Source organism: Pan paniscus, chromosome 7, assembly GCF_029289425.2.
Source record: "Pan paniscus chromosome 7, NHGRI_mPanPan1-v2.0_pri, whole genome shotgun sequence".
NCBI lineage: Eukaryota > Metazoa > Chordata > Mammalia > Primates > Hominidae > Pan > Pan paniscus.
This window is the reverse complement of record NC_073256.2, coordinates 49,551,031-49,839,388: the sequence shown is the minus strand read 5'-3', so window position 1 is coordinate 49,839,388 and position 288,358 is coordinate 49,551,031. Positions and strand designations below refer to the sequence as shown.

Sequence of the window (288,358 nt, the reverse complement as noted above, 5' to 3'; positions counted from 1 at the left end):
AGTCCCAGCTACTCAGGAGGCTGAGGCAGGAGAATCTCTTGAACCCGGGCGGCGGAGGTGGCAGTGAGCCGAGATCGCACCACTGCACTCCAGCCTGGGTAACAGACTGAGACTCTGTCTTAAAAAAAAAAAAAATTACCTTCAAAGGAAAAAACAGTAAGACTTGGGCTAACTTTTCAGAAAAAAGAATGAAAGCCAAAAGATGATGGGATATCTTCAAGTGCTCTAACATAACATTTTATACACAATAAAAATACCTTTTAAAAGTGAAATTCAATAAACTTATGCTTAAACAAATGAGAATTGAGAAATTTCACTACCAGCAGACCCATAAAACAGGAAAATAGAGAGGGAGAAAGAGTTAATTGGAAAAATATAAAACAAAGAAGATGCTAGATTTAAACACAAATATTTAAGTAGTTATACTAAATTCACTCTGACTACTCTAGGAGACAAACATTAGATATATAGATAAACATATAGATTTAAAAAACAATATAAAAACTTATCTCTATACTCCTTATAAGAGATACATCTTAAGTATAACAACATAAAAGGCTTAAAGCAAATGTTGTAATAAGATGCACTATGCAAATATTAGTATTTGCCAAATAGTAGTAACCAAAGGAGAGTTTGTATACCTATACAAATACCATACGAAGGCGACATTCTGGCAATAAGAATAATTACAGGTGTATAATAACAAAGAGACCATTTTAGCAGGAAGTTGTAACAATTTTAAATGTGTACACACCTATTGATATAACCTAAAAATAAATAAATAAAACCTTGACAGAACTAAAAGAAGGAAGTAGACAAATATACAATCATGATGAGATTAACATACCTTTCTGAATCGTTGATAGGACAAGCAGACAAAAAATAATCAAAGATAGAAAAGTTTGAACACAATTAAATGTATCTACTAATATAGAACACTGACCTTAGCAACCACAGAAAACTCATGGAAGACTTACCAAAATTAAACATAAGCTGGGTCATAGAGCAAGTCTCAAAAATTTCAAAGGATTAAAATCAATCAATGTGTTCTCTGGTTATAATGAAATTAAACTGGGACTCAATAACAGAAATGCAACTAGAAATTACTCACGTTTTTCAAATTAAATAACACATTTCAAAATTACCCATGAGTCAAAGAAGAAATGACAAAGTTAGAAAATACTTTTAGCTAAATTAATAATGTTCACAAAGATGCAAACAATAAAAATTGTGACAAACAGCTAAAACCATACTTAGAAAGAAATTTTTAGCCTTAAATAAATATCAGAAAATAAAAGAGACCAAAAATCAATTATCTTATCCATACAAGGACCCCAGCCATTGAACTTTAGATCCACCCTCATTTGATGTGACCTCATTTTGACTTAATTATTATATCTGCAAAGAACCTATTTCAACTAAGGTAATATTCACAGGTATGGGGGTTAAAACTTCCACATATCTTTTGGGGTAACATCATTCAACTCACAATACTTAATTGAAAATATGGCCTTTCTATCACATTTGTGTATAGATTTAATGCTCTCTCAATCAAAATTGGGGCAGATTTGCTGTGGAAATTGACAAGATGATTCTAAAATTATATGGAAATAAAAGCACCAAGAACAATCAAGGCAATTTGAAAGAAAAAAAAAGTCAAAGAGCTTACACACATTCTACAATATCTAAAATAAAAACATTGACATTGACAAGCATTAGCAAGAATGGAAGCAAGGGGAGCCCTCATAGGCTACTGTTGGAAGGATAAATTGGAACTATCACTGTGGAAGATTGCTTGGTAGTGAGATAACACAAAGAATTGAAAAATCACTCTTCAAAGATTCAGAGATCTTACCCCACCATCAACAAATAATCACAAGGATACAGCTAATTGTGAGACACAGGAAAAGCAAGACAAGATGGTTGATTACCAACGCCACTCTCCAGTTTCTTACTTGTCATGTTAGGGGGCCTATAAGCAATGCATATGTGGCATCATGTTTACAAATAGAAGCTATTTCAGTTAAGAAACATGTATACTTTATATACTTTTTTTTTTTTTTTTTTTTTTTTTTTTTTGAGACAGAGTCTCACTCTGTTGCCCAGGCTGGAGTGCAGTGGCGCGATCTCGGCTCACTGCAAGCTCCGCCTCCCGGCTTCACGCCATTCTCCTGCCTCAGCCTCCCGAGTAGCTGTGACTACAGGCACCCACCACCACGCCCGGCTAATTTTTTTTGTATTTTTAGTAGAGAGCGGGTTTCACCATGTTAGCCAGGATGGCCTCGATCTCCTGACCTTGTGATCCACCCGCCTAGGCCTCCCAAAGTGCTGGGATTACAGGCGTGAGCCACCGCGCCCGGCCTATAGTTTATATTCTAATAATTACATTGCTTGGTTGACATTTTCCTGGAATCTATGTTCTGTAAAGACATGCATTCCAGGTACATTCACAAAAAGCAACATGAACTGTTCTAGTATATCCTGCTAAAAAGAATTCCCTAGATAACGATTCTGCCACCAGTAATTACCATTAATGTCTTTGCCAGGAGGTCTTTCATTAGTGCATTTACTAGATGATTTACCTGAGTCACTTTTCCTTTTTTCCAAGGCATCCCCAATAAAGGGAGAAAACTGATTGCAGAATTGCTGCCAACTCTTTCCTTCCCAGGTAGCATTTATGAAAGCTGAACATATGCACAACCTGAATGCTCAGTATTTCCACTCCTATATCCTATTCAACAGTAGTTAATTATATGGGCACCAAAACACATGTAGCATGCTTTATATAACAATCCCACTTGTGGTAGCCTAAACTGGAAGCAACCCAAATGTCTATCAACAATAAAAAAGAAAAATAAATTGTGGTATATTCATAGATGGAACACTAAATAGCAATGCAAATTAATGAATTATTTCTATACCTAACAACATGGATGAATCTTGAAAACACAATCTTGAGTAAAAGAAAGGAAGCATCAAAGAGTACACACTATATTATACCATTCAAATAAAGCACCCATAAAAGGCCAAATTAAACTATGGTGTTGTAAGTCAGGTGATGGTTACTTTAAGGAGTATTAGCAAATTGTTAGGAGAATGATAAGAGTTTCTAGGGTGCTAGTAGTATTCCATTTCTTTATATGAGTGGTAGTTACATGAGTGGAATTTCACTTTGTAACAATTTATTGACCAGTATAGATATGATTTGTGTGCTTTTCTGTATGCATTTTAACATTTAATTTTAAAGTTTGTTTCTTAAATTCCTCATTCTTCCCCAACCTGCCTGAACACCCACCATCTCATTGTGAGTAGATGATTTTGGATCCTACTTCACAGAGAAAAGAGAGGGCATTGGTAGGAATGCTTCTACTTTCTGGCTGCCTGATCAATCACTCTCCCTGCCAAACTCTTCTGCCTCTAAACCTAACCCAGCTTCCTCTCCAGGGACAGTGGAAGAACTAGACAATGCTTGCTCAGAAAAAAAAAAAAAACTGCTCTCTCTGTATTCAAGGTTGCCTCCTTGGGAACTTCATGCCGTGCCCTGGTCTCCTCCTCTCATCTTTTCCCACTGTTTTGTTTTTCCCAATAGCACCTACACTTATCAATCAGGAAAAAACAGACTATGGTCTTAGGTCTTCCTCTTATTCTCCTTCCCCCATACAGCTTCATGAAAACCTATCTGTGTTTGCCTTATCTATTTCATTATCTTACATTTGCTATCACATCAATGCAATCTAATTTCATCCATGCCATTCTACAAGACGTGCCCTGACCCCATTTGCTAGATTATAAAACTGGTATTTCTCATCCCTTGTTGTACTTTATTTCTATGAAGCGTTTGGCATCTTCCTCTTTAAAAGCCACTGCACATTCTTCTCTCCACATTTCTTTACTACACAGAAAGCTCACAACTAGGTTGTTTGCATGTTCAATGTCAACAGGAGAGTGTCAGCTGCTACTGTTCTCTTTTAAAGGCTACCTAATTAGTGCAGACCCACTCAGAACAATCTCCTTTTTGATTAACTCAAAGTCAACTGATTAGGAACCTCAATTACATCTGCAAAATTCTTCTACCTTTTCCATACAATGTAACATAATCAAAGGAGTGATATCACGTCATATTCGTAGATTTGCCTGCACTCAAGAGGAGGAGATTATACAAGATCATGGGTCACTGGGGGTCACCTTGAAATGCTGCCAACCACAAGGGCCATGACTGGGAAAGACCTTCTAGGGAATGAATTTTTTATGGGGAACTTGTAGAATGAATATGAGATTTCACCAGTATGATGGTTAATTTATGTGTCAGCTTGGCTGGGCTACAGTGTCCAGATAAATGGCCAAACATTATTCTGGATGTTTCTGTGGCTGTGTGTTTCTTAAGCAATTAGTATGTAAATCAGTGGACATTGAGTAAAGGAGATTATCCTCCCTAATGTGGAAGGGCATTATCCAATCATTTGAAGGCCTGAATAGAACAAGACTGACTCCCTCAAACAAGAGAGAATTCTGCAGCAGATGGCCTTCAGATGGCAAAATCAGCTCTTCCTTGGATCTCCAGCCTGTGCTGCAGATTTTGGACTTGCAAGTCTTCACAATCATATGAGCCACTTCTTTAAAATACAGCTTTCTATATACACACATTGCTATAGCCTGATTGCTTCCTCCCAAAATGCAGAAGTTGAAACTTAATCACCAATGTGATAGTATTAAGAGGTGGGACAGAGCCCTCAGGAATGAGATTAATGATATTATAGAAGAGGTGCAAGGGAGCTGTTTGGTCCTTTTGCTCTTCTGTCCTTTCCACCATGTGATGACATGCCATTCGTCCCTTCCAGAGGATGCAGCAGCAAGGCATCACTTTGAGAGCAGAGAGCAGCCCTCACCAGACATCAAATGTGTTGGTGCCTTGATCTTGGAACTTCCCAGCCTCCAGAACTGTGAGAAATAAATGTCTGTTTTTTATGAATTACCCAGTCTTAGGTATTTTTTTATAGCAGCACAAATGTGCTAAGACACACATCCTAGTGGTTCTGTTTCTCTGGAGAACCCTAATACAACCAGAAAATAAGTCAAGGGAAGGATTGTGGATAGAGAGAACAGCAAATTCAAATACTAGGAGGTAAAAAGAAATATGGTTCTATTGCTTATAAAACAGCAGAGTTCAGTGTGGATGAAAAATAAGCATTCTATGGGGACCCATGCTGTTATAAGATACAGGGTTTTGTCCACAGTTCCTGGTTCAGAACTCCCATATCCCTTGTTACAGTCTTTTGTTATTATGTTGAGTGTATTAGGCCTCAGGGGCAGACCTCAGGAATCTCTTGGGCCTTCTCCTGCCTTCTTTTCACCTGCCCCAAGGCAGGACTCTAATCTTCCCCCACCTTTCTGATTATGGGTCTTAAGACCCTTCCCTGAGAGGGTCCTTCCTCATACCCCAGGGGAAAGAATGCTGACACCATGAAGCGTCCATAAAAATCCAAGAGGACTGGGTTTAGAGAGCTTCTGGACAGCTGAACACATGTAGATTCCTGGAGGGTAGTGCCCAGGGAGGGCATGGAAGCTCCACGTTCCTTTCCCCATACCTCACCCCAGACATCTCTTCATCTATATCCTTTGTCATATTAATAAACTGGTAAACCTAAATAAGTGTTTCCCTGAGTTCTGTGAGCCACAGCAGCAGATTAATTGAACCCAAAGAGGGGTCATGGGAACCCCAACTTTCAGATGGTTGGTCAGAAGTTCTGGAGGCCTGGACTTGTAACTGGTGTCTGGGAGGTGGTGGGGGGCAGTCTTGGGGACTGAGTTTCCAACCAGTGAGCTCCCGACCTGTGTTGAATTGGAGGACGCCTAGCTGGTGTCCACTGCATGATGTGTGGGGAAAAACTCCCCGACATTTGGGTCATGGAAGTCGTCTTCTATTTTGATGATTGTTGTGGTAGTGGTGTGAGAGCAAAGGAAGACACAGTTTGAGAAAGGTCTTCCCTACACCTTTCTCAAACAGCAGCAAAAAGATGGGCAACATGGAGAAAACATGACTCTACTAAAAATACAAAAATTGGACGAGCATGGTGGCATGTGCCTGTAGTCCCAACTACTTAGGAACCTGAGGCAGAAGAATTTCTTGAACCCAGGAAGCAGAGATTGCAGTGAACAGAGATTGCACCACTGCACACCAGCCTGGGCAACAGAGTGGGACTGCCAGGGAAGGGAAAGGGAGGGAAAGGGAGGGAATGGGAGGGGAGGGGAGGGGAGGCTACACAATTTAACCAGAGCTTAGTTATGGGGGATTTTGCCTTCAGACTAAAGAGCTTGGACTTTGTTATTTAGACCAGTGTTCCCCACCATTTGTCTCATCATGAAAAATACGGAAAATAATATTTGAGTAACAGAATGGAGAGTTGCTCAGAGTTTGCTGAGAGGATCATTTTCTTTCCACCCTTAACAGCCACCACAAGTCCCAAAGTGCCTTGTCACAGGGCTGGGAAGTCGTTCCTTCGGCAATGACTAGCCTTTGGATGGGAAACGTTCCCCTCGAGGCAATGCCCAGGGAGTGGGGAATGTGCAGGGGGGCAGGGAATCAAACTCTAGAAAAGAATGTGAGGGATTTTTTCAAAAATACATTCCTCAAAAGGACTCGTGGGTTTGGAAAAATTGAGAAATGTTGCATTCGATATTTTTGCAGAAATACATAAATGCTTACTCAAATCTAAGTGAGAGGGGGATAGCATCAAAGCAAGGGCAGAGGATTGAGCTCAGGAGAGCTCCTGCAGCCGCCCACCCACTGCTTCCTCCCCAAGGCCGAGCAGTGTCCCAGGCATAATGGGCGACAGTATCAGCTGCCGGTTATGGAGCTCCTACTAAGCAGTCTGCACTGGGCATAGAGCTTGATGCAAGCTTGTTGTAGCCTCCCAGCAACAACAGGAGGTAAATTATGATCGTCAGCAGCTTGTAGGTGAGGAAACTCATAAAGTAAGTTGTCCAAAAATACCAGCTAGTGAGTGACTTTGCTGGATTTAGCCTGCATTTGTCTGACCCTAGAGTTTGCATTCTTAAATCTGATGCCAGATCCCTACCAAATAATCCCAAGCACCAGCTCTGTGCCTCACAAGTCTAAAGGCTTGATGGCATCATTTCATTCATGCCTCCAGACAGCTCCATGCGTAGACAGCAGGGCTATGTTACAGTTAAGAAGACAGCACCTTCCCCAAAGATGTGAGTGCCAAAATCAGACCTCAAATTCTGATCTCCCCAAAGTCAAAGTCTGAATTATTTCCATGTTTAGAGTCTTCCTTTTGTAAGTGAGAAAAAAAATAAAAACCAAAATCTGGAGGCTACTAAGCAGACCTGGACTTGCTAATTACAAAGGTGAGAGTTCGTCCTATGTCTCCCGCCTTTCTGCACATCCTTCCTCACCTTTAGCCTTTTATCTTACCCCATCCCAGACTCATTTCCTTGAAGCACCTACATGCAAAACAACTCATCTAATCCCAGCTACTCGGAAAGCTGAGGGAAGATCACTTGAGCCCAGGAGCTCAAGGCTGCAGTGAGCTATGCTCGCACCACTGCACTGTAGCCTGGGCAACAGAGTGAAACCCCACCCATAAAAAATTAAAATTTTAAATAATCCGTCTTTTACACCTTGGTATACACTTAAGACAATACTTTACCTTTCTAGAGATATTCAATTTTAAGCCTCATTTCCAAACCGTGGAATAAACAGCCTCTTCCCCTGTTAGTTAGGGAATTTTAGGCAAAGATAGGTAGAAATTGATAGGAAAGACTCCAGAAGTTTTGCCATCGATTGTCAACTCACATTTCTCTGGCTCTCTGCAATTGGCTGTCTAATAATTTTCTAAATAAGAATACTTATTATACATAACAGAAGTTTTGTTTTGTTTCTTTTCAGGACAATTGGGAATAATGAGAAAAAAAATATTATCTAGTCTTCTGTGTTAGGGCTTCAACTCCCCCAATATCATTGAAATAATCCTGAAACATTCACCAAAACAAAACCCTGTTACTCTGCCCTTGGACACAACTTAGGCCTGTGCTGATTTCTACACTGGTACAACTTCTAGAAATTTTTCTAAACAGAGAAATGTTGGGTGTTCCGAGCTACATTGGAAAATATCAGCCTTCCAGAATGCTGGCATCTTCTCTTCTCGTTCTGCTTTAGAGACATCGTCATCACCTTCAGCATGATTTGCCCTTACTGAGAGTCAGGCATTCAATGCACACAACCTTTCATCCTCACGCGCCAGAGCAACCTTCGGAATTACGAATTAGCTCATTTTATAACGAGGAATCTGAGACTCCTGCCTTGAGAACCTGCCCCCTCTTCCACCTCTGTCTCACCTCACTCCAGACTAAGGGGCACATTAGATACGGGGCTCTCAGGAGAAAAAGCAACTTGCCTAATTAAGGAACAAAATTTGATCACTGTAGTTATTTGGCACCTGGTTGTCTAAATGAGGCTTTATTGACTGAAATCTCAAATCAAGTGTCCTGGAGGGGGAGGGCATAAAAAGGCACTAAGCTTGTGTAAGACACACATGACACAGTAAATGCCCAAACTGATTATTCGAAACAAAGGGTAATTCTTTTTACGTTTCCATCCTCTCGTTTATGCATAGAGGCTAATATTTGCTTCTATTTCCTCCTCTTTATATTCTATTATATATTTACATATCGTTATAGAATATATTTTTCTATTCTGTTTCCTTGTTATATTGCTTCCTTTTGATAACAATGTCAGAGAAGGAAACGTCTGGTGAGTTGGTTTGCGCATTTGTGAATTGAGCCTGCCCTCCAGTGGTGAACATAGAAACTGCAGACACACACAGAGTACGGTACGAGGTTAGGGCGTGATAGTTAAGCCTGATTTTCCCAGAGCCATTTCTCCTTGTCTCTGCTAATTGCAACTTCCAGCTCCAAGACAAGAAACCATTTCTGGAAAACAGTTCCTTTAATCCCAAAGTACACTTACCTTTGACTTTGTTGAGCGGAAGAGAGAAAGCAGATGGAGAGTGGGGTTTAACGGATAGAGATGTCGGTGGAGAGAGACTCAGTGCCAAGTTTTAGGTTTCCCTTTCGGCCCTAAACCCTCCTGATATGGCTTGGCTGTGTCCCCACCCAAATCTCATCCCCAATTGTAGCTGCCATAATTCCCATATGTTGTGGGAGGAACCCGATGGGAGATAATTGAATCATGAGGGTGGTTTCCCCCATACTGTTCTCGTGGTGGCGAATAATTCTCAAAAGATCTGATTTTTATAAGGGGAAACTCATTTCACTTGGTTCTCATTCTTTCTTGCCTGCTGCCATGTAAGATGTGCCTTTCCCCTTCCGCCGTGACTGAGGTCTCCCCTGCTATGTGGAGCTATGAGTCCATTAAACCTTTTTTCTTTATAAATTATCCAGTCTCAGGTATGTCTTTATTAGCAGCTTGAGAACAGACTAATAATACACCTCCCTCACTTCTGCCATCTCCATGCACTGAGGGTGTCAGCAGATGCCTGTCTGTCCAAAACTTCCACCTGCTGCCAAACTTCACCCACCGCCAACCTCCACCCACCACTGCCAGTGCTGCCCGAACAATCGTTCCCTCACTCAATTCCTTGTAAGCACACAGAGCTCAAATCCGCCAAGCTCATTATCGTTTCCCCAAAACTCATTCCTTCGCTGGGGTTTGCTCCCTCAGCAAATGGCATCACCATCTGGTCACCCCATGACCTAGACATCTTCCTGTCCCACGGCGCTCCCATCTGACCGGCACGAATCCAGCCCAGGGGCCACTAGACTGTCCCCAGTTTCCCCATACCTCTCTTTTGCCACTATTAGTAAAGCCCTAAATGATCTTTCTGTCCCTATTCCTCTCCCATATGCATCCCTCACTCTGTTCTCTAGGTTGCTATCCAATCAACTTTGTGCAATCTGTGTTCCTTCTGTCTAACCATAATAGACAATGCAGCTAGGTATAATTTAAGGGGGGGAACAAAATATTTCTCACAATATGTATGAGATCAACCAAAAAAGTGAAAATGTAGATGATAGATGCATGTGTGTATGTGCTGTACATATGCACACACAGACTCACACGTAAGTGCATCAGAGTGGAAAAGACCTTTCTTAACATAATACAAATACAGAAGCCATAAGGAGAAGACCAATAAACTTGACTGCAGACCAATTTTAAAATTTAATAAAGAAAAATTATATAATAAAGGTATGTGAGGGATTTCTTGGCCAAATATCAGAGGATATGCCCTTTCCTTTGGTACATTTTAACATAAATATATGGCAATAAAAAAATCAGAATTCTAAAAGGCATCAGTCAAAATCTAGTATTCAAATGATTAATATCTACTCAAATTATTATTAAGCAATAATCAGGTATCACAAAAGCTGCTTTCTCAAACTTCTGCTGAGAGGGGGTCTTTCTTTTCATCGATATGTCTGGGTGATGGAGACCTCCCTCCACCAATCTTAAGAAGGACCAACGGAGAGGTTTGTCCACCACCTAAGCCCCAAGGATGAGAACGGTTTCTTCTTACCCAACAGTAAAGTTACCCAACCCCCTTTTAGATTCAAGTGGATAAGGAGGATGAGATGAAATTATAGCTCTTCTTACTAGGCTCACTTAAACCTGCCTGAGCTTTCTCTAACAGTGATATTACAGAGTAATAATTCCTCAGTGAGCAAAAGACTTTAGAAATTTGGAGTATATTTTATTCTTCTGTTATTTTCTCTTCTTATAACTTGAGCAAATTTATTTTTCAGAATGAAATTGCTCAGGTCTTGCTCTAAGAACAAAAAATGACAGTCTATGAAGACTCTGTCTCTCTCTCCAGGGAAAAAAAGACTGTCAAGTGTATAATAAGGCAAAGAAATGTAAAAGGCCAATACCGTATGCCCTGGCCATGCAGGATTTTTCCAGAAAGAGTCTCCTCACACAAATACCAAATTGTCAGCTTGAATAACAACCTTTCCATGAGCCCTGAAGGCCCCAGGAGAGGTCTGACCTGACTTAACTACCTACAGACATAACACTGAGAAGTTAAAACACAGGAGAGTGCAGAACAGGGAAACCTGTGACACCAAACTGAGAAGACAAAGCTTAGTAAAAAGCTCTGTAGGAGCCGGGGACAGGAAACCATGCCATGCTTGAGCAGTGACCTCTGGGTAACTTAACCTCTCCTGACAGAAACACTTGATCCCAACAAGATGAGCCCCTCCCTGAAAGCAGGAATGGTGGAGGAGAAATTCCCTTCATAACAGCAAAAATTACAATGGAGAAGCCTTCCCTTCACCACTACCACCAGTAGCACCTCCCAATTCACACACGCACACACAGATGCACACACACACACGCACACATACACGCACACAGCCTTTCCTCTTTTACCTCAGCACCATAACAACCAAATTCAACATGGCTGCCTCTCTCGGGGGAGGAAGCCCACAGCATGTCAGGGAACTCTTGCTTCCTCTTTCAACCGACCTCTCCATCCATACCTAACCCTGATTCCTTGGGCTCATGTGGTTGAGATTTGTGTACTTAAAGGCTCTGAAATGGCCCAAACTGAATGTTTACTAAATTAACTTCAAGGCCAAACTACACCCTGAGCCAAAACACCCTACACCTCTTTCCCATCTCAGATCATGCCTTGCTGCATGGTCTAATCTACCTCACCAAAAACTGTGCAAGGAACACAAAGGACATTTTTAAATCCCCAAATGCTTTAGCAACTATATAACAGAATGTACCAAATTGAAACAATATGAAGCCTTTCAAGTAGTAAATGGATAGAGAGAAATCGGGCTCCAGAAATAAGTCCTCTTATATATTATAGCTGAAAAAAATCAATCCCAAAATGTTCACCCTCTCTAAAATTCTTATTCTGCTCAGCCTTAGACAGCGAGTCTCACATTGATGCCCGGGAGGGTCAGGCCTCTGCTTCAGGAGACACAGCCTGAAATGTCACAAAATAAGCGCCTTCATCACTTCCCAAGTTGAATTAACCAAACTCAAGTCTCTCCCTTAAACTACTTATCCAAAGAATCAAAGTAAATAGAAAAATAAGACAGCAAGCCCTACCACCCCAGGCACAAACTGTAAAGAACACAAACAAATAACCAAGCCCCACCGTAGTTACTCCAAACAAATTATCTTCCCAAAATCTGGTATTTAACACAATCCAGAATCACATTGGGAGAAATATACCACAAAAAAGCTAACTGTGGCCGGGCACAGTGGCTCACATCTGTAATGCCAGCACTTTGGGAGGCTGAGGCAGGAGGATGACTTGAGCCCAGGAGTTCAAGACCAGTCTGGACAAAATGGAGAGATCCTATCTCTACAAAAAAAATTAAAAAATAAAGCTAATTGTGATGGGATGCACACCTTTTGCTAGATAAAATAATTCACCTATACATACTGCACCCTCTCCCAGAAGGACGTTTGAAACATCTCTGCCTTCTAGCAAAATACAGATATTTTTAAGGTGGTGCCTCCAAGTCTCTCGGTCTTCTCTGAGACTTCACTCTCCCAGCAATGCCCACCTTATCTATTTTAAAGCCTTTTTTTTTTTTTTCTGTCTGAGACAGATCCTTGCTGTATTGCCTAGGCTGGAGTGCAGTGGCGCAATCTCAGCTCACTGCAACCTCTGCCTCCAGAGTTCAAGCAATTCTCCCTGCCTCAGCCTCTCGAGTAGCTGGGATTACAGGCACCCACCATCACACCCAGCTATTTTTGTATTTTTTAGTAGAGACAGGATTTCGCCATGTTAGCCAGGCTGGTCTTGAACTCCTAAACTCAGGCAATCTGCCCACCTCGGCCTATCAAAGTACTGGGATTAGAGGTATGAGCCACCAAGCCCGGCCTATTTTAAAGCCTTTTAATGTCCAGTTTCCCTTTGAGCCTTGTGTTCATACCACCTTCATACCTAATTGGTTCAGAATTCAGACAGGGAACAGTGACATTTATAAATGGGATGCCCTTCAAACAACAATCTATTAACCATAATAAGATCCCCCTTCCCAAGCCCCATCTGTAAAGAAACACAGATATGACATATTTCATATCTGTCTGACCTGACTTGTAAGACCTCAGCTTGTCTCCTAAGAAAATCCTTTCCTTCCTCCAGCTCAATTAACAACCTTTCCTTAGTTTTCCTTTCACTTCCCAAGTATTTCCATTCTAAAGTCAAACTCAAAGCCTCATTTTTAAACCATCCTATTTCTCCTTCAGTTTCAAGACAAACCTGATTCTTCCATTTCCTTTCATTTCCTTCTAAATTTTAGAGTTTAGAGTAATTCAAATGAATTTATTCTCGGCAGGGCATCGTGGCTCATGCCTGTAATCCCAACACTTTGGGAGGCTGAGGAGAAAAGATTGCTTGAAGCCAGGAGTTCAAGACCAGCCTGGGCATCATAGCAAGACGTTGTCTATACAAAAAATAAAAAATTAGCCAGGCATGGTGGCACGCATCTGTAGTCCTAGCTACTTGAGAGGCTGAGGTAGGAGAATCACTTAAGCCCAGGAGTTTGAGGCTGCAGTAAGCTATGATGGCACCACTGCACTCCAGCCTGGGCAACAGAGCAAGACTCTGCCTCTTAAAAAATTTTTTTAATTTTAAAAAATTTACTCTCATCTTCAGCATAAAAAGATGAGGTAACCCCTATATTTCAATGACCTTCAGTGACCCTTGAGTTTATAACATTTGACACAAAACAATTGTAAAATGCGATGGTAACAGTAGTTAAAGGAAATATGTGGGTTGTATGAGACCCGGCATCTCAAGAGGTAGTTTTGATCCACAAATCAGTTTGTGCATATTTTTTTCCTCTAGAATTGATGGATCTCTTAAGCATATTTATACTGTCCTTCCTCAAAGGAAAGATCAGTATCTTCCTTTTTTTTTATTCCCAGCTTTAAGCATAATATCCTACATGTAGAAAAGGCTCTGTGGAGTCAAGCACAGTGGCTCATGCCTGTAATCCCAGCACTTTGGGAGGCTGAGGCAGGTGAATCATTTGAGTTCAGGAGTTCAAGACCAGCCTGGCCAACATGGCAAAACCTTGTCTCTACTAAAAATACAAAAATTAGCCAGGTATGGTGGCAGGCACCCGTAATCCCAGCTACTTGGGAGGCTGAGACAGGAGAATTGCTTGAACACAGAAGACAGAGGTTGCAGTCAGCCGAGGCCATGCCACTGTACTCCAGACTGGGCGACAGACTGAGACTCCATCTCAAAAAATAAAAATAAAAAAAAATGCTCTGTGGACCAGGCATGGTGGCTCACAGCAAGACTACAGGTGTGAGCCACCACGCCCAGCCTACAGCACTTTGGGAGGCTGAGGTAGGAGGATCGCTTGAGTACAGAAGGTTGAGGCTGCAGTGAGCTAACATGGTGCCACTGTGTTTCAGCCTGGGTGACAGAGCGAGGCCCTGTCTCAAAAAAAAAATAAAAAGGAAATAAGAAAGGGCTCCGTGACTTGGGAAGCATTTCTATGCCTCCTAACAACAACTAAAATCTGAGTCCTATATTCTGTTGTGACCAATTTTTCCTGCACTTGTCTCTGAGCCAAGGGAGCAGGGTCTGCTTTCTGCCTAGGCAGTAAGTGGCTGCATAACTCTGGAGGGTGCTTTCACCTCAGCAGGGCTTGCTTGCCTCAGTTATAAAATGAGTGGATGGAACTTGAACTATCTCCAACATCTCTTCCAGCTCTGTGTTGCCATAAGAATTACTCTTCCATCTTTTAAAGAAGTGGGTGTTATGTTTGGTTTTCTTTTAACAGAATCTCGCTCTGTCACCAGGCTAGAGTGCAGTGGCGAGATCTCAGCTCACTGCAACCTCTGCCTCCCGGGTTCAAGTGATTCTCCTGCCTCAGCATCCCGAGTAGCTGGGACTACAGGCATGCTGCACCAGGCCCAGCTAATTTTTGTATTTTCAGTAGAGACAGGGTTTCACCATGTTGGCCAGGCTAGTCTCTAACTCCTGACCTCAAGTGATCCACCTGTCTCGGCCTCCCAAAGAGCTAGGGTTATAGGCATGAGCCACCATACCAGGCCAGAAGTTTGCATTTTGACAGTTAAGATGTTATATCTGTGGGAAGAATATAAGTCATTGTGAAACTCACATAGAAGAACTAACTTGATTGTTCACGCAGAGCAGTTAGCAGAGCTTCAAAAAGTACATATGTCATTAGACAGGGAAATATTGAGTTTAAAGTAGGAAAAAGTGGTACATGAATCTACCCTTCAGTAGAATCGTCAGCAGGCAGCAGGCAGCCTGAGGCGCCCAGTGCTTCAGAAGGCTTATCCACAGAGGCAGAGGCTCTCAGGGGAAGGTAGCATGGAGACCTGGGCCATCCTCATGCTTGGCACAAGTCTACCAAGGGGCAGCCTTAGTTCTGCAAAGAAGAGGGAGTCGAACTGATTATTTACCTCTGACATGACCCAGGAAGCTAGCATTTGCAGATTCCCTTCCTTTTTTTTTTAGATAGGTCAATAATTCTTTCATAACTGTGCTTTTCTGTCTTGGGTTCCTACACTTTATTGGATCTGACTGTTGCCTTTAATAATTCAGCCCACAGTGGCATCCTCACACAGCTGGGTTCTCTCTAAGTGTTCTATAAATGGACATACTAATATCTATGGGGCTTCTCACAGCACATCTGCTTCCTTGGACTTTCAAACACCACACCTTGGTGAGAATGCCCTCTCTTCCAATAAAGGACTAGGTGTCACGGCATTTCAAAATACAAGTCCTGGACACACACAGCACACTGTTAGTTCAGGATATCAAAGGGGCTACTGGGGAGAAAAGCTATTAGGGACAGCTGGCAGGCCTGATTCTATAAAACAGCAGGGTTAATGGCACATTTATCCAACAGCTAAGATCAGGAATTAAACCTTAATACTCTATAAGAAAAGCAAACAGAAACTCGATCAGGCTTAAAGAAAAATTGTGTATCACTGAGGAGTGAAAAATAAATCAATTCTTCAATCACATTCACAAAGTTTCCCAGGGAGAAACTCAGAGTTTTTTTGTTTTTGTTTGTTTTTTTTTTTAATCTACAGGCCCAAATTCTACTCACTGTACTCAACATGCACAAACACACAGACATGGACACATTCACATACACAGAGCTACAAAATATTTAAATCCCACCAATTTCATTTACATACTTAATTATACCAATCAACATTTAGTGCTGATAAATGCACAAAATTGTGTTTCAAATTTTTTTTATTCTATTTCTTCTTGCAACATTAAGCACACTGAATGGTGTTTTTGTTTTGTTTTGGTTTGGTTTTTTGAGACAGTCTCTCTCTGTCACTCAGGCTGGAGTGCAGTGGAGTGATCACGGCTCACTGCAGCCTCCACCTCCTAGTGAGAGGTGACAGCCTGCTGGCAGCCCTCGCTCACTCTTGGCGCCTCCTCGGCCTTGGCGCCCACTCTGGCCACGCTTGAGGAGCCCTTCAGCCCACCACTGCACTGTGGGAGCCCCTTTCTGGGCTGGCCAAGGCTGGAGCCGGCTCCCTGAGCTTGCTGGGAGGTGTGGAGGGAAAGGCGGGAGCAGGAACCGGGGCTGTGCGCGGCGCTTGCTGGCCAGCGCGAGTTCCGGGTGGGCGTGGGCTCGGTGGGCCCCGCACTTGGAGCGGCCGGCCGCCCGACCGGCCCTGGGCAGTGAGGGGCTTAGCACCTGGGCCAGCAGCTGCTGTGCTCGATTTCTCACCGGGCCTTAGCTGTCTCCCCATGGGGCAGGGCTGGGGACCTGCAGCCCACCATGCCTGAGCCTCCCCCGCCATGCCGTGGGCTCCTGCGTGGCCCGAGCCTCCCCAACGAGCACTGCTCCCTGCTCCACAGCGCCCAGTCCTATCGACCACCCAAGGGCTGAGGAGTGCAGGCTAACGGCTGGGATTGGCAGGCAGCTCCACCTGCCACACCAGTGCAGGATCCACTGGGTGAAGGCAGCTGGGCTCCTGAGTCTAGTGGGGACTTGGAGAACCTTTATAAAGTCTAGCTAAGGGATTGTAAACACACCAATCAGCACTCTGTGTCTAGCTCAGGGTTTGTAAATGCACCAATCGGCACTCTGTATCTAGTTAATCTGGTGGGGACGTGGAGAATTTTTGTCTAGCTAAGGGATTGTGAATGCACCAATAGACACTCTGTATCTAGCTAATCTAGTGGTGAGGTGGAGAACTTTTGTGTCTAGGTCAGGGACTGTAAATACACCAGTCAGCACCCTGTCAAAATGGACCAATCAGCTCTCTGTAAAACACACCAATGGGCTCTCTGTAAAATGGACCAATCAGCAGGATGTGGGTGGGGCCAGATAAGGGAATAAAAGCAGGCTGTGCCAACCAGCAGTGGCAACTCGCTGGGGTTTCTTTCTACACTATGGAAGCTTTATTCTTACACTCTTTAAAATAAATGTTGCTGCTGCTCACTCATTGGGTCCACACTGCCTTTATGAGCTGTAGCACTTACCATGAAGGTCTGCAGCTTCACTCCTGAAGCCAGCGAGACCACGAACCCACCGGGAAGAACGAACAACTCCAGATGCACCGCCTTAAGAGCTGTAACACTCACGGCAAAGGTCTGCAGCTTCACTCCTGAGCCAGCAAGACCACGAACCCACCAGAAGGAAGAAACTCTGAACACATCTGAACATCAGAAGGAAAAAACTCCAGACACGCCGCCTTTAAGAACTGTAACACTCACTGCGAGGGTCCACGGCTTTATTCTTGAAGTCAGTGAGACCAAGAGCCCACCAATTCCGGACACACTAGGCTTAAGCGATCCTCCCACCTCAGCCTCCTAAGTAGCTGGGACTACCGGTGCACCACCCTACCCAGCTAATTTTTTATTTTTATACAGATGAGGCCCCACTTTGCTTCCCTGGCTGGTCTGGACCTCATGGGCTCAACAATCCTCCTACCTCAGCCTCCCAAAGTGCTAAGGTGACAGGCGTGAGGCATGGCGCCCAGCTGAGTGGTGTTTTTTTTAACCTCACTGAATATTCAAATCATAGGTCCCTCATCTTCATCAATAAGTCAGACCACATTTTTTCCATATAACCAATAGCTCTCAATTTAGTGTCCTAGATTACTTCTTATAACCAAAAACTTCTCACCGGAAGAGGTTTTCTGTTAGCTTTAGACTTCACTTAGAGTTTTCCCAAAACTCTGATGGAAGTTCCAAGACAACATAGAAAGTGTCTTTCTCCATGTAGGAGATGGGGTCACTTGGAAGGGATGCCTGTTAGATGAGAATCTTCATATTGAGGCTTTTACTGTGAGACAGGGGAAAGGAAAAATGCTAAACACAACACTCTAAGAGCCCTTCAAAGCAATAAACCCTCTAAACATAAAAAGTCACACAACCGGGCTGGGCACGGTGGCTCACGCCTATAGTCCCAGCGCTTTGGGAGGCTGAGGCAGGCAGATCACGAGGTTAGGGGTTCGAAACCAGCCTGACCAACATGGTGAAACCCCATCTCTACTAAAAATACAAAATTTAGTCGGGCGTGGTGGTGCACACCTATAATCCCACCTAATCAGGAGGCTGAGGCAGGAGAATCACTTGATGCTGGTAGGCGAAAGTTGCAGTGAGCCGAGATCTCGCCACTGCACTCCAGCCTGGGTGACAGAGCAAGCCTGTCTCAAATAAAGGTCACACAACCGTGTGCAATAACCAGGACACACACAGGAATAATCCTACACCAACTGTTACCCAATCGCGCATCCATCCACCACCTCAACTCCTTCCTCATGTCCCATCCAGTTGCAAAGACGTGACTGCCATCTGGTATGAGAAGACAATTATGATCTTGATTCCTCCTGGTACCTTCACACAGCTGGGTTCCTTCCATGTTTTCCATGAGTAACACACAGATATCCATGGGACTCTGCCAGCCACTCGCAGGCAACTCCCTCAACCATTGTACATCAGTGCAAAACACTCAGGACTTGACTTCACTCACTTCCTAGTAGTCAATCACATGCTGGAGGTAGGATCTTTAAGCCTGCTTATGAAAATAACACCATGGTTTGAACTATTCTGGGCTGAGGAACCCAGGAAAAGTAATCTCTGTTGCAACTTGTTAACTGGTTAACATAAAACTTGCATTTTAGATATCATAGGATTGGGTATAAAACAATAAAGTTAATATTTAAACATTGATGCTCTTACAATCATAAGTAGTCTGACTACCTTATTTTTTTTAAAATCCCCCAGGCTGGAGTGCAGTGGCATCATCATAGCTCACCACAGCCTTGAACCCCTGTGTTCAAGCAATCTTCCCACTCATACCCCAAACTAGCCAGGAGTACAGGCACATGCCACCATGCCCAACTACAGGGATTCACTACATTGCCCAGGCTGGTCTCAAATGCCTGGGCTCACGTGATCCACCCACCTCAGCTTCCCAAAGTGCTGGAATTACAGGTATGAGCCACCACGTCCAGCTGTTTCTTTTCTTTTGGCTTATAAGTACACACCTTATCTTTTTACAAAACAAGTAGCAGAATAGAAGTAATTCTTAAGCTATATGTTAGTTATATCCACATGCGTGTAAATCAAGTTACAAATAATTAAATCATTTTAAGTGGTCTCACAAGAAGGTTTTTTTGAAAGCAAACACCTATAATTTGTGATACAATGATGCCCCTAAATTTATACCATTGATAAATTTCTATCTTTATTTCCTAAGATATTATCTTAAAGTGAAACCTGCTTGTATCAACTAAAAAATAAGAACTAATAATGAACTAGGACCTCTGACAAGAATAGAAAATTCATCTCTCTTATCCTCCACTGCTGGCAGTCATCTCAGAGAAAATGTTTTTGGATTTTAGGTGTAAGAAAATATAGGAAGGCCAAAGCAGGAGGATTGCTTGAGGCCAGGAGTTCCAGACCAGCCTGGGCAACATAGCAAGACCTTGTTTCCACAAAGAAACAATTTTTGATTAGCTAGGTATGGTGGCATGCAACTGTAGTCCCAGTTGCTCAGGAGGCTACAGCAGGAGGATCATTTGACCCAAGAAGTTCAAGGATGCAGTGAGCTATGAACACACCACTGCACTCCAGCCTGGGCAACACGGCAAGACCCTGTCTCAAAAAAAAAAAAAAGAAAGAAAGAAAGAAAGAAAAGAAAAAAAGAAAATATATGTAACTCTACTTTTTGCAACTCAAGATACAACAGGAACTTCCCCTGGAGAGCTTCGTCACAGTAACACTCCACTAGCAGAAACGCCCACCATTCTGAGCCTCACGGAAACTGAGAAAGACCTGAAGGATAGTTCCCACCTTGTTGCTGTGAAAGGCTAAAAGAAATAAAAAGCAAAGTTCTGGATCTCCCACCCTCACTTCTTTCTATGGCCTCTTAAAAAGAAGCCCCTTAAGACATTTTCCCAGTTTAAAACTTTTAATAGTAAATGTTATTTAAAGTTATTTTAGGCCAGGTGCAGTGAGTCATGCCTGTAATGCCAGCACTTTGCCGGGCTGAGGCAGTCATATATCGCTTGGGCTGAAGAGTTCAAGACTAGCCTGGACAACATGGTGAAACCCCATCTCTAGAGAATATACAAAAATTAGCCAGGTGTGGTGGCATGTGCCTGTAGTCCCAGCTACTTGGGAGGCTCAAGTGAAAGAATCACTTTGAGCCCAGGAGGTCAAGGCTGAGTGAGCCATGGTTGTGTCACTGCACTCCAGCCTGGGTAACAGAGCAACACTCTACCTCAAAAAATAGTAATAAACTAAAAATAAAGCTATTTTAGAGCACTGTCAGAAGGAACAAACCTACTGTTTTCACTGCTGCAACTTTCAGAGGCATTCGAACCAGAGCGACTCCATTTTGAGTGAGGGCTAGGAAAATGAGGCTGAGATTTGCTGGGCTGCGTTCCCAGAAAATTAGGTATTCCTAGCCTCTAGATATTTATGGTTAAGGGAACAAATTTATAATGTTTACTAAAACAGACCCAGACTTGGGAGTGTCCAGATATTTCGATATCTGGAGAACAAAGGCATTCCTAATTTTGCTTTAAAGATAATAATATCGATTCTTACAGAATATAGTAATTAAGAAAATTAATCCTTTATCACATCACCCTTGCAGCAGAACACATCTCCGCATATATACAAGTATTGTACCTAGGGTGGACACATTCCTCCTCTTACTTTCAGGAACGTCCTACTCTGTCTATGGAGTAGCTGTCCTTTCACCACTTTACTTCCTTAATAAACTTGCCTTTACTTTGCACTGCAGACTCGCCTTGAATTCTTTCTTGTGCAAGATCCAAGAACCGTCTCTTAGGGTCTGGATCAGGACTCCTTTCCTGTAACACAACTGCTGTTCTGAAGCAACAAGCAGGGGTAGCTGAAGGTGACCTCGAACTGTGTGTTGCTCGAGATCACAGGTTCTGGCTTTGTAAGGCATGGCATGTTAAACCTTAAAGCAGATGGCCTGGACAATGTCACATCTGCTGAAGACTTTTCCAGTCATCAGTTCAGAGACTAAAGTGTCCATCCAAGAAACATAAGTTCCAACGCTCTTGGGAAGTGAACCTTCTGGTGACCCTGAGTGGGTGCCAAAATGGAAATTTGTTCTGCAGACAGATTCTCTTCTCATTGCTTTCCTCATGACCTTCCCAGGAAAGTGTTTGGAGTTTGGATTGACACTCACAAGCTATTGAACAATTGGTGGGTTTCAAAGATGTGGAGGTTGGTGACTTATGACTATCTGAGAGAACATTAGTCTATGCTACATAAACACCCTGGAAAATAGGAGACATCCACAAAGAAGCCTAAGAAACAAGCGTTAAAAGGCAGAAGCCTACTTTTCCCCAAGAAGTGGGAACTTGTTTGAAAGAGAATGAGTCGTTCAGAAATAAAGATGACTTTCAGATGGAGTCTGAGGGGTTCCCCTGGAATCTGCTTAAGAAAGCTTGAGTGCCTTAAAAGTGGCCCCAGAAAAGGGAGTGAGTCACTCATTTCTCTCATAGATTAAGCACATGGAAAGCCCAGGCAGGCACCATTTATCATAACAAAAGGCAAGAAAGCCTCTGCTAATTATAGCCCTGGAGGGAGGCAACACGTCCTGCCTCTACACTGGGCTGTCACACAAGTGAATCACCCTCTGCTGTAGCCACCCTGGGAGGCAGCTCAGGGCCCCCTGGAACTGCACTATCTGGAATAGCCTAAGACCAAACGGTGACTGAAGTGTGCCCCTCGTATCCCCGCAAAGTGCCCTTTCCCTCCTGCTTTTGGCTCCTGAGCAGAAGAAGAACAGTAGCTCCTCTCACCTGAGATATAGAGCTTTTCTAGTTTGCCTTATTCCTAGGACATTTCTGGAAAAAAAAAATAGCCTAACTTCCACCTCTACACACTTCACAAGAACAGCTCCAATCCCAATCCACTTCTCTAGCCTGGAACCCACTCCTGAATTCCCGATTCACTCTCCTGTTTCCAAAGGCAGTCTCTTCTACATTGCTATCTGGATATCTTTTGGTGGGGGAGAGTTGTTGAGGTTTGTATGATTGTTTTGTTTTGTTTTGTTTTGTTTTTGTAGAGACAGGGTCTCCCTATGTTGCCCAGGCTGGCCTCGAACTCCTGGGATCAAGTGATCATCCGCCTCGGCCTCCCAAAGTGCTGGGATTACAGGCAAGAGCCACTGCACATGCAGTCAAAAATCCACATGTAATTTTTGACTCTCCAAAAACCTAACTACTAGTAGTCTGACTAGAAGCCTTACTAATAACATGAACAGTCCATTAACATACTTTGTGCGTTATATGTATTATATACTGTGTTCTTACAATAAAGCAAGCTAGAAAAAAGAAAATGTTACTGAGAAAATCCTAAGAAAGAGAAAATGTAATTACCATTCATTAAGTGGAAGTGGATCAACCTAAAGGTCTTCACGCTCATTGTCTTCACATTGAGTATGCAGAAGAGGAAGAGGGATTGGTTTTGCTGTCTCGGGGTGACAGAGGCAGAAGGAAATTCAATTATGAGTGGACCCTCACAGCTCAAACTTGTGTTGCTCGAGGGTCAACCACATATCATAAATCTGGAAGAAATTTGACACTCATGTCTACCAGGCAGGCCAGCACTTGACACCATGTTGCAGTTAGGGCCTAGGCTGGATATCTTCTACTTGTTCTATTATATTTACTCTCAATCTTTCCCCATACCAATTGAGCTCAGAAGATTGACCCCCATGACGCAGCATCAATGGGATCCTTTGCCTTCTGGCTTGTGAGAGGATGTGACCAGTGGAAGGCACTCAGGAGTAATAGGGGCGAGAAATAAAAAGGGGTTCGTCACTGCATGTTCTCACTCATAAGTGGGAGTTGAACTGTGAAAACACATGGACACAGGGAAGGGAACATCACATACCGGGGCCTGTCGAAGGGTGGAGGGCAAGGGGAGGGAGAGCATTAGGACAAATACCGAATGCATGTGGGGCTTAAAACCTAGATTGAGGGGTTGATAGGTGCAGCAAACCACCATGGCACATATATACCTATGTAACAAACATGTACATTCAGCACATGTATCCCAGAACTTAAAGTAAAATTAAATAAAAATTAAAAAAGAAAGATGGACAAAGGGCCCTAGGCAGTTAATTAGCACAAATAAACTACGCACTGCCAATAAACAGAATAAATATGAAAGAAAGAGAGAGAGAAAGAAAGAAAGAAAGAAAGAGAAAAGGTTGGTGGGGGGTGGAGCCAAGATGGCCGAAAAGAACAGCTCCAGTCTACAGCTCCCAGCATGAGCGACGCAGAAGACGGGTGATTTCTGCATTTCCAACTAAGGTACTGGGTTCATCTCACTGGGGAGTGTAGGAAAGTGGGTGCAGAACAGTGGGTGCAATGCACCGAGAGTAAGCCAAAGCAGGGCGAGGCATCACCTCACCCGGGAAGTGCAAGGGGTCAGGGAATTCCCTTTCCTAGTCAAAGACAGGGGTGACAGATGGCACCTGGAAAATCAGGTCACTCCCACCCTAATACTGTGCTTTTCTAACAGGCTTAACAAATGGCACACCAGGAGATTATATCCTGTGCCTGGCTCAGAGGGACCTATGCCCACGGAGCCACGGAGCCATGCTCATTGCTAGCACAGCAGTCTGAGATCAAACTGCAAGGCGGCAGCGAGGCTGGGGGAGGGCGCCCACCATTTCCGAGGCTTGAGTAGGTAAAAAAAGCAGCCAGGAAGCTCAAACTGGGTGGAGCCCACCGCAGCTCAAGGAGGCCTGCCTGTCTCTGCAGACTCCACCTCTGGGGCAGGGCATAGCCAAACAAAAGGCAGCCAAATCCTCTGCAGACTTAAATGTCCCTGTCTGACCGCTTTGAAGAGAGTAGTGGTTCTCCCAGCATGCAGCTGGAGATCTGAGAACGGACAGACTGCCTCCTCAAGTGGGTCCCTGACCCCCGAGTAGCCTAACTGGGAAGCACCCCCCAGTAGGGGGCAGACTGAAACTTCACACGGCCGAGTACTCCTCTGAGACAAAACTTCCAGAGGAACGATCAGGCAGCAACATTTGCTGCTCACCAATATCTGCTGTTCTGCAGCCTCTGCTGCTGATACCCAAGCAAACAGGGTCTGAAGTGGACCTCCAGCAAACTCCAACAGACCTGCAGCTGAGGGTCCTGACTGTTAGAAGGAAAACTAACAAACAGAAAGGACATCCATACCAAAACCCCATCTGTACATCACCATCATCAAAGACCAAGGGTAGATAAAGCCACAAAGATGGGGAAAAAACAAAGCAGAAAACCTGGAAACTCTAAAAATCAGAACGCCTCTCCTCCTCCAAAGGAATGCAGCTCCTCACCAGCAACGGAACAAAGCTGGATGGAGAATGACTATGACGAGTTGAGAGAAGAAGGCTTCAGATGATCAAACTACTCTGAGCTAAAGGAGAAAGTTCGAACCCATGGCAAAGAAGTTAAAAACCTTGAAAAAAAATTAGACGAATGGCTAACTAGAATAACCAATGCAGCGAAGTCCTTAAAGGACCTGATGGAGCTGAAAACTGTGGCACGAGAACTACATGACGAACGCACAAGCCTCAGTAGCCGATTCGATCAACTGGAAGAAAGGGTATCAGTGATGGAAGATCAAATGAATGAAATGAAGTGAGAAGAGAAGTTTAGAGAAAAAAGAATAAAAAGAAATGAACAAAGCCTCCAAGAAATATGGGACTATGTGAAAAGACCAAATCTACGTCTGATTGGTGTACCTGAAAGTGACGGGGAGAATGGAACCAAGTTGGAAAACACTCTGCAGGATATTATCCAGGAGAACTTCCCCAATCTAGCAAGGCAGGCCAACATTCAAATTCAGGAAATACAGAGAACACCACAAAGATACTCCTCGAGAAGAGCAACTCCAAGACAAATAATTGTCAGATTCACCAAAGTTGAAATGAAGGAAAAAATGTTAAGGGCAGCCAGAGAGAAAGGTCGGCTTACCCACAAAGGGAAGTCCTTCAGACTAACAGCTGATCTCTCGGCAGAAACTCTACAAGCCAGAAGACAGTGGGGGCCAATATTCAACATTCTTAAAGGAAAGAATTTTCAACCCAGAATTTCATATCCAGCCAAACTAAGCTTCATAAGTGAAGGAGAAATAGAATCCTTTACAGACAAGCAAATGCTGAGAGATTTTGTCACCACCAGGCCTGCCCTAAAAGAGCTCCTGAAGGAAGCACTAAACATAGAAAGGAACAACTGGTACCAGCCACTGCAAAAACATGACAAATTGTAAAGACCATCGAGGCTAGGAAGAAACTGCATCCACTAATGCGCAAAGTAACAAGCTAACATCATAATGACAGGATCAAATTCACACATAACAATATTAACCTTAAATGTCAATGGGCTAAATGCTCCAATTATAAGACACAGACTGGCAAATTGGATAAAGAGTCAAGACCCATCAGTGTGCTGTATTCAGGAAACCCATCTCACGTGCAGAGACACATACAGGCTCAAAATAAAGGGATGGAGGAAGATCTACCAAGCAAATGGAGAACAAAAAAAGGCAGGGGTAGCAATCCTAGTCTCTGATAAAACAGACTTTAAACCAACAAAGATCAAAAGAGACAAAGAAGGCCATTACAGAATGGTAAAGGGATCAATTCAACAAGAAGAGCTAACTATCCTAAATATATATGCACCCAATACAGAAGCACCCAAATTCATAAAGCAAGTCCTTAGAGACCTACAAAGAGACTTAGAATCCCAAGCAATAATAATGGGAGACTTTAACACCCCACTGTCAACATTAGACAGATCAATGAGACAGAAAGTTAACAAGGATATCCAGGATTTGAACTCAGCTCTGCACCAAGTGGATCTAATAGACATCTACAGAACTCTCCACCCCAAATCAATAGAATGTACATTCTTTTCAGCACCACACCACACTTATTCCAAAATTGACCACGTAGTTGGAAGTAAAGCACTCCTCAGCAAATGTAAAAGAACAGAAATTATAACAAACTGTCTCTCAGACCACAGTGCAATCAAACTAGAACTCAGGATTAAGAAACTCACTCAAAACCGCTCAACTACATGAAAACTGAACAACCTGTTTCTGAATGACTACTGGGTACATAACGAAATGAAGGCAGAAATAAAGATGTTCTTTGAAACCAACGAGAACAAAGACACAACATACCAGAATCTCTGGGACACATTCAAAGCAGTGTGTAGAGGGAAATTTATAGCACTAAATGCCCACAAGAGAAAGCAGGAAAGATCTAAAATTGACACCCTAACATCACAAGTAAAAGAACTAGAGAAGCAAGAGCAAACACATTCGAAAGCTAGCAGAAGGCAAGAAATAACTATGATCAGAGCAGAACTGAAGGAAATAGAGACACAAAAAACCCTTCAAAAAATCAATGAATCCAGGAGCTGGTTTTTTGAAAAGATCAACAAAACGGATGGACCACTAGCAAGACTAATAAAGAAGAAAAGAGAGAAGAATCAAATAGATGCAATAAAAAATGATAAAGGGGATATCACCACCGATCCCACAGAAATACAAACTACCATCAGAGAATACTATAAACACCTCTACACAAATAAACTAGAAAATCTAGAAGAAATGGATAAATTCTTCGACACATACACACTCCCAAGACTAAAGCAGGAAGAAGTTGAATCTCTGAATAGACCAATAAGAGGCTCTGAAATTGAGGCAATAATTAATAGCTTACCAACCAAAAAAAGTCCAGGACCAGATGGATTCACAGCCAAATTGTACCAGAGGTACAAGGAGGAGCTGGTACCATTCGTTCTGAAACTATTCCAATCAATAGAAAAAGAGGGAATCCTCCCTAACTCATTTTATGAGGCCAGCATCATCCTGATTCCAAAGCCTGGCAGAGACACAACAAAAAAAGAGAATTTTAGACCAATATCCTTGATGAACATCAGTGCAAAAATCCTCAATAAAATACTGGCAAACTGAATCCAGCAGCACATCAAAAAGCTTATCCACCATGATCAAGTGGGCTTCATCCCTGCGATGCAAGGCTGGTTCAACATACAAAAATCAATAAACATAATCCAGCATATAAACAGAACCAATGACACAAACCACATGATTGTCTCAATGGATGCAGAAAAGGCCTTTGACAAAATTCAACAACACTTCATGCTAAAAACTCTCAATAAATTAGGTATTGATGGGACGTATCTCAAAATAATAAGAGCTATCTATGACAAACCCACAGCCAATATCATACTGAATGGCAAAAACTGGAAGCATTCCCTTTGAAAACTGGCACAAGACAGGAATGGCCTCTCTCACCACTCCTATTCAACATAGTGTTGGAAGTTCTGGCCAGGGCAATCAGGCAGGAGAAGGAAATAAAGGGTATTCAATTAGGAAAAGAGGAAGTCAAATTGTCCCTGTTTGCAGATGACATGATTTTATATCTAGAAAACCCCATCATCTCAGCCCAAAGTCTCCTTAAGCTGATAGGCAACTTCAGCAAAGTCTCAGGATACAAAATCAATTGCGCAAAAATCACAAGCATTCCTATACACCAATAACAGACAAACAGAGAGCCAAATCATGAGTGAACTCCCATTCACAATTGCTTCAAAGAGAATAAAATACCTAGGAATCCAACTTACAAGGGATGTGAAGGACCTCTTCAAGGAGAACTACAAACCACTGCTTAATGAAATGAAAGAGGATACAAACCAATGGAAGAACATTCCATGCTCATGGGTAGGAAGAATCAATATCGTGAAAATGGACATACTGCCCAAGGTAATTTATAGATTCAATGCCATCCCCATCAAGCTACCAATGACTTTCTTCACAGAATTGGAAAAAACTACTTTCAAGTTCATATGGAACCAAAAAAGAGCCCACTTTGCCAAGTCAATCCTAAGCCAAAAGAACAAAGCTGGAGGCATCACGCTACCTGACTTCAAACTATACTACAAGCCTACAGTAACCAAAACAGCATGGTACTGATACCAAAACAGACATATAGACCAATGGAACAGAACAGAGCCCTCAGAAATAATGCCAGATATCTACAACTGTCTGATCTTTGACAAACCTGACAAAAACAAGAAATAGGGAAAGGATTCCCTATTTAATAAATGGTGCTGGGAAAACTGGCTAGCCATATGTAGAAAGCTGAAACTGGATCCCTTCTTTACACCTTATACAAAAATTAATTCAAGATGGATTAAAGACTTACATGTTAGACCTAAAACCATAAAAACCCTAGAAGAAAACCTAGGCAACACCATTCAGGGCATAGGCATGGGCAAGGACTTCATGTCCAAAACACCAGAAGCAATGGCAACAAAAGCCAAAATTGACCAATGGGATCTAATTAAACTAAAGAGCTTCTGCACAGCAAAAGAAACTACCATCAGAGTGAAGAGGCAATCTACAGAATGGGAGAAAATTTTTGCAATCCACTCACCTGACAAAGAGCTAATATCCAGAATCTACAATGAACTCCAACAAATTTACAAGAAAAAAACAAACAACCCCATCAAAAAGTGGGCGAAGGATATGAACAGACACTTCTCAAAAGAAGGCATTTATGCAGCCAAAAGACACATGAAAAAACGCTCATCATCAATGGCCATCAGAGAAATGCAAATCAAAACCACAATGAGATACCATCTCACACCAGTTAGAATGGCGATCATTAAAAAGTCAGGAAACAACAGGTGCTGGAGAGGATGTGGAGAAATAGGAACACTTTTACACTGTTGGTGGGACTGTAAACTAGTTCAACCATTGTGGAAGTCAGTGTGGCGATTCCTCAGGGATCTAGAACTAGAAATACCATTTGACCCAGCCATCCAATTACTGGGTATATACCCAAAGGATTATATATCATGCTGCTATAAAGACCCATGCACATGTATGTTTATTGTGGCACTATTCACAATAGCAAAGACTGGGAACCAACCCAAATGTCCAACAATGATAGACTGGATTAAGAAAATGTGGCACATATACACCATGGAATACTATGCAGCCATAAAAAATGATGAGTTCATGTCCTTTGTAGGGACATGGATGAAGCTGGAAACCATCATTCTCAGCAAACTATCACAAGGACAAAAAACCAAACACTGCGTGTTCTCACTCATAGATGGGAATTGAAAATGAGAACACATGGACACAGGAAGAGGAACATCACACACCGGGGCCTGTTGTGGGGTCGGGGAGAGGGGAGGGATAGCATTAGGAGATATACCTAACTTTAAATGATGAGTTAATGGGTGCAGCACACCAGCATGGCACATGTATACATATGTAACTAACCTGCACATTGTGCACATGTACCCTAAAATTTAAAGTATAATTTAAAAAAAAGAAAAAGAAAGAGAAAAGAAAAAGGAAAAAACAAAAATGAAAACAAAAAAGGTTAAAGGGTTTATTTTCCCTGCTCCCTCCTTTGAGTAGCTTCCTTCTTCTCCCAAAGGCCAAGCTTTGACAGGCAGGTATCTGCCCAGAGCTTCCCTCTCTAGATCCAGGACCATCCTCCCCTTGCCTCTTCCAGCAGGTGCTGTCAACTCCCCACAGTTACTAACCCGTAGTCCTATAATAGCATCAGCTAGCTTCCTCAAACCTTACCTGCACCTCTAGACATAGTCCCCTATTAAATCCTCTTCCAAATAACTAGTTTTGGCATGCCATTTTTTTCTTGACAGGACCCTGACTGATAGAGTCATTGTTGCCTGGAGTGAAACTAGGAAAAAGACTTTCAAAACGGGACTCTTGGTTGAGCTTATCATACATATTTGAGAAGCTTGCAAATAACCTCCTTGTTAACCTCCTTGTTAAAAGGAAGTGGGGTTCTAGTAACCCATGGCATGTGTTGGCATCACCATTACTTAGATTATCACAGGTAGGGATGGGATGAATGGCAGGTAGGAGGCAAGTTGCTGAAAAATAAACTGTCTGGGATATATCATTGCTATGGCAACAACAGTACTTATAAAACATGTAGGGCTGATTATAAAGATTATGGGACCAGCTGGCTTTTCCTGATTTCCCTAGAGAGGATACCTAGGGGAAAGAAGAAATTGGAGTTGGTAATCATTCAACTTAAAACAAACATAGAAAACCAGGCCAGGCACAGTGGCTCACATCTGTAATCCCAACACCTTGGGAAGGCAGGAGGCTCACTTGAGCCTAGGAGTTCAAAACCAGCCTAGGCAATGTAGACCCTGGCTCTACAAAAAAAAAAAAAAAAAAGTTTTTAATTAGTCAGGTATCGTGGTACACACCTGTGGTCCCAGCTACTCAGGAGGCTGAGGTGGGAGGATTGCTTGAGCCCAAGAATTCAAGGCTGCAGTGAGCCATGATTGTACCACTGCACTCAAGCCTGGGTGACAGAGCAAGACTCTGTCTCAGTAGGAAGGAAGGAAGGAAGGAAGGAAGGAAGGAAGGAAGGAAGGAAGGAAGGAAGGAAGGAAGGAAGGAAGGAAGGAAAGAAGGAAAGAAGGAAGGAAAGAAGGTTGGTTAAGAGTCCTTTGTCTTACATAGTAACAGAATGAATAGCTGAGGCCCAAGGGCAAGCCTGTTTTTAGGAGATGCAGAGTTGAAAAACCCATTAAGTGCTCAGCACTATCATGTCAGTTCACCAAGATAAGTGTATTGGTTGGTGATGAAGGAGGGGAAGCCTGAGATAGGGAAGAGGTCGTCTGAGCAATCAGAAATGAGGTTGAGTGTGTTGAACCCCCAGATCTTTTTGAACCTTCCTTGAAAGTGGAATCAATCCCTCCCCACTCTGAGTTTTGCTGTCTTTTTCCTGGGGCAGAAAAAAATTTTCAATGATTGTACCGGGGGTAGTTGCTTCAAAAATGAATGTTTCTTATGCTCAGGACCTGGCCAGACCCTCAACCATTCTTGTCTCCAAGTTCATGATGAGAGTTTGATCCTAACAGAGACAAGACAAAGAAGTGCAATGTCCCCTACAGGATTCTGAAGGATATGTATGGGAGCAATTTGAAGGGCATGGCACCAAGAAACTGAAATATATAAAGCTGTTTGGACTGCATGTATTGATATGGGTACGTGTAACCCAGAATTAGAATTTAATAAACTGTCTTCAGTGCCAGGGAGTAGTGTTACCAGTCTACTGGATTGGTTAACTGAAGCCTGGACTCAAGAGTGAGTAGCAGTCAATGAGGTTAACATGCTAAAAATCCTCTGGTTTACTGTAGAAGAAAGAATCCAAAAGCTCAGTGAGGTGGAGATGTTGAAACAGATCTATTATGAGCGACCTCCATAGCCACTCCTACCCTTACCCACTAGAAGGACCTGAGGACACTGCCTTCACCAAGACATTAGGAAATTAAGTAATTCATTGATGAGAGGGTAAGACATTTGTTGGTGGGAAAGGCAGTAATCGGCATCTTTTAAAGGTCTGCAGTACCTCTTCTCCATAAGCCGATGATGATAGAGGGAAACGCTGCAGAAGAACCAATGCTCCCTGGCTTTGGTGGGGAAATGGGACCCTAGTATACTGGAGGACAGGCAGCAACCCTGACCACCACAGGCGAGGGGGGCACAATGATCACTAAAGCCACAAGAACTAAGTTGTTATCGGAGGGTTTAGACTCGCAGGATTCTGGGGTTGTCTAATAGATCGTGGAATCCCTGTCAATGAAAGGGGTGGACAGACTACAAGGATGCTGCTTGGTAATTATAAATGGAAGAATTCCAGGTCTGCTGGGCAGACACCTCATTCTAGCTGCTGCAGCAAGGAATTCACAGCCTCTTAACTAGTTTCCACACCTAAGTGAGTTCACCTGGCCGGCCCCATGGCTCATACTTGTAATCTCTGTGCTTTGGGAGGCCAAGGGGCAGGAGGATCAGTTGAGCCCAGGAGTTTGAGGCTGCAGTGAGCTTCGATTGCATCACTGCACTCCAGCCTGGGCAAGAGAGGGAGACCCTGACTCTAAAAAACAAATACATAGCATATACACCCAAAACCCTTTGACTGAGCAAGAACTTTAAGGAAGGATCCTGCAATGCAGCCACAGATATTCACCCTAAATCATCCCCCAGGGCTTTCCCAGAGGGTCCTACTGCCATTTAAGAGACTATCTGAATATTGGGGAAAGTGAAATACCTGACCTTCTGCGTTATTAGATATTGGCTGTGAAGACCAGAGACCCATTCTATCTATGGTCATTTCCCTAACCTCAGAATGTACAGTGGGAATAGACACATTTAGTAATTGGTAGACTCCCTACTTTGGTTCTCTGGTCAGCGTAGTGAGGGCTATTTGGGTAGGAAGGGCAGAGTAGAAACTTCTGGAACTGCTTCAGCCTTTACTGAGATAGTAAACCACACACAATGCTACATCCCCATGATAATTGCAGCAATAATTGCCACCATCAAATATTTGAGAAATGCAGTGATAATTCTTTGATTGTTGTTTTGCTTTTAAAAAAATTATAAAAAACACATAACATAATTTACCATCTTACCCAATTTTAAGCACACAGTTCAGTCGTGTTATATATATTCACATTGTGTGATGGATCTCCAGAACATTTTCATCTTGCAAAACTCAAACTCTACACCCATAAACAACAACTCCCTATCTCCCCCTTTTCCCAGCCCCTGGAAACCACCATTCTACTTTGTTCCTGTGAATTTGACTACTTTAGACACCCAGAGTGATAATTCTCAACACAACACCATTAAATGCATCTGTTTTCCCAATGCCAAAGCCAGAAAGGGCACAAAGATGATTACAGACTGTCACAAACAGTAGCAGATGGTGACGCCAACCACTGCTGCAATGCAAATGTGGTATCTTCACTAGAGAAAATTAACACAGCTCCTGGAAATTAGTGTGCACTTAGCAATTTTTCCCATCCTTATTAGCAATATAATCAGAGGTAGTTGCCTTCATATAGTAGAAAGAACAGTATACCTTTACTATCTAGCCTCAGGGCTATATATATTTATAGATATATATAGATACCAACATTCAATAGACAGGGAATGAAAAGACAAAGAAATTAAATATGAAAAATACAATTTAGTAAAAAAAGGAAGGATCCATCAGAAGATCTAAATCAGAAAAATAGAAATTCTTTGTAAAAAAAGGAAATAGAAAATAAATTATCTAAAAAGAATTTTTTAACATTCAGATTAAATAACATGAATTTCTCAATTTAAAATATCCACAATTTTTCATCCACACCGTGAATTTTTTTTAGGAAAACATGCACTAAAGCACATCATCATGAAATTTCAGAAGCCTGGGGATAAAGAGAAGATCTTAAAAGCCTCCAGAAGGACAAAACAGTTCAATACACAGGATTTGTAATGACGATGGTGTCAGACGTCTCAAAATCACTGAATGCTAGAAGGTAATGGAAACTTGCCTTCAAAATTTTAAGGAAAAAAATAATTGTAATCCCTAGCCCCCAGTGTGGCTATGTTTGGAGATGCGGCCTCTAAGAAAGTAACTGAGGTTAAATGAGGTCATTTAGATAGAGCACTGATGTGATAAGATTAGTGTACTTCTAAAAAGAGACACCAGAGAGCTCACTCTTGCTCTCTGTCCCTGCGTCCACTCATGGAAGAAAGGCTTTGTGAGGACACAGCAAGAAGGTGGCCATCTGCAAGCCAGGAAGAGAGCCCTCACCAGAAACAGAATCAGCTGGAATTTTGACCTTGGACTTCCAGCCTCCAGAACGGTGAGAAAATAAATAAATGTCTGTTGTTTAAAACACCCAGTCTGTGGTATTCTGTTAAGGCAGCCCAAGCTGACTAATGCAGAGTTGAAACTCATTCAAGTGTAAGAGTAGAATAAAAATATGTTCAAACGTGGAAAATCTCAAAAAATTAACCTGTGATGTGCCCTTTTACATGAGTACCCTTTTACGAAAAGTTTCAGGGGGATGTGCTTGACCAAGTATAGCAATAAACCAAGAAAGGGGAAGGCATGGAATCCAATTCAGGAAAGAGGCAAAGGAAATTTCCACGGTGACAGTAGAAGGAAAACCAGTACTCAGACATCTTCCTGGAGAGAACTCATCCAGGTTGGGGCAAAGGAGTCTGGGGCTACAGAATGAATGTCACCAGTGGGGGAAATGAAAAAAGAGAGAAAAGGGAGAGAGGAAAAAAGGGAGGGTAAGAGGAAGGGAGGGAGGGAGGAAGGGCGGGCAGGCAGGCAGGCAGGCAGGCAGGCAGGCCTGCCCACTACATTTGAATGTATTGTGGGGAAATTTATATTTTAACAGATACAGTTTGGGACTAAATTAAGTAGGTAAGGCCAAGCATGGTGGCTCACACCTGTAATCCCAGCGCTTTGGGAGGCTGAGGTGGGCAGATCACTTGAGGTCAAGAGTTCAAGACCAGCCTGGCCAACGTGGTGAAACCCCCTCTCTACTAAAAATACAAAAATTAGCTGGGGGTTGTGGTGGATATCTGTAATCCCAGCTACTCAGGAGGCTGAGTCAGGAGAATCTCTTGAACCCGGGAGGCAGAGGTTGCGGTGAGCCAAGATCGTGCCACTGCACTCCAGCCTGGGTAACAGAGAAAGACTCCGCCTCAAAAAAAAAAAAAATTAAATAGGTAAATAGAAAGGTTGAAAATGTAAAATAAATAGTATACTTGATCTATAGAAAGCAAAAAGTTGAATAAAAGTAAATGGAATTATAATACACTAGAAGGCACAGCAATGGATACTATTTACATAGTCATAACAAATATTGATTTATCAAATATCTAGTAATATTGGTAGAATAGGGTGTTACATGTGTGGAGGGGCAGGGGGAAACTGTAAAAGTATGAAATCCTCACCTTCCATCTTGGAAATTGGTGGGAAAGGAGGAAGAAGAAATAGTGATGTCTATGCATTATTTAGAAATATGGGGGTGAATAGCAAAAAGAATAGCTAAAAGACTGAAAAAGAGAAGGTAAGGTGGAAAGCAGTTGGGACTTGCCAAATGTTTTAATTTACATACTCTGGGCTTTTTTTGTTTTTAAATGTAATAATAATTATAATAGAGCACCAAAGAAAGAGAATCTTCCTTCAGAATTATCAAACAACAATTTTTAATGGTAGAATCTAATCCTTCCTCTTTAAGTTCTAACGGGAACAACGTAGTTGATGGCAATTTTCTAAAAAGAGTAACTCTTTGAGTCCCAATGATTCTTTTACTTAAATAAGTGAGAAGTTTAGCTTTTAGGATTTTTTATTTCAGATATTAAAACATCAGCACAAACACTTATTTTTTTTTAATGGGGAAAAAAAGAAAAAGGAATTCCCTCTGGTGAATTGTATGGCTTTAATGTCACAGATCAGGAGTGACAATAATATATACTTGGCCCTGCTATATATTGCTATCAGAAGGTGTTACTCAAGATCACCTATTCCAAAACAAAATCTGAGGTTTTTGTTCCATGTCTAAAAATCCCACATTGCGAGACTATTTGGTTACTGAGGGGTATTTAATATAATCACTTCACCTTGAAGGATTCACCAAAAGCTAATATTACTTTAATTTAGATGTCTTCTTTTTCCCACTTATATTGGAAAGACTAAGGATATCATGATTATACTATATTGTATAGAAACATGGAATTAATGGTCCCATTTGTTTTTGTATTGGAAAAACACCGGCATTTTTTTATTATATAAATAAGAATAAAACTACATCAAAGTGGAATAAACAATGCGCTTCATCCATGAAAACAACTTTTCTGAATTTGACATCTGGCTATGCCCACTGCAACTATCTAATAAAGTGTATATATCTTCCCCAAATTGGAAACCTAAAACACCATCCATTGAGAATTTGTAAGAGTGTAATCTCACTATTCTGTCATCCAGAATATTGATCACAAGCTCAGTATCAAAGCATGATTTCATGGGTAATTGATTGATGATAAAGAGACCATTATTTCCTGATGATCAGAGAACTAGATACCAGGACCACATCACTTTTAATCCTCATAGAATGACAAACACTGAATTGTGCAGTGGCATTGTGCCAGCTGCTTGCTTTGAAAGCTATAATAAGCAGCTACACAGAAGTCCTTATAATATCCATTTAACAAATTCTTGATCAGCACGTATTTGTTATAAACCTCCTGATTCTGAAATATTTTTCTAAAAAATATATAAACAACTTACTCTAGTATACCCTTCCTGTATTTTCCCAATGTTCTGCATGCTATGATAAATTCTTAGGCAGTAAGAGTTGGCCCAACTCATGGTACCATCCACTCTCAGCCAATGAGCTCTAGCACACCACACTGCATCATTTAGTCAATGAGGGTGCTATCTGTGTTGTTATTCCATCTACTTTGTGTTCTAATGAACGGTTTTGACTCATGACAGAAATCGTGCAAGAGGCAGCGCTCAACACTTCTGAAAGAAACAAAGGAAGACTATTATGGTGGATGTTAAAAAGGCAATTGCAGGCCAAGCATGGTGGCTTCTGCCTGTAATCCCAGTGCTGTGGGAGGATCTTGAGGCCAGGAGTTTAAGACTAGCCTGGGCAAGACAGTAAGACCCCCGCGTCTTCCAAATATGTATACATATATATATGTATATGCATATGTATATGTATGTGTGTATATATATGTATATGCATATGTATATGTATATATATCCGGCTGCAGTGGTGTGTGCCTGTAGTCCCAGTTACTCTGGAGGCTTAGGTGAGAGGATCCCTTGAGCCTAGGAATTTGAGACTGTAGTGAGCTATGTTCACACCACTGCACTACAGCCTGTGCAACAGAAAAAGGCATCGTCTATGGGAAAAAAAAAAAAAACTTCATTGCATCTTAAGTGCTTTCAAAGAAACAACAATAAAAAAATAGAAAGATTGATATATAATCAGAGGTTGCTGAATGCCCTCTTACATTTGCAGTGAATTATAATCATGACCATAGGACTGACCAAAAATCATCAGCAGAGAATCAAGGCTTGTCATGGCTTCATGGCTTCCAGAAAATCTGAAGCAGCCCGATGAGCTATTGCCAGTGAATGACGGAGGTAAAAATGCATCTCCAGAGACCGTGTTATAATAATCCTGTCTGCCACTGACCAGGTTAGCGCTACCAAATTCAAAAAATTAATTTCCTACTACTCTCCAAAAGACAGATACCCAGATAGCGGTGTGAAGAGTGAATTAAGGGTGGCAAGACTGGAGGCATGATTAACAGTTTGGCTGATTTTTAAAATGGGTTTACAATAGGGCTTTTATTAATCAGGGGAGGTTAACATATGCTGCAGTAATGAACTCCAAAATCTCTGTGATTGAACAAGATAAGGATTAATTTCTCGCTCATAAAAAGTCCAAAGTGTGTTGAAGTTCACACCACTTAAAACTGATGCCTTCCAAGATCTATGCAAAGGGGAAGGAAGAGTTGGAAGACTGAAGTAGATGACATCACATCTATGACATTCCAATAGCCCGTGCCCCACTGGCCTAACTAAAAGGAAGACTGGAAAATATAGTCCTCCTGTGAGCACAGGAAGGACAAATGGGGTTCGTGAGCTTCCATCAGCCTGTATCACATCGATGTTGCTGAGGACATTAACACTAAATCAATGCACTACTCTCTTTGTAAATCTCAGTACCAGGAATGGGCAACCCACTTTTAGTAGGGGGACTTACATTTTCTCTTTTTTTTTTTTTTTTTTTTTTTTTGAGAAGGAATCTCACTCTATCACCCAGGCTGGAGTGCAGTGGCACAATCTTGGCTCACTGCCACCTCCACCTCCCAGGTTCAAGCAATTCTCATGCCTCAGCCTCCTGAGTAGCTGGGACTATAGGCACCCACCAGCACGCCTGGCTAATTTTTTGTATTTTAGCAGAGACAAGGTTTCACCATGTTGCCCAGGCTGGTCTCGAACTCCTGACCTCAAGTGATCTGTCTGCCTTGGCCTCCCAAAGTGCTGGGATTATAGGCCTAAGCCACCGCGCCCAGCCTGGGACATGCATTTTAATGTATAATTTTACCCCAAGAGTCCTCTTTCTCTCCCTATCTACCCCCCAATTTCTTCATAAAATGCTTTGTTCTCTTGCTCTTTATTTTTATAAAGTATTTCAAGTTCTTTGGGGATGAGGTTAAATACCAATGATTTTTTTTTTTTTTAATAAGCCAAACTGTTAATCCTGCCTCCATTCTTGTCACCCTTAATCCACTCTTCATACAGCCATCTGGGTGACATTTTCTAAGAAGCACATTTTCTAGTAAGCTGTTCAGTGGGTGGCTCCCTACAAAGTACAGGATCAAGTGTCAAGTCCTCGGCATGGCATTTCCAGTCCCGGTGATCCAGCATCAGCCTCCCCTTTCCACCCTTATCTACCGTCATTCCTAATTTTGAACCCTGTGCTTCATCCATACACACTAATCTTCCCAAGTGGTCTAGAGGTTGGGATAAAAAAAAATTCTTTCCTTTTTTAAATTTTTATTTTTATTTTAAGTTCTGGGGTACATGTGCAGGATTGTTACATAAACATGTGCCATGGTGGTTTGCTGTACCATCAACCCATCACCTAGGTATTACGCCCCCCATGCATTAGCTACTTTTTCTAATGCTCTTCCTCCCCCGACCCCACCCTCCAACAGGCCCCAGTGTGTGTTGTTCCCTTCCCTGTGTCCCTGTGTTCTCATTGTTCAGCTCCCACTTATAAGTGAGAACATGCAGTGTTTGGTCTTCTGTTCCTGCGTGGGTTTGCTGAGGATAATGGCTTCCAGCTCCATCCATATCCCTGCAAAGGACATGATCTCTTTCCTTTTTATGGCTGCATAGTATCTCATGGTGTATATGTACCACCTTTTCTTTATCCAATCTATCAATTATGGGCATTGAGGTTGATTCCATGTCTTTGCTATTATGAATAGTGCTGCAATAAACACACATGTGGATGTATCTTTGTAACAGAATAAATCTTGCAGTTTCTAATCATGACATGCAGCCATACCTCCACATTTCCCCATCATAATCTCTCTCCCTGGAGTACCCCCTTCTGCTTTTTTCCAACTTCAAGACTCATATCTCTTCAAAGATTTTTTTTTCCAACCACTCTTTGCACTTTTACTACACCTCTAAGGTAGCAGCTAGCACACTCTACTGGCTATTATTTGTCTACAGACTTTTATTCCATACTAGACAGTGAGCTGCAAAGTCAATGGACAATATTGTACCCATCTTAGAGCCTAAGATTTATTAAACAAAGAAACTGTTTAATAAATGTCTGGGGAATGAATGAATGAATGAAATATAAATGAGGGGAATATACTTATAAAACCTTGAAGATAAAGTACCTGACCTGAGAATAAACCTTGAAGTAGTTGAGATTCAACCACTTGAGGTGCCATTTTGTTATTTACAATAAACCCAAAAATATAAGAGAACCATTAGGCAGTTGTTACAAGTCAGTTAATCACAATGCTTTCAATGTATGTTCTGTTCAGCTCATTAATCTTGGTAATACCATTAGAAGAAAGCGGGTGTGTGTGTGGTATGTCTCCAAGGGCAGGAAGGTGGCGAAGGGAGGCGAATCCGAGAGGGTAGAGGGAGGGGAAGGGCGGAAGGAGAAAAAGGTGGGAGGAGGACCAGGTGGGAGGGTGGCGGCTCACTCAGGAACCAGCAGGGGCAGCGCGATGAGGCGGGTGGCCCTGTTCCTGAACGGCAGCCCCAAGAACGGAAGATCCTCAGGCAGATTCTAAGCCTCTTGAAGGATTGTTAGGATTCCACACAGACTGGCTGACATTAAATGTTGGAGGGGCGGTACTTTACAACTACACGGAGCACTTCAGTGAATAAAGAACCTGACAGTATGCTGGTCCACGTGTTTAAGGACAAAGGTGTCTGGGGAAATAAGCAAGATCATAGAGGAGCTTCCTTAATTGACCGAAGTCCTGTGTACTTTGAACCCATTTTGAATTACTTGCTTTGTAGGCAGCTCATTGTAAATAATGGCATTAATTTATTGGGCGTGTTAGAAGCAGCAAGATTTTTTGAAATTTATTCATTGATTGAACACCTAGAAGTGGCAATAAAGAATTCTCAACCACCGGAGGATCATTCACTAATATCCCGAAAGGAATTTGTCCAATTTTTGCTAGCCACTCCAACCAAGTCAGAACTGCGATGCCAGGGTTTGAACTTCAGTGGTGCTGATCTTTCTTGTTTGGACCTTCGATACATTAACTTCAAAATTGCCAGTTTAAGCCGCTGCAATCTTGCACATGCAAATCTTTGCTGTGCAAATCTTGAACGAGCTGATCTCTCTGATCAGTGCTTGACTGTGCAAATCTCCAGGGAGTCAAGATGCTCTGTTCTAATGCAGAAGGAGCATCCCTGAAACTGTGTAATTTTGAGGATCCTTCTGGTCTTAAAGCCAATTTAGAAGGTGCTAATCTGAAAGGTGCTGATATGGAAGGAAGTCAGATGACAGGAATTAACCTGAGAGTGGCTACCTTAAAAAAATCCAAAGTTGAAGAACTGTAACTTCAGAGGAGCAACTCTGGCAGGAACTGATTTAGAGAACTGTGATCTGTCTGGGTGTGATCTTCAAGAAGCCAACCTGAGAGGGTCCAACGTGAAGGGAGCTATATTTGAAGAGATGCTGACACCATTACACATGTCACAAAGTGTCAGATGAGAATTTTAGGGGCTGGAGGAAGATGTAGAAAATGAAAATGTTTTCCTTATCACTTTTCTTTCTCCACCCACTCAGTTGTCTAGAAGAAATAACACTGTAAGGAAATGCTTAAAAAAAAACATTTAGAGGATTATGCTTGTTCTCAGCGGTACATAAGAGAAAAAACTGACCTTTTTTTCCATATTCTGATTTGTAACACAAAAGCACTCATTCAATATATGTAGGGAAACTAGATGTTGCTGCCTTTTGAACGGGGTAGGGTGGTTTACCTGGTTTTATGGCCAGGAATAGTATCTATTATATTTGCTTTTAAATAGGCATGATGTGGAAATACCATCCTGGTTTGAGAGGCATTTGAGGATTTTAATTTATGGAAAGCACAACATATGCAATTATATTTATTGAATACCTAGATGCAGTATAGATAATTAAATTGTTAAAACTTTATGAAAACTTGAAAAACGTTGTTCAGGTTCATAAATAGCTTTAGTGATGCCTCCCCTCTTTAAATACCTGTCACACCATATGAATATGGTGAGATCAGACTCCCTAAGACTCTTTTCAGGCTCATTTTCATAATGTTTACTTTTTAGGACAAAACAGTAGCTAAATTAAAGTAATAGCCAGTTCTTACTGATTGAGACAGAGTGGAAAGAAAGACATCATTTTACATCACTGTCATTCCAAAGGTACAGTGGAACTCTGGATGGATGAAGAACTTACCTATCACTACAACACTTATAAATGAGAATTTCTCAGAATTTCATTCTAGACAAGTTCCACGCAACACCAGACCAAGCAATTCTATCTATTTACAATATTAGCCTAGTTTTCTCATACAATCATCACAAGCATAGGAAGATACTTCAAAACCAAAAAAACCAAGGTGCATCATTAATATTCATTTAATTCAAATACCAAATAGTTTACATAGGGCCAGCTTAGAAATAGATACTAAATCCAGAGCTACTGCAATCAAAGCTTATATGAATGAAGATGGTAGAGTTGCCTGTTAAAAGGCAATGTAATATAATTGCAGCTAGAACCCCACAGTTGGGAATGAGGAATTTTAAACACATTTGATTACAGCCACCAAAAAATATATATAAAGTAAAAATAAAGGCATTTGGCTGGTCCAAGATGTAATACCAATCAGTCAGCACCTGTGATTCTTTTACTTATTTTTTAGGTTTTTTTTTTTTAAACAAATTTTAGCCTAGTTTTCTTGAGTCATTACCTCTCTGCAGCAGCAGAGGAAGGGCCTGTACCTCCCTACCAGTGACCTGGTGTCCTTACTTCTACCCCAAGAGCAGGGATATTAGCTGTGTCCAAATGGGTTCTGAATTCTACAGACTCATCAACATGAGGCAAGGAATCATTGAAAAACCCGTGTCTCCTTTGGGAGAATGACATATCTTTAGTATTTATGTAGCTTATTCTTCTATATCTACATATGCAAAGCTTTCCTTAACAGTAAAGGGTACATATGCATAGTGGGAGGAGATCAGACCTTTACAAGTGAAGGAAAGCAACTTCAGAAATGAATTATTTTCTTTGCTTTATTATTTTTACCAAGACAGAGAAGTATTGTATTGAGAAATAATCTATTTTCATAATCAATATGTGCCCAAATTATATTTAAATTATTTCACTCTATATTTTCAGGAATTATAGACTGTGTTATTTATTCACTTAAAGGTACCTCTGTAGAAATAACCTAAAACTGCAGAAGGATCTGAAAGATCTAAACATAGTGTGCTTAGAAACTGCAGATTTTAGATCTAATGTATACTGCATTAATAAATGATATAAAGTGTTAAAAAAAAAAAAAAGAAGAAGAAGAAGAAGAAGAAAGCCAGCACCTGTTCACAGAATACTAGGTGACTGTAGCTGGTCTTGAATTCCCTAAAAAGCAGAAATCTGATTCCCAGGGCTGACCGTGAAGAATGTTACAAGGGGGGAAATGACTGTTGTCAGCATCAGATACCCCCCTGCCTTCTCACTCCCTTGTGGGATGATGCTAAATGATGCTAAGTGTTGGAGAAGGAATGCACTTGACCATCCAAGTCAGCCCAGCACTGCATTCTAGTCTCTGCCTTTCTCCAGCAACTGGCCGTGTGGGATCAAGGAGGTTACTTCTCCCTGGGCCTATTTTTCTCCCCTTAGAATGAAAGGTGCACTAGAGATCTAATTCAAAATGCCAATTTTTACAGCCACACACCCAAATCTTTCTTTGTATTCTCTTTGACAGCAGACTCCTTCCTTGTGTCTCCCTGGAGGGCATTCATTTCACACTGATTTCTTGCTTCCATAGGTTTCTTGCCAGGTGGAGCTGAGCACATGGTTGCAATGCCTCTCTGCTTTCTGTCCACCTCCCCCAAACCCTGAGCCCCTTACTTACTCCCTTATTTAAAATCCCTTTTCACTGAATACCATGATAATCTTAGTGATCAGTTTCCATGATGAAAACAATTGCATTCTGTTTCTTAAAGATTTGGTCCTGTTCATTTTAAAATTTAAGTCAATATTCGATCAGGTCTCTTTCTCTCCTTTGTGGCTCCAGTGGCTGAGGGTGAGAGGGTGGGGGGTGCTGTAGGGGACACAGTCTGGGGTCTGTTCTCATGCACCACCTCCCCTTCCCTCTTTCTCTTCCTTGTACCTGCTCCTTTGGTCTTGGGGTAAAAAGAGGAACAAGAGTGAACTTGGCATTCCCTCCCAAGGGCCATTAACCGCCCTCCTAGATCTCTGGTCTTTAGTGTCAGGTAGGCGGGTAGACACTCCACAGGCCCCTCGGAGGGAGGGCTCATTCCCAAACAGATGGTGACTCTTAGAGTGACTGGGCCAATCGCTGCTGGCTTTAATGTGCATTAATTTATGCCATAATGTAGCAGCCCAGGGCCTCTGTAGCCCCAATCTCTTCTTCCCTCATGGCCAATTCTTCAGCCAGTAGGCCCTTGTAATATCCAACTTCCGTAGTTGGCAATAACCTGAAGCTTGAGGCAAGGAAACATTGACTTCCTTCCCACCTGCCACAGATCTCTCCCCAGAAAGCCTTTGTCCTGTTCCAGTAACACAGCAGCAGCCCAGCAAGTCTGCTAGATGAGCAGATGCCCACTTAGAGACCCTACTGTATGTTACTTAACTTGTTATTAACTGAACTGTTCACAAGAATACAAGGCAGCTCCTTCACTAATGGTTCTCTTGGGGGCTTCCCTGCCTTGGCTTTGGAAAGAAAAAATCCCCACTTTCCCTCCAGCTTGAGAAGGAAAAGAATAGCTTCACATCTCAAACACTGCTGTCCTCCAAAAGGCGGCATTCCTCTTCCCCCTCCAGGCCCTCTTCTCATATCCAGAGGAGGGGGGTCAGGTGTTGTGGGAGGCATTTGGGTCTGTTCTCTAAGTGCTTCCCAAGAAGTCCTGAGTGGTGTGGCTGGTCCAGAGCACTAATTTTCCCTCCAACTTAGAGTACAGAATGCTTGCTGTGGTTTTTCCTTATTGTGAGCCTTAGTAATAAAATTGAGAAAACAGGATCGCGTTCAGCACCCTACAGCATCTTGTTACATATTCGTGTGTGTTCATACTGCATTAATATCTGGCCAGGCCTGGCAGCTCACACTGATAATCCCAACACTTTGGGAGGCCAAGACAGGAGGATCACTTGCGGCCAGGAGTTGGAGACCAGCCTGGGCAACATAGCAAAACTCTGTCTCCACAAACAAATTTAAAATAAATAGTGGTCCCAGCAGTAGTCCCAGCTACCCAGGAGGCTGAGGCAGGAGGACCCCTTGAGGCCAGGAGTTCAAGACTGCAGTTAACTATGACCACACCACTGCACTCCAGCCTGGGCGACAGAGTGAGACCCTGTCTCTAATAAATAAATAATTTTTACAATATTTCATTAATATCTGTCTTCCCTGCTATACTATAAGGCCATGACAACAAGACCCATGTATGTATGCTTTGCTCAAGATTGAATTCCAGCTACTTAGAATACCTGGCCATAACAAAATTTTTTGATGTTCAACATTTATTGAATGAATGACAGAATAAAACTCCTCTTACAGTCATTTTGCCCCCATGACCACAGCTGATTGGACAAGAGCTGGGGACATGACCTAAGAAGAACCAATACAGGCCAATACCAATACTATGAGCCAAGCAAATGATGTCATGAGAAAACTGGATCCAAAAGACAGGAGGACCAGACAGCCTGTACTGAGTTCTTATTGAGTATCTAGAAGGCTACATGCAGCTCGGATGGGACAGCCATGTGCATGCTGAAATAGAAAATGCTGATCTAGGGCCAGGCACAGTAGTTTCCGCCTATAATTTCAGCACTTTGGGAGGCCAAGGCAGGAGGATCACTTGAGGCCAGGAGTTCTAGACCAGGCTGGGCAACATTACAAGGCCCTGACTCTATAAAAAATAGGAAAAAAAAAAAAAAGGTCCGGGCATGGTGGTTCATGCCTGTAATCTCAGCACTTTCGGAGGCTGAAGCAGGCGGATTGTCTGAGGTCAGGAGTTCAAGACCAGCCTGGCCAACATGACAAAACCCCATCTCTACTAAAAATACAAAAATCAGCCCGGCGCAGTAGCATCCGCCTGTAATCCCAGCCACTTGAGAAGCTGAGGCAGGAGAATCACTTGAACCCGGGAGTTGGAGGTTGCAGTGAGCCCAGATTGCACCACTGCACTCCAGCCTGGCCAACAGAGTGAGACTCTGTCTCAAAAAAAAAAAAAAAAAAAAAACAAACATCAACCAGGTGTGTTAGCACATGCCTGAGTGTAGTTTCAGCTCCTTAGGGGGCTGAGCCAGGAAGATCACTTTAGTCCATGCATTATAGGTTACAGTGAGCTATGATCATGCCACTTCACTCCAGCCTGGGTGACAGAACAAGACCCTGTCTCAAAAAAGCAAAAAAAGAAAAGAAAATGCCAATCATGAATCAGGGAGATTAAGAAAAGCAAAGAAAATAGACTACCTGGCTTCAGAGAAGAAGAGAGAATTCTCCTTCCTGACCCTCTAAGTTATTGGTTTTAGCATCTATGAGGCCCATACCTACTTTCTCATTTCCTGAGAGAGCCCAGTATCCTTCCAGTGATTTCTCTTTCAACCTAGTTTGATGGAACTATGATCCTTGCAACAGATCTTGACACTGAGAAATGGTGCTCCATGTCAGTGAATTCTGTAGGTTATTGAACTTGTCATTACTTGAATTGTTTGTAATAATCTGGTCTTTGTAAATGCATCCTATAGATATATTCTTAGAATTTGTAAAATATAATATTTTTCTTCATGACTCAGAGTCACCTGTTAAAGAAATAGTCCTTCGGTCTCCAAATTTGCTGTCAGCTATCACTAGCAGAGCACCTTTTCTCTTAAAATGGTCCTTCTAATTCATTGCAGAGCTTTTCTTTTGAGGAACCAGCTCTGCAAGCTGATTCTACATGGGTGGAGACTCCAACAGGCCACTCTAAGGAAGGGTTTGCTTCCAAATGGATGGTGGTTCTTGGCAACATTGGGCCACCAGCTGCGTGCCACAGCTTTCAAGCCACACTATCACTGTTCTAAACCATGTCTGATCACCTCCTTCTAGTCCTTCTTCCATTACAAACTTGTTACCTACATGCTCTTTTGCTTTGACTATTAAGAACTCACATACTGGCTGGGCGCAGTGGCTCACGGCTGTAATCCCAGCACTTTGGGAGGTTGAGGTGGGCAGATCACTTGAGGTCAGGAGTTCGAGACTAGCCTGGCCAACATAGTGAAACCCCTAATCTACCAAAAATATTATTTTTTAAAAATTAGCCAGGTGTGGTGGCACATGCCTGTAATCCCAGCTACTTGGGAGGCTGAGGCAGGAGAATCGCTTGAACCCAGGAGGAGGAGGTAGCAGTGAGCTGAGATCATGCCACTGCACTCCAGCCTGAGTGACAGGGTGAGAATCCATCTCAAAAGAAAAGGAAAGTATTCACACACTGTTAAAGTTCTTTTCTTCAATATCAACCTCCTTTCAATGAAGAGTTGATCTCACTTTCCCAAGGGGCCACCTGGTTGTCTACAGAGAGCAAAGCCCAAACCCTAATGCCTCCCTTTCAGAGTCCAAGCTTGATGCCAGCTGGCCTGCCCTTAGGCTGCTCAGGTCAGAGATTAATTTTCCCTCCAACAAGCATGAAACTAAGTCCACTAGACATGCTTGCTTAAAAAAAAAAAAATGAATAGAGATGCCAAATCCAAACAAATCCTCGAGCTTCTAGGGGCAAAATTAAGTCAAGCTCATTAACAATGAACCAGGCTCATCCCAACAAGGCTCCTGTTTTCTGATGGGTAGCTTGAGGAAATAAGCTCAAGTACAGCTCAGGACCACCAGGGGTAATCTGAAGGCCAGGCCAGGACCCTGACCTCTAGTGTGGTCCTAAAGTCTACCCTCTTTGAAGATCTGGGATATCAGTTATCAGAACCAAGGGCTCCAGGACCCAGGGAAATTAGAGCATCAGTGGCCCATCTTAAACCCCTCCAGAAACACTTTTACCAGTGTCCACTTTCCATAGGATCCACGATAATGTGAAAACAGGGCCAGTCTCCTAGAGCGCCCACATCAGCCACCATTTTCAGCAGTGTCTGTGCACAGGCTTATATGTCTAGCTGAGCTGGATTTTCTGCTATCTAGACCATAGGGGAAAAAGTCAGGAACTCATTTCTACCAATATCACAGCATAATCTGACCATATCAAGGGAAAGAAAATTCAGAGCCACTAATTGGAACTAAACTGGAATTCATACATATTCCCATAAACCCCCAAGTCACCAGTCTTAAATCCCATGCCATCACCCTCCAGGTCAGAACTGGCCCTGTATAAGCGGCTGGTACAGACAACCAAAAGCAAAGGAATAAGCCTCAATATGCTCAGGACACCAGAAGACCCAGGAAAATCTGAAACCTAGACATGCCAGTTTTCTGAAGTAAAATTTTGACCTTTTTCAAGGCCAAGGACAAGGCCTCATTTTGCCCCTAAGTCCCAGTCTGGAACACTGAAACAGATCAAGAGTAACTCAATGGGCCAAGAGCCAAAGTTTCTGCCTGCTGTAATCTGGAAGTAGAAACCAGAGTTGCAAATTTCTCTACATATCTAGGTATTTTATAGGATAATTCTGGTAGGCTAATAGATCAGAGATATAAATAGGCATATATAGAACTTTATTGGTGTATGTAGAATTTCCTGGAGGAATTTTCCCATCAGACAAGGCTGAAAAGGATAGTGTAATTGACATGTGAACATGGCATCATGATGGATAAAAGTAGATTATGGGATCCACAAAATAGTGCAACATGGGAAGAGAGCCTTCCAGAACCAAGGGTCTTGGGCCCAGAAGACAGATAGAATCAAAGGCATCAACAGGACACTTGAGAAATTAACACCAGAACCTACAGAGATGGGGTGTTGAAAAAGCCCTCCTGGAAGCCATCTGGAGCAAAGGAAGGGACACCTGTCAGGCCTGGTGTCTGCTATAGAACCCTCTACCGACTATGTAGGTCAATTTCTCCACTTAAGAACTTCTGAAAATCAGGAGTCCTCAGAAATAAAAGTGGATTAGGGCCAGGCGTGGTGGCTCATGCCTGTAATTCCAGCACTTTGGGAGGACAAGGCAGGCGGACCGCCTGAGGTCAGGAGTTTGAGACCAGCCTGGCCAACATGGTGAAACTCCGTCTCTACTAAAAATACAAAATTAGCTGGGCATGGTGGTGTGCACCTGTAATCCCAGCTACTCGGGAGACTGAGGCAGGAGAATTGCTTGAACCCAGGAGGCGGAAGTTGCAGTGAGCCAAGATCGTGCCACTGCACTCCAGCCTGAGCAACAGAGCTAGACTCCATCTCAAAAAAAAAAAAATGATTAATTAATTAAAGTGGATTCATATAATAAAAAATACAGTATTAAACAAAACATGTGAGAAAATTATTAAGTCTGGGTATCACCTCTAAACCATGATCTGCTACTTATTTTACTTTAAAGTATTATATAGCATTATGTGCCAGGCACTGTTTCCAAGTGGTTTACAAATGTTAACCCATTCACTCATTAACTGTGGAAATAAACAAGACCACCCAAATGAGAAAGCAAATGTAATTCCTGTGATTTGAATGTCCCCTCCAAAACTCACGTTCAAATTGTATTGCCGTTGTAACAGGGTTATGAGGTGACACCTTTAAGAGGCTATTAAGTCATGAGGGCTCTGCCCTCCTGAATGGATTAACACCGTTATGGTGGGAGTGGGTTAGTTATCGCAGGAGTTTGGCCCCTTTTTCTGTCTCACCCTCTTTTGTCCTCCTTTGCCATGTGATGCTTTCCACTATGCTATAATGCAACAAAAAGGTCTCTCCAAGATGCAGCCCCTCAAACCTGGGCTTCCCAGCCTCCAGGACTGTGAGCCAAATAAACTTCTCTTCTTTATAAATTACACAGTCTGTGCTACTCTAACAGCAGAAAATGGACAAAGACATCTATTTATTCAAAGCTTGCTATAGCAAGGGAGTCAACCACTATCACTTGTGTTTTGGCAGAGACTCAAAGGCAGGCAGAAAAATGGGAAAGCTTCATAGTAGAAAGAAGGGACAGCTTCTGGTATGTTCTGATTGGAGGATGTTGGTATGGGGAAGCTGTGGGTGGGCTGACTAGGAGCAGAGCATCCTATAGGGAGCATATTTAACTTTCCCTGGTTGGTTGCATATTGGAAGCAGGAACAAAAATTGGGGAAGCTGTCAGTCATTTATCAAGTCCTGGCCACTTAGGGCCAGTTGTTACAGCAGTTATTGTTTGACTTCCTGGACTGTTTGTTAGAGATTGTGGTCTGATTTCATACAAAGCTGACTTGTAGGCAGGCTAGCTTCATGGGCTTAATGGGTTGGTTTTTGGGCTAGTTGCTGCAGACTGTAAGGGTACTATTTCTGCATATGGTCTGGCCATTGTCTATTTGTACATTCAGTCTCTCATAACCCTATAGAGTAAGTACTACTATTGTTCTCATTTTACAAATGAGAGGAGTATGACATGGAGACACAGTGACTAGCAGAGCCAGAATGCAAACTAAGGTATTCTGTCCACAGAGTCTATCCCCTTAGCCCCTGCATGAAGGTGCCTCCGATGTGGCTTGGTATTGAGTCGGTTCTGGAAATTTCTTTTCTATGAGAAAGTCTGAATCTCTGTTCTTCTACCCAGTTGTTTGGGGTTCTACCCACCCATTCTTGTAGCCCAGCCAAAGAGAATGAGAACTTGACCTTGGCATGCTAAAGCACCAGCCTGTGTAATGTATTGTAATGCCAGTAATTTGTGAGACTTTTTCTGTTTGGAGGGTTTTTACTTTTGTGCATGATTGTCTTCCCTGGCAAGATTAAGAAAAGATAATTTTTACAGGTTAGGTTCCCTGGAGAGACTCTGAAACAGGGATTCACACGCAGCACGTTTATTAGAGAATGCTCGTGGGATTAAGCCCTGTGAAAGGAAGGAGAAGGGACCAGGACCGAGAGAGAGAAGCTGAGCAGTGATACAGCCTCAACAAAGGCTTCAGCCCACTCCATGTATTACCAGTGGAGGGTGTCCAGGTTCTTGGCATTTTGAACAAAGAATTGGACAAAACGCACAAAGCAAGGAAAGAATGAAGCAACAAAAGCAGAGCTGTACTGAAAATGAAAGTACACTCCACTGAAGGGGAGCCGGCTCAAGAGTTCTCCTTACAGAATTTTCTGGGGTTTAAACACCCTCTAAAGGTTTCTCATTGGTTACTTGGTGTACACCCTAAGTAAATGAAGTAGTGGTCTGCAATCAGAGACTGAAGTTACAAAGGTTACACCCTAAACAAGCGTCTGATTGGTTGTAGAAAGCAAGGCGGGGGATGGGGGACGGGGGTGGCGGCGTTGCAAAGTAAGTAGCCTCTGGTCCTTTTGTTACTTAGGTGTGGAAAGTCGGGGCTTTCCTTTTATTTCTAGGAAGTTGGCATGAATTGGCCTTGGTTTCCCTGCCTCCAGACCCTATTGTCCTGCCTCACATGGAGGCACAATAAAGCCAAAATGGACCTTCAGAATTGTCCTGCGTGGCAGCAGGAGCACCTGGCCTTAGATTCCTCCTAAGTTAGTCACTAATGCAAGCTGCCTCCACCAAGAACAGCCATGGGCAATTTCCAGAGGGAGCTGCCAGCTGAGGGATATCTTCTGACAACGTTACAGAAAACAGGTGTGGAGTATGTTTATGTCCTGAAAACATCATTCTCAGAAAGGAAGAGCTATAATTACTCCTCAGAAACTACAACTAATAAAAAAGAAAGCACCAGTTCCTGGCAGTGTATTTGGCAGCACTAAGACAGAGACAATCTCTGAGTGCTGATGTGGTAACCTCTGGGGAAAGTGAACCAAGAGAAGTATGAACTCCAAAATGTCAGGGGTGGTGGAGCGGCCAGTTGGCTTCTTGCCCCAGCCTCTTCCAAAGATGCCTTGGGTCCCAGTTTAATCCTCATTCACACCATAAACATGGTGATTTCCTTACAACCAGTACAAGTGCATGAGACTTGGTTCCTAAACTGGAATTAGACCAGAGCATGAGCCAATCAATAATTTTTTGTAATTTGTGTATCTTATCTGTGATCTCATTAAAGAGCCACTTTTCCACCTGCTCCGGGTTTAAATCTTGTGATCCCTGAGCCAGGGTCCTCTCCCTTGAACTCTGGCCAACTCAGGGGCAATCTGAAAAGAGGATGAATAATTTCCCTGAGAGGAAGAAGGAGGGACAAGGAAATGGCAGAAGGAAGGATGGAGTGGGGGGACTGAGAGGAGAAAAGGAAAAGAAGAACAGAAGGAAAATAAGACATCAAAAGACAATGCTTATGCAATGTTCTACCTGAACACAGGGGCAGATTAGAAGACATTTCAAGATTCTTTCGTCCTCGTAAGTCTAACAGTAAGTAGGCTCTGCAAGTAACTTCCAGTAGAGACCATATGCCTCTGTCCCCATCTACCAAGGCTGGTTGTGTATTTGGGAAACAAAGCATGTTTCTACCCACCAGTACCCTCCCACTAGAGAACACAGCAAAGCTTTATAATACTTTCTTCCTGTCCCTTTTAGCAGCTAATCTGCACAAAGATATAAATCACACGCTGATAAGAAACCCTCTCCACATAAAATAAAGAAAATGGGCCAGGCGCAGTTGTTTGCGTCTGTAATCCCGGCATTTTGAGAGGCCGAGGCAGGCAGATCATCTGAGGTCAGGAGTTCTAGACCAGCCTGACCAATATGGTGAAGCCCCGTCTCTACTAAAAACACAAAAAAAATTAGCTAGGCATTGTGATGCACGCCTGTAATCCCAGCTACTCAGGAAGATGAGGCATGAGAATCGCTTGAACCTTGGAGGCAGAGGTTGCAGTGAGCCAAGAGCGCACCACTGCACTCCAGCCTGGGCAACAGAAGAAGACTTCGTGTCAAAAAAAAAAAAAAAAAAAGAAGAAGAAGAAGAAGAAAGAAAGAAAAGTAAAGTAAAAGAATAAGAAAACGGCTGGGAGACAAGCCAGGAAGAGTGATACCCCATAACAACTGAGTAGTGAAAGCTGAAAGTATTTTTCAACTCGCATTGCAAGTAAGACTATGAAAAAGAATCTTCTTTTCAAGTGATTTGCTCTTTATAACAAAGTGTTAAACACACACACAGAAAATGCTTAACAGCTCAGAAAATAGCTTTGAAAGTTCATATAGGAGTATTTTCATTTTCTCAAAACATTATCTATAAAAAAAACTGTATACCATTTGTTGGAGAAAACAGGCTATTTTCAAATGTTGCAGAGCCTGACATATACATCTCACTTTCTAAGTATCCTGATAGAAAATCCTTCTATTTTCTGAAAGATCCTTTCAGAATGTTAAGCATATGTTTCTTCCAAAAGCACATGATTTTGAACTTGGAATTTTTCCAGTCTCACAGGTCTTTTAGCAAAACATTCAGGTTCTCTTGGCCTCCTGCTGAGGTAGACAGCTGAAGCCTTTATAGGCTAAGGCAGGTTTTAGAAATTTGCTTTTTGCACTTACGAGACAGTTAATCCCATTATTAATTTGTAATGTGTCATTCTTACACAGATTTAGCTAAAACTCAGAAAACCCGAAATTCACACACTGGAAGGATGTTATAAAGTGTACAAGAACAATTTATAACTCGTTTTATGCAACAGGATAATTTCTTCCTCTTAGTTTTATTGTTTGGAGTTCAGCTTATAAAAGCTTAGAATATATGAATTCCTACAATGATTAAAAGTAACTCAGATGTGTCAAAGATTTGGCAACCAATTAAATATTACTTATTTATTCCAAGTTGTTAATTGTGGTCACCTCTGAAGAGAAGGTTTTTCATTTTCCTTTATTTTGCTGTTAAAAGTCTATTTGTTCATTTTCACCTGGCTATAAAGATAGCAAGACTGGATAATTTATAAAGGAAAAAGTTTTAATTTACTCACAGTTCCACATGGTTGGGGAGGCCTCAGGAAACTTACATGCATGGCAGAAGGCGAAGGAGAAACACATACCTTCTTCACAAAGCAACAAGAGAAAGAGTGATGGGGAAAGAGCCCCTTATAAAACCGTCAGATCTCGTGAGAACTCATTCACTATCACGAGAACAGCATGGGGGAAACCGCCCCTATGATCCAGTTACCTCCCACGAGGACTCTCCCTCCACATGTGGGGATTATGGGGATTATAATTTGCAATGAGATTTGGGTGGGGGCAGAGAACCAAACCAAGTCAAGACCCTCTTTCCTTTTTGTAGGGGAACTTTGATTTTTCTTATTAAGCCATTGAAGTGTTATTTACATACATAAACTGGAAATTGCACTAAAGAAATTTGTAAGGTTAAAGCATTTAGCTAAGAATATGCTCTAAGTTTTCACTGAAGGGGGAAAATATCAACAATTCATAATCCCCTTTTCTTTTAACACCATACTTTTTTTCTCTTTTCTTTTTTTTTTTTTTTTTCCTTGAAACAGAGTCTTGCTTTGTTGCCCAGGCTGGAGTGCAGTGGTGCAATCACTGCTCACTGCACCCTCTGCCTCCCAGGCTCAGGTGACCCTCCCACCTCAGCCTCCTGAGTAGCTGGGACTACAGGCACACGACACCATGGCCGGCTAATTTTTGTATTTTTTGTAGAGATGGGGTTTCGCCATGTTGCCCAGTCTGGTCTCAAACTCCTGAGCTCATGCAATCCACCTGCCTCAGCCTCCCACCATACTTTATTTCTAACACCATCACTAAGTCTGCCTCAGCTGGGGATAATACCATCACTTTCTAAATGTAGCACATTTTGCTCCTCTTTATTTAGTGTTAGATGATAGTTATGTTGCTATTCCCCTAGACATAAAAAATGAGTTCACTTAGGCAACTCCATTTCCCAGACACCATAAAATATTACATAAGAAAAACATACTAGTTCCATCAATATTCTGGGACCCTGGGATTTCACATCATGATGTCTCCAACTTAGCAACTTCTCCTTCTCAACAATGTCCTGAAATTTTATATGACCTATAACTTGTTCCATTTTGTGCAGTTTTATGTATCCCCTGACAGATATCCCCTGGCAGGAAGGGGCCCTCAGAATAAAATAAAGTACTGTATCACCAGGAAGGCAAGCTCTGCAGAAAACGCAGGGATAATCAGCACATGCAGTCTGTCACAGGCAGGGAGGGTAAAGAAAGAACCGTTGCTTCAACTGTGGTCCTGTTTTCTAAATGCCAGTCTCCTAGAGGTGTGGACCTTGCTGGGTGGTTTGTGATTTTAGTTCCCGAGGATGAGATTTTAATTTTCTTTTTCATCAAGTTTTGAAATGATATTGGTCCACTTTTCCCAAGAGCACAGAGACTAATATAGATGCAAAAGAGAGAACGGGGCTGGGTGTGGCAGCTCACACCTCTAATCCCAGCACTTTGAAAGGCCAAGGTGGGAGGATCACTTGAGGTCAATAGTTCAAGACCAGCCTGGACAACATAGCAAAACTCTGTCCCTAAATAAAAATTTAAAAACTAGCCAGGCACGGTTATGCACACCTGTAGTCCCAGCTACTCAGGAGGCTGAGGTAGGACGATCCCTTGAGTCCGGGAATTCCTGGCTGCAGTGAGACATGATCACACCGCTGTACTCCAGCTTGGGCAAAAGAGTAAGACCAGGTTTGTTTCATTGTTAGCAAAAAACCAAAAGAGAACAGGTTTAATTTTAGTGTTAGCAAATTATCCAAGATTTGCTTAGAATAGACTTAGTGAGATTTTGGGTAGAATTTGTGCTATGCTAAACCAATACTACAACCAAGATGCTAAGACAGTTTAGAGGGGTTAAGAAGTCTCCACTTGAGTAGATCTATGAAGGCTTCAAGGTGGAGGTGATGCTGGAATTTGGCCTTGAAGAGAGAGTAGGTTTCCCTCGATGGAGAGCATTCTGGGTAGACAGAGCAGCAAAAACAAAGGTCAAAAACTGAGAGGCCGCGGGCACCATGGCAGGCACGTGGCTGGGTGCAGATAGACTTGACTTTCCAAACTCCTGGAAGATACAAAATATACTTCATTCACTTTTAGTAGTAAAAATAGCCTCCATGCAAAAAAAATTAAAATATCTACTGTAATCCCAGCACTTTGGGAGGCTAAGGCAGGTGGATCACTTGAGGTCAGGAGTTCGAGACCAGCCTGATCAACATGGCGAATCCCCGTCTCTACTAATTCTGGCTACTCAGGAGGCCGAGACAGGAGAATCGCTTAAACCTGGAAGGTGGAGGTTACAGTGAGCCAAGATTGTGCCACTGCACTCCAGCCTGGATACAGAGTAAGACTCTGTCTAAAAAATAATAATAATAATTAAAATATCTAGTCTCTTATAACAGTAAAAGTTCTTAAACTTGGCAGGGCCAATGGCTTACACCTGTAATCCCAGCACTTTTGGAGGCTGAGGCAGGAGAATTGCTTGAGCCCAGGAGTTTGAGACCAGCCCTGAGCAACATAGCAATACCCCATCTCTACAAAAAAAAAAAAAAAAAAAAAAAAAAAAAAGGGTGAGCATGGTTGTATGTGCCTGTAGTCCCAGCTACTCAGGAGGCTGAGAAGGGAGGATTGTTTGAGCCCAGGAGGTTGAGGCTGCAGTGAGCCTTGATCGTACCAAAGTTCCAAAACTTAATTTAGCCTTAGATTTTTCTCCATCCCTCAATTTTTACTGGCTTCTGTTTGGAGGTGGGGAAGGGGGTTGTGGTTCCTCTGTCCCCTTCTCTCTCCCAGCCTACTTCTCCCCCACTGGGAAGCTACGGTTCCAGACCTCTCCATGGTCAGAGCCACGTGGCAGCCAGTGAGCAAGTAAGGGATTCTTGCTGGCCTAGAATTCCCACGTGGGTCTGGCTGTTCATTGCACACAGATTATGGTGGTGCTTTCCATGGGAAATTCAGAAGTTCCCATGACCTAGAGAACCTCTTACCCACTCCTCCTTCAATCCTTGGGCATCCTCTCTCTGCTGGTCAACCCTGTCCAACAGGCCCCAAGAGGACCCCATACCAGACCTCTCCCCTACTTGGCTTAAATGTGTCCACAGGAAATGACCCCACATCCCTTTCCCTGACATTCTCTAGGAAGGCAGGCCGCACCCAGCACGGCAGCCACCCTCCCTGCTGTGTCACCGGAGCAGCTCATTGGCCCTTTTCTCACCCTCTGGAGTTCCCACACAGGTGTGAGACCCCAGTCTTCTGTGTCTCCCTGCTGTGGTAAACACATTTCAAAATGATTCCTTTGGCCTCACAGAAGCTGTCACAGGTTGGGGTTAGAAAACAATACCCTCTCAGCCCTTCACCAAAGGGGCCATTTATCTGTGCACATGTATCCATTGATGGATGAATAGATACAGATTATAGATGGATAAATAGGTAAAAGAAAGGACATTTACTTAAATGGGATGACACCATTTTTAACAAAACATATTTATTTAATTTCATTTGAATTTCACAGAAGGAAAATCAACTGGAATTGTGAACATCAAATCGATGTTCTTTACATATTATTTCTTAAAATAGCCTTCAAAGGATATGAAAAAAAGATTGAGAAAACCTTAGTTTTCAGTCATGAGGGTCTTTTTTCTTACATGTTTCCATTTTAAAGAATATTAACTAATTCCCTACTATGAAAGAACACATCCTCCCGTATCCTCTCTCCAAACTCCTTAGTTTTTTTTTTTTAGATATATTCTTATTTACATTGTTTAGATTTATGGCACTTACTTCATTGTCTAATTATGATCCTTAGTGATTTTAGTAAGAGATATATATTTAAATGGACTCAATGAACCCTCAAGTCATTTTATTACAGCTTCCCTATTCATTATTTTGAATCAATTCTTATTTTTCTAGATTCATTGGCAAAAAAATTTTCATGGAGGTTGTATTTTCTTCATGCTTTTATATTTATATTTTTAAGGTAACATACACCAGAAGTCTTTAGTTAAAGGACGTCTTTGGCCAGACAAGGTGGCTTACGCCTGTAATCCCAGCACTTTGGGAGGCCAAAGCGGGCAGATCACTTGAGGTCTGGAGTTCAAGACCAGCCTGGCCAACACGGTGAAACCCCGTCTTTACCAAAAAAAAAAAAAAAAAAAAAAATTTAGCTAGGTGTGGTGGCGAGTACCTGTAGTCCCAGCTATTCAGGAGGCTGCAGCAGGAGAATCACTTTAACCCCAGGAGGCAGAGGTTGCAGTGAGCCGAGATCGCACCACTGCACTCCAACCTGGGAGACAGAGGGAGACTCCATCTCAAAAAAAATTAATTTAATAAATAAAGGACATCTTCACTGAGTATATAATCTTGAGTCAAAATGTCTCCCCTCAGAATTTCATGGACATTGGAATTTCATTCCATTGTCACGGCATTCAATATTGGGGGCAGTGGAGATTTGGGGAAAGCAGCGGGGACCAGTCTGACTTTCCCTTCTAGGTGATTGGCTTTTTCTGTTAGGATGCAAAATAGAGATAAAGAAACAGGCATAAAGTTTGTCTGAAAAGAATAATTTGAAAGCTATCACAGGTGCTGGGAAAGACAAGGGTCTTCACACTACAGCATCACCAGGGAATGGCTGTTGGTCTAGGCAGGCCCGAGGCATCCTCCACCTCTGTTCTAGGCTGTCTTCCTACGGAGGAGCAAAGTCCTGCAGAAATGTCACCCCAGGGCAAGTCAGTGCCTCTCAGACCCTTCTGGCTGGTGGGGACAGCCCAGACAGAAATCTGTCCCTTTCTGAAAGTTCTAACACATGCAGACTACTGTAAATAGAATTTAAAAAGAACATGAAGAACATTTCAATCAAGGCCTGTTGAATATCTCTCAGTGGGAATATCCAATTCATCAGAATGATACAGTCTTTAAACATTTGGGACAAATATCACTAAAACTAAAGCAGAAGTTTCTTTGATTCAGGCTTGATTTGAAGAAAATAATGCATATATACCCTCATGAGCCTAAAATTTACCAGCACACTTTATTCAAGGAAAAAAAATGGGGCCAGGTGTGCAGTGGCTCACACCTGAAATCCCAACACCTTGGGAGGCTGAGGCAGGAGGATCGATTGAAGCCAGGAGTTCAAGACCAGCCTGGGCAACACAGTGAGAACTTGTCTCTACAAAAAAAACAAAGAAAATTAGCCACACATGGGTGGTGTTCACCTATAGTCCCACCTACTCAGGAGGCTGAGGTAGGAGGATCATTTGAGCCCAGGAGTTGGAGGCTACAGTGAGTTATGATTGTCCCACTGCACTCCTGTGTGACAGAGCAAGACCATGTCTCAAAAAAGAAAAAAGAAAACAATGAGATCTAGGTAGTAGTAATTTTTAATAAGATTTATAAATTGAAATATTGTAATGAATTTCTAATGCAGCTCAAGAAAAAAATCAAGATTAAATAAAAATTGATTCAATATCTACAGTGACAAATTATTATAAAAGTAAGTCCAAGTTGGCTAGGTGCGGTGGCTCAGGCTTGTAATCTCAGCACTTTGGGAGACCAAGGTGGGCAGATCATTTGAGGTCAGGAGTTCAAGACCAGTCTGGCCAACATGGTCAAACCCCGTCTCTACTAAAAATACAAAAATTAGTTGGTGTGGTGGTGCATGCCTGTAATCCCAACTACTCAGGAAGCTGAGACATGAGAATCACTTGAACCCAGGAGGCAAAGGTTGCAGTAAGCCAAGATTGCGCCACAGCACTCTAGCCTGGGCAATAGAGTGAGACTCAGTCTCAAAAAAAAAAAAAAAAAAAAAAAAAAAAAAAAAAAAAAATCAAAGTTATTACAGTACAAGCTCTTTTACAAAAAAAGAAAAATGCTTCTTTTTGTTTTCCATGTACTTGTTTTAACCACTCAAGCTGATCCTCTCTGGAGTTACCTGTAATTCCTTGTTGTGGGTTTTCTGTTGTCAGGCCACCCTTGTCCAGTCATCTGGCCAGGAGGAACAGGCTTTTCTTGGAGCTTTTTTCTTCTATGCCCGTTGGTGACTGTAGGTTGGAGTCTTCTGCAGCTCCGTGTCCAGGATATAAGGGAGGTGATAAGGAAATCCAGGGAATTCCCCACTGAGTTGTTTTCCAAGTCCTGAGGTCCCTAGGCAGTCCACCTCCTTTCACCTTTCAGAGCCTTCCGCAACTTTCTGTGCTTTGTTCAGAGTTTTTTAGTCATGAGGAAGAGGACCTGAGAAGAATGGGGTCATTCCTTCTTTGGAGCAACCAGAAGTCTGAAAATTTTTGATGTGTAAAATTTAGTTGTTGATATGGCTTTTATATAAATAAGGATTGGTGAGAAAAAAACAATCCTGTGAGTGAAGATGCATAAAGTTAGGGAATAGCATATCATCTGCAAAATATTCCAAACAATGAATTCAAGGAATTATAAGTGAATGGAATACTACTCAGCACTATAAAGAAATTAGCTATCAAGCCATGAAAAGACATGGAGGAATCATATTACTAAGTGAAAGAAGTCAATTTCAAAAGGCTACCTACTGTATGAGTCCATCTCTATGACATCCTGGAAAAAGCAAAACAATGGAGGCAGTGAAAAGCTCGGTGGTTGCCAGGGCTTACACAGAAGGGAGGGATGAATAAGGGGAGCACAGAAGAATTTTTAGGACAGTGAAACTATCCTGTATTCTGTATGACACTATAATGGTCAATACATTTCATCATACATTTGTCAATACTCACAGAATGTAAACACCAAGAGCGAATCCTCATATAAGCTATGGAGCTTGGGAAATAATGCTGTGTTGACATAGGTTCATCGATTGTAACAAACATACCAATCTGGTGGGGGATGTTGATAGGGAGTGTATTAGTCCATTCTCACACTGCTAATAAAGACATACCTGAGACTGGGTACTTTATACAGAAAAGGAGGTTTAATGGACTTACAGTTCCACGTGGCTGGGGAGACCTCGCAATCATAATGGAAGATGAAGGAAGAGCAAAGGGACTTCTTACCTGGTGCCAGGCAAGAGAGGACTTGTGCAGGGGAACCCCTCTTTATAAAACCATCAGATGTCATGAGACTTATTCACTATCATGAGAACAGCATGGGAAAGATTCGCCCCCATTATCCAATTACCTCCCACTGGATCCCTCCCACGACATGTGGGAATTGTGGGAGCTACCATTCAAGATGAGATTTGGTGGGGGACACAGCCAAACAATATCAGGGAGGTTCTGCATAGGGGTACTATTTTTCTGGGCGCACTCTTTACTTTCTTCTCAATTTTGCTGTGAACCTTAAACTGCTATAAAAAATAAAGTCTAGGTGTTTTTTATTTTTTATTTTTAAGTGAGCAATAAACAGATGTCAACACCAAGATGAATTAGTTACTGGAATTATATGACAAGTATTTTAAACAGATATTATAAAAGTGCTTCAACAAGTAATTACAAATTCTCTTGAAACAAGTGAAAATTTCAGCAAAAATGGAAGTCATTGAAAAATAACCAAATGGAAATTATAGAACTGAGAAATACAATAATCAAAATTAAAACTGTGTGGTTGGGCTCAATAATAGGGATGATAGAGGACAGAATCAGTGGGCTTGAAGGTAGATCAATGGAATTTACCCAATCTGAACAACAGAGAAAAGAAAGACCGAAATAAAATGAACAGAGAGTCTCAAAGACCAGTGGGACCATAACAAAAGAGAACACGGTATCATTGGAATACTTCAGGAAGAGGAGCAAGACCATACAACTGAAGAAATTCAGTAAAATTTGGTGGAAGACATAAACCTACAGTTTCAAAAAGCTGTGTGAACTATCATAAGCAGGATAAACTCAAAGAAATTCACACCAAGACATATCATAATTAAACTTGTAAAAACTAAAGACAAAGTCTTGAAGGCAACTAGGCAGAAAACATCCATTACTTACAGGGAAATGACAGTTTGAATGAAAGTGGATTTCTCTTCTGAAACCATAAAAGACAGCAGAAAGTGGCATAACATTTTTCAAGTGCTTAGAGGAAAAAGAACTATCACTCACAAAATCCATATCAGGTGAAAATATCCTTCAGGAATGCAGGGGAAATAAAGACATTCTCAGATGAAGGAAAACTGAGAATCTGTTGCTAGTAAATCTGTCCTTAAAGAATGACTAAAGGAAGTTCTTTAAACAGAAAGGAAATGATAACAGAAGAATGCTTGAAACTTTAGAAAAGAATGAAGAACATCAAAACAGGCAAAGACAGGGGTAAACATAATAGATGATCCTATTCTCCCGAGTGTCTTAAATTATATTTGAAGGTTAAAGCCAAAATAACACTCTCTAGTGTGCTGATCAATGAATGTAGAGGGAATACTTGAGACACATGTTTTAAAAATGGGAAGAGTAAAGGAATCTAAATGGAGGTAAGTTTTCCACACTTGCCTTCAACTGGAAAAACACTGACACCAGCAGAATGTGACTCTTGACATATGTATATGGTAACACCCAGGGCAACCACTAAGAAAACTGTACAAAGAGATGTACCCAAAATGCTACAAAGAAATCAAGATGAAACCTTAAAAAATATTTAAATAATCCACCCAAAGTGAGAATAGAGGAATAAGAAACAAAGTAAACAGAAAACAAATAATAAAATGGGAGACAAGCTTTAACACATATGAAAAGACAAGCTACAAACTAGGAGAACATATTTACAAACCATGTATCCAACAAAGTACCAGTATCTAGAATATATTTCTTAAATTCTCAAAACTCAACAGTTTTTTAGAAATCCTGGGTCTTCTTTAACGACATGAAGTATTTCACCAAGTGGATATACAGATGGCAAATAAGTACCTGAAAGATATTCAACATCATTAGCACTGGTGAACTAAAAATTAAGACCACAGTGATATTGCACTACATACATATCGGATTAACTAAAATAAAAAAAATACTGAGAACATGAAATGCTGGTGAGGATGTAAAGAAACTAGATTATTCATACACTGCTAGTAGGAATACAAAATCATATAGCCACTCTGGAAAACAGTTTGGCAGTTTCTTATAAAACTAAACATACCATTGCATTCTTTGGCATTGATTCATCTCAGAGAAATGATAATATGTTCACACAAAAACATGTACACAAATGTTCCTAGCAGCTTTATTCATAATAGTTAAAAACTGGGAACAACCCTGATGTTTTCCACCAGGTGACTGATGAAACAAGCAATGCGGCATTCATACCATTGAAAACTAGGTGGCAATGAAAAGAAACAAGCTATTGATACATCAACAACTTGGATGAAGTCTCCAAGGAATTATGCTGAGTGAAAGAGCCAATCTCAGCCGGGTGCGGTGGCTCATGCCTGTAATCCCAGCAAGTTGGGAGGCCGAGGCAGATCACCTGAGGTCAGGAGCTCGAGACCAGCTTGGCCAACATGGTGAAACCTTGTCTGTACTAAAAATACAAAAAAAAATTAGCCGAGCGTGGTGGCAGGCACCTGTAATCCCAGCTACTTGGGAGGCTGAGGCAGGAGAATCGCTTCAACCCACAACTGGAGGCGGAGGTTGCAGTGAGCCAAGATCACACCAGTGCACTCCAGCCTGGGCGGCAGAGTGAGACTCCATCTCAAAAAAACAAAGAAAAGAAAAAAAAACAGGAAAGAACGAATCTTAAAGATGAGAAACTGTATGATTCTGTTTACATAACATTTTTGAAACGACAAAATTGTAGAAATGGAGAACAGATTAGTGGTTGCCAGCGTGAGGGATGGGGGTGGGGAGAAGGAGGCAGGTATGGCTATAAAAGAGTAACACCAGGATCTTTGTGGTGATGAAAATGTAACTTGACTGTATCAAATGTATCAATGTCAATATCCTGGTTATTATATTTGTAAAATGCCCCCATTGGAGGAAACTGTGTAAGAGAGGACACAGGATTTGAATCTACAATTGTCTTAAAAGTAAAAGTTCAGGCTGAGCGCTGTGGCTCACACCTGTAATCCCAGCACTTTGGGAGGCTGAGGCGGGTGGATCACAAGGTCAAGAGATTGAGACCATCCTGGCCAACATGGTGAAACCTTGTCTCTAGTAAAAATACAACAATTAACTGGGCATAGTGGCACACACCTGTAGTCCCAGCTACTCAGGAGGCTGAGGCAGGAGAATCGCTTGAACCCAGGAGGCGGAGGTTGCAGTGAGCCAAGATCACGCCACTGCACTGCAGCCTGGTGACAGAGCAAGACTCTATCTCAAAAAACAAACAAACAAAAAAACACGATAAACAAAGTGAGACCCCTATCTCTATAAAAAAAGAAAAGACCCGTGGTAGGAGTCCGAGGGCAGGAGAGGCAGAGACAGAAAGACCCAATCTTTGTACTGCCCGTAGGACAGCAAAGGTCAACCTAAAGGAAGCAAAAAGGAAGGGGATCAAAAATAACAAAAAAGGAAAAAAAAAGAAGGAAAAGAAAGAGGATCAGTAACATCTGGAAAAGACTTGACACCACATTAGAGTTTTCTGTTTTATGTCTGACTTTGGCACTTGCTTCTGCCAACAGGCTCTAATCAAACACAAACAAAATCCTCCAATTCAGAGAGGCCGGAGCTTAAGCTGATGGTAACGAGGACTCAAAGCTTGGCCCTACAAGCAACTTAGAAAACAAAATGTACAAAGAGAGAGACACAGTGCCAACCTCACTTATCGTGGGTCAAGTGGAGTTGTTGCTGTGGGAGGCTCTTAATGGGGGTGGTCCAGGCACTTAGAGCAAGAGGCATGGCATCTGCTGACCTTGGCTGCCACAATAAACATGGAAAAGAAGTCACTTGGCTCAGCTGTGAAGCTCTGGGACATTCAGCTGCCTTGAGCTACAGATCTCTTGATACATCTCACAGTCATTTAGAAATTAAATGGCAAAATAAAACCACAGCAGCCCTATTTCTCCTTTTCCTAGGACTGAAAGATTAAAGCAGAGACTCATAGTTCTCTGAATCTCAAATTCTAACACTGGAAATACTGAAAATTATATACCCGTAAGATTAAACTAACAAGAGAAAGTGCCCTATTTGTGGCTTAAAAGAAGTAGACCACTGGGAAATGGAAGTATATATCCCCCTTTGAGATAACTTTTCTACAGGAAACATACAGAAACCTTCAAAATACCCTATTGCATTAACACTATAATTCAGAAGGACGTTGCATCTTAGATATAGGAGCAATTGGTTTTAGACATAAGGGAAATTGTAGGTGATACGAAATAAAATGGAAGCAGTAAATGAAGGAGTTAGATATCACAGGAAAATCCTGCAGAAAATTGGCAGTCCAACTTGAGAAACTTCCCCAGAACTCAGAGGAGAAAGATATCATGATGATGGATGAAAGAAGAGATGTGAAAGGCCATATCACGGTGGCATGGACTAGTCTAGGAGTCCCTCAGGTCTGGGTTTGAATCCTGGCTCTGCCGCTTACTAAATAAGCAATCTAGGAAATTATGTAGCCTTCCTAAGCCTTATTTTCCTCATCTGTAAATCTGAAACAATAATAATAGGACAGGGGGTAGTGGTCACACCTGTAATCCCAGCACTTTGGGAAACTGAAGCAGGAAGATCACTGGAGCCCAGGAGTTTGAGGCTGCAGTGAGCTATGATTATGCCACTGCACTCCAGCCTGGGCAACAGAGCAAGATCCTGTGCCTAAAAAAAAATAATAATTTTTAAAAAGAATAGTATCTGAGCAGTAGGGATTGGTGTAAGATTCAAATGACAACAACAGGGCCTGGCACTTAAAAACACTCAATAAATGTTACTGGTGATGCTGTTGTTGGTGCTGATTAAAATGATGACATGAATGACAATGAGCTTGTAAATATACTTGTAATAAGGATAGCAGAAGGATAGAATAAAGTAGATGATGCCATAATAAATGTTTTGACTACAAGCAATAGCAAACCCACTAAAGCAACTTAACAATAAGGAAACTTGTTAACTCACACACAAAAAAGAAGTCCCAAGGGAGGGCAGCCTCTCAACCACATCAAGATCTAAATTCTTTCCATTTCTATATTCTACCAGCTCAGAGTCAGCTGCTCCCTTCAAGTTTGCCAGATGGCTTCAATAGCTACAGGCTTTATATACATCCCCCCACACCAAAATCCACACCAAGACAGGGACTTTTTCCTCACATTCTTCTTTTAGAAGCAAAGAAACCTTGACCAGAAGCACTTCTAACCTAACGGACTTCCCACGTTGTCTCATAGATCAAAATTAAGCTCCATGCTTACCCCTGAACAAAGAGAACAGAGAATCGGACTGTTGTGATGTACATTTTGCAGTCTAGGTGCTATAGCAGTTGGCATATCATTATTATTATTATTTTTATTTTTTGAGACAGAGTCTCACTCTGTCGCCCAGGCTGGAGTGCAATGGCCCCATCTTGGCTCACTCCAACCTCCTCCTCCTGCATTCAGGTGATTCTCCTGCCTCAGCCTCCCGTGTAGCTGGAATTACAGGCAGGAGCCACCATGCCCAGCTAATTTTTGCATTTTTAGTAGAGACGGGGGTTTGTCATGTTGGTCAGGCTGGTCTCGAACTCCTAACCTCAAGTGATCCGCCTGCCTTGGCCTCCCCAAGTGCTGGGATTACAGCTGAGGGCCACTCTGTCTGGCTGGTGTATCATGATTAATATACAAAACTAGACTTTTGGCAAGCCGTATTCTCTGGCTGCAAGGTAATGTTTACATTAGCAATGCATTCAGCCACAAATAACAAAAAACACAGCCAGCAGCAGCTGGGCATTCATTTGACTTACATCATCATCATCAGTCTTGCTGGTACAACGATGCCATCGGGGACACAGATCCTTTCTATCTTTCTGCCCTGTCATTCTTAGCCTGTTAGATTTTATCCTTATGCTTTCCTTTTCTCGTACCTCCAGACATAACCCTTGCATGTCAGTGAGGAGGAGAGGGAAAAGGCAAATGGGTTTTCTGCTGGTAAGTCTTTGCCTTTTTGTTCAGAGGGGACTCTGTCTCCAAGGACCTGCATCTCCATCTCTCTAGACAGAGCCAGGTAACTTGCCCTAACTAGCTGCAGGAAATACTTGAGCAATTTTAGCTGGAAAACATTGAGCAGTTTTAGCCAGTAGTTTGCTGCCTTCAACAAAACCTGAGCTCAGTTACTAGAGAAAAACAGAAGAAATAGGTGAGACTCGACATCAAAAAGGAGCCTAGCACTTTTAGAAGTCAAACTTCTTGCAAATTTAAAATCAGTCTCCTTAGTAATCCCTGGATGTAGAAGGAGTAAGAACTGTAATACCATCTATACCAATTGCAATAGTCATACTACATGCAGAAGCACATGGAAAGAATCCCACAGTACTCAGGAAAAGATTTAGGACTTTAAGTATTTTTATTATTAAGTTTTTTAAAAATGAAAATAAATTAATTGAAGAAATTAGAAAAAGAACACAAAATTAATCTATGAAAGCAGTGGTGGGAATTAGTCATGGTAAAAACAGAAAACAATTAATTGTGAAATTAAAAAGAAATAGAATTGATAAATAAATACCAAGGCTGTTCTTTGAAAAGAACAGTAAAAGACACAAATCACAGGAGAGTCTAACCAAGGAAAACTGGAATGAAACGAAAATATGATGAATGAGAAATGGAATATAATCACAGAGATAAAGGAAAATTTTCAATTAGGAGATAATATCATTATACAATTTTTAACAATAAATGAAATGATTTTGATCAAACTAGTAATCGCTACACAGGTATAAATCATCACAACTGACTCAAGGATAAATTATTTTTCAAAACAAAAGAAAAGTAGTAAATATCAATAAAGAAGAAAAACATCTCAATTTTTTAATAGAACTGGGATAGCCATATCCCAATTTCTTTGGTTTGTACATATGTGCATATGTATAAATATGTATGGTTTATTTGGTTTGTATATATGTATAAATATGTACATATGTAAAATGATCATTACAAAATATATCAAAATATCATAAATATAAATATAATTTTTAAAAATATAATTATGTGATATTTTGATATAAGCATACAAGTTGTAATGATCAAATCAGGATAATTATGATAACCATTATCTCAAGCATTTGTCATTTCTTTGTGTGAGGAACTTCCAATTCCACTCTTTTCGTTATTTTGAAATATATAATAACCAGGCACAGTGGCTCCTGCCTGTAATCCCAGCAACTCAGGAGGCTGAGGTGGGAGGATTTCTTGAGCTCAGGAGTTCAAGACCAGCTTGGGCGAAGTAGTGAGACCTTGTATCTTTAAAAAAAAAAAAAAAAAAAATTTAATTAGCTGGGCCCACCTATAGTCCCAGCTACTTAGGAAGCTGAGGCAGGAGGATTGCTGGAGCCCAGGAGTTGAAGCCTGCAGTGAGCTATGATTGCACCACTGCACTCCTACCTGGGGGACAGAACCAGAGCCTGTCTAAATAAATAAATAAATAAATTTAATTCAATACATACAGTAGTAAGAGACACTTTTTTACCTATCAGCTTGGCAAAATGCAAAAATGTGGTAACACCAAGAACTGATGAGGGTGAGGAAAAGACCACTTTCTGGAGGACGATTTGTTAGTACATATCAATAGCCTTCAAATGGGAAGTTTTGACCCTGCAAGTCTATATACAGGTACTTGTACCAAGGTTTTTGTTTTTAAAAAGTATTTAAAAGGATGTCCATTGCAGCCTTGCTTCTAATAGTGAAAAGAAATCAGAAAATTCGAACTATCCAAAAATAGGACACAAGTTAGATAAAGCATGGTACATCATACAACAGAATGCTGTGTGACCATTACAAATGGCATTGGGGACATGATGAGATATCAAAACATTTTTCAAAGTTGATTTCAAAACAAAACAGCTAACGGGCGCAGTGGCTCACGCCTGTAATCCCAGCACTTTGGGAGGCCAAGGAGGGCAGATCACCCCGTCTCTACTAAAAATACAAAATTAGCTGGGCATGGTGGCGCTTGCCTGTAATCCCAGATGCTTGGGAGGCTGAGGCGGGAGAATCACTTGAACCCAGAGGTGGAGGTTGCAGTGAGATGAGATCACGTCATTGCACTCCAGCCTGAGAGACAAGAGCAAAACTTTCTCTCAAAACAAAACAAAACAAAAAACACCAGCAAAACCCCTATTTGAAACCATGGTTAATTCTGAGTAGGCTGATTATAGAAACTCATTTTTCTAATTGAACTTTTAATTTTGTATATTGTATTTGCAACTTTTAATTTAAGGAAAATTAATGAGTACATGAACAGAAAACCCTGTTCAAAAAAAGCCTGTTGAGTCAGTTTTACAGGATGATTTGAACAATCAAATCACTAATATACTCAGGGTATATTAGTCTGTTAGGGCTACCACACGAAATACCACTGGCTGGGTGGCTTAGACAGCAGACATTTATTTTCTCACAGTTTCTAGATGTTGGAAGCCCAAGCTCAGGATGTCAGTAGGGTTGGTTTCTTCTGAGGCCTCTCTCCTTGGCTTGCAGATGGCTGTCTTCTCCCTGTGTCTTCACTCAGCCTTTCCTCTGTGTCTGTGTCTCTGTGTCTCTTCTTCTAATGAGAACACCAGGCCGGGCGCAGTGGCTCACGCCTGTAATCCCAGCACCTTGGGAGGCCAAGGCAGGCAAATCACTTGAGGTCAGGAGTTCGAGACCAGCCTGGGCAACACGATGAAACCCTGTCTCTATTAAAAATACAAAAAAATTAGCTGAATGTGGTGGCACATGCCTGTAATCCCAGCTGCTCGGGAAGCTGAGGCAGGAGAATTGCTTGAACCTGGGAAGTGGAGGTTGCAGTGAGCCGAGATCGTGTCACTGCACTCCAGCCTGGGTGACAGAGTGAGACTCCATCTCAAAACAAAAGCAAACACAAAAACACTAGTCATACTGGATTAGGACCCACTGTAATGACGTAGTTTTATTTATTTATTTTAATTTGTAGAGATGAGATACATGTGCAATTTTGTTACATGCATAGATTGCATAGGTCTAGGCTTTTAGTAATGGCCTCATCTTAATTCACTCTTTAAAGAATCTACAGTTACATCCTGAGGCACTGGGGGCTAGGACTTCAAGATCTGAACTGGGGAGAGACACAAGTCTGCCCATAACTCAGGGGTTATCCTGGGAGTGCAGTTGTCCCACCTGGGGATGGGTGGCCTGGTTCCATTCTAGGATGGTAAGCAGCATGGCACTTACCCTGAGCTTCGGAGGCACTCTGCAGACGTGCAGTTCTTTCTTCAAGGCACTTTAAAAATATATTATTATTATTTGAGACAGAGTGGAGTGCAGTAGTGCGATCTCCACTCACTGCAACCTCCACCTCCCAGGTTCAAGTGATTCTCCTCCCTCAGCCTCTGGAGTATCTGGGATTTCAGGCATGCACCACCAGGACTGGATAATTTTTGCATGTTTTGTAGAATCAGGGTTTCGCCATGTTGGCCAGGCTGGTCTTGAACTCCTGACCTCAAGTGATCCACCCTTGCCTCAGCCTCCCAAAGTGTTGGGATTACAGGCATGAGCCACTGTGTCTGGCTCTTCAAGGCACTTAGAATCCAAGTTTGAAGACTAGAGGAGGCCATGAGGTTCATTGAACAAGGATTAAGCATTGCTCTCATTCTGTCTATGAGGCTGTGGGCTGAGCTCTCTATGTTGGTTAGGGGACAAGGGAATAGGGAGGAAAGTTAAAAAAAAAAAAAACCTTTTTAGATTAGAGAGAGCCATAGAATGTTCTCACTACAGGTCAAAGGAAGTTCCAATTGAGAGCGGAGAAGTCAATTCAATTACACTCTGCACATAGGGACTGACAGACAGACTTCGATTCCAGTTCCTGTTGCTCTATAAATGAATAAGCAAATTCCAGCTTCTCGGTGGCTGGTAGAAACTGGCCCACAGTGGACATCCCTCCCGTCCCCTGCAACTCTCAACACATCAGACACATACCCGAAGCCCAGAGCCTTCTAAAGCTCTGGGGTCCTAGACTTGCATCTGTTGCCTTTAAAAGACACTATTCCTTCTACATGATGCAAAGTAGTCATTTCAGGCAAAAATATCATCCTTAACTGCACACTGCTTTAAAGGCTTTGAAATGTATTCTCAACAACAAAATCAATTATTGACAAGGCAAAGCCAGTCCTAGAACAGGAAACATTCACTTATTGTCTCTTTCCCTACAAATCAATACATTCTCTCTTTCCCCTCAAAACAATGAATTTTCTCTTTCCCCGCAAATCAGTGAATTATCCTTATTGCATTCTGTTTTTTTTTCTTTTCCTGCATGTGAGCAACACAATGAATGAAGTCCATGACCTGAGAGTCAGAATTCTCTTTAACATAATAAAGGTAGAGACAGGCATCTACGAATATGATTTCCCCAAAGCCTGGAGTGTGTTTGTCTGTGTGTGTATACATCTGTGCACATGTAGGTACACACACACACACACACAAATGCTGATAACTGGAGAATTCTGCAACAGGGTGAATTTGAACAATGACTCCATGTTATCCTGGGTCTGCAGTTATTAAGGAGAGTATTTTGTTCAAGAGAGAAAAGAAGCCACTATCCTAAAGCAAGGAGATGCTAATTCTGTCCAGATTCCCAAACAAGCACTCATCTTTCTTTATCTTACTATAATGACAGCCTCACTCTGATTCACTTTCCTGTTCTTAGGAGGCAGCTCTCCTCCAGTGCGGCCTTGGAAGGAGATCCTACGGCTGCCACCAGGCGCATCGCATTCCCCCCTCTCCATCTTGATGCCGAGTCTTCCCGGGTGTGATCTGCTTATCATGCGTCCCCTCTAACAGCTCTGAGACCAGCTTCCTTGACTTGCACTGTAAGACCAGTGGCTGGTCTGTTTCCGTTGAGTGGGGGCCCTCTTGACTGACACAGTTCCTTGGCCCATTCTTTCCCCTCCCCTTGAGAAGTCTACTGTCTAGGGCAGGGGTACCCAGGCCCCAGCCACAAAGCAAGAGGTGAGCGGCTTCAACTGTATTTACAGCAGTTCCTCATCCATCACATTACCACTTGAGCTCCACCCCCTGTCAGATCAGCAGCAGCGTTAGATTCTTATAGGAGCATGAGCCCTATTGTGAACTGTGTATGCAAGGGATCTAGGTTGCATGTTCCTTAAGAGAATCTAATGCCTGATGATCTGCCACTGTGTCCCATCACCCCCAGATGGGACTGTCTAGTTGCAGGAAAACAAGCTCAGGGCTCCCACTGATTAGACATTATGGTGTGTTGTATAATTATTCTATACTACAATGTAATAATAATAACAAGGTACACAATAAACGTATTATAATGCACTTGAATTATTCCAAAACCATCCCCCCCTTCCCCACCCATGGTCCATGGAAAAATTGTCTCCCACAAAACCAGTCCCTGGTGCCAAAAAGGTTGGGGACCTCTGGTTTAGGGAATCAATGGAGTTCTCTCACTGAGGTTACCACAGAAGGACATCACCAAGGATGGGAGAGAGTTTCTCACAGGATAGTGCAAAGGTGGCCGTGATGGCACCCATAGGTACCTGGATCCTCCAGGGTCAGCTAGGACTGCATTCGAAGCAGTTGAACTGCTAACAACTAACTCCCTTCCCATGTTCTAGCAGATGAGAACTGATTCCTAAATATACATGTGCACTTCTCGGGAGTCTGGAAACACTTGGGAAGGAGAATTGCAAAAAATGACAGACTTCCTGCCAGTAAGTGCTGGGGTTTCAAGCCATTGCAATGGCAGCATGATCGTATTTTCTCATTTGTACTCACGACCCACGACAGCTGTGCATGGCAATGTATTCATCATTCATTCACACGTTTGCTCACTCTACAAAGAATCACTGAGTTACTAGTATGTGCCAGAACTGATTTGTCTTAGTCTGTTTTTGCTGTTTTCATAACAAAATGCCACAGACTGGGCAATTTACAAACAGCAGTAGTTTATTTCTCATAGTTCTGGAGGCTGGAGGTCCAAGATCAAGGCGCCAGTAGGTTCAGTGTCTGATGAGGGCTGCTCTCTGCTTCCAAAATGGAGGCTTGTTGCTGTGTCCTTCAGAGGGGCCACACGCTGTGTCCTCACATGGCAGAAGGGAAGGAAAGGTGACTTCTCCGTTCCTTATAGAGGACTCAAGTCCTGTTATAAGACCCTAATCCCATCCATGAGGACTCTGCCCTCATGGCCTAATTACCTTCTAAAAGGTTCTTCAACTCTTATATAGGGGATTAAGTTTCAACATACATTTTGGAAGCGACACAAACATTCAAAACATAGCAGTTATGTTCCATTCTAGGTATTCGGCTGTGAATAAGTCCAAGTCCCCACCCTCATCAAATTACATTCTAGTGGGAGAAACAGAGCTGTGCTGTCCAATACAATAGCCACCAGCCACATATGGCTATTTCTCTTTTTTTTGGACAGAGTGTCACTCTTTTGCCCAGGTTGGAGTGAAGTGGTGCAATCTCGGCTCACTGCAACCTCCACCCTCCAGGTTCAAGTGATTCTCCTGCCTCAGCCTCCCAAGTAGCTGGGATTACAGGCGCGTGCCACCACACCCGGCTAATTTTTGTATTTTTAGTAGAGATGGGGTTTCACCATGTTGGCCAGGCTGGTCCCAAACTCTTGACCTCAGGTGATCCACCCGCCTCAGCCTCCCAAAGTGCTGGGATTACAGGTGTGAGCCAAACATGTGGCTATTTCAATGTAAATTAATTTAAATTGCATTCAACTAAAATTGTAGTGTGTCAATTGCACTAGCCACATTATATAGTGCTCAATAACGACGATATGAATACATGTGTCTCGTGGCTACCATAGTGGACAGCACAGAATTATAGAACATTATCACAGAACCTCAGGACCACAGGACGTGAGAGGATAGGCTGGGATAGACGGTAGCGGCGCTGGAACCGTTTTTGGTATGGTAGTTAAGGAAGGCTTCTCTAGAGAGATGACATTTGAGTGAAGGCCTGAACTATTACACCATTAAAAAAAATCTAATGATAACCTTAGCAAGAAATGTCAAGGACCTATATGAAAATAATGCTAAAACTTTCCTTATTGAACCGAATTTTGAAGGCCAAAGAAATCAAGAAGTGTAGCTGGTAGACCTGAAGTCTGGGCAAGGGAGAAAAATAAGTGGAAAGAAAACGAACAAGTGTGCAGGTGGGTAGCAGGATAGCAGGAAGGCCTGAGCCCCAGATCCCCACCCAGGACACCCCCTGTGCTGCTTGCTGATTCCCGATCTTGACACACCCCACTCTGGTTCAGTCAATACCTTGTTACTAGCTGGGCACGGTGGCTCACGCCTGTAATCCCAGCACTTTGGGAGGCTGAGGCGGGCAGATCACTTGAGGTCAGGAGTTTGAGACCAGCCTGGCCAACATGATGAAACCCCATCTCTACTAAAAATACAGAAATTAGCCAGGTGTGGTGGCACACGCCCGAAGTCCCAGCTACTCAGGAGGCTGAGGCAGGAGAATCGCTAGAACCCGGGAGGTAGAGGTTGCAGCGAGCCAAGATCGTGCCACTGTACTCCAAACTGGGCAACAGAGTGAGACTCCGTTTAAAAAAAAAAAAAAAAAAAAAAAAAAAAAAAAAACCTTGTTACTCCCCCACATGCCATTCCACGCCTTTTACGCCCCTGCTCTTCTGGCCTTTCCCCTGTTCTCCATCTGGCTATTTCTTTTCTTTTCTTTTTCTTTTTTCTTTTTTTTGAGGTGGAGTCTCGCTCTATCACCCAGGCTGGAGTGCAGTGGTGTGGTCTCGGCTCACTGCAACGTCCGCCTCCCGGGTTCAAGGAATTCTCCAGTCTCAACCTCCCCAGTAGCTGGGATTACAGGTGCATGCCACCACGCCCAGCTGATTTTTTTTTTATTTTTAGTAGAGATGGGGTTTCATCATGTTGGCCACGCTGGTCTCAAACTCCTGACCTCTTCCTTTTTTCTTTCTTTTTTAAGATAGGGTCTCACTCTGTCGCCCGGGCTGGAGTGCAGCCATCACGACTCACTGCAGCCTCAACCTCTCAGGCTCAAGTGATCCTCCCACCTCAGCCTCCAGAGTAGCTGGGACTACAGGCATGCACCACCATACCCAGCTAATTTTTGTATTTTTTGTAGAGATGGGGTTTCATCATGTTGCCCCGACTGGTCTCAAACTCCTGACTTTGTCAAGCGACCCGCCCGCCTCAGCCTCCCAAAGTGCTGGGATTACAGGCGTGAGCCACCATGCCTGGCGGCTATTTCTTATTTACACTCCTTAGATGGTCCAGATATCATCTTCTCAGAAGCCCTTCCTGCTCCAGCAGGCTAGGTCTGAGTTCTGTTTCCAGAAGCTGCCCTAAGCCCCAGAGCTACCAAATTTGGAGATGTGGGGGATTTGCATATTTGTCGGAAGGGCCTCGTCTTCCCATCTATGTAACCAGAATGCCCAGCACACCACAGAGGCAGAGCTACTTTCTTCGTGCTGGTTGTCAGGTTTGCTCTTCTCCACACCAGCTGAGGTTAGAAGCTTAAAATCGGCTGAGCTCCCCATCGTCTATGACAGAGACATCCAATGCCCTCACCTGATTCCCCTGATTTTCACATTATTTTGTCCCCCAAAAAACCTGTATTGATAAATGGACCAAAACCAAACACAACCAAATCAAAATGCTCTTTGATTTTCCAGTGCCATAAACCCGAAATTACCAAATCTGACCAGTAGATGGTGCTCTTGAACCAAAGAGGTAAAAAGTTCAGTTCCTCTCTGTGTGAGAATGAGTCTAATTAGGGAAAAAGCCGAAAGGCTTTTGGTGGATGCTTAAAACATTATACAATTCACGCGAGTCACTAAAAATAATAAACTGTCCCTATTAAGACCCAAAACAAAGAGGGTCTAGGGGGCTTGCCAAATCCCACCCACATCTCTAAGGGTTACAGAGTTCCAGCAGCCACCGTCCTCCTTGTTCCTCTTGCAAGTTCAGCGCTTCCTCCGCATCTTAAATGTCCCTCCCCTTACTCAGTAAGCTTTGGAGGAAATTTAAAGTAATTTGTATTCTGTGACTTTCAGACTGTGATTTACCAGATAACTAATTCATGAGCCAGAATATTTCATGAACTTTCGGTTATTTGATTATTCCAGTTATGTTCTTTAAAGGTTCTGCAATGCCCATATCTTGTATCCGTTGTTCATGAAAAGCAAGCATTACTCTGGCACCTCAAGAAATCTAGCCCCGTGCCCTTAATTAAACATGAAAATTATCTAACTGCCCTTTCTTTGACCAAACCAGTAGGCAGCCTTCAGACTATAACGTGGCTTCCCGGATAGCTTTTCTATGGGCAAAGGATGAGAACAGCTGGCTTTTATTATTCCTGCGCTGTGCTAAATGCTGCACCACATTCAATTCTCCAACGACTTTAGCTAAGTTTCTATTTCCTCTTACACACAACGGTGTTAATAAAAGAGACTTACAGTGGATCGACTTGCTCAAAGTTGCAGTTACATGTGGTCAAACCCAGGCTAATTCCAGAGCTCAACCCTCACTCTCTCAGCAAGGCGTTTCCTGTCCCAAATTGAAATAGTCCAAACCCCTTCCCTGCTGTGTCCTCCTATCGCTTTATCACCATCTAAGGAAGAATGTTTCACTTTTTTTGTTCATTGCTGTATTCCAGCACCTACAACAGTGCCTGGCACATAGTAAGTGCTCAATAAATATTTGTTGAATATTTACTTCTGTCTCTGTCAACTTGGATAATGAGTCTGAATCTGCACCTGTAAGAAGGATCCACTTGGGGTGCTGACACCCGATTTTTAATCAAGGTCAGTAAAGGGCCACACACCGGACTGCTGTGATTTTGCCAAGTATTATCTAGAGAGACAGGCTGTTTCTCTCTGGACACTCAGCCACTGACGCTGTGCCTTTTCTGTCTGCTATTTCCATAGCAACAGCTGAGTGAATACCAACCATGTGTGACAGCAATTGTTAAATGGTCTACAGGCATTGTGTCTAATCCCAGCAACGTCTCTGCATGTTACAAACGAGGCTCAGAGTGTCTAAGTAACTTGTCCAAAGTCCCCTAGCTAGGAGATGGCAGAGCTGTGGCCTTTACTGAATGTGTGGCTGACTGCTGAGGTCCAGGGGTAGTAATAAAGGGATGCTGTGTGGGAGACCAGATACAACCTGGACATCTTAACAGAGGCCAACATGAAGGGTAACTGGTCCAAGGACCAGATGGGATTGCAGATCTCAGTGGATACCTGCCTAGGAGGCAGAGATGATGAGGGTCCCTGTGCGTCCCTAGTTGCCAAAGCTTTGACCAGAATCCCAAAGCACTTAGGCATCCCCATTCATTGATTTATTCATGTTTATTTATTCAGCAGGTATTTACTGAGTTCCTGCTGTGTGCCAGGCATTTTTCCAGGTGCTAAAGACACAGCAGTGAACAAAACAGACAAGAATCCCCGCTGTCAAGGAGCTTACAGTCTAGTAGAGGGAGATCATATATCAACATCATAAATAAGTATTGGAACAGGTAAGAGAGAATGGGACAGGGCATGGAGATTTTAAGTAAGTTACTCATGGTATAGTTCAATAAACTAGAAGGAGTTGGCGGAGTTTGCCTGTGGTTACCTGGGGGAACAGCACAGCAGGTGAAAAGAGCAGTCAGGGCAAATGCATGTTACTTGGGCGGCACTAGTTGGTGAAATCACATTCTCCCCTAAGACATAGCATGCCTGGTGTCTTCCAGAAACAGTACAGGGTCTGGTATGGGTGAAGCAAAGGGAAGGACAGGGAGATGGAGTGACAGCAAGACGGTAGAAGATGAGCCCGAGAGGGACTGAGGACAGATCCCAGCAGGGCTTGCAGGCCTCTGTCGGAGCTTCAGGTTTACTCACAGGAAAAGGTGGAGGAGGGGGAAACTTGAAGTGATCCAGCCTACCCAAAATACACCAAGATGACTTTTTTTTTTTTTTTTTTTTACTATCAGGAGGAATTGGGGTTTAAAATAGAGATTTCTGGGCAGGTATGGTGGCTCACACCTGCAATCCCGGCACTTTAGGAGGCCAAGGTGGGAGGATCACTTGAGGCCAAGAGTTCAAGACTAGCCTGGGCAGTACAGCAAGATCCTATGTCTACACAGAATTTAAAAATCAGCTAGGAGTGGTGGTATGCGCCTGTAGTCCCAGCTACTCAGGATGCTGAGATAAGAGGACTGCTTGAGCCCAGGAGTTCAAGGCTGCAGTGAGCTATGATTGTGCCACTGCAACTCCAGCTTGGGCAACAGAGCGAGACCCTATCTCTAAAAAATAAATAAAATAAAAGTGACTTCTGAGATATGGAAAGTAAAAGCAACATTTTTGAGTTGTTGAATTTGAAGCCTGTGGAATTCTATCTACCACGTACATAAAGGTAATATTTTACTTTTATTTTGCAAAATGTCTACGAGGGAAGAAAATCTTTCCCCCTACAAAATCCACACATGGCTCTGATAAGCAGTTCTAATAAGCTTGTTAGTCACGGTGTTCACTAAACAGCTTTTCGTTGTTGGGTTGTTTGGGTTTTTGTTTTGTTGCAATTTCATAAATTTAGCACCACTATGGGAGGCTGGCACCAATATGTGATAAAAACATTGACTTAAGTTTCTTTTCTCATGTCTGCTTTCGCAGTTTAATAGTTTGGAATGGACACCAAATGAGTCATTAATGGATAAGTGGGGATCTCCCTCTCTGAAGAAAATGTTCATGCCTGTTATTTTGTAACAAACGAACATAGATATGAATCATGGAGAAAAACATATTGCTATGTGGCTCTTTGTCTAGACCACTGGGTCTCACCACCTCTTGAGTTGGTATTGGATCACTTGACCCCAGGAGTTTGAAACCAGCCTAGGCAACATAGTGAGACCCCGTCTCTAAAAAAAAAAATTGTTTTGTTTTTAATTAGCCAGCCATGGTCGTGTGCACCTGTGGTCTCAGCTACTCAGGAGGCTGAGGCAGGAAGAACATTTGAGTCCAAGAGTTTGAGACTGCAGTGAACCATGATCATGCCACTACACTCCAGCCTGGGTGACAGAGTGAGACCCTCTCTCCAAAAAATAAAAATAAAAAAGAGTTGGTATTGAATGAATGGTGTGTGGCTGTAGTCAGACAAACTTAGTGAGAAGATGAGGAAGGCAAAAAAACAAAAACAGTAAGCAAAAATAACAGTAAAATATATTGGTCCACTATATCAATATTGACTAAAAAAACATACATTTTTGTCTTTAAAAAGTGGAAGTAAAATTGTAAATAACAGAAAACTAGGAATTATTGTATACACAGAAAACCAGGAAGGAAACATTCAGATAACAGTGGAAACTCGCTGAGGTCCTCGTGTCCAAGAGAACAGACAGGCCCACCTCTAATATATTTTTGGGACCCAAGACAAAGGAACAAATGGAAGCCTAAATATGAAATATATAAATATGTCAGGCTAACCCCATTTCAATACATTCTAGCCTCCTACCTAGACAAATACATAACAACCTGGAAGACCAGATTTGAATGTCAAATGCTCGGATTCCTTAGGATTCTGTCCTGTTGGTGCAGGGAGAATCAGCCCATGGACACAACCCACTCCTCCTCCTCTGGCTTCACTCTGCACCACCAAGAGGCTCCTGTGCATACGGACACTCGGCCTGGACATCAAGTCTTGTCCATAACCTCTGCAAACAACCATTCTTTGATCGTCTTTTGTTGGAGGCCGAAAGAGTGAGGGTCGTGATCAACTCAGTAAATCACTGGTGGCTGTATAAGTAAGCAGCAAACTGTTCTCATGAAAGCAGGTTGTTAGCAAACTGACAAACTGCGTCTGCCGCCCAGAAGGAATGCTGAGGGCAGTCATGCCCAGGCGCAAGTGTTTCTTGTGATCAGGCACATCTGAAGCCTGTTAGCAATAATATGAACCTGTGATCAATCCAGCAGCTGACCAATCATTACCTCCTCCTCCCTGCTCTTTCTACTCAATAAATACGAAGGGCTGTAGAAGCTCAGGGTGGCTGCCTTTGCTCATTAGAAGCAGGGAGCCCTCTTCTTCTTCCCTCGGCCCCTCTCATTAAAAGTTACTTTTGTCTTAAGTTTTCATTTCTGCATTCATCCCCCTTCATTCAGTCTCGTAGTAACTGTCGCAATCTTTCAGACCAAGAAACGAACTCATCAGATGGGGAAACAAGGCCAGAAGCCCCTGCAGCCCCTGGAGGCTCAGGAGTGTTTGGGCCAGGCATTCTGGGGTCCTGTGTACTGCAAGCATGGTCTAGAGGATGGAGACAGGTGTGAGCTAGTGAGCATGTCCCCTGGCCCCAAGGATTCTTCATCTCATGGAAAAGGTGGAGGACGTCTTCCCTTGAAGGCTCAGCTGCTGGAGAGTTTAGCGGAAGTAGGTAGTCAGGTCCATGGCAGCACCAGGATGAGCACCCACTGGTGTCATAGAGTTCTCCCAGCCTCAGCGCTGGAAAGGATTCGGTCCACCTATTCAGCTTTTCCTTGATTCTTTGGGGGCCAAGAAGATCTAACATACTCTAGGAAACCAGGACCAAAAGTTCCCTTGAGGTCCAAGAATCTCCTTAAAATCCTTCACATTCATATCCTTGCCCTGGGGCTTTCCAGCCCTCCAGCCAGCACCCTAACATCCTGCTTGCCTGCCAGTCCTGGGCATCAAGAGATGGCTCAAGAGAGGTGTATGGAGGCTGACATTCAGAATGGAGAGAAAGCAAATGTAATGGTTGCCCATCATCCCAGAAAGCCCGGCCCACTATATATTTTTTAAAAGCAGGGCCATGTGTTGTGGCTCATGCCTGTAATCCCAGTGCTTTGGGAGGCTGAGGCCAAGAGTTTGAGACTCATCTGGGCAACACAGGAAGACCCCATCTCTACAAAAATATTAGCTGGGTGTGAAGGCACATGCCTGTCATCTCAGTACTCAGAGGCTGAGGCTAGTTGATTGCTTGAGTCCAGGAGTTTGAGACTGCAGTGAGCTATGATCACGCCACTGCACTTCAGTCTAGTGAGAGTGAGACCCTGCCTCTAAAAATAAATAAACAAATAAATAGGCTGGGCATGGTGGCCCATGCCTGTAATCCCAGCTCTTTGAAAGGTCAAGGCGGGAGAATCACTTGATCCTAGGAGCTCACAACCAGCCTGGACAACATAGGAAGATCCCATCTCTATTTTTAAAAAAGTTTTTAAAATTTAAAATAATAAATGCAATATATATTTGATTTAACAGAGATTATAGAAACTTAAACAGCTGGCCCTTCTACCCTTCTAATTGAGGTGGGAGGATCACTTAATCCCAGGAGTTTGAGACCAGCCTGGGTAACAAAGGGAGTCCCTGTCTCTATTTTTTATAAAGTTCTTAAAATTTTAACTAAAAGAATAAATGCAATATATATTAATTTGATTTAAAAGACATGGAGATTATAAAAATGTAAATAGCCCTTTCCACCTTTCCAATTCCACTCCCCTAAAATAACAAATGTTAATGATTAGGAGTGTTTCAGTCCATAACTTTAAAAAAAAAAAAATGCGCAAATCTTTCACATGATCTCCTCTTTTTTTCATTCAGAGAGTCCATTTTTTCTCATATCTTATTATGTGAAGTAAATGTTTTCTTTTTTTCTTTTTTCTCTCTTTTTTTTTTTGAGTCGGAGTCTCGCTCTGTTGCCCAGGCTGGAGCACAATGGCCTGATCTCAGCTCACTGCAACCTCTGCCTCCCAGGTTCAAGCGATTCTCCTGCCTCAGCCTCCTGAGTAGCTGGGATCACAGGCACACGCCACCACGCCAGGCTAATTTTTGTATTTTTAGTAGAGACACAGTTTCACCATACTGGCCAGTCTGGTCTCGAACTTCTGACCTCGTGATGCACCCGCCTCGCCCTCCCAAAGTGCTGGGATTACAGGCGTAAGCCACCGCACCCGGCTGAAGTAAATGTTTTCTTTAAAATGTTTTGTTTCTTGTAGAAAAGTTGTTTGTGGATGTTTTTTCATTGAATCTTCAGAGTAAATCTGTCCCTCTTAAGCATGAGATCTGTGTTGCATTTTCTTCCATTTATTCCATCTTTCCTGTGTCTAGCATGTTGTCTTGCATGCTACAAATGCAAATGTTTACTGAATGAAGACATAAATAAGTATAATACATACTTGTCAATTTTTAAACATTGAGTTAGAAAATAAAGCTGATTGTGAGGCTAAAGTTTAATTAATTTTCTGAGACATAATTAAAGCTCTGGGTTTTAATGAATCAATATTAATAGAATATAGTAATTGTAGTAATTTAGTACTGATTAAGAGTAACCTATTAGATATCTTTCTCTTGCAAGTGAAATCTGTTTAAATACTTCTATGCAATAACAAAGTTAAACATTCATATGAAATATCTCCAATAATAAAGGCAAATACCTTTCAAATGGCAGGGTTTCTACTTAAAAATCACAAGCAGATACTAATTTTTCAATGATATATTTTACATTGGAGTCACAAGAGTAATCTGTTACTTGAGTAGGATAAATTATCTCAAGCATTACAAATGCTTAAATATCAAATATGTACTTATTAGTCCTTAATCCTAAAACATTACTACCAAAGGTTTAATTTATTCTATATTCTACTTATGTCTACATTTTCTCAAGGTTTAAACACATTTACCCAGTAAGGAAACAAGTACATTATCTCAAATGATTTAGGGATTATGTTCCCAACCAAAATCTGGTAAATACCTTTTCAGATAGCTGAGACTGCTGAAGTCAGCTACCCCATCAAGGCTGTAACTAACCTTCTTCACTGTTTCTGTGGTTTTGCAATTCTTTTCCATAAGATACTTCATGTCTATTAAACTCAAAAACTACTTTGAGTTCATTCCATTGGATCTTTCATGCTCTTAATTATATGCAACCTATTTGAATAGCAAGAATCCTATATTCTTTTCTTATTCTATCTGGTAGGGCTACAGCTTTCTTGAATTCCGGGCAACAGTCAGGGCTTTGTCTGAATCTATGGTCACAGGCTACACCTGGGGAATTCGCCTTCAGCTCACCTGTTCGTGTAGTAAATATTCCGTAACGTGCCAAGGTCCTTCTGGCCCAGCTACTTGCACGTGGTGATCAGGCAGGTACAATGAGCCAGAGCCTCCAAACACACTCAGGTGGTAGGGAGCGAAACTTAGAAGATAAGTTGGTGCAAAAGTAATTGCTGTTTTTACCTTTAAAGTGCCGCCCCCACCGGACCTGGAAAAGGATGGAGAGGGGGTCTCGTCTGACTCTGCCCCCCAAGGGGAGGGAGATTTGCCTCTGAGCATGGGAAGCATGACCAGGTTTGGATCTAGGGTGCTGGGGTCCTGGTGGAGCTCCAATGGGCCCCCTCCCTCCACCCCTGTGACTCATCCAACCTCCCTACACCCTCAAATGACAAGTTCAGCCCCCCAAAACCCCCGGTGACGAGTCCAGCCGTGCTCCCATTCTTCACAAAGGGTGAGGACGGACTTTCAAAGACTCAGAGATCCCACGGGTGTGGGTTGGAGACCTTCCTCTACCGGTTCCCAGCTCCCTTACCTGAGCACACGACTTATGCGCCATTTAATTTTCCATAAGAAATCGCTCTCATGTACTTGTTCTGTGCCATTACTTCTAATGGCAAAAACACCAGTTACTTTTGTTACCAGTGGAGGGTGTCCAGGCTCTTGGTGTCTTGAACTAAGAACTGAACAAAATGCACAAAGCAAGGAAAGAATGAAGCAACAAAAGCATGCATTTACTGAAAATAAAGTACCCTTCACAGGCTCCAGGACTCAAGAACCAATTAGAGGCTTAAGTGAAACTACCAATCAGAGGCTGAATAAAAATTTAAATAGCCCTTCCACCCTTCCACCACTTCCACCACTTTCACCACTTTGTGAAGTCACAACAGTTACACCCTATGCAAGCATCTGATTGGTTGTGGAAAGCAACCAATCAGAGGCTAAAGTGAAGTTACAAAGTTACATTTCTATGCTGACGACTTGGCCTGTGATCCGTCTGATTGGTTACAAAGTTACATTCCTACACAGAAAGCAACCAGAGATACTTTCAATTTTCCATGTGCCAAGCAGAAAGGTGTGGGGGAGGGGCAGTTGAAAGGGAGAAGCCATCTGGTACTTTTGTTATTTAGGTCTGGAAAATTGGGGTTTTCCTTTTGATTTAGTTCTAGGAAGTCAGTGTGAATCGGCCTTAGTTTCCTTGCCTCCAGACCCTATTCTCCTGCCTCACTTTTGCACCAACCTCATACAACAACCCATACAGAACTTGAAGATCGAGGAAGCCTCTGCCTCCATCCAGGAGCTGCTTCATCCTCTACTCGGTGTAACTATCTCTGAGATTCCACATCCTTTGAGATTAAAAACACTTTACATCTTCTGGGTCTGTTGACAGGTCCTTCCACCAATCACATCGCCGTGCTTCTGTGACAACTGAACACAACTGGAAGTGAAAAAAAACTCCTCATTCAAAGGGGTTTAATGTAAGTAAAGGGAAGTTAATGTCCCATGTTTCTGAAATATTCAGAGGTAGGGCTCATTTCAGGAAAGGCATGAACCAGCAGCTCAGTTGGCCACACACCTACCCCAGATCCAAAGGCTGTTACTAGGGTCTAGCTCAGAAGAGGTCACAGGTGCCAATCCAATATCCAGATGGAAATTATTCTCCTTGGAACGAACCCCAACAAAAATCAAGAGTCACGAAAAATGGGGAAAGAGAGAATTTATGCTGGGAAGGCATGAAGTCCACTACAGATAACATAACAACAACAACAGAATTCTCTCTCTCCCCCTCTGGCTATGATATGGTATGAGACTATATCATATTTCATTTCAAGAATGTTCAAAGCAGCTGGGCATAGTGGTGCACGCCTATAGTCCCAGCTACTCAGGAGGCTGAAGCAGAAGTATCACATGAGCCCAGGAATTCAAGGCTATAGCATGCTATGATCATGTCTGTGAATAGCCACTGCACTCCAACCTGGGCAACACAGCAAGACCCTGACTCATTTTTTAAAAAAGGTCAAAGCAGTGCTGTTTAAAACAAAAAAACTGAAAGCAACTTTAATGTCCAACAATATGAAGTAAGGTACATAATTCATGGTACACCTTTATAATAAAACATTACATCAGCATTTCTCAATCTCTTAGGTCTGAGAACCCTTCCATACTTTAAAAAAAAAATCACTGAGGACCCCAAAGAGCTTTTATTAATATGGGTTATATCTATCACTACCACTTTAGAAATTAAAACAGACATTTAAAAATGTTTCTTGTTTTATTTAAAAATAGCAGTAGTAAACCAAGTACACATTAACATAAATACTTTTAAAAAACATATTTTTAAAAACTGAGAACAGCAGCATTGTTTACATTTTGCAAATCTCATTGTCTGGCTTAACAAAAGTGGCTGTATTCTCAGATCTACTTCTGCATTCAATCCATTTTGATATGCTGTTTTGGCTGAAGTATATGAAAAAAATTTGACTTTGCACAGGCACGTAGTTGGAAAAGAGAAGAGTATTTTAATAGCCTGTTCAGATAATGGTGGACATTGTTCTCTGAAATTTTACCAAAAAGTGGACAATAGTTTCTTAAAGATTAGTTGCAGTGTGTAATCTGAAACTATATCAATAAACTTTTTCATACTCTGTTATATTCAAATATATCAAATCCATTGGTCCATCTTGTACTCTGAACAGATCTTTTACCCAGTCATGATTTCTTTTTTTATTTTTGAGATGGAGTCTTGCTCTGTCGCCAGGCTGGGGTGCAGTGGCGCAGTCTCAGCTCACTGCAATCTCCGCCTCCTGAGTTCAAGCGATTCTCCTGCCTCAGCCTCCCGAGTAGCTGGGATTATAGGCACGCACCAACACACCCAGCTAATTTTTGTATTTTTAGTAGAGATGGGGTTTCACCATGTTGGCCAGGGTGGTCTCGATCTCCTGACCTCGTGATCCGCCCACCTCGGCCTCCCAAAGTGCTGGGATTACAGGCGTGAGCCACCGCGCCCGGCCTCAGTCATGATTTCTTAACATCACATATTAGTCATCCAGAACATACTGATTCACTGAGTTATACGGATCTTCGAAACACAGAAAAAATCTTTATATAATATCAAAAACTCACATTTGTTAATTACTATCCATCTCATTAGAAAAGGCTTTATGTAAGGCTGTGCATGGTGGCTCACACCTGTAATCCCACTATTTTGGGAGACTGAGGCGGGAGGACTGCTTGAAAGAAAGAAAAAGAGAAAGAGAAAGAGAGAGAGAGAAAGAAAGAAAGAAAGAAAGAGAAAGGAGGGAGGGAGGGAGGAAGGAAGGGGAAGGGAAGGAAGGAAAGAAAGAAGAAGAGGAAGAGGAAGAAGAAGGAGGAGGAGGAAGGAAGGAAGAAGGAGAAGAAGAAGAATCAGAAGAAGAATTAGTAGTAGTAGTGAAAGCGAAGAGAAAGAGAAGTCTTTATGTTAAGGAAAGCTGTCAAGCTTCCAGTGGAGGAACACAACTTTTCCAAAATTATACATTTTGCTAGAAATCTCCAATTTTATCATTGGCACAACAAATACCAGTTGTTTTCCGTGAAGAGGCCAACTTAGTTCAATTTTGAGAAAACATCTGCCAAACATCCAAATCTAATAACCAATCATCGTTTTTCATTAGTCATTCTTTTCAGTGAAAATGGCATGCCATGAAAAAAAGCAGCAAATTCAATTGGCAACTCAAATAATCAAACAAGTGCTTCTCCTGGAGACAGCCTCGTACCTAGGCATGCAGCAGACGTGTCTGTGCGTACTTGCCACTCCATCACACAGGATATTCACAGGGTATTGCAGATGCACACACAAAAGCATGCAAATGCAGAAGCCATGGCTGGACAACAACATATCACATATTTAATGGGCGCCACTACCTTCTGGTAATGCAATGCAGAAAAATGGGAATATACGAGACTTTTATATTTTACCTAAAAACAAATGAATATAAAAAAGTCTGGTGGGATACACAAAAGAGGTTGACTGTGATTAGCTACTAGTAAAACTATGAATGATTTTTATTTTCATTTTTCTCACTTCCCTGGATTTTCTAGTTCTTCTATGACAGATATATTTGTTTCTTAACAAGTTATTTTTATTTACAAAAAAGCCAATCAAAGGCTTTGAAATGGATGGTGAACTGCTTAAAGTTAAATAATCATCGTTTACCCAACTCTGTGTCACAGTATAGGTTTTAAATTAAGTCACATGTGCTACATAAGAGGGATTAGAATCAAATTCTGACATCCTGGAAAAATAAAGGTACTTAAAATAATTAAGTAAATGAAAGCTAAAATATATATATATAATATTCAGTATGAAAAACATTGTTTTATTATTTGAAAAATAATAGAAATTGTATATAAAATACAAAATATACACTTGCCTAGTGCAATTGGTATCCATTTTACATTTTTTACATGTTTTTTCCCTATTTAATGGCACCCAAAATGTGGTTTCATTTTCACTGCCCTGGTCAACTAATACCATTTAAGAACGTATTTAAGAGCTTCTTTAAAAGATAGTAAAGACAATTTGTAAAATAACTATGCTTTCTTACATTTACAAAACAGAATTTTGATAATATATGAATATTTTATATCACATAATTACCATGTAACTACTAATCTGTTATCTATATCAAATCAGAGCACATAACATTTTCCAAATACACTGTTTTAATAAAGAGATTAGAAAACAGGACAGTAACAGTTTCTTAAAGCAATCTTACAGGAAGTCTAATTTAATATTCTGTTAGGTGATGTACTCACGTAGGCTCCCAGAAGACCCAGAAACTACATGAATTGCGGAAGGCTGATTTAAGATGCCAGTTCTTCAATAAACAGTGAACTTTGTAATTAGAATGATTTTTAAGCCAAAATACTACTCCTTACTCTTCAGAAATAAAATATAGCTATCCTCTTATAATACAGCAAGAAACATAATTGTTCCGGTAATTGCCAGCTTAACTAAAAAGACCTCCCCTTTTCGTTTTGTCCATTAATTTCTTGCTGGTATCACTTCCTTTGGCAAACCACACAGGTAATCGTCTCTTTCTCTCTGCAGACGAAGTCTGTAGGAAATAGAAAGAAAAAGAAATCAAATCTTTGTACTACTGAGAAGGGGTATTAGTTGCAAAAAAGTAACATAGGTTCCTGAATATACACCCATCCTTTCTCCCCCATCCAAACAAAATAGTGGTATCTATATAATTTATTTCTGGATCAAAAAGTAAATAAATATAAGACACACAAAATCACTACATCATTTCTTCAGGCAATTACTTGCCATCTCATCATGTAGTCTTATACACTCAAGACACCTCATTCAGTAAGTAAAAATCTGGACATTATTTCAGATCTGTGTCCCACGGTGTACTTGCTTTAAGTTGACCAAAATGGTGAATTTAATGTTCTGAGGAAGGAACATGCCTGGGCATGTATACATACACAAAGAGTTATATTAGGCATGTGAAAAGAATATAGCTTCTAACATCTACAATGGTAGATAGACAGACTGGTCCAATCAGCACCCTGTAGAGTGGCCAAGGCATAGTACGCTTAACAAACATTTGCTAAATAAATGAAAAAAATAAAAGTTTCTTGTCTCATAGACTCATCTAAGAATCACTACAGATCCACTTCCCAGAAAAAAAAAGAGAAACATACACGTGCACAACACTTTCACACACATTTCAGCAGCTCACATGCCAAAGAGCCTCTAACCCTCAGGTTAAACATCCTTGAAAAAAAATAATTTAAGGCTGGGTGAGGTGGCTCACGCCTGCAATCCCAACACTTTGGGAGGATCACTGGAGCCCAGGAGGTCAAGGCTGTAGTGAGCTATAATCACGCCACTGCACTCCAGCCTGAGCAGAGTAAGACCCTGTCTCAAACACACACACACAGGCACACACACACACACACACAAAGGTAGTGTTTGGGTACAATACCATCTGCACATGAAAAAAAATTAAATAATTTAAGTAGCTAAGTGTTTCATAAGCCTAAAGTGTCATACACTTATGTTATCTCAGAGTACTAGATCCTCAGGATAACATGACAGAGAAATCATTCCATCATGAGTACACCCTGGAATCCAGAGTTAATTTGGTTATTATTAATAAAAGTAACTGAGGGATTTGATGAGAAGGTTGGCCTTATCTAAGGTACAAGGTGTCTGTTAGCCTAAAATACAAAAATACCATTTATTCCATTTCAATAATGAAGACTATCTAGATATTGTTCATCAGCTGCTTGCTATGTTTGATTACATTCCCTATGTTTAAAAAAGGCTTTGAAATATTTAACAGTAGGAAAACAGCAAAAGATCCTTGGCAGAAGACTCTGAAACTTTATATTTAAAAAAGGTAAAAACTTAGCTGTTCCAGCTTAAGTAAAGAAATCCAGGGTAGAAAAAAGGGCTTTTCACACATCAGCAAAGGCTAAAGAAAAAACTGGCTAAGATTGCAACTTTGTTCCTAGGTACCCAATTGCAAGCAGGGAAGAGAAAATCAAAAGAACGGATGAGACTTATATACACTGTAAGATACTATGACTTAGAAATAATAAATACTGGGGATACAAGGTGGCATACAGAAAAGGCATTTTGCATTTTTCTAATGATCAGTGATGTTGAGCTTTTCTTCATATGTTTGTTGGCTACATAAATGTCTTCTTTTGAGATGTGTCTGATCAAGTCCTTTGCCCACTTTTTAATGTTTTTTTTTCTTGTAAATTTGTTTAAGTTCCTTGTAGATTCTGGATATTGGGCCTTTGTCAGATGCATAGATTGCAAAAATTTTCTCCCACTCTGCCAAAAGAGAAGGACATCTGAACAGCAATAGAGCAGAGGAAGAAACCCTAAGTCATGTTGTAGCCTAATACCATGGAGTAGCATAGACTTTGAAACCAGGCAGAACCAGGTCTGAACTTTAATTGAGCCACTTGCTAAATGTATGACCTTATTATGCATGTTACTTAAGCTTCAACGTCTTCACAGAGAAATGGAAATAATAGTACATAACATCACTGAATTCTTTGGAGTTAAATAAGAATAAATGTAAAATAGCAAAACACATCCTGATTTCTTCTTCAAACTCATTAATTGGTAGCGAATATCATTTCAAGTCTTATCTTCTATATTTCTATAAATATGACCATCAGCATTTATAATGGAATTATAATAATGATCTTATTTCATTGAGAAAAGGGGGGAAATGCTTACTTACACTAAGTGTGTCTTTTGAGTGTCAACAATAAGTATTTGAAGTCTTCAGTATGATATCTAAGTTACCTAATAGAAACAACGCCTTCCAGTGTCTATTTCCTTCATCAGTAGAAGACTAAAATTCCCAGCAACAAAATTTTAAGGGGCTCTTTACATCTTTTTAATACTCCCAACTCTGTTACCAAGCTATTACCATTGTTACAAATAGGAAACATCAACTCATTTGCTGATTATATGTGTACATACGGATGTAAGCAAATACAGAAATATGTAAGTTACATTCACATTTAATTTCATTTATAAACAAGATCAATCCATATATTTAGTTACCAAGCCTGATGCATTTGTCATGAAAACTATTTTCATAAGTCAATTTTACCTGTGAATGAGCATCTGTAAATAAATCTTCTAAAAAACAATTTGTATAAAATATTGTGTATTTTAATTTATAATCAAACTCAGTGGTCAAGCAGGAAATGTCATACATTCTCTCTTACACAGTCAAGAAAAATAAGAAGAAAAAAATGACATAGGAGGAGAGGGTACTGGGAAGAGGTGGCAGCAGCTGCAGCAACAGAGCTTTTAATCTTTCTGAATTCCAGAATTAAGACAGAACTAGATAGTAAAACCCAAAATCCATTGTCGACATTTACAATAAAACCAAGTTTAAAGGTATCCTTGGGAAACTAAAACTGTAAGAATGTAGGGGCAAACCACGAACAGCAATTAAGACCTGCACAGTACTGACATCTGTACGGGAGAAAGCAGAGGCAAGCAGGGAGGTGTCTGATAACAAGAGAACCCCAAGATAGCCCACAGGCATACACTGGAAAGACAGATTAATGAGAGATTAATCTGATAATAGCATCTGAAAATGGGAGGGCTTTTGTCCAAGCCAATAGCAAGTGAGTACAAGGAATCCACAGTGGTCTCTTAGGTGAAGAGAGCAGCTGGCTACTCTGAACCCTGGGACTAGCCGAGGCTGCCTTCTAGGAGAAGGCTCCACATTCAGGAGAAACCACTGGGGTTAAATCAAAACCAAGCAGGACAGGTACAACAGAGACAAAAGGAAGAGAAAGCCCAGATAAAAATGGCAGAGTAGATCTCATAAACCAAGTTTCCATATTTTAGACATTACACAAAAACATTAGAGACAGATGTGAAATTGGGAAAGCCATCTTGAACCACGCCTTCTTTTGAAAGTACAGGAAAACTAATCTCATACGAAAATGAGCAAAAGAAAAGTATCAAGGTCAAATCTTTGACACCAGAAAGACTTGCTTAGGTACAGAATAAAACTGTAGCCTTTCCAAATGAGCTGGAAAACATTAGGAAAATTATCTAAAACACAAAAGGACATCACAAATCAAAATTAGAAAAGTTCAAAACTGAGGGGGAAAACTGAAGAAAGAATCAGAAATAAAAGAAAAAAATTATAGAAGTCTTCAGTTAATAGTGTTTCTCCTTTGGTAAAAATAAAATATGTATATATAAATAAAAAAAGAATTTTTAAATCTAAAAAACGTTTTAAAATAATTTTAAAATAAGTGAATACTAAGCTATGTGGAATATAGAAATAAATACAATTGATTATGTTAAAAGAGAAATAGAAGGTGAAAAGGAAGAAAAAAATTTAAAGAGAAATGAAGAAATAAAAAGAATGCATGAAAAGTGAAAAATATTGAAGCTGGGTAATGAAGATCCAACATACATGTATAGCAGGAGTTCCTGAAGAAGAAATATGAAGTAATGGAATAAAACACTAAAAAGTATGATTTAAGAAAACTTTATAGAAATGAAATTTTAAAAAAACTATCATTTAAGAAAACTTTCCAGAAATAAAAGAATACTAAATATTTAAAGAATCCACCATGTACCTATGGATATTGAATCAGAATTATCAATGCCAAGACATCACCTTTCTGTTAAACAAAGACATGATTGAGCTTCCATCTTAATAACAAACACAAGAGATATAAACACAACAATACATCAACTAATAAAAAGAATTTGTTCTAACGACTTTATCCTTTGTCATAATTATAAAATGAAATAGACTAAGGGATATAAATCAGGTCAGTAGAGAAGATGAATGTTAACGTATGACAGATTCTGAAAGTAGGCCTCCAACACTCTACAGAAATCAGCTTTTCATACAGGGAGGCTGATGAAGACATATGCTTTGGATGACTTACTCACCTCTTATCTACTTCCCAGCCCCAACACACTTGTTCCCCTAAATGGGGAAAAGGGGCCAAATAAGGTATACCTTTTAGAATCTAGCAAGCTTAGTAAAATTTCTTCCCACCCAACCCCCCCAAAATACCCACCATTCTCTTGTTGACATGTAATGTTACTGAAATAGGGAAAAGGCAAAAATGGCAATATATAGTTAAAATAATATTTCACTACAAATGTGCTTCAATATTGAGGAAAAATAGTAAGTTACACCTTCTCCTATACTGACAGGTTGAAGCTGGGAAACAATAAGAGGGTCTTAGGTATCTGGTATAGATTACAGAAATAAAAGGCTGAGCATTAGAAGCTAAATTTCATTACCTCCACTCAAAATATGTTTTCTTTAATGTTCCTCTTATAGCTAGTTCAGTTATAAACAATATAAAGATTTCCAACTAATTAAGTTCCATTAGATTATCTAGGACATGACTATATATACAGACGTAACTCAAGTACAGAATTTAAAAAGATCAGTTCCCTTATTTTTAAGCAATTCAAAAAAGTAGGGGTTTAATTGCTGGACATCCTATAAAGATTACCTTAGAACTAAGTGTAATTCCTAATTCTCTAATACAAAATAATCACCACCACCTACTACCACATTGAATTTACCAACTAAGAATTGAAACAATTTTTTAGTTAATCATTTCCAATACATTTATAATGGAGTCATATAATTTTAGACTCGGAAGATACCGAAGGTCAAATTTTCAAATTTATGCCATCATTTAATAGAGTCATATTATTAAATAATATATCTGATTGCTATTTATCTCATGCCATACACGGAGCAATTATTTTTGAAGCATTTGATTTTAATAAAACGTACCATCTAACATAATACTAAATTTGTAATCTTTCTCTCATCATGCAAAAGCACTACGAAATGCTCAGAGCCATGAGCAACAATAATCCTGGTACCTCAGATATTCAATATCATACTAACAGAGCATGAAGAATGATAGAATGATAATAAACCAGTTTGGGAGGTATTTATAATACAATTTGTTTTCACTTTCATTAACTACATAAACTGCCATATGCTTAAATCCATTAACTATACCTCCGAAGGAAAGATTTTCCAGGCTATACGGTCAATATGAGGTACAGGTAAAATTTAAGCTGACATTCTACACTATAAGCTAAACAGATGGACTAAACCTCCCTTTTACTGTCTTTTTTTTAATCACTTTTCTCAGATCATATTTATGAAAAGCAAAGGAAATGTAGCACATAAAGAAAGGAATCATATCAGAATTCATAACAGTTCAAAAAAATACAGCATTCTAGTACTAGGATATGCAAATTGAACAAACTGACACTGTATGAAAATTCTATATATAATTAATACCTCAGTATTGATGCCTACTTCTTCCTTGCTTCTCTTAGAACTTGAACAGATCTCTTCAGAACTGGGAAAACATCTCCTTTTGTTGACATCACATGAAGGTTGAAGTCCGCTGTCAGGACCATGTTTAAGGATCTCAATTGCCATGTGGATAAGGTACGTGTCAATGTTTTCAGGAACTAACATTCTGATTAGGCTAATTTTACTCATATCTGTAAACGATAAAAAAAACTCCATTTCAAAATAAATTACAGAGAATATTTTAGAAAACCTATGAGCTAGAAATAGTGAAATATTCTGTAGAAAGGAAGGTGGAAGGTTGCCAAAGAAAAGTTTCCTCTTTCAAATGCCTATAGCCTTACGGAATGGAAATGGAGTAAAAACTCCACTCGGGTATCACCTGAAGCCCCTGCCTCCAAGATCCAAAGTCAGGTCAGTACTATTGACACTGCATAAATTGTGTTTCAAACTGTCTTTTGTGGGCTGCCGTAAGACTCAAAACAACCATTCGTGGAATTGTTCTAAAGGAAATTGTGCTTCCAATTCCAAATATCAATTATAATTAGTTTTCTCTTAAAATAATTTATTCTGATCACTTGTTGGCCATTTGCCTAAGATCAAATATAAAAATAATTTATTTAAATAGAAGCTAATCGTACCTGTAAATAACATTCTAATAAAAAAGATTCTTTCAATGGCTATTATTGTAATAACAAGAGACATCAATGATTTTAAAAGCACATTAACTAGATGAGATTTCTGGGAACATATTTCTTATTTTCAGAATCAAGAAACTTTACATTTTTTGCAACTCAACAGAACTAATTCAGACTGTGTCAATTTCTTGACACCTTCTAAAATTATGTAGCACTCTCCTATAGGCAAGCCAATAATTATGTTTCAGCACTTCCTTCCAACATCACATTCTTCTGCAATGCTCCAGAGTGCAGTAAACCCAAGCAGTTTAGAACCTACTCACTCATCTTCACCTAATTTACAAAACATATCAAACATTTGACACTCAATTCAAATCAGTGATCAGAAATCAAGTATTTTTCAAATGACAACCTGAAAAGACTTTCTTTAAATTATTAGTTTTCAGGTTTATATTTTCCTTTCTTCCAAAGATTAGCTTGCTACTCCAAGACTCCTCAAAATACTGCAGTTAAAAAGCAAAAAACAAAACAAAACAAAACAAAAAACAGGAAGAGAAAGTTACACAGCTAATAGAAACTAGGTAAGTGGGTTAACTAATTAAAGTTTCAAAATCTTAGAAAGGAAAAGATAACCTCTATACATAGTAAAATCAGCAACGTGATGTTCACATCTCTCAACCAAACTAAAATTGTATTTGTCTCTTGGTCATTATATCATCCTAGTATCATCAAAATTCCCCCAATTTTACTATTTCATCATTTTTTAATGGCTGAGTATTCTGTTGTATGTATGTATCCAAATTTACTTTGAGTTCCCTTTTATTTGTCTTCAAATTTTAAAATATGTTTGGAACCACTTAGGCACATTAGTCCACGTTGTTCAACAGTAAATTTTACAAAAGCTAAACACAGATCAAGTATTTCCAGTTAAAATTTAGCATCAGAAGATTTGTTGTATATATAAAGTACATACCTGATTACAAAGGCTTATTACAGAAAAAAGTACGTAAAATATCTCATTAATAATTTTCATATTGATTACATGTTGAAATGATAAAATTTTAAATATAGTAGACTAATTAAATTATATTATCAAAATAAATTGCATCCATTTACTTTTTAAAATGTGGCTACTAGAAAATTTAAAATTGCATATGTAGCTCACATTGTATTTCTACTGATAGTGCTGTTTTAGAAAGACCATATAAATTTTCCCACACTTGAAACCAAGTAATACACAACTACATTCCATTAAATTCATTTTCTTCCATGGGTATTTAGAAATTAGATAAATAAACTATATATGATTAATTTCTTCATACTATAAATGTAATATTTATAAACCAATTTTTTAGGGAAAAATCACACAAGCTTGAGCTATTATCATGTAATGCGCTAAACAAATTAATTTTGAAAGAAAAAGTAAGATATTTTATTCTCTTTTGAATCACTTTATTTCTAAAATTAGAATGTCTTTTGTTCATAAAATGATGATGCATAAACATCTGCTTATGGTGTTAAACCACTATTAATGATTTAAAGTTAAATGTATAAAGTTAACTTCTAGATATAAGTTAAAAATTCATATATTTTTCTAACACATTTCTATAAGTACCCTTTATATTTCTATGGTAAATTCATCCTGCGTTTTATATATATGCAAATAAGTGGCATTTAGCTTTACAGGTGCATCTTACTCTGCTCTAACTTCCCATGTAAATAAGTGCTGAAAATATCTACTGCAGAATTAATGACAACACTGGCTACACGCCTTCAGTGTTTTAAAAGAGATCATATTACCCTTACTTTTGTAGTAGATCCCTTGGAAGCCACTCTTAATTTTCCAGTTACATGCACATTAAGAATGGGGGAATAAAATTAATCAAAATACTGTCTAGGTGCTTCATTCAATGCCTTAATTTATTATTTAGCATAGTTAGAATCCCAAATCCATAAACAGAGTTTAAAATTATATAAACGAGGAAAAACAAAAAGAATACAAAGGTACAAAGCTCCTTTAAATATGAACAGTTTTCCAGACAAAATCTACTTAACAAATAAGAGTATGAAATTAATAGCTATGTTTTCTCAATTCATAATTACTCTATTTTTAGGTAAATATTGTGTCATAATAAAATACAGGAAACTTCTCAATTCAGGATTGTACAAAGTTTAGATTTCAATCAAACTTGTTCTTTAAAACTCTAAATTATTGTGGCATGGCTACAGTTAAATAAAATATGAAAATAACATATCTGAATCGTTATTATAGTATGTATATCCTCATTCCTTGTTATATCATTTATAATCCAACAATGTTTTCTCCAGTAAGAGAACAAAAAGTATTTTATAAAGAAAAAATAAGAATCCAAAAGCACAATCTCACATCCAGAAATGATAGTTTAATGATTATGAGTGTACTATCAAAAGAAATAAAAGAGGGCTGGGCTCAGTGGCTCACACCTGTAATCCCAGCACTTAGGCAGGCTGAGGTGGGAGGATCGCTTAAGGCTAGGGGTTCAAGACTAGCCTGGGCAATGTAGTGAGAACCCATCTCTACAAAAATACTTAAAAATTAGCCAGGTGTGGTCCCAGCTACTTGGAAGGCTGAAGTGGAAGGCTTGCTTGAGCCCAAGAGTTCAAGGCTGCAGTAAGCTATGATTGTGCCACGGCACTCCAGCCTGGGCAACAGAGTAAGACCTTGTCTCAAAAAAAAAAAAAAGAGCTCATGGTTATCACAACCTTCTTAACCTCCTCTATTCTGGATTTAAAAGTAGGCTACAAAAATATACTTTTTCATATTGTACGTACAACCTACATACAGTGTATTAACCGAAGGATAAGTTTTTAGTAAGTATATCTTAAGAATTTTTCATTATTATATTCTGCTTGATTTTAATATTTCTTACTTTAAAGGTAAGGGGTATTTAAAGACACTCAATAAATAAAGATATGAAACTGATTATAAATAAGTTAATTTGTTTCACTCATCAAGTTAGAGTTTATATACCCATATCCTATATCAGGATTAGGAATTGCATATTTCTTTCTTTTAAGTTAATTGGCAGTACAACTTTAACACGAGTAAAAAGAGAAACTTGTTCAGTTATTAATCTTAGACATGGTATTAAAACAGTTTTATAACTCTCTAGGCCTCACACTCTTTCTCTCCAAAACAGGGTGGGGATAGGAAAGGGAAAGTGTAATGATTTCCAGTTTCATTTCTAAATCTAAAGTTCGATAACTTTGTGCCTACATGATTTCAAAAGCAAATTAACAGTGCTTCAATTCTTTACCATAGGCAAATAAAACAGATGCTGTCAATATGTGGCTGAATAGTATAATATGAAATTTTTCTTTACCATTTCCCTCTGCCCATAATGAAGTGATGTTAGAATGTCCATTTAGGACATTCAGGAACATATGCCCAAGAATTCTTTAGTGTGAATGAGCACGCATGCGTGCGCGCGCGCACACACACACACACACACACACACACACACACACACACACCCCAGTACAACCTGTTGGAATTCTTAAATTGTATGCCTCTGTAAGATATATTTTGGGGAACATTCTTTCTTATATACTTATTAAGTTCATACATTCTTAAGTGCCTATTCAAAAGGACAGACTATAAAAATAATCATATTTAGAGGGTACTTTTAAGACACCATAAAATTTTACCATCTGTGTCTTCAATCATCATCATCATCATCATCATATTTGCCACCACCATTTGCTATTACCAGTGTGCCAAAGCTTTCTGAACAGTATCTAATTTACAGTCATGCACCACATAATGATGTTTCAGTCAATGACGGGCAGCCAACAGGAACAAGTATCCATTAGATTATCATGGAGCTGAAAAGTTCCTACCACCTAGTGACATCATAACCATCGTAACATCACAATGCAAAGCATCACCCATGTGTTTGTGGTGGTAATGGTGTAAACAAACTCACCTTGCTGCCAGCTGTGTAAAAGTCTAGCATGTACAATTATGTACAGTATATAATACTTGAAAATGATAATAAATGACTATGTTACTATGTTTATGTGTTTGCTATACTATACATTTTATTATTTTTTAGAAGTTCACTGTAAAACACGCAGGCCCTTCTGGAGGTGTCCAGAAGAAGGCATTGTTATCATAGGAGATGACAGCCCCATGCATATGACTGCCCCTGAAGACCTGGTGGGACAAGATGTGGAGGTGGAAGATAGTGAGACTGATGATCCTGAGCCCATGTAGGCCTAGGCTGATGTGTGGGTTTTTGTCTTGGTTTTTAACAAAAAAATGTAAAAAGTAAAAACAAATTTAACAAAATCAAAAACAGAAAAAATCTTAGAGAAGAAGGATATAAAGAAAATATATTTGTATAGCTGTACAATATGTTTGTGTTTTAAGCCAAGTGTTATTACAAAAGAGTAAAAAGATTTTAATTCATAAAGAAAAATCATTACAGTAAGCTAAGGTTAATTTATTATTGGCAAAAGAAGATAAATTTTTTAACTTTTATTTTAGTTTCAAGGGTACATATGCAGGTACGTTATACAGTAGGTAGACTCGTATCACAGGGGTGAGTGTGGCCTAAGTGCACAGGGTTTATAAAGTCTACAGCAGTGCACAGTCCTAGGTCTTCACATTCACTCACCGCTCACTCACTGACTTACCCAGAGCAACTCCCAGGGTGCAAGCTCCATTCGTGGTAAGTGCCCTGTACAGATGTACCCTTTTTTATCTCTTTTTTTTTTTTTTTTTTTGAGACAGAGTCTCGCTCTGTCTCCCAGGCTGAAGTGCAGTGGCACAATCTTGACTCACTGCAACCTCCACCTCCTGGGTTCAAGCAATTCTCCTGCCTCAGCCTCCTGAGTAGCTGGGATTACAGGCACCCAACACCACACCCAGCTAATTTTTGTACTTTTAGTAGAAACGGAGTTTCATCATGTTGGCCAGGCTGGTCTTGAACTCCTGACCTCAAGTGATCTGCCTGCCTCGGCCTCCCAAAGTGCTGGGATTACAGGCATGAGCCACCACGCCCAGCTTTTTAAAAAAATCTTTTACACTGTATTTCTACTGGGCCTTTTCTATGTTTCACTATGTTTATATATACAAATACCACTGTGTTATAATTGCCTACAGTGTTCAGTAAAGTCACATGCTGTACAGGTTTGAAGACAGGAGCTATACCGTACAGCCTAGGTGTGTAGTAGGCCATACCATCTAGGTTTGTTTAAGTCCACCCTGTGAGGTTCCCACAAAATGAAATCGCCCAACAACACATTTCTCAGAATTCATCCCCATCATCAAGCGACACATGACTATATTTCTCACAATTCTATAAGAGAGGCAATATTAACTCTCCCTGTCTTAGAGATGAGGAAATTGAATATTAGGGAAATTGGGTCACTTGATGGAGGTCACATAACAATGAAATGCTAGAGCCAAGGTCTAAATACAGATCTACCTATTCCCAAAGCCTTTGCTCTTACTGACTAGACCAACACCACCTGTAAGTTTCAGGATATAAAGAAGGCAGCTAAATGATAGCAAAAATGCCAACAGAAAAAAAAGAGGGGGCGGGGGGGACTGCACAAATTCTATTTTTTTTTTTTTTAAAAAGAGTCTCACTCTGTTGTCCAGACTGTAGTACAATGACACAATCTTGGCTCGCCACAACCTCCACCTCCCATGGGGGTTCAAGCAATTCTCCTGCCTCAGCCTCCCAAGTAGCTGGGATTACAGGTGTGTGCCACCAAGCCCAGCTAATTTTGGTATTTTTAGTAGAGATGGGGTTTCACCATGTTGGTCAGGCTCGTCTCCAACACCTGACCTCAGTGACCTGCCCGCCTCGGCCTCCCAAAGTGCTGGGATTACAGGTGTGAGCCACTGTGCCCAGCCTGCACAATTTCAGAGAATATTGCCTATTACTCAATGTCTCATCGAAAGATGCAAATTGCTTTAAGCCCTGAGAGACAATACATTTCTAAAGGAAGAAAAATTCCACACTATGAGCATGAAGAAGACATCTGAGTCTTTGGCTTTCCCTAAAACGCTATCTCATTCTGCACTGGAGAAAGAGAGGTTTCGACAACCATAAATCTAATCCTACAAAGTAATTACTGTTTTCCTCTCTCTGCCTTGATTTCTGAAGTTAGGAAGATTAGAAGGTGACCAGGAGAGTTGGCCAGCTTTCTCATAAGATGCCTCTCTACCCTACCTTGGATGTTTTACAGCTTAGTTCAGGATTTGGCTAATTTAACCTTAGCAAATCGGTATTAACCAGGTTCACGAAATGCTAACTTATTAACTTACATCGTTAATTTATAAGTATCACACAGATAAATACTCATATTAGCATGACTACTACGTCCATTCCTTACATACAGATCTGCATGGGAAGTTATCATCCAAAAGCTAGGAAGTGATATAGAAGTAGAATTCATTGTTAAGATACTGTCAAATATAAATTTTTCCCAATTTTTAATGCCTTTCATTTCTGCTTCTTGTTGCTCAGATGACATTAGGTAATTTTTCTCCTTTTACCCTTATTGTGTAATTAACATTTAAAGATTTTTCCAATCTTGAGGCATTCTAGCATTCCTGTACAAACTAAAACTTGTCAGGGTACAAGGTCTTTTTTTTTTTTTAGACAGAGTCTCACTCTGTCACCCAGGCTGAAGTGCAGTGGCATAATCTCGGCTCACTGCAACCTCCGCCTCCCCGGTTCAAGCGATTCTCCTGCCTCAGTCTCCTGAGTAGCTGGGATTACAGGCGCATGCCATCACTGCTGGCTAATTTTTGTATTTTCAGTAGAGACAGGGTTTCACCATGTTGGCCAGGCTGGTCTTGAACTCCTGACCTCAAGTCAAGTCATCTGCCCGTCTTGGCCTCCCAAAGTGCTAGGATTATAGGCATGAGCCACAGTGCCTGGCGCAACACCTTTTTTTTAATAGATATAATTTTTTGGGGGGAGGGATTTATTGTGCTTATGGGTGGCTTTGGTCTTTTAATTTTCCATCTCAGACCTCTATTTTCTGATTTTATTATAATTTTTTTAAATTATAACTTTTACTTTAGATTCAGGTAGTACATGGGCAGGTTTGTAACATTAGTATATTGCAGGATGCTGAGGTTTGAGGTACAATTGATCCCATCACCCAGATAGTGAGCACAGTACCCAACATGTAGTTTTTCAACCACTGTCCCTTCCCACCTTTTCAACCATTGTTCCTTCCCTCCCCTCAGTAGTCCCCAGCGTCTACTGTTACTTTTTTTTTTTTCTCCTTTTGAGACAGGTTCTCACTCTGTCACTCAGGCTGGAGCGCAGTGGCATGATCACAGCTCATTATAACCCCAAACTCCTGAGCTCAAGCATTCCTCCTGACTCAGACTCCCAAGTAGCTGAGACTATAGGTATATGCCACCACGTCTGGCTAATTTTCTTAATTTTTTGTAGAGATGGGGGTCACACTATGTTGCTCAGGCTGGTCTTGAACTCCTGAGCTCAAGCAATCCTTCCATCTAGGTCTCCCAAAGTGCTGGGATTACAGACACAAGCCACCACGCCCGGCCTGTTCTCATTTTTATATCCATATGCACCAACTTTAGCTCCTGCTAGTAAGTAAGAACATGCAGTATTTGGTTTTCTATTTCAAAGATGACATTGACATAACTTATAAATAGGTTATTTATTTACTATACCTGAAGTCCCCTGGCCACTCCCCCGCATCCCTGGAACTTAGATGAGCACTACTCCAACTTGCCTCCGTGTCTGTCCTTTCCCTGTGCTTCCACCGTGATCAATGGAAGTGAAGGAGCTGTTCGTTCTTTAGACCTTCAGTCAAGTCACACTCAAGTCTAGAAATAATCCTGTCTTCTAAGTGACTTATTTTTGCTCAGATCCATTTAAGTACAGTATTGACTGTGCTTTCAGAGAGTGATCTTCCAAATTCTTGGGGGTAATTGTTCACAAGTTGTTCACAAGTGGGAAAGACTTTAAGGTAGTAAAAAGTATCTTCACTGCAGCTTTGGAGATGAGGCTATTGGTATGGCCACTGCTCTATTCTAACAGTCAAAAGAAATTTATCAGATTTATTGAGTTATAAGACCCCAAGTTTGTATTTACACATCTAGGAGAGAAAATCCATTAACGTATCTCCTGTTTACTTCTGTTAAAAAAAAAAAGGATAATAATTTAAAATATTTCTACAGGGCAAGCAAAGGGGCTTGCTCTCCGCGAGCACAGCTGAGGTTCTGCAGCAAAGTGACAGGAAATCCTTCTACATAGCGGCCCACAGAACTTGGTCTGTCCTTCCATGTCACAGTAACTGATACCAATGACTGTGTTGATTAGAAAGGCTACTCAAGCGAAACCAATGACAAGGACTCAGAAGGATTTAGGGAAGAACTAGGAGTCAGGAAGCTACTGGGAATGAATGTGGAGAAAAATATGGTTTTTGCGAGTGATGAGATAGAAATTAGAAAAAAAATGAAAGTGCACTGTTTTTGGATGGTGGGGAAGTTGTAACCTTAAGCTGAAAAGGAAAATAAAAATTTCTCAGTGTATTGGCCAGGTGCCATGGCTCACATCTGTAATCGCAGCACTTTGGGAGGCTGAGGTGGGCGGATCATCAGAGGTCAGGAGTTCCAGACCTGCCTAGCCAACATGGAAAACCCTGTCTCTATCAAAAAATACAAAAAATAGCTGGGCATGGTGGCACACGCCTGTAGTCCCAGCTACTCAGGAAGCTGAGGCCAGAGAATCACTTGAACCTGGGAGATAGAGGTTGCAGCGAGCCAAGATCACGCCACTGCACTCCAGCCTAGACAAGAGAGCAAGACTCTGTCTCAAAAAACGAAACAAAACAAAAAAATTTCTCAGTATACTTTCCTCTGAGTGATAACGGGAAGAAAGATGGTTTTCCTAAAACAAGAAAAAGAATCACAAAAGTAAGGTTTTCATAATAGCATAAAGGATTAATGCTGTTAACAGTGAAAAATATAGTGGATTGCTTGTTTACTTCATCAAGTCATTAAGGGTGCAGAGCTAGGCCATGCCTCTCACCTGAGTTGACGGGAGGGTTTCGGATAACATCAGCAATAATCTTCTGAACCTCTGGAGTCAGGCCTGCTCGCTCCAAATCAAGGGGGCAGCCAGCTTTCACCGCTTGGGATAAGTGCATGCCAATTGTCATAAGAGGCAGAATCCTGCTCTCAGCTATGCTCTTCTAGAGAAAGATCAGCAAAGAACCCAGTGAGCTGTAAAAGTGTCCACTCCAGTCATGGAAATAAAATGTCCAAAACATTCAGGTAGTAAATGCTCAGTGTGAAATAAACAATGAACTAAACCTTTACTTAAGTTTTTCATTCTCAGAATTTCTTTAAAACTACCCCCATTATAGCTCTCTATAGGTTCTACTTTTTATACTTATGATACTGTATTGAATAAAACAAAATCACCCAGCTTTACCGAAGAATTCAATCCTCGCCCCTCTCTATTCACTTTAGAAAGCCGTTAGTGGCAGAGAAGTCATTCTCTGTAAGTCTAATAGTTGTCACAACCTTCTGAAAACATAGTAAACTGTAACCCAATACTATATACACTATATACATGGTGGTTTGGTTACATGAATTTCCAAGAAGACAAATCCTAAAATGCTTAGCGATAACATAAGGCTCCAGATGCATTCTATAAAAGGTTCCTGAGAAGACTCTAATAGGTGTTTGAAATTGGCTCTATTCATAAAATAATAATAACCACAGTTCCACAAGGGCTGTCAGCATTTTCCTACTATTGAACTTCACATGAACAGTGCTACATATTTATACAGTTCTTTAAACAAATGTGGCTCCAAATACATTTCAGATATTTATTAGGTAAAACATTCTTTTAAACACTCAGAAAGCTTTGTCACTCAGCTCTAACTTATTTCATGATCCTCTCTTTCAATACATTTTCAAAGTCTGAATTTAGACTGTATTTGCATAAATGTTGATACTTTCACAGAATAGAGCATTTAAGGCAATGTTTTTCATCCTTCAAAGGTAGGTTTTAAATTACTTTCATTAAATGTCTACTAGAAAAGTGTGCACCATGTGTGCATAATATCAGGGTTATTTGAAACCAGGTTTCAAATTACCTCCAACTAATTGTAGTATTGCTCCTGATTAATTAGTCCTAAGCATGTTTAATTCTGCAGTTAACTGGCAAGACCCTCTCAGACTCCTGGGAGGTAAGGATAATTATACCACCGTATCACACAATAAAATACAACCAAATAATACCAAAAGACACAAATGAAGATATAACAGTCTTCACATTTTTAACCATGAATACATAAACTAACACATGAAACCCCATATTATGGCTGAGCATTAGAATACACTTAATTCAGAAAATTTGGAGCCAATAACAAATTTTCTTAGTAACTGTTTTCATTTCTACTATACATACATGGTCAAATTAGGTATATACAGGCATATTTAACATGTACATAGAAGTTATTATTTACATAAGAAACTGAACTTAAAATTCCCATTTATTATGTGTTCTATTTCAAAAATAGTATAATGGAATTATTTGGTTTCTTGGGCAATGGCCTTTGTAAGGAACTTTAAGAAACATGACTGTCAAATTAGAGCATTTATTCAGTAAGTAAGATAAGCTATGGACTGTTTATTCTTATTTATTTTAAATGATAAAACCTGAACAAGAGGTGTGTAACACAGGCACTAGTGGATGGAACCACAGACAATAGAAAAGCAGGCATTGGACCATATCACTTGTTCCAAATCAACTTAATGTCAACAGGATGTGAACTCAAATTAAACTTAACTGTAAGCCTCATTTTGTCCCATCCCATTAAAACTTACTCTCCATTTTGTATACAAAAAAACCTCAACAGCCTTAAAGATTTATCTTAGAACAATGAAGAAACATTACATATGGCCTTTTTTTTTTTTTTTTTTTTGGAGACCGAGTCTTGCTCGGTCGCCCAGGTTGGAATGCATTGTCGCAATCTCAGCTCACTGCAACCTCTGCCTCCTGGGTTCATGCAAGTCCCATGTCTCCGCCTCCCAAGTATCTGGGATTACAGGCATGTGTCACTACACCCAGCTAATTTTTGTATTTTTAGTAAAGACAGGGTCTCCCTATGTTGTCCAACTGGTCTCAAATCCCTGGCCTCAAATGATCTGCCTGCCTCAGCCTCCCGAAGTGCTGGGATTACAGGCATGAGCCACCACACTCGGCCTACGTATGGTCATTTGTTACAGCAATTAGATTGTTTTCAAAGAGCATCAAAACAGTACTAGAAGAGACAGAATGAAAAGCAAGTTTTTAAAAACATATTTCCAGTTGCTTGGCTATGCTTGCAGAGATCCAGTGTGTATTTTTTGTACACATACAAGAATATGTGACTATATAAGCATGCATATGCACACACATTTACGTTTGTTTTTCTGTTTTGCACCTTCCTTTTTCTTAATGCATCTTGAGATTGTTTCTTAACACTGTGAATATTTATAGTTTTTAAACTGTTAGTCCCATTTTAAAATATGGCTGATGCAGTATCTCTGAGCTATAAATGTGTTTTTCAGTACCCCGATACAATCTCTAGAAGATATTCATGGCCAAACTAAACTTGCTGCTATTACTTAACAGGGAGGCTTAACAGAAAAAGAAAACAACATTCTCTTTTAAAATTAAAGATAAACTGAGATTTATTGTAGGGTTGGAGGAAATTGATCCCAAGTCAGAGCTTTAATACTAAAAAGCTGATAAAACACAAGTTTAAGTAAACTAAAAAAATTCCCTGTAACATGAAAGTCACACTTACCAAAGGCATCTTCTTTTCTTGGAATAAAGAGTATGTGATGGCCATAGACTGTGAAAGTGTGCATATTTTATTTTTTGCTACCAGACTCGTCTTCTGTTCTTCTTGAGGTTTTGTACTTGAAAAGAGGTCTGTCTACAGAATTTTTAATGTAGCACAAATGATCAGTAATATCAATACAATAATAGGATATATGTATGATAATTAGCCATTAAGAAAAAAATAACACAAGTTAAACCCATAAGCAACAAATAATTCCCTTTTTATGGGGAGCTCAAAAAGAAGTTGGATTTTTAATCTATTGATTTTAAAAGGTAAAATAATGCTAGAGCACACAAAATTTTAATAAAATATTTGTAATAACAAACATTTCCTAGTCTTCTCTTTAACGAATAAGAAGGACTAAAAAAAGGAACTATAATGTGAACTACTCTGTCTTTAAATAAGTCCCCAATCTCCTGGAAGTGAATATTGAATGAATGAATTAATGAATGAATGAATGAACAGAATCACTATTCAAATTTAGGTACTATAACCACTAATATATCGTAAGGAAATATATCATAACACTCTCTCTACATATCTAATTTTAAATGATACATCCCAACTAGAAATCTAAGTATTCCATAAAATCTTAAATATGGTTCCTTAAGAAATGTTTAGCCCTTTGTCAGATGAGTAGGTTGCGAAAATTTTCTCCCATGTTGTAGGTTGCCTGTTCACTCTGATGGTAGTTTCTTTTGCTGTGCAGAAGCTCTTTAGTTTAATTAGATCCCATTTGTCAATTTTGGCTTTTGTTGCCATTGCTTTTGGTGTTTTGGACATGAAGTCCTTGCCCATGCCTATGTCCTGAATGGTAATGCCTAGGTTTTCTTCTAGAGTTTTTATGGTTTTAGGTCTAACGTTTAAATCTTTATAATTAAAAAAAAAAAAAAGTGAAAACAATACAAAAAATAAAAAAATAAAAAAAAAGAAATGTTTAAAAGAAAAAATGGGGAAAACTGAAAAACAAGATTAATGAAAAAATAATGGAATCTTTTTAAAGGCTGAAATAAAGGTAAAGAGATAGAAAACTATTTTTTTAACTACACATAAAAGGTAGATGAAAACAGCATACTACAGTCATAATAAAACCTGTAACAGATGAAATTAATAATTTAAAGAAGAGCCTCGTCTCTTGATGAATGATATTGGTATCATTTTTATAAGGTTATTTATCATGTGTTCTACTATATTATGTATACATATATGAGGAAATGTGTCCATGAGCTCTTCTTTTGGAAAGATTTATTTTTTGTTTCCATATTCTGTTATTAGGGAGTTTAAGAAATTTATTAGTTGAGTACTAATTTACTGCTTGGTGAGAAACATAAATGTTTCTGTTTTACTTTTTACATGCTATATATATGATGCCTAATGTTTGAATTATCTGACCCAAGGCAGTAAAATGTGCTTGCCAAATACTTTGGGGGATTACATTTTACATGTGGAAGAATCTCAGAGCTAAACTCTCACATCAACACAAAAGATAATTTCAATCAAATAACCCTAGCAGTGGAGATTTCATGTTCTGAGCATACGGTGGGCCTAATAAAACAGTCCCAGGTGTTACATGTTTCTGTTTCTCTTTTACAGCTTCAGAATAGCTGCATTTTGCAATTTGTAGAAATCCCACCAAGACAAAATGGGTATTTACTGAGGAAGCATTGTTGGCTATTCAGACTGGTCACCCCACTATGGCAACGCCATGGTCTAGGCCAGCACTTCAGTCCTCATCTTTGCAATCTCAAAAGTCTAATGTGTCTTGTTACAGGGTAGTTGGGTTTTGGGGAATAGAGCTGCACTACCCATCTATTGAGCTTGGTTTTATGTGTATGTGTGTATAAATATCAGTGTATATATTAGAAAGCAAATTCATTAATTTATGAGGCATACAACTAGACAGTTTCACTTGCCCCAACCAGTATGTTCTGTCCTATAGAAGAGTTATACAGGAAGCCAGCTCACCTGAAAGTTGAGAACAAGTTTGGAATATAACAAAGACACTTTTTTTTTTTTTCTATCACTCAGGCTGGAGTATTGTGGCACAATGATGGCTCACTGCAGCCTCAAATCCCCGGGCTCAAGCAATCCTCCTGCCTAAGCATCCTAAATAGCTGGGATTACAGGCTAGCACCACCATGCCTGGCTAATTTTAAGAAATTGTTTTTGTAGAGGTCGGGTCTCGCTATGTTTCCCAGGTTGTTTTCTAACTCCTGGCCTCAGGTAACCTGCCTGCCTTGGCCTCCCAAAGTGCTGGGATTACAGGCATGAGGGATTGCACCTCGCCATGAGGGAACTTCTGATAGTGCCTTAAGTAGTCTCTTAACAAAGATTAAGTTGAGGCATTTTCCTTGACAATTAAACTATAATATTCAAATCTAGTTAGCAAAAATGTCTTTTTATCTGAAGAGTGCTTAGGTAAGCTTTGCCAACTTTTGTCCTTATTGCCTTTTCTATTTATATCTTCCTATAATTGACCACTCATCTTTTTTTTTTTTTAAGGTTTATTGTGGGATATATCAAACATATACACGAGTCGAGGGGATAAGATGGGCATCACCCGGTTTCATCAACTGTCATTCATAGCCAATATTATTTCATGAACATCCTTAGATATTTTCTAACTACCCTGCCCCTACCCCTGAATTTTTTTAAAATAAATAATATTTGTACATATTTATGCCATACATGTTCATATAGTCTTTTTTTTTTTTTTTTTTTTTTGAGATGGAGTCTCGCTCTGTCACCCAGGCTGGAGTGCAGTGGCACGATCTCGGCTTACTCCAAGCTCCGCCTCCCAGGTTCACGCCATTCTCCTGCCTCAGCTTCCCGAGTAGCTGGGACTAGAATACGATTTGATTACATTTTTGCTTACTAGAATCACATTCTTGCCCTACCTTCCTAAGAGTATTATTTCAGATTACTTTGCTAAGTATTTTGGATATCCCTAAACTCTTTAATTGTACATTTATGGATTATATCATTACTTTGTTCCAGAAATTCTCAAAATTCTCAAAAAATGTATTTATATAAAAATATTTTAGCATATTTTTCCTATATGGCCATCTTAATGTGTTTAATATGTGTCATATTTGTAATTTTTAATGTGTATTGTGACAGCAAGAAATTTTACTTCAAAATTTAAAAAAATATTAAAGGCTAATGAAACTCATGAATAACAAAACTTGCTTAATAAACATTAAAGTTGATTTTTTTAAATAATTCATTTCAATTTGCAGAATAACCCAAGTATAATTTCTAATCACAGAAATCAGCAGTCATCTTCTCTATCCAGAAGGTTCATAAAGGTTTCATACCTATCCCTTGGGGAATTTACCTTTTCCCCTACTTCATTTTCCTCTTCTGAAGGGGAGTTAGGAGAGATCATTCATTCATTATTAAATAATATCACTAATTCATGAAAGAAGATACTACTTTCAAGTGTCCAAAGAGAGGGAACTTACTCAATTACTGCTGGTAGGTATGATATTCTTTCTCAAACTATTAAGACATTATAATTTCATTTCCAAAAACTCAGTAAGAAATAAGAATTTTCACATGATGTCTTATATAAGAGTATGAAAAAGAAAATTTAAAGTTGCCAAAGATACTCTATATCAAAAGAGGGAAATGCTACATTCAAAAAGCAGAAGGGTTTTCTACTTATAGTTAGAGAAAGATTTTTCTAAAGTAGGATCCAACTGTGCCTGCCCAAAGCTTCCAGGAGCTTCTTGGAAGTAAAAAATAATCCCTTAATATTGCCTTGAATGTGTTTAACTCTTTCAACATTTTATACTTATCCCATGTCTTCTATTTTCTAATGTCATCTGTTGTTTCCTGGATGTGGGGGAGGAAGTGTCATTTCCATTGTGTAGCTGAGGAAATGGAGACCCAAGGAAATTAAAGGACATGTGCAGGTTCACCAGATGAACAACTGTAAGGAAGAACTAAAGTCCTGATTCCGTGACTCCTAGTCTAGTAGTCTCCCCTCTACCTCCCACTGCCTCACCTTCTGCAGAGTATGCATCATAGAGTCTGCTACATGGAGTTTAGAGAAAATCCTAAATGACATTTCTGGAAATGGTCACTTAGGGCAGAACAAGCAATAATAAAAGGATATGAAGGAAACACTATTAAAACTGAAGAGAATAATATGAAATCCACTTACTATCAAAAGACAGCATTACTGGAAGGGGAGGGAGATTAGAGAAGATGCTAAACCAAAAGAAAGTGGCTGAGCTCCTGACCAACTCATAGCAAGGATAACTTTCCAGCTTTAAATTCCAACTATCACATTTGAATGTAAAATTATAATTTATCAACCTAAAATAATGTTTCCAATTTAAAAACAAAACCTCCCAATGAAATAGAAAGACATCAGCAGCCTGGACAACTACTTTTTAGTATCATCTTTAAAAGTATATAACTGACATGTTTTTACAACAGATTGACTGTAAAAACAATTTTAATTCATTTTCTAAGTGTCCAGTATGGAAATGCAAATAAAGTGAGCAAATGTTGCTTCTGAAGGGTACTTTTGAAACGGTTACAAAAAATGCTTATTCTCTAAGAGCTCCTGCAAACCACAGTATTTTACCTGAAGACTATTTGTTTGGCAGAAATGTTTGATGACTTCCAACAGAGGGGCCAACATGGCAGCTTTGCCTTCAGAAACACCATCAATCCTTTTTACGTTTTCAACCGTAGTTGGTCTGTGTTTAACAACAACAACAACAACAAAAAGGTCAAGAAACCACTGAAACAGTATCACTCCAGCAATATAGCTGATGTTCAGCTTCCTAATGATTCTCTCAATAAATGTATAGTTTTTCCAACAACCAAAAACAACGTATAATACAACTAATCATGTTTTATAATTTCTTTCTTTGCTTTCCACCATTTAAAGATTTGTCTTGCCCCCATCACCACAAAAACACACTTAATTGGTAAACAGGACATTGTCATAAAGGAACAGGTCAACATCTCATATATTCACTTTATTACTGATTTTATTACTATTTTTATTGTCATGAAAAGGAAAAATATGAGGCTCTAACTGGGAACAACTAAGAGGCTAAGAAAATCTCAAAAGAAAGTCTCATTCATTATTTCCTTCTACAAAGTGTTTACCTGTAACAGTATATCTGCCAATTCCTTCAGACTTTTAGCTCAATATTTCTTATTGTGTCCAATATCCAAGCACCCATTCGATGCCCTCCTTCTAAAAATCTGCCGATCTAATGATTATTATTTTTCATTAAATATCTCCTCTGGGCCAGGCACTGTGGCTCACACCTGTAATCCCAGCACTTTGGGAGGCCGGGGCAGGTGGATTGCCTGAGCTCAGGAGTTCAACACCAGCCTGGACAACACAGTGAAACCTCATCTCTACTAAAATACAAAAAATTAGCCGGGGGTGGCAGCGCGCACCTGTAGTCCCAGCTATTCCGGAGGCTGAGGCAGGAGAATTGCTTGAACCCAGGAGGCGGAGGTTGCAGTGAGCCGAGATCGCGCCACTGCACTCTAGCCTAGGTGACAGAGTGAGACTCTATCGCCAAAAAAAAAAAACAAAAACAAAACAAAAACAAAAAACACCTCTATTAAAGTATGGTCTTAGAATATTTATTTATTTTTATTTTTTAATTTTTTTTTTGAGACAGAGTCTCGCTCTGTCACCCAGGCCGGAGTGCAGTGGCGCGATCACCGCTCACTGCAAGCTCCGCCTCCCGGGTTCACGCCATTCTCCTGCCTCAGCCGCCCGAGTAACTGGGACTACAGGCGCCCGCCACCACGCCCGGCTAATTTTTTGTATTTTTAGTAGAAACGGGGTTTCACCATGTTAGCCAGGATGGCCTCGATCTCCTGACCTCGTGATCCGCCCGCCTCGGCCTCCCAAAGTCCTGGGATTACAAGCGTGAGCCACCGCGCCCGGCCAGAATATTTATTTTTTAACAAAAGAATTAGCGTCAGATGTAGCACTGTGTAATGTCATTAGAAAATTCTGCACTCGAGTAACATCTATTGGATGCAATTTAGTGACAGAAACAATTTTTTAAAAGGAAGTAAAAGACAAATACAATTACCAAGCAACTATTCTTGGGAAATAATTTATTCTAAATATTTAATGATCACCTCCTGTTTATGAGGCATTGTGCTAGGTGCTACAGGAGACACACAAAAAGATAAGGAGCTAGTATCTTTATTCAGAGTTTAAAATCTAGAAGATATAATAATACTTGTTTACCACTAATTACAAAAAAATAAAATATAGCATTGTGTGGTAAGTGCTACAGAAGCATCTTTAGAATTCATCTGAAAGTCCTCTATGAATTCAAGAGAGAGGAATTACTTTGCTGATAAGATCATGAAAGACCTTCTCATAGTCTTTATAGTAATAAAGCGAGAAATAGTAATAAAGTGAGATCTTCAAGAATTTCTTAAAAGGAGTTTTGAGGAATCAAGGAAACTACAAGGAGAAGCAACACTGTAAATAAATATATGGAAGTTGAAAATGGGTCTTCAACAAGTGATAAACAATCCAGGTAAGATAAACCATTTCAAATTCTGTAACTTAGAGGGAAAAGTAAGTTTAAGTTCATAAATAGAGGGCCTTGAATTCTAAGCTAGAAAAAAAACATTTAAGCAGAAGTAAGATATGATAAAGGAAGATTTAGTTTGGTACTCATATATGGGATGAAACAGAGAGAGAGAATGAAGGGTTAATAGTTAAGAGGCTTCTGCAACAGGCCAAGGGAAAACAGTCAGAATTAACGTGGTGTCATTAAGAAGGAGGAGGAAGGCATAGACAGGCAACAAGGAACCCGTTTTACAAAAGGTATGAAAAGTATTTAAATGAGAAAAAGAGGCCAGGCACAGTGGCTCACACCTGTAGTGCCAGAACTTTGGAGACTGAGGCGGGAAGATTGCTTGAGCTTAGGAGTTCAAGACCAGCCTAGGCAATATGGCAAAATCCTGTCTCTACAAAAAATACAAAAATTAGCTGAGCATGGTGGCATGTTCTGTAGTCCCAGCTACTCGGGAGGCTGAGGTGGGAGGATAGCTTGAGTCCAGGGGGTCAAGGCTGCAGTGAGCAGTGATCACACCACTACACTCCAGCCTGGGCAACACAGTGAGACAAGTCTTCAGACAAAAAAAAAAAAAAAATTAAGAAGAAGAGGAGGAAGACGAAGGGGTTTTATATTGGAGGAGAGAAAATTCGGATCAGAGGTTTTAAGCATTAGGAACCTCTGACTACGAATGTGATGGTATGATAATCAAAAATAAAGAATCCAAAAAGAGGAGTTTCGGCATTTGGATAAAATGTAGGGTGGGTAAATAATGAGTTAGATTTTATAAATATTGAATATGATTGCTGAAAACGTAACTGGTTTTTACTCATATCGAAACACGGTACTAAAGCTTGGCAAAGAGATAAGCATCGCAGCAGGGGGAATCTGAGTCACCTCCCAGATGTGACAGTGGAAGCTATGGTCATATTATCAACTTAGATATATTTTCCAAATCTATTTTGTTAGAAGGAAATAAATGAGAACACATGCAAAAGATAGTTTACCTCATTTTGGCCATATCCACCAGTATCTTGTTGGTTGCCAGAATAGCTGGGGGAACATCCATTTTATTGGCATGTTTCTGCCTAGCTTCTACCAATTTGCCATATAACACAATCTGAACAAAAAACAAAGAAACAACACTTTTTAAAGTGTACTTAAAAGATCTAGTCCTTTTTTTTAGAGCTTCAGATACCACATTTTTCCTTAGAATGAATATAAACTGAAATATAAACTCAGACTCTTAGCTTAAGAACAATTTTTAAAATGCTGGCAAAATACAGAATTTTAAGCATACATAGAATCATAACTACCCTATCATAAACTAATTACCTTTTTACAAAAGCCTTACCTGAGTCTCCTGCTCTTGTGCCGAAATAACAGGCTCTGAGGAACTGTAAGCTTTTTCTGGTGACTGTACCATGATACTAAAATATTTAAAAGAAAATAAATAATAAAAGCTGTTCTTTCTCCTCATTGACTTTCTATTTCATCCCCTAAATGAGAATGTCTTTCCAAATCAGTACAAACATTTATTCTTCATGATACCAGTAAGGTAATTTGTTATTTAAATGACAACAGCCTAGATTTTAAACATTTTGGATCAAATACATTCATTATAATGGTAAAGTTAAAATTGCAATTTGAGTTCGTCACAAAATTGGTGTTTTAAAAAGAGCATTTGTCCCATTCTCTTCCTCAACCAACTGCTTTTGAAAGAAAATATTCTTTCATCCATACTGAAGATGACACGTTAACGTCTTTTAACTTACTGGGATACAACAGGTTTTAACCAAGGTTTCTTAACCTACTGGGATACAATGTATGATCCTTGCTATAACATCATAGATTTTTGGCTGGTGGGGAAGAAGAAACAAGAAAAGAACAAGAAGCATTCTTAGAAATTAAAAATTTGATAACTAAAATTAAAATGTCACTAGGTAAGAGGGGATAAAAGTCAAGGAACACTCCAAATGAGTAAACAAATAATGAGAGATTGAAATAGGAAAAAAGAAAATTAGTAAAAGGAATACTAAAAACCAAGAAAATAAAACAAAGACAATCACTAACACAAGGAAAAAAATAAAGGTAGTGGTGGCCATAATAACACGGTTGGGTTAGTAGTGTGTATATAATATTTGTGTAGTTTTAATAATATAAATACAATATTATCATATTATATTAAAAATATATATACACAAATTATTAATATGATGAAATATAATTATATTGGAGGAGGAATGAAGGAGGGGAAATCTACCATAATAGGAGATGAGTAGAAAATTTCTAAAATTGCTAAGTCAAAAAAATAGTACTCTAAGCGTGTCATTCAGAAATAAGAAGGCACACGCCAGGTAAATCAGCTGGAAGATTTGAAGATGACAGCTTCTATGAATAAGAGCAAAGTGGGTTTGGGAAGAGTGTGGGCTGATATGCTTGTCATAAGCCACTAATTTCCAATTAACTTTTTATATCAAGTATAGGTATTATTTTAAGGAAAATTTAAATATATCTTAAAATAATATTTATTCATATATAAGCACCCTGCTCACTTCTGTACACTAAGCCCATATATTTAAATTAACTTCTGGACTACTCCACAGGTATCCCAAACTCAGTATGTCTATCACTAAACCCTTGATTTTAATAAGAATCGACTTCTTCCAAATTCCTATTAATATCGATATTCTGACCTACTCTCCTGAATCACAAATATTCTTCATGACTTCTAGAATAGTGAATATTTTCCAGAAGGTTTTCTGGAAAACCTCTTAAAAACCCGTCTCTGATAATCACTAGCTACAGAAGCTAAAGCATTACAAACTGTATTTCTTAAATAATAATACTTGAAAGGTTAATTTACTTCTTCATCCATGAGCTACAGAATGGATGTTAAGTGAGCAGGCATGAAAACAACGTTAGTCTCCTTGTATGTCTCCATTACGGCTCTTGGTGACTAAGTGTTGTCAATGAGCAATAACATTTTGAAAGGAATCTTTTGTCCAAGCAGGTTTCAACAATGGGCTTAAAGTATTCAGTAAACCATGCTGTAAACAGGTATCATCAAGACTTTGTTGTTACATGTATGTAGCAAAGGCAGAGTAGATATAGCATAATTCTTAAGGGCCCTAGGATTTTCAGAATGCTAATTGAGCACTGGCTTCAACTTAAAGTCACCAGCTGCATCAGCTTCTAACAAGAGTCAGCTTGTCCTTTGAAGCTTTGAAGCCAGGCATTGACTTCTCTCTAGCTATGAAAGTACTAGACAGCTTCTTCTTCTGGTAGAAAGCATTTGGTCTACATTCAAAGGCTGTTAGTGCAGGTACCTTCATCGATGATCTTAGCTAGATCTTCTGGATAACTTGCTACAGCTTCTATACCAGCACTTGCTGTTTCACTTTGCACTTTTATGTTATGGAGATGGCTTCTTTCCTTAAACCTCATGAACCAACCTCTGCTGGCCTCAAACTTTTATTCTGCAGCTTCCTCACCTCTCTCAGCTTTCAGAGAATTGAAGAGAGTTAGGGCTTTGCTCTGGATTAGGCTTTGGCTCAAGGGAATGTTGTGGCTGGTTTAATCTCCTATAAAGACCACTAAAACTTTCTCCATATCAGCAAAAAGCCTGCTTTGCTTTCTTATCATTGTTGTATTCACTGGGGTAGCATTTTTAATTTCCTTCAGGAACTTTTGCTTTTGCAAACTGTTTGGTGCAAGGGGCCTAGCTTTTGGCCTATCTCAGCTTTCAACATGGCTTCCTCACTAAGCTTAATCACTTTTAGCTTTTGATTTAAATTGAGAGACATGTGAATCTTCCTTTCTCTTAAACACTTAGAGATGGGCCAGGCACAGCGGCTCACACCTGTAATCCCAGCACTTTGGGAGGCCAAGGCAGGCGGATCACCTGAGTTCAGGAGTTCAGGATCCACCTGACCAACACGGCAAAAACCCGTCTCTACTAAAAATACAAAAATTAGCCAGGCATGGTGGGGGGCGCCTGTAGTCCCAGCTACTCAGGACGCTAAGACAGGAGAATCGCTTGAACCCGGGAGGCGAAGATTGCAGTGAGCCGAGATTGTGCTACTGCACTCCAGCCTGAACAACAGAGTGAGACTCAGTCTCGAAAAAAAAAAAAAAACACACTTAGAGACTATTATAGAGTTATTAATTGGCCTAATTTCAATTTTGTTGTATCTCAGGGAACAGGGAGACCCGAGGAGAGGGAGAGAAATGGTGAATGGCCAGTCAAGAACTACCAAAATATAACACAAAGACATGACAACAGAACATGCTATTGGAAAATGGGGCTAATATGACCTGTTTGACGCAGGGTTGCCACAAACCTTCAATTTATAAGAAATGCAATATCTGCAAGTCACAATAAAGCAAGGCACAATAAAACAAAGTATGCCTGTACATATTTCATACAAAGAAAAATAAATAGTGTCTTGATGCTAGAGGTAGACAAATATAGACTTGAAAGCCAGCTAGGCCATTAGCTGTATGCTCTTGAACAAGTTTGTCAACTTCTTAACCCCTGGTATCTTCAACTATAAAATGGCGATAAATAGTAACAGCTGTTAGACTCTTGTAAGAATTAAATGAGATATCACATATAAAGTTCTTAGCATTTAACATAATGCCTGACAAACAGTAATATCCAAGAAGTGTTAGCTATTAAATTAACATTATTCTTTTATAGCTCACTTTGATCATTCTAATACTGAAAAGCTTATGTTTTAAATTTAACTTCCTTTTGCCAATGAAATAGCCCAACATCTGACAGTTCTTTCTCTTTAGAAAAAAAAGTACTCATAAAGTAAGTATAGAACATAGAAATATGGAACTCTGTACCTTTTTTTAGAAATGTTACTCCCAGAAGAAATCTTATCACATGGTTTATAAGAATATAACTTCTCCAAGTTAGACTGCATTTAAACATATAAAGGTCCATTAAAAAAAAGTTTCAAAAAACTTTTAAATGTGAAGAAAATAAGAAACAAAAATCTCAAAATCACAATTTTTTCTTTGCCTAATCAAGCTGTCAAATTAATCACCTGAAAATAACCTCCTAAATTATCAGTTTCTAAAGTTCTAAAGGTAGTTAGAAACGCATTCCAATGTCTTATCTCTCCCGAAACTACAGAAAATAAATCATCAAAAGAATGCTCTAAGATACAGCAAGTGCCAAAGTTATAAAAACAATTCATTTACATTCTGCATACTTCAATAAAGCAGAAAAAGTTCACCAGAAAATGTAATTCACTATGCTTGCCTATTATTCCAGTGTTCTAATTAGCTGAATTCTGCCAGTGGATTAGTATTTAATCTGTAATAGTTATCTAAGATCTTAGATCAAAAAAAGCAAGAAAGTACATAAGTGTGTGTGCGTGTGTGTGTGAGAGAGAGAGAGAGAGAAAGAATGTATGTGTGTGTGTGTGTGTGTGTGTGTGTGTCTTTAATAAGAACACTTAGGAAACAATTTTTTGATCAACTATAAGTATTATAACATGTGAATACTCTAAGCCAAATGAGTTAGCAGATAGGTTTAAAAGAACCCAAATTAATTCCTTTCTCAAATACCTCCAATTCTTTATTAGCCCCAGAAATTATATACAATAAATTTTAGTCTGTTCACATCACTTCCCTGGCCGAATTTTATGCTTTGTTATACATGCCATTTTCTCTTTAATTGGAAAGGAATTAAAATATAAAATTTTAAACAGAATTTGAACCAATAAAGAATGAAATAAATCAGAACAATTTCTTTAAAACAAACCTTCTTCTCTGTAGTTAATTCAACTGGTACTTGATTATAACAATGCTCTTTGGTGCCCGAAGATACAGTTTTTGAACTAAAAAATAATAAAATTAAATTATTTCAAATGTTAAGATGCAAGTATCTAATTCATGAATCATGATACTCCATTCTCAGAAAGATGAATAAGATATTACCCTTTTAGAACTGGTGATTCTTAAAACTGATTTTTTTTTTTCTAGAAAAAGCTCTGGAAGCTTTAAGATGTTTGAAAGAAAAAACTCACAAGTGATCAATCACATGTAAAGGTACAAAAAAGTAAGCAACAAATGTATTCCCTTTCCACTTCTACACACCAGAAGTAAATACGATATATGGATTCCTCCGCATTGATTTCAATACTGCTTCTTTAATCGATGAGAAAGAAGTTTTCTAAATACCATGGTCAGCTACTTCCCATCAACCAAGAAAATGTTCTGGCTGGGAGCGGTGGATCATGCCTGTAATCCCAGTAGTTTGGGAGGCTGAGGCAGGAGGATCACTTGAGCTCAGGAGTTCAAGACCAGCCTAGGAAGCACTAGAAGACCATGCCTCTATACAAAAAATTAAAATATATTAGCTGGGCATAGTAGTGCATGCCTGTAGTCCCAGCTACTCAGGTGGCTGAGGATTACTTGGGCCCACGAGATCGAGGCTGCAGTAAGCTATGATCGCACCACTGCACTCCAGCTTGAGCAACACAGAGAGACTCTGTCTCTTAAAAAAGAAAAGTGCTCTATGACTTATCCTTTCCTCACAGATCCCTTCCCCCAAACTGACTAAAATAGGCATACAAAAACAAACAGGTAATTCATTTTACTTGTGAGAGGCCTATAAACTGGTATAATTTGAATCACATAAATAGCAACAAAAAATGCAGAAGTTACAAGAAAAAAACTGAAAAATGAACCTAGGCAGAAGAAACTTCTTTGGACACAATTCTTCATTAGCTTGAAGGATGAGGCTCTGAGATTCTGTATTAGCTTTATGAAGCCAATTTCTACCCTATTAAAAGCAAAAAGGATCTTTTAATGTGGAGTGGGAAACAAAATTAAGTCAAACAGGCAGACTCCTACACTGTTTACCTCTTTCGTAAGGATGCAAATCTTCATAAATTTGTTATACCGAGAAACTTCTTCCAAGAATCCCTCAGTGATCAGCTGACGGGAAAAAGCCTTCCACCAACTCTCTGTTTGATCCTTGCCAGTGCCAAATAAACTGTGCCTGCGATATTGATCGGCAAGACGCTGAGAATTCTGAAATTAGGAATAAAATCAGTATTTAAAATGCTAATTTAAACATATAGGTTAAGTAAAACACAGACTTGTCTATTGATTCTTTGGATTTACACTAAATTTCAACTTTAAAAACCTACAAAAATGTTATACCCATCATGCTCATTCTGAACACTCAACTCACAAATAAATACATTATCAAAATAATGTTCCTTTTGTGTCTTAAATAATGGCAGGAAATTTCACATATAATTCAGATGCATTTCCCAGTGTATAGATTTGGATATGTGTTTGGAACACTTAGCTTTTGTTATTTAGACCTCTTAGCAAACTCACATTATTGTTTGAAACAGTGATCAAAATCCTACAGCTCGAGACTAGAACCATGAGAATTATATAAAACGCAATGCGGCATGCCTGTAATCCTAGCACTTTGGGAGGCCAAGGCGGGCAGATCACGAGGTCAGGAGATTGAGACCATCATGGCTAACATGGTGAAACCCCGTCTCTACTAAAAATACAAAAAATTAGCCAGGTGTTGCGGCGGGCACCTGTGGTCCCAGCTGCTCAGGAGGCTGAGGCAGGAGGATGGCGTGAATCTGGGAGGCAGAGCTTGCAGTGAGCCAAGATCACGCCACTGCACTCCAGCCTGGGCAACAGAGCAAGACTCCATCTCAAAAAAACAAAACAAAACAAAACAAAAAAACGCAATGCGAACCAATTAGCTACTCATCCATGAGTGCAGTGCAACAACTCACAGCTTCCAATGCATTTTTGTTTTTACTGTGCTTTTGCACATGATACACTGCAAAGTTTACTTAATCATTTACAATTTCGCTGCTTCACTGAGATATACCAGGAAAAGCAGGTGCATGCTAAACAGCTGATGGTTTTGAGGTATGTTTTCCTAAGTGAAGGGAGAATTCCTACAGGAGGCTCTTCACAGCCATCAAATTCTAGAAATATTAAGAAAGCTAGTCTGTCATATGCAATTCTGTTGTTCTCTAACAGAGAGGACTCTCCTGCTTTCACTTCCTATAGAAGTACTTTTTCATTCACTTTGTCCTCTTACTGCCTCTTTCATTCATCCTACACATTTAAATACTACTTTTAAATATATGTAGTATATGGGCCAGGCACAGTGGTTTATGCCTGTAATCCCAACACTTTGGGAGGATCACTTAAGCCCAGGAGTTCGAGACCATCCTGGGCAACACAGTGAGACCCATATCTCTACAAAAAATAAAAAATTAGCAAAGTGTGGTGGTGTGTACCTGTTGTCCCAGCTACTCAGGAGGCTGAAGCAGGAGCTGAGGCAGGAGAATCATTTGAGCTCAGGAGATCAAGACTGCAGTGAGCTATGATGACACCACTGCACTCCAGACTGAGCAACAGAGTGAGACCCTGTCTCAAAAAAAAAAAAAAAAAAAAAAAAAACAAGTATACAAACATAGAGCTTTATGGCAAATTACTCTTATTTAATGTATTTGTGATGAATGTGGCTGATTGTAATTCAAGGGTCAGTCTAACTTCCATCCACTATGAATTCTTCCACTGCAGAATCTGGGACAATACAAATACTAGTTCTCAAACTCCCTTTCAGCTAGGGTTCTGGGTTCTGTATATTTGCATGACAGGTATAAGCAGGAAGTGAGGCCAAGGCTACTCCTCTGCTGTTTCTGCTAGCATGCATGATTGTGGAGGTATTTAATTTTTATAAGAAAGTATTAGCAAAGAACCCAGCATACAATGATGAGCTTCGTAAGTATCAACAGGCATCCGTTTTGTGGTTACAAATTACAGCAGGTTCACGTTAGTCTGCAGAGCATGCAAAGGTAGAAGCTTCCTGATTATTACAGCTTCCTACTCAATGTAGTCTGGGGTTAGGTGCTATAGTGGAAGCTTCCCAAGTTGACAGATGGCTTCTTGATCAGAGAAGAGGCCACAGCTCCCTTGGTGAACTATTTTGCAGTGGAACCTTGTCAACAATATTACACGCCATTTAATACCTAGTAATAAATACCTTTCTGCTTAAATTCACTAGAATGATTATGAGCAATTTGAATTTCTATATAAAAATGCAGTATAAAATTTTAGAAAACGGTAGATTATAACTCAATATTTTTACATTTCATATATATCCTAATGAAGGTTTAATAATCAATTAAAAATGCAGGGATCAAAATTAAAAGAATATATAAAATGAGTTGCAGCAAACTTAACTAAGGCAACTATAGGGCTCTCTATTACAAACGTAATGGTTTTATTGAATTGATGAAAATATTATGATTACAGGTTTACCTTTTGGAATGTTAAAAATGCAAATACAAGCCTTCTAAAACAGAACAAGAATGACATACTTAAATGTAAAGATACATTGTTTTAATATTTGAGAATCTTCCCAAGTATATGACTTGAAAACAAAAATAAATCACATCATAAATATTAATATGCTTATGTCATTTACTACTATTTCCAAGGTGTAGATTTGCCAAAAAATAGGCTAAGCAAGGGTGATCTTTCACAAAAAGGAAGCTAGGATGAAATTAGGTAAAGCAGGGTAAGTTCCCAACAGAGACAAACAGAGCAGTGCCTATACATTGGACTTAAAACATAGGCTTCTGATAGGCATAGTTAAGAGAATCTGTACCATGCTCTCCTAAATCTTAACAATAAAATAGAATAGAATTTTTTAATAGCTAAGGAATGAATTTTGGTGTCCTGATGATTATATTTATTAAAATATGATCAGAACAAGATTTAGAGAAATGTAAACACCCAGGTACAATGTGGCACCTTCTTCCTTGTTAACAAGTCCTGTCTGTGCTAACCCTGACTTAGGGTTGATTTGAGTAGAATGTTTAAAAGTCAAACATACGTAGCATAAACAAGTCTAGAGATCGAATGTACAACATGAGAATTACAATTAATACAACTGAACTGTATTTGGGATTCCTGCTAAATGAGTGGATTTCAGCTGCTTTTGCCACAAAAATAAAAAAATGGTTAACAATATAAGATGATGGATATGTTAATTAGTTTCATTATACTAATCATTTTACTATAGGTAACCCATAACATCAAATTGTATACTTTAAATATACATAATATAATTTATTTTTATAAGTAAAATAAGATAAAACATCATAGAATTTCAGAGCTGGAGGGAATGCTGGAGCTCTTTGATTTATCTTAGTCATTTTTACCCATATTGTTAACAAATTATCAGAGGTTCAAAGATGTTAAATGGTAGCCTAATGTGTCACTGTGTAGCCGTACTAAAGCTAGGCCTAGAACACAGGCCTCCAGATAACTAGTTCTAATTTTTTTTTTTGGAGACAGGGTCTCTCTTTGTCACCCAAGCTGGAGTGCAGAGGTGTCATCATAGCTCACTGTAGCCTCAATCTCCTGGACTCAAGGATCCTCCCACCTCAGCGTCCCAAGCAGCTGAGACTACAGGTGTATTCCACCATGCCCGCTAATATTTTTAAAACTTTTTTTGTAGAGGTGGGGTCTCGCTATGTTGCCTAGACTGGTCTTGAACTCCTGGGGTTGAGAGATCCTTGTGCCTCGGTCTCCCAAAGTGCTGGGATTACAGGCATAAATGCTAATTTTTTCTTATTATACCACACACATGCACAAGCACTCACACGCACCCCCTCCACACACACACCCAATATACATACATGTGGGGGCTCTTAAGCTACATTACCTGAGTTCACGTCATAGCTCTGGCAAGTTACTTATCTTCTATTTCCTCATCTAATATGCAGGTATATTCATTTTTATCTCTTGAGGATGCTGTGAAGATTAAGTCCATAACCAGGACAAAGCCTGGCTCCGTAATATTAATCTGCTTTTTTATTAGTTAACAGCTGATCCTTTAACTCAACCTGAATTTCTTAATCTAAGAGTAAAAAGCATGACTTGGTATCTAGTTGGCTTTCCTTCCCTGGAACACTTGTTAATGGTACTCTACATCTGCTAGGGGTCACCTTGGTAGTAGTGGATTCTATTGCTTGCAAACTAATAACATCAAAGGTATTAAGTTCCCTAACTAGAATCACTAGCTCTCTAAACACTAAAAATTACACTTCTGGCTTTTCCTTTCATAAGCATAAAAAAACCATTTATTAGTATGAAACAATGAGGTTTTATCTGATCAGTAGGGATTAACTGTCCCTTCCCCTCATGACCAATAACTATAAAAACTGTGTACTATTTGAATAAATTTACATTGTCTTGTTTCCATGGCAATCACCATGAAGAGGATGATATACCTTTGCTTTAAAGCAGAGTATCTTTGTTTTAAAGGAATCATATTCCCTTTTCAACTAGGAATCCAAACTAAAACAAGTAACATAAAAAAAAAAATTAAAACAGAGTACAGTAAGAAATTTCAACAACAAATGCTTAATGATTTCTCACTCTGAACAAGGCCTCCTCTGTTAATTGCTTAAGTGTTTAGTTAATTTTGTAGGTTGTCCACTGATAAGAGTAAAAACTGCCTACGATGAAAAAGCTGCTATACAGAACATAGCTTAGGGATTTGGGCATTCATTCATTCATTCATTCATTTGAGACAGGGTACTGCTCTGTCACCCAGGCTGGAGTGCAGTGGTGTAATCATGGCTCACTGCAGTCCTGAATTCCTAGATTCAATCGATCCTCCCACCTCAACCTCCCACAAGGAGGACTACACGCACACACATCACCACTTGGCTAATTTTTAAATTTTTTTTATAGAGATGGAGTCTTGCTATGTTGCCCAGGCTCATCTTGAACTCCTGGTCTCGAGCAATCCCCCCACCTCAGCTTCCCAAAAGTGCTGAAATTACAGGTGTGAGCTATCATGTCCATTGGGCATAAAAGTACAAATTTAAAACTGTATGTTACAGCACAATAAATAGAAAAGACACTAGACTAGCAGGCAGGAAATCCATTTGCTCATCCTGACTCTGGCACAAAGTAACAGTATGACCTAGGACAGGTCATTCAGCTTTCAGTTTAACTCAATCTCAACTACAGTAAAATAAGGCAATAGGGTTAAATAGTCTTTTTGCCAGTGTTAGCTCTAAGCAGGTATACTTCTGTGGGATGCCATCTCAAAAGAGAAATTTTCAGGCCGGCACAGTGGCTCATGCCTGTAATGCCAATATCTTGGGAAGCCAAGGTGGGCGGATCACTTGAGGCCAGGGGTTCAAGACCAGCCTGGGAAACATAGGGAGACCCTGTCTCTACAAAAAAGTTAGCTGGGCATGGTGGCATGCACCTGTAGTGCCACGTACTCAGGAAGCCAAGGAGGTAGGATTGCTTGACCTGGAAACTTTGAGGCTGCTGTGACCTATGATCATGCTACTGTACTCCAGAGCCTGGGTGACATATCACATTCTTTCCCTTTATAAACCAGGTGGAAAAATAAGGGTCACCAAAACTGACATATCATGGAATGTGGAAATCTAACTGATCGGTAAGTGTTAGAATAAAGAGAACTGACTGGCCAGGGTACATGACCCAACGTATCAGTTTCCGGTAAAAGCAAAGTCTTTACAACAGTATCTGACAGAGAAAAAAAGAAAAGAGAAAAAAGAAAAAGAAGAGAGAAGAGAAGAGAAGAGAGAAGAAAAGACTTGCCACTTCTCCATATTAACTTCTTTAAAAGTCACAATTGCTTTTTGTACTGTGAATGCCATTCTTCTCCACCATTCTTCCCTCATTCCTTCTCTGAGTGAATGTCCAAATCCACAGTATCACACCAAAATCTACTATATATTCCACAAAAATAGGAAGTTCTAGTGATACCTTCACAAAGACTCCTCTAATTTCTCTAAAGACTCTCTCTCTTCAGAACTTCAACAGCATTTATATGTATTCATACGTCCCTTATCTAATTCTCTGCTACATTACACTCATTTCTTCTTAAGTAACATCTTCCATAATAGATGATGCATCTCATCTAATTTAGCTTTGAATCCCCCCACAAAATGTAATACAGTGCCTTATACAAAAATACATGTTTAATAACTAGTGGAAAAAATAGCCATAAACTCCAACTCAAGAAATTTTAAACTCAGCCTGGCACAGTGACTCTCGGTGCTTTGGGAGGCCAAGGGTGGTGGGTATCACCTGAGAGCCCTGGAGTTTGAGACAGGCAGGGCAACATGGGGAGACCCCATACCTACAAAAAAATTAAAAAATAAAAAAAATAGCTGGGTGGGGTGGCACCTGTGGTCCCAGCTACTCTGGAGGCTGAGGTGGGAGGATTGCTTGAACCCAGGAGTTCAAGGCTGCATCAAGCTATGATCACCCCACTGCATTCCAGCCTGGGCAACTCCTAAGTTCTGAAACTACAAAAAGCCCACAGCTATTGTTAAAAACACTTTAACTTTTTTTGGTGGGGGGGCTTGGGGGAGGACGGGGGTGCTTTTTCCCAGTCCCTACAGGCCAAAGAAGCTCACAGCTGCAACTTTAGAGCTTCAGAAAGTCATTGTGAACTATAATTCTATGTGCAAAATAAAACCAAAAGATGAAGTAGTGATAATTATCTCTAGGAATATATTTCATTCAGATGAAACAGTTTGTCTAGAAAACAGGATGGATAATCCTCTCCCGTTAGATAGTTTGAAAATTACAAGAGTGATTAAAACTACCAATAGTTTCAACAAATGTCTATAGTCAAATCATGTATTATCAAAACTACCGTCTAATTCTAGTGCCACGACAAGATTTGGCATTCTGCTAACGTGATCAGAAGAGAAGTTTCCCTTAATCTCTCAGTTATGCAAATTAATGAGTGTGTTTTTATTTTCTAATCTATAAAATTAAGGTCATTGCATATCTTATCACATATTTATACAGAATGTTTAAAGATTTTTATATAGTAAGTTGTTCAGACAGCTAAAACGAAGTTCCTTAAGTAATACCTTTACTGTTTCATTTCTAATCAAATTTGCAGCTTCAAAACAAAATTTTAAACTCTATTCACAAACTCCTAGATAGGCTACATAACTGTTTATACTATTCAGAAAAATCTTGTGTAAGACAGAATTATATGCTGCTACTATGTTATATATTTATATACATTATCTCTTTAACTAAACTCCAATTATTCCCAGTTTAAAATGTTTATTTTACAGCTCAAAATCATGTACAAAGATATTAATTTTTCCTGAGTTGGTTAAAGGGAACATTTTACTAAATTCTCAAAGGAATTATAACGATAATTTTAAAAACAATATCCCAGGATACCAAGATCACTGAAATTGGGAGAAAAAAAAACAATGCCTTATTTTCATTGCATTTAGTGTCTACAGATTTTCATTAAGTGGTACTTTTAGAAAAGTTTTATCTAGCAAGGGTAGTGTAATATTTCACAAAGGATAAACTTCTTAATTTGAGGACTCCCAGAAGAGACTGCCAGTGTAAGTGGTCTGATTTGGTTTTTTAATAGGTGAAATCTGATCTCTCTTGTGGCCAGTTCAAGTTTGTCAAGGAGCCTACTTAGACTTATTTGTTGATACTGGATATGGCTGGATTACATCAAATTAAAACAAGAATGATTTTTATAAATTATACATTCAACTGGGATACACAGATTCTGAAGGTGATAGAGACAGAATACATTTTCACAGATCTCAATTATATTTAAGCTGTCCCTTACAACGAAAATTCTTGTTATAAAAAATACAGTTTCACTCACAGCACCTAAAACAGTCCTTAGGCAACACTTCTACTATTAAATTTCTAATCCAACTTGTGATTTACAAACAAAATTTTAAACTCCATTTAGAATCTAAAAACATCAGTACATGAAAAATCAACAGAAGTTTTCAATATATTTCATTAAAAATATTTCACAACTAATTTAATAAATATGTTTCTTTTTTTTTTATTGAGACAGAATCTTGCTCTGTCGCGCAGGCTGGAGTGCAGTGGCACAATCTCAGCTCACTGCAAGCTCCGCCTCCCACGTTCACGCCATTCTCCTGCCTCAGCCTCCAAAATGTTCCTTTCTAAAAATACAAACTCAGAAAGTATTTACATGAAGCATTCGAGTATTTCACAAATAAATGCTTACCTATTCTACATTCAATACAAGAATTTTAATCTCTATTTTAAAGTACATTTTTAATAAATATGCATATTTGCAAAGTATCCTATCTCTTGCTCTTGATTTATTCAGCCATTATCAGTGTGTAATACTTAGCTTTGCTTTATAGACTTCTAAATCAGGGGAAAAAATCATATAAAGGAAAGGACTACAGAACAAGCTCTTGGACTGCAACGGTCCTATCTTATTCACATTTGTACCCGTGGTTGTTTAGAAGAATACTGGAACATCAATCACTCCAAAAAAAAGTAACTGAATTTAATTGATTATTTATTCATTAGTAAAGGCAAAAACCACAATTTTCTTATAACTTTAAATACTTCTGATAGGAAACAGAAGGAAAAATAAATATGTCCCAAATATTGTTACTGAAATTAGACATTTAAAAAATAATCCCTATAACTAAAGTTTTCCTTGAAGAATTTAATAGTTTCCTGGACAAAAGGACAATTTTGTTCTACCTGTCCCTTGATACAATGAAAGTTAACTTTTCCTAATTATCCTAAGCAAGACTAGTCTAGGGATTCACCCAAATGCAATGTGATAAATTAACACAATGCTTCCAGACTGAGCTGCAGAGCTGAACATCGGCTTGAACATGAAAACAGCAGAAGATGCCATACACACGGGTTTTATCCAAAGTAATGAATGTAGTGTTTAACTGGAACTTAGTAAGACTCTATGAGTTCCTAGTCACCCATCTGAAGTCAAAGCTACAATCATAATACTGCAAACCTCTGAAGAAAAGTGTAACAGAAGTAAAAGAAGATCTATGAAGGGAATTCACAGATATACTTACAGATCCTCGGAGAAATAAAATTGGAAGCCCAATTCCAAATTTTTCGCCTAAGATGTCCACAGCAGACAAAAGCTTAAATGCTTGTGGACCAAAGTCCCAGGATGTATCCTCTGAGTCATCCATGGAATAGCAATGATCCAATCTAAATAAAAATAATAACATTTGAAGAAAGCTTAGCAAAGGCATGTATCTTTAGAAATCAAAAGATTTAGCATAACAATTAGCCAAGTAAAAAATATCTCAAATGTGCCAACTGCTTCAGAAGCTATGAATAAAGTTCATTATACCCGAGTATGTAAAGTAGCTAAAATATGAAAATAAACTATTGTAGCGTAACAGATGTGTTACGCTGATGGTTCTCAATCCTAGTGCCCTAGAAGCAAGTTTCATGGGAGGCACCTCAGACCACAGAAAGGAATAATGTTAATAATAGGACGAGCAAGCAGAGTTGCCATATTTATAGCTAGAACAGCTCCACTTACTTGACCAATTATATAAATATTGGACTTTAGTGTTAAAGGTGTGTTGCAAAAAAAAAAAAAAAAAAAAAGCCTTTCAGCTTAGAAAAAACACATCTCAGTTGCTGCCTCTTTCTTCTGCCACTCCTGGTCCTGTTTAGGGGCTCACTCATTCGGGGCAGACCTGGTACCTCTTTTGTGAAGCAGCAGCTGAGGAGACTGCCACACTCACCAGGGTCCACAAAAAGCCCAAGGAAAGTCAAGACTGAGAACAAGGATAATGTTCATTTGAAGGTTCATCTTAAACTGTGGTGCAGTTTAAGATGAACAGCCACGCACCACACCGCTTAGTAAACCAATGAAAGCCTATTGTAAGGGACACGGTTTGCCAATGAGGCAGATCAGGTTTCAATTTGACAGGCAGCCAATCAATGAACCAGACACATCTGCACATTTGGAAGTGAGGCTTAAGACAAAACTGATGTGTTCCAGCAGCAGACATGGAGATGTCTACTAAAAGGGGGACCTGTTATTTTACTGCAGAACTCTGCTCTTCCAGACCAAGAAGACAGTCTCAATTAGAAAGCTACAATTTGGCCAGGCGCGGTGGCTCACGCCTGTAATCCCAGCACTTTGGGAGGCTGAGGCGGGTGGATCACTTGAAGTCAGGCATTCAAGACCAGCCTGGCCAACATGGTGAAAACCCATCTCTACTAAAAATACAAAAATTAGTCAGGCATGGTGGCATGCACCTGTAATCCCAGCTACTCAGAAGGCTGAGGCAGGAGAATGGCTTGAATCTGAGAGGCGGAGGTTGCAGTGAGCCAAGATTGGGCCACCACTACACTCCAGCCTGGGTGACAAGAGCAAAACTCTGTCTCAAAAAAAAAAAAAAAAAAAAAGAAAGTTGCAATTTGGTTCCACCACATCCTGACTACATAGTTTTCTCTATTCTTTCACCTTCCCCTTCCTACTCGTTTATTGCACATAAAGTAACTGGTGTATGTCCACAAGCATATTGCTTTTCTTTTCTTTCTTTCTTTAACTAAATGGCCAATAATATGTTTAGATTGACTTCGATGGAGATGGGGTGGGCAAAAGAAGCATTGGTTCTGTGAAAAGACTCCCTTTGTCCCCTAGTGGCCTGCTCATTCAGCTCTTATCTTTATACTCCAGGATGTTATTTTGCTGTCATGGTTTTAGCAAAAAACAATATAAAAATCCTTGCATACCTTGTTCAATTAGAGAATTTTAATGTTTTTCATTTATCATTGTAAAACCAAGGACAATTTTACAACTGTTTTTATGTAGCTGTTACTTGTGGGGCAATCTGTCTTTAAGTAGAAATAAATTACTCTAGTAATAATAACTCCAAGATAGTCTTCCCTTAGTCAAGTGTCTTGTTTAAATAAACTTCTTCTTTAAAATGAAAAAAAAAAACCCAAATCCTATGCTATAAATTGTTAAACGCTAACGACTGTAAAATATGACACAAAGATTATAAACCTTTCATTTAAATAGATTTAGAAGTTAAATTCCTAAGTCACCCTTTGGGTAGATCTGAAACTATCATAAATTCAAATGAGAATTATTTAAGTAGGTTGAGAACAAAAGGACTCATTAAAGAAAATCTACTATAGAGTTCAACTACCTAATTCAATTGCTTTCCTTAGAGTAAGTATCTTTGAAATAGCAATAAGAATGCATTCAATATTCCAGATATAATAATGTTTGGGGGAAAAAAACTATGCTTAGGTTTATTCTCCTAATCTCTTTAATGAGATGCTTAGCTGATTAATTTTCTTTTCTATTATGAGTATTTCAAGCTAACAAACTCCCACAAAGTACTATTCAATGTTGCCTCTTACCAGTTTTTTTGTTGTTGTTGTTAAAATTTTGTAGAGATGCGGTCTCGTTATGTTGCCCAGACTGGTCTTGAACCCTGGCCTCAACTGATCCTCTCTCCTCAGTCTCCCAAAGAGCTAGAATGACAGGTGTGAGCCACTGGGCCCTTTTTTTGTTTGTTTGTTTTTTGTTTTTTTTTTTTGAGACAAGAGTGTCGCTCTGTCGCCAGGCTGGAGTGCAGTGGCCCAATCTCAGCTCACGGCAACCTCCGCCTCCCAGGTTCAAGCGATTCTCCTGCCTCAGCCTCCCAAGTAGCTGGGACTACAGGCGCGTGCCACCATGTCCAGCTAATTTTTGTATTTTTAGTAGAGACGGGGTTTCACCACGTTGGCCAGGATGGTTTCAATCTCTTGACCTCGTGATCCCCCAGCCTCGGCCTCCCAAAGTGCTGGGATTACAGGCGTAAGCCAACGCACCCAGCCTCTTACCAGTTTTAATGTATATCATTGTAACTATCCCTAAGTTCTAAAAATGTTAATGCATATTAATGTAGTTATCTGTAGGTTTAAAATTATTTTTAATTTCCAGTTTGATTTTTTCTTTGAATATGAATTATTTACGTGTTATTTTTAATTTCCAAATGCATGAGGATTTTGTTGTTTATCCGCTTATTTACTTCTAACTCAAGTGCATTATGGTCAGAAAATGTGGTGAGAAAACTTCCAAATTCATTGAAGAATTTTGAGACAAGCTAGTCTAGTACAGGGTCAGAAAACACTTTCTATAAAGGACCAGATAGTAAGTATTTCAGGCTTTATAGGCCATGATAGGCTTTGTAGCCAACTACTTAACTCAGGCAGCCCTACATAACACATAAACAAAAGGCATGGCTGTGTTCTGAGAAAACTTTATTTACAAAAGCATTAGTCAAGTGTGATGGCTCATGCCTATAATCCCAGCACTTTAGGAGGCTGAAGTAGGAGGACTGATTGAGGCAAGGAGTTTGAAAACCAGCCTGGGCAACATACTGAGACTGTCTCTACCAAAAAAAAGATTTTTTTAATTAACTGGGCCTGGTAGTGCATGCCTGTAGCTACTTGGGAAGCTGAGGTGAGGCAAGAGAATTGCTCGAGCCCAGGAATTTGAGGTTACAGCGAGCTATGATCATACCACTGCTCTCCAGCCTGTGTGACAGCCTGTAGTGACCCTATGTCAAAAAAATAAAAAAAATAAAAAAAATAAAACAGCATGCAGATTTGGTCTACAGGTCATAGTTTGCCAACCCATGCTCTAATACATAGTTTTTTTTTGTTTTTTTTTTTTAGTTTTTTTGTTTGTTCAGTTGGTTGGTTTTTTTTGAGACAGAGTCTCGCTCTGTTGCCCAGGCTGGAGTGCAGCGGCGCTATCTCGGCTCACTGCAAGCTCCGCCTCCTGGGTTCACACCATTCTCCTGCCTCAGCCTCCCGAGTAGCTGGGACTACAGGCACTCGCCACCACATCCGGCTAATTTTTTGTATTTTTAGTAGAGACGGGGTTTCATCATGTTAGCCAGGATGGTCTCGATCTCCTGACCTCAGGATCCACCCGCCTCGGCCTCCCAAAGTGCTGGGATTACAGGCATGAGCCACTGCACCCGGCCCAATACATAGTTTTTAGAAATATTCCATGTATGTTTGAGGAGTGAAGTCTTTCAGTGCTTCTCAATCCGTGTGCTACAAACAAGTGAGTTCTAAGAGTGCTGAAAGGTTAATCACTCCAGATCTTAGGGTTTTGGACAGAAACTGAACTCTGACAATTAGTCCAGTGTGTTATATACACATATCATTTGCTATGTGGGTCATGAAGTAAAAATACTTGAGATACACTGCTATAGTTGCTTGGTCTAGGGCTCCATATACTATGTATCTGATAAATCAGTATACTATGTATCTGATAAATCAGTATACTATGTATACTGATAAATAGTAATAAGCAAACTTATTACTATGTTGACCAAATTTTCTACAGTGTACTAATTTTTGGATTGTTTACCCTACCAATAACTTAAAATTATATCAAATTCTCCCACTTTGATGGTGGATTTGTTGATTTCTCCACCTCTTCTGTCGGCTTTGTGCTTTATGTATTTGCTGGATTTTTAAGTTTGGTTTTTTTTTAAATAGAGATGGGGTCTTGCTATGTTGCCCAGGCTGTTCTCAAAGTCTTGGGTTCAAGCAATTCTCTTGCCTCGGCCTTCCAAAGGGCTGGGACTACAGGTGTGAGCCACCATGCCCAGACTAGTTTTTATCATCATTATTATTTTTTTTATGTGAGACAGTCTTACTCTGATGCCCAGCCTGGAGTGTAGTGGTGCCATCATGGCTCACTGCAACTGCAGTCTCAACCTTCCAGGCTCAAGCGATCTTTCCACCTCAGCCTCCAGAGTAGCTGGGACTAGAGGCACATAATGCTATGCCTAGCTAATTTTTTTTATTTATTTATTTTTTATTTTTGTAGAGACACAGTCTCGGTTTTTTGCCCAGAGTGGTCTTAAAAATCCTGGTCTCAAGTGATCCTCCCACCTCAGCCTCCCAAAGTGCTAATACTACAAGTGTGAGCCACCGCACCAGGCAAGTTACTGTTTGTTGGTTGTGTTTTTTTTGTTTTTGTTTTTTTTTAAAGGTGCATAAAACAATTCTGTCTTCTTAGTGAAGGAAGTATTTGTCATTACACAGAGAACAACTCCATCCCTAATAATGCTTCTTTTGTCTTACAGTAACGCAGCTATTGAACTTAGGTATGTAGCTAACCCACCAGGTAAATAATTTGTTTTTATTTTATTTTTTCAATTAACATAGGCAAATTGGTTGTATGTATGTGTAAAGTTCTACACATTTTAAGATATCCATAGATTCATCTAACTCCCATCACAATCAGGGCACGATAAATCTATCACTCCAAAATACTGCCTTGTACTATCCTTTGGAATCATACCTTCTCCCTCCCCCAATCTCTAATAACCACTGATCTTTTCTTCATCCCTCTAGTATAGTTTTATGTTTCAAAGACTATTATATAAATGGAATCATGCTATAGAATTGGTATTATTTTGTCTTCTAAATGTTTGGTAGAACATATGTGTGTGTGTGTATATATATATATATATATATATATCTCTAGGATGATGTCTTCTTGGTTGTGATGATTAATATTATGCATCAACTTGGCTAGCCTATGATGCTCAGTTGTTTGGTCAAACACTAATCTAGATGTTGCTGTAAAATATTTTGTAGACGTGATTAACATTTATAATCAGTTGACTTTAAGTAAAGGAGATTACTGTCAATAATGTGGGTGGGCCTCATCCACTCAGTGGCAGGACTAAAGGGCAAAAACTAGGTTTGCTAGAGAAGAAATTCTGCCTCAAGACTGCAATATCACCTCTTGCCTGAGTTTCCAGCCTATTGACCTGCTCTATAAATTTCAGACTTGCCAACCCCCACAATTTTATGAGCTAATTCTTCAAAATCAGTTGCCTCATCCCTCTCTCCCCATATTTGTTCTTCCTTTCCCTACCCATATATATATATATCCATAATATCAATGGTCCTGTTTCTCTGGTGAACCCTGACTGATACATTGGTGAAATGATTCTTTTACATCATATAATATCCTTCTTTATCCTGATAATATTCTTTGCTCCAAAGTGTCCATTGTCTGATATTAAAGTAACTCCAACTTCCTTTTGATTAATGTTTTCATGGAATGTAATGTTTCATTCTTTTTTAAACCTATCTATATAATTACAGTGGATTTCTTGTGGACAACGTACAGAACAGGGTCATGTTTTTAAACCAATTCTTACAATTTACACCTTTAAATAATATTTTAGATCATTTACATTTAATATAACGATATGTTTAGATTTAGGGCTACCATTTTATTGCTTTATCTATTTTTTAAGCAAAATACTTTAATATTGTTTGCTTTCTCTTATATCTAAACACATTCATTGTTTTGTTTAAAAAACTGAAATACTTATCATTCAACAAAAATTCAGTTAAACATGAAAAGGAAGAGAAAGAAAGACTTTTAGAATGTCCATCTATAATAAGAAATCTTTACCTGGACCTGCAATTATCACAGCATTTTTCAGTTCCCATAATTCCCAAGGAGGCTTTTTGTACTTGTTTGTCCTCAAAATGAGACAAGATGATTCTACCCAAGACAAAATTTTAAATTAAATAAAAGAACAGAAACGTATATGTTAAGTTCATTCCTGAAAATAATGAGGTAAAATCATCATTAATTGATTCACTTGGGACTTCATTATTTGACTTCAGTTTACTCAGACACAAAGAAGTTAGCCTTAAAAATTCAGCACACATGTAACAGCAACAAAATATTTTTTCAAAATACTGATAATTATTTAGCCAAATTGTTGTCTTAAAAGAGCATCATCCATAAATCCATACTATTGGCATAAAATAAATAATACATACTGTCTCCTACATCTGCTAGAATGAAGATATTTTTCCATCTTTGCCGTCATCTTTAATTTGTATAATCGAAACTTCTCATTACGTATCTCAGTAAGAAGGTGCCTGTCGATTAAAAACATCACAGGAATATGTAAAACTGTATTGGCAACTTTCTTACTTTTTTTTTACTTATTTTTTACTGTTTATTTTTCATTATCTACAAAACCCACACCCCATCAAGATAAAAAAACATTTCTAGCATCTCAGAAAGTTCTGTTGTATTCCTTTCCAGTCAATGCCCCCAACAAGAGGTAAACATTTTTCTGATTTTATAAAAATTGCTTTTGAAAAAAAATTCTTCCTGTGTCCAAGTATCAATTCTTTAGCTGCTTTGAAAAAGTATCAAAAACTCTAAGGTTTTTCATTTCAATTTACATGTCACACACTTTTTGGCTTCAAACAATGCTTCTACAATTTATTACTTTTTACCTTTTCCCAGTAAAAAGGTCATTCTTTATTTTATTTTGTATGAGAAACTAAAAGCATTGACGTAAGGAACACTGAAAGAAGCTCAAATTTGAACCTTTATCTCTATCAGCTCTTCAGGACTTCTTGCCCTCCAAAACTGTCTCTTAGTATTATGGGTTATTATGGGACACCAGTCAAGTATTAGAATTAAGTTCCTTTCTCAATCGATTATAACTGATTTGTTTGCCATATCAAATTTATTCAAAATTGTTAAATAACATTAAAGAGGTGTTTGTTTTTTAAAGTCAATGCAGCCATAATTCATCGTGACTCTGTTAATTTCTAGTCTTCTGTGAAGAAAGCCCATGAATATCAAATATCAGATGATGACAATCTCCCAAATAGCTTTGCATATCTTTGCAAGAACAAATAAAAGTCCATGTTAACTAGGTTTCAGATATTTCAAAAGAAAACAACGATTTACTTATAATATCTAAGGGACAGCATTAGTAAAATCCTCATCAAAATAGACTTCACTCACTAATAATTTGACTATTCAACCTTCTGACTGATTAAATACCTCTGCATAATTCTCAAGGAGTTCTGGAAAGTCTGAAGACACAAATGATCCGTTATTCAAAAACATTCTTGTCATCTGAAACGACCACCCAGCATGCCCTTCCATGTAATTATCCCCAAAGTCTCTTCCAACTGTTGACTCTAGCTCCTAGGTTAACCATATACAGTTCCTCCTTATCCACAAGGGATACATTCCAAGACGTCCAGTGGATGCCTGAAGCCGCAGAATAGTACCAACCAAATCCTGTATGTATTATGTTTTTTCCTATATGTATATACCTATGAAAAAGTTTAATTTATAAATTAGGCACAGTACTCTTGTGCTTTGGGGTCATTCTTAAGTAAAATAAGTGTTACTTGAACACAAGCACTGCGATACTGCAACAAGTGACTAACAGACAGGGAGTAAATACAATATGAATGCACCGGACAAAGGGATGATTCTAAGGGAAGTCGAGGCCGACTGAGTGGGATGGCACAAAATTTCATTACAGTACTCAAAGCCACCACTGATTTAAAATTTATGAATTGTTTATTTCTGGAATTTTCTATTTAACATTTTGGACGTGGTTGTGAGTAACTAAAACATAGAAAGTGAAAATGCAGACAAGGGGGTCCACTGTAATCTCATTCTTTCTACCTCAAGGGATAAAAATCAGTTCTTTTTTGCTTTATTTGGTTTGTTTGTTTAGTTCACCTCGTTCCCCTCCTATAGAAAAAAAAAAAAAAACAAGAAAAGAAACGCCCACACTCTTCAGAACTGGGTCCTTCCTTCCTTGTATTTGGTTCAGATGACCTACATTTAACTAATCTCGTCAGTGTCAGGACAAATTTGAGAAAACAAAACTACAACTCTTAACGGCAAATAAATAAATATTTATTTTTCTTTTGGGACTACAAAAATAAGTCCAGTATTCCACAGAATAAAAACAATTTGAAAATTAAAAAAATTCTAAACCATTCATGGAAATCATTTGGATCCACTGAAAGATCTACTGGACCGAGATTATTCTGCAAATTATTCTCTGTTAAAAAAAGATTACAATAACTTTGGGGTTTGACTATTTAAGGTAACAGCAAATGCAGACATTGGGACTTTGCCTGTGGTATGAATTCTGCAATTAAAAACATAAATTTACATGAAGATTACATGATGACTGGACAAGTTTCTTCTCTCAGTGATAGAATTATGGCATAAGATAGACTCTAAAAATTTTGTGAGTAACTGACCTTTCCAGGTGAGAACCAGCAACTTCATTTATTCTTAGACTTTCTAGTTTTTTCTAGAAGAGGGTTGTCACCAGGATGATACAGATCCCTCCTGAATCCTTGCTCAATTCTTTTTTATCCTGATTAATCCTATAGTTTTAGTTTCCTCAGGATTGATGCAAAGGGTAACCTGTCTGTACCCAAAATTCAAGTATGGGTTTCTGGCACCACTGTTTTATTTGAATCACTGTTATTTCCTGTTAAATCTTAATGAGATAACCATTTAAAATATCTTTTAAGACCCAGAGAAACAAGAATTGTATTTATTGATGAACCTTCAAATGCACAATATAAAACTGGATATTAATGTCCTCAGTACCTTTAACAAAATACACAAATAAAATCAGAACTGGTAGGAATCAACTTATGTTTGATATATTCCATATTTAATAGTAACATGTACAGCTGTGTTCTATCCCAATTATTTAAATTAGATCATAAGAAGCTTGACAGATACAACTGTCTAAAGGAAAACAAGAATTGTTATGTACAAAAAAAGGATGGTTTTGTCATCTTCTATGTTAAGAAGGAAAAGCTACTGACTACTCAGAAGGAAAATCTTAAAATTTGCATCAAACATTTTTACCTAATTAATTCCTATTCTTCTTTCAGATTTGAACTATCACTTCCACAAGGAAGCCTTATCTGACCTTTTTAACTTGGGAAATACCACACACCATTATATATTCTTACTACTCAGTGCAATTTCCCTTCATTACACTTAACACAGTTATAATTTTAAATATGTTGCATGATTCCTTTTTTACAAAATTTTGATTGTTGACATTTTCAAACACAAAAGGAGAACAGTAAAATGAAGCCTATGTATCCATAGTTATGTGATTCTCTAAAGAATTACCATTCCCATTATACTGAATTCTATGGAAGCAGGTACTTTGCTTTTCTTTACTACTATATCTCCCACACACAGCATAGTTCATGGAACACAGTGGAGAATCAAAAACACATTGTTTAATGATGCATAAAAACAAAAACTGTAGTGGGAGGCACTCTCTTATCATTTTACTAAAATGAGCTAATATGTCCATTCAAGATCTCAATTTATTCAGCTACACAAAGGTGTACTCTGAAAATACTTCATCAGCTTGGCAGCCCCATTGGTTACCATGTATAGGTTTTTCTCCTGAGATTCTTTTTCCTACGGATGAAGGAACAAAGTATTGGTAAATGCTGCCCCAAAATCTTTGCAAGATAATGTTTTCCTTTACAACAAAAAATCTCATAGAACTTAAGTGCCAACAAACTACTTGTTGAGTACTTAAGTAGAAAGGTTCTCCTGCACTTAGATACTGAACACTTAATATTGACTTACGGCAGTCTGTCAGTACAGTGCAACACAATGATTCATACACAGTCAAGGAGAACTGGCATGGTCTCATGGAACTAACCAAGAAAACAAATAGTAACAAGAGTCAAATAGGGACTGAGAGAAATCCTCTGGAATAATCACCACTGTAGCATGGGAAGAAAGAATCAGTAACAAAATCAGTGGTAGTTGAAGTAACTATGGCTGAAGACATCGCAACTTGACAGGATCTGAGGAGAGGAAAAGAACCTGTTCATTAATGCACAATGGTAGGAAAGTATTCCATAGGATCTCTGTGACAGGCCCAAGTATGTCCTGATTTAGTTAATTCCTCACACTAACTAAGGCATGCTGAAATTAGCTCATCTCCAAGTGGCAACTCTTACCACAAATGTTCTTCTTACATGTCCTCTGGATTTGGGGAGGTTTTCTTTTTCTTTTTTTTTTTTTTACTTTAAATGCACTCACAAATTACTTGGGATACTGGAAATAGCCTCAAACACTTTTGAGGTTTATATGGAAAGAAAGAAAGAAATCTGCAAGAGTAAAAACCATAAATTTTTTTTACCTATTTAAGTTAATGTCTGCAGGAGCCCAGAGGATGTGACAAGAACTTTGAAGTCCATCACGACCAGCTCTACCAATCTCCTGATAATATGATTCCATGTCCTTAGGAGCACCGTAATGAATGACTTGGCGAATGTCAGCTTTATTAATGCCCATTCCAAAAGCTATGGTAGCTATGACACACTGAGAACAAATCACAACACAGTTTGACAAACATATTTAGCAGAATGAAAACCTTATATTTATACCTTTTTGTAAGAATAATTTGTTTGTTAACTTAAGTCCCTGGCACAAAGTGGAATTCAATGTGATTTCAACCAATCATTTACAGATTATCTGCCTGATTTACAGATTAAGGACTGGTGACTAGAAATGGGATTTCTGTTCACTCTCTATAAAAAATAGTAAATAAAGTGGTCTATCTGAACTCCTATGAATACAAGACACAAAAGGGGCTCAAAATATTTATTGTGTTAAAGAAAACTTTTGCATTATAATGAAGTTTCAAGTGTCCTTACCTGATTGCAGAGTATTTTAGCATTCTCTAATATTAATCTAAGATGGAAGCTTCTCATTAAAGATGGTGGGATGAAACATAATGCATTATCTCTGCATCTTTAAGAGGGTAAAATTGATAGAATGTCTCATATCTATGAATATACTGAGGTAAGTTTACACAATTGTGGGAAATTTTAGGGAAGAATTAGCGATAAGACATAGAAAATTTTTTTTTAGGTAATAACAATAAAAATACAAATAGATAAGAAAGAAAAATAGCCATAATATACTACATGGCTCAGAGATCATAAAAAGCATTTACAGAGTACTAATTATGTAAATCGTATACACTAATCTAGCCAAAATTATGACATAAACATATTAGGAGGAAAGGGGGTTAGAAATACATGGACAAGGTAAGAAAAAAGGGCAGTTAAGAATGTGAAAGAGAGCTAACCTTTCATCTTTCAGAGAGAAGAGTCGATAAATAATGCCTACGACTAATACACAAATAAACAAAAAATTAAGTAGGAGCCAGGTACGTAAACTATGGCAAGATATAGTGGTAAAGTACCAAAAGAATCAGCTAAAAAGGTTGTGAATGGGAAACAGAAGTGGGAAAGACATGAGGCCTTGAAGTTTTTTACTGTAAGAACAGTAGACCTATCTGCATGCCATTTCATAAAGAAAAATTACATGCTAAGATGGACCAGGAATACGAAAGGAAGAGAAAAGAAGGAAAGAAGAAAAGAAAGGAGGGAGGAAAGGAGGAAAATGCTGAGTAAGTAAAAGAAAGTATGAGAAAGGTGAGAAAAAAGTAAATATAGGAATGAATATCATACTAAGTAAAAGCTCTGGCTGAATAAGACTCAGCAATTTTTTGATATATGTAAGAGTCAATAAGCAACACAATAATAATTTTAATTTTAATTATATGGTATTATTTTTAGGTGAGATCAACCTATTTTACAGACATGATTTTCAAACTATCCTTATAAACTCTCAGGTGTGAAGACATTTTATCAAATAATTTATTCACAACATCATTCCTAAAAAGAAAGGACTCAAGGCATCTTGAAAGGGGAAATGAAATACAAAAAGATACGAAACTAATAAAAGTGAGAATTAAAAGTAAAAATGAATATTCAAGACTAAAAATGCCTATCTACATGCAAATGTGTTTGGATCTGGTTATAAAAATAAGAAAGAAAAGTATATTTTTTTCTAAAATTATAAAAGAAAATTTAAGATTCTAAACATCACTCAGTGTAAGACATTAAGAGCTACAGCTGTCACCTCCACTTTTAGAGCCACACTAAGGTATATAACAACTGTAAAAACACACCAAAGTGAATATCTAGAATTCTATACATTATGCACTCAGTAGGTATTCAATTCTCGGTAGCAAGTAATCAATTGCAAGAACACCTGACTATTCTACATAGATGATGAAACATACTTTCATCATCTTTACAAAGTGTTTGAGAACTTTCAATGCAAATATGAAGCTTTTGAATTCTTTATAATGGCAGAGTAGGAGTACATTGGGCCAGCTGTCAGATAAAACAGAATATCTGATATCAATGTAGGGAGAAAAAACCATATCAATTTTTAAATTTTCGTAATGTGGATAAAAATTTGTGACATCCTGCCACAGCAAGGGAGAATACCGCAACACATACATGCATATACTCTTCCAGAAATTAGGTGTAATTAATGATCATTGTGAAGTTTCCTAAGCCATATTTCAAAGCATTACTGTTTTAATGAAGCTGTGAATTGGCAGGAAAATCAGGCGCATCCAGCAAAGTCTCCTGTCACAACGTAACATGAATAAAGTTTGTATTCTTTCATGTTCTGGGAGATGTTTTACTCTAAATGAATAATTACTAATACATTAAGATAGAAGAAACCATTGGTCAGTTAATGGCTTGAAGATTGATTATTAAGATTCAGTAGTACCAGTAGTAGCTAATAAATGTCATTTGACAATATTCAAGACACTGAAATAACAGAACAAAAATATAAACACTGAAGAATTTGGATAAAATTTCTATTCTAAACAGCTGTGAATGGTATTCTTATCTTTGGAAAGAAGGAAAAGAGAGACTAGATGCTTTCAGGCGGGTATGCATTACACCATGACTATGTGTAGTGAACTTTATAGACAGTGAATATGAATCATACTTAAGCTTTTCAACAACACTGATAACAACTAGATATCAGAAAAAGAGATGGATAGAGAAGAAATGGATGACCAGTGGGACAGAAAATGCGAGAGCTGAAGTTAAATTCCTAACTTCAGGAGAGGGCTCTTCCTCGGACTTATAGTTACAGTGTGGATTTCATGTTGACAGTGTCAAGTTGTTGACTTAAACCTACTCATGTGCCTTGAACTTAAATCCTCCCAAATAAATCCTCTATGACACCCACTGAGCCAGTCCAATCAGGTCAGGAATCTCAACTATAGAATTTCACAATAGCTGCATCGATACCCTTTCCCTTCTTCAGTTTCTCTTCTTCAAATCAATCCAACTTATTGCTGCCAGTCTAATGTTTCTATAATCCTATTATCTTGTTTAAAAACACAGAGTAGTACATCAAGATGGTTTTCAAATGATTCTGCGGCACTCCAAGGATTATAAGACCCCAACAGGGAGTGTCTTCAAGGTCTAGAGACTCTTGTACCTCCTTTTCCCTCACATTAACTTCAGCCAGAGTTATTCTACTTTAATCCGTTTTACCTATTACAGAAAATTGTATCTAAACTAAAAATTCTAAGGCTAAAGTAGTCAGTGAAAACTAACAGGTATATGATACCAAGCCCAGACTGCTTCTTTGCAAGTTTTAAAGCCATCTATAACCTGGCCAACCGACCCATTCAACTGTTCTCTCAAGTCTCTAACAGTTCCACCCTGCCTCTTTGTCCATACTTTGTGCCATTCCTACCCCACATTGTCTTTCCCTCCAACCATTCCATACCAGTCACATTTCCTGAACCCAGTATGTGTTCTCATATCAAAGTGTCTTTGCACTTGCTAGTCCTTCTTCCTGGAATTCTATAACCAATTCCTTTCCCCTCATCACCTACTGGCCTGGCATACTTGAAAAACTTCTATTTACATGTTTGGACTCTAATTGAATTTTCCTGGATGGACCACCCCCATTACACAACTACCTTGACAGAGCTATTCCTCCCTCCTCTGTGCACCTAAGCACTAGGTACAGATTGCTATTTATACTAATCTGCAAGTTTGTTCTCCCACATTTATCAGAGGGACTGCTTTATGTTCAACACAAAGAAAGTATTCAATAAAGATCTGGTAAATAAACATTTGAGAAATATCCACTTCCACTATGAGCAACGGAGAGCAATGATGATTGATCCTCATACCTGAATTTCATCTCTTACAAACCTATGATGAATGTCTTTCCTTGTGTTAAAACTCATGCCCGCATGGTATGTTCCACAGGATAGATTCAGTTTCCTAAGTTCACCTGTAACTTGTTGTGTCATTTTTCTAGAAGGACAGTAGATGATTGTTGGACCTTCAAATTCCCAGTGGGAACTAAAGAAAAAGAAGAACAAAAGAGCAAACATATATACTTTATACATGCTTCAGACCCGTTTGGTTTTATCTTATTTAATTCTTCCTTTCTACCTTCTAAAGAAAAGACTAAAGGAAGAAAGCCTATCAAAAATAATGATATATTTAAGTGCATGAAAATTTAAAACATTATGGAGAATCAAATGTCCAAATGAATTGTGTGAAGTCCCCAAAACTCAGTTTTGACTGTTTCAGTTCAAATTAAAGCTAAAACCAGAAACAAATTTATTTGTTTTAGCTGAAACCTTGATAAAAACTTATAAACGACAGATACAAATACTTTGGGGAATGCAAGGCATCAGATTAACAATTAGTCTGGTGAGGGTTTACAAAGGAGTGTGCATAAAACTTGTTACACTGTTCTTATTCTTGCTTATGATAATAAAGCTGAGTTTCTAAATGTTTACTAAAGCAAGAGCTTTCTTATAATATTGAAAGATTGCTTTTACAGTTCAAAGAAGTATTTACTAGTAATCTTGAGACTGAATGTTATAGAAACATCTATTAGAATGTATTTTGTAGAAACTTGTGCTTCTTTATTAAAAGCGTAAACGATTTCCATAGAAGTATAAACAACTTAAATGTTCAATTTCCATAGAATATTTTACTTAACGCCTAAAAATATTCATTTACATAAGTGCATTCATTTATGCTGACAATATAAAAAAGACTATACTATTTTAGATTTAGGAAAAGTTAATCAATTTCAAGTGCATATAACTTTTGATCCAATTTCAATTTTAGGATTCTAATTTACAAAAATATTTGCTTATTGGCCAAAAGATAAATGTAAACAAATATTCACTGGAACATTATAATAGTAAAAAGTCATCTAAATGTTCATCATTATCTACACTCATACTATGAAATATTAAGCAAACATTTAAAAATTAAACATTAAAAAAATTATAAAACCTTTAAGGACTATGGCAAAAGCCACTGAAAACTTAAGCAGAGGGAACAAGGCAATAATTTCACTACAAGAGTCATACTGAATAATCTGTTCAAATCTATTTTTGACAGCAACCAAATGGGCTTCAATATCAAAAATTCACAGTGAACTACTTAATGGAGTGAAAAATGTAAGTTTTCTTTTAGTGTATAAAAATCTTATTTTAAGGCCGGCACAGTGGCTCACGCCTGTAATCCCAGCACTTTGGGATGCCAAGGCGGGCGGATCACCTGACGTCAGGAGTTCGAGAGCAGCCTGGCCAACATGGTGAAACCTCGTCTCTACTAAAACTACAAAAATTAGCAGGGCATGGTGGCATGCGCCTGTAATCCCAGCTACCCAGGAGGCTGAGGCAGGAGAATCGCTGGAACCCAGGAGGCAGAGGCTGCAACGAGCCAAGATCCCGCCACTGCATTACAGCCTGGGCGACAGAGCAAGACTCCATGTCAAAAAAAAAAAAAATCTTACTTTAAAAACATGTTTTCAAAGAAGAAAAAACTACTCAACAAAACCTAGATATTGTAATATCCTATATATTAAGGCTCTAATTTAAGAAAATGCAATATATGGAAAGATAGGAAAGATAGCAAAGATACTTTAAATGAAAAAAATTTGCATAAATAATGGATATAGTATGCAACTATTTCTGTATCAACTTAACAACAACAAAAAACTGCAACTATATATCTGCACAGTAGTAGAGTCAGAGAAAGGAAGTCTACATAACTAAATGCCAAAATACCAACAGTGATCACAACTGAGGTATGGAATTAGAAAATTGGAGTCCTTTTCAATTTATATGCAACAGTGTTGTTCAAATTGATATTGACTATATATCACTCTTTTTTAAAAAAGGTGGAAGATATGTAAAAATTTGAACTTACGTAACAGATAAATCAAAAGAGTAAAAATTCCTATTACAAAAGGAGCCATTATTTTGCCAAGTGATTTGCTACAGACTTTTATTTCCTCTTAATTTTCTGAGGGGAGAAAATTCTAATCTAATCTAACCACTAAATTATATGAGAGACTCATCTATCTCACTTAAATGTACTATGAATATATTATAATTAAGACTTTAACAAAATAGGGTTAGTTTAAGAAACACAGCTCAATGGATAAAAATACGTGAATACTGATAAACAAATTAAAGGAATTTAGCAGAATTAAAGGAAGGGAAGAAGATGGAAATAACGGGCAATGCTCTGAAGCCTTAATTACCCTCTACCTCACTGCTCATGAAGAGGAAAGTTTCTGTTCACCTAAGATCTGTAGAAAGCATTCTGACTCTCAATGGTTTCCTGCTATCCTAAGTCTTCTTGGAGGATTAAAAATGGGTACAAAAATCTTTCTTGATCTCCTTAAAAAAAAAAATTCATATTAAATACCTAGATCTTCAATACTGTTGAATGTTACACTGAGTCTGGTCTTTATTTCCTAATAAGGAGTTCCAGAACAGTATTCCAGACTTAAGGATGTGTTTGCAGACAATAATGTGTAAACTGCATAGAAAGCAACAAGGGGCACTGGGGAGAGGGGATATCTGTTGGGGAAATTATAATAGTCTCGGCTAAAAAGTAACAAAGACCTCAATTAGCAGAGTCAACATGAAAAACAGAAAGAAACATTTGCATAGGATATTATAAGAGGACCAGGACGTCAGAAAACCAGGAGAACAATATTACACACAAAAAAGGCAAACTGCTTTAAAAAGGAGAGTGTTATTATAAGGGAAAGTGCCATAGAGAGTGTTATTATAAGGGAAAGTGCCATAGAGACTGAACAGGATCGAAGATTAGGAGGAGATAATGATCTGACTGTGGAGACTCTAACCTAGGACAAACAGCCTTCTTCAAAAGAACTTTTCCTCTTTAGGATGAAAGGGAAGTGAAACACAGTGAGTACTCACTTCAGAGAGCACTAGAATGGCCAGAACACTCAGAATATATTCGATCCATTCTTGTTTTATTCTGAATATAGGACAAGAAAGCCAGGAGCAAATCCTACATTTCAATTATTCCTTAAGGTCCTCAAGAATAACTCCAGGATTTTCTTGGCCTAGCATCAATATTCCCTTTAGAGGAAAACACCAATGATGTTCTTTAAACTCTATTTGTCTATGCTTGTTTTGTGTTTGTATTGGTAGAAGCTTTTTTTTTTTTTTGAAATGGGGCCTTGCTCTGTCATCCAGCCTGGAGTACAGTGGTGTGATCTCAGCTCACTGCAGCCCCAACATCCTGGGCTCAAATGATCCTCCCACCTCAGCCTCCCAAATAGCTGGGACTACAGGCATGCACCACCATGCCCAGCTAATTTTTGTATTTTTTGTAGAGACAGGGATTCACCATGTTGCCCAGGCTGGTCTCGAACTCCTGGCCTCAAGTGATTCTCCAACGTGTGCCTCCCAAAGTGCTGGCATTATGGGTGCGAGACACCATGATTGGACAAGAAGCATTTATTTTAATGTTTAAAATTATAAACTGGCCAGGCGCAGTGGCCAACACCTGTAATTCCAGCACTTTGGGAGGCCAACACAGGTGGATCACTTGAGGTCAGGAGTTCGAGATCAGCCTGGCCACCATGGTGAAACCCTGTCTCCACTAAAAAATACAAAAATTAGCCTGGCATGGTGGCGCACACCTGTAATTTCAGCTACTTGGGAGACTGAGGCAGGAGAATAGCTTGAACCCAGGAGGTGGAAGTTGTAGTGAGCCGGGATTGCGCCACTGCACTCCAGCCTGGGTGACAGAGCAAGACCCTGTCTCAAATAGTAAAATAAAGGCTTATAAAAAGTAAAATAAAGGCTTTTGAAAACTTCTTAACATATATATTTAAAATGCCTTTAAACAAAATAAACAGAAAAAAGTACTAATGCCAGTTTCCTCAACAATGAAAATAATACGTAACTTACTGAGCAGTTATAGGGATTAAATTAGATCATTTTATATAGAAAGCGCCTACAATAGTCCTTGGAACACAATACAGGCTCCACTGTGTTTGTAAGATGACCTTTTTCTAAGCTCCTTAAGACTGAAGTCATGTAATTAGTAAACTAGACAGAATTCAGATGAAAGAGTCATTTTATGTTTGCTTGTTTACTTATCAATCATTAAAAGTATATGTCCTAGCCAGGCATGGTGGTGCAAGACTGTAGTTACAGCTACTTGGGAGACTGAGGCAGGACCGCTTGAACCCAGGAGTTTGAGGCTGCAGTGGGTTGTGATCACACCACTGCACTCCAGCCTGGATGACAGAGAGACCCTGTCTCTATAAATAAATAAGTAAAATTTTAAAAAATAAAAATAAATAGTATATGCCCTGTTTAAGCAACAGAATGGGGTATTAAAATATTAGGAGAATTGGTTTCTGCTTTTAAAAATACACTAGTCTCAATCACTGAATTGATTATATAACATCATGCTTGACTTGAACCAAAACTAGGTGGAATTTGAAATATGTTAAATATGCATTAGAAGGAAATCGTAAATAACATAAAATACATAAGTTGTTAAAAAAAAAAAAAAAGGAAATCATTACCAAAATTCATCAACCATTAAATCCTTACCTTGTTTTGACAAGAAATGGCTGCAGATCCTGAAGGATATTCCCTGTTTTTCGCCTAACTTCTAAATACAGGTTTGGTCGATCAAAACCAGTACAGGTGATCTGAGGATTTCTCAGATTTAAGCAACGTACAATGTCTTCCCGGATTGAGGAACTTGCAGTAGCAGTAAGTGCAACGATTGGAACCTGAATGATGTAAAACTGATATTTTAAAAAGGAAAGAGCTCATTCATTCCCAACATGTCTATAGCTTTCTTACAAAGAGACTGGTAGGACAACAGTTTGTGGTACAATGTTAAAGACACAACTGTAAGATTTTTTTGCAAAGAAAAAATCTCCCTACTAACTTGTTTCTCAGCCTTCTGGATACAATATTTACTTTTTAAAAATCAGAAATCATTTAAATAAAACATTAAATCCATGAGGTTTCCAAATGCCATTTACTTTGTCTTATTAAATTAAGCCTACTTGTTAGCTATCTACTTCTCCATTTATTATTTTTTAACATTACATTTAAAATGGTGCTGATATAAGCTGGGGGGTATATTATGCCTTATATTTGATTAATGTATAATTACAAATGATAAACTCTCAATTCACTGAAAATCTAACTATATAAAGCAATGGTCTTTTTTTTTTTTTTTGGCCTCCTATTTTAAATATATAGGTTTATGGCTTCACAAATCTAGAAGCAAAGCTCCAATGACCCAGATAACCTCTCTTCAGTGGTACTGAGATAATCAATAACATACTATATATAGGAAATATGTATAAATGAAACATATTATTAATTGATTGCTAGCAAAGACTTCTTCACTGGATTGGCAGACAGAGCAGGAGACTCAGCAGTTATCAGGAAAAGCATGAATATGTCATCTTCCAGAAATTCTAAGGTATGGTAACAACATGCCTCCCCTAAAACTAGATCTCGTGTTTTTATTTTATTATAGGAAATTACACTTAACTATGGTATTATTTCATAATCAGAAAAAGTGGACTGTCTTACAGTTGTTCCTAAATTATCAGCTGTTCTATCACCAAGAATATAACTTTCTTAAAAATATTCTTTTTAGCTCGTGACAGATACAGGAAACAATATTCTCATAAAATAGCTCTTCAGATGCACTGCATCTATTATACAAACCAACCATAGCAATTATCTTGTATATAAGTGGAAATGTATGTGCAATTTACCAATTTGCAAAGAAGCACTTCTAGAATATGACTCAAAATTAAAACAAGATAAATTTATTAAAAATTATAAACTACTTTTTCAATCACTATGACCTTACTGAATTAAAAATTATCTCCAAACTCATATTTAAAAAAAATCAATTAAGTTTAAGAGTAGGTTTTTTCAAATTTAAAAAATTAAATTAAAACTAATGTGACGAGATAATTGGCATCATTTTTGCATTCTTTATCCTTAAATTTTGTGACACTATTTTAAAAGGCAACCCCAAAATTAATTTCATTGATTTGTGGCTTACAATCAGATTGTTCTCTGAATTTACAGTGCCTGCGTAGCAACTTAAAGATGAACAAGCTAATCTATAAAGAGGTTGGTTTCTCTAATTAACCCCTAACATGGGTGCATCTGTGTTAACACACAGGTTTTAACAAATATAAGGCTGAGAATAAGGGAGGTTTAAAAATTAGAGGTTCTTAGAACATGCACATTCTCACTCTCACAGTAAAGCACTTTCACCGGTTAAGTGTTCTGGTTAAATAATTTATATAAATGCACTAATAAAATACTTGTTTAACCACATATTTAAAAAAGTGATTTTCAGGATACAGTCCATAAGAAAACAGGGTTGGGTTTGTTTCTAAGCAATATAATGTATAAGTGAGCAGGTAATATATTTATGAAAATGAGGAAGTAAGCATGAAACATGACATATATTTAAGAAGTTAACAGAAAAACCAGGCAAAAGAATGGCAGCACAGTGGGAAAAGCCTGTTTTGGAATCAGATTGCTTGAGCTGAAATCCTGTTTTTGCCACTTACTAGATGTGAGATTTTGAGCTCTTTATTTAACTCTCTACGCTTCAGTTTCCTCATCTATAAAATGGCTACAATAACAGTGCCAATCTCATAAAGTTGTGAATATCAAGTGAGATAAAACATGTAAAGTGCTGAACATAATGCATGAAATAAAATATAGTAAGCACTCAAAAAGTTTCAAGTATTATAAATACTGTTATTAAAATAAATAAAAAGAATTCTATATAACAACTTCAGAGACATGAGTACTACTCCCAGATTTGCAACTGACATTTGCAAGGGCTCAGTTTTTTCAGCAAAAAAAATGAGATGGAGACGGCTATATGATTTGTTAGACCCTTCCAACTTAAAAATTCCCATCTTGCTACCAGAAATTCCCTATTCCAGCAATCTGGTAACAGTGAAAATCACTATAAATTTACTCTTTTGCCTCAACATTCTAGAAAGATATAGCTAAGAATGTTGCTTCTACAATTAGAAAATAAAGTAACAGACTATATTAAAAATTAATAGTACTTCGTTACTACTAAACGAGCTAGTACTTCGTTTTCATTGGATACATTTTCAGCATCATGAGTTGTCACAGCCTCTGAGCCCCTGATCTTAAGCCACAAGGGCTGAGTGTATTGTAAACTTATTCTTGCATGCTGCTGTCTGGGAATGGACCACACTACAGCTGGTAGTTCTGGGGGCGGTACTGCCGAAAGGCCTGAACACATGTATTTTGGCTGCATTTGAGGAACTTGGGATGCTGACTATTAATTTTGTATGTCAGCAACTGCCCCTTCTCCTATCCCAAAGCACCAATTACTGCCCTCTGCCTCAGCAGTACCTGTATAAGATGACATTCCAAAGACTGGAGGCGACTCAGCCTGAGTTAATTCACAAAATTGTGCCATGCTGGGGCTTGAGCTTGAGCTTGGGCTTAGGCTTGGGCTCAGCTTTTGACCCTCAGGCATCTCCTTTCCCTTCCTGCCTTCCTCTCCCTTCTCCTCTGCTGCAGCATGATTTTCTTAATCTTCAGACACTCACTATTTTCATGAACAGTTACCCTCCGGCCCCACAACCAAAGACAACTCATGGCCTCCTTTGGCCCTTGTGTAACACTGCAAACCTGTGGCTTTGCAAAATGTATCCAGGTCACAAGGGGATTTTTTTTTTTTTTTAGCAATGATATCCCTTTCTGGGTCACTTTTTAAGCTTATAACCAGACTTATAATCTTAAATGTATTTCCTTTGTTTAAGCTGCTGCTTCCTCTGTTTCACTGGATTGTGCTAGTTATCAGTGTCTCTTGGGTTCAAAGTAATAAAGAATTCCAAAACTGGAAAAATAAATAAATAAATAAAAATTAATGATAAACTTCCACTTCAGCAACGAATAGAACCTTTTCTCTTATTAAGTATGTGGTATTTTATGACATTTAAAATATATAAACTAGAGTGAAGCTTAAAAACAACACACAGGCAGGCTGAGAAAGATGACAATACATCCTCATTTGCCGGGACATTCCCAGTTTATGCCTGCAGTCACAGCATAATTATTAATAGCTTGAACTCTTTAATTTTCAGAAGCAAACTGCTTTGGGTAATAAATTATCCTGTCATTTAGTTCTTAACTCACAAAATGTATTCTTTAAGTTGACAGGTCTTAATTTCTTTTTTAACAGGCAGCAAGTTTTGCTAAATCAAACAACCAAATATAAATTAATCTTAGACATATACTTCAATGGTGTGGTGCCCACAGATTGAGAAAAGTATAAGTATCCCACCTGCTTCTAAATTCAGGTCATGTTGCTAATTCTAACTTTGTACTCCATAACATCACACATACTTCATTCATTCATGCACTCATTCTAAATAGTTACTAAGTACCTACTATGTGCTGATCTTTGTAATAGATACTGGGGAGAAAGTAATAGAAAAACCCCACATGTCTTATGGATTTCACAGTTCCTCTTACTTGAAATGTAAAGAACTTTAAGACTGATGCAAAGCTTTCTGCCTGGCTGTTCTTTCTCAACACTCACTTTGTCTGATTCTTTCCAAATAGGAATCTTTGTGCCAAACAGCTTAGTGATTTCTGCTGTTTTTGAAATTACTGAAATAATATAGTGTGAAACATTCCAGGTTTATAGCAGTTGTCCTAGTATAACTGGAATCAGAAGGAGAAGAAAAGCACCAAGAACAGTGAGAAAAATGATACTACTATAACCACCAGGTGGCATGTCTCACCACTTAGCTAATAAAGAGGGTTCTTGAAAACACCAGGGGAAAAACGTTTTCTCAGCCACTGCTCGGCCAACACCCTCCCCGCACTGGAGGCCCAACAGAAGGAATGTGCTTTATTAATCCTCCCAAGAAATGAAAATGATCCAATGACGTCCATGGCCAGACATAATAAAAGATTTAATTCAAGCTTAACAATGTTTAAGAACTGTATAAAATATTTAAAACTCCTTTAACACAATCCTTCTAGAATCAAAGGCCTAGGAAAGGATTACAGAAAGTAATCTTCCTAGTTTCCAAAAGCTTACTTTAAACCATTCTAAATTAATGGAAATCGGTCCTCCAGGTGCACTGTGCCTAGTGACTTTCACCATAGAAATCCCTTCTAAACATGTACTACTAACACTGTTCATCCTTTTATATTATTTGCACCACTTCATAATACCATATTTCATTTGGTGCTATTACTTCTACTGTTATAGGTATGAATCTAAACTCCTTTACTGAACTATGAGCTACCTGAGGGCAGAAATTATGTTTTATGCCTCTTTCAAATCATTTGCTTTAGAAACTAGCAGGATGTTGTATGGTGTAGCTATTTATGGCCCAACTCTATACTGCCCACTACCTGTTTTGGAAAGTCACTTTACTGATTCTCAGCTTTCTCATCATAATTCATTCATTCATTCACCCCATTATAAATTGAGCACCTCCTATAAGCCAGGTATTGTTCCAGATTTTATAAACCAAACAATCAAAAACTCCTCCCTACAAAGAATATTCTAGTGAAGAAGAACTCACAGAAAATTAACAAAATATAACACAGTAAGTTAGACAGTGATAGTGCTATTTTTAAAACAGCAAAGATTTACGAGGAATGCTGAATGATGGGGGAGGGGGAACTAATCTGATATTTCAAATATGGTGGCCCAGGAGGCCTAAATCCAAGAGATCTGAGAGAAGTAGGGGAGAACATCCTATAGACAATGTGGGGGAAACGTATTCAGGGAGAGGAAGCAGCAGGCGCAAAGCCCAGGCACTGAAGCATGCCTGGAATGTCCGAAGAAAAACAAGGAGGGTGGTGTGGCTGCATCCGGTGAATGAGGAGACCAGTAGAGAATGAGATCAGAGGGAAAATGGAAGGCCAGATCACATGAGGATCGGTAACTCATCATAAGGACTTTTGCCTTTATTTAGAATGAAATGGCATGCTACTAGATGGTTCTGAGCCAAAGATATGATCTATCAGACTTCATTTTTAAAGTATCACTCTGGACGCTGTGTTGAAACAGAATGAGGGATGGGAAGAGTGAAAGCAGGAGGCCCTAAGGAGATGGTGGCCTGTACCTGGGGAATGGCAGGGATCAAGAGAGAAGTGATTTAATTCTGCATATATTCTGAAGACCTCACGAGATTTCCTTACTGTTTAAATAAACAGTGGAGTGTAAGAAAAAGAGAAAAGATTGAGGAAAATTCCAAAATTTTGGCCAATGGAGCTGCTGTTAAACAAGATGGAGGAGAGTGAGGAAAGAGCAGATCTGGAGTGCTATGCAGAAGTCAGTTAGGAAGAGGTTAAGTTTGAGATACCTGTTGGTCATCTCACCAGAGGCATGTTGAGTAGTTATATAGATGTGTGCCTGTGTGTACACACATATATATGTACATATATTCTATTAAATGGCTAAAATGAACTAATAGTGACAACACCAAATGCTGGCAAAGAGGCAAAAACAACTGAATCACTCATATACTGCTGATATCAGTCTATGATGGAGATAAAAATTTGGGAGCCCTCAGTATAGACTTGATATTTAAAACTGTAGGCTGGACGTGGTGGCTCACATCTGTAATCTCAGCACTTTGGCAAGCCAAGGCAGGTGGATCACCTGAGGTCAGGAGTTCGAGACCAGCCTGGCCAATATGGTGAAACCCCATCTCTACTAAAAATACAAAAATTAGCTAGGCATGGTGGCACGTGCCTATAATCCTAACTACTGGGGAGGCTGAGCAGAAGAATCACTTGAATCCGGGAGGCAGAGGTTGCAGTGAGGTGAGTTCACGCCATTGCACTCCAGCCTGGGCAACAAGAGTGAAACTCCATCTCAAAAATAAAAAAATAAAATAACATAAAACTGTATGTTGGGTGAAATGACCAAGAAAATGAGTGCAAAGGTAGGTCCAAAGACTAAAGTTTCTGGAAGGCCAACATTAAAAGGTCAGGGAGATGAGAAGGAACAGGAGGCTGAGAATAAAGAGACAGTAAGGAAAGAAGAAATCCATGAGTGTGTGCTGTCCTATGTGACTACTAAAGAATTATTTCAAGAAAAAGTATGAAGATTTTAATAGCTACCTTGTTGAACCATGATACTAAAATCTGACCCAAGGCCAGCCACATCATTGGAGCTCAATTCACATGGTTTGATTTTCCCTCAATATAAACTTGCTAACTAGTATATTTAATTTATTTTTGGTTTGTTCTGTTTTAATATCTGCTCCAACCAAACTCTGTGAGATAAGCTAACAAAAGATACTATATTTGAGATGCCTCTCAATTTGCTATCTATAAGCAAGATTAATGAGCAATGAAATTGAACTAGACAACCTACCAAAAGAATAACAAACAATTTCTAACACAGTTTACTCACAAAACTGTGAAATCCTGGGCTCAGAAGGCACCATTGCCTCGCTACTACCAAGAAAACTTAAACATAAGCCAACTTTATTTGTTCAAAATTAATATAACAGGCTAGAGAACCCAGAAATAGACCCACACAAATACACCCACATGACTTTCAACAAAGGGGCAAACACAATTTAACAGGGGAAGGACAGCCTATTCAACAAAGGATCTGCTGCAATTTAATCTATTGGGAAAACAATGAACCTTGACTTAAACCTCACACCTTATACAAAATTTAACTCAAAATGGATCACAGACTTAAAACATAAAACTGTAACAATTTTAGGAAAGAACCACAGGAGAAAATCTTCAGGATCTAGGGCTAGGTGAAGAGCACAATCCATAAAAGAAAAAATGATAAACTGGATTTCACTAAAATGTTAAATATTTACTCTGTGAAAGACATGGTAAAAAGAATGAAAAGACAAGCTACAAAGTGGAAGAAATATTTGAAACCACGTATCTGACCAAGGACTCATATCTACAATGTATTTTTTAAACTCTTAAAACTCAACAGAAAAAACCAAGCACTCCAATTATGTAAGAAATTTCACCAGAGGCAAATTAGTATATGAAAAGACGTTCACCATCATTAGCCATGAGAGAAATGCAAATTAAAAGTGAGATACCACTCGACACCTATCGAAATGGCTAAAATAAAAAACAGTTGCAACAACAAACGGTGGCAAGGATAACTAGATCATTCACACACTGCTGACAGGAATGTAGAATGCTACAGCCACTTTGGAAAACAGGTTGACAATTCATTAAAAACTAAAAATACACTCCTGGACATTTATCCCAGAGAAATGAAAACTTTTACATTTTCAGGTTGTTTAACCATTCACCCATTAAAGAATCTCTGAAGGCCAGGTGCAGTGGCTCACGCCTGTAATCCCAGCACTTTGGGAGGCCGAGGCAGGTGGATCACGAGGTCAGGAGATCGAGACCATCCTGGCTAACACGGTGAAACGCTGCCTCTACTAAAAATACAAAAAATTAGCCGGGCACGGTGGCGGGCGCCTGTAGTCTCAGCTACTCGGGAGGCTGAGGCAGGAGAATGGCGTGAACCCAGGAGGCGGAGCTTGCAGTGAGCCGAGATCGCGCCACTGCATTCCAGCCAGGGTGACAGAACCAGACTGTCTCAAAAAAAGAAAAATAAAGAAAAAAAAATAAAGAACCTTTGAGATATGAACAAATGTTCATAGCATCTTTATTCATAATAGTCAAAAACTGGAAAACAACCCAAAAGTTCTTCAACAGGTGATCAGTTAAACTGTGGTACAACCATACTGTGGAATACTCTGTAATAATAAAAAGGAACAGACTACCGAAAAATAGTCATGTGATACTTAACGGCATTTCTGTCAATGACAGAGCACATGTGGAACAGTGGTCCCATAAGATTATAATGGAGCTGAAAAATTCCTATCACCAAGTGATGTCATAGCCAGCATAATGTCTTAGCACAAGGCACTGCTCACGTTTGTGGTGATGCTGCTGTCAATAAACCTACTGCACTACCAGGCATTAAAAAGTATAGCACATACAATTATATACAGTATATAACTTGATGAATAATAAACAAGTATGTTACTGGTTTACGTATTTACCTATACCCTTTTCCATTATTTTAGAGTATACTCCTTCTATGTATTCATTTTTTAAAGTTAACTGTAAGACAGCCTCAGGCAGGTCCTTCAGGAGGTATCTAGGAGAAGGCATTGTTATCACAGATGACAGCTCCATGAGTGTTACTGCCCCTAAAGAACTTCCAGTGGGATAAGACGTGGAGGTGGAAGACAGCAACATTGATGATCCTGACCCTGTGTAGGTCTAGTCTGATATGTGTGTATTTTAGTTTTTAACAAAAAAGTTTTAAAAATAAAAATAATAAAATTTTAAAATAAAGCCTTATGGAATGCATTAATCAAGGAAGAAAAAATTTTTGTACAGCTGTACAATGTGTTCATGTTTTAATCTAAGAATTATTACAAGAGTCCAAAGTCAAAAAATGTTTTAGGTTTATGAATTAAAGTTACAGTAAACTGAGATTAATTTATTATTGAAGAAAGAAAACTTTTAAAGAAAATTTTAAAAATTTAGTGTAGCCTAAGTGTACAATATGTATAAAGTCTACAGTAGTGTACAGTAATGTCCTAGGCCTTTACATTCACTCGCCACTCCCTCACTCACTCAGAGCAACTTCCAGTCCTACAAGCTCCATTCACAGGAAGCACCCTATACAGGTATACCATCTTTTATCTTTTATACTGTATTTTTACTGTGCCTTTTCTACATTAGATAAGTTTAGATACACAAATACTTACCATTGTATTACAATTGCCTGCAATATTCATTACAGTAACATCTGTACAGGTTTACAGCCTAGGAGCAATAGGCTCTATCATATAGCCTAGGTGTGCAGTAAGCTTTATCATGTAGGTTTGTGTAAGTCCATGTTCAGACAACCACAAAATGTCCTAAGAACACATTTCTCAGAACATATCCCTGTTGTTAAGCAACACATGACCACAAACAACTTGGATAGATCTCAAGGTAGTTATGTTGAGTGAAAAAAACTAATTCCAAAAGGTGACAAATTGCATGATTCCATGTATATAACATTCTTGAAATAATATTTTAGAGATAGAGACCAGATTTGTGGTTGCCAGTGGCTAGGGCTAGGGGTGGGAAGAACAGCTCCAGGGAGCTTTGTGGTAAGGGAACATTTGGCATCCTGACTGCAGTGGTAGTTACACAAATGTACATGAGATTAAACTGTATAGAACAATACACATGCCATACAAAAGAGTACTTACAAAACTAGAGAAATAGGAATAAACTCTAGATACTGTACAAATGTCATATTCCTAGTTTTGATATTGTACTATAGTCACACAAGATGTTATTGTTCAGGAAACTGGATGAAAGGTACATAGGACCTCTATATAGGTTTTTTTTTTTTTTTTACAACTTCTTGTGAATCTACAATTTTCAAAATAAAAAATAGAACTGCTATTATTGTGGGTTTTTAAACCATTCATGTAAATATGCCAATCATGTAGAATATTCATGTAAAAATTCGTTTTTTTGTTTTGTTTTTTTTTTTTTGAGACAGAGTTTCGCTCTTGTTGCCCAGGCTGGAGTGGAATGGCACAATCTCGGCTCACTGCAACCTCCACCTCCCGAGTTCAAGCAATTCCCCTGCCTCAGCCTCCCAAGTAGCTGGGATTACAGGCACCTGCCACCACGCCCAGCTAATTGTTGTATTTTTAGTAGAGACAGGGTTTCACCATGTTGACCAGGCTGGTCTCGAACTCCTGACCTCAGGTGATCCACCCACCTCGGCCTCCCAAAGCGCTGGGATTACAGGCGTGAGCCACCATGCCCGACCAAAATTTGCTATTTTTTATAATTAGGGAAGAAAGGGAAATTCTAATACCAAAAGCTTTAATAAAATTTCTATAGAATAATTCAAACTTTAGGTTTTCAATGTGATACAAGAAGGGGTAACCGGGATTTCACAGCATCCTAGAGTAAAAGGACATATGGATGAAAGATCACTGAGAAGACATTCGGACAAATATGGCCCACAGCCTGTTTTGTTATGGCCCACCAGTGAAAAATGTAACTCTTTATATTTTTAAAGGGTTACTAAAAGAAAAAACAGAGAGAGGAATATGTGATACAGACTACATGTGGCCTATAAAGCTTGAAATATTTATTATCTGGTCCTTTCAGAAAAGGTTTGTCAAGCCTTGTTCTATTATATTCCTCGATAGATTATATACCAACTTTAGCATTTTTTAAAAAATAGTTCTCTTTTTACATTATCCATTTGCTCTTTTATAGTGAAGTCTTCAGCTTCTTTACCACTCCCCAATCCTGAACGCTCTCCTTATTAAGAATGTAATTTCGGGACATCAGACTTGGCAAAGCTTACCATTGGCAGTGCTGTCTTCAGGGAGCCCAACTTCCTGAATGAATTCCTAAAATCATGCCCCCACTCAGAAATACAGTGAGCCTCATCCACAGCAATGAGCGTGATACCTATAAAAAAGAAAAACACATAAAGGAAAAGATAAAGCTCGAAAGGAAAAAATAAACTCATCTACATCTCCAAAGGAGAATAAATAACCAAATCAAAGTATTTGGTTCCTATAAGAACAGAAGCATAAATATCATCATATTAACACCAAAAATCATTATTGGAAATAGGGAGAGGGGAGATATATGAATAAAAGGCTTAAGAATTTTAAAAGGAAATATTTATGTATTAATCCAAACAAGACATTTATTGGATCTCAGCTTTCATCACTATTCCTTGGAGAGATGAATTGCTTACTGTGACTTTGCCTCCAAAACTATCCACCTGCATTTCTCCTTGGTAATACCTTCAATTTTATCTCATGCATTAGCTATTAAAAGAGATAAAAAGAGTCAGCAAATTTCTACTGAAATTAACTGCATGGCCATCCATGATTGATCACATATCATATTGCAAAGAGTCCTCTGAAATGCCAGTACTAGAGCACAGGAGGACAGCCACATTTTCTAATGTAAAATGGTATGGGAGGAGCTAAATCACATGATGCACAAAGTAGTAAGAAGAAATGTTATTTGTTCTTTTTTCCTGTAGTAGCCTCTCTACTCTGCCCCCATACCAGACACAAACATTGAAACGGAATCAATAGTGTGTTGTAATGCATGTCAGAAAAGGATTTTATTGTAAAATCACCCGTGACAATGTTTTCAGATTTTTCACAGTAGTAACAGTAGTGCTTTTGTCCTCAATTAACAAATTGATACTTAAGAATAACTTTTTCCCTCAATGAGTATGATCATTCTTTGATACTTCTCTGAGCATTAATAATGTTCGGACACTAGGAGGAGGATGATTAAAAAGCTCTAAAGTCAGACTGCCCAGATGCAGAACCTGGCTCCACCATCTGCCATGTGTATTACCTTAAGCAAGTTACTTAAGCTTTCCAAGTCTCAGTCCTCTCACAAGTAAAATGTGGATAATAATGGTACCTAACATTTTCTAGATGCTCTAAAAATTAAATCATATCATTCACATAAAATGCTAAAACAGGGCCTGGCACACACACAAAAAAATGCTACTACTCCTATTATGGTTAATAAATATCTATTATTATCCAAACACTTTTCTAGGAATAAAAAGACTAATAAAATACAATCCATGACCTGAGGAGTTCACAATTCTAAAAGAGGAGACAGACATGCAAATAAACAATTACAATTCACTGACATTACAAGCTACAACAGTCCTAAGAGAGTGTGGAGAAGAAAGAAAGACAAAAAAAAACAAAAAACAAAAAAAAAACCTACTAAACATGGGGGCAAAGTCAGTTATTTGTATCAAAATTCTCTGGGTACTACTGAGTGGCTGGAAAAAATTCAATATTATCACTGTTTTGGCTTTTGAAACTAAACCTGAGTGAGTGACTGATTTTTCCTTCCTTCCTTCCTTCCTTCCTTTTCTTAGGCTAAAGTGCAGTGGCGCAATCTCGGCTCACTGCAAGCTCTGCCTCCCGGGTTCATGCCATTCTCCTGCCTTACCCTCCCCAGTAGCTGGGACTACAAGCACCCACCACCATGCCTGGCTAATTTTTTCTTTTTGTATTTTTAGTAGAGACAGGGTTTCACCATGTTTGCCAGGATGGTCTCGATCTCCTGACCTCATGATCCAGGGCCTCGGCCTCCCAAAGTGCTGGGATTACAGGTGTGAGCCACCGCTCCCAGCCCCTTCCTTCCTTTCTCCCTTCCTTCCTCTCTCCCTTCCTTCCTTCTCTCTCTCTCTCTCTTTCTTTCTTTCATAACTAGCACTATAACAGGTACCATGCTCAGCTCATTTTTTTTTTCAGAGATGGGGTCTCACTGTGTTGCCCAGGCTGGTCTCGAACTCCTGGGTTCAAGCAATACTCCTACTTCAGCCCAGATTTTAAATTAAATAGGTTAAAACAGAATGATGGTCTCTTTTAAAACTTTCCTTTTTTTAAAAGCTTTAGTTACAGGTTTGACAAACTAGCTTTTAATGGAGCTAAACCTTATCCCTGGAAATCAGTTTAGACAAGCTTTTGCCAACATCCACTTAAGTTAAAAGTCTGGTTGGTAAGGAGCCTCCCTATAAAACTATGTTTGCTGTTTCTGTTAAAAATCCAGACTACTTAAGTAATTTAACATTTACTTAAAAATGAGGAATCTGATTAGCTAAATGTCAGACTGCTGTACAAATAACATCCTGCGTATATTCATTTTTGCAAGCATTGTACAATTTCCCGCAACAAAAGGCAAAGGAAAATATTTCAAAAATAATTTTTATTTCATGTATCCCTTTTTATTCAACACTGAGTCAACCAGAGAACATTTTCATCCATCATAAGCAAAGTACGCTGCTCTAATAATTGCAGTGTCCATAACTCATCCATTACAAAAAAACAAAAATAGTTCTAACTACTTGTCAGAAGTATTAAGTATTTGCTTAAATACTTAAGCTTATTATTCATTTAACACTATCACAGAAACAAAGCAAATAGTAAAAACGTACCCAAACCACTATGGACATAGACCCCAGCTTTTGCAATACAACCATGAAATTTATATATAGGGTAGTTATTCTTAATCCAAAGTGAAATATTCACAATAATTTCATACAACCTATTAGGAAATATATCAAATTCATTGTCCATTAAAGGCAAAAAATACAGTATGTCAATAAGGGAGTTTAAGAGCTCATAAATGTACTCATTGCTAATATATTTAATGAAATGTTAATTGCTGCCCTCATTCTTTTGTTGGTTTTAACACATACTAAAAAAGATACAAGTTTGTTTTCATTACATTGTTGGAAAAATTATCAAATGCTTTCCTACAGTTATATGAAAGTAACCATTAAATGAGACGTTGCAATTCGAAAACCTAACCTATCTGGAATTATTTGAATACATAATTATACAAAAAGATCATATGATATTGAAAAATTAAATTTGGTTAGGCCAACTGAAGGTGGGAAATAGGGGCATTTGCAATAGAAGCCATGATTGCAATTCTTGGATAGTTAAGCCTAACCACCAAGAAGAAAAAAAATTTTTTTTGAGGCATGGTCTCGCTCTGTTGCCCAGGATGGAGTGCAGTAGCATGATCTTGGCTCACTGCAGCCTTCATCTCCCAGGCTCAAACAATCCTCCTACCTCAGCCTCCCAAGTAGCTTGGACTATGGGCATGCACCACCAGGCTCGGCCAATTTTTTAAAAAGTTATTTGTAGAGACGAGGTCTCACTATAGTGAGGCTTAAAATATTTTTAAGTACAAAAAAAGTGCTATCAGCTTTTGACTAATTCTATATTTACACGTTCTAGGAAATAAACTGTGACTTATCTAAGTTTTTGGTTTTTGTAATAAATCATACTCACTAGTGGCAACTAATCAAAGGTACTGTGGTTTCCAACCCGGGCTCTATATCAGAATCACCTGTGAGAAGCCACCAATGCCAGGTGCCAACCCAGGCCTGTTAAATCAGAATTTTCAAAGTTGGGTGTTGGTTACCTACATTTTTTTTAAAGTTTGAAAAGTGATTCTTATGAACAAAGAGGGTACAAAACCACTACATTGACTTAATTTAGATACAGAACATGAAAAACAAGTAAATTAAAATTTCACAGAACCTAGGATTCAACATTCATTCAACAATATGTTTAAGTGCCTATATGCCAAGCACTGCACTGGGGAAACATAAATTTTAAAAAGTGATATTTTTCCCTTGAAAAGTTTATAGCCTAGCAGAAGAAAACAGATATATAAACAGGTAATTATGATAACAGAGCCTAATTTCTATAGCAAAAGGAATTATAGAGTATCATGGGATAAGACAGGTGAAACACCAAGTTAGAGAGTCCGAGATTTCCTGGAGGAAGTAATGTTTGAAATAAACTTTAACAGAAGTGAAATCCAGTGTCCATCCATAGGTTTAACTTTAAATATTAACTCAGTAAGTATTTACAGAGATCTTTCTTTATCACTTACCAATATCAGCCTCAAGTTGCTGGAGCAGGCCCATGTTACCTGAACAGTATTCTGGAGTTACGTATACAATCCGGTATTTACCTCTGTAAAAACAAACAAAACAAAAAAGAAAAAAAAAACAGGAAGGGAAACATATTAACAATAAAGAAAACAATCATCTCAAGGAATTACAACTTAAAATCAAGATACCTTATGAAAGTTTAAATAATACTTTATGTCACGAAAATCTAAAAGAATGCTATATATATGCAGAGAATGCTTATCTCTTCAGAAAGAAAAATGAGGAAGACTCACTAAAGACTACGGATAAAAAGAAAGACCTATTGTATTTTCCAAACCCAATTCCAGTCTCTTCCTAAGGGCTGGCTAATTTCTTTTGAGTGGGATCTATGAGACATTCCTTTATCCTTAATATAAATTTCAATATACACTCATGCTAGCTTGAGTTAATTTCTATTCTGGGTAGACAGAATCCTAATTAAGACAATGTTTGTAGTAAGGCTAGGTCTGGGGCAAAATATTTACAGAGTCTGCTCTCCATTCTATGAAATGAAAACCTAGATCAAGTCAAATGTAATGAAACTTAATTTTCTATATGGAAAGACTTTAAAAGCATTCACCTGTCCATTCAACAGATAAGTTTAAGTGTCTATTGTGCGCTAGGCATTGTGCTTTCACAAGGAATCAAATAGGAACAAAACAGCTATGCCTTTACCTTTATGAAATTAATATTGTATTCTAATTAACATAGGAAATGGTATAAAGAATAAGCTCTGATGTCAAACAGCCCAGTTCTACTTCTTACAAGGTAAGTGATGTTAGCCAAGTTACTTTAGTATGCCTAGTTTCTTCGGTATAAAACGGTGACAATAACTATCAAGACAGCTAATTGTTTCGATATCTAGATTCAAGGTAAACTCAATCAAAATCCCAGCAGGCATATGGGTTGAAAAGGTGATGCTGACATGCTCACAGAAATACAAAGGACATAGAATAGCCAGAACAACTTTGAAAGAAAAGAACAAAGCAAGAGGCCTTGCGCTACCTGATTTCCAGGTTTATTATAAAGCTACAGTAATCAAGACACCAATCAAGACAGACAAATAGATCCACAGACCACAGAATAGAGAGTGCAGCAATAGACCCACATATATGTAGTCAATTTATTTTTGACAAAGGTACAAAGTCAATTCAGTGTAAAAGCATAGTCTTTTTAAAAAATGGAGCTGGAACAATATGTGAAAAATACATAAACTGTAATCAATACCTCATACAATAGACAACATTTACTAAAAATGAATCGTAAATCTAAATGTAAAACTTAAAACTATAAAACTTTTAGGAGAAAACATAAAAGCAAATCTTTGTGACCTTGGGTCAAAACACTAAAAGCAAAATCCCTTAAAGAACAAATCGACAAACTGGACTTTATCAAAATGAAAAACTGCTGCTCTTCAAAAGAACTGTGTGGAAAGTATGAAAAGTCATAAACTAGGAGAAAATGTTTGCAAAGCATACATCAAATAAATAATTTATATTCAGAATATAGAAATGACTATCAAAACTCACTAAGTAAAAAATAGGCAAAAGATTTGAACAGATACTTCCTCAAAGAAGATATACAGATGGCCAATAAGTGTATGAAAAATGCTCAATATAATTAGTCATTAGGGAAAAGCAAACTAAAAATACAATGAGATACTATTAGAATGGCTTAAGTTAAAGATCAGCCAGACTAAGTGATAGCAAGGATGGGGAGGAACTGGACCTCTCATACACTGCTGGTGGGAATATCCCATGATACAATCACTCTCAAAAGCTTCATAGTTTCTTAAAAAATTAGCATATAGCCCAGCAATTCCACTCTTAGGCATATAGGCAAAAGCGTTGAAAATGTATGTTCATAAAAAAATTGGTACACAAATGTTCACAGCATCATTATTCATAACAGCCAAAAAGGAAACAACCCAAATGTCCATCACTGATGAATGAATTTTTAAAATGTGTATGCCCATACTATGGAATATTATTCAGTCATAAAAAAAGACCAAATGAAGTACTGATATCACTATGCTAAGTGGAAGATGCCAGACACAAAAGGCCATATACTGTATAAGTTAATTTATAGAAACATCCAGAATAGGCAAATCATAGAGACAGAAAGTAGATTAGTGGTTGGAAGTGGGCAGAACAAAGATAATAGGCCGGGCAGAGTGGCTCACGCCTGTAATCCCAGCATTTTGGAAGGCTGAGGTGGGACAATTACTTGAGCCCAGGAGTTTGAGAGCAACCTGGGCAACACAGCAAAATCTCATCTCCACTAAAAATAAAACAAATTAGCCAGGTATGGTAACATATGCCTACAGTCCCAGCTACTCAGGAGACTGAGGTGGGAGGATCAATTGAGCCCAGGAAATCAAGGCTGCAGTGAACCAAGATCATGCAAGTGCACTCCAGCCCGGGAGACAGAGGGAGACCCTGACTCAAAAAAAAAAAACAAAAGAAAGAAAAGAAAAGGGAAAATAGGGAATGACTCCTTAATGGGTATGGAATTTCTTTTGGGAGTTAGGAAAATGTTCTGGAATTAATTATGATGGTTATATATTATTACTATACCAAAGCCCACTGGACTTTAGCAATGATTAAAATGGTAAAAGTTATGTTCTGTGAATTTTATCTCAATTAGAAAAAAGAAAGTTAAACATATATGCATCACATGTTCCAGTCATTCTGCTCCTTCATATATAATAAAATGAAAACATATGTCCATACAAAGACTTACATACGAATGTTCATAGCAGTTTTATTTGTAATAACCCAAAACTGGAAACGATCCAAATGTCTATCAGGTGAATGGATAAACAACTTGTTGGATATCCATAAAATGTAATCCACTTAACAATAAGAGGAATGAACTATTAATCACTGTAATAACATGAATGAATCTCAAAATAATTATACTGCATTATTTAAATCAGACAAAAAAGAGCACATAAAATATGAATGACTCCATGTATATAAGTTTAGAAAATGCAAACTAGTCTACAGTAACAGGAAGGAGCTCAGCAGTTACCCGGTGACTGGGGTTAAAACAAAAAGGTAAACTTTGTGGGTGATGAATATGTTCATTATCTGGATTGTGATGATGGTTTCATGAGTGCATACCTGTGTCAAAACTTATCAAATTATACATTCTCAGCATATAAAATTTATTGTAAGTCAATTACACCTCAATAAAGGTGATTTAAAATGCTTAGAAAAAAAGAAAACATGTTCACAAAAAAGATTTTTATAAGGATGTGTATAGCAGCTTTATTAGTAACAGTCCAAAACCAGAAAAATAGCCTAGGTGTCTATCAATAAGAAAATGTAAAAACAAACTGTGCTATATTCAATGAAATACAATAAAATAATAATCAGATATTAAAACAACAACAACAACAACAACTGCATCAGGTGCGGTGGTTCACGCCTGTAATCCCGGCACTTTGGAAAGCCAAGGCAGGAGGATCGCCTTCTAATTTTATCTCAGAAAAAAGAAAGTTAAACATACATCCACCACATGATCCAGTCATCCCACTCCTTGACATGTATCAATAAAATGAAACCATATGTCCATACAAAGACTTATATGTGTCTCAGCTTTATTTGTAATAATCCAAAACTGGAAACAATCCTGACGCCAGGAGTTCAAGACCAGCCTGGGCAACCAAGCAAGATCCTGTCTCTACAAAAAATTTAATAATTAGCCAGGCATAGTGGAACATACCTGCAGCCTAGCCTACTTGAGAGGCAGGAGGATAGCTTGAGCCCAGTAGTTAGAGGCTGCAGTAAGCTATGATTGCGCCACTGTACTCTAGCCTGGATGACAGAAGGAGACCCTGACTCTGAAAAAACAAAAACAAAACAAAACAAAACAAAAAACTACTGATACATGCAACAGCATGAAAGAATCTCAGAAACATTACAGCAAATGAAAGAAGTCTTACACAAAAGAGTTAATATTGTGTGACTGCATTTATATGGCATTCTACCAAACTATGGTAGAGAAAATCGGAGCAGTGGCTTGCCTAGGATGGAGGATGGAAAGACAGACTGGGGAGGGACATGAAGAAACTTTCTAGAGTGTCAGTGATATTCTGTATCTTGTTAGAGGTTTGGTTTACATCTTTGTATGCATTTATCAAAACTCAGTAAATATATGTGTATCTCGTGTGTATGTATATACTAATATATACATAAAGAAAGCAACTGCTTAATGGGCAGGGGTGTTCTTTTAGGAGTGATGAAAATGTTCTGAATTAGAACATGCATATATATGCATATATATTAATATATGTGTGTGTATGTATATATAAGTGTACATATGTTTGTGTGTGTGTGTACATATACACACACACACACACACAAAATGGGTGTGTGTATGTGTATCTGAGATGACATTCTCCTTAGGAATTACATCATGATAGAATTGGTTGGGCAAGAGACCTAGAATCCAGTCCCTGCTCAGCCAGTCATTGTGTGATTTTGGGCAAATTACTTGTCTCTGAGCCTCAGTTTTCTCATCTATAAAATGAGACAAATCTTTATATTCTCCAACTTCTCTTCCAAAACCAAAATTTTTATAATTCTATGAGTACAATGCTAATCTTATAGCCCAAGAACCGAGAATAACAGATTTCTTCAAGTTTGAAGGATTTAAAAAGTAACAGTCCTGCAAAGGTACAAAAGAAAGTGCATTTTAAAATCATGGACTTTTTTTTTCATGCATTTAGTAAAATTTGTTTGTATACAAAATTCTCTCATATACCACAGACATCTGACCACATGATTAGAAATCACATAAATTACTCACAACTTCCTCAGCAACATGTAATTCACCCACGTAACAAACTTGCATATGCACCCCCATAAATCCAAAATAAAAGTTGAGGGAAAAAAGATTACTCACAATTTAATATCTGTTAGAACATTTTCTGACTGTGCTGATCCAAGGAAGCAAGCTGGGATGTTGGACATTCTATAAGAAGAAAAACAAATATTCTGGCACCATGTACACATTACACATATCAATTTCATTCTTAAGTGAAAAAGAATAAAGAAATATAATAATTTATATTCCTGTTCTTTGCAATTTTCTTTTTTGTCACTTACTAACTTGATAAGCAAATTCCTTCAAGGGCCTTATCAGAATGCAAGTTTTTAAGGTGGGTCTTTGAAAGAGACTGCAAGCTCAGGGCAGCAGGGGATGACAGGGGGTAAAGGAATAGGTTGCTAGAACCTATTCCTTCTAACTGTATGTTTGTACTCATTAACCAACAGTAGGGTAACTATAGTTAACAACAACACTGTGTATTTCAAAATAACTCAAAGAAAAGATTAGAAATGTTCCCAGCACAAAGAAATGATAAATGTTCAAGTTGATGAACAAATGCCCTGATTTGATCAAGTGTATTTGATATGAGTGTATCAAAATACTACAGTACCCCATGAATATGTAAAGATATTATGTATCAATTTAAAAACAGATTGCAAGCTCAGGTTGAAGAAGCTGAAAAGTGTTTCATAGATAAAAAATATACTTCCATGTATACACTTCTTATCAAGCTAAAAAGCAAGGGTAACAAAAAGAGAAAAGAATTTTGAGATATTCAATGTAAACCAGCATAAAGTAATAATGTTTTTTTAAAAAATTTTATCAGGGCCACCTGGTAGCTTTGAATTACAGAGAACACAAGAAAGAAGGTAAGCTCTTCCACTAAAGGGTCATTTATTACCAATAAAGATAAAGCAATACCTGCAGAAATGTGTTATTGTGAACTAGATTTTAACATGCATGATGGATCAGATGTTTCACCCACAGAAGAAAAAAAGAGGGTGATATTGTGGCAATGATAACATGACTTACTTAAGCTGTAGCACTTGGTCTTCCATCAGAGAAATAAGGGGAGAGATAACAAGGCCAATCTTGCCTACATAAACAGGTGGATACTGGAAGCACAAACTCTTTCCATATCCTTGAAATGAAAAAAATATAGAAATAAAAATAAACCTTTGATGCTTTCATTTCTTTTTACAATGTACTTATACAGATGAATGGTCAATACTAGTATGCTATCTTCCTAAAAGCTAATTGATACATAAATCTGAGCATCTGTTCTTTGTTCACTCTCTTCTATATTTTACATCATTTGTAGTTGCATTTGTATTTTGAGAGTTTAATGAAAGATTAAGCATTTCAAACTCTTTATGTTTTATTTTTTTAAAGGATTAGGTTATTTGATTAAGTACAACTTACCAGTTGCCATGACAGCAACATTATCTCTTCTTTCTTCTAATACTGAATGAATCACTTTCCACTGAACTCTTGAAGGTTAAAAGCAAAAAGCTATTTTGTTTTATTAATAAGAAACCCAAGGTACAAATTAAAATCCATTCAATTTTTCATTTCCTCTCATAGAATTTATTTTCAAACTTCATACATAAATGCACAAACCTGGAACTTTAAAACAAACAATGCCATTTGACCAATGTCCCATTCAAGCTAACTAACAACTACCATTTGGTATATGTATTAAATTTCACTACATACATCTAAAGTAAAAAACAGATTCTAAGCTTCATACTAGATATCCAAAAGAATCAATACTTTAAAATAATAAGAGAAATGCTCAGGGACAAGGACTGACTGAAAAGGGAAATAAGGGAACTCTGTGCGGTGATGATAATAATATCTCTTGATAAGAATTTGGGTTACATGGGTATGCACATGTATATTTAAAATTTGCAAATGTACACTTAAAGTTTTATATTTCCTTACGTGCAAATTTTACACCAAAGAAAAAACTGTAAGTAAATATTTAACTCGTTAATAATTTACATGCTGAAATACTTAGGTGGAAGTGTAATGGTGTCCTCAATTGACCCTGAGATGCATTTTAAAACTGGAATGAATGAATGGATGGATAGAGACATATGAATGGATGGATATGTGATAAAGCAAGTATAGTAATGATAGTTGAATTTAGGTGGTGGGAATACAGACACGCACAGAAAAAAGTTCTTTCAACTTTACTACATCTTAGAAAATTTTCTTAATAAAATATCATGGGAAAAATCAATTGGAGAGGTGGTCTTCTGGCATGCTGTTACTGACCTATTCTTAACTAAGTGCTGGCCACAGGGTGCCCAGTTTATGAAAATTCATTGATCTCTACAACATGTGCACTTTTCTGTATGTAAGACATAAATAAAAAATGTTTAAGATCAAAAGAAAAAAGGAAAGAAATACTTCAGTGGATTATATTTTAAATTCTCAGAATAGGAAAAATCCAGTCTAGATTTTCACAGGCTTATTAGTTTTATTCACATTTACTTGTTCATCTCATTCTTATTCATCTCATTTAATCCTCACAAAAATGTGCCTGTTAGATGTAAACAAATTTTGAGTACATTAAAATAGATAAGATTATCACTATTCCTCAAATTGTTGTATTAAGAACTTCTAGTACATCTGCATGTTCTGGGTAATATACACAAAACAGGCACGTAGACACTCGTTTAATGAAAAACAAGTCAGTATTAAATTAACATTTATTTATAAGCATCTTTAAACTAGTTTCTACTCAGAACTGCTCAGTTAAAGGAAAACCATTTTTCCTCACTTATAAAAACAATTTGCAGAAATGAATTTTATATAAATATCACTTTGAAATAATTTTGTAGTCACACAGAAAATACAGTGTGGCATGTATAACTATAGTGAAGTTGTGCTGTTGCTGTTAAGCAGACAGGTTATTTGCCTTTTCCCTTGTTTTAAAGAGAATACTAAATATGTGATTTGATTAAATGAGATTATACTCACAGTTTAAAACTGGAATGGCCAAAGTACATCTTGAGGCAAGTAACTTGCTCTTCATTGGGTGCTGGCAACAAAAAGTCTTGAAATAAAATAAAATGCGCATTTATGTTCAAATAGAAAAACACCACATAGAGGGAGAAAACAGTTTATTTCATTGGCTTCTTTGAAAGAATACAGTGACAGCTACCATGGGTTAATGTTTTCTATTTTTTAATTCCAATACAAACTGGTCTTCTGGGTACCATCTGTGACACTTGGATTACTTTTAAGTATTAGAATTTTGTTGTGATTCACACTTTGCCAGGACTATTAAAAAACTGATGTTTTAGAATCAGGAATACTTCTAAAGGCTAACATTTAGAACAAACCATGGCAAGCAATATACCAATCCAAATGTTATAATATAACCAACCTTCAATTAATGGTAATCAGAAATTACATTAGTCCTGCACTAAAAAAATCCACAGATAAAATAAAATCTTCGTTTTAGTTACCTAAAGCTAAATGTAGTTACACCAAAATTTAGTTAAGAAAATCTCGTTTAGTTTAGTTACCTAAATGTCATTTAGTTAGGAAAAGTTAGTTACCTACATCTTTGGTCAAAATTCTAACTGCGCAGCACAATGAAGTTATGTTAGCTCTACCCAAGTCACTTTCCCTGTCCACAGTGAGCTTGAAAGATTCCTGAGTGGCCAAGAAAGGGCAAAACAAAGAATCAAGATAATTAACCACTAAACAATAAAAGTTCATTATTAGAGTTCTCAGCTTTAATAATTCTAAATGAGAACTATAATGATTTGGAGAAATACAAAAAAACAAAGGGAAAGATATTTTAATCATCATAATGCTATTACTCTATTTTTCTAAGTAGTAAGATTGTGCTTTATGGAGATAAAAGCACTAAGGAGACAAAAGCTTATAAGGATCCAATAATTAACTATATGCCACAAAGTCCCTGACCTCCAAACCATCCAAAACTGGATCCTAAGTTAAAGTCAGTGGTAGGTATCACAGGTGAGTCATTTCAAACATACTTCAGTGCTTACCCTTATCATCATCTTCTTCCCCTTCATTAGCTTCATTTTCATCATCTTCTTCTTCTTCTTTAGTAAGAAGACCCAGATTTCTTTCCATTTTTAAGCATTTAGAATGAGTTGGTTCTACCGTGCCACTGTTGAGGTTTTCTAAAGACTGAAAGTTTAAAAGAAATCTTAAAAGCAAAACCACTGACAGTGTCGTATCTTTTTCACCAAACACAAAAGGACTATTATTAACAGGGCCTACAATTTTGTTGAAAGCTGGCAGATGTGCAAGCCATACTACAAAAGAACATGTGTGCTCCAGTTTAAATATGTGCTCATGAATGGTTTCTAAGGCGCAAGGCCAAAGATGGAACATTTCCAGCATAAACAAGGCTCATTAATAGCATATAATAAACTGCCCCTGGGGAAAGCTATCATAAATTTTAAATTTGGATAATTTAAAACATTTTATTCTTTATTGCACCTCAATATTTTCGATTCTCAAGTAGTAAACGTGGATTTTAATGTTATTTTTGTAACAAGTTTCTCTATATCATGTGTCAGTCGCATTCTTTCTGAATAAGGCTGAAACTATGAGCAAACAATAAATGTGTTTTGGAATTGTCAAAACAACAAAAGATTCAAATCATTTTAGAAAAGGAATTTTAGAAACATGAAATAAAGTTATTTGTTTTTATTTTGGCTTGACAGTATCTGACATTCTCCCCTAAATAAAGATTATCTATTTCAAGAATATTTCAAAATTATTTCATCTATAACATTTTTTAACTATGAAGAGACAGGAAGACTTTATTAAACTACAGTTTTTACTTTCTCTTTTTATTAAATCTTTCATTTAATATTTTCATTTTGAAGGTTTTTTTTAAAAAAAGTATATTCATTTCAAGCCTGAAGGCAGAAGAAAGAAGTGTTTCTGTTTCTGTTTCTGTTTGTTTTATTTTATTCAAGTCCACAAACATACTTAGAATGCATGTTTAAAATAGAGTTCTCTAATATGGGCATCCAGGTTGCCTTCTAACAGATTTAATGTATACGTTTGTAGACGTCCACAAGTTTCCTATAAATGTACTATTGGAACAGTACTTCCCAGAGAAATGGATAATTAATAACAAAATACAATTCAGTATTTATGTTCTAGTTTTACTGTTAGCTAATATGTATTAAACACTTACTAAATGTCAGGCTCTATACTAAGCTCTTCTCAAGCAATACCTTAAATAATAATTACAACTGTTAACCGAGTATCAAAGATGCTAAGAAACTTCCCCAAAGTCACACAGATACTAACTGGAAAAGCTGGGATTCAAACCTACATCTGAATTCACAATCTACTTTTTTTTTTTTTAATTTTTTAATTGAGACAGGGTCTCACTCTGTCACCCAGGCTAGAGTGCAGTGGCATGGTCATGGCTAACTGCAGCCTCAACCTCCCCAAGCTCCCCAGGTGATCCTCCCACCTCAGCCTCCCAAGTAGCTGGGACTAAAGGCGCATGCCACCACACCCAGCCAATTCTTGTATTTTTCTGGAGAGACAGGGTTTCGCCATGTTGCCCAGGTTGGTCTCAAACTCCTGGAATGAAGTGATCCTCCTGCCTCGGCCTCCCAAAGTGCTGAGATTACATGAGTGAGCCACCATGCCTGGCCCTAGAATATACATTCTTACTCACTACTCGTTACTTGGCCTCAAAACTAAAAAAGTCAAGAAATTAATCTCATTTCATAAAAATAAAAAAATCTCATCAACCTAAAGATTAGGAATAAAAAAATGTATAATGGGGAACTTCTGTGTTTTTCTTCATTTTTTACTTAATTTAGCTACATTGGCTTTTCTTATTATACATCTTTGGTTAGTAACACCTGACAAAGAAATTAGAGGTAAAGGAATAGAAAATATATAAATTATAAACTAGTATTTTCAATCTCAATAATAAGAGTAAAACTGAACCATTTAATCCATTTGAAAATTATATAATATAAAATATCCATAGTAAAAATACCAAAGAAAGTAAAGATGATTATTGAATGTATAAAAACAAAACTTCCAAATAAAAATGGATACACATGAATTGGAAGAAAGGAAACTCAATTTCAATACTGGAGAGCCAAATCACTACCCATATTCCAGGAAAAAATTACAAGAAAGTAACACAAGAAGGAACACAGGGCTGGATGCGGCGGCTCACACCTGCAATCCCCAGCACGCTGGGAGGCTGAGGCCAGTAGATCACTTGAGCCCAGGAGTTTAAGACCATCCTGGGCAACATGGGAAAACCCCATCTCTACAAAAAATACAAAAATAAGCCGGGTATGGTGGCACACGCCTGTAATCCCAGCTACTTAGGAGGCTCATGCAGGAGGATCACTTGAGCCCTGGAGGTGAAGGTTGCAGTGAGTCAAGATGGCACCACTACACCCCAGCCTGGGTGACAGAGTGAGACCCTGTCTCAAAATAAAAAAAAAAAAAGAAGGAACAAAGAAAGCACAATTAAAATTAGTATATTACCTCTAACCCATTATTCATAGACTACATAAAAGAAACATGAATTGGAAAATGTGAAATCTAATGTTACATAATTAGTAGCAATTTCATTGTGGTGGAACCTGGTTTAGAATTAGTTAATATTTTACTTAATTAAATGTCCTTTGGAAAGAACTTGAAGTAATGTTTTTATAATTGTAAACATACCTTAAGCATCTCCATTTCTAAATCTTCATCACTCTCAATTACATAGGACGTATCATTTTCATCATTATTGGGAGATAAATGCTTTAAAAAAAAGTATTAAGCATTAATTTCCAATATAATTGACTTCATATCCTCTTTTCTGCAGAACAAAGCTCCTATATACTAGATATCTTTAGACAGCTTCCTCTTCCCTAATGGATATATAATATATATTTACATATTTATATGATAGATAAAAAAGGGAGAGAGAGAAGAATGAACAAAGAAACAAAGAACCAAAGAGAAAGAAAGAAATAGGAATACAAAGTTAGATAAAGAGACAAAATAAAATCCCTGCTCTAAACAAGAATACAAAATGACAAGTTCAACTCAGGTTAAACAATATCAAACTGTGTCTCCCAAACTTTTTGAGTATAAGAACTCTTCACAATGTTGAAAAATGCTGTACAAAGAACAATAGCTGTTTTTGACATCCACTGATTTTAAAAAGATTGCAAAAAACTACTGACTGTAATATCTTTAAATAAATCAGTATTTTACAAATAGCATTCTCTATATAATTGAAAAATAGTGTCAGAGATGTTATTTATTCAGTCCACTGCCAATGTTTGGGTATGAGGAAACTTTTCAATAATTTGGCAATCTCCAGGAACCAAGTGTCCAACAAGATGGGATCCCCCACAAAAATCCATAGAAAGAAAACCCTCAAAAAATGCCAAACATTTAAACAGAAAGTAGGAAAAGGAAGCACAGCCTTAATTAACCTGCAAAATTTAAGCAATAAAAAAATTGAAAATAAGCTTTTTACTAGGAAAAAAGTTCTTTTTTTAAAAAAAAGTTCTTTTACTTCTTATTTAACGAATAAAGAAAACAATACTAATAATTGGTACCCAATAAAAAAATGGCAATAATTTGTGTAAAAGATGTCAGTCAAATCATGAAATCCAAGGCCAGGTGCAGTGGCCCACACCTGTAATCCCAGCACTTTGGGAGGCCAAGGCGGGTGGATTACTTGAGGTAAGGAGTTCGAGACCAGCAAGGACAACATGGTGAAACCCTGTCTCTACTAAAACTATAAAAATTAGCCAGGCATAGTGGTGCACGCCCATAATCCCAGCTACTCGGGAGGCTTATGCAGGAGGATCACTTGAGCCCAGGAGGTGAAGGTTGCAGTGAGCCGAGATGGAGCAACTGCACTCCAGCCTGGGTGATAGAGTGAGACCCTGTCTTCAAAATAAAAAATAAGAAGGAACAAGGAAAGCACATTTAAAATTAGTAAATTACCTCTAACCCATTATTTATAGACTACATGAAAGAAACATGAATTGGAAAATGTGAAATCTAATGTTACATAATTAGTAGCAATTTCATTGTGGTGGAACCTGGTTTAGAATTAGTTAATATTTTACTTAATTAAATGTCCTTTGGAAAGAACTTGAAGTAATATTTTTATAATTGTAAACATACCTTAAGCATCTCCATTTCTAAATCTTCATCACTCTCAATTACATAGGACGTATCGTTTTCATTATCATTGGGAGATAAATGCTTTAAAAAAAAGTATTAAGTATTAATTTCCAATATAATTGACTTCATATCCTCTTTTCTGCAGAACAAAGCTCCTATATACTAGATATCTTTAGACAACTTCCTCTTCCCTAATGGATATATAATATATATTTACATATTTATATGATAGATAAAAAAGGGAGAGAGAGAAGAATGAACAAAGAAACAAAGAACCAAAGAGAAAGAAAGAAATAGTTAGGAATACAAAGTTAGATAAAGAGACAAAATAAAATCCCTGCTCTAAACAAGAATACAAAATGACAAGTTCAACTCAGGTTAAACAATGTCACACTGTGTCTCCCAAACTTTTTGAGTATAAGAACTCTTCACAATGTTGAAAATGCCGTACAAAGAACAATAGTTGTTCCTTGACATCCACTGATTTAAAAAAGATTGCGAAAAACTACTATGATTGTAATATCTTTAAATAAATCAGTATTTTACAAAAAGCATTCTCTATATAATTGAAAAATAATGTCAGAGATGTTATTTATTCAGTCTATTGCCAATGTTTGGGTATGAGGAAACTTTTCAATAATTTGGCAATCTCCAGGAACCAAGTGTCCAACAAGATGGGATCCCCCACAAAAATCCATAGAAAGAAAACCCTCAAAAAACGCCAAATATTTAAACAGGAAGTAGGAAAAAGTAAACCTTAATTAACCTGCAAAATTTAAGCAATAAAAAAAATTGAAAATAAGCTTTTTACTAGGAAAAAAAGTTATTTTATTTTTTAAAAGTTCTTTTACTTCTTATTTAACGAATAAAGAAAGCAATACTAATAATTAGTACCCAATAAAAAATGGCAATAATTGGTGTAAAAGATGTCAGTCAAATCACGAAATCCAAGGCCAGGTGCAGTGGCTCACACCTGTAATCCCAGCACTTTCTCTACTAAAAATACAAAAATTAGCCGGGTGTGGTGGCGGACACCTGTAATTCCCAGCGACTCGGGAGGCTGAGGTAGGAGAATCACTTGAACCGGGGAGGCAGAGGTTGTAGTGAGCCAAGACTGCGCCACGGCACTCCAGCTTGGGCGACAGAGATAGATTCCATCTCAAAAAAAAAAAATCATGAAATCCTGATAATCCTATAATATTATATGAAACATATCACTTAAAGTGTATACCTAATAAGAAATTCCTAGAAAATCAAAGGGAAATGCAGATGTTAGCAAAAACTGATATTTCCCAGAAGGGGAACATCTTTTATGAATGGTTGGTATGAGAATATTTTGAAAACCATTTTAAAATGAAATGCACGTTTATACTGATAAAAGTGATTACTAATAGTTACCAAAATACAGAGAATTGCTCAAATGCTAAAATTATTGTTGCCATTAGAAAAATGATGGGGAAATAACTCTAATTAAATGGTCAAATCTAATTTTTTAAACTTATTTATCGTGAAATAAAATATAAAATTTCAGAGAATATAGGCATCTTAAGTAATTTTGTAAACTAATGCAAAACAAATGAGAAATTAAGAAATTAATTTAATGAAGAAATTAAGGAAAAAATCTGACTCTGAGATGACAGTAAAACTATAGTGTCAAGCAAAAGCATCAGAAGTTTATTAGAAACTCTCTCACATGAGCAAGTAAAGAAATTCTGGGCCAGGCACAGTGACTCACACCTCTAATTCCAACACTTTGGGAGGCCAAGGCAGGTGGATCACTTGAGTCCAGGAGTTGGAGACCAGTCTGGGCAACAGAGTGAAACCCCATCTCTACAAAAAATACAAAAATTAGCTGAGTGTAGTGGTGCAGGCCTGTGGTCCCAGCTACTAGGGAGGCTGAGGTGACAGGATCGCTTAAGCCCAGGAGTTGAAGACCGCAGGGGGCCAAGATCCCACCACTGCACTCCAGCTGGGGTGACACAGCAAAACCTTGTCTCAAAAAAAGAAAGAAAAAAGAAAAAAATTCTGTATAAAGAAATAAAATACACCCCCAAAAATCAAAGTCAGAAGAGTAAACACTAGTAGATATGAAGAGAATCCACAAAAAGCAGAGATATCTATTATGAAAAAAGCATACGAAATTATAAAATAGCAAACTCCTACAAATGCCTGTTGATACCATAAAATCTTTCCACTACACAATGCTGCATATCATACTAAGTCAGGAACAGCAAACTACAGCTCGCAAGCCAAATGTGGCCCACTATCTGTATTTGTAGATAAAGTTTTATTGAAAGACAGGCACATTTGTTTACATTTGTCTGTGGCTGCTTTCACACTACAATAACAGAACTGAGTTACTGCAACAGAGACTGTATGTCCCACAAAGCCTAAAATATTTACTATCTGTCTCTTTACGGGAATAAAGTCTGCCAGACCCTACTAATAACTAAAAATGTGCTTCCTCTTTATTTAGTACCTCAGTAGATTTATAAGCAGTATCACTAAGATATTCTTCCTGAGCCTGCTGTTCCAAAATTTGGAGTTCATGTTCTGTAATATCTAACGACATCAAACAAGCTCTTTCCATATTCTCTTTCAATTTGTTGTCTTCTACTCCATCTTCAAATCCATCTTCTTTTCGTTCCACTTTATTTCCAAGTACACCTTCTCCATCATGTTTAGCTAAATGATCAAGTGTTGGGTCCCATGTTTCATCTGCAACGTGAATTAAAACTTCATGTTCTCTAATTTGTTTCTGTTGTACTCCCCCAGTAGTTGAATCTTCAAAGGATAATAAGTTTAAATTATTGCTGGGCCTCAGTTCAGTCTCAATGTTAGTAGACCCAATTATCATCCTCCTCAGTGAATATAGATTTTCTGAAATATCCTTTAGTAAGATAGAAACCCTAAAAAAAAATTAAGAAAGATTAATTCAACTTCAATTGCATTAACTACAAGGACAAACTGTGAAGCTTTTTAACAAGTAAAAGCTTTCTAAGCTGACCTTCACTTAAAAGATCAATAGTATTAAGGCTGTTCTTCATTCCCTAATGCCCATATATAATTACAGCTTGCAGGCTACTCTCTAGCATCAAGGCACTTCTGCACCAATAGATGACTTGTATGTTTACTAAGAGTCAGTAGTGCTTGGTCCCAAATTTGTTTATGTCAACTATATGTTTTTTGTTGATTAATTTAATTAAATGTAAAGAAAGTTGATGATACATGACCACCAAAAAAAAAAAAAAAACCCTATTTCATTAAATTCTAAGTTGAATACATGGAAAGATTTTGTAAATTTCTTTTTTGTTAAAAAAAAAAAAGGTGTTTGATAAACTGTGATAAAAGAACCCTAAAAGTCTCAAGGAAAATCATAATGCCTAGGACTCCGCACTCAGATTGCTTCAGGTGTCTTAATTTTTCACTCTGTCTTAAAGAATTGGAAATTGTAGATGGTACATTATAGGTGTGGTTTAAACAAGAAACACTATGCAGAACTCCAAAGAGCTGGCCTGTATATAATGAAAAAGCCTTGACATATACAAAAATATTGGGAACAAACAAACATTAATATTTTAAGTTAAAAGAAAATTTGGGGCGGGCACGGTGGCTCATGCCTGTAATCCCAGCACTTTGGGAGGCTGAGGCAGGTGAATCACTTGAGGTCTGGAGTTCGAGACCAGCCTGGCCAACATGGCAAAACCCTGTCTCTACTAAAAATACAAAAATTAGCTGGGCTTGGTGGCATGCGCCTGTAATCTCAGCTACTCAGGAGGCTAAGGCAGGAGAATCCCTTGAATCCCGTAGGTGGGGGTCCCAGTGAGCTGAGATCATGCCATTGCACTCCAGCCTGGGCGACAAGAGCAATACTCCGTTTCAAAAAAAAAAAGAAAGAAAATTTTGATGATACCATTTTGCCTAATTTTTTCACCTCACTGATCAATTACTAGTCTCAACTGCAACAAGTAAGATTGTTTGTGCTCTAATTTGAAAATGATGCTGTTTTGCATCTCCAAAAATCTCAAAACACTACATTTTTGGAACAGAAAAAATCAATTTGCCATCAGTAGGCAAATATAACAAGTGAGAAACTATGGATAAGATGCATATAAATAAATACGAGCTGAATTTCTTAGCTCCTTAATTGCAGTTGCTAATGTATAACATTTTAACTAAGTAAGTTTAAATGACTATATTATAACCCAATCTAGTTAGTTGGAATGGAAAACCACTGCTAGAGTGTAAAATGAGGCACAATGTCTTGTTTATTTGTTGTAGAGCTTACTAAAGTACTTCATAAAAGCAGAAATCAGTGAAAGTGAAGGAAGTATGATAGGCAGGGACATGTTTTACTCTTTCATTAGTGATTTTGTTTAGGTCTTCTAATATTTATATATTTAAAATCCATGCTTAATAAAATCTGACATGCCTTTTAAAATTTTATATTAATGACTCAAGTACAAATTTGATCCTTCATGGGAATAAACTATCAAAAGTACTAAGTGGTTTCATGAGTTATTTCCAGTTACTTCCATCACTGAAAACACCACTCCAAAGTTGGGCTCAAGCTTACATAGACAAAGTCTACATTAACACAAACAAAATCAAGAGCAAAATTAAATTCAAAAACTAAAAGCACACTAATGTTATCTAATTTAAACATTCTAAGATTCTATAAATCTTATAAAGAACTTTTAGCTTTATATACAGCCACTCAAATGTTAAAATTATATGCAAATAGTTTAGTAGGAACAGATATGTGATACAGTTTAACTGTTACACGGACAGGAAATGGTGTAACATACAAACACAGCAACAGTGGCACAGATTGACTATCAAGAGTGTAAGGGCTCATTTATCAGGCCCTGACATCAGGGAATATAACATGCTTTATGTAAGATAACTAATATTTACTCTAACAAATACCAAAGGCTGTCCTGCCTTCTTCAGTAAGGCACAGTATACTTTTCCTTCTTTTTCAGGATTGTTATTATGCATATTAGTAGCCTGCAGACAGCCTTAGCACCCAACAGAATGTCAAGTACATGACAGCAATAGAAGAGATATATACTGAATTTAAATCAATGACTAAGCAGTACTATACACTGCCAATACCTTCAGAGTCCACTGAAGCATAAAGCTGCTCCCTTCTGTAACAAACTTCAAACCGTTCTATTTTAAGAGTTCTTAGTTCTAATTTTTATAGTTTTGTCCACTCTTTCAGATTGTCAGCTGTCACTTCCACCTACTGTCATGTGAATATCATTACTTATTTACACCATTTTCACTTTAACTCAGTACCCAAGCTTGTCAAACTGGATCTATGAACAAAATGTGGCCTCCTGCACTCCACAGAAATGCCGAAAGTAAGCTGGAATACATGCTTATAGCATTATTTTGACTGCTCAGAGGTCTTTTTTGTTCCCTCCTGGTTCTGAGGTGTCATCTAGATACATTAGGTATTACTGTACTGTAGACTTGTTACAAAGAGCATGAAATAAGAGACTAGTTATCGTTTTCACACTAAAACTTCACAAGACCCAGTATTTCCCATTTCCAAGTTTTAAGAAAATCTATTTAGCTTCAATATGTAAAAAGTAATTATATAAATTGATAATTCTTGTCATACCCAACTAAATCAGAGTCAAGGGCCAAGGGGAAAAAAGCACTCAAGGCACATAACATTACTCTAAGAATGTAATTTTCTGCAAGCCTAGCTGCTGAAACTGCCTATTGTAACCTAAAACCCGTTTTATCTAATAGATACTGAAACAACCTGTTGTGACTCTAAGACTAGTTTTACCCACCACAGTCACTAACCGATCAGCGCTTCCAACTCCCCAAAATTTACTAGTGCCAAAGAACTTTCTGGAAAAACAATATGTCACATTTTCCTTTTTCTATAACCTCCAAACTTCTCTGTTCTTCAGAGATACCAAAGACACCCAGTCTGTGTATATGCCCCAAATTTAATTCTTGCTTCCCAAATAAAACATTTTCAATTTAAAGATCTGTCTCTATATTTTAATTGACTTCAACAGATATTATGAAGCAAAGCATTAAGCACATGTGATTTACATCCAGTAGATATTTTAATTGCTAGTACAAAAATCTGAAATGCATGTAAAAGTCATGTAAAAGGTGGCTGCTCTAATTTCATGGAGGGAAAAATGTATACATGAGTAAGAAATGGCTTTACTAGTATCCTTCCCCATTTTAAAGTTCATCTTTCAGGCTGGGCGCGGTGGCTAACGCCTGTAATCCCAGCACTTTGGGAGGCTGAGGCAGGCAGATCACGAGGTCCGGAGATCGAGACAATCCTGGCTAACATGGTGAAACCCCGTCTCTACTAAAAATTAAAAAAAAATTAGCCGGGTGGGGTGGCGGGCGCCGGTAATCCTAGCTACTCGGGAGGCTGAGGCAGGATAATGGTGTGAACCCGGGAGGCGGAGCTTGCAGTGACCTGAGATCATGTCACTGCACTCCAGCCTGGGCAACAGAGCAAGACTCCGTCTCAAAAAAAAGAAAGTTACATCTTTCAGAAATTCTCCAAGTTGCATTAAAAATTACCAAAACAAATTCTAGGGGGGCAAATTACTTTGACAAAAAAGCTAAATTTATATATCATGGTTTTAAATCTCAATCAAAATCTATCACAAATCTTATCCAGAAAAGCATACATTAACTGCACTTTTTTCGAGTCAGAATTCTTTCTATTCCAAGTAAGAGATTCACATTTCTACAAAGTATTTTTTTGGCCCAAAATTACATTACCACATTCTAATTGTTCATTGTTCCAGAGCATTCCTGCTTTTAGAGATTTAATAAGGAAGTCATCCTGCAATTAAGGCCAGGACAAGGTCTGATTCCAAAAAGACATAGCCCCTGTATTCCAAGGTCTATTAATCTGTATAACATTTGATCCAAATTTTTTAAGTTACCTAGTGCTTTAACCATAAAAGAATCTCTAAAATTGGAATGCCTTTTGTTCTAATAATCTATTAATTAAGTAGAATTCTTAAGTAATAATCAGATAATAACAGAAATGAGGCTACTAAGTATGACGTTGCTTTTGGTCACTATAGATTTCAAGTGACCAAACTATAAATGTTATTAAATCAAAGATACTCATTAACAGAAAGAAAATGACAACTTTGAATCTTAAATATTTTCCTTAATGTATAATTTATTTTGCTTTGACAAAAAATATAATATAGATATAATTTCAAAATGTATAATATGAATACAATTTCTATTCCTTTGTTTCATAAAACATCGTACAAAGCAGACAGAAAAGGCTTAAACCTTTGGATTCACTATTCAACAACTGGAAAGATATTTCCCAAATTTATACATCAGTCTTTGTGTGTGTATTCAAGCAAATTTCTATGAGTCAGCCTTAATGAACAGTAGTCTTCACATATAGGAAAATGTGATAAAAAAAAATAAACAGAATTGATTTAAGTTAAAAAAAAAAAAAGGTAATATTTAACCTCCGTGGGTTTTCCAGTTTACTGAAAGCATGAGGAAGATGCTTAGCCAGATCCATCACTTCCTCAGAGATTGAAGTCAACTGTTTGTTCATGTCGCTAAGTAGGATTTCTTCCTCTAGGGGGAAAAAAAATCAATATTAATTTTCAAACCACAAAGCAGAGATATTCATTTAGCCACTTCATTAAATAATATTAGGGCTCAAATTTTCATTTTCTTTCCTTAAATGAATTCCAACAAAAAGACCTTCTTATTCAATCCCCAAATTGCCTCAATCACTTTCCCTCTCTTTCAAATTTTTACTGTTTACATTTAAAGTAAATTCCAAATGATCTGCAGTAATATGTACTATAACCCAGCAGTTATTCGCCTAGGCAGAAGGAGAAGGTGGAAATGAGAATCTGAACCTGTCTGTACTATTGCAAAATCAGAAGTCAGTATAACACCATGTATGCTGCTACTTAATAATACTGTTTAGTAAGCACAGCCTTCTCCAACAGTTATCCCTCATTGCCTTCATTCCCAGTCAGCACCAAAATAAAATGTAAGCCCTTCCTTTTTTTTTTTTTTTTGAGACTCTGCTCTGTCACCCAGGCTGGAGTGCAGTGGCGCGATCTCGGCTCACTGCAACCTCCACCTCCCGGCTTCAAGCTATTCTCATTCCCTAGCCCCCGGAGTAGCTGGGACTACAGGCATGTGCCACCACGACCAGCTAATTTTTTTTTTTTTTTGTATTTCTAGTAGAGACAGTGTTTCGCAATGGTGGTCAGGCTGGTCTCCAACTTCTGGCCTCAAGGGATCCGCCCACCTTGGCCTCCCAAAGTGCTGAGATTACAGGCATGAGCTGCCACCCCCAGCCAAAATAAAATGTAAGCCTTTCTAATCAGTGATCAACTTCCAAATTCTCAACTTCATCCTGTCTGGTACATCATTTGCCATCAACAGCACAAAGCCTGCCCTGCTTTCCCAAACACTTCCCCTGCTTAGAATTTATTCATCATCATTTCTCTTGTCCTTCAAAAGCCCATCTCCTCTGAGGCCTATGAGACAGAGCTACAAAACCTGCTATTCCTGATTACTACAGTTATCTTGTCATCTCCAAACTGCATCCTTTCAACCCTTGGAGATCTTAGTGCCTGATTCATTAACTACTTTCACTCCACTACTATTCCTTGATCACTGCCAGTGACTTCAACATCCACAGGCCAGTTCCTTGACCCCTGCATTTCCGACAATCTTTTCTTGAACAGACCTTAGCCACTCAATTCCACAGTCATACCGTTGACCTTATAATTGCCAATAAAATCACCACTTCCAGACTTCAATTGTAAGCCTTCCACCCTGAGAACACCAGCATCCCTATCTTTCCTTCCAGCATGCTTTCCCCAACAATACTTTGACACTTGCAGAACCAAATGCATTGATCCTATCACCTTTTCCTTACCTATCAACATCCCTACTCCCACTCCCCACTGAGCCTTCCATTCCTCTCTTACCCACATTACAGTAATCATTCCTTTGTATATATAGACTCTCAACTCCTTTGCTCTTCCCTCCCTCCATGGTAATTACGTGGCAAAACCTCTACTCATAATAAAACCCACTTTTTTTACCTACCTGATGCCTACACCCAAGCAGTTGAATATAGTTGAAAATAAAGCACATCGATGATGACATAAGTTATTTTAAACTCATGACAGATTTCAAACGCACCCTCAGCAATGACTGTTAATTCTTCCACATTTCCCACTCTCAAAATGACTATTTCAAACCTCTTCCTTTCTTTGTGAACTTCTAACACCTGTTTGACCCTCCTATTACTCAGAGAACAACTTCACCTCTTATTTCACTAAGAAAAATGAAACAATAAGAGAATTACGTCTTCCCACTTTTCAGTTTGCTAATTATTCAGTCTTCAGATCTCTACTCCCATTTATAGCGAAATTCCTTGAAAGAGTTGTCTACACTCACTCTCTCAAATTTTCTGCTCCCATTTCCTCCCAAACCAACTGCAACTAAGCTTTTACCCAAATCAGTAGAGCAAAGCTGCTTTTGAAAAGGTTACTCATGGGCCGGGCGCAGTGGCTCACACCTGTAATCCCAGCACTTTGGGAGGCCGAGGCAGGTGGATCACGAGGTCAGGAGATCGAGACCATCCTGGCTAACATGGTGAAACTACTAAAAATACTCTACTAAAAATACAAAAAAAAAAATTAGCCGGGCATGGTGGCGGGCACCTGTAGTCCCAGCTACTCCGGAGGCTGAGGCAGGAGAATAGTGTGAACCTGGGAGGCGGAGCTTGCAGTGAGCGGAGATCGCGCCACTGTACTCCAGCCTGGGCGACTGAGCAAGACTCTGTCTCAAAAAAAAAAAAGAAAGAAAAGGTTACTGATGGCCTCCACACCATCAAACCTAACTGTTAATTGTAGACTCTCATCTCACTCAACCTCTCCGAATGATTTAAAGCAACTGACAACTTCTTCCTATTTCAAACATTTTCTTCAGGTGGCTTCAGAACTAAACACCTCCTGTACTTCGCTCCTTCATTAGTGGCCCTCCCAGTCCTCTTTGCTGCTCTCTCCTCATCTTCCCAACCTCCAAATGCTGGTGTGCCCTTGAGGTCAATATCACGTCTATTGTTTATTTCATTCACTCCCTATTTTATCTCATTCAGTCTCACTGCTTTAACTACCATCGGATCTGAATTACATCTCCAACCTCAACCTTGAACTTTGGGATCATATTTCCAACTAAAATATTCTCTTGGATATCAATAATCATCTAAAACTTAGGATATCCAACACTGAAATCTAAAGTTTTCTCACCCAAACCTGTTCTTCTCATAATCTGTCCACTATAACTGACCTTTCCATTCATCAGATGATCTGACCAAAATATCTTAATGTTCTATGAATCTTTACATCTCACCCCTTACACGGAATTCATCAGCAAATCCCTCACAATATATATCTTCCAAATATCTACAGAAGCTACGACTTCTCATCACCTCTATTGCTACCCGCCTAATCCAAACAATTATTGTCTATTGCTTGGGCTGTTACAATAGCCTCCTAACTCTCTGCCAAAATGCCCTGGGGCTAAATATTTTTCCTCTTACAACAACCAGAAAAATCTTTCTAAAATAAAATTTTAATTATATCATTCTTCTGCTCCAAACCCTCTATGGGTTTCCCATAACCCATCATCGTATTTATTTTCATTAATAAGAAATGAAGTCAGATTCACAGCCTACGAGGCCCTACGTGATGTGGCCCAAGCCCCTTTTCTAGCCTCATTTCCTGCCACTCTTACCCTCACTCATTTCATTCAGTTATAGGCACTGTTCCTCCAAAAGAGCCAGCCAATCACCCTAGGAGGCTTTGCACTTTCTTCCCTCTAATCCCGCTATGCAATTCCTTCAGTTAACCACATGGCTCCCTCACTTCACCCAAAGGAAATGAAGGGGCATGGTTTGCTTGGTTTGTAAATTTTCCCGAGCAACTCTAACAGTGCCTGACACATAAGCACCCAACATATAAGTGTTATATGCATCAATAAACGTTCCCTTTCCAAACTAAGCTTCTAGAAAAGTTGTTTACACATGCCTTAGTTATTTCTAAAACAACTAAAACAAGCTTCTGAGAAAATGTTGTTTTCAAGCCAGATGCAGAGGCCTGAAACCCGAGGTATTCAGGAGGCTGAGGCAGGAGGATCGCTTGAGGCCACGAGTCTGAGCCAGGCTGGGCAACATAATGAGACCCTGTTTCTGTTCCCACATTCCTCAGATCTAACTTACTCCCCTATTCACGTTAATATGACTTCCACCCACCTCATTCTCTTGCTATGGTTATAGGACTTTCATGTTACCAAAGCCTGTGGACTCGTCTCTGTTTGAATAGCATATGCTCCAAATGACCACTCCTCAAAACACTCTTTTGCTACCCAGTACAGCAAAACTATTGTTTAAAAGATTACAAATGATCGGCGCATTGCCAAATCTAATGATGAATTCTAAGTCCTCAGTTTCTCAAACTCTCAGCAGAATTTAAAACAGTTGATAGCATCCTCCTACTTAAAACATGTTCTTCACTTGGCTTTCTGCACACCACACCTCCTAATTTCCTCGATGTCTATGGCAACTCCTTTGGTGTCCCCTCCTCCACGCAAATGTTCAACACTAAGAGTTCCTCGGGATTCTCAGTCCCAACTCTCTTAACTCAAACTGTCCTCTGTGCTACAGCCAACACAACTAATTCTTGCACCACCTCCACTTTGCTGTCTTACAGGTCTCCCTCCCTTAACATACCTAAAATCAACTGTGTGACAACGCATCCCAAAATCTTGCTCTTCCTCAATGCTTTTCATCCCTGTTGTTTATGCCAACAACACAGGAATGATCCTTGACATGTGTCTTTCATCATTACCTCAAATTCCACTGGTTTATTAAATGTATTTTGAGGCTGGGCATAGTGGCTCATGCTTGCTCTATTAAATGTATTTTGAGGTCAGGTGTGGTAGCTCATGCCTATAATTCTAGCACTTTGGGAGGCTGAGGCGGGCAGAAGACTTGAGACCAGGAGTTCGAGACCAGCCTGGCCAACACGGCGAAACCACATCTCCTCTAAACACACAAAACTTAGCTGGGCGTGGTGGCAGGCACCTGTAATCCCAGTTACTCAGGAGGCTGAGGCAGGAGAATCACTTGAACCCAGGAGGTGGAAGCTGCGGTAAGCCAAGATCGCATCACTGCACTCCAGCCTGGGTGACAGAGTGAGACTCAAAAAAAGAAGAAAAATGAATTTTGAACCTGTCAACTTCTCTCCATTCTCAACACAATTAACCGACTCAAGTTGCCATTACCTCTCACTTGGATTATTGTCACAGCCTCCCAAAAGATATTCCTACTGTGACTCCTGCCTTCCTCCTACATCCGTTTTTTATTCTAGAGCCCAAGTTCTTATTTTTTTAATGTAATTCACTTCACTGCTGTGTTTAAAACTCTCAGTCACTTCGATTGCTCTTGGGAGGAGATATAAAACTCCTTACCATGGCCCATCTGCTTTCCTTTTTCTGCTTCGCCTTCATCCGCCCAGCCCTATTCAATGTTCACTATACTGAACTACTTTCAATTACCTATAGATACCATAATTTCTCTCACCTCTGTAACTTGGCACCTGTAATTTCCTGTACCCATTCTTTCCTATACTCTTCAGCTAGCTAACTTTTTTTTTTTTTTTTTTTTCTGAGACAGAGTCTCGCTCTTGTGCAGGCTGGAGTGCAATGGTGCAATCTCAGCTCACTACAACCTCCACCTCCCAGATTAAAGCGATTCTCCTGCCTCAGCCTCCCAAGAAGCTGGGATTACAGGTGCCTGTCACCACACTCAGCTAATTTTTTGTATTTTTAGTAGAGATGGTGTTTCACCATTTTGGCCAGGCTGGTCTCGAACTCCTGACCTCAGGTGATCCACCCACCTCGGCCTCCCAAAGTGCTAGGATTACAGGCATGAGCCACTGCACCTGGCCTTAGCTAACTCTTGCTCAGGTTTCAGGTCTGGCTTTTACATGCACTTTCTCCAGGAAATATTCTAGAATATTTCCCCCAATGTGTCAGATGCCTCTCGGTGTGTCAACTACAGCACCTTGTTTTCCCATGACGTAAGACTCATCTCCCTACACTGCAATTGCTTTCTTCACTCATCTGTATCCCCAATAAAACTGCAGGCCCCTCAGGAAACAGAGTATGCCTGGCTTGTTCACTACGGTATTCCCATATCGTAAAATGCTCAACAATATTTAATAAATGAGTCAATGTATCTTTAACTACTATATCATTTGGTGTTTATTAGCTACCATCTTGGGAATAAGTCAATGGGGAAACAATGTGTAAATATCCTTTTATGTTCTAATCTTTTTATCCTTTAACAAGAAGAAAAAAACAGTCTAATAATAAAAAGCAAAAGAGAAAAGTGGTCATTCGAAAATATCATCCATATGTACATGAAGAAAATTAGAGAACAGTGATGCTGATACTTCTGGCTGAATAACAGAAAGGAAGGAAGGGAGGAAGGAAGGAAAAAAAGATGGTAATCTTAGTTATTAGGTTGGTGCAAAAGTAATTGTGGTTTTTGCCATTAAAAATTACCAAAACCACAACTATTTTTGCACCAACCTAATACAATTCACTGGAATCTGAGTCAAGATGTCACAATATACTCACACATATAATGTAATAAAGGGGAAAAAAAGTGAAGGTCAAATAATGTAGCATTACAATGACAAGTACACAGATACCAGGACTTCCAGTACTGTGTTATTAATATATGTTACTTTAGTGAAAAATCTCCTAAACATTCCTTGGAAGCATTTTCATCAAAATTGCACATGTAACAAAATTGTACATGTAACCTACATGCAATTCCACAAACCATAAAGCCAAAAAATCATAACTCTCCCCTGTTGAATTTTAGTTTTATTATGAGTTAAGTAAGTTCTTATATACTGTTTCCCAAATCAGCTTAAAAAACCGATCACCTGCCTCAGTTAATTAACATACAGTCATTCCTCTGTATCCTTGAGGGATTGGTTCCAGGAACCTCCCTCCCACTGATATCAAATCCATAGATGATCAAGTCTCTTATATAAAATGCTGCAATATTTGCATATAATCTATACACATTGTCCTGTATACTTTAAATCATCTCCGGATTTCTTATAATACCTTATACAATGCCTACGCATCACTTCATTCATATAGATTCAATGTGGTACTCCATGCAAGAAATTCAACTTTTCCTTTTTTAAAACTGTGAATTTTTTTTTTTGGCTTGAATGTTCTCAATCTGTGGTTGGTTGAATCCACAGATGCAGAACCCAGGGATATGGAGGCTGACTCTAAGTTACAGCCACAAGACCTCTGACTACAGAGAACCAGCAGGCATTCATAGGAAGTGGCTCTCCAGGGAGGAGAAGTAAGAATAAAGACTCTTCTACCTTAACATATAAAGGAGGGCCTGCCACCCACAGAGGCTCAACGACAATTATAAAGAATATCATATCATTTTATATGAGGCAGTCATGCCATATTTTTAAGAGTATTTAGCAAAATGGCCTAATTTAATTAACATCTTAACAAACACAATCATTTAAAATCTCCAAAAGGAAGCTACAAGAACAGTGATAACTTTGTATCAATACAGATGCTTCGAATAGTTTGTCCCTTTAAGTCTTCACAATTATTCTATAAAACGGTAAAACGGACATTATGCTAGTATCTACATTCCATGCTTGGAGAAACAGGTACATCCCAGGTCACATGGCTGGGATTCACATTGGTCTGTGCAACAAAAAGCCTGGGCTCACCCACTCTACTACGTGGCTCCTTCTGCTCTCACTGGCCTATCAAGACCTCTAAAAACAGCACTGAGGTTGGATGACATGTCCATTATTTTTGGAGAAAAATGACAGAAGAAAATTAGAAATGTAAATCAGTATGTTAGAAAGCACTGTAAAATGCCCAACAATATTTAATAAATGAATAAATGGATCTTTACCTACTTTATCATTTAGTGTTTATTAGCTACCATCTTGGGGATAAGCCATCTTACATGTTTTAAAGCATTATATAGAAAGCATTTTAAATACTTATAGCAAGGATGTATAATCTCCAGACTAGGAGAAAGCTGGTTGTGTCACTGCAATAAGAAAGCCACAAAGCCCCAACTCTAGAAGCCACATACATAGCAATGCTACAAAGTAAAAGAAGGGCTGCTTTGCCACAAGTAACAAAGATGAAACACTCATCTTGGGCCCTGATGGATCCCACCCTAATGTCAGGACTGCTCAGACATTCAAGAAGTTATAGTACTAAATGCTTTGCAAATATGTGAATATTGCCTTTTTTGGAGATAAACCTCACAAAAGAGTGAATTCACATTTTATTTATGGATCTTAACATACCTTTATTTATAGCAAACCTTTGCACAGTATCATCCAAAATCTCTAAATTTCGGTAAATAATAAAACCAGCCTATAAAAAAACAGAAAAATTTAAAAAGTATGCTAAAGATCACTGAAATAAAACAGTAAGTCCCATCTTCAGAAAAATCGAAGAGAATGATTCACAAAGCACCCAAACATGGAATTCAACCTATTATGTGACACAAATATCAATATGTCCTCATTTAATAATCCTACCAATTGTGAAAATTGAGAAAGGTGCCTGAGCCTTAAAAGTTTGTTTTCACTTTTTCACACTCAATATTACACACAATATCCAAATAAAATAACCTATAATGGAATCTAACAAAATGCAATCTAGTAAGAGAAATCCTACTTAAATCAGCTGAGAATGTTAGTCTCAAGTTTGGGGATATCTTTTAAAGGAAAATTATCATCCAATTTCCCTAACAAAAGTGAATTGTTTGCTGGTTACAATTCAAAGGAGTTTCCATTCCTTTGACAGATGCAAAGGAGAAACAATAAAATATTCATCTACAAATGAAAGCATGAGTTAGGAGAAAACAAATTCACTGTGGAATAAAATACATTTCTTAAAAAACACACAATAGTGCTATATACAAAGATAAGCCCAGATTTCACTACATACAAACATGTAAATATAAAAATATATCTAATGGCAGCAACAAGCTAAATTTGGAGGCAATTTTTCTAAAATTTCACCACATTTTATATATAAGAAATAAGGCCAGTTTTAAAATAGAAACTGTACTATAATTATTTTCATTCTGAATTGTTTATATATCAAATCCATCATCAGTACTATTTATGCTTGCTCAGCCTGGATTTATTAGCCTTTCATGTTTTCAGCAAGTTCACATTTTTTTAACATACAAATTAGACATTAATTTGGCTTCATGACAATGAAAATAACTAGCATTGAACAATCTGTTGATTGGTACTTGCTAATTAATATCGAGAATGAACAGTTTCACTAAATGTCTTCCTAAGCATTTTTCAATGCCAAATTGGTATAAAATATTTTGGTAGAGTTTCTGCCACTACTACAATAAAATTTTTCTAAAGTCATTTATAATAATGTATTTAAAACACATCACAATTTCTAAAGATCTTTAAGCACGTACATAAGCATCAGTGGCTGCATACAGTTTCTGGTCCTCAGTGAGAGGAAATTTACTCCAATTGCTACAGCGGATAGACTTGTCTTTCAGGAGCTGTTTACCTAAGAGGTGTTTAACCAGACTGTTGAGGCTCCAGGTCTCTGTACATTTCAGCTAGAAATGATGAAAAAGCAACACAGTAAAATCAGTTCCTGTTTTCAGGTATTACCAAATGATATCAAATGAACATACCACAAATAAAATTAGGAAATGTTATACCAAAATACAACCCACAGATAGCCTTCAACAAATTCCCTGTCACTAAAAGCCTCATATGCAGTCCACATTGTAAGAATTTAATTCTAGAATTTCCCTAATGTAGGTATTAAAAATCTTGGACTTTAAAAATATTGTTCATGAAAAAAAGTTGGCTAGTAGGCTTTCTACCTCCCAGCCAAATGAATACTTGGCTAAATATGAGAATTTAATTTAAGAACTTCATTAATAAAATATGTGAAATACAGGTGATGGAACTGATAGCCAAACTTCCACTAAGAGCACCGTATCACAAGAGCTCCATTATGCTCTCCCTTAAAAAAAATAATTTTTTTTTTAAGTTACTGGTATACATGGATTAAAAATATACACCTAAAACACAATTTTACATTTGCAAATATATGAAAGTGAAAGAGTACCAAGAACTGGGAGGAAGGAAAAGAGAAGGCTTGCTTAAAGAAACTGTATGTAATCCCAGCACTTTGGGAGACCGAGGCAGGTGGATCATGAGGTCAGGAGATCAAGACCATCCTGGCTAACACGGTGAAACCTTGTCTCTACTAAAAAAAATACAAAAAATTAGCTGGGTGTGGTGGCACGCCTGTAGTCCCAGCTACTCGGGAGGCTGAGGCAGGAGAATCGCTTGAACCCAGGAGGCAGAGGTTTCAGTGAGCCAAGATTGCACCACTGCACTCCAGCCTGGGCGACAGAGCAAGACTCTGTCTCAAAAAGAAAAAAAGAAACTGTCTGCCGGCCAGGTGCGGTGGCTCACGCCTGTAATCTCAGCACTTCGGGAGGCTGAGGCAGGCAGATTATCTGAGGTCAGGAGTTCAAGATCAGCCTGACCAACATGGAGAAACCCCATCTCTACTAAAAATACAAAATTAGCTAGGCATGGTGGTGCATGCCTGTAACCCCAGCTACTCAGGAGCCTGAGGCAGGAGAACCACTTAAACCCAGGAGGTGGAGGTTGCAGTGAGCTGAGATCACACCATTCCACTCCAGCCTGGGCAACAAGAGCGAAACTCCACCTCAAAAAAAAAAAAAAAAAAAAGAAAAGAAACTCTATGCCAAGACAGTGGATTAGAGGTAAAGGTTTTCCATTGTGGAAAACTGTGTAGCAATTCCTCAAAGACCTAAAGAAAGAAATACCATTTGCCCCAGCAATCCCATTACTGGGTATATACCAAAAGGAATATAAATCATTCTGTTATAAAGACACATGCACACATATGTTCACTGCAGCACTATTTAACAATAGCAAAGACATGGAATCAGCCTAAATGCCCATCAATGATAGACTGCATTAAAAAAAATGTGGTACATATACACCATGGAATACTATGCAGCCATAAAAAAAATAAATAAGATCATGTCCTTTGCAGGGACATGGATGGCACTGGAGGCCATTATCCTTAGCAAACTAACGCAGGAACTGAAAACCAAATACCATATGTTCTCACTTATAAGTGGGAGCTAAATGATAAGAAAACATGGACACACAGAGGGGAACAACACACACTGTGGGAGGTGGAGGGTGGGAGGAGGGAGGAAGAAAATCAGGAAAAATAATTAATGGGTACCAGGCTTAATACCTGGGTGATAAAATAATCTGTACGATAAACCCCCATGACACAAGTTTACCTGTGTAACAAACATGCACATGTACCCCTGATCTTGAAACGAAAGTTAAAAAAAAAAAAAAACTAAAGGTTTTCATTAAAGAACATTCACTTGGAACTTTTTTATTGCTACAAAAACATAATATAACAAGCTTTTTCAAAAAAAATCTAACATTCAGATAGAAAGTACATTCTGTGTAATACAAAATTATCTTCATCATGAAAATTATATATATATTGCTTTTACCTTTTTATTGGCAACATCTGTCAACTCCACAAAATTCTTCAATTTGATATCAAAGTCACGTAGAAGTTTCCACTGATCTCCTTCAATTCCTACACCTGCCTTTTTAACTGCTTTATTTTCAAGCAACATTTTTAATCCCTGGGGAAAAACTGTAACATTTTCTTGTTATTTCCGTAAGTTCTGTCAAGTATGATGGATTTATGTCCTACTTCTTATACATACCATGTTTATGTATAAATTTGTATTTAACAGTAATTTTAAATTCAGAAACACATTCACCTTGAGTATTTCTTAACTAAAGCAAACAGTCCTGATTGATAAATGACAAGAAAAAATAATCAGTTTGAATGCCACTCCTGCTAGCAATAGCAGTACATATCCTGGTCATTTAGCCTCTTAAAATTTCAGTTTTCTCTTCTCTAAAACAGAAAAAATGTCATGCCTCACAGGTATGTTGTGAAAATTAAATAAAACAAGGAATGTGAGTGAATCAGGTAGAACATAAATACTTAAATAAATTTGAGGTAATGAGAGAACGGCCAGCTAATAAAAGAACTTAATTTTATAGGGATAAAGTTGACATATTACAATTATCAGCCATATAAAAATGAAATGAAGAGATACCAACCTGACATGGAAGAAATGTGGAACAAGTAACATTTGCTCTCAGAAACACACAACTGAATTAGTGCAACTTTGCCAAGTTTCCCTCTATTGTATAATGGTGGCCACTCCATGTCAAATCCCACCACATCCCCATCTGATAGACTCATGCTAAAGGGAGAAAAATAGTGTAAATTAATTTATGTTAAAATTTTAAACTTCTGCATAACTAAAGACATAATTCAAAAATTAAAAGGCAACCACAGACTGTTCAAGTTATCTGGAGCACATATAACTGATAATGAACAGCCAGAAACTATGTAAAATTTCTTGAAAAATAAGTAAGAAAAGACAAATTATTCAGCAGAAAAATGGAGAAAAATATGAACAGGTAATTCCCAAAAGAAAATCCAAATGACCAATAAATCCAAAAGATATGGCCAGGTATGGTGGTTTATTTACCCCTGTAATCCCAGCACTTTGGAAAATCAAGGCAGGAGGACTGCTTGAGACTAGGAGTTTAAGACCAACCTGTGCAACACAGCATGTCTCCACAAAAAAAAAAAAAATTAAAAATTAGCTGGGCTTGGTGGCACACACCTGTAGTCCCACCTACTCAGGAAGCTGAGGCAGGAGGATCACTTGAGTCCAGGAGTTCAAGGTTAGCGTGAGCTATGATCGCATCACTGCACTTCAGCCTGGGTAAAAGTTCAAGACCCTGTCTCTAAGAAAAACAAAAATAAAAAATAAATTTTAAAAATCCAAAAAATATGTGAAGACACTACTTCTCACTAGAAGTCAAAGAAATGCAAACTAAGTCTACGTGATTTCACATCTATCTGATTGGTAAAAATTAAGTTTCAGAATACCACGTGTTAAGAGGATATCTATCAGTATAAATTGGTAAAATCCTTTTGGAAAAAAACTTTGACAACGACAATATCTAGTTGAAGGTGCATAAACACTATGACCTGGCAAGTTTTGTCACAAATAAATGAAACCCTCAGATGTGTACAAACAGACATGTTTAAGAATGTGCATTGCAACACTGTTCCTACTGGCAAAAATTAGAAACAAACTAAATTTCCATTAACAAGAGAATGGATTGAACCAACTGTTGCATAATGAAACATTGTAAGATATAACAGTTAAAATGTAACTACACAGATCAACAAGAAAAATTCTCAAAAACATAGTGTTGAGTAAAAAAGACAAGTTACAGAGTACACAGTTTGTTAGCATTTTTTAAAGTTTTTAAATGGGCAAAATAACATTATATAATATTTTCAGATATAAAATTATTAAGTACTATTATAAAAAACATGTGAGCAGCCAGTGGCTCACACCTGTAATCCCAGTGCTTTAAGAGACCAAGGCAGGAGGATCACTAGAAGCCAGGAGTTCAAAACTAGCCTGGGCAACATAGTGAGACCCTGTCTTTAAAAAATATAAATAAAAAATTAGCCAGGCATGGCAGCACATACAGGTAGTTGTAGCTACTTGAGAGGCTGAGGCAAAAGGATCACTCGAGCCCATAAGGTTGAGGCTGCATTGAGTACGATCTCGCCACCGCACTCCAGCGTGGATAACAGAGCAAGACCCTGTTTTTATTAAAAAGAAAAAAAAAATGCACAAAACTCATAGAAGTTATCTCAGAGGGGAACAGGGGGAGAATCAGAAAGAACAAACATGGGGCTTCAGCTGTATTTTACTGTTTCATTTCTTAATAAAGAACTGAAGAAAACAGGCCAGGCGCAGTGGTTCACGCCTGTAATCCCAGCACTTTGGGGGGCCAAGGCAGGCAGATTGCTTGAGTCCAGGAATTTGAGACCACCTGGGCAACATGGCAAAAACCCCATCTCTATAAAAAATATATATATAAATTATCTGGGCATGATGGTGCATGCCTGTAGTCCCAGCTACTCAGGAGGCTGAGGCAGGAGGATAACTTGAGCCCAAGAGGCGGAGGTTGCAGCGAACCAAGATCACACCACTGTCACTCCAGCACGAGCAACAGAGTGAGACCCTATTAAAAAAAAAAAGAAAAAAAAATTGAAGAAAATTAAGATTTGATAAACAAAGTGGGAGGAATATGCATATTTATTATATTGTTATCTATTGTTGTTGATACTTGCCTATTTAATAGTTGTTAAAAATTGAAACTATATTTAAAAAATAAAAGAAACTCAGCTTCTGCTTCAGGCCAACATGATATAACAAGGGAGGCCAGACTCACCCTCCCATCACAAACAAATCTAAACTTGGACGAAACATATAAAACAACTGTTTCAGATACTAGACAACAGGCAGTACAGGACTATGATCTCTAAGGGAAGGGAAATGAAGGGTGAACCTTACAGTTGCCCCACATTCTTCCTGGGACCCATTGCAGACAACAGAACAGGGAGAAGAATCCCAAGGAGAGCACTGAGTTGGGGAGACAGAGTTCAGAGCCCTGGAAGCTGAAGGACCTGGAACTCACGGGGCAGAGTTCTGGAGAGGAGGAAGCTAGGCAGGAAAAGAGCTCCAGAAATCTCCCTAAGGGACTCCTTTGGTCTTTGCAGTATACGAAGACAAGCATGCATAGACTAAAACTCCATGGGGCTGGGCAAACAACCATAAGCTGAATGATTCTTAGGACGGACTTACACAAAGGTAAGAGGCATTAAAGTTCTGAAAAGTCAGAGAAGAGATCGTTGATCACCAGAGGCAGTCTACAAAGACTCCAGAAGGGTCACATCTTATTATAGGGCTAAATTACCTTTAGACTAAAGGCAAACGTAGACTTTCCCTGATCAAGCTTGAAAACAAGCTTCAAAACATAAAGTTGATCTTCAAGTAACTTAGATGTCTGACAAAGTTCCTTTCTTTAAAGGAAAACAATAAAATCTAACATTCCACAAAGTAAAATCACAATGCCTAATTAAAAAAAAAATTAACAGCTGTAGGAATAAACAGGAAAATATAACCCATAATCAGGAGAAAAATCATCCAATAGAAAGAAAAAATCCTAGAATAATGGAATTAACAGACAAGTACATTAAAACAGCTATTAAAAATATGCTAAATATGTTCAAGAATTTTGAAAGAAACATGAATAATGAGAGTCAAAATGGAAAAAAAAATTAAGAACCAAATGGGACTTCTAGAGATAAACAAAATATGTAGTATCTAAAAAAGAAATTCACAGGATGGTATAAACAGACCAGACACTACAGAAGAAAAAAATATAAGTGAACTTGAAGACCGGAAACAAAACTATTCAAGCTATTCAAAATGAAGCACAGAAAGAAACAAAGGAAGAAAGAAGAAAAGACTGAAAGGAAAGAGCCTCAGTGGCCTGCGACACAGTATCAAGCAATCAAACTTGTGTGTACTAAGAGTCCCAGAAAGAGAAAAGAATAACAGGATGGGAGGAAAAAGGATCTGAAGACATTTTTCAAATTTGATTAAAGTATAAGCCCACACAGATCAAAAAAATTCAACGAACTCCAAGCCAAATAAACACCAACCACATTACACAAGGGCACATCATAATCAAATTGTTGGAAACCTGTGGTAGCAAAAATTTAAAGTGTCCAGAGGAGGGGAAAGCAAACACAAAAACTCTGCCTGCCTTTTATAAAATACATATAAGTCATCAAAACTACAATTCTTCAAGTCACTTGCGCTAATTGCCTTCAGATATGACATACTATAGCAATGCTGAAGGTAAAATGGTAGAGTTAATATGTAATCATAAACAACAGATTTTACCTCCTCTGTGAAACTAATTCAGTATAATGAGCCCCAAAGTGGCCAGATAACTGTAGTAAAAGTAAAAACACTTGAATGTTATTTCTAGCTTGTATCTATACCAGTAGAAGACCATTAATAAATAGCTTAACCTACCTCTGCCTTTTGTTTGTTTGTTTGTCTGTTTGAGACAGGGTTTTGCCCTGTTGCCCAGGCTGGAGTGCAATGGTGTGATCAAGGCTCACTGCAGCCTCAACCTCTCGGGCCCAAAACCTAGGCCTCCTGAGTAGCTGGGACCACAGACACCTGGCTAATTTTTAAATTTTTTTGTAGAGATGGGGGTCTTACTATGGCTGGTCTCAAACTCCTGGGCTCAAGCAATCCTCCTGCCTTGGCCTCCCAAAGTGTAGGGATTATAGGCATGAGCCACTGTGACCAGCACCTCTGCTTTTTTTAACCCAATATATAACAAATTTTTTTTTTAAAAAAGACAGGTATAACCACCTCAGAAAATATCTGAATGAATTCCTTATTACTTGTTTTATGCTTGGAGAGCCTTAGATTGCACTATTGCAGTCCTAATTTTACAAGGCAACCTTTAAAACTACTAACAGACATTTCTAATGTTTTTTGTTTGTTTGTGAGGTTGTTTTTTTGGATTTTTTTTTTGAGACGGAGCCTCACTCTGTCGCCCAGGCTGGAGTGCAGTGGCGCAATCTTGGCTCACCGCAACCTCTGCCTCCCAGGTTCAAGCAATTCTCCTGCTTCAGCCTCCTGAGTAGCTGAGACTACAGGCACACGCCACCACACCTGGCTAATTTTTTGTATTTTTAGTAGAGACGGGGTTCACCATGTTAGCCGGGATGGTCTCGATCTCCTGATCTTGTGATCCACCTGCCTCGGCCTCACAAAGTGCTGGGATTACAGGCCTGAGCCACCGCTCCTGGCCTCTAATGTTTAGTTAGAACATTTTTTAAGGATCATTTGCTACAACTGTTACTAATTACACACAACAGAGCCAATCATAGCCATTATTCAATATTACTATGTTGATATTTTTAATGAAATATAAAGGTGCATTTAAAGGTTAAATAATTTTTGCACTTTTTCCCTAAATTGGTAAAATAAACACAGTAAGTTCAGTAGCTCTATATATAACATCTTAAGTACTGAAAGTTAAAAAACTGTCGTGCTCGCTTCAGCAGCACATATATTAAAAAAGTTAAAAAAAACTGTCTGAAGTAATAGAAAAGCTTATGAATGAACAAACTGACAGATTACAAATTAATTCAGTGACTTTTATTTGAAATGTAAAACTTGGTGATAGTGTATACATAGAAATAATTATTTATTGAACACACCTCACCTGTAAAACTCAGTATATTCACAAACATTACCATAATAGTACCTTCTAAGGGTCCAAATTCAAATAAAATCAGGAAATTCAAATCACTTACCTAATATCTTCTGACAGCAAAGAGCAATCACTAGCATCGTAACTATACACAATGGATCCAGTGAATTCTAAGAAGGGGAGGTCATCTTCAAAAACACTCTTCCGAACACATGCCTTGAGTTTAGTAAATTTCAAAACAGGCACAAAGTTCACATCAAATAACAAATGTTCACTGAAATAATAAAGTTCACTGAAGCATTCAATTTATAGTTATAAGTTTTATCAATTAATGTTTTATAAACTAATGAAGTCATAAAGAAAACTTAACAAAGAAAAAACCATCCCATTGTGAAATTATTTCTCCTAACAAGTTTATTTTCAAACCTCTAATCCCATTTTCATAAAAGCATTTATTTTCCTGAGTTTTTTTTCTGGTAATTATATTCGTATTGCAGCTGTAATAATAATGTTGCCTTAAAATGCTGAAGACCGGCTGGCAAACAAAAAATTCAACAAAGTTAATGTTGTCTACATTATCTGAACTAGAACAAACTGGTAAAGTCAACCCAAAAAAGAGAAAATATACAGTAAGAATTCTCATTTTGTAAACCCAATTAAAGTTTATTCCAGTTTACCCTTTCAACAACCAGGTCCTGGTGCATTTAGACAACAGCAACTCTGACCTAAACAATGACTTGAAGTTTACAAGTAACAACTGACTCTTTGCACTGTCAAATATAAATTAAATTTCTCACCCGAAAGAATAGTCAATGAACAACATACCTTTCTTTCTTCTACAGCACATCTTTTATTCTGCACATTCATCCATTCAGGACATTTCCGCTGCTGTGCAGTTGTTTCCAATTTTTTTTCACTCATCTTTGAAATGTCCTATTTGCAGAGTCCAAAAAACAATGTCTTCATGGGTAAATACAAAACAATATCTGAAAGAAAACTGAGAGGTAGTACTGTCAATATGAATGAAAACCAAACACACACATTTAAAGTAAGTTATTACACCTAGGTCCAAGCATAGGTTATAAGAGCTAGAATCAAAAAACAAAACAGATACAATATGCTGCATCTAATAATTATACATTTAGTATTTCTTCCTCTTAAAATAAATCAGCCATTTTAATTGACTTGTATAATTCTGGTAGTTTCAAAATTCTATTATTCTATGACTTTGAGTATTTCTCAAGAATAACCTTACCTCACTATCAATGAAAATCCTTGGGTATATGAATCATTATGAATTCCTGACATTTTAAATTTTCTACATGATTATTTGGTCTTAAGATCTAAGTAAATTCAGCAAAACTATTAGATTTATTCACAAATCTACTCAAAGACTTAATTTTGAAGACAGATAATAGCTCTTCTATATTAAGGATTTTTATTTTGCTCCTCGCCTAGTAAGTGAACAAATTTCCCTAAGAATGAGTTTTTTAGAGGATTTTTTAAAAATCTGTTAATATCTTTGAGGGCACTCCTCAATGTAAACCAAAATTCAAGTATAATTAAAGAAAATACAGTGAATAAGAATCTCTCAAACGTGGTGTGTGCATTTAAAAAAAAAACAGAACATATTTGTTAATAGTAAAATGGATCCGTACCCTGATATGACTCATACTCAATTAAAATAGCCTTAGTTCAAGGCTTAGTTCTTAGCAAATTCCTCAAACTTCAACTTTAGTTCCTATTTGTAATAAGGAGGTAGCAGTTTTCTTGTTTTTTGTTTTTTTTTGAGACGGAGTCTTGCTGTGTCGCCCAGGCTGGAGTGCAGTGGCACGATCTCAGCTCTCTGCAAGATCTGCCTCCTGGGTTCATGCCATTCTCCTGCCTCAGCCTCCTGAGTAGCTGGGACTACAGGCGCCCGCCACCAAGCCCGGCTAATTTTTTGCATGTTTTAGTAGCGACGGGGTTTCACCATGTTAGCCAGGATGGTCTCAGTCTCCTGACCTCGTGATCCAATTGCCCACCGCAGCCTCCCAAAGTGCTGGGATTACAGGCATGAGCCACCACGCCCGGCCCAGGAGGTAGCAGTTTTTAATGTAACACTGAACAGTCTCATGATGAAACAGGATGTTAATTACATTAACTATTTATGATTTGAGGGTAGTCTGTTGTATTTGATATTTAACAATATAAATTCTGACAAAATTAAACAATATGCAGCAACTATCCCAAGCATGAATCAGAAACTGAAAATACTGATAATTTATGGAACAAAAAATTTTAAAGAATACTTTATCAAACAGATTTTCCATATAGAACAAACTCCATCGCTATTGTACATTGGGAAGGAAAAGGTTAACAGAGCAGGTTTGTAACTCATTCTTTCACCACTGGGGGAGAGAGACTGAAAGATCTCCACCAAAGTTCCCAGTAAACATCCCAATGACATCAAACCAGAAGGCAGCTTACTAAGGGTCTTTATTAGTAGAAAAATACCAAACAGTCCATATCTAGAAAATGTTAGCAAGAAAGAGTTCAACCATCTAGATTGTTTATTGTTAATAAGCCTGGAATTATGGATTTATTAATTTATGCTTGAAAATGTGGGTTAGTCAAATAAACCACATAATTAATAATACAGGAGTCCCAAAATCAACACACAAATCCTTTGTGCAATGTTTTTGCACATACTGCTTAAAACTAGAGTGTTCATACAAAACTACAACGTGTCCTAATGCAAAAGAAAGGTACATTTCTGTAATTTGTTTCTCACGGTTTGGGACTCAAAAAAAGAATGTTCTACCTGCAATTGGTGCTTGCCTATATTCACAGAATCATGATCAAAGTTTGCCGATGGGTACAACTCAACTCTTGGGGTTGCCACATGCATCATATGTAGTGAAAAAATATGTAAAATACATATGCTTTATTAATTGTAAAGCATTTTATATATGTCACTGGTTATCAATAAGTGTATATTTTGTCACAAATTCAAAATCCTTGACAGGAGAAGTCAAAAGTTGATCCCAGATTATATAAGTAAAATCAGTTCTTAATCTTAAAATATATATTTATAAAGCTGGAAAACAAATTTCTGCTATACTTAGAGTAGACCTCATTGGCAAAATGCCAGAAAACTGAGGTTTCCACAAATAACACAAACTTTATAAAAACACCTGTAGCCTTCTGAAATTTTGTAAATAATTCATTTACACTGCCAAAACAGAAATAAACTTCAATAACTCTTTCCTTCTAACACTAAAATCATTTTAATTTGAAATATGTAATTTTTTAGATGTAAATACTCTTTTGCATGCAAAATTCTATCTAGATACTTCCAGGCAAAGATTTGAACGTAAATTTGTTTACAAACCTAACATCTTTGTCAAATTTACTTCTATCTTGGGATAGATAAAAAGAACACAGAACATTAATGTTGTGGAATAATTTGCAATAGGGAAATCCTTTACCATACATGAGGATTGTAATTCCCGACGAGGTAAAGGTTATTCTCAGTCAAATTCACAGCATAAAATAATTTTTTATTTACATATGTACTCGCTATGTCATTGAGCATGTATGACTTTGACATGTCTTTTTCTAAAATCATGTCTTTTAGCTTCTGCACAGCAAATCAGAGTGAACAGACAACCTACAGAATGGGAGAAAATTTTTGCAATCTATCCAGCTGACAAAGGTCTATATCCAGAATCTACAAGGAACTCAAACAACTTTACAAGAAAAAAAAAAACAAACAATCCCATTAAAAAGTGGGCAGAGGACATGAACAGACACTTTTCAAAAAAAGACATTAATGCAACCATCAAACATGAAAAAAAGCTCAACATCACTGATCAGTAGAGAAATACAAATCTTTTTTGCATACAAATCAAAACCACAATGATATACCCTCTCATGCCAGTCAGAATGGCGTTTATTAAAAAATCAAGAAACAACAGGTACTGGCAAGGCTATGGAGAAATAGGAATGCTTTTACACTGTTGGTGGGAATGTAAACTAGTTCAACCATTGTGGAAGACAGTGTGGCGATTCCTCAAAGACCTAGAACCAGAAATACCATTTGACACTGCAATCCTATTACTGGGTTATACAATTATATTACTGGGTATATACCCAAAGGAATATAAATCATTCTATTATAAAGATACAAGCACACACATGTTCACTGCAGCACTATTCACAATAGCAAAGACATGGAAAAAAACCAAATGCCCATCAATGATAGACTAGATAAAGAAAATGTGGTACATATACAATGGAATACTATGCAGCCATAAAAAGGAACACGATCATGTACTTTGCAGGGACATGGATGGAACTGGAATCCATTATCCTCAGCAAACTAACAAAGGAACAGAAAACCAAATACCACATGTTCTTACTTATAAGTGGGAGCTGAACAATGAGAATACATGGGGAACAACACACACTGGGTCCTGGAGGAGGGACAGCATCAGGAAAAACAGCTAATGTATGCGGGGCTTAATATGTAGGTGACAGATTGATGGGTGCAGCAAACCACCATGGCACACATTTACCTATGTAACAAACCTGCACGTCCTGCACATGTATCCTGGAACTTAAAATAAAATTAATTTTTTTAAAAAACATGTATTTTATCATTTCATAATGCTTCACGTTGTACCTTTAAAGGATTTTAAACCCCCCTTTAAAATAACGTATTATGATTTGCTTTGGACTTTTCCTGAAATCTTATCTACCTACCACTATCTACAATTTTTCAACCTTTATCATTATTTTAAAGGCTGTCTGGAATTTTTGTTGTTGTTGTTTTGTTGCTTAATTTTGGTTTTGGCCAGGCACAGTGGCTCATGCCTGAAATCCTAGCACTTTGGGAGGCTGAAGCAGGAGGACTGATTGAGGGCAGGAGTTCAAGACTAACTTGGTCAACATAGTGAGATCCCATCTCTTACAAAAAAAAAATTGTTTTTTATTTTGAATGGCTTAATTGGAATATATTTGTCTTTCAGTATGGAAACGAAAATTAATCTCATTCACAGGTGGTATAAAAAGTTGTTTTCCCTTTCACCTTACTTTCATTAGTTACTTTCTTCAGTTTCCTCTTTTTCTTTTTCCATTTTTTTCTGATTTGATGAAATTATCATGCATTCCCTTTTTCCTCATTATTAACGTTAAAATGCATTGGGTTTATGCTACACTCTACTCCTGACCAAGACTTTTTAACAATATTTTCTTCGAATTCTACATAGCAACCACTACAAAAAAGCAAATGGCAAAGGAGAAGACTTTGCTCTCATAGACTGAAAACTCCTTTTTCACCATTAACCAGTATTCCAACAACTTAATCTCTTCAAATTGTATGTATTTCAAGGGTGCAAAAATTTTTTAAGTCTAATAGCTTCTCCTTTTCTTTAATTGAGAAATATGTTAATTTATTCTGATGATTTAAGTAAGCTTTGAGTAAACGTGAACTTTTTTATATCAAGTATTTCAAAATAATACTAAAGCTTTGTCACAGACACACACTGACTTTCCTCTACTAGTACTATTAATTCTTCTTTAGGATTCAAATAACACCAATTAAACATAACTTAAAAAACCATTTTAACTTCACTTTTCCAAAGCTGAATTTTTGCTCTGAATCCATAAACTCTGTCATATACCTTAATGTATTTTCCACATGATCATTGCATTTTTTTATTGAGTGAATTCAAGTGTTCAAAATGTCAGTTAAGGATACCACTTTTTGAAGCCAATAACTACACTTCAACAAATCTGCAAAGTAAGAATCACTCACATGGAATAATTTAAATTTTTCCTTTTCGCTTATGAACCTTCCTTTGGACTGTCCACATAATCAGTAATAAAATAGCTCACCGCATTTCTTCACCTAAAGGTGAAAAGAAGGTACTGTAGGAGCTTGGATTTAGTTAGGTTCACCATTTGAATTTTTAATGTAATCATTTAATGTGAAATTCCAAACCACAGGCAAGTTTTAATTTACAACTGCTTCTCCATGAATAAGACAACCTGTCACTTGGAATAAAGTTTTAGATTGAACTTAATGTAAAGCTTTTATATCTTCCTGTCATTACCTGTCCCAAACTTCCACTCTTTTTCCATAGTACCTTGTATGTTTCAAAGTATTCATTTATCTCTTTGAATATTTCATCCCCAGTTGGTTTGGGGACTTCTCTTTACCAAGCAAATAGTGTCTTCCAGTTCTTCAGGGATTCTATATGGTCTTCAAACTGAGGATCATTACAAATGTTTATGAATTCATATCTGAAATGAATGCCTTTTTGATTAAATAATCTTCTGGATTAGTGTTGTGTCTATGTCATTTGACAAATCTTCAATGTATCTTCTAATAGAATAATTGAAAATGGCAGCTCTCCAATTTCTTTTGCCTCATTGGTCCCAAACACAGTGTTCCAAACAGGCAGGAAAAAAATAGCAGCCTCAGCAACCCAGCGAGGTACCTGGGATTCATTAATTGTGCAACCCTATAACTAGCTTCTTGAGCTCAATCTGATTACCATGTTTATCAACCTCATAATAATAAATTATGACTAAATAATTAAGTATGGTACATCCATAAAACAGAACACTATACAGTCATTAAAAATAATGTTCTTATAATTATTCAAGTGAAAAAAGCAAATTAAAAAATTAAGGCGCAGTGGCTCACGTGCGTAATCCCAGTACTTTGGGAGGCCAAGGCAGGCAGATGATTTGAGGCCAGGGGTTCGAGACCAGCCTGGGCATATGGCGAAACCCCGTCTCTACTAAAAATACAAAAATTAGCTGGACATGGTGGTGCACGCCTGTAATCCCAGTTACTCAAGAGGCTGAGGCACAAGAATCACTTGAGCCCAGGAGGCAGAGGTTGCAGTGAGCTGAAATCTTGCCACTGCACTCCACCCCGGGCAACAGAGCAAGACTGTTTCAAAAAGAAAATTAGACTCTAATTGTATAAAATAAATACACATGTGTGTTTGTGTGTAAGTCTGGAGCAATGTATACCAAAACATTAGTGGTTATCTCACAATTGCAAATGGTTTTTCATATTCTTCTTTATACTTTTCTATACATTCCAACTTTTCTATAAGAACATGCATTCCTTTTAACAATCAGGGGACAAAAGTATGTCAATAAAATGGGAAAATAATTTTTTAATGAATAATCAAGGCTATATTTTTTCATACTATAGAACAAGGGCCAGCAATTTTTTTCTCTAAAGGGTTAGATAGTAACTATTCTAGGCCTTACAGGCCAGATGATCTTTGTCAAAACTACTCAAGTTTGTCACTATAGCAAAGAAGTCATAAACAATACTTAAGCATAACAACGTTACAATGAAATTTTACCTATAGACACTGAAACCTGGATTTATTTAAATTTCATAAAATATTATTCTTCTTTTGACTTTTCAACCACTGAAAAATGTAGAAACCATTTAGCACACAGTACAAAAACAAGCAGCAAGTCAAACATGACCCACTGGACACCTTACCAACTTTGACTACAGAACACAGATAAAATGCTCTAAAACTTAAAGTTCAAGGCTGGCATTATTAACAACCCATTGTGGTGATTTTTAATCTCCATAATGCATTCTAAAATATCAATAAGATATGCAACTTCTTGGTGGAGGCTTTTTGATAAGTTAGTTGCAAAATGGTCCTCATGATAGCTAAATGAGTGGACCTATTCCATAAGGTTGGTAATACTAGTCAATTAAATGCTAAGAGATTATCTGTCAAAATTGTGAGCTCTGTTTTGGAAGAAATTCATCTTAAGTGATTCTATTTGACAGCATTTAGATATTGGGACAAGTTGTCTGCTGAAGTCACTTCTAGTTCATGTCAACAGAAATCACGCCAATAAGATTTTAGTTAGAATGAATTTAGAAAAATTAAGACCAATTACATTCCAAATTAGCTAAGAAAGGGTAGCTTTTTAATCACTTAACTTTTAAGCCATACTCTACTTCACTCTTGATAGAGTAGAAATTCACCTCAAGAGAACCGTATTTTCCACTTAGAATAGTGTCATCTTCTAGAAAATAGACAAATTTAACACCAGTCTCAAGAGGCCAGTCTCAAGAGAAAGTTGGGTTTTGGTGGATGAACTCAGAGATTTCTTTGTTCATAAAACCTCTAACTAGGTAAGGAAATTAATACCTACTGTTACCATGGTAACTGACTTGCCTAATTGCTTGAGGGCTAAACTGAATAAAGTATCCCACTCTTTTTAAAAAGCACTAAAAAAAATTTTTTTTCAAGTTATATGACACATACAGATAATAATCTGAAGTTCAGGAAAAAATTATTAGTTAAATAATGCAATGCTTAACTCTGTTAGCCCATTATACTGTTTAATGTGGAAAAATTTCCACTTACTATTTAAAATGGTTCAATTCTATTGTATTCAAAATATGTAAAGGTTAATGTGATGAAATACACTGTTTTATAAATACTGATTACAATAAAAATGCAAGAATATTTATAATTACTCTGAAATTTGCTAACAAAATATCCTAAAAGACCAGTTGCAATACTTAAGTAATAATTTCAATTTCTCACATTGGGCATGTATGCAAATTTTACAAATATTCATTGAATTTCACAATGTTTCTCTGAAGAAGAAAGCTGTATCTACATCACTTTGCACAAAGGAAAACTAATAAGAAAGACTAGCTGATTTTGCAAAAGTTATGCAGACTGCTCTAGTGTTGAAAATTATACTATGAAGAAGCAGGAAGTAGAGTGGAAAGAAATCTGGACTGAAAGTCAAAAAACCTAGGTTCTAATGCAGCTTTGTGTCAAAAAAAAAAAAAAAAAGTATCCAAAACTTAGAAGACAAAGAGAGGGCAGTATGTCATTTCAATGTCATATAGGAGCACAAGCTCACCCAGCGATTATCAGTATTTCATTAGGGGACATATCTTTATTTGACGGTCATTTACTAATAATTTTAAAACTCAGACTCTAATATCCACATGTTAAATAATAAATTTTGGTCTCATAAAGGTGTAACTGAATCCTGTCCAGTAAAAAAGATAACCTCAAAGTCTATGGTTTTTATTGCCCTATAACACAGCTTTGTATCTAACCTAACAATCTTATTTCCAACTTTTTCCTCCAATGTCTATATTTGTCTTTGCATCTCTCTGAACCAATGTTGTCATCCTGCTGGTTCCCTCATTAACACAACACATATGACATGTGTTCATTCTATATTTGTACAAGAATTATCTTTAAATTATTTGGAAAATTCTGCTTTGACACTTGGTCACTTAGTATCCATGTGACCTTGGACAAGTCACTTTATTTTTCTAAATTTTCATTTCCTCATTTGTAAAATGGGATTATATTCCCATTATTATATTACTTGTCTTATGATATTATATAATTATTATAGTATTTGCTTTCTTGACCACAAGATTAATGTAAAGATAAACAGCAATACATATGATGTCACTTCTTTTAAACTATAATTACACATGAGTTGGAATGATGACAGGACTAGTGATAGGTCTTTTACTGCTATTATACCTCATTCCCTATAGTATACTGGGATCCCCTTAGAGAGGTCAAGAATCTGTAGGTACAGATAAAAATAGCAAATCCATATGAATTAGATAAGATATATAAATTCACTGACACCTAATTAAGCACTGAAGTACTTTATAGGTAGAATATTCTTTCAAATTACAAATTCAAACAGAGAAGAGAAAATGGATTCATTTATCCAATGCTTCTTTCTGACCCATTGGACCTCACTCAAAAAAAGTACTGAATTTCGAAACCCATCTCTTTTTTTTTTTTTTTTTTTGAGACAGAGTCTAGCTCTGTTGCTCAGTCACAGCTCACTGCAGCCTCAACCTCCCCAGGCTTAAGCAATCCTCCCACTTAGCCTCCCAAGTAGCTGGGACTACAGGCACATGCCACCATGCCCAGCTAATTTTTGTATTTTTTGTAGAAATGGAGTTTCACCATGTTGCCCAGGCTGGTCTTGAACTCCTGGCCTCAAGCAATCCTCCCTACCTCAGCCTCCCAATGTGCTGAGATTACAGGCGTGAGCTACCTTGCTGGGCCTATTTTCTTTCTCTCTCTCTCTTTTTTTTTTTTTTTTTTTTTTTTGTTTGAGACAGAGTCTCGCACTGTCGCCCAGGCTGGAGTGCAATGGCGTGATCTCGGCTCACCGCAAGCTCTGCCTCCTGAGTTCACGCCATTCTCCTGCCTCAGCCTCCGGAGTAGCTGGGACTACAGGCACCCACCACCATGCCCGGCTCATTTTCTGTATCTTTTTTTTAGTAGAGACAGGGTTTCACCGTGTTAGCCAGGATGTTCTTTCTCTTTAACTATACTACAGAAACTATATAGGAGGTTTACAACTAGTCTGACAACAGAAATTCATATACTCATCTAACTTTTCATGTGTGTGGAAAAGAATATTAAAAAAGAGATTTCAAGGATAAGTTACAAGACTGGATTAATAAGTGTTTTTCAAATATTCTGACACAGAAAGATTACAAAACCAAAGCAGCTTAAGTACTCCAGCAATTCCGTTTGGTTGTCAATACTCTAATTTTCATTAGAATCTTTGGGCTTCACCAACACAATTATGTTATTTTTACTGAGAAGCAGCTTCCAGTCAAAAAAGCCTTTCATTTTTAACAGAAAGCGCAATAAACTTTTTAAAAATTCTGGGCTTTATTTCTTTTATTATATTACATATTTTCTGAAAATGTAACCTTGCACATTGAGTTTTTATACTTACATATATACTAGTAACTAATTTATACACATACATATATATACACACACAGATTGTGTATCTAGATACATATACATGTATACAATCTATAGTTTATTGCAGAAGATATCATTTATAAGGTATTCTCCTGTATGGTTTTTGAGAATTTCTTTCTACTTTTCAATGAACCAAAAAGAATAAGAAGGGGTAGAGGAAAACAGAGAAAAACCAAAGAATGCATGCCAAAGCCCTCATTAAATTCTCTAATTAAAGAAGCTTTCAAGACTTTCATGAATCTATTACTACATTTCTGCTAATCTTAACTTCCCTCCAAACAAACCAAGCAAACAAACCAGAAAAGCTAAATAAAACTACCCATTCACATCTAGGTTAACTGTAGTAAGACGATGTAATTTTTAAAAGCAGTAGGATGATTTTTGAGAGACTTGTTTCTTTATAGGTATCTAACAATTTTTCCTAACTGTCAAATATTATATAAAGCACAATTTTGTACTAATAAAACCAAGTGAAATAAACTGTAAATGGAATCAAACAAATAAACACAATAAAATGCCATTAATTTTAGTTAGTAACAAGGGTAAAGGATAAAAGCTACGTTCTTTGCTGTGTCATAGTGAGAAGCCACACTGCCCATAAACCGGGAACATCACTTGACCTGAACTGAATCCATGGCACAGCGAAGTGCTTTATAACTGGATTTCACTACCCAACTGAATAATTCATCATTTTTAATGAATTTCCTCTGTTCTCTAAGTAGCTATAGCCAGTCAGCTGAAATCAACCATTATAAACTGGGAAATTGCAGAGAAAGTTTTCAAGTAAGTCAATTTAAAAAGTTGCTTAGGTTGTCTATTTTTCCTTTTATATTTATTACTGTTACTTCGTATGGCCTGAAATAAAATTTTATAGGATCCATCAGTAAGTGGATGTTGACGGTTGCCTTGCTAACATCCGTTCCACCCTGGACCCTTAATACAGTACCGATAAATTTCATTCAGGTAAAGATCAGTTACCCACAAAGCCAATGTCCAATGTGCTTTAAGGAAGGTGTCCCACTCCCAGCCCACAGTAGAGCCAGTGGTCTAAAGGTAATCCAATTTCTCTTGCTGCAATGATGATTCAGAAACTCAGCCCTGGCTGGACGTAGTGGTACGTGCCAGCAATCCCAGCACTTTGGGAGGCTGAGGCAGGAGGCTGGCTTGAGTCCAGCCTAGGCAACATGGCGAATACTATCTCTACAAAAAATACAAAAATGAGCCAGGTGCGATGGCACACATCTGTAGTCCCAGCTACTTGGGAGACTGAGGTGGGAGGATCGCTTGAGCCCAGGGATTCGAGGTTGCAGTAAGCCACGATCTTGCCACTGCACTATAGCCTGGGTGAAAGAGTGAGACCTTGCCTCAAAAAAAAAAAAAAAAAAAAAATCAGCATTGCCAGGTAGAAAGAGAAACTCATAAATTTTACAATAAGACCAATTTAAGTATAGGGGGAAGAGGGAAAGGTAAAAGTGGAGACTGGTAAAAAAGAAACTGGAAAATTAATACACAATTCTGGAAGCAGCCATAAATTTACCTAATGCAAATCTTACATAGTAAGTTCAAATATAGTCTTTTCGGACAGGATAAGTTTATGTAACATGAATAAGAAGAAAAATCAGCAATTTTGTGATTGTATAATTCCTGGAAGGAAAAAAGTTATCCTCCAGTCTAATTATTTTTCTACTGTATTTCAGAGACTCTGTTTTATGAATGAACAGCAAAAGCAAGTCAGGTACCAATAGGTGATGTCTCCTGCTTCACATCAAAACTTCCAGGAGGAGCTACAAAGCTTTGATATTTTTTTCTGATGGCTTCTATTATTCTTACCACAGACTACGAAGATCTCATACCTCTATCTTCTTGGTTTCAAAGACAGCTAAAGAGAAGGTGAATTTCTGCCCTCCACTGAGGAGCTAGCCTAAAACACTAACAGTAGAAGAGATTGGAAAAATGCAGAGATGAGAACAATAGAGTCAGAAAGAAACAGAGGCTTGAAGTAGGCTCAGGAGGGAAGGTCATTGTTCTCCTTTTTTTGGAGAACAATTATTCTAATTTCTTATTTCCCCATGAAGAAACTGTTCAAAAGCCATCCTCTTTCTTAATCCTCCCTCATATTAAGCATTTTATCAAAGGAAAGAAAAAAAAATCACCTTTAAAAGAGTCTGATTGCTATCACTAACCAGCTTTACAAAAGATAAGCCTAATTTTTATTAAAGCTCCAAAGTCTCCTAAAATAAATAATTTTTCCACAGGATCTCTTTGAAGACAAGTAATTTTATCTATTTGTTTAACAGGAGCAAGTAAGGTACCAGATGCAAAATAAGGATACTCAAATTATTTTTATCCTAGGATAAATTATTATCCTATCTCATTTTTATATATGAGACAGAATCAAATACAATTATATCCAAGTCCAAATTATACAATTATATCCAAAATTTATATCAAAAATCAGTAACAGCAAAAATGACAACCTGCCTGGGAATAAACCTAACATAAAATATACAAGATCCATTTTAAAGATAACCAGCAAATTTTATTAAGACAGTTAAAAAAGGACTGGATAAGACACACTGAGTTCCGGCACAGCCAGACCCAAAACTGTAAATATATTAATCAAATCAATACACTCAAGAAGCAATACCAAGAAAAAAAGTCATCAGAATTTTTCATTGAACCACGTGAGTTTACATTAAAGTTCACTGGGAAGAGAAAATACTCAAGAGCAGCAAATTTTTTTTGAAAAACAAGACCAACAAGGAAAAACTCACCCTACTAAATATGAAACTTTTAAAACTACAGTAATTAAAATAGTGTGTGCCAGGTGAGGTGGCTCACACCTGTAATCCCAGCACTTTCGGAGGCCGAGGCGGGCAGATCGCCTGAGGTCAGGAGTTCGAGACCAGCCTGGCCAACATGGTGAAACCCCATCTCTACTAAAAATACAAAAATTAGCCAGGTGTGGCAGCAAGTGCTGTAATCCCAGCTACTAGGGAGGCTGAGGCAGGAGAATTGCTTGAACCTGGGAGGCGGAGGTTGCAGTGAGCGGAGATCATGCCATTGCACTCCAGCCTGGGCAATAAGAACGAGACTCCCAGTCAAAAAAAAAAAAAAAAATTAGTGTGGAATTGGTGTAAAAATACAAAAACAGATCACACATAGCGTGTCTAATCCCATATAGAGAAAACCTTGAAGACTGCAGAGACTATGGAAGGTGGTGAACATGTTAATTTGTTTGACTGTAGGAATCATTTCACTACGTATATGTGTATCAAAACATCATGTTGTACACCATAAATACATATAATAAATAAATAAAACTTGCCATGTCCAGAAATAGATCCATGTAAATATGGAAATTTGACATACGATGGAGACATTTCTTATCTTTGAGAAAAAACAAGTTATTCAAGAAATGAGGCCAAAAAACTGGTTATAATTTTGATATATCATTACCAGCAAAAATTTAAAAGATTGACCATATGCAGTAATTACGAGAGAAGAAACTGGCATCACCATTTTGAAAGATGTTTCATAGAAGGCATCAAAATTTTAAATCTGCATAACCTTCAAGTCAGTAATTACATCTATCCTATGGAAATATTTGCACATATGCACAAAGACGTATGTAAAGGATGTTCATTACATCCCTTTGTAAAAGCAAAAATATGGGAAGCAGTTATAGGGTAAATTAATAGGTAAATAAACAATGACACATCCAAAATATGGCATACTAAGCTGCCAGTAAAAGAATAAAATAGAACTATATATATTAAGATTATTCTCTAAGATAAATGCTAAGTAAAACAGAGGGAAAACGAAGTGTCAGTGGTAGTTTAAATTTCAAAATAGAAAATGAAATTGGCCAGGCACAGTGGCTCACGCCTATAATCCCAGAACTTTGGGAGGCCGAGGCAGGCGGACCACGTAGTCAGGAGTTCGAGACCAGCCTGACCAACATGATAAAACCCCATCTCTAATAAAAATACAAAAATTAGCAGAGCATGGTGGCGGGCGCCTGTAATCCCAGCTACTCACGAGGCTGAGGCAGGAGAATCGCTTGAACCCGGGAGGTGGAGGTTGCAGTGAGCCGAAAATGTGCCACTGCACTCCAGCCTGGGCAACAGAGTGAGACTCTATCTCAACGTCTCAAAAAAAAAAAAAAAAAAAAAAGAGAAGGTCGGGCAAGCGGCTCACGCCTGTAATCCCAGCACTTTGGGAAGCCAAGGCGGGCAGATAACAAGGTCAGGAGATTGAGACCATCCTGGCTATCATGGTGAAACCCCGTCTCTACTAAAAATACAAAAAATTAGCCGGGCGTGGTGGCGTGCACCTGTAGTCCCAGCTGCTGGGGAGGCTGAGGCAGGAGAATGGCGTGAACCTGGGAGGCGGAGCTTGCAGTGAGCCGAGATTGTGCCACTGCACTCCAGCCTGGGCGACAGAGTGAGACTCCGTCTAAAAAAAAAAACAAGAAAAAAGAAAATGAAATTCTATGTATATATAAATGCAAAGAACAATCCAGGAGGACCCTCAGACAGGGTAAGTTTACATAATACAAACAAGAAGAAACATCAGATATTTTGCAATTATGGAAGGAAATAAGTTATCTTGTAGTCCAATTATTTTTCTACTGTACTTCAATGACTCAGTTTTATGAACGAACAGCAAAAGCTGGTGAGGTACCAATTAATAGGGGCCCCTACTGGTAACTGAATGGGACTGAGGTCAGGCATATGAAGGGGGAGTTTCAATACTCTATAATTTGTTTCTCAGTAAGCATGATCCCCCCTCCCTCACTCCGTGTCTACCTCTTTCTTGCTATCTGAGAGTAGTATGAAGGGCTTCTGTAAGTAATAAAGTAAATAACAGTCTATATTTTTTCAAATTGGAGTCCTGAGGTTAAACATGTCTCATGGTTTTAGTAAAGTCAAGCATAGGAGGAGGAAAAAGAGGCTGATTACCTTAACACTAAGAAAGAGGACGATAATGATCCATTGTGTACAGCAAATTTCAATAGCATCCTAATCTCCATTCAGCCCTCCTCACCCCATCCCAAAATGTGTAACAGCAAAGTTTTATGGATGGAATTGACCTTATCACCAAGACTACAGGTGAAATCCAACTGTCTTAAGGAAAATCCAATTCCCCTTGCTATACAACTGATTCAAGGACAGGAGCTATGACCAGGTCTCAGTTCTCTGGCCTCCATCTCCTGGCCATAATTATTGCTTCCAAGGCAGTCCAATTGCAACAAATTTCAGGACTCTCCTCTGGTACGGGAAAGGATGCTTTTGCTCCTGCTAGATGTGGTCATGGTTGATGCAAGTAGCCATCTTACAAGCATACAAGAAACCACCCTGAAGGTGGTTTCATAGAAGAGGGCCAAGAATAAGGCCAGAAAAATAGTCGGATCCCTGAGTGAACTTGCCTGAAGGCCACTCTACCTCAGATGTCTCCATGAAACAGACCAATAAATAACCTTTTATTGCTGAAGTCAGCTTGACTGGTTTTTCCATTACTTGCAACTGAAGGCACTCTTGTTGACAGGATGGGATAATTAAAATGTAAGACCACTTCTTGATCTGACTTTTTGAAGATTGAATAGAATTCCATTTTATCTATCATAATTTAACAATTCCCTATTGATGATAATTAGGTTGCTTGCGAATTTCACCAAAAATAACGTTCAATGAATACCCTTGTGGATATGTGGGTATTGTTAGGCATTCCTATCATTTCTATAGGATAGATTCCTAGATATGAAATTACTAGGTCATAGAGTACTCTACTTCTCTGCTTACCTTCTCACCAATAAATTATTCACAATAGTATGCTAACCCCAAAAGGTAAAACTAGACAAAGAAGCAGCCCACACAGAAAGCCAAGAGAAACTTCCACAGTAGCAGGGTTAAACTAAACCACTGGTGAAGGATTTCAAACTGACAACTATGAAAAGGTGCTTTAAGGCACCTACTACTCCTACAAGAAGAGTCTCATCAAAGAATAGAAGTCCATGAAGGGCTGACTATTAGTTACAATATAACCACATGTAACTCAACACCTAACTTTGTGGTGTTAGATATAAATCAAATTGATGGTATTTGAGTTGAGTGTTAATGGACCATCATCATCACCATGACCATCATCATCAAAACTATAGCCATTAATATCTATATCCTACCCTTTCCCCACTACTTGTCTAGTAGATCACAATCTTTGATGTATAATATCCAAGGGAGATAGTGCCTCCCAGTCTTCTGACCAGCCCTCCTCCAGTGATCTTGTCTGCATCCTGCTCCACCCATTTATTCCTACAAAGATACTATGTTATTACCAACGGCTGAATCCTTCCATAATCTCAATTCCATATATCCCACTCTCCAACCAACACCTCCTGTTTTTCAAGTTCATTCCCTCTAGAAACTCAATTCCAACAATCTTTTCATCTAACTGGGGCCTTTAAGGGCCCTGCTACCATATCATTGTCCTCACCCCTTGGGCAGTCCTTAATTCTCTTCTTGACCAGTTTAAACTCCAAGTTAACAGCCACTTCCTTGCATACTCCCTCAAATTCATTGCCCTTCTGGCTTTATTACTATCTCCTGGCAAAACTCTAACCCCGAATAAAAAAGAACTCTTGACCTACTCTGTGCCTGTACCTATGCAGCTGAATGAATGCAGCAGGTGAAAAGCACAATCATTTTGACTGGTCTCACCTTAAATTTGTGACCACCAGCTTCAAGTGGGCCCTTACTGCTTCCTGGCAATCCTACAACTTTTCCCTAATCTATTTACTATCCTCCCCTCCTAAGACTATTTTATACCTTCTCCTCTCCACTTAAACTTCATATCTCCTCCACCGATCGTCACTCTTAGCTGATGATCTTGCTTCCGATTTCACTAGAAGCAATCAAAAATGAATTTCCACAGGCTCTTACCCTGAAATCTATATCACATAATTATATTTGTACCCATATACTCTACTGTGGTGGTTAATTTTATGTGTCAATTTGAGTGGGCCATGGGGTGCCCAGATATTTGGCTAACCATTATTCTGGGTGTGTCTGTGAGGATGTTTCTGGGTGAGACTAACATTTGATTCAGTAGACTGAGTAAAGCAGATTGCCCTCCCTAATGTGGGTGGGCCTTCAATTTGTTGAAGGCCTGAATAAATAAAAAGGCTAAGTAAGGGAAGATCTGCTCCCTCTGCCTGTCTTTGAGCTGGGACATTGGTCTTCTCCTGCCTTCAGACTTGGACTCAGACTGGAACTTACATCATAGGCTCTCCTGGTTCTCAGGTCTTCACAATTGGCCTGGAACTAAACCATTAGCTCCCGTGGGTATGTCTCCTGGCAGATCTTAAGACTTTTATAATCTCTTGATAGATACAGAGACAGAAATACAGATAGAGATGGACACAGAGATATAAAGATCTCCTATTGGTTCTGTTTCTCAGGAGAACTCTAATACATCTACCTTTTCTTATGTAACTATGGATGAACTATCGGTACTCCTACATCCAACCTCTCCATGTGTGCAAACCTCTCATCTACTCAAAGACATTTGCTCGAAGACATCTACTCAAAGACATTTTCCCATCTCCTACATCATCAACTTTTTCCTCTCTACTGGTCTGCCAGAAAAGACCCATCAACATATACGCAATTTTTTCCAACTAAAAAAAAGAAGAAGAAAAAAAAACTCAACTTTTGGCTAACTGCTCCATTATTATTCTCCCCTTTGTAGGAAAACTACTCAAACGAGTCATCTATAATAGCATCTCTGTTTCCACTCCTTTAATCCTCTCTTAAACCCACTGTAACCACTCCACTCCACGAAAAGGGCTCATGTCAAGGTTTCCAATGACTTTTATGTTGTCAAATCCTATAGCCAATTCTCAACGCTCATCTGAGTCAATGTACTGGCAGTAAGTGACACAATTAATCACACCCATCTTCTTGAAACATTTTATCAGGTTTCTGTGATAATTCTTGAGTCTCCATCTATATCAGTAACAATCCCTTTTCAGTATACTCTGCTGCTCCTTCTTACCTCCCCAATCTCTAAACATCACAGCATTCTAGGATTCAAGTCACAGACCTGTTCTCTTCTCCCTCTACACTCACTCCCTTAGAGTCTGCTGGCTTTTAAATTAGCTGTTATACACTAATGACTTCCAAAGTTATATAAACAGCCTAGACCATTCCTCAACTTCAAACTCTGATAGCCACTTATTTACTGGATATTTGAATCTCTAATTGGCATATTCCACTCAATAGATATAAAGTTTCCCCAAACTGCTCCTTTTGTATATTCCCCATCTTAGTAAGTCACCTTCATCTTTCTGGTTGCTCATGCCAAAAGCCTTGGATTCATCCTGACTCATCTCCTCCTTTCACATTCTGCATCTAATCTGTCAGCAAATACTGTTGGTTCTATCTTCAAAACAAAGCCAAAATTCGACCTCCTCTCACCACTTCCGCTGCTACAATGTTGGTTCAAGCCATATTACCTTTTACCTGCTTTTCCCTATGGCCTATGCTCAAAACAGTAGCAGAGTGATTCTGTTACAAGATAACACAATTTAAAGGACTATATAACATAAGTGACTGAAATTTACCCCAGAAAGGCAAGGGTGGTTCAACATAAGAAAATTAATCAATATAACACACTACATTAAGATAAGGGAGGAAAAATACATGATCATTTCAATTGACACAGAAAAGGCATTTGACAAAATCCAACACCCTTTCATGATAAAAACTCAGAAAACTAGGAATAAAAGGGTATTTCCTCAACATGACAAAGGGCATTTATGAAAACCCACAGCTAACACCATACTTAATGGTGAAAGACTGAAAGCTTTCCACCTAAGATAGGAAGCAAGACAAAGATACCCACTTTCACCACTGCTTTTCAACATCATATTGAAAGTTCTAGCCAGAGAAATTAGACATGGAAAAGAAATAAAAGGCATCCATAATGGAAAGGAAGAAGTAAAACTATCTCTATATACAGATGACATAATCCCATATAAAAATCTCAAAGAAAGCTACTAGATCTAATAAGTAAATTCAACAAAGTTTCAGAGTACAACATCAACGTTGAAATATCAGCTGTTGTTATACACCAGAAATGAACAATCTGAAAGGAAACTAAGAAAGTAACTGCACTTACAATAGCAGCTAAAAGAATAAAATACCAAGGAATAAATTTAACCAAGGAGGTGAAAAACGTGTACTCTGAAAACTACAGAATGCTGCTGAAAGAAATTAAAGAAAACACAAATAAATGGAAAGATATCCCATGTTTATGCATAGAAAGACTTAATATTGTTAAGATGTCAATACTACCCAAAGTTATCTACAGATTCAATGCAATCCCTATCAAAAGGCTTTTCTGCAGAAATGGAAAAGGTGATCCTCAAACTCATCAGAATTGCAAGGGACCCCAAATAGCCAAAATAATCTTGAAAAGAAGAACAAAGTTGGAGGACTCATGTTTCCCAATTTCTAAACTTACTACAAAGCTACTGTAATCAAAACAGTGTGGTACAGGCATAAGGACAGAAATATAAATACAATAGAATAGAATTGAGATTCCAGGAGTAAATCCATACATTTACCACCAATTGATTTTTGACAAGGGTGCCAAGTCCATTCAGTGGGGAAAGAATAGACTCTTAAACATGTGGTGCTGGGACAACTGGATCTCCATATGGAAAAGAGTGAAGTTGGACCCCTACCTCACACCATATACAAAAATAACTTAAAATGTATCACACTAATATACAAGAATTTACTTAAAACTCCAATAGAAAAAGTAAAACTATAAAACTATTAAAAGAAAACATAACAGAAAATCTTCATGGCCTTGGATTTGGGAATTAGGTATGACGCCAAAAGCATAGGCAATAAAAGAAAAAACAGATAAACTGGACTCTATAAAAATGTAAAAGTGAATCAAAGAACAATATCAAAAAGTGAAGAAAACCCACAAAATGGGAGAAATTATTTGCAAATCATATACCCAATAAGGGTTTAATATTCAGAATATATAAAGATCTCCCACAATTCAACAGAAAAAAAAACTCAATTAAAAAATGGGCAAAGGACTTAATAGACAGTTCCCAAAGAAGATATATAATGGCCAATAAGCACATTAAAAGATGCTCAACATCATTAGTCATTAAAGAAATACAAAATAAAACCACAGTAAGATACCACTTCCCACCACCTACTAGGATAGCTATAATTTTTAAAAAAGGAAATTAAGTTTTGGTGAGCATATGGAGAACTGGAACACTTGTACACTGCTCCCATGGAAAAACAGTTTTAGCAGTTCCTTAAAAAGCTAAACTAAAAGCTTACCATGTGATCCAGTAAGTCCACACGTAGGTATATTCCCAAAAGAATTGAAAATAGGAACTCAAACAGATTCTTGTACACCAATGTTAATAACAGCATTATTCACAATAGCCAAAAGGTGGAAACAACCTAAGTGTCCATCAACATATGAATAAATAAATATGGCATATATATAATATAAACAAATGGAATATTATTCAGCCATAAAAAGAAATCGAGTTCTGATACATGCCACAACATGGGTGAACCTTGAAAACATTATCCTCACAAAAGACTCTGAATAGCCAAAGCAATCTTGAGCTAAAAGAACAAAGCTAGGGGCATCACACTACCTGACTTCAAAATATACTAAACTCTAGTAATCAAAACAGCACAGTACTGGCATAAAGAGACACACAGATAATAGAACAGAATAGAGACCCAAGAAATAAAACCACACATTTATAGCCAACTGATTTTTGACAAAAGAGCCAAGAACCCACAATGGGGAAAGGTCAGGCTCTTCAATAAACGGTGTTGGGAAAACTGATAACCATATGCAAAAGAATGAAAGTAGTCAATTATCTCTCACCACATACAGCATCAACTCAAAATGGACTAAAGACTTAAATGTAAGACCCAAAACCATGAAACCACTTGAAGAAAACACAGGAAAAAAGCTCCCTAACATTGGTCAGGGCCAGAGGTTCCCAACCCCAGGGCCACAGATTAGTACCAGTCCATGGACTGTTAGGAACCAGGACACAAAGCAGTAGGTGAGCAGCAGGCAAGCAAGCGAAGCTTCATTTTTATTTACAGCTGCTCCCCATTCCTCACGTTACCACCTGACCTCCACCTCCTGACACATCAACGGTGGCATTAGATTCTCATAGCAGCGCAAACCCTACTGTGAATTGCGCATGCAAGGGATCTAGGTTGTATGCTCCTTAGAAGAACCTAATGCCTTATCAACTGTCACTGTCTCCCATCACTCCCAGATAGGACCCTCAAGTTTCAGGAAAACAAGCTCAGGGCTCCCAGTGATTCTACATTATGGTGAATTGTATAATTATTTCACTATATATTACAATGTAATAATAATAGAAACAAAGTGCACAATAAATGTAATGCGCTTGAAATATCCTGAAACCATCCTCTCCCTCCTGTGGATGGAAAAATTGTCTTCGATGAAACCAGTCCTTGGTACCAAAAAGGTTGGGGACTGCTGATCTGGGCAATGATTTTTTGGATATGACTTCAAAAGCAAAGGTAACAAAAGCAAAAATAGACAAAGGGATTACCTCAAAATAAAATGCTTCTCTACACAGCAAATTCAACAGACTGAAGACAGAATCTACAGAATCGGATAAAATATTTGCAAACTATACATCTAATAAGAGGTTAATTTCCAAAATGTTTAAGGATGTCAAACAACTCAATAGCAAAAAAATAAAAAAATTTAAAAACCATATTTAAAAAATGAGCAAAAGACCTGAACAGACATTTCTCAAAAGGAGATATACAAATAACCAACAAGTATATGAAACATTGCTCATCAATAACCATCAGGGAAATGTAAATCAAAATCACAATGAGATATCACCTCACACCTGTTAGAATGGCTATTACCAAAAAGACAAAAGATAAGTGTTGGCGAGGATGTGGAGAAAAGGGAACTCCTTCCTCGCTGTTGGTGGGAATGTAAATTATTACTAACATTATGGAAATAACTCAAAATATTAAATGTAGAACTACAAGCGGGTCCAGCAAATCCACTACAGGGTATATATTCAAGGGAAATGAAATCAGTATGTCAAAGAGCTATCTGCACTTCCATGTTTCCTGCAGCACTATTCAACAATAGCCAGAATATGGAATCAAGCTAACTGTCCATCAACAGATGAGTGGATAAAGAAAATGTGATATACATATACAATGGAATAGTATTAAGCCATAATAAAGAATGAAATCCTGTCATTTGCAGCAACATGAATGGAACTGGAAGACATTCTGTTAAGTGAAATAAACCAGGCAGGGAAAGACAAATATCGCATCTTCTCACTTATATGTGAGAGCTAAAAAATTTGATGTCATTGAGGTAGTAAGTAGAATGGTGATTACCAGAGGCTGGGATGGATGGGTGGTGGGAATGAAGAGAGGTTGTTAATGAGTACAAAAATACAGTTAGATAGAAGGAATATCATAGGGTTTGAGAGCTATATAGAGACAAAAAAATAGGTAAGTGATTGCTAGGAAAGCGGGTGGGATTGAGTACTAATGGTTATGGAGATTCTCTTTTGGGTAATGAAAAAGTCCTAAAGGTAATTGTGATAAAGGTTGTACAACTCTGAAGACAAACTAAAAACCATTGTATTGCACACTTTAAATGAGCGAATCATATGATATATTAATTATATCTCAATAAAGCTGTTTAAAAAAGAATTCTGAGTGGAATTGGCCAGATACAAAAAAGACAAATATTATATGATTCCACTTATGTAGACTATCTTGAATAGGCAAATTTGTAGAGGAAGAATGTGCATTTAAAGTCACTAAGGGCTGGGCGGATGAGGCAATGGGGAGTTATTGCTTAAAAGTTATAGTTTCTGTTTGAAGTCGTTAAGGTCTTGGAAATAGTGGTGGTGATGATTTCACAACATGATCAGTGTAATTAATGTCACTAAACTGAACACTTAAAAATGGTTAAGATGGCAAATTTTATGATATCTTACTCCAGTTTTTTAGAAACATAATTCAGATCACGTTTCCCTAACAACTCTCCAACAGCTTCCCATCTCCCTCAGAATGAAAGCCCAAATTTTCAATATAGCCCATAAAGTCCTACACATTCTGGCCCCTTTCCCTTTCTGGCCTGACCTCTGACCTCCTCTCCGCTCTGCTCCAGCTCTTAAGTTGCTCTCTGAACATAAAGAGGCAGGTTCCCCCAGGGCCTTTGTACTTTCTTCTCCTCCAGAGAACATCAAGGTAAGTTCTCTCACTTCCTTGAGCTCTGGACTCAAAAATTCCCTTCTCAGCGAGGACGTCCCTGACCACTTATTGTAAAACTGCAGCTCCCTACAGCCCCCCACCCACAACACACACACACACTCTTCATCCCCCTTTCCTTTTTCATCTCCATTTTCACCTTCTGTCATCCTATGATTTTACTTTTTGCCTGTCTCTTTCCACTAAAATGTAAGCTCCAAAAGGAGAGAGATGTTTGTCTGTTTTGTTCATTGTTGGTATCTCTAGTGCCTAGAGCAGTCCTTAATAAACATTTGTTGGATTAATAAAGGGAGACCACTGTGGGGGAAAAAAAATAAAAGAAAATAAAATTTTAGCTGAAGAATGCAAGCCCCTTTAAATTATCAGGCCCAGAGAGGCATTAGAATGAAAAAACAGTCCCGTCTCACTCCCGGTCTGAGCTGGATAATTGTCTCTTAAAGCCCACCTGCTATGTGGGCTCTAGACTGGCACCAAGAAGCCATAAAATGCCATATGCTGGACACGATAACTCATACCCCATGAGTTACAGTGTACAGCCAATCATTAAGCAATGGTATCTCTGTAAACCAATAACAATTCCTGACCAACTTTGTCTCAGCCCACTCTTCCCCTTGGCCTTTAAAAACCTGCTTGTAACCAAGGCTGAAGGAGCACTCCCCAAGGCAACTGGGAAATAAGTCCTGGGCAGCTGTCCTCATTTTGGCTGAAGTAAACACTTTAAATTATAATTTTGTGCCCCAGCCTCTTCCTTTTAGGTAGACACCACTATTCAATGACATCAAGATCTGAACTGTCCTACTTACCCCAATATCCCACCCCTAAAAAGAAATGTACCGAACCATAAAAAGCCTGAAGTACTCCGATTTACAGACTCCTGTATTAGCATCCTAAGAATTATATTACCCTCTTCAATAGGGAGTAGTATTTTTCATATCAAACCTAGCCTGAGAACAACTGAGATTCAACTAGGAAAAAAAGAAAAGAAAATCCATTAAAGACTGAGTGATTTGAACTCAAAAATATCCATCATCACTTGCTAAATCATAGACAGCAGGTTATTTCCCTCGACTTTGCTGTGCAGACCTGGAGTGGCTCAATTTCTGCCACAATAAAGGCCGTACTAGAAAGAGCAATCCTAACTAAGCGCGCAAGGTAAACATCAAGCTGGGGCCGTCAGGGGCGGGGAAACACTTTCTGAATGGCGGAAGCTCCGAGAGACGCCTTTCCCAGCTGCTCCAGAGGGGAAAGGAAAAGGGAGAAAGTCTGTTTTTCCAGAATCTCCCAAACACAGCCCAGGGGCCTGCTCCGCGGGCCTAAGCGCCTCCACGTGTCTCAGAAGCCTAGCACTATAGATACCCCAGGGCACGGAGCTGGGAAAACGGGAATAGGAAGACACTTTACCCCGAGAAGATCCAGTCCAACAGGTCTTCTTCAGCCGGATGACTGTGGAGCGCCACCACAAGCAGGGCCTGCAACCCAGGCATCCAGGCTAGACACCAAATCAGCAAACTTTATTCCCGCGCTGCCGAGTACAAGCCGGCGCCTCCCCGGCGCACACAGTACACATCAGCTCCGGGAGACCGACCCGACCCGCCCCTCCAGCCCCGTCCCCGCCCCCGTTCCTGCCCCACCCCTTTCCCCGCCCCCGGCCCGGCTCGCCTTTCTCGCGGCGCTGCAACCCTCCCACCACAGCCCATCCAGCCCCGCCCAGCGCGCCGCGGTGCGCATGCGTGGAGGCCCTCGCTGCCGCTGAGCACCTCGGGAAGTGTAGTCTCTTCGCAGGTGCCGCTGGGCAGCTAGAGTCCTGCATCCCGGTGGAATCCGGAGAAGTGAGAACATTCCCGCCGCCCGGTCCTCATTCCCATCTTCCCACCTGTCCAGTCCCCTCGCACTCCCGCTGCACCCCACGCGCCGGGCTTCAGTCAGAGAGTGCACTGAGGAAGAGCGGAGACCCCCTCTTCCCCTCAGCGGGCTGTGCCGGGGGAGGCGGGGTCCACCGCCCGCCCCCCGCCGTCGCTCTCCCCGCCTCCCCTTCCCTCCCCTCCTGGCGGGTGTGGGGCCGGTGTCCGAAGTCAGGCGGCGGCCCCCGCAGCGGCCGCAGGAGGGGCGGCTGCGGTGGGCGCCGCGGGCGATGCCCCTGCCCGGCTGCTCCGGCGGGGGGCAGTGCGAGCGGCGGCGGCGGGGGAGGAGGCGGGGGGCGGCGGCTGCGGCGGCTGCAGCAGAGGGGCCGAGAGCTGGCGGTGGCGGCGGCGGTGGTCGTGAAGGGCATCGGCGGCGGCGGTGATGGCAGAGATGATGTGAGTGCCCGCCGGCTGGAGACCTGGGGCCGCGGAGCGCGGGACGGGCGGCGGCGGCGTGCGGGAGCGGCCCCGGGGGCGGCGGAGGGATGCGGGGAGCGCGGGCAGAGCCGGAGCGGCGGCCGCCAACCGGCCGGCAGTGGCTGGAGCCCCGCGCTGCGGCGCCGGGGGAGCCGGGCCCGGCGTGGGGGTCGCGGGCGGCGGCGGGGCGGTCAGGCCGAGGGGCGTCTGCGATTGTTCTCAACACCCCTCCCCCACCCCATCCCGTGTGTCTGTTTGTCACTTGCAGCTGAAGATGGAAAGAGCCAGGCGAAGGGGAGGCGGCGGCGGCCGCGGCCGCGGAGGCAAGAATGTAGGGGGCTCTGGCCTAAGCAAGAGTAGACTCTATCCCCAGGCCCAGCACTCCCACTACCCCCACTACGCGGCCTCAGCCACCCCTAATCAGGCCGGGGGCGCAGCCGAAATCCAGGAGCTGGCCTCCAAACGAGTGGACATCCAGAAAAAGAGGTTTTACCTAGACGTGAAGCAAAGCTCCCGGGGCCGCTTCCTAAAGATAGCCGAAGTCTGGATAGGGAGAGGCCGGCAGGACAACATCAGAAAGAGTAAACTGACCCTCTCCCTGTCTGTGGCAGCGGAGCTGAAGGACTGTCTAGGGGACTTCATCGAGCACTATGCCCACCTGGGCCTGAAAGGCCACCGGCAAGAGCATGGCCACAGCAAAGAGCAAGGCTCCAGAAGGAGGCAGAAGCACTCGGCACCCTCCCCACCAGTCTCGGTGGGGTCCGAAGAGCATCCTCACAGTGTCCTGAAAACAGACTATATCGAGAGGGACAATAGGAAATATTACCTAGACCTAAAGGAAAATCAGCGGGGTCGCTTCCTACGAATTAGACAAACCATGATGCGGGGGACTGGCATGATAGGTTATTTTGGCCACAGTTTGGGCCAAGAACAGACTATTGTCCTCCCAGCACAAGGAATGATTGAGTTTCGTGATGCCTTGGTTCAGCTGATTGAAGACTATGGCGAAGGAGACATAGAAGAACGAAGAGGTGGAGACGATGACCCGCTTGAACTCCCAGAGGGGACTTCTTTCAGAGTGGACAATAAAAGGTTCTACTTTGATGTGGGCTCTAATAAATATGGAATTTTCCTGAAGGTAAGTGAGGTGAGACCACCTTACCGTAATACTATTACTGTTCCATTCAAAGCTTGGACAAGGTTTGGGGAGAATTTTATCAAGTATGAAGAAGAGATGAGGAAAATTTGCAACAGCCATAAAGAAAAGAGAATGGATGGCAGAAAGGCCAGTGGTGAAGAACAAGAATGCCTCGACTAGAGTGAAATTGAACTCCATCAGGCAAAATTTAAAATCACAAATTGGCTAAAAGTACTGATCCATTATCCTTTGAAGAAGTTTTTCCTCTTTTTTGGCCCGTTGTTATTAGTAATACCTCTAGTAGTTGATACTTCAGGAAGTCTGATTCTCATGTTATGTTACACATAGATCACTATAATTCTTACGGGAATTCCAACCTTCCCAGAGCTAAATAGTTTAGCTGCTTCAACTGCTCCAGACTATTGAAGTATGCAAATCAGCACAAAATGTGACATTCTGACATTCTAAATACCATAACTAAGATTTACATTGCACTATGACATAATCCCGAAAAAAGATACATATACTTAAATAGAAGTGTGACTTTCTATTTAACAAATTCCCCCAAAAGTATTTCAATCCTACTTCATTAAAAGCTGCTAAGCTTACCTGTAGGGCAGTTACCACAGAAACAGAAATTGACCTCCGGTATATATAAATATTTACATATAAAAGTACAAGTAGACGTATATTGTCCGTTGAATAACTGAATATACCATCAAAGGATCAAATCTTATTATCTAATTAAACCTTAAAAATATAATGTCATAATATTTCTTAAGAATACTATAGTATTCTATAATTTCAAACTTTGTGGTAACCCTACATTTTATAGTTGCCATATCAAAGCCATGGGAGAGTTTTAATTGGTTATTCTGAGTTTAGTTACAATCCCTTCTTTACCTCTACTTAATGTTCCATATATTTTTATTGACTTTCCAAAGTTTCAGGAATTACTTTTATGTCACATTGAGTGGGAGGCTTCATCCAATGGCTTTGCTATGGAAATCTTGGTGGTGTAGCTTTTCATGCTAATTTGAAGATTGCAAGAGGTTTCTTCCCCAAAATATATCATGGACTCAAGGTGTTATACTTTATGCTTCTTCTTTAACACTCTTTCAGAAGGGTTGGTGTACCAATTAACTGATATAAAAATATACCTGTAATAATATATTTTAGTAGCACTTTTGCAATTGCTACCCTTAAAACCATGTCAACACTTCCAATATAATCCTGAATTTTACAGGTGTTTTAATTCTGGAGGGGGTGGGGATTTTTTTTTTCTAAAAATAATTTAGAATACAAATTTCCAGTCTGAGAAAAATATTATTTGAAGATTGGTTATAAATATATTTGAAAGGAAAATTCAGGCATTTTCCAAGGTGCTCTTTCTGACTTTACACAAGACTCACCCATTTACCTGTATTAAAAATTACTTTCCAGGAAGTGCCACAGCAATTTTTCAACACCTAAGCAATTTTTTAAACAAGTGGATATAGTGTTATATGTGTACCAACCCATCCTGTATTAACTGACTGAAATTACATCTATTCAGCTATATTTTCTTCTGAATGAAATTATTGTCTTTTATCTTGGCTTTATTCACCTCCCACACAATAAGTCCATCTAATCATATTTAAGAGCCAGAACACTGATTTCAACCCCCAAATATCACTCTCATTGATGAGAGCTGGCTGCATGGATTCAAATCAGAATGTAGCTCTTCTTTTATATGCTAAAAGTAATTTAAAATTATATCAGCGATTTTTTTCTTCCAGAGTTTTGTCCCCCAATACCTTTACGTGAGGTCACTAAGAAAACTTGATGGTATGAATTAAAAAAATTAATTTCATTGGTTTATGTTACTTAAGAACAAGCAATCAGTAACCCCGACATATATACTAGTGTTGGTTTGCAGATTGTATTTCACATTTCCTCTAGTAGCGTGAAGGAATCTCATTAGTTCATTATAATTGTGGACCATCTGGATCACTATGGAACAACTGAAGGTTAGGAGATAATGTTAGTACTAGAGCTAATAGCACATGGTGGGTGTTGAGACTCTAAAAGTAGCAAGGATTTTTAAACAGTCCTAACTGTAAAATAACTATGTAGGCTTGCTAAAAAAGTAGTTTTTGGTCTATGAAGGAGTGATGTGCACTTGAATTACTGTACTACTGATTGTTATTGCTGCCCATCATAGTGCCTATTAATAATAATCAACCTGTCAGATTTTGGCAAACTGGAGCTGTGAATATTCTAGTATTTGATTGTTCCTATCGCTATTGCTATGAGTGTATACACTCTCTTAAAGTCTTCCTTTCTAAAATATTTATATCCATTAGGTCTAAATGATTTCCTTTTACCTTTTGGGTCTGATAAGATTTGGGTATGTGTCTATATATATATATATACACACAGACATATGTATATACATGTATACATATATATGTGTGTATACATACATACAATACCATGTCAGACTTAAAGATAAATATCTTTAACTCATTGTATATAAACATTATTAAATTTAGTTTTCCATTAATTATTTAAGTAAAGAATTAGTTAAGCAGCCAGATTTTCTACTTTGTATGTATACTTCAAAGTTTTTACCATCTCAAAGCTGCAGATTAAATAGATGCATATATACTGGCAATTGAGTATACTCTAAAATTATTAAGCCTTCTGCCAGTCCTTTTGTTTCATTTTTTTCATAGTTAATCATTCAAAAATGAGATGATGCTATGACTTTTTGATACTTAAAATTCCCAAGAATTCATTAGCCATAATTAAATATGATCCAGTTCAAAACTCTGGTCTTAGGACATGTATTGCCATGTATCTTATAAAATAAGCTACTATTCTTATCTGTGCAATATGCATTTTATTTATTGTCATTTGTAACATACATGGAGCTGCAAGTGTTCATGGTATCCTTCAAAATAACAGAATCCCTGCCTTGAAGACATTAAACTCTTAAGGCAACTGGAAGTTAGAAGTTAAAAAATGAGCATGAAAGTTAGTAACCAAAAGTACTAGTTCACTGTATAATTCTAAAACACTGATGATGTTTGCACATAATAATCCAAGCATAATGTGGTACAGGCTCAAAACTGTAGTAATATAAGCTAATAGTATGAAATTTGGAAACGGGTTCCTCTTGATAGTTGGCAGTGTGCTCCTAGCAATTGAAAGCAGCACTAATCTGTTGCTTATATGCAAAAGATGCAATGTATTATAAAGATATTAAAGTTCTTCTACATTTTATAATTTTCCTTGTTAAAGCCCCAGACTGCCATGTCCCTGAAACTTGAGTCAAACACAAGCTTATTTGCACTAAAGAGCATGGCCAAAAAAATAAATGACAGGGTGGAAAAGCTAGTTGGAACCTCTTGAAATAATTGGTTCTAATATGAGAATTTCACATTTGTCTATTTGAAAGCTGTATGGTCCAGGCAGACAATCTGTCAGTTCACTAATTTAATAATGCACTTTACCTTTTGTATATAGAAGATGTACATTTATGCCACTTGACAGGTGGGATGTGTTTCAATAACTATGTAGCTAGAATCTATAAGGTGATCCCGTGCATGCATATGTTTGTGTTGGAACTGTTGTTGTAACAGGTTTCCATTAAATCAGTGTAATGGAGAAGGGTAGAAGATGCTTTTGAAACAAATCCCAGTATATTTAACAAAGAATTTTAAAGTAGAGTTCACATTTGATGTCTTAAGAACTAGAATAAATAAAATACTATTTCTAACCCAAATTCTTATTACAGTTGAGACTATATTTAGTTGAGATTCCCCACAGTGCCCTGACAGTTAATTTGGGGAATTTGTCTAGACAAAATTTTTTTCAATCATTGTTTCATTGTTGATATGTGTTTAAGTAATAAATAAATATGCAGTACATAATATTATACTCAAATTAAAAGTGTGGTTAGCTGATGTGGCATTATTTAAAGAACATTCAGACTAAAGAAGTAAGGTTTCAAGTTAAGGAAATGCAAGGAACCTATGAACAGTCACTAACACAAATATGATATCTCAGAATTCACTGAAGTACTAACCTTCACCAACTAAAAAGGGTATTGGGGGATTTAGTGTATCCTTCCATCTTAAAAGCTTCTTAAGATGTACATTTGAAAATTAGATAACTGTTGCTTAATAATACTTTACTGAGAAACACTGTGTACTAACAATTCATCAAGAGTGTGCTATATTTACTGAGTTCATTTTATATCTATAGATAAGAATAAATTATATAGTCATCCTACCTTAATATAATCATGTATTTATATTGTAATTTTGCAAATATTTTCCATAAAATAAACATTTATCTGAGCTGCACAATTTGAAGAGGATGAAACTGGAATATACCCTCAGATGCTCATTTTAAATAAGCAGCTACCATTGAAAGCTGATGTATGTATTATCATTCCTTTAAATTTGGGTTTATGGTATATTTTAATATTTAAATGAATAGGACTTAATTTGAATTTTAAGTGGTTTTCTGAAAATAATTTTTTCGTAAGTGTGAGCTTTTTTTCCTTCTTATCTCCAAATGTTTTTCATTGGAACTATTTATGAAATCCTATTCAAAGCTTTATGTAAGGGGTTTGCTTAGTCACCACTTAGTTTGAAGTCTGTCTTTACTAAAACACCAAACATCTTTGACAACATACAAAGAGGAGTTAACATTGATTCTATGCCTACAGAATAATACAGGTGTAATATTTATCACTGCCTGAAAAGGATCTTAAATCCTTCTGAAATTTCCTTAAATATTTCTTGAATTTCAAAGAGAAATGGTGGCTAATGGCTAGCCCATCAGAGAAAAAGAATAAGTATGTTAACATGCTGTTGAAACAACTCATAGTCCACCATACTGTAGCAATGAAGTTCAGGGAAAATGTGTTTTTCCCAACTTAATATCATGTGAAAATTGGGTTTTCAGATCACAGTAACTCTGTCGTAAAGAAAATATACCCAAATTTAGTAGGTAGAGCTTAGAAAAATAATATATGTATAAGTATATATTTTCATGTATAATGGAAAAAATCCGTACTTGTTATTAATTTGACATGCTATTTTAAATCATTTAAATTTATTTTGGTAATGAGATTTTAATCAATATTTTTGAATGGGGAAAAACATACATATAGTACAAAATGGAAACAGTACAGATGGGTAGAGGGTGAAAAGTAGCAACCAATGTTAGCAATTTCTTGTGTATCCTTCTAGAGTTACTCTGCATATACAAGTATATGTGTATGTATATATATATATATTCTTTTTAAAACATACAGATGAAAACATATTATATATACTATCTTGTACCTAGTAGATTCAATTTCAGATCTGTCATTTTAAGTGACTTTTTTTTAACTTAGATATCATACTTGAGCTAGTTAACATATCACTTAATTTGAAATATATTAACTATACCAAGGAAATATCAAGGAAATTTTGAATGAATCCCATTGGTATTTACTTAAAGTGCAAATATATGTGTATTTTAAATATACAAATATTCAGTTCATCCTACTAGTTTCCTTTCTCTCTTCCTAGCCATCTTGCCTTCCTGTATTCCCTTCACAAATATATTGGTCTTTTTCCTGAAGTAGTGCACTTCAGGAGTGCCAGGATATTAAATAATTTAACCAAGTGTTATCTTAAACCGTATTCCCTAATGAAAAACACCCATATTTAAAAGCTTTAATAAAGTATCACGTTCAGTCAATTTTTACTAATTCTGTTACTATTATCTTTATCCAAAGACCTTGCCCTTATAAGAGCAAATGAGTATTAGAACTATAGTAAAAAGGCATAATTCTGTTGAAATACTTTATTAGCATGAAGCCTTTATCTTTATGAGAAAGGTATAATGTTCATTTAGCAACCTCATCAAATCCAAGTTTAAGCAAACAGGTAACTCTAGACCCGATTGTTTAAAGCATTGATTTTTCACTGAAGGACCAAGAGTCTGTCAGTAGTCTTGGGACCAAAGGCGGTGGGATGATTTGGGGAATGAGTAAAAACTGGAGTGCTGTGAGGTTACAAGTACAGCTAAACTGTCTCTCTGCTGGAAGAATATAAAATGGTCAATATAATTTTTTAATGAAGTTAGCATTATTACTAGTCCTATAAACATAAACAAAGCTGCTTTAATAGTTTTGTGAGCACCCATCCCCAAAAATCATAATTCTCTTTTCATTCCCATCAAGAGTGCATTTTGATATGACTTTTCTATTGACCACTGAGAAAAAATTATCTGAAAAATGAAAGATCCCATACTTGAGTCCTGAAAGATGCTATCTAATTATGAATTAAAGCAACCAGAGTAAAAGATCCAATACAATTGTAAATATCTTTAAAAATGTGGGTTGAGGAAGAAGAATTTTTTCATGGATTGGTATCCGTGAATTTTATGAACATGTCATAAGGTTTAAAAATTTAAAGCATTGCTTTAAACTTTAGAATAATAACTCTATATTTGGTAGCATAATGTCCTGTTTACAAAATGAAAGAGGTGTTGTTAAAAGATAAGATCCTCTTAAACATATTTTAAAAGCATAAAAGTTTGCTCCCTTTATTTTCATGCTGAATAATTCATTATAAAATTCATTAAAAATTCATCTTTAGGAATGAATTTTGCTTAAATTTAGGCTAAAGCATATTAATAATTTCCCATCCTTAATTGAAGAGCTTCCCATGTTGGTGCTTTCTGGTAAATTATATTTTTCAAACTTTATGTTCTTTTGAATATTTCTTATGAAAAATTACATATTTTTATTGAGGCCAGTGACATCCACCAGTAAATAAAAACATAATGAATTAGTGCTGCTATAGTGAAGTTACTTTGTGATATGAATATGAAGAAAAAAACTCATTTAAATGGAATATATACTTTCCTGTTTAATATTGTTAACTTATTTCTGATTAAGTAGCAGTTCTCTGTCTTCACATTTTACCCTCTTAAACTTAATTTTTGCAAAAAATTTTTCTATTCGGTTTTCATTTTCCTAGGGAAAGGGAAAAATTGTCCCTAATGAAAAGTGTTTATAGTATTTAAAAGAGTTGCTCAAAGTGTAAGACTGGGGAAAAAAAGCTTATGTTGTTTTTTTTGTCTTTATCAAAATAATGGTATAAATCTGATTATCTTGATCTGATTAAAGTCAGGATTACTTTTATCAGAAACTTTTATATTCAAAACATATTTAGTATTTTATTTTTCTTAAAGAAAATGGTTCTCTTGGATAATACAGAAATCTTCAGGATTTTGTTGTGGATTCAATGAGGTTGTTGCCTAGAAAAGAAGAAATAGAAAAGAGAAAGATAGTGGCTGATTATTTTGCTTGTCTGTAACGAAATTCATCTAAGAGAAATAAGTCATTCTCAAAACTCAACCTCTGTTTAACCTTTAAAAGAGCATTTGAGAAAGAATAATAAGACGTAATTCTGCCAAGGTGCGGCCTGACCCTGAGTAAATCATTCAACTTCTGTTGGATGATTTCCTCATGTGAAAGATGAACAATATTGTGCTGGAAGCTAAGGTTCCCTCCTACTCTAAACGTTTAAAATTCTGTATCAGTGGACTGTGAAAGGAAAAATAGATGGATAATACCAGAGTTGGAAAGTGTGAGACTTTATCTGTTTACATTAAAAACAACTATAATGATGCAGCAACCTGTGATGATACCCAACGGAACAATGCAAAAAAATGTCAGTTTTATAATATGTATGTATTTCTTTAGCCACACAAAATAAAATTTTGTTTCTAGTCCTTATTAAGACCAAGTTGTTGTATACTAACTACATAACTATCCTAAACTTTAATTTTTTTAAAGGAATATTTTTAAATATTGATTATTTCCCATCTCCTTATTATATCAAATATCTCATTATTTGGAAGGAGCATTGCTTTTTTCTGCATATTCTGTAATCATTTTTTATATTCTGCATGGCAAAGGAATTTTACAGATTAATATCACTTCCTGAAATGCCATTGTTCCTAAAATAACCATAGATCACATTGCCAAATAATACTGCAGCTGTCATGGTAGTGGTCCCTACTGTCTTCGATTCCTTTTTGTTGATCCTGTCCAATATCCTATGCTAGAAATAATGATGTCTGACAAAGACCATCAGAAAGGATACTGACCTGTGAACTGTATGGTTCTGTTTTAGAGGACTTGTAACTACTAGGGTATGCAAAGATTAAACATCTAATGGTTTGGGGGGTTTTTTTAGCCTTAAGAAACATCAAAGGATGGTGATTGGAAAAGAGAAGAAGCAGCACACAAGGGTTTTGTCTTAGAAGCATTTTATTTATTTATTTATTTATTTATTTATTTATTTATTTATTATTACTTTTTTTTTTTTTTTTGAGATGCAGTCTCGCTCTATCGCCCAGGCTGGAATGCAGAGAAGCATGTATTTAAGCACCCCAGTCCTCAGCTATGCAGTGCCCCGCCACTGCCAGTGAAGAGGCTTAAAAAAGAGTGACATGTTTCTCCCTAGACTTCTCTTTTAGTGCCTATTTGTTTATCAAAGACTCCATTTAAGGGTAACTGAAGTGTATTTTCAAGTGCATATGCATGTGTATTTTGCTAATTTCAAAAGTTTCTGTGCACATAAATTCCATTACGGAAACATTCCATATGATAACTAATCTTTGCCCTGGTGGTGGTTCAAAATAGCAATTTGGTTGGTCTGTTTTCAACAAATTCTATAGAATGAATTGGCTGTTGTTAGAAAATGTTTTCTCTCTTTTCTCCTCCCTCTTCTCAAAATAGCAGATACATTTTAAATCCTTGATTGCTTCTTTTTCAGTGGTGTTTGAAATCTAAGTGGGATTTGAGAGAATAGTTTAGTTTGGCAGTTCTTTACCCTTGCCATTTTGTAGAAACTTTCCTCAGCTTCCCATCAGATATTCTAAGCAACTTTACCAAAAGAAGTCACCTACGTGCCAAAACTGCCGAGCAAAATAAAACAACAGAGCCATAGAAAATGATGTAGGAGTAAAGATAAAGATATATACAGACACCCAAATTCACAACATTCCTTATCATTTGCTAATTTACTTCAGAGACCGCTGTATTTTATTTCTAGGTTCTTCAAACTAGCAATGTGGTTTATTCCAATGATTTGTCAGTCTAGAATGTCAATAGAACAAAATCTTTTGCTGCTTAGTAAATGTTCCAAAAAGGGTATCTCATGTTATAATCAGTTGTAAAAATAGAATTCTAAAATTCCATTCATTATAATCCTCTTTCCTTCTTCCCTCCTGTACACTGTACCCTATTGGAAGTGGGTAAGGGCATTAATTTCTTTCACTATCACATGGACCCACTCCATCCTATTTATTTGTTCAGAAGACAATTGAAACATAATAGAGACCAGAGCTGCTCTTTGAAAATCTAGAAATTGCCCTGTGAGCTTGATCTATAGACTGTAAGAAAGAAGGGTTACTACTTCACTGAACTGTTCTCCACACTCTTGCCAGATTTCTATATGACAGTTTAGGATGAATAGAAAACAGATTTGACTTGGGATGACATGAACTGAAAGGTCAGTTCCTCCAACTTTTCAATACACAGTGCATCTTCAGAAAATATTTTTGACGAGCATGATTGACAGGTAATTTCAGAAATGAATTTAGGCTGGGTGTGGTGGCTCACGCCTGTAATCCCAGCACTTTGGGAGGCCAAGGCGGGCGGATCACTTAAGTTCAGGAGTTCAAGACCAGCCTGACCAACATGGTTAAACTCCGTCTCTACTAAAAATACCAAAATTAGCCAGGCATGGGGGCACGCTCCTGTAATCCCAGCTAGTCAGAAGGCTGAGGCAGGAGAATCGCTTGAACCCAGGAGGCGGAGGTTGCAGTGAGCTGAGATGGCACCACTGCACTCCTGCCTGGGCAACGGAGTGAGACGCCATCTCAAAAAAAAAAAAAAAGAAAGAAAGAAATGAATTTGGTCCCTAGAGAAGTTTCACCATGACCATTTTAAAAGAGCAGGTGGTAAGAAACGGAAGAGTCAATTAAGATTTATTAGTAGTAATAACTATTGCTTATTGACCACCCACTGTATACTAGACATAGCTGGGCCCCTTATAGCTACTATTCCTAATCCTTATAACAACCCTATTATCCCCATTTTCATATGATTTTCCAGAGGTTTATAAACTGGTTCAGAATATCAGAACTAATGTATTTGAACCCAAATTTACACCAAAGCCAAAGATTGTGCCCATTCAGTTAGGCCAAACTGCCTTTCAGATTTCCTGTGAAGCTGATCCTTCCAACTCTAATAAAGCACAGTCTACCCCCAGCCGCCACTATACATCTGCCTCAGCTCACTTGGAATTATTTTATCCAAAACCATCCCCTATATGTGGGACTAGTCTCACCAAAGAGACACTTGGCTTATGTGAGGATTCCATTGGTTAAAGTTGGTGCTAATAAATACAAGTTATTTGATCTTTAGTTTACAGATAAAACCTCTAATCTTGATCAACTATTTCCAATAAACTTTTTAAAGGGATCATAACTTTTTAAAGGGATCAGATCATAAGAATGTAGAAGAGCTTCACAGTTTCATCCCTAAGGGCAGAGAGGAGACAAATTACTATTCACTATGGGTCTACAATTTCATTTTCATGAACCAAAAACAACTGGTTACGTTATCTTAGTTTCAAAATAAATCTTATCAATATTTTTGGAAGTTTTATTGATTTCTCACAACTTTTTCCTGCCATCTTATTGATGTCTCACAACTTTTCCTGCCATACTCCTCCCTATATCATTCCACTCATTTTCATATTTAATTACCAAATTTCCTCCTCTTTCTCTTAATTCCAGTACAATAAACAGATAATTCTCCATTTACAGATACATATTTTTCCCCATTACTATAGGGCACTAATTTTCAAACTTCAATGTGAATACAAATCATCTTGATGGTTTGTTAAACCACAGATTGCTGGCCCCAGCTCAGAGTTTCTGTTCAGTAGGACTGGTGAGGTGGGGAGAAGACCAAGAATATGCATTTCTAACAGTCCCAAGGAGAGTGGATGCTGTGATCTAGGGGGACCGCACTTTAAGAACCACACTGCTGTCAGCTGATGAGATTTTACCTTAGCTACAGAAGATAGTGATGGAAAAACTCAGTCAAAACAACTAGGGTATCTGGGTAGAAAGAAGGCTGAGAGCTACTCCTTCTTCTGCCTTGACAAGCTTACAAATCTTGAAACAAGCAACTTTTTAATAAGTTGACCAGAGTTTTGTAAAAAATTATTTTCTTCCCTTTTGAATAACCTTTCTGATTCCCTCTCATTTTTCAACAGCTATCTTGAGAGAAATCTGATAGGAATTAACAGTTATGAAGCCTCATGTGAAAAGCTTAGCTTTTAAATATATGGAGACTGATGCATATTTTTAATTTATTTTGTAATTATAGTATATAAATCTTGGTAAAGAAAAGTGAACAATTTCTCTACCTAAGAATTATTAATACAAGTTTAATGACTATTAAATATTAGGACTTGAAAGACCTTGGAATTAATTTAATCCCTTAGTTTTCCATTTTGTGACATACATCATGTAGCTCAAATTGTTCATAGTTACTAGAATACGCTAAGTAAACAGAATTTAAAGGCTAGAGCTTAAATTGCTGATTATCTCTTAAGATATATAAATGGTGAGAAATATACTAATTTCTTCTAAAAGCATATCGCATTTTTACCATCTTCCTGTATCCTCTCTGTACGTATAGAATGGAGGAACTATATACTGTACTGTGTTTATAGTACCTTTTTTTGTCTGCAAACTCTGCCTCCCAGGTTCAAGCGATTCTCCGGCCTCAGCCTCCCGAGTAGCTGGGATTACAGGCGCGTGCCACCACGCCCAGCTGATTTTTGTATTCTTGGTAGAAACAGGGTTTTGCCATGTTGGCCAGGCTGGTCTCGAACTCCTGACCGCAGGTGATCCACCCGCCTTGGCCTCCCAAAGTGGTGGGATTATAGGCATGAGCCACCACCCCCAGCCTACAGTACTTTTCTTTAGATCAGCAATTGAACTCACTGCTTTAAAATTAGAGATATTGGGCCAGACATGGTGGCTCACACCTCTACTCCCAGCACTTTGGGAGGCCGAGGCGGGTGGATCACAAGGTCAGGTGTTCGAGACCAGCCTGGCTAACATAGTGAAACCCCATCTCTACTAAAAATACAAAAAATTAGCCAGGCATGGGGATGACAGAGTGAGACTCCATCTCACAAAAAACAAAGAAAAAAGAGATATTGGCTGGGCATGGTAGCTCACACCTGTAATCCCAACACTTTGGGAGGCAGAGGCAGGCAGACCATTTGAGGTCAGGAGTTCAAGATCAGCTTGACCTACATAGTGAAACCCCGTCTCTACTAAAATACAAAAATTAGCCAGGCGTGTTGGCAGGCTCCTGTAATCCCAGCTACTTGGGAGGCTGAGGCAGGAGAATCACTTGAACACAGGAAGTGGAGATTGCAGTGAGCCAAGATTGAGCCACTAGACTCCAGCCTGGGCAACAGAGCAAGACTCCCTCTAAAAAAAAAAAAAAAAAAAAAAATTAGAGGTGTTTCACCTGAACACTCATTGAGCCCATTTTCTATAACTAACATATTTTTAAATAATTTATTCTATGCTTGACAACTTTGTAGGTATTCTGTACTATAATTAATATGTTGATCAAAATTAAAGCCATATATATATATATATATATATTTTTTTTTTTTTTTTTTTTTTTTTTTTTTTTTGAGACAGAGTCTCGCTCTGTCACCCAGGCTGGAGTGCAGTGGCGCGATCTCGGCTCACTGCAAGCTCCGCCTCCCGGGTTCATGCCATTCTCCTGCCTCAGCCTCCCGAGTAGCTGGGACTACAGGCGCCCGCCACAACGCCTAATTTTTTCTATTCTTTAGTAGAGACGGGTTTTCACCATGTTAGCCAGAATAGTCTCGATCTCCTGACCTCGTGATCCGCCCGCCTCAGCCTCCCAATAATAAAACCATATTTTATGTCTAAATCTATATAATATCTATAACTATATATAAACCTTAATGCTGTCATTCTAGTGGATTACATTGTATTGAAGTATTAAATTAATTCATACATAGACATTTGGCAGTTCTGCAAGTTCATTGACTTCTCTTAACAGCTACTACCTTTGAATGATTAGCACTCCAGAAAACTGAATGAGTTCCTAATTGTGAAAATGATTAACTAACTGCTGACATAACAGAGATAGTCACAAACTCAAATGGATCATTATAGGCAATGTAACTTTTTTTAAAATTCTCTATTCATTTGCATTATGGCTACAAGATAAATTTTAGATTTAAAAAAATTAAGTGTTAGAATTATACTTTGAATAGGCTTCAGGCAGAATAAATTTATAGTAGACTTCAGCTCAACATTAGGGCAAACTTTAAGGATTGCATGACTTCTCTGCTCCTGGAATTAATTATTTAGGCATGCACTGAATGTGGGATGCATAAAGGGAATTAATAAATCAGAAAAGGTGAATTGTTATGGCTCAGATTCTTCTCCACTCTGAGGGATTCAGAATTTATTGGAAATAATCATTGGAACTTTTGCCTTCAGGCCTTCTGTTAATTTACTGGTTTGGATAAAGAAGTGTGATTTCAAATTTTCTAATATTATTGTGAAAACATATAAAGAAAAGAAATCCTTCTTCCCATCCTTTGTTATTGCAAAACAACGTAAGAACTAGGTTTTAAATTTTCATGAACTTTATTAATTAAATGACTAGTTAAATAGTATTTATGAAATTTATTCTGTAAGATTAAGTCTACCTTTTATAATCTTCAAAGAAACTTTTCACTTTCAATCTGTTTTCAAAAATATGAAGGAATAAATTTAGTATTTATAGTGCTATTTCAAAAGTACCTGCTGTCGGTTTATTTAGAATGACACAAGAGGCAGTAGGGTAAATTGGAAAACCAAATTATTGGATATTATCAAATTTTTTCTTTATAAAAATTTACATTAAATTCTGTTTAAAAGTCGAAACATCTATAATATCTTTCTCCATTTTTTCTTGCACTGCTAATTAAGGTGGAAAGAAGCAACATCGTTTGCTAATTTCATCTTAAATTTTTTGTTTTAGACAACAAGTTTCCAAGTAAGTTCATTATTGCTACAAATGCAATCATATCTAAATTCAGGACCTAGTGAATTCATATGAAACTCGATTCTCCCTGGTGGTGTCCACTTTTTTCTTGTCACTTCTTCTAATCATCTGTGCTTTCTTGTGATACTGTAACATTTCCAGATTTCAAGTGGGCAAATAGTAGCTTTTATGGAGAGATCTGAGTGATTTAAATGTTATCACACAAACATCTATAAACTATATTGCACATTTCTAAATATTTGGCTAAGCAAATTTTATTCCTCCAGATAAATATTACATACCCTTTATATATAATAGATAGATATAGATATAGATATATAATCTCTTACAGAGAGTATGTGTAATATATATTAAACATACATATATTGCACATGCATATATATACAATTTTTTACATATATGTGTAAAAAATTTTAAAAGAGATCCCAATCCTATTCACCTTTTTCTTGTCCCTGGAGAAGTAGTGGTAAATGGGTTTCATCTCGCTTGTATTTGCAATTGATTGGCTGCCCTAAAGTGCTGTGTTTGTATCTACAGGGAGAGGGAAAAAACAGTGTTCATGCCAAATATTTGCTATTTATCATTCCTGCTTTAGAGACACAAAAGTTTTCATTGTAGCTCTAAAAATTTCTAGCTTAGCCAGATAGCTGGCAGTTGCAGCACAAACTACCATGTGACTCACCTGGAATGTGTCTCTTCTAATATGTGAAAGAGATTATTTGAAATCTCTTTCCTTTTTTCTTTTTTCTTTTGATTATCTCTCCTTTAAAAGAGCAGAGCATCTCCACTATGCCTCTGAGAAACTAGAATGATGGCCATGATGATGTCATCAAAGATACTCTTAAGTATTAAACTCTACATTTGCTTCTAATGAGTTCTAACCCCCATTAAAATGACAGCAGTTGCATCCTTTAAATTTTAGTCCAGTGATTCTCAAACAGAAGTGTGCAGGTGTATTAAATAAAAATACAGGTTTGGTCCCCATCCTCAGAGATTCTGATTTGATTGGTTCAAGAGAGGGGTTCAGAAATTGGCATTTTTCATCATCTTACTCATTCTGATACAAGTGGTCTGGAAGCCACTCTTTGTCATTGACTTAGACTGTGGACTTGCGTTCTTTCTTTTTTTTTTTTTTTTTTTTGTTTCTTGTTAGACTTGCATTCTTTCTTCCATATCGTTTTTCCAGCACAAATTGCTTAAGTTTTAAATACTGTCAGTCATGACACCATGGAATGATGATTTTTTTAGTTACAATATTAATAAGTAGTATCCAGGGCTCACTTTATTTTATTTATTTATTTATCTATGTATTTATTTATCTATTTATTTATTTATTTTTGAGACAGAGTCTCACTCTGTTGCCCAGGCTGGGGTGCAGTGGTGCGATCTCAGCTCACTGCAACCTCCACCTCCCAGGTTCAAGTGATTCTCATGCCTCGGCCTCCTGAGTAGCTGGGACTACAGGCATGTGCCACTGTGCCTGGCTAATTTTTGTATTTTTGATAGAGACAGGGTTTCACCATGTTGGCCAGGCTGGTGTCAAACTCCTAGCCTCAGCTGACCTGCCCGCCTTGGCCTCCCAAAGTGCTGGAATTACAGGTGTGAGCCACTGTGCCCGGCCTTGGTTTGTTTGTTTGTTTTTGTCATTGTTTGTTTGTTTGTTTTTGAGACAGGGTCTTGTTCTGTCACACAAGCTGGAGTGCAGTGGCCCAATCACAGCTCACTGCAGCCTCGACTTGGCAGGCACAAGCAGTCCTCCCACCTCAGCCTCCCAAGTAGCTGGGACCATAGGTGCATGCCACCATGCCTGGCGAATTTTTTTTTATTTTTTGTAATGACAGCATCTCTTTATGTTGACCCAGCTGGTGTTAAAGTCCTGGGCTCAAGCATTTCTCCCACCTCGGCCTTCCAAAGTGCTGGGATTACAGGCATGAGGCACTGCACCCAGCCAGGGCTCACTTTAAACACAGAGAGGCTAAATGCATAAATCCAGGTGTTTAAGATTTTGTATGCTATCATATTGGCCAGCTTTCTGGGCAGTGATTACTGGAAATGCCAGTTTCTCACCCACCTCCTAAACTCAAGTTCTGTCTGTCTGGTCTTACTTGACATCAGTCCACTGGTTTCATACTCCCTGGATTTCACAACCAAACATTCAGAGTCTTTAGAGCCAAGCGACTGGTCTTTCAGTCTCAAAAGTTGACCCTTTACGTCTCAAATGACATTTCTCAACCTCTTTTTTTTTTTTTTAATATATATGCAGTATAAACCTATCATTTATCAGGAGTAGAAAAAAATTGCCTTAGTCAATCTAGTTAATCTTTGAATGCCTCACTTCTGGTGGTGGTGTGTTTGTTTGTTTGTTTGTGTGTTTGTTTTCAATTGTGGTTAAAAAAATGCATAGCATAAAATTTACCATCTTAAGCATTTCTAAGTGTTCAGTAATGTTGTGTTCAGTAGCGTTAAGTATATTCACCTTGTCATGCAACCAATCTCCAGAACTTTTTTGTCCTGCAAAACTGAAAAGCTATATCCATTGAACAACTCCCCATCTTCCTTTCCCCCGCAAGCCTGGCAACTACCATTACACTTTCTTCTCAACCTTTTCTTTAAAATAAGCAATATGTTTTCTTAACCTTTCTCCCATCCATAATGGGTTTACAGTTATTGCTATTTAGCTCTCCAAGTATAAAGCTTATCTCCTGTATTGTTAGAATTCTCACATGCAAAAAGATTTACAATTACAAAGCAATTGTGCTAATAAGATATGCTTATAATCTTTGAGTGAAGGTATTTTATCCTGGAAGCTTTTCCACTGATTTACAGGGGGAGGTAAGCCTTTATTCCTCTTGAGACCTATGGATCTCACTTTATGCTTCCTGGCTGGTTTGGTATTTTATTTGTTTGTTGAAGGTTTAAGGTTAGAGTTACCAGGGCAATTAGGCTTAAATCCTAGAATTTCCTTGGCTTTTTCCTGTCTACATTCTAAGACTGTTTTACCATAACACTTTATAACGTAAGTAGTAGATTGGAAGTTTTTCTGGAATTTGACAAATTAGTGTTTACTAAATGATTTAATAATCTTTGCTTATTCAGTATAAAATGGTTTACCTTTAAACAGCTTTAATAGAAACACAATTTGGGAGGAAATAGGTAAAAAATAAAAATGTATTTTTCTGCAAATGAACTGTTTCAAATGTTATTTTCAAAATCTTTGGCAGTAAGAAAATACTCAACCCGAGAAATAAATTTTTTAAACTCTTATTCTGTAAAAGTTTTTCTTTTGAAGCATTTCTCTTCCTCTGTTATTAAAATTTTTTTAAGAAATCAATAAAAGCTTAAAGTCTTATAAGCAATATACATCTAAATAACCAAAAATGCTATAATTATGAGTATGCTGCTTATGATCTTCCCATAGGGAAAAACATCTGTCTTTTCTCGGCCTGAATTATTTCAGAGCTAGCACAAAAACTGATTGATCATGACTCTTGGATAATGATAACTAAGTCTTCGTTTCATGAATTTAACAATTTATATCAGTGCTACCTTATGAGTTTTTCAGAAAAATGCTATTTGTATTGAACCATTTTAAATAATTCCATAATCTGGAATAATTCAGATTTTTTTAATGATCTGCTGCAACATATTGGTATTATTGAATCTCATTTTTTCTTTGATTTCCATTATAAAATTAGAAATATTTTCTGGGAGAAAAAATACTCCTTGAGTTGAAAAGATTTAGTGAAGGAGTTGTGTTGCAGCTGATTCAGTAATGTTCCAGGCAATTAACCTTTTTTTGTTTTCAGCGCTCCCCTCACTGTTTAAGATCTTTCCTCATTGATCATCATACCACCCCAAAATCACAGAAGTTTATTTAATTCCATGCGTTCCTCAGAGCACGTGATGCCAGAACTTAACCTCCCCTCAATTTTCAGCTTCTAACCTAAGCTGGACACTAATATTTTGCCAGTAGGAACCTTTTATTTTTTGAGACAGTTTCGCTCTTGTTGCCCAGGCTGGAGTGCAGTGGCGCGATCTCGGCTCACTGCAACCTCCGCCTCCTGGGTTCAAGTGATTCTCCTGCTTCAGCCTCCTGAATAACTGGGATTACAGGCGCCCGCCACCATGCCTGGCTAATTTTGTGTTTTTAGTAGAGACGGGAGTTTCACCATGTTGGCCGGGCTAGTCTCAAACTCCTGCCTCAGGTAATCCTCCTGCCTCGTGCTTCCAAAGTGCTGGGATTACAGGCATGAGCCGCCGCGCCCGGCCAGGAACCTTTATATGGTACAATGAATTCCAGCCTGAAAATCCCCAAGTTCTGAGCCTTTACTTCATACATATTTACCAAATATATCAATTATTATATTAAACTTAGAATGAAGAATGACTGTAAGATTTATAATGACTAAAGTTAGTTTGCATTATTTTTCTTCAAGCGTTATTAAACCGTACTCCTCTTTAAGCAAGTTTTTGGGTCACTAGGTAACTATGTGATTTGGTTTATTGATCACCATTTATTGTTTGACTCACTTTTTCAAAGCCCCAAGTATTATATTTAATGACATACCAAGCTCTAATTCAAGCAGTGCCCTCTATTAAGGTGATTTGCATCTGACTTGAAGCATATTAAATAAAATCTACATTTTATTTGATGCAAATGTTTTATATTTATATAAAAAATTAATCAGGTAAACACAACTTGATTCTTAAATTAGATTCTTAATAACTCAATTCTAAATGATTACTTATTAAATTTGTCACAAAATAACTATAAAGTGAACGTGAATGCTACATTACTCAGTGTATCTATGCTATAATTAATAAACTCCAAAAATTAGTTGTGTATTTTTTGGACTACTATTTCAATCATTCAGAAATTTGTTTTAAAAAATCCTTGCAGTCTTGCTGCTGACTTCATAGTGTGCAGTAGTGTGATATAGAGATGATGCACTGTCTTTCAGAAGCCTTGGATCTATGCCTTCTAGCTGGGCCTGGGGCAAGTCATTTAACCTCTGTGGACCCCAGCTTGCTTATCCATAAATTGAGGGAATTGGATCAGAGTGATGATCTCTAAGAACCTCTTCAATTTCTGTATCCCTGAAGTCAGTGAAACTTCTCTTAAAGTTAGTTTCTACTTTCTTCTTTGGCCTTTTCTCATTTTCCTCCCACTCCCCTTGGTTTCGTCTCTCATCTGACATTTATTGACCATCCTTTCCTTCTTGGCATGGTTCATATTTAGTTATGGCCACTTTACAGTGTTGCAGTATGCTGCTTCTCTGCCTGATTTGCCCAGTTCCCTTTTTTACCCTGCCATTTTAATTTTACATATAAATTATCTTGGAACTAACACAAAAACTAGTTGATCATGATATATTATATATATAATCAATAAGACTTATCTTTTGGCCCTGTACACAAAAGTTTTAAAGAGGCAATTCTTCCAGTTCCAAGAGATTTTTTTAGACACACAACCTAAAACTTGTTGGAGTATATTTTAAACTTAAATTTCCCATTTGAAAAATCCTAACTCCTTAACTTGCATTTAAGTTTAAAAGCAGAGACAGTTTCTTCCTCTTTTGTATTCCCCTCTCCACCTTGCACTGGGCTGATTACTTAAATCATCTCTTTTCACTTAATCACCAGCATTCCTGTTCCTGTTTTGTCTTTGAAATCTTGTTGCTTCAGAATCACGGTACTTAACAGACAAATCTAAATGGCGACAATTGTTAATGAAAGCGATAGTTTTAAAACCTAACAAAAAATGCTATGTCATCTTTATTTCAAAGATGACTCACAATTAAAGGATGATTTGTTGCCTGCACACCCTAAATTTTATTTCAGAAATATTCTTTCCCTTGCTTAATGGATAAGTGATGCTGTTCCTCTACTCATTCAATGGACATTGAGTAGCTACTTTTTGCCAGGTTCTGTGCTAGGGTCTAGGGATACAATAACTTAGGAAAGACAAATATTTCACCGCCATTAGCTTTAAGTGTGCCATGTCCAAAGTTATTTGATTCAAAGCAGCTTTTGGAGCCTAATTACAGTATCATTTTGTTCATTCAACAGATATTTATTTGATTATCTGCCATGTGGTAGACAGTTTGTTGGTACATATGGAAGTGTATTTGAAGCTATCTAGTATAAAATGCTATGCATTATTTTTCCCTTATCAATTTATCCTTTAAATATGATTATCTACATACTGTCATAGTGCTCAAAATATATTTCATTGATGCAGATTTAGAGAAATACAATGATACTATTTTAAACAATAATTCTGTCTTCCTCATTCCAAATCTGCCTTGATATCCTAGGGTGAAAATAACTATTCTGTTTCATTTCATGTGCCATTGTGTTCAAGTGGTAATGACTACCTGAGTCCTAGGTTGGAGATGATTGTGAAGCTCCATTCAGGCCCATGGTAAAAGACTGCGATTATTTCTGTATGTTGATGGGGCAGTTAGATGAGGAAAGCAAGGAGTATTTATATACATGTCACATGTTAGCCCTTCCTGCCCCGGGCTTTTGTATTCATCCTCACTAATTTTATTTCACTCTCATTGCATATTCAGTATATTCACAAATTCTTTTTCTCCTCATATGTTTGGATTGACAAAAGTCCATCAGTGTTCTCAGCTATGATGACTATCTCACCAATGTCTTAGCCAACCAAATGAGATTTACTAACACCTCTGTGTCAGTAAATCCACAGTTGTAATAATTTTCACTGTAGGGACATTGCAATGAAGACAATTAATAGATAAATTCAGTTAATCATGAGTACAAAAAATTTGTCCTGAAAGTTTTCCATAACTGGTCATTAATTATGAAATATTTTCTAATTCAATTAAATATAAAAAGAATATGTAATTTTAAATTATAATAATTTACATATAGGTTAAAATCATTTTCCAAGTTCTTTTTTCTATTATACCTCATTTTACCCTGATGAAACTCCTGATTTAGATTAGTTCAATATCACTGTCCCCACTTAACAGATGAAGAAAACCAAAGTCCAGCAGGTGAAATGGTTTGCTGTAATCACTTAGCTGCCTAATAAAAATACCAGGGTTTTAACAAGCCCACTGCTCATTGAAGCCTTTTATATTAATAATAACATAGAAATTTAAAGAGGTAAACTTGAAATCAAAATTTGGCAAAATTAAGCATATATGTTTATAGCTCATTTAAAGAGTTTTTTTGAAATGCATTCTAGGTATTTTGTTGCTTTCATCACATCTTTAGGCTCAATTCTGCACTCAGTAAACTCTTGGTTTTGGCCCTGGCAGAAGGCCTAGCAACTCATTGGTGCTCATGTCTGTGCACCAGCTGCTTGCCGACCTCAGCCTCTGCCTCAAACTCTGAGCCTTTGTCCTCTGTGCTTAAGACTCCCTGCCTGAGCTTCCCACCTTAGCTAACCTTCCAGAACTTGACGTTTCCTCACCTGTTAACCCAAGTCTTGTCATGGCACCTGCTTTGCAGAATAGCCCTCTAAAAGTGATATCGTTTAGAGGATTTAAATGTAAAACTACATTTGCATAATAAGTTTGGTTAATTAAACAGCGAGTAAATCTTTTCCCTGCATTCCATTTTTTATTATTTTTTTATTTTTTATTTTTTCGAGACAGGGTCTTGCTTTGTCACCCAGGCTGGAGTGCAGTGGTGCAGTGACGGCTCACTGCAGCCTTGACTTCCGGGGCTTAAGTGATCCTCCCGCCTCAGACTCCTGAGTAGCTGGTACTACAGGCATGCACCACCATGCCCAGCTATTTTTCCTATTTTTTGTGGACACAGGGTCTCACTATGTTCCCTAGACTGGTTTTCCCTCTACATGCTTATGAACAAGAGATAAATGACCACATGATAAGTTAGAAGCAGACTTTTTCAGAAACCTGTTTGAAAGGAATGATCCAGGTTTTATGAAACCAACTCAAGAACCCACTGTTCTTCATCTGCATCAGTACCATGATTACAGTTGTTGACAGTGAAGGCCCTAGAGCACTGCAGTATTCTCATTTGTGCATGCAAAATTTAATCACGTTTATTATGTTGTATTTATTAAAGCAGAAAATCAAAATAATACATGTTAGAAATATTTCCATTTCAATAGGATTAAAAGCATACTGTTAGCTAGGAATTGCTGTTAAGTAAATGACTTCGCTCCCTGACATTCCCAGTTAACCATGGTTTTGTAGCATCACTGAGGAACTGGCAGGCTAAATTCTGAATTCTTACATGCAGACTGAATTATTCTGGTGGTTTTTGTTGTTGTTGTTTTGTTTTGTTTTGTTTTGAGACAGTCTTACTCTGTCACCCAGGCTAGAGTGCAGTGGCACGATCTCAGCTCACTGCAACCTCCACCTCCCGGGTTCAAGTACTTCTCCCACCCCAGCCCCCGGAGTAGCTGGGACTACAGGTATACGTCACCACGCCCAGCTAATTTTTGTATTCTTTGGAAGAGATGGGGTTTCACTGTGTTGGCCAGACTGGTCTTGAACTCCTGACCTCAAGTGATCCACCCATTTTGACCTCCCAAAGTGCTGGGATTACAAGTGTGAGCCACTGCACCTGTCCGAATTATTCTGTTTCTGTATTTATGGCCACAGAAGTTTCATATTCGCTAAATCTGCACAAATTATCATATAGTTATAAATATAAAAGTCAGATCAATATGGCTAAGATTATCACAGAGGAGCTTAATAGGAGTTCCACACTTGCCTTTTGCCGGGAGAAGAAAACAACAATGACTTTAATCCACTTCCTCTACCCCCTTAAGCAATGGCAGTAATTTCAGCTCTATTTTTAGGTATTGGATCCCCTAAAGTTATCAGGCAATCTCAGTGGCCTAGTATAAAGTGCAAACAGAACAGACCTTGATGTCAGCCAGTCCTGGGTTCAAGTCCAAATTCTGTCATTTATTGTGAAATTTGGAGCAGTTTATGTAACTGTATAGAGTTGTGAGAATTCATTCATCATTTATTGTATATTCATCAATCACCTACTATGTGCTGGTCAATCTTTAAAGTTCAGGGAATTATATTGATAACAAAACATAAAGTTCCCTGCCCTCACAGAACCTAGAGTCAACCAGAATTCTCTTAAAAAAGTTAAATGCAACCAGGCGCAGTGGCTTACGCCTGTAATCCCAGCACTTTGGGAGGCCTTGGTGGGCCTCACTTGAGGTCAGGCATTCAAGACCAGCCTGGCCAACATGGTGAAACCCCATCTTTACTAAAAATACAAAAATTAACCAGGCGTGGTGGCACGCAGCTGTAATCCCAGCTACTCGGGAGGCTGAGTCAGGAGAATCGCTTGAACCCAGGAGGCGGAGGTTGCAGTGGCAGCGAGCCGAGATCATGCCACTGCACTCCAGGCTGGGCAACAGAGCAAGATTCCATCTCAAAAAAACAGAAAGTTAAATGCCTTCAGGTACATAAGGCTGTTAACGAAATGTCACATAATCAAAGCATTTAACAAATATTAGTTAACATCATTATTAATTCTTCCCAACCCACGAAATGGATGGTTCCCTGGAAAGTATAACAACATTATGCAAAGTTCAAAGGGAGCCTCCTTTTACCATAGGAACCTTTAGGTGTAGCAGCTGCAAGGGAATTGGGCTGCTTATAATCTCATAAAACTGTTTTCAGTCAAATATAAAAGTGCACAATTGTGCAGGCAAAAATTTCTTGCACAGGAAACAAAAAGCACTAACTATAAGAGAAAAAAACAATACATTAGACTCCATCAAAATTAAAATTTCCTACTCATCCAAAGACACCATTAAGAAAATGAATAAACTTGTAATCCCAGCACTTTGGGAGGCCGAGGCGGGCGGATCACGAGGTCAGGAGATCGAGACCATCCTGGCTAACACGGTGAAACCCCATCTCTACTAAAAATACAAAAAATTAGCCGGGCGTGGTAGCGGGCGCCTGTAGTCCCAGCTACTCGGGAGGCTGAGGCAGGAGAATGGCGTGAACCCGGGAGGCGGAGCTTGCAGTGAGCCGAGATCGCGCCACTGCACTCCAGCCTGGGCGACAGAGCGAGACTCCGTCTCAAAAAAAAAAAAAAAAAAAAAAGAAAATGAATAAACTATCCACAGACTGGAAAATAATTGAAGCATAGTTTTATTCCTGGAGGAAATCAGAACAGCTTTGATTTTTCTTTTTTTAAAAAAAGAGAATCATTAGGCTGTTTGCATGATTGAGGGACCAATTGCTGCAGCGCTAAAAGTATTACATTCACCTACTTCCTAGTACCTACAGTTTTTCTCATCTAGATCTACCATCGATTTTGATGGTTTTTTGCCTGAAGGTGTCTTTGGGGGTAATATGACACCCTCATTTTACAAGAGATAGGAAAAATATTTGTATGACTTTGACATCATTTAACTAGTCTTTCAGAACTTGAACTATATTAAGTGGTACTTCCACTGTTCAGTGTCTGTTTTTCTTATTACACTGATTTTGCTTCAAAATCAGTGAGATTATATAGACGTCATTCAGAATATTTGTTTTTATCCTTCAACTCGAAGAGTTTTCTCACCTCTTTATTTTCAAGTTGAAAACATTATTATAAGATTATGTTAGCGGGTCATTTGACTCTGAAAAAAATAGCTTTTTAAAGGTTGATCACACTTTAATCTTCAATTTCAGGATAGTAAAGAACCATTATAATTTAGGCCCCAGTGACTGTCATAAAACAGCTTTTACCAGACCACCATCTTAATACTGATATTTTCCTCTTTCATATTTGAACTATATTTTTTTCTATCATCTAGCTCTTAGAACTCTATTTTCCTTTGATACTAATGATTCCTCTTGCCCTCAGAAATGTTTACATGAAACAGCACATGACTGTCCTTTTTGTTGATCCCAAAACTTTTTATTGTTCATTCTAGAGAGGCAAATAATGTCCTTCAGTGTCACTAATTGAGTTTTTAAAAGGAAGATTTGATAGCTAAGAATCTGTTGTCTTGTATCAATTTATCATTTTTACAATTGGGTCAAGATATATTTATGCAATTTTTATGTTAATAGCATAATAGCAGTAGCAATATAATGTGTGCCTTGGGAGTTTCAGAGCTTTTTAAAAAAAACTAAGTATGTGCCTATGCTTTTCCTTTTTAACCATATTGAATGTGTAATGTTGAGTTAGAAGACACTGTGTGAGGTAAGAAATGGCAGTTCAAGGGGAACAAGAACATTCGTTTATTCAGTCAACAAATATGGATTGAGTTCCTCCCATAGGCCCAGCATTGTACTAGGGAAATTGCTCACTATTTTTATTTTTCCCCTCTAACCTAAGGTGGAGATGATAATGAATAGTAAAATTACATGTTTTAGATGTCTTTGTATGTTATAGGTGGATTTGGGACAGCAAAAGCCTTTGGTGTGTTTCACTTGGAATTACAAAAAGAAGTAAATTGAGAAATAATTGTCTGACTTCTGATGATAGGGTGTTTTTGTTTTTGTTCTTGTTTTTGTTTTGAGACGGAGCTATTCTCTTGCCTCAGTCTCCCGAGTAGCCGGGACCACAGGCGCCCACCACCACGCCTCGCTAATTTTTATATTTTTAGTAGAGACGGGGTTGCACCATATTGGCCATGGCTCGTCTCAATCTCCTGACCTTGTGATCCACCCTCCTCGCCCTCTCAAAGTGCTGGGATTACAGCCGTGAGCTACCACACCCAGCCTTCTGATGACAGTTTTAATTTTGTAGATGAATTTGGCATGACGTGGATAAATTCTGTCAAGGTCATTATTGTTTTCTTCTCAAAACCAATAGAATTTTCTCACTTATTTATTTTTAGAATTGTCAGGTAGTGTAATAAAGTTATTTCTGTAGGAAACTGGGAATTCATTGGCTATTTGACTCTGAATGTAACCTCTTTAAAGCTGATGAACGAGTGGCCCCTTAGATTTGAAGTGGTAAGGTAGTCATAAGTTAGGCTCCCAGACACTGGCATTCAACGTGATTTTGAAGTGTGATAGACCATGTATACACTTGATTGTGCACCAAGAGGCATAAGGTAAAATCTTGTTTCCTTCCCACCTGTAAGTGTTAAGTGCATCAGTCTCCTTTCTCTACTGGTGGTGTCCTGTTGCTCCACTAGTAGCCCCTGATATAAAACCCGTGTCCTCCATAGATAATTAGTCATGAATCCCTTTCCAGGGTGTGTTGTTCTCTATGTGGTGATTTGAAGGGAGAAGTTTTGAAATGAAAAAAAAAAAAAAAAAGAAAAAAGAAAAATGCTAAGCAATTTCTGATGCTTTAGAAGGAATGTCGTGTTTCATTACAATGCATTTTAACATTTTTATTAAGATATAATTTAATAAAATGCTCAGATCTTAGCATGTCATTCAGTCAGATTTGATGAATATGAAGACACATTTCTGTCACCCCAGAAAGTTCCCATGTACCCCTCCCCAGTCAACACTCCCCCGACCCTGACTTCCAAAAGCAACCACTGATCAGATGTCTATCACCACAGATTAGTTTTGTGTATTCTGGAATCCCCTGTTAATTGCATGTATTTTTCTTTTCTTTTCTTTTCTTTTTTTTTTTTTGTTTTGGTGACAGGATCTCACTCTGTTACCCAGGCTGGAGTGCAGTGTCACAATCTCAGCTCGCTGCAACCTCCACCTCCCAGCTTTAAGCAATTCTCATGCCTCAGCCTCCCAAGTAGCTGGGACTACAGGCACATGCCACCACGCCCAGCTAACTTTTGTATTTTTTGTAGAGATGGGGTTTCACCATGTTGCCCAGGCTGGTCTCAAACTCCTGAGATCAGGTGATCTGCCCATCTCAGCCTCCCAAAGTGCTAGGATTATGGGCATAAGCCACTATGCCTGGTCTGCGTGTATTTTTCTCTGTTTGGCTTATTTCACTCAACATAATAATTTTGAGATTGTCCATGTTTTTGAGTCTGTCAGTAGAGTGTTTCTTTTATTGCCTGATGATACTTTTTTAAAACAGGCAAGAAATAAGCAGATCGTCACTGAATATCTTGATTGACACATAACTACTATTAAAATCATGGCAGCAAACCTGTAGTAAGAATGCAGGGGGAGAAAATACCCTCTTATATTAATATTAAGTGACAGTACTTCTAACATCTGAACAACTCTCCCACCTTAATTAGCGTTATATGCATCAAGAGCTACTCTTTTGGAAGACTCTAAATTACTAAAAACAGAACCTGAGTTTGCATCAGGAATTGTAATAGCCATAAACCTATGACTGTTTCCGTCGCTTTATAGTTCTGCTTTGACTTCAGAAACTAGTTTGAAAAATAATCCCATTTAAGGATATTCTTTTTTTTTTTTTTCTTTTTTGAGACAGAGTCTTGCTCTGTTGCCCAGTCTGGAGTGCAGTGGCACAATCTTGGCTCACTGTAACTGCAACCTCTGCCTCCCTGGTTCAAGCAATTCTCTTGCCTCAGCCTCCCTAGTAGCTGGCACCTGCCACCATGCCCAGCTAATTTGGGTTTCACCATGTTAGCCAGGCTGGTCTCGAACTCCTGACCTCAAGTGATCCACCCACCTCGGGCTTCCAAAGTTCTGGGATTACCTGCGTGAGCCACTGTGCCCAGCCAAGGATATTTTTCTTGTAGTATCTCCATTATCAAAACGTGCTGGAAAGGATGTTTTACTTGTTTATCAATATGGTGATGCCTCAGGAGCTTTTAAGCCCTCTTAAAATTATGTAATATAGACCTGATGAACTCAGTTTTATTATTAGAAACTCATTTTGATCTGTAATTCCAAGCAAATATTATATAAATGAAACAAGAGTAGATACAGTAAGAGCAGCATCCAGATTGCATTTTTCTTCTTTTGAAAGTCCTAATTAAATTGTTTGCCATGTTATACAAAGATTCATTGAGATTCTGGGGAGTGGCAGTAAATTTAAGCAAAGATTATACTGTGATTCTGGGGAGCCATAGTAAATTGTGTATCAACAAATCTAAAGGGTGAATTTTTACTTTCTGCTTATTGTCTTTTTCAAGAAAATTCTATAGTTACCAAAAAGGTGGCTGAATTTTGACATAATAAAGGAGAAGGTTGAGCTGGCCTTTGGCTAGTCCACCCCTATTCTTACCATCTCCACCTTCAAGACTGAAATAAGGAGCTGCAGGAGCACAAAGAGATCCCAAAACATTGTCACATACCAACAGCCACTTTCTTACTTTTACAAAAAGTTAGTATGGTGTTTTTTTTGTTTTTTTGTTTTTTTGGTTTTTTTTTTGAGATGGAGTCTTGCTCTGTCACCCAGGCTGGATTGCAGTGGGGCGATCTCGGTTCATTGCAACCTCCACTTCCCAGGTTCAAGCGATTCTTTTGCCTCAGCCTCCCAAGTAGCTGGGATTACAAGTGGGCACCACCATGCCCAGCTAATTTTTGTATTTTTAGTAGAGATAGGGTTTTGCCATGTTGGCCAGGCTGGTCTCAAACTCCTGACGTCAAGTGATCTGCCCACTGTGGCCTCCCAAAGTGCTGGGATGACAGGTGTGAGGCACTGTGCCCAGCCAGTTTTCTGTATTTGTACAATTATTCAGCCAGAAAAAAAGTAGCCATATAGTACTATAATGCTTATATCACTTCAGTGGGAAAAAAAAATAATGGTACCCAAAAGAAATAAGAAATATAGCCTGATTAGTGAGAGAACACTGATAAAGTTTCAGATTATTCCCGTTCTTGAAATATTTCTCATTCACTTTTCTTATTTCTTTCACCTACCACTGAAATACACGTGCTTTCCTTTTCCCCTATCATACTTACTTTTTTGTTCAGGTTCCTAAGTTGTTTTACCATCTTCATATTTCATTCTGATAATTCCAAAAATACTGAAATGAATCCTCCCTTTCACATGACCTACTTTAGTGTAGAATTTGGCCTAAGTCATTTCTCATACAAAAGCAGTTACATTTGAATTACCAAGAGAATCTTGTTGGTATAATTTAACCCAGAAGGGCAACTCACAGTGCTGTCATACTAAGCCTCAAGGATATATCTTCTCAAGATTGATAAGTGCTTTTGAGCAATTGCTCAAAAGTATGAATTGAAGTCTCTAAACAGTTCATTATCGTTTTGGTTGTAGTAATTAATTTTAATTAAACTGCCGATAATGTTTGTTCCAGATGAAAAAATGAGGATATGGTCTTTGTTCCCACTTGAATATGAACACTGCTATCCATTTAATGTTAGAAAGATAAAAGAGATCTCGGCCGGGCGCGGTGGCTCACGCCTGTAATCCTAGCACTTTGGGAGGCCGAGGCAAGTGGATCACCTGAGGTCAGCAGTTCGAGACCAGCCCGGCCAACGTGGTGAAACACCGTCTCTACGAAAAATACAAAAATTAGCCAGGTGTGGTGGTGAGTTCCTGTAATCCCAGCTACTTGGGAGGCTGAGTCAGGAGACTCACTTGAACCCAGGATACAGAGGTTGCAGTGAGCCGAGATCATGCCATTGCACCCCAGCCTGGGCTTCAGAGAGAGACCCTGTCTCAAGAAAAATAAAAACAAAGTAAAATATTTTACATGGTATCATTGCAAAAGAAGGAATAATGGTGGTTTAAAGAAAACGTTTAATACAGTTGTTCAAGAGTTCCAACACATCAAACTTTTGGGATTTAACTATCCTTTTTTTAAAAAAAAAAAAAAAAGAAAAGAAAATATATTTTGAATACTGTACAGATTCCCATCTTATCAGAGGAAGAACCAGTTAGCATAACATAGAATTTTAGAGCTAGAAGAGACTTTCAACATCATCAAGTCTTACCTCTCAGTATTCAATAGTTCAATATAATTATTATCTTTTTACAGGTCTTAGCTTTCCTGCCCTAATTTCCAAAACAATGAAGAACTAGTAGTCCCCAGATCCCCTTTGTGTATATGTATAACTGCCTTTTCATTCCCTCTGATAGTCTCCATATTCATGTTAATGATTGCAGCTATGAGGATTATTTCCTTGATTCATTATGCCTGAATTAGCTTAAGAAAAGAATAGTCTACCAGAAGCACAACTTTTAATTTAAATGTTTGGCAAAGGTAAAGATGAGTAATTCAGAGTTTTAGAAGTAGTTGTAGTAATAGTCAATTGTGTCATTGGTTCTCTGGAAAACACATCATATGGATTTTGCCATAGCGATTCAGGAGTGAGTAATACTACCCTATTCAAGAGTAATACTACCCGATTCAAGAGTACCACTTCAAGAGTGAGTAATACTACCCTATTCTTTAAGACAAGTAATACTACCTACCACATTGTATGGGTGAAGCAAAAGTGGACCAGCACAGCTTTTTGTGGGGGTTAGTGGTAGGAGAGTGTTATAGTGAAGTTCTTTGTTTTGTTTTCTCAGTCTCATTTCTCCATTCATTAAATCAATAGATATTTATTTTGCCTGTGGTATGAGCTAACCATTTCTCTGGGTCTGGATAATATAGCAGACAACAAGATCCAGTCTTTGGCCCCAAAGAGCATACAGTACAGGTACTCACAACATGGACAATGCTAGATAACTGCCCAGAGAGCAGAGAAGCTACATGAGATCATTATAAACCTGTGCACCTGAACCACTGCACAAGCAATGCATTAACTTTGCCTTGCTCATTGGGATATGGTGAGAAATAACTGTTATAATTAGTTGTGAAGCACTTTGGAAATGAAAAGAGCTACAAAGCAACTGAATGAAAGAAAACAACATTAAATTATAGGGTAGAAATGATTCTCATAGGTATGTTCAGTATTTATGTCAACGATATAGGACTATTACCAGGGAAAAGCTATTTTAGGTAAATACAATTGCCTAGCTTTTACAAAGTCAAGAAAATACGTGTGTGTATTAACAAGATAAATTGTGGAATGTTGTATTATTTTGGGTATTATGTGAGCTAAATATAGTTGGAATATCACACATACTATGAAGTTTCTATAAATCTGCAGCTTCTATTAAGAATTTCTGTATTTCAATGTTTATTGGAAGTATTTCTCCAATATTTAAATGCTGAAACTATCCAAGACTATTATTCACAAACAACGGATTATATTTTAATACTCAGAAACTGTAGGAAGGTTTGTTAAATAAGATGAATATCCTGTGATTAACTTGCCAGTATGTTGGGTTCAGTGATTTATTATGCCTGGTCTTTTCTGATTTTAGTTAATGTTTTTAAAGTTTGTTAATTCTCTCAGAAGATGAGGATGCCAATTTATATCCCATTATACACCCTCAAAAGATGAATTTATAGAATGGGCCATGTCTTTAAGATGCTTCTATATAGTCATTCTTATACCTAAGATTCAGATGCTCAAGGAAGGGACCCATTTAGACAGTTATTTAATGTTCTTTGACTATGAACTAATCCTAATTTTAATTTTAGTACTTTTATGTTCTTACCAGCTTTCACCCTAATTAAATGGGGCACTACACTGCAGCCTGTGGTGTAGCAGAGCCCAGGTCATCTGTCACAGAGAATCATAATCTTACATTCTCTCTCTCCTCTGAACAATAGAATTTTGAGGTGGGGGAGAATCTTAGTTTATGATGAGGCAACTCTAGTTTTATCACACTCAGAAACAACAAAAATATTCAAAATTTAACTTTCTGTGCATTCCATTTATTTGCAAATATATATCAATATGATTATTACATGAGTAAGAGATCTTCATTTTTTATTGTCATCCCTGATTTGCCAAATTTGGTGGAGAACCTCCACAGAGTTGCATATTATTTTATTTGTTCCACATGTTGGTGCTTTGTTCTCTACTGTCCTTTTGTCATTATATTATCTCTGAACATTTCCATTTAGTGTTTCTATTTAGAGTAAAGAAATAGAAGCATGAAAATTAATAACCCATGCATCAGATATTTTTGCTGGACTTTATAGGAATGACCAGTTAAGGCTAGAAACCTCAGTGTTTAATACTGTTTTCAAAATTTGATTGTTACATATATTGTCATTTCAGTGATTGGAGACAAGATGTATATGTAGACAAATAGATAAAAACAGGGTAATTAAACCAGTGTGGTTTTTTTTTATTTTAAAGGAAAACACATATGACTTATGTACATTGCATGGCAGAGTATTACTAAAATTCGCCTAAACAAACCGTCACGATGTTTTCACGTTTTATGGTAATGCTTTGACTATATAGTATTTGGATTTGAATCCTCATAATCACAAAGTCTCTTAACAGTTGTTTAAAACAAAAAACAAAGACTATACTGATTCTAGAAAGTATCATCTTCTTGATTATATTTGTGCTAAATGTATGAATCTGTACTATACCAGTATGAAAAAGGTAAAACTGTATATATATTTACATTTTGAAAAGTAGCATTGTGCATTTTAGAAAAATATTTGTCAACTTCTGGCACTTTGGCAAAGGAATGTGCAATTATAAAGGTTAATGCCACTTTATTTTTTTCTAATTCCCAGTAATTATTCTTACTAGGCTTTAGAGTCAAAATCAAACCCAATTTTAAGACTAGCACTTTTTTCCTACTGGTAATTCCTGTTTTTCTAATTGCACAAAATGTTTAACTTAAACTATTCTTTGCAATGAGTTTTAGCTTTCCTCCTCTATCCTAACTTCAAAACCTTTAATTTAAGAACCATTTAAAATTAATCCAGTGGTAACCAGAAGAATATTTTAGGTATCATGACCACTTAATCTTGTGCCTGATTTTAGTAATTTTCTGATAAAAATAACTGAATTCCTGAAAAAGAATATTCAAACTTTTTAATTAGTTTTCATTGGTCATAAATAATTGAGTAGTTGATGTCCATATAGTCATAATTTATCTAAACTCTGGAGCTGCCAAGACAACTAAGTACACAGAAGTGCTTAAAACACACCCATATCCCCTAAAGAGAAATGACAAGACTTGGAAGCATCAGAATTCTGTATTATTATGAGTATCACATATATATATGCTATTTTATATATATATATATACCCATACACATACATTCTGTTAGGTTACCAGTATTTTACTGTCATGCACCCATGGGTAGTAGAAGCAAAATAAAAATAAATATAAATGTTTAACTTTAGGTGTTGGCACCAATATAGATTATGCATAAACTGTTGCAATAAAAGATACTCATTGTGCCTGTACCTGAAAAATTTACCTTAGGTTTTCTCTGGCCTTTTTTGTTTAGGCCTGCATGATCATTTTAAATGTAAAGATAGCAGGATATATGAATGAATGGATAAAATGATGGCCCTGTTTGCCATGGGATTAAATATTCTGTTGAATTTTCTGAGGGGCATTGGCTGCTGTATATTACGCCATAAACTATATTGTTCAGAAGCAACATGAGTCTATCACAGCATTTAGAAATTATACATCCTTCGCTTTCCCCACAAAATGAATTCAGAATCAACATTCAAGTTTATAATTTTAAGCTGCTAATTATTAAAATATATTAATACCTTATGGATTGAAGATTACATGAAATAAGAACTACAAAAGAATGCTAATTAATAACATAACTCCATATGCTATCAAACTTCTGATAGCACTGAGTTTCTTATAAAGCCTTAAAATATTTTAATGATAAATTAATTACCTGGAAAAGAAGGCACTTTATTACCTTGAACTAGCTATTCGTCTGTATAGAATATGTCAAAAATCCCTTAAATTATTCTTTATCCTTTTATAAATTTATCCTAGTTACATGTTTTTCTAAAGCCTCTTATGGTATAATGTGTTAATTCAAACTATTGTAACTTAACAGAAAAATTGTTACCAATATAACCAATGAACAATACAGAAATAAAACTCAAGAATAACAAAAGTATATGTGATAACAAGACTGTTAGTCTAAGTTAGTCTACAATCATTTGAGATTTTAAAATGTTGTAAAATTTGAAGGCTTTTTCATTGAACAATTTTTGGACAGTTTTTCTTTTTAAATCTCACTTTTAATTGGTACTGCCTTGTCTTGAAATGTTGATCAAATGTAAAGGCAATCATAATTATTAAGCCAGTCCATTATAATTCAATTTTGTTTTAGTTGAGATTTTTTAGTGTAATTCTAAAACATTAAAACATCTGTTTCTTTTTTGCTCAAGTCAGCCATGCCTGGTGAACTATCAAATTTAAATCATCAACATGGATGTGCTGCTGTGTATAGCTGTTTCCTCTTCAGAAAATTAGTACTTGATTTATACAAGGAATTTAGTTCAGCAGAAAAAGCATAGGATAATTTGTTCAAAAGGGTTCAACCGTCTCAAGTGAAACCTTAACATCTTTCTGACATTCATAAGGATAGGCTTTTATCCAAGAAATTTTTTCAACAGAAAATTATTTCAAAGTGGACAAACTCCACTTTCTTTTTTGCTTGAGGGGCAGTACACTTTTACAAAAACACATTTTTCTGTAAGTTTACTTATCTTTAAGTCATTCTCTGTGGTGGCCATTTTTCCATCTCTAATTTTAAATGTTTTACTAAATGTACATGCAGTTTCATAGACAGTCTGATCATTACATGATTACAGAAAGTAGTCAAGTTTATCAGAGGTCTATCCTTGTGAAGGGGAGACCAAACACAAATTCCATGTCAGTTGTTTGGTTTGGTTATTTGTTTTCTTTTAAAAATAAGATATATTAACCCAAAGGTGTGTTAATGTCATGGCATGAACAATCTTCAATGTAGACCTATTGAGTATTTTGTGATGCTGAGTAACAGACGTTTCTCAACTCTCTGTGATGCTAAATATTTTCCTTAGGAAGTTTTGTTTAATGTTAGATTGTTGTTCTGAAAGATGTTGGTCCTAGTGGGATTTTTTTAAACTTGGAAAACAAATAAACGCATGTATTACAAATATAGAAATGGTGAATTGTAAACTTACCATATAGTACTGATTTCTATTTTCAAAAATGTTTTGCTGTTAAATATATACAACATAAAATTGCTGCCGTACTGTAATTGAGTACTTTTTCCTAAACGACCCTGTTATCACTATTCCAGAATTAGAAGGTGGGCAGATACATGATTGATTCATGTGTCTGCATAGATGCTTCAAGGTATATTCTTCTCTTGGTGAGTAAAATTATATTTTCCTTGGCATCAATGCATTGAGATCTGAATATACCTGTATCTATCAATCCTTATTACACATTTCTTATGCAGTAGCTTCAAATAGGCCAAACTTGGCCTAGACACAACTAAAAATTGAGGGTTTGTTACATGCTTTCTAACAGAAAGGTTTTCAACGAGATTAATTATGGGTTTGTACTGTGAAAATAGTGGAACTCCCTTGAAAACTTCATGTTTGCTAAATTCAAATTAATATTTTTTCTTTAGCTCACAAATTACCCCAAATCCAGAGAGAATATCAACCTTTTTCACTGTTGTCAAATCAAGCATAAGGAACAGCCCCATGATACTACAAAAACAGTTGAGGAATAAGGAATAAATCTCTTATGTTACACCTCAGAATAAAGGCATTCGGTGAAAGAAATGAACTGAAGTTCATCATGAATGCAAGGCCTCAGTACTTGACATTCCTCCACGGAAGGGAAGACAAGTATCAACACCACTGGCATCATTTCCAAACTGATCTTATGTTGAATAATTTCCACCACATTGAAGTACCTTTCAACTCTATCCAGTTTTTGGGTTTTGTTTTTTTTAACTCATCAAGCCTTTCGTTTTCAAACCACCATTTGTCAGCCTTGAGGTAGAGAGACATATAGATTTGAAAATACTTTCTTAAGAGATCATGTAACTATATAACTCTGAATTTAAAAATTGAGGGGGGAGGGATAATTTCAACCCACTGCCTCTTACCAGAAACATTTTTTTAAATCTGTAACTGCTTTAGTGTTAACAGGGTGCAAGGTGGTTTTTGTCCCGTATTGTTCTTAAAAGGTTCTCATTTATTGTGATTGTATTGTACTGTATGAGAACAAATCATAAATTGCCTTGTATTGTTTATGATAGACCATACCACGTACTACTTCAGTTTTTATGTTCCAAGTTTTTCAGTGATGCATGTTAACAGTTAGGTCCTAAAATTCTGTGGTGCTAATTCTCCCATACCCAATGGTGCTTTTGTGGATGCTAACTGCACACATGCTGAACAAAGCTTGAAGTTTAAAACTTTCCTCCCTTCCTCTGTTTATATGAAGTAAAATGAAATAACTTGAATTTGTCTCAAAGTATCACTGACAATCTAATAAACTTGTTTATATGTGTGATTAGTTTGGATTCTTAATTATTTTACGGAAAGCATCTCAGCTCTATTGGGCCCCAAAAGTTGATTTTATGTTTATTTCATTATATCATTTGTGCCCCCAAATTCGTGGTATCTTTATAAATTTCAATGCAGTTTGTCTGGCTTCCAAAATCATGTTTAGGTAGGATCTATAGAAACTAGACCTATCAGAACTGGAAATAAGTAAGTTGAGAAGATCAAAAATGTGCCAATCCAGTCTATTACAGTGCCTTTATTGTAATTTATTAATAAGGTTTTATCACCTGGTTGAGCCAGGAGATAACACTTGCACGAAAGCAAGTATGCCTTCAAAACCTTTATTGCAACTCACATGACATTGAAAAGGCCATTTCTATATGCTGATACTAAAAGTTCCACTTCTCATATATGAAAATAGGGACAAAAAAATTAATTTTGAATTTTCCAGGACAAACTGACATCATATGCCAGAATGTCATAATAGATAAACTCATGGCAATGGTTTTATTGGATTTTTATCTTCTGCATCTATATTAAATCACAACAGAAGGCCAAGTGAACCTGCTGATATCTTCATGAGGGCAGAGGGCTGTTTCTTCCAAGCCAGAGATAAATTCAATATAAAGGCACTATGTAAATTTGCATTCCGACCTTGGTACTTTGCCTAACTCAAGGGTAATGTTAAAATTTGAAAAGAAAAAATCGAAACAAATGTATTAAAGCTCCTTGAGCAACAGTCATTGACCATAAATAGAAGATGATCAAACCTATCTGTCTAAGAATCTAGCAGGTATGATGACTGAAATGATATTCCCATACCACTATGGTTTTTTATTATATAAAGAGTTTCAGGCCCAGTAAATTTTTGCCTCAAATAGCTATTAAATTGTGTCTAACTTCTAACATCAGAAAATGAAGTTTAGAGAATAGTGCCAATGTGAACCCTAAGCTTGCTTCTGTGACTATCTGAAATAAATGCAATATTTGCTAAATCACAGCCTCTCACCAAAGATATTTCTACAATATATTTTTGTAACTACCTTAACTGTATTCCATTTTATGAAAACTGGTAAATAATAAATGTACTACAAATTAATTGCACATTTTCTTTTGGAAGAAAAATCTGTTTAATCTACATGAAAATATCTCTAATTTTACACCCACAGTCAACCAGATTTCTGTATTAATTTTCATCATTGTTTGTCCCATCAAAAAGATTATCCTGAAAAATGCATATCAGCTTTCGTTGGTAGTAGTGAAATTTTTTTAAAAACTTATCAGCCTTAAATAACATGAATATATTTTGTAAGTTTTGTTCCTCTATAAAAATAATGTAGTCCCTCTCTAAGTGAAACCATTTTTTAAATTATGTAATTATATCCATTTTCATAGCATTATTAGCATTATTTTGGTAAGTTGTCTTTTCTGTTCCTAAAACAGTAATTTTCCCTTAGAGACCTTATGCTCAAGGTGTTTTCCCTAAATCCTTATGGGAAAGCATTTTCAAAAACAGACCCAAATGTTCTCTTTCCAGTAAGGAAAATCTTTCGTAATAAATTCCATGTACACTAAAAGCATAACAGTACTTGTATTAGGGAAGTAATTTTTCTCATCAGAAATTGCTTTGAGTTTGAAAATGGACAATAATAATAAAAAGCCAATCTGCAGTCTACATAATTTCAGATTTGTCTTCATGCGATCTTTTTAAAAAACTGTTGAAGTAGGTGCATACTGACTTGCACTAGGACTAAAGTTATTTTTCTTACCTCCTACTTTATCCTTTATCCTTGGCAGGGATTCAAGAGAGGTGAAAAGACTTTTGGAAAATAACTAAAAAGTAGTACAATACACACAAAATAAGGGAGTGGTAGTTCATAGGACTGAATAAATCATGAAATTCAGTGAATTCAGCACTACACATATTATGCCAAATTGTTCTCCTCTTGCACTTTTCGCGAAGCAAATTTCCCATCATAAAAGACTTAACAAAACACTGGCACATGAAGATCAAAAGGACTGAATGAAAAGGCTGGCCTTCAGTTTTGTGCATTTGGAAGTTCAGGGTTTTTTTTAGCTAAGAAGACTTTGATGAAGGAAGAAGTAAAAAAGAAAAAGAAAAAAAGAAACTCAGTTTTGTTAGTTCATTCTGAGTGAATTCACAAGAGATTCCTTTTAAACAAGGTCATAAAGAAAACATCTTGAATATCAGATATTCAATGGAGAAACCAATTAACTTACAACAAAAAATAAATTGGTACACCCAGGGAGTGGATTGGAAAGAAGCTGTGCATGAGAAGTGAACTTTGAAGTTTGCTTTTATACTTTTTGAATATTATTTCATGATAAGCTTGTATTATTTTATAATTTATAAAGTACTTTTTTTTTAAAGGAAAGAAATCAAATGCTAGACTGACTAGAATACCTATATCAACTGGTCAGCACATTCTCTTTCTAGTAGGAAAATCTGCCTTTTCTTTCTTTTTTTGAGAAAGTGTCTGACTTTGTCGCTCAGGCTGCAGTGCAATGGCAGGATCACAGCTCACTGCAGCCTCAACCTCCCAGGCTCAAGCAATCCTCCCACCTCAACCTCCCAAGTAGCTGAGACCACAGGCAAGTGCCACTATGCCTGGCTAATTTTTTATTTTTTGTAGAGACAGCATTTCCCTATATTGCCCAGCCTGGTCTTAAAGTCTTGGGCTTGAGCAATCCTTCCAAAGTACTGGGATTACAGGCATTGAACCACTGCACCCAGCTGGAAAATCTACTTCTAAAACATGCTTAATGTCAGAACATTGATTGGCAAGCATAAAATCAGGTAAAGGGGAATGACTAATATTCATGAATGGCATCATGTTATGATGGGCTTCATGATACAGACCTGCCAAGAAACAGGAATAACCACATCAGCATATTGGCTCAGAGCACAGTCACCCCAAGTCAGGGATGGAAACCACTAACAAATCCTTATGCTTTAAATCTTTTTTTCTAGATTCCATGTGACCCACCATCTTTCAGTGTGAAAATTATTGCTTATATGATTAAGCCACATATTATCTTGCATTTAGTATCACTTTAGGATTTTCAATGATAGAATACTGTTTTATAAATATCATTCATCATTAAGCATTAACATTAATCATATTACATAATCATATCATTACATTAATGTATAATCATTGTTATTATTTTGCTTGTTTGTTTGTTTTTGAGAAATAGAGTCTCAGTCTATCTCCCAGGCTGGAGTGCAGTGGCATCATCATGGCTCACTGCAGCCTCAAACTCCTGGCCTCAGGCAATCCTCCTGCCTTGGCCTCCCAAAGTGCTAGGATTACAGGCATAAGCCACTGTGCCTGGCCTGTTAATTTTTATAATCATCATTAATCATTAAGTATCATTAATCATTCACTCTTATTATAAATATCATTCATCATTAACAAAAGTTTTACATACAATAGCTCTCTGACCATGACCCTTCTTAATAGAGATTTAGGGAACATCCAAATTCAGCAGAAGTGACTAATGAAAGATCAAGATGTTCCTCCTTTAACCCTCATGGTAGACCTTGCCAATAAACGATAGCAACTGGGAGCAGCTCACACCTGTAATCCCAGCATTTTAGGAGGTCGAAGCAGGCGGATTGCTTGAGCCCAGGAGTTAGAGACCAGCCTAGGCAACATGGTGAAACCCCATCTCTAGAAAAAATACAAAAATTAGCTGGGCTTGGTGGCATGCACCTGTAGTCCCAGCTACTCAGGACGCTGAGGCTGGAGGATCACTTGAGCCCAGGAGGTCGAGGCTTCAGTGGGCTGTGATCATGCTACCGCACTCCAGCCTGGGCGACAGAGCAAGACCCTGTCTTAAAAAAAAAAAAAAATAGGCCATAGTATTTATTTCAAATGGCCAGATACAGCTCTAGAGTCTTTCTCAACTCAGCACTCTCCTGGCAGCTGCTCCCAGTTGACTACACTTAGCATGCAAGATTGACATAGTTGCCTTTCTACCTTAGACACCCACCAGCACATATACATGCCATCTGTGTTAGTCTGGGTCCTCCAAGAAGCAGGTTCCAAGGTGGAATTAGATGAGCAAGAGATTTATTAAAGGAAATGCCAGTGAGGGAAAATGGAGAAGGAGCTAGTGGAGGAGACATCAGACTCAGATGCAAGTCTGCCCCTGTGAGGAAGAGAGGAGGAAAGAGGAGGGAGGTAGAAAGGAAGTTACTTCTTAGACTGCAGCGCAATTATAAGCAAGTTTCAGCCAGGCCTAGGGGGAGTCCTTGAGCCAAAGTCACTCTTCAGAAGAGGCCAGCATCTTGAGGGTTCAGCCTGCTTAGTATCCCTGTCACACCCAGTTATTGGCTGGGAGCAGCCTAGGAGAAGCCCACCTGCAGGGCAAACGTGATGATAGATTTCAGAGCACCACAGCTGGATCTGTGGGCCAGTTGGGTGGAGACTTAGAGCTGTTCAGTGCCCATAGGAGTCTGTGGTGGCTATGAAAATGCATCTCTCAAATTTCCTTCTACCGGGAGCATAACTGACTCACGGGCTATTTCTGCATTCTGTGATGCTAGTCTTTGGATGGTGTGGTGTTCATGTTCTACTTACACCATCCACCTCCTTTGCTGTGAAGTGGTCCCTTAGTTGGATGCCTCTGTCTCTGCTGCCATGGCCACTCTATTGCTGTGCCCATCCTGCCAATTCTGAGGTGGCCAATGGCAGTCTGATTCAGGTCAACTGTCCGAGTCACTTTGTCAATGTGGTTGTTCAGTGCCTCTCCCATGATGGATGGCTTCTGGTGGACATTAACATGTGATACAAAACTCTTCACAGTCTGGGCTGGGTGTGGTGGCTCACATCTGTAATCATAGCACTTTGGGAGGCCAAGGCAGGTGGATCACTTGAGGCTGGGAGTTGGAGACCACCCTGGGCAACATGGTAAAACCCCATCTCTACTAAAAATACAACAACAAAAATTAGCCAGGCGTGGTGGCGCATGTCTGTAATCCCAGCTACTCGGGAGGCTGAGGCAAGAGAATCGCTTGAATCCAAGAGGCAGAGGTTGCAGTGAATCAAGATTGCACCACTGCACTCCAGCCTGGGTTACAGAGTAAGACTCCATCTCAAAAAAAAAAAAAAAAAGTTTTCACAGTCTGTGCCTGCTCCCATATGTGCACCCACAAGCTTCTACCCCAGGCCTCTTCGACCCTGTCTTCCAGTCCTTTTCCTCCCAGGCTTCTGGCCAGATAGCCAGACCATCGATCACTGCCCAGGAACTGTAAATATGCTTACCCAGGCCACTTCTTCCTTGCAAAGTAGATGACCAGGTGCACTGCTTCCCATTGGGAAGATTCTCCCTCTCCACTGTCTTTCAAAGCCACCTCACCAATTTTCAGTTTGCGTCTACATACAGACCCACCTTATCTATAAACCAAGTTCAGTCTTTTCCCTCCTCCTGTAGCTGGTCGTATGAGAACTTCCACATGGCCATATATGTGAGATTGGAGAGGGTGCTGATGAATCTATTGAAGGTGAAAGGAATAAGGCGGTTTGGACTGCCTATGCGATCATAGCTCACGGCAGCCTCAACCTCCTGGGCTCAAGGAATCCTCCCACCTCAGCCTCCGGAGTAGCTGGGACTGCAGGCATGCACCACCATGCCTAGCTAATTTTTTTTTTAATGGAGACAGGGTCTCTCTGTATCACCCAGGCTGGTCTCAAACTCCTGCCTCAAGCGATCTTCCCACCTTGACCTTCCAACGTGCGGGGATTACAGGCATGTAATAACAGCTTCTCAAAAGGTGTGTAGTTCTCTGCAGTGGTTGGCATGATCTTCTTCTAGGATCCCAGGGGCTGCAAGGTGATTCTCTCCCTGGGGTTTGATACAAACTCTGTCTTTTCCTACTGCTTCTTTTCCCACACTGACATTCCAAAGGCTTGGATATGCCCAGTCATGCAGACTAAGAACTAAGGCCATTTCACCTGTTGCAGTGCCCTTTCCTGCTCTGAGACCTACTCAAAGCTGGCAGTATATGTGGCACAGCAGTATTCTTATCTGTGGAATGTGTTGTCTCCTGAACCCAAAGAGGTTTGCCAGGATCCTCAGCTTACTGTATGGAGTAGGGATATAAGAGGTGCCCGCTTCTTTTTTTTTTTTTTTTTTTTTTTTACTTTGGTGAAGATGTCCTGGCATGCCCTAATAGACCTCCTAAATAATGTCACTGAAGTGGCAGGAGGCTGAATGTTCCTAGGGTTCACTCTCAAGCCCCCACTTCCCTCAGCCTCTTTATCCCTTCCTCTGATCCTATGGACCAATGAGCAGTGTTGCTTGCACTGCAGCCTGGACCTGTTGCAGACATCTTTCCTGCTAAAGGCAACTCAGAATTTTCCCCTTCACTGTGCATTGGTCATCACTCTTCCCAGACTTCTAAGAACCACCCTCACAGTGAGTTTGCCCTGTTCCCTGGGGTCCTGGCCAACGTGTTAGATCTCAGTTTCTGAGAAACTTCCATTCCAAGCCCTTTGATCAAGCACTCTCAAAGTACAGGCCAAGGTGCCCTCCTCTGGCTCCCACTGGCTTATTCTTGTGGCTCATCTGGTGCATAGTCTCCTTTTTACTTAATCGTCCCCAGCATGTACCCACCCATGTTATGCTGGGACTGAACCTTAAGTATCAGGTAAGAGATGAGGGCACCTACTGGGAAACATGTATTGCCTTGTGAAGGAGGGGCCTCTGCAGCATCTTCTTACACAATAGAAGCACTAGCTCTTACCAGAAAGGATGGGGCACTTGTGCAAGCCCAAAGGATTGGGAAAGAAGGTGGCAGTCTGCCTAGACAATACATTCAAGGGCCTCCATCTACATACCCTCATCCCAGTTTTCAGGGTCCCAAGTTTTCCCAGAGTCCCAGGTGTTCCCCGAACCCCCCCAGCCCCCACCGCTGGCAACCTATTCTTCACTGAATATTCAAACATCTAGGGATCTCTGCAGTTCTAACTATTTGATTTTCACCTGTTCCACCGTGTCTGCTCTCCCACACTGCAGAAGGTAAGGGCCTTCTTGTAAGATGCCAAAAAGCCTCTTGCCTCCCACACTTAGCCATTTACTGCTTGCTTAACTGCTCTCATTATCCCTTAGCTAGAAGCAATACAACTTAGCAGTAAACAGCCAACAATTCTGCTGTCTTTGAGGACATTTTTCTCTCCATAAGTTTCAAATGCTTCAATCATCACACCTGCAACATCTTTCCTCCCCACCAGGACATCTTCCCAGGTCACCATCGATGAAACCTTTCACCTTTGACTCACCACCTTATGCTACTGACTATCCACACCCCACCTATCAACCAAGTTAATATCCTCTTTGCCCACTGGAGGGTTAGTAGGTCAATTCCAAATCACAATCTTACCACCTGTTTTCTTGGATCATTCTTGATACTACTTTTGGTAGCACAGGACATCTGAGAAGCCAAAGCCAAGATAGGATTAGACACGTAAGAGATGTACTGGGTCAAATGCTGGTGAGGGAAAATGGGGAGCTGGAGGAGGCTGGGTGAGACGTCAGACTCCATTATGATCCCACCCCTATAAAGGAGAGAACAAAGAGCTTAGTTTGCAGCATTGCAATAAGGAAGATTCAGCAAGGCTAACAGGGAATGCTTAAGCCAAAGGTACTTTTTAGAGGAGTCCTATGTCTTCAGAAATGGGCCTGCCTTAGTATCCTGCCATGAGCAGTCAATGGGAACAGTGAAGGGGAAGTGGAGCCCTGGCCTGAACACAGGAATGGAAGTCAGAACACAGCAGTTTGTGCCTTTAGTTATTTACCCTCCCTGTAGTAGGAGATCAGAGAGGCACACTCCCAGGGCTGCCATGCCATTGCATGGAGGCATTTGAGATCACAAAGCAAATCTCGGGCATTAATGAAATGGTCAGGCTTATTTTGCTCGGTTTGAGAGGGAGATAATTTGTATTCCTATACTCAAAACTGGAGGAAAACAATCACCCTAATTGGAATCTGAACTGACCATAAGTAATAAACTTAAAAGTAATATTAAAGTATTAGTGAATACTCTTAAGCTCAATTGTCAATTTTCTATTGCAAAAAAAATCAAATACTTTAAAACTTCAGAGACTATTTTGGGAGGCTGAGGTGGGAGGATACCTTGAGCCCAGCTGTTCAAGACCAGCCTGGGCAACATAGCAAAACTCTGTCTCTACAAAAAAATAAATAAATAAATTAGCTGGGTGTGGTGGCACATGCCTGTGGTCCCAGCTACTCAGGAGGCTGAGGTTAGAGGATTACTTGAGCCCCCAGTGGTCAAGGCTGCTGTGAGACATGATCGCACCACTGCACTCCAACCTGGGCCACAGAGCGAGACTCTGTTTCAAAAAGAACCAAAAAAACCCAAACTATTAATAAAGGGTATTCAATTAGGAAAAGAGGAAGTCAAATTGTCCCTGTTTGCAGAAGACATGATTGTATATCTAGAAAACCCCATTGTCTCAGCCCAAAATCTCCTTAAGCTGATAAGCAACTTCAGCAAAGTCTCAGGATACAAAATCAATGTACAAAAATCACAAGCATTCTTATACACCAACAACAGACAAACAGAGAGCCAAATCATGAGTGAACTCCCGTTCACAATTGCTTCAAAGAGAATAAAATACCTAGGAATCCAACTTACAAGGGATGTGAAGGACCTCTTCAAGGAGAACTACAAACCACTGCTCAAGGAAATAAAAGGGGATACAAACAAATGGAAGAACATTCCATGCTCATGGGTAGGAAGAATCAATATTGTGAAAATGGCCATACTGCCCAAGGTAATTTACAGATTCAATGCCATCCCCATCAAGCTACCAATGACTTTCTTCACAGAATTGGAAAAAACTACTTTAAAGTTCATATGGAACCAAAAAAGAGCCCGCATCGCCAAGCCAATCCTGAGCCAAAAGAACAAAGCTGGAGGCATCACACTACCTGACTTCAAACCATACTACAATGCTACAGTAACCAAAACAGCATGGTACTGGTACCAAAACAGAGATATAGATCAATGGAACAGAACAGAGCCCTCAGAAATAATGCCACATATCTACAACTATCTGATCTTCGACAAACCTGAGAAAAACAAGCAATGGGGAAAGGATTCCCTATTTAATAAATGGTGCTGGGAAAACTGGCTAGCCATATGTAGAAAGCTGAAACTGGATCCCTTCCTTACACCTTATACAAAAGTCAATTCAAGATGGATTAAAGACTTAAACGTTAGACCTAAAACCATAAAAACCCTAGAAGAAAATCTAGGCATTAGCATTCAGGACATAGACGCGGGCAAGAACTTCATGTCTAAAACACCAAAAGCAATGGCAACAAAAGCCAAAATTGACAAATGGGATATAATTAAACTAAAGAGCTTCTGCACAGCAAAATAAACTACCATCAGAGTGAACAGGCAACCTACAACATGGGAGAAAATTTTCGCAACCTACTCATCTGACAAAGGGCTAATATCCAGAATCTACAATGAACTCCAACAAATTTACAAGAAAAAAACAAACAACCCCATCAAAAAGTGGGCAAAGGACATGAACAGACACTTCTCAAAAGAAGACATTTATGCAGCCAAAAAACACATGAAAAAATGCTCGCCATCACTGGCCATCAGAGAAATGCAAATCGAAACCACAATGAGATACCATCTCACACCAGTTAGAATGGCAATCATAAAAAAGTCAGGAAACAACAGGTGCTGGAGAGGATGTGGAGAAATAGGAACACGTTTACACTGTTGGTGGGACTGTAAACTAGTTCAACCATTGTGGAAGTCAGTGTGGCGATTCCTCAGGGATCTAGAACTAGAAATACCATTTGACCCAGCCATCCCATTACTGGGTATATACCCAAAGGATTATAAATCATGCTGCTATAAGACACATGCACACGTATGTTTATTGCGGCATTATTCGCAATAGCAAAGACTTGGAACCAACCCAAATGTCCAACAATGATAGACTGGATTAAGAAAATGTGGCACATACACACCATGGAATACTATGCAGCCATAAAAAATGATGAGTTCATGTCCTTTGTAGGGACATGGATGAAATTGGAAATCATCATTCTCAGTAAACTATCGCAAGAACAAAAAACCAAATACCGCATATTCTCACTCATAGGTGGGAATTGAACAATGAGAACACACGGACACAGGAAGGGGAACATCACACTCTGGGGACTGTTGTGGGGTGGGGGGAGGGGGGAGGGATAGCATTGGGAGATATACCTAATGCTAGATGACGAGTTAGTGGGTGCAGCGCACCAGCATGGCACATGTATACGTATGTAACTAACCTGCACATTGTGCACATGTACCCTAAAACTTAAAGTATAATAATAATAATTTTGAAAAAACCCAAACTATTTTAACATACAAATATCTCACATATATATCTTATCTATTGAATGAAAACCATTTCTTTCAATATACAAAAAGCTGTTTGTACAAATAGAAAGTATAAAATGATTTTCACTTAAAAGACTTTTAAAATGATTTTGATATGACATATTTAATAGCAAAACTCTACTATTCGTTTTCCACAGTTCAATGAATAGTCCTCCAAATTAATTATATACATATATTAACATATGAATATAATTTTAAAAATCTTTTTGTATGTCCAAGCATATATGTGTATGTATATCAATTAATTTGGAATATATATACATTTTGAGACAGAGTCTTGCTCTGTCACCGAGGCTGGAGTGCAGTGGTGCAGTTTTGGCTCATTGTAACCTCCACCTCCCAGGTTCAAGTGATTCTTCTGCCTCAGCCTCCCGAGTAGCTGGGATTGTAGGCATGTGTCACCACACCCAGCTAATTTTTCTATTTTTTTTTTTTAATAGAGATGGGTTTTTGCCATGTTGGCCAGGCTTGTCTCAAACTCATGGCCTCAAGTGATCCACCCACCTTGGCCTCCCAAAGTGCTGGGATTACAGGCATGAGCCACCACACAGGGCCTTAATTTTTAAGTAAAATTATGTTTTACTATACCTAATTATACTATATCCATATTACTTTTCTTAACATTACAACTTTTGCTCTTCACAGCTTTTTTAAAATAATACTTAAAAAAATTGATTAGCCAGGTGTGGTGGCAGGTGCCTGTAATCCTGGCTACTCAGGAGGCTGAGGCAGGAGAATCGCTTGAACCCAGGGGACAGAGGTTGCAGTGAGCTGAGATCATGCCATTGCACTCCAGCCTGGGCAAAGCAGCGAAACTCCATCTCAAAAAAATACATATATATACAAAAATTAGCTGGGCGTGGTGGCGTGCACCTGTAATCCCAGCTACTTGGGAGGCTGAGGCAGGAGAATCACTTGAACCCGGGAGGTGGAAGTTGCAGTGAGCAGAGATCGCACCACTACACTCCAGCCTGGGTGACAGAGCTAGACTCTGTCTCAAAAAAAAAAAAAGAATAGGTAAGAGATATTAAAGCAATTTCAAAAGATGAAGCAGTGATGTTGGGGAATCATCCGGCTACAGCAGATGTGTGTGCACTGATGATGTGCCTCCAGGACAAAGGACTGGGTGTTGCTCAGATGATGTGGTGGATGGATCATATTTTTAAGTACACAAACTTTGGAATTGTTTCTCTAGTTCACAGAGACTTTTTATAAGACAGGGAAGATCTTATCGTGACCAACAGCTGCTGCTTCTCAAGAAGCACTTAGAAAGTAATTACAGGAGCAGAGATTGAAAATGAATTATTTCGTTTCCAGAAAGGGGCTTCCTCAGGAAGAGGTGAGAAACAAGTCAGGCATTTGCAGAGAAAAATAACTTGCCATTTCTTACACATGTTACTCTGTGAAGATCTGTGGCAACTAAAATTATTCTGAATGCACTTGTAGCACAACAGGGAAATGGAAGTCCAGCAGGAGGAGATGCTAAAGAATTAGCAAATCAAAAGGCCTCCAGTGGATAATAGATACAACGATAGCTTATCCTAAAGCTGAACCTATCAATATTCAAACCTGGATCCTTGGGTTCAGGAAACCAACAGTCACACATGTACATTACAGGATCTTTCCAGTTAAAGATGTATCTCTGGAGACTGGTGACCTTACCAATGGGATCTATCTATGGTTTACTGAAAAAGAGGACCTCTTACCACATTTTTATGAAACAGGAGCTTTTCCACCTTCCAAGGGCCATAAGGAAGCTGTTTCCAGGGAAATGACCCTCAGAAACATGTGGATATTCCTCACACAGTCTTTTGCATTTTTGTCAGTCTATATGTGGTACAACATCATTCAGTATTTTTACCATTGCCTGTTTTAGGAATTGACTTGGACTTGTGAAGGTCACCATAGGAGTTCAGACTTTCTTTCATAAGTGTGCATTATTTTACATGTGTGAATCAGAATATATTTTAAAAAGCAAGAGAAATTCTGTGGATGGATTAATATTTATCACCCTTTGGGGTATTTTAAAACTCTACTGAAATGATGATTAGTAATAAAAAGAAATTGATATGTACTTCATATAACATAAAATTCGCTGTTTGAAAGTATGCATTTGGTTGTTTTATTATATTCACTGTGTTGTGTAACCATCACCATATCACCTAGAATATTTTCATCCTTGCAAAAAGAAATGCCATATCTATTAGCAATCAGTCCCAATTCTTCCTCTCACTCAGCCTCTGTCAGCCACTAATCTACTGTCTCTAGGGGTTCCCCATTCTGGACATTACATATCAACAGAATCATACAATATGTGGCTTTCTATGTCTGGCTTCTTTCAGGTTAACCCACGCTGTAGGATATACCAGTACTTCATTCCTTTTTATTCCTTTTTATAAATAATATTCCATCATATGGCTATAGCACTTTTTGTTTATCCATTTATCAGATGGACATTTAGGTTGTTTCCACTTTTTGACTATTATGAATAATGCTGCTATGAGCATTCATGTACAAGTTTTTACATGAACATGTATTTTCAATTCTCTTGGGTATATATGATACCGAGGAGTGGAATTTCTGGGTCATATGGTAACTCTATGTTTAATTTTTGGAATAACTGTCAAACTGTTGTCTACAGTGGCTGTACCATTGTATATCTCCAGCAGCAAGCAAATTATTTATTTATTTATTTATTTTGAGACAGGGTCTCACTCTTTCACATTGGCTGAAGTGCAGTGGCATGATCACAGATCACTGCAACCTTGACCTCTGGGGCTCAAACAATCCTCCCACCTCAGCCTCCTGAGTAGCCGGAACTACAGGCACATGCCACCATGCCCAGCTAATATTTTTTTTCTCTTGTAGAAACAGGGTTTCACCATATTGCCCATCCTGATCTTGAACTCCTGGGCTTAAGCAGTCCGCCCACTTTGACCTCTCAAAGTGCTGGGATTATAGGCATAAGCCACCACACCCGGTCTATTTCTTATATTTAAAATAACTTGGTATCTTTCTGTGTGTAGACATGAGTAAAATTCTTTTTAGTATTTTATAATTCCATCGTGTGAAGGCATCAACATTTATTTAAATAATCCCCTAATAATGGGCATTGCATTGTTCACAGATTCTTACAGTGTCAACCAAGGCTATATTAAACACATTTTACACATATCTTAAGTGAAGTGTCTTGGTCATAAAAGATGTATGTTTTAATTATTTTATTGCAGCATAAATGACATACAAACCATTGTGCATATTTCAAATGTACAATTGGGTAAGTGTTGATTATGTATACAACCATGAAACCCTCACCACAATCAAAAGAATAAGCACATCCTCAGGATCTAGGAGAATGTGAAAAATAATAATAATAAAAAATATATTGATGACCCAAAAAAGTTTCCTTCCCTGGCCAGGCGCAGTAGCTCAAGCCTGTAATCCCAGCACTTTGGGAGGCCGAGGCGGGCAGATCATGAGGTCAAGAGATCGAGACCATCCTGGCCAACCAACATGGTGAAACCCCATCCCAGCTACTCGGCAGGCTGAGGCAGGAGAATCGTTTGAACCTGGGAGGCGGAAGTTGCAGTAAGCCGAGATCACGCCACTGCACTCCAACCCCAGCAAAAGAGCGAGACTCCGTCTCAAAAAAAAAAAAAAAAAAGTTTCCTTCCCTCTCTGACACCCATTCTGAGCCTATCACCAGGCAACCACTGACCTACTTTATATCAACATAGATAACTTTGCATTTTCTAGAGTTTTAAATTGACTCATATAATATGTACTATTTTTTAATCTGGTTTCTTTTACTCAGCATATTTATTTTGAGATTCAGCCATATTGTTGTATGTATCAATAGTTCATTTATTTATATTATCCCATGGATATGGATATGCTGAATTTATATGGATGCTGAATGTGTTCATTTATTCATTTATTGATGAACATTTGGCTTAATTCAGTCTCTGGCTATTAAAAATAAAGCTCCTATAAAAAGTTGTATTCAAGTACTGTTATGTACATTTGCTTTCACTTCTCTTTGGTAAACACCTAGGAATAGAATGACTGGATCACATGGTAAGTATATGTTTAACTTTTTAAGAAACTCTCGAACTATTTTCCAAAGTGCTTGTTCCACTTTACATTCCCACCAGCAATCCTTCAACATCCCCACCAATACTTGGTATGGTCGGCTTTTTAAATTTTCACCATTCAGATAAGATGTTGAGGCATCTCTTGTGGTTTTAACTGACGTTTCCCTAATGACTAGGGATGTTGTGAATCTTTTCATATGCTTATTTACTATCCGTATATCTTCTTTGGCCGAGTGTCAAATCTTTGTCCATTTTTGGTTTGCCCATTTTTTGATCGCCTTGTTTGCATTTTAAGAGTTCTTTAAACAAGTTCTTATATAGGATTTGTAAACATTTTCTCCCACTCTATGGCTTGCCTTTTCATTTTTTTTTAGCAATGGCTTTCAAAGAACATTTGAATTTGATTTCATTTTGACAAAGCTCACCTTATCAATTGTTTCTTTTGTGAACTGTGCTTTTGGTTCCATAGCTAAAATCTCTATGCCTAACCCAAGGTCACAAAGATTTTCTCCAATGTTTCCTTCCATAAATTTTATAATTGTATATATCATGTTTAGGTCTATGACACATTGTGTACACAGTTTTAGCACATAGTTTAGGATACAGGTCAAAGTTCATTTTGTTGCAAAAGAATATCAAGTAATTCTAACACAATTTGTTGCAAAGACTGCTCATTTCCATTGATTTACCCTTGCATCTTTGTTGAAAATCTGTTGTCCATATATGCATGGCTCTATTTCTGGACTTTCTATTCTATTCCATTGATATATTTATATATCTAGGTGCCAACACTCCATTGTCCTGATAAATATGTCTTGAAATCGGAAGCATTAGTCTCTCAACTTTCTTATTCTTTATAACGTCATTTTGGCTATTCTAGGTCTTTTGCATTTCCAAATGAATTTGAGAGTCAGTTTCCCAGTGTCTAAAATAAAGCCTGATGGAATTTTTGAAGGGATTGCATTCAATCTATATATCAATTTGGGGAGAATTGAGATTTTAACAATATTGAGTCTTTTGACCCGTGAGTGTTATATGCCTCTCCATTTATTTAGCTCTTCTTTTTATCTCATGAGCTGTAGTTTTAAATGTATACATCTTGCACATCTTTTTCCAGGTATGTTCCTAAATATTCACAATTTTTATTTTACTATCATTCGTGTTGTTTTTATAATTTTTCTTATTGTTCATTTCTATCCTATAAAATATAATTGATATTTGTATATTTTGTATACAATTGATTTATTTTTGTGTCTTGCAAACACGTGAGTATGTGTGTATGTATGCATGAATTATTGGACTAGACATACTTAATAGTTGGCAGGATACTCTACATTTGTTACTTGGTTTGGGGTAAAATTTAACAAAACGGGAACTAGAAGTGTCCCCCTACCACCTTGGAATGATAGTAAGTTAAAAAACAGTATCATATCCAGGGAGGAATGTCAGAGATTAATTCTATTCTTAGAGACCTAAAGGATGCAGGGATTAGTGGTTCACATCAAACATCCACTTACTTCTTCAATCTAGCTCCTACAAAAAAATTGGATCTTGGAACATGACAGTGGACTGCCTCAAACTCTACTATAGTGGCCCAAATTGTACCTGCTATGTCAGATGTGGTATCTTTGTTGGAGCAGATTAACACTGCTTCTGGTACATGGTATGTGGCCACTGAACTATCAAATACCTTCTTTTCTGTCTCAGAAAGACAGATTCGAAAATTTACATTCACTTGGGACTGACTATATGTTTACTGTCTTGGCACAGGGCTATGTCAAAATATGGCCCAAAGGGAACTGAATTCTCTGACCATTCTGCAGAATATCACCTTGGCCCATTGGATTGATGACACTATGTTGGTTGGTCCAGATAAACAAAAAGTGGCAAGTGTGTTGGAAGCTTCAGTAAGACACACATTCCAGACAATAGAGAAAAAAAACGCAGCAAAGTTTCAAGGGCCTACTACATCAGCAAAGATATTCAGGGTCAATGGTCTAAGGCATGATGGGATATCCCCACAAAATTGAAGGACACATTAATGTATGTCACACTTTCCACCAGTAGCAGGGAACCAAAACACCTAGAAGGGATCTTCAAATCCTGGAGGTATCATATTCTACACTCAGAAATACAGCTCTGGCCTATTTTTTACCAAATAACAAGGAAGCTTCCTGCTTTGAGTAAGGCCCAGAGTAGTAAAGGGTTCTGCAGCAGATCCAGCCTGCAGTACAGATCTATCACTTTGCCATTTGGCCCAGCTAATCCCATGCTGTTAGAGAAATCTGCTATAGGCAAAGATGCCATATGGATTTTATTCCAACATAAGAATCACAATGCAGATCCCTAGGGTTCTGGGCCAAATCATGCCATTTGTAGCAGGTAATTATAAACCATCTGAAAAGCAGCTGCTGGTATGCTATTAGGTTCTGGTAGAGAGGAAATGCTTGGCTGTGGGACAGGAATTGACCATGTGTCCAGAACTACCCATCACAAACTGGATCTGTCACACCCACAAAGTTATAAGGTCAGGTGCATTCAGCAGCATTCCATTCTAAGATGGAAGTTACACATTCAGGATGGAGCACATGCAAAGGGCAAAAAGAAAAAATAAGCTATACGAGCAGGTGCCCCAGCCCCCATGTCATTCACCACTATTGCACCAGCACCTTTCCCTCAGCTCACACCCGTGACTACATAACAGGGCCCTTGTGCACAGTTCATAGAGAAGGGAAAAGACAGGGCTTGGTTCATGGATGATTCGGCTCAATATGTGGGTACAAGTGAAAAATAGAGAAGGGAGATCCTCCCAATGGAGACAGCTTCTGTTGGTGCACCTGGGGTCATCCACTTTGTGCAAAAGAAAAATGGCCCAAGCTAAGACTATGCAGACTCATGGACAGTGGCTAATGGTTTGGTTGTTTGGTCAAGACCTTGAAAGGAGAAGGACTGGAACACTGGGAAAAAGAAAATCTGAGGAAGAGGTTTGTAGACAGAAAGACTGGAGTAGTCAAGACATGTTACCCACCAGAGAACATCAACCAAGGAAGAGGCACTACAAGACCAAGTGGCTAGAACAATTCACACACATGCCTCAGAGACCCAGAACCTTTTCCTCAAGGAGCTTATCTATGACAAATACACACACTTTAGTCCTTTATCTGATTATATTTAGTACCAAACAGTGCATTTTCTCCCAAATTGCAATTCTGATCACAGAAGAACTTCAATACTTTCCCCTCCATATTTAGTATGGTACCATTTACATAAAAAGAGAAAAAATATTACTGCCTGTACTTGTATTTGCTTTAGAACTTGTATTTTAAAAAATATTACTGCATGTACTTGTATTTGCATAATATCTGATATGATTTGGATCTGTGTTCTCACCCAAATCTCATGTTGAATTGTAATCCCCAGTGTTGGAGGTAGGTCCTGGTGGGAGATGATTGGATCGTGGGGGTGGGTCTTTCATGATTGGTTTAGCACCATCCCTTTGGTGCTGTTCTCATGATGGAGCTCTCATGAGATCTGATTGTTTAAAAGTGTGTAGCACCGCCCCCCACTCTCTCTCTTCCTCCGCTCTGGCCACGTCGGCCGTGCCTGCTGCCCGTTCACCTTCTGCCATGATTGTAAGTTTCCTGAGGACTCCCCAGAAGCAGATGCTGCCATGCTTCCTGTACAACCTGCAGGACCGTGAGCCAATTAAACCTCTTTTCTTTATAAAGTGCCTCTTGGGTATTTTTTACAGCAGTGCAAAATGGACTAATACAATATCCATGGGAGGACATACAAGAAACAAACACAATTGGTGCCTTAGGAAAGAGTAACTGTGTGTTAGACTAGGAAAGAGACATTTTTTACTGTATACACACTTACTTTTTTCTGAAACCAAGTATTATCAATTCAAAATAAATTTGACCAAAAAGAAAATTCCAAAAGAGTGAGTCACTTATTCAAACAAAATATGTTTATTCTTTTTTCCCTTCTTATGCCTTCTTTTTCTAATTCTACACTCACAGAAGTTAGCATGAAAGCTCTCAGCTGTCCATCTTCAAGATCTTCACAAATAGTTTCAGGCAAACACAGCTTTTGCAAGCTCTTCTCTCTCCCTTACTACTTCCCTTTTACATAGCTATTCTTTTTCATCTTCCAGTACAGATTTCTTTTTTTTTCCGATGCAATCCTACTAATCTTAACATGTTCTCTAGTTTGTTTGTATATTTCTTTGTTTGTTTCTAATTTGACCATTATCCCTATTAACCCGGGCCAATAACAATCTAGGCTTCTTCCTCATTTTCTTTCCTTCTTTTTACATCCCCCTCTCAGCATCACTATCAATTTTAAATATCTTCATTTAATAGAGTATCTCCATGACCTAAGACAGAGTCTGGCACATAATAGATGCTCATTATTTATTGAGCTGAATGAAATTAGTGAATGAATAAATGAATGAATGATACACCCTGCCCAGAAGAGGTCAGCTCATTTTTTTTCTATGCAACCTTAAAACAAATGCTGCTACTCTCAGATTTTGGAAGGCTATAAACCTTGTGTCTGTCCTCAGAACTCCCTTAAAAGTGATTTGGAGATTCCCCACTCCCGGCTGGAGGAACGTGTTGTTAGTTGCCTGCCCACTATGGGGATATTTAATGAAATTGTAGAGATGGCTTGCTGTGCTTCCTGTTTTCTCTGAATTCTCTAATCCCTCTGTCTCTCATTACTGTTGCGGGTCAAAACAATTTGGCATGATGTCTGGGCACTCAACACCTCTCTCAAATCAGCTTGAAGGCTGAGGCTACTAAGTTGAAAAGTGTCTTTGTCTCTCAGGACAATCTCTTCTTGATTCATGGATCTCAAAGCAAGAGAGTGAAAATTAAAAATTTCCCTGACAGTTCTCCAAGGAGGCCAGAGAGTAAAAGGTTAAAAACACCAAGAACCACCAGATTGAATGTTCTTTTCCCCATACTCGCAAAGTGTAAGCACTAACAAAAAAAATAGATCATCTCCTTTCTGCATTCTATCCTCTTGCCCCTGCCCCAATAAGCAAAAGTCTAAATACTGAAAATAACTAATTATATTCTGAATCTCTCACATAGTGAAGTAGTAATTATGCATTAGTGAAGAGCTTCAAGCTGAAGCCTGCTCTCTATTTAGCAGGAAACAACCCCCTCCTATTTATTAAGAAGCTACTGTATCATTTATTTATCACATACCCACCATATGCTAGACACTATGTTATTTTCTTTCACATATGTGATCTCCTTTCATGTATCTTTTTGTGTGCATTTATTCATTCATTGCTCAACTGGTAGCAGGAGAAAAAAGATTCCAACAGATGAATTATCTTCCTGACTTGCCTGGGTCCTCAACAACGAGGGCATAGAGAAAATGAAGGGTTAGAGTAATTGGCTTTGATTTTCTACAGATGGAGCATTGTTATTTAAATAGAATTTCTTTCTTTATGTTGTATCTCCTGGTTTTAAAAGATGGTTTTGTGGTTGAGCTAAAACTAGACACACAGCATCAGTCATTTACATTCTCACTTGTTAATTACACCAGAAAACATCGCACTGTGTGTATGGATTTGAAATCACTGGCCACCCTCCAACTCTGTGAAAGATGAGATATAAACAGTAGCATGTCTCACCGCTGAATAACTCTGAATGCAACTATGTGATTTTGCTATGTCAATACTTAAAGTGGCATGTATTCCCACATGCAAATTTGTTGGGGTTTAAATGGAAATAAAAGAGGATAGTTCACAAATATCCCTACAATCTAAATTTAGAACACTTTCATCCCTCATAAAAGAAACCCCATCCCCATTAGTTGTCAGTCCCTGGGTCCCCACTTATCAGCCTTAAGCAAACACTAATCTACTTTCTGTCGCTATAGATTTGCCTGTTCTGGACATTTCATATAAATGGGATTAAAGCTCATCCATGTAGCATAAATCAATACTTAGTCTGTAAAGAAGGCTTTTTAAATATCCAAACATCAGATAAATTCTGTGTGAGGGGATGAATAAGGTATATTGAAGATAAACTGTAATTTAGTTATGTACTTAAATATCTTATTTTGATAGTGTCAAAGTAGGAATTTTTTATTTGCACATTTTGATAGACAGCCATATAATTTACGTTCAGAAAATGATAATTAAAGAGAAAGGCTAAATTAAGTAGAACATAATTTACACTTTATGTATATAAGTAGGACATATTTTATACTTTAAATTTGGTGATATATTTCTCCATTTTGGCAAATTCATAGATATCATGTGTCAAAAGACAAAACTACAAAAATTTCACTTCAATATCTTTTTTTTTTTTTTTTGAGATGGAGTCTTGCTCTGTTGCCCAAGCTGGAGTGCAGTGGCACCATCTTGGCTCACTGCAAGCTCCACCTCCCAAGTTCATGTCATTCTCCTGCCTCAGCCTCCCAAGTAGCTGGGACTACAGGTGCCCACCACCATGCCCAGCTAATTTTTTGTATTTTTAGTACAGATAGGGTTTCACCGTGTTAGCCAGCATGGTCTCGATCTCCTGACCTCGTGATCCGCCCGCTTCTGCTTCCCAAAGTGCTGGAATTACAGGCGTGAGCCACTGCACCTGGCCTCACTTGAATATCTTAATTGGCAGCTGCTTCTGAAATCCCAGCACTTTGGGAGGCTGAGGCAGGCAGACTGCTTGAGCCTAGGAGTTCAAAACTAGTCTGGGCAACATGGCAAAACCCTATCTCTACAAAAAATACAAAAATTAGCCAGGTGTGGTAGTGCATGCCTGTAGTCCCAGCTACTCAGGACGCTGAGGTGGGAGGATCACTTGAGCCCAGGAGGTGAAGGCTGCAGTGAGCCGTGATTGTGCTACTGCACTCCAGCCTGGGAAACAGAGCAAGATCCTGTAAAAAAAAAAAAAAAAAAAAAAAAAAAAAAATGTTAATTGGCTTATTTGCAATTCTAGAATCCAACAACACTTCTTTCAATTAAATAGAATAAATGTTCTAATGATCCAAGCAGACAAGTTTGGTTTTATAGACGGGGCTGAAGAAAACAGAAAGAAAGAACAAAAAGCATATTGGTCATTTCAAAGTTACTTTCCTTGTAAGGCAGGAACAAGAAAACAGAACATTAGAGAAATAACTGATTGGTTAACATCCAGTTACCTCAGTTTAACTTTTGTTGTGAGAATTAAAGCAGAGGGAACTTTATCGTCATCCTGATTAAAACTGACCTGTCTGGAAAATTATGCTGTTACATCTCTCTCCTGATTTCTCAAAAGGTCAGATAACAATTTAATTTGGTTTGGTGATATGGAACCTTGGGCATGAGTGACACCATTTTGATTTTTAATTTGATCTGTTGGGGCTTAGTGCAGGAGCTTAGTCTAAAGCAATAACCTCCTATAATTTCTACTTAACACATGGAAAGTTAATAGTTTTAATGTATTCCCAAAGAAAAAAATCGGAAGGACTGAAAAATTGGGTGCTTGAAAACTGAAGAGATTGCTTTTCTTTAATCAAATACCAGAGGTCTGGAAACTCATTTTAGAGTAAAACTATTCAGTTTCCTCATACATAAAGCAGAGTCATGGGTTTTCCATTGTGTAAAAGGAACATGAAAAATATCATGCCAATTGTCAGCTGCTCTTGGGGCACCACGCAGTGGTATCTTTCAACAGTTTGCTCCTAACTCTTCTCAGTTTTTCACAGGTCCCTTCAAGTTTCCTGGTTTTTACCCTCCTTTGACTTTCAGTTGCCTTCCCTCTCTCTATCCGTGAACTGCTCTCTTAGCATCAGACACATCTTACATAGAGAAAGATAATACAAGTAACCAGGCACAGAACACCTAAGCAACTTTTTCCTCAGAAACCTACAGTGACAACCACATAATTATTGGCTTTGCTGGACTGTACAGTACATAACTGAGTGAATTCAACTGCTCTAACGAAATACAGTATTCAGGAAAAAAAGGAGTTATTTAAATCTAAGGCATGTGGGGTCTATTAGGTTTTTAATATCAAGTCACATGTTTTCCTAGGCATTTTGGGAACTCAAGTTTTAGCAAGCATGAGCTCTTCCACAGCATGTCTTATACATGGCTTTGACGTTCACCAAGCTGGGTTCAAATTCCAGCTCTTCCTGCATATTAGCTGTGAGATCTTGGACAAATAACTTACCCTAGTCTCATTTCCTCATTGTATTGGGTTGGTGCAGAAGTAATCATGGTTTTGCATTACTCTTTTTTTTTTTTTTTTTTTGAGATGGAGTTTCATTCTTGTCGCCCAGGCTGGAGTGCAATGGCATCATCTCGGTTCACTGTAACCTCCGCCTCCCAGGGTCAAGCAACTCTCCTGAGTAGCTCAGCCTCTCAAGTAACTGGGATTACAGGTGCCCGCCACTACACCTGGCTACTTTTTGTAATTTTAGTAGAGACGGGGTTTCTCACCATGTTGCCCAGGCTGGTCTTGAACTCCTGACCTCAGGTGATTCACCTGCCTTGGCATCCCAAAGTACTGGGATTTACAGGCATGAGCAACCATGCCCAGCCTGCATTACTTTTAATGGCAAAACCACAATTACTTTTGCATCATCCTAATACATTGAACACAATGTAATGCTCACTTCATTAGCTTATTGTGGGATTAGATGTGGAATAATGGCTGGCACATAGCAAACATTTAAAGAATAATAGCTTCTGTTACCACCAGCAGCACCACTGTCCATCACTGGGCTAGCAGTCTGTTCATTGGCAAATCTTAAGTTGTTCCAGCCGATGCAAAAACAATTATTCATTGTAGTCAATTCATTAACAAATATTTTTTAGAAACGGGCAAACACCAGTTGTCTGTTAGGTTTTTTTTCCCCTGCTACTGTTCGGCAGACTATTTTTGGCATTACAGAGGAATAGCAATGAAAACGAACTTTTCTTTCCTTCCCCCCAGTGTTTTCCCTCTTTGTGAAAATTGCTGCCAGCATGAATAGTCACTTAAACAGCAAGGGATGGTTCTTGTGTTTCAGGCAATGCCTGCCTGTTCTGGACATTATTGGCCCACTGATTATAGATAGCGGTAGAAACAGGTCAGCGTAAAAGTTTAGCATTTGCATTTGAGGTTTC

The 288,358-nt window shown here is 38.3% G+C and overlaps 2 protein-coding genes and 2 pseudogenes across 5 annotated transcripts; 3 read left to right on the top strand and 1 right to left on the bottom strand.

The window, feature by feature from the left end:
* The first annotated feature begins 40,230 nt into the window (after positions 1-40,230).
* On the top strand, positions 40,231-41,292 carry LOC100977666 (BTB/POZ domain-containing protein KCTD9-like; annotated as a pseudogene).
* A 33,514-nt stretch (positions 41,293-74,806) lies between these two features.
* On the bottom strand, positions 74,807-226,456 carry WRN (WRN RecQ like helicase). 3 transcript variants are annotated; one of them, XM_003830758.5, is made up of 35 exons: positions 226,225-226,456; positions 201,471-201,642; positions 200,749-200,861; positions 195,582-195,727; positions 194,954-195,102; positions 192,833-192,982; positions 191,688-191,757; positions 183,732-183,846; positions 178,715-179,144; positions 176,236-176,316; positions 174,769-174,849; positions 172,086-172,230; positions 171,043-171,118; positions 169,477-169,544; positions 169,087-169,195; positions 168,130-168,198; positions 163,179-163,261; positions 159,076-159,182; positions 148,218-148,402; positions 143,487-143,661; positions 139,596-139,777; positions 135,406-135,507; positions 135,029-135,121; positions 128,622-128,763; positions 119,563-119,733; positions 119,388-119,482; positions 118,460-118,535; positions 117,535-117,608; positions 114,035-114,110; positions 113,688-113,800; positions 110,712-110,826; positions 106,076-106,207; positions 103,303-103,465; positions 93,579-93,787; positions 74,807-87,833 (listed from the first exon to the last, which is right to left on the bottom strand). In XM_003830758.5, the coding sequence occupies exons 2-35, from the start codon at positions 201,564-201,566 to the stop codon at positions 87,726-87,728; spliced, it is 4,299 nt and encodes a 1,432-aa protein (XP_003830806.3). In that variant the 5' UTR covers positions 201,567-201,642; positions 226,225-226,456; the 3' UTR covers positions 74,807-87,725. The 3 variants fall into 3 exon arrangements, with proteins under 3 accessions (XP_003830806.3, XP_034821814.2, XP_034821815.2); XM_034965923.3 differs by having other exon boundaries at positions 201,471-201,631; positions 226,225-226,436; XM_034965924.3 differs by lacking the exon at positions 226,225-226,456 and having other exon boundaries at positions 200,749-200,919; positions 201,471-201,536.
* A 384-nt stretch (positions 226,457-226,840) lies between these two features.
* Positions 226,841-264,694, top strand: PURG (purine rich element binding protein G). Of its 2 annotated transcripts, XM_034965925.4 has the most exons (3): positions 226,841-227,120; positions 227,410-228,279; positions 263,796-264,694. In XM_034965925.4, the coding sequence occupies exons 2-3, from the start codon at positions 227,416-227,418 to the stop codon at positions 263,898-263,900; spliced, it is 969 nt and encodes a 322-aa protein (XP_034821816.1). In that variant the 5' UTR covers positions 226,841-227,120; positions 227,410-227,415; the 3' UTR covers positions 263,901-264,694. The 2 variants fall into 2 exon arrangements, with proteins under 2 accessions (XP_034821816.1, XP_034821817.1); XM_034965926.4 differs by having other exon boundaries at positions 227,410-264,694.
* Positions 264,695-268,809: 4,115 nt separating this feature from the next.
* LOC100977995 (acyl-CoA:lysophosphatidylglycerol acyltransferase 1-like) lies at positions 268,810-279,156 on the top strand (annotated as a pseudogene).
* Positions 279,157-288,358: the final 9,202 nt, after the last annotated feature.

Coding starts and splice junctions, on each gene's coding strand:
- WRN (XM_003830758.5), bottom strand. CDS start 201,566: ATGAGTGAAAAAAAATTGGAAACAACTGCACAGCAGCGGAAATGTCCT. Junction 148,403..159,075: donor TGAAGACAGCACTGCCAATG/GTAAGCTTTGCC, acceptor TACATCATTCAG/GTTCCAATCGTTGCACTTAC. Junction 110,827..113,687: donor GTGGATATGGCCAAAATGAG/GTAAACTATCTT, acceptor TGTTAAACACAG/ACCAACTACGGTTGAAAACG.
- PURG (XM_034965926.4), top strand. CDS start 227,416: ATGGAAAGAGCCAGGCGAAGGGGAGGCGGCGGCGGCCGCGGCCGCGGA.